General features: G+C 38.1%; 1 protein-coding gene across 9 annotated transcripts; it reads right to left on the minus strand.

Moving 5' to 3' along the window:
• Window positions 1–50,496: 50,496 nt before the first annotated feature.
• On the minus strand, window positions 50,497–211,266 carry PRKACB (protein kinase cAMP-activated catalytic subunit beta). 9 transcript variants are annotated; one of them, XM_066268795.1, is made up of 12 exons: window positions 210,917–211,266; window positions 118,262–118,285; window positions 115,989–116,012; window positions 110,755–110,816; window positions 108,238–108,366; window positions 93,125–93,223; window positions 92,193–92,275; window positions 88,883–89,009; window positions 87,868–87,963; window positions 81,377–81,499; window positions 56,549–56,713; window positions 50,497–53,698 (listed from the first exon to the last, which is right to left on the minus strand). In XM_066268795.1, the coding sequence occupies exons 1-12, from the start codon at window positions 210,960–210,962 to the stop codon at window positions 53,573–53,575; spliced, it is 1,104 nt and encodes a 367-aa protein (XP_066124892.1). In that variant the 5' UTR covers window positions 210,963–211,266; the 3' UTR covers window positions 50,497–53,572. The 9 variants fall into 9 exon arrangements, with proteins under 9 accessions (XP_066124892.1, XP_066124893.1, XP_066124894.1 ...); XM_066268796.1 differs by lacking the exon at window positions 210,917–211,266 and adding an exon at window positions 127,953–128,003; XM_066268797.1 differs by lacking the exon at window positions 210,917–211,266 and adding an exon at window positions 127,363–127,650.
• Window positions 211,267–239,106: the final 27,840 nt, after the last annotated feature.

Below are 239,106 nucleotides of genomic sequence, written 5' to 3' on the forward strand. Positions count from 1 at the left end.
CTTTTGCGTTATTGATTTTAAGCTGTTTATTAACAAACAGAAGACTCAGAAAGAACCTTCGACCCTTTCCCTTTTCTTTTCAAAAGATTCAGACAGAAAAACCTGCTTCAGGGGGGAGGAAATCTTGGGGTGTTCATCTTAGCCTAATTTGAATTATGCAGGTAGGAGGGCTTCAGGCACACGCCTGGTCACTAGACATTCTCTGTGCACCATTGCTTCAGAGCCTCTAGCAAGGATTTGCCTGCCATGTGTGTTCCTCTCTTCCTTAACTTGCCTGTAAATTGTCCATTCTCACTTCTGAAATCCAAGAACCAATTTCCCGTTTTTTTCTTTGTCCAAAATGTCATTTATACCCAATGTTGCCTAGCTGTCTTTGAGATTTTCATATTATGTGAATTCCCCATGAACATGTTTTAAAATTTTGACTTTCTTCTATTAGTCTGTCTCTGTTAATTTGATTGTTAGGCCAGCTAGAAGACCTTAGAATGTGGGAGAACAGGTATTATTTATTTTTTAGCCCCCACACTGTCCTGGAGAAGAGACCTCTCGGCCTCCAGTGTCCTGCAGATCTGCGGGTGTGAGAGCACCAGTCCCACTGACAGGCAAAGAAACCTTCTCAGCTTCTCAGCAGTTGTCTGAAATTTTCCCAAGAAAGCAAAAAACAGGCTAAATATAGGCCTTCACCTTGAAATGCCACAAAGGTAATAAAAACAAGGCATAAAAAAATAAAATAAAATAAAATAAAAATAAAAATAAAAAAAAAAAACAAGGCATAGTGATTTATGATAGGTTGATTTGCCATGTTCCTATTTCACGTTATGTGTTTCCAAGCAACAGTTCATTGAAACTAGAGAAGTGGAGACGTGAGTGCTGAGTCCAGAGGGTTGGATCCTGCAGGTGCACCAGACATCTCTGAGTGTCAGAGAACTGCTCGCCCCAGCTCCCTGTCTGAGCTCCCAGCGTCCTCCCCTTTCCCTCACACGTAGTGAAATCTCCAGTGCACAGTGGCTATCCAATCAGTACTCATGGCCTCGCCTTCAAGGATACGTGAACATACGTCATACCTTGTACTTTGACTTATTTAGGAAACATCCAATGTTCATTAGAAAATAGGTTTCATCATTATTTCCTTTGATTTTTTTTTTTAGTTGAGTAAATGAAGCAGTGCAGTATTGGGGTAGTCCTAAATTTGGGTTAAGTCATTATTCAGCTTTTGGGACACAACTCTCCCTGTTGTGCCTAGTTTATAGGCCTTAACAAAATTTCTGGTTCTGGTTTAGGGTTTCAAATATTAGCACTTAATTAGAATTAATTTAATCAGAACACATCAACTGAGTTCTTTCTCAAATAATTTTAACACAGAATTCTTTTCCCTTTTATTTTTCTGTTGAATGGAATATATATTCAATGAAAGAAAGAAAATTATGAAACTTCTTCAGTCTGGGTTAACAATTTGTGCTTTGGCACCTCTAGATATACTTGTTTATACTAACATCAGATGGGCTAACTACACACACATGGGCTAAGGAAAGCAAAAACTGTGTAAAAACTACCTCACAGGAAACTAATCCACATCCAAGGAGGCCCACAATAATAAAGTCAAATGCTGAATATATAAAGATTTATATGACATGTTAGCATATTATTACCACATATTCGATTATTACTAAGCCCGTTGTGGGAAATCAATTCATGGCCAGACAGTAGTAAATGTTGGCTAAGTTAAGAAGGCCTTAGTAACAATTTTCTGCATGCACAATTTGTCCATGTTTTCTATAATTGTCCTTATAACTCTACTGTTTTAAACTTTGCCTGCTGAAGAAATCATTTTATAACATTACTGGAATGGACATTGTTTCAGAGATTTTCAGAGAAATCAAATTCCATAAATATATTTGAGGGTGAAATCAAATGTGTTTGGTATTCTTACCCCTACTCAGGGGCCCCTCTGATCTTCTTTAGGGAGCAGAAGCACCACCCACTCTGGCAGGAATACTCAGGCTTCTGAGATGCAAATGACACCAGACGTTATAGCCCCAGCACCTCACTCTAACTTCAGTTTAACTCTTATCATCTCTCTCCAATTTATCATCCTAGTTCTTCCATTGAATAATCCTGTCCAACTGATGGGCTTCCTTCTTCTAACTTCTTCGATATCCTTTGTCTAGGATAGTTACTAACAGCGGTCCCCAAACTTTTTACACAGAGGGCCAGTTCACTGTCCCTCAGACCATTGGAGGGCTACTACATACAGTTTTCCTCTCACTGACCACCAATGAAAGAGGTGCCCCTTCCGGAAGTGCAGCGGGGGCCGGATAAATGGCCTCAGGGGGTCGCATGCGGCCTGCGGGCCATAGTTTGGGGAACCCTGGTTGTCTCCTACTCTGTGGTCTGGTGCTTGTTGCAGACCCCAGGATTGGTAATGGACCTCCCTCTGGAGCATGGCTTCAGTGGGCTGCTCACTCCACCCCTCTGCGGCCCACCTGCATCAAGGAGACCTTGGCCAGATCCTGGGCTGCTGTAAAGTCTTTATTATTTTTTTTTGGCATAGTTTTAGGTTCACAGCAAAAGTGAGAGAAATTATAGAGATTTCCAATCTGCCTCCTGCCCCAATATGTACATAGCTTCTTCCATTATCAACATTCCCCACTACAGTGGCATATTTGTTACAATAGATGAATCTCCATGGACACATCATAATCAACCAAAGTTCACAGTTTACATTGGGGTTCATTCTCGGTGTTGCGCATTCTGTGGGTTTGGACAATATAAGACATGTATCGTACAGAGTATCTTCACTACCCTAAAAATTTTCTGTGATCACCTATTTATCCCTCTCTCCTTATTAAACCCTGGCAACTACCATATCTATAGTTATTGCCCATTCCAAAATGTCATATGATTGGAATCATACAGTATATAGCCTTTCCAGAAAGACTTCTTTTAGCAATATGTACTTGTTTCCTCCCTGTCGTTTCATGGTTGATAGCTCTTTTTTTTTCAGTGATGAATAATATTCCGTTGTCTGGATGTGCCATAATTTACGTATCTATTCACCTAATGAAGGACATTGGTTGCTTCCAAGTTTTGACAATTAGGAGTAAAGCTGCCATAAATATTAATGTGTAGGTTTTTCTGTGGACATATGTTTTTACTTCGTTTGGGTGAATATCGAACAGCACAATTGCTGGATCGTATGGTAGAGTATGTACAGTGTCATAAGAAACCACCAATCTGTGTTCTAAACTGGCTGTAGATTTCACACTCTCTTCAGCAACGGATGAAAGTTCCTGTTGCTCCTCATCCTCACTAGTCCATGTATGAGTTTTGGCTGTTCTAATAAGTGTGTAGTGGTATCTCATGGATTTAATTTGCAATTTCCTGATGACATGTGATATGGAGCATATTTTCATATGCCTTTTTAAAAAAAATCAATACAGGACTTTTTATTGTATCTTTAAAACATCACAATTATCATATTTCCCCATGTATAAGATGCGCCCTTTTTCAAAAAATTTGGGGTCTAAAAACTGGGTGCGTCACATACAGTGGTTGTAGATTTTTTTACTTGCACTTCCCGCTTTTTCACGCTTGTTTTTGTGCTCATTGTTGAAGACAGTGATTCATCATCAGATACAGATGAGGACAAAGTAATGGATGGGAGTTTTGACAGTGATGAGGAGTTGTATGAATTTTATGATGAATAAAATGAGTTCAATAACTTTATGTAATGCAATTTTTTTTTCAAATTTTGGGCCCCAAAATTAAGGTGCATTTTATACATGGGAGCGTCGGAGCGTCTTTATATGGGGAAATACAGTAGGTTAAAGGAATCATCACCCCCTTATGTCTGACAGATTGCGAGAATCAGCTCAAGTTAGGTATTTACCTTTCCCAGACTGGTAAACTCTGAGGATACCTCAGCAGATTAGTCTCTGGTTAACTAATTTCTTCTGAGAGCAGGCCCTGTTTAAAAAAAAACACAAAAAAACCAGAATACTCTAGTGTATTTCAAAATGGTTCCTTTTCCCCTCTCCATGTTAGAAACCTGAGGTAATACTTCTCAAGATATTTACTGTGAAAATCTGGCAAAGTTATGGGAGGTAAACTCACAAAAGTTTGCCACCCACTCCTCACATCCCAAACTGGTTCCCCTGGAGTTTCAACTCTCAGACATAGCCATGTTGAGCCTTCTGTAATTTATTAATTACAGTTCAGGTTTTCCTACTCCGGCACTGAACCCGGGGCAGTTTCCACTCTGGTCTCTGTTCTGGTAAGGCGTGACTCCCTATGTTCGCCTGCCCATCTCTCCAACATTAGGGGCAGTGGTTTGCCCTGTGTCTTCCCCTTTCTTTCGGTCCTCTCAGATTTTTATTTGTCGTTAGGACAGAGTAGCAATTTCAAAGCTCCTTATATGCAGAACTGTGAGGGGTTACCAAAGTTTTGCCACGCCAAAATATGCATTTCGCTATATTGATTTTAAGCTGGCTATTAAGAAACAAAAGACGCAGAATCTCTTACCTGTCTGGAGGAATTCATATAGAAAAACCTGCTTAATGGAAAGAGCATCCCTTTAGCAGCATAATACAAACTAAATGTGGCGGACAGGGAGAAATGTAGCAAAACCTGTTTGAACTTCCTTGTGTGCCCCATTGTTTCTGGTGGCCCAGCGAGAATTTGTTTAGCACATGTTTGCTCTTTACCATCTACCTGTAAATTGCCTGCTTGGCCTTTGAAACCTCTGACCCTGCCCCCCTCTCCTTTGTCTAAAATGTCATAGAAACCTCAACTGCCCAATGTATCCCAAAGTCCTATATCTTATGGTATCCTCACATACACATTCAAATAAATTTTGGACTTTTTCTCCTATTACTCTCTCTCATGTTAATACTAGCCCAACCAGAAGAAAGGTAGGAGAAAAATTACTTTTTTCACAGCACCCCCCTCCCACTTTCCCCAAACTGGAATTATTCTCCTGGGTTTCTTACTCTGGCTGGAGTAAATCTTCGGGGTACCTGGATCTCAGGTGAGACATAGCATGTGCTATGGTTTTTCATCTAACTGGCCAGGCCCAGGAAGAACACTCACATGCAGGAGAGTGTTCCCTGCTCAGAAAATATGGTGGAGACCTTCCTGAGCTGAGATGTACATGCCACAGAGACACGTGGATACACAGTGTGGTCCAGGCAATGAATGCTTGCCTGGTCAGTCACCAGTCCTATGAGCCTTGGCAGAGAAACTCATGTTCTCAGAAATAACACCTGCTTCCTCAGCTAAACCCTTTATATCCCCCTTTACCGCATGGGTCCTTTTAATCTTCCAAAGACTCCGCTGGTAGGGGGCTCACAAGAGCCTCTGTTCAGAGGTCTCCTCTATTGTCATGAACATGCTGACTGAGATTGTGGGCCCTTTATGTCTCCATAGTCTTAGCCTATTTTTTTCCCCCATGGAAAAATGAATATCTGATTTTTTAGTTACTATTGTGGTAAAATATATCTAACATAAAATTTATCCCTCTCTCTTTTTCTCTTCTTTTTTTTTATAATAGCTGTTCTATAGGTCTGAGGTGGTATCTCATTGTTTTCTCTGTGTGTGTGTCAGAGACAGAGAGAGGGACAGATAGGGACAGACAGACAGGAAGGGAGAGAGATGAGAAGCATCAATTCTTCGTTGGGGCACCTTAGTTGTTCATTGATTGCTTTCTCATATGTGCCTTGATGGGAGGCGAGGGGGGGAGCTCCAACAGAGTGAGTGACCCCTTGCTCAAACCAGCGACCTTTGGGCTCAAGCCAGCAACCATGGGGTCATGTCTGTGATCCTATGCTCAAGCCGGAGACCTTGGGGTTTCAAACCCAGATTCTCTGCATTCCAGTCCGACGGTCTATCCACTGCACCACCGCCTGATCAGGCTCATTGTGGTTTTAATTGCCAATTCCCTAATAATAAGTTGTGCATCTTTTTATGTGCTATTGACTATTTTGATATCTTTTTTGGAAAAATGTCTATTCCTGTCCTTTGCCTATTTTTAAAATAAGATTTTTTTTTTTTTTTTAGTTGGATCAGCAATCTGATTTGTTTAATGGTCTTGCTTAAATGTTAATATTGGTTACTAGGTAAGCATTTCTTTAAAAAAAAAATACTGTGAAAGAAATAAAGCTGTGGCAGTCCAAAAAGCCTTATCTGGAGACTGGCTCTGGCCAAGTGTCGCCACTGTCTTGGGCGGGCACAGATGGCTCTGAAGCAACTCGTCCAGGAAGCAAAGCGTGGGGAAAAGGATCAAACGAAGAGCATTCACTGTTCAACGTTTGTGCTTCCTGGAGTCCCATGTTCTTCCCTTTTATAATCAAAGCCAAAATCCATATGCCTTACCTGTGCTTAGCACAACAGTGAGAACAAACGACCTGTTGACTTTGCTGAAGGAGGCACCTCCCTTGGGGAGGAGTCAGAGAAAACTTCCCATTATTGAGTGTGGAGCAGGACCTTTGTCCCAGTGTACAGCTCTTCTCTGAAGAATATTCCTTCGTAAAATATCTGTTGACTCATTCACTGTTTACAAGAGGAGAAAACAGCACACTGATAGGAAAGTATGTTAACTAGATAATTCAAGGAGATGGCGACCGACCTCCATGCTGACTTCTCCCAGTGCTGCTGGCCAAGGCACTTCAGGGGCCGCGGAAGCGTCCTGGCTGGAAGGTCTCCGCATTGATTTCTGACCTGCTACGAGTCTCCCTGTGACCTTCCACTCGGGGCTCAGTTTTCGTCTCCTATAAAATGGGCTTAATAATACCTCCATGGGGCGGTTTAGGGTGGACGAAAAGCTTTCTTTTTTAACGTGGAAGTTTTGTTTTGTTTTTTAATATAATGTTCTATGCAGTGCTTACTTTTAAACTCACATTTTCCCACGTCCTCCTGGTTTGAGGACACGTGTGGCAGCGGGTAACATGTGCAGTGGTGTTTGGGTGGGCCTATTCTAGTATCACTGAGCCCCCTGGACCTTGCCCTTTAAAGGCTAATGAAGTTTTTTCGGGCTGTAATCATTATTGCCCATGACAGTTCCCACTTGGCAGCTTTCATGCCTCTCCTGGCTTTCTTGAAATCCACAGCCATCCCTCTCTGACACATCCTGGCAGAGGCACTGCTGTGGTTAGCCAGGGTGCCCCTAGCCTCGGCCACCCACACCGCAACAAGTTCAGTACAGCTCCTGTCCACATCCGCTCAGGGCGGAGCGGTCTCTCCCCGCGAGCAAGTACGGTTCTGCAGGCCGAAGTCTGAAACTAGAGCAAATTACAGGCTTTTTAAAGGAGGAAACATTCTCAGAGGCCCTGACAATACATTTGAGGGCCTCCAGGAATCTCTGGATCCCAGTATAGGGAGCAGCATCTAGAATACCCACTAATATGAAGCGGAGGGCACTGACAGACACAGCCAAGGCCTTTACCACCCAGACCCTACCCGGAGATGTTATCTCCTTGGGTAAGTTTATCAGCAGCTTGAGCTTCTCTATCCTCTTCTATAAAATCAGTGTAATAATACTCAACTACCAATATGATGAGAGGGCGAAACGAGATATCAAACTTAAAGTACCTGGTATTCAGGAGGAGTTTAACCAAAGATAGTTCTTCAAGAGCTTAGAGGTGGGGAAAAATACCAGGGCTCTGAAGCATTTGCCAGATACCAGCCAGAGGTGCAGCCTGCACAGCCTTTATCTCCTAGGAGCCCAGGACTGGGAGGGGTCTAAGCCCCCGGCATCCTCGTGCCACCCAGTGAGTGTCCTGTTCTTAGCGGGGGGCTTCTTCAGAGGTGTGAGAACTGTGTCACCTAAAGTCAATGTCACATAGGCCCACCCCCTCTCCTTCTGCACCACTTCTCCCAAAAGGCCTTGAAGCCCTTGTACAGATTCACCTCTTAGGGGTCTGCCTGATAGCCAAATTGTCCCTGAAGGGGTAAGAAGATGGGGCTCCTCACTGTGTCTCTCTGCGCAAATGGCCATAGCTATGATTATACAGGGCTGAGCCTGTGGGTGGGAAATTGTCCAACTGTGCAAATTAGGGCCATCACGAATTTATAGTTTTCAAAACCAGTTAGTTAACCCTCAGTGACCCTTTTGTTATAGATCTGCTCCTTTCCCCATTTCCCCAGCTGCTCTCCAAACTTAACCCTTTCCCACAAGTCTGCCCACCCTCTCTGCACACACACTGGCCCCCACTTGTCCAGGAAAGCCGTGGCTGGGTACTGGCTCTCCCGCTCTCAACCTGCATCTTCAGAGTTGTCCACTTCAGCACCAATCCTTCCTCCTCTGCTCCAGTCCGAAGAGAAGAGAGGCATTTTCTTCTTTGCTTGGGCATTCCCTCTGTAGTGAATGCCTACTTTTTGCCTCTCCAGTGTACCTTCTTCTGGCCAAGAAGCCAAAATTGCCTTTTTGGAACCATCCACTTCCATTCTTAGTCCACATGGTGAGTTAATATTGATTCCACCCCAACTCCTGCTCCAGAGGTAAACATGTGGCTGGTTGGGGGTCAGTCAAAACCCCCCATCTCCCTGGCCACAGTTAATTGGTTAAGAATGGACACATAACTGAAATTCGTGCCAATCAGAGTCAATCCAGAGAATCTTGGCAAAGCCATTGATTGATAGATGCATGCTATTTTACTGAGACTGTGGGCCTTATGGACCATGGTGTTCATTCCCATCATTTAAGACAATGCTTAGCACATAGTAGTGCTCAACAATTTTTTTGTGTGTGTATTTTTCTGAAGCTGGAAACGGGGAGAGACAGTCAGACAGACTCCCACATGCGCCCGACTGGGATCCACCCTGCACGCCCACCAGTGGCAACGCTCTGCCCCTCTGGGGCGTCGCTCTGCCGCGACCAGAGCCACTCTAGCACCTGGGGCAGAGGCCAAGGAGCCATCCCCAGCGCCCGGGCCATCTTTGCTCCAATGGAGCCCTGGCTGCAGGAGGTGAAGAGAGAGACAGAGAGGAAGGGGGGGGGGTGGAGAAGCAAATGGGCGCCTCTCCTATGTGCCCTGGCCGGGAATCGAACCCGGGTCCTCCGCATGCCAGGCCGACGCTCTACCGCTGAGCCAACCAGCCAGGGCCGCTCGACAAATATTTATTGACCAATCCTACCTATGACTAGTGTTGATAATCCCATATCTTGATCTCACCTCCATAACTTTGTTCCTTTATCATTTTCTTTCTTCTGTTTTAGACTTCTCCCTTCACTGATAGTATATATGTTCAAGTCCCCTTAATTCTAAACCTGCAACTAAGCACTTAATAACAAAAGAAAAATATCTTCCTTCATCATGACATTTCGTCCTAGCATCCTGACCTACATTTCCTCAACTCATTGCAGCCTGGCTTCTGTCCCGCCCATTTCAAACTCATCAAGCTGTTTCTGACATCACTGAAATGAGACACAGGGTCAGCACGCTCTGTCGGTTGCTCATCACTGTTCGCACAGTTGTTTATTCCTCCTTTTTCCTAGGAAGCAGGATGTCCCTCAGAATCTCCCAGACTCTAGATCTCAGCCCAGGGCTTTTCCTTTTGCCTCTAAGTTCTACTTGAATGCTAGCCTTCTATTAAGTACAGAGCATTGGAATTCTCTTCTTGTATTGGAACTGCAACAACACAGCCCTGTCTCTTCTTGGCCTTGGTCATTTGCCCCAGATGGCAACAAAGATCAGGTCTCTGTCACTCTCTGTCATCTGATATGTCCAGGGCCCACAGAGAAGTCACATTTTGAAGTTCAGAGTTATACCACGTGAAGGAAGGCAACTGTGGCTGGCTCAAGGCTGCCCAAGGCTGCCCGAGGCTGGCACTCCTAGCTCAATAATTTTCAGAGGCCCGGCTAGTCTCCTAGGTCAGCCCTGTAGATATTTAACTGAGGATATTCTCTGCAGTCTTCAGGACCAGGCTAGAGGTAGGTTTCATTTCATCTAGGCTAGTGTACTGTTACCAAAGGCCATTTCAGGAATGGACTGTGAAAGCAGGTGCCTTGTCACACTGACCCGTGAGCCCCTGGGGATTAAGTCTGGCTGGTTCTGATAGTCTGACAAGTAGTGGAAGATTCCAGGCATCTAAATAGAAAACTACAACCTCACCCACATAACAAGTGAATGTACATAAATAACCTGAGTTACTTAACGTATAGAGGCTTAAGACATAAATGACCTCTGTTCATCCTGCTAGCTTTGGAAAACAACAGTCCTCCAGTGGCTGCATTCATTTCATTTATCCATTCAGCAAATATTTGGCAAGCACCTACTACCTCCTGCAAGAGGTTTATTATTCACATGGGGACAAAAAACATGCAGATAAATAGCTTTAATAAAATGTGCATAAAATTGCAAATGGATTTTCTTCACCTAAAAGGCTAGAAGGAGCCTCAGAAGGGAGAGTTAAGTCAACAAGTATGAAGTACTTACTTAATCTAGTAAAACATCAGCCATCTCATTTAGGGATGGCTAAACTTTTCTCTGTATCAGAGCCTGAAATAGTAGCCTGGAGTGGACCCTGGGAACTGGGGTTTCTTACAATGTCCATTAGTGATTCTATCTGCCCCTCAGATTGGACATCATTGCTAAATTTCAGCCTTTGCCTTCAGAACTGAACTTCACCCCTCAGAGTCATTTGATAGTATTTTCTAGAAAATGGTCATCTCTAGATTGCCTAACGGCACTCCCTCTGCTTCTCTCTTATCTCTGCGGTTTTTCTCAGTCTCTTTTTTCTAATCTTTTCCCACTGGCCATGAATGAATCTTCTGTGGCTGTCATAACTTTCTAACTTAGAGGCTTGAAATGACACAGATGGCTCCCTAGATTAGAAGTCTCACTGGGCTAAAATCAAGGTGTCAGCAGGGCTTGAGACTCTAGGGAAGAATCTGTTTTTCTGCTTTTTCTCGTCACTCTTTACAACCAATTTTGGACTGGTTGAGTCTTTCTCACATTGCACTATTCAGACCATGTTTTCATAGTCATATCTATTTCTCCAATCCTTTACTTCCTTTCTCTTTTCTCTTTTTTTTCCTTTCTTTCTTTTTCTTTTCTTTTCTTTTTTTTTTTAGTGAGAGAGAGACAGAGACAGACAGAAAAGGAGACAGATAAGAAGCATCAACTTGCCTGACCAGGTGATGGTGCAGTGGACAGAGCATCGGACTGGGATGTGGAGGGCCCAGGTTCGAGACCCCGAGGTCACCAGCTTGAGCGCAGGCTCATCTGGTTTGAGCAAGGCTCACCAGCTTGGACCTAAGGTCACTGGCTTGAGCAAGGGGTTACTTGGTCTGCTGTAGTCCCACGGTCAAGGCACATATGAGAAAGCAATCAATGAACAACTAAGGTGTTGCAATGAAAAACTGATGATCTCTCTCTCTATTCCTGTCTGTCTGTCCCTATCTATCCTTCTCTCTGACTCTCTCTCTGTCTCTGTTAAAAAAAAAAAAGCATCAACTCATACTTGTGGCACTCTAGTTGTCCATTGATTGCTTTCTCATATGTGCCTTGACCAGCCAAGCCAGTGACCCTGAGTTCAAGCCAGCGACCTTGGGGTCACGTCTATGATCCCACGCTCAAGCTGGTGAGCCGGCGCTCAAGCCAGATGAATCCACACTCAAGCCAGGGAACTCAAGCCGGTGACCTTGGGGTTTCAAACCTGGGTTCTCAGTGTCCCAGGTCGACGGCCTATCTGCCGCACCACCTCCTGGTCAGGTTCTCTTCCACTTTTAAAGGCTCTTCCAATCCTCTTTCTTCAAAGTCAGCAGCATGGGGCTGAGTCCTTCTCATACTGTACGATCTCCTCTCTGTCTCTTTTCCACTTTCAAATACTTTGTGACTATGTGGGGCCATGTGGGTAATCCACAATACCTTCCCTATTTTAAGGTTAGCTGATGAGCAACCTTAATTTCATCTGCAACCTGAATTCCCCTTAGCCATGTATCCTAACCTCTTCACAGATTCTGAGGACTTGACTGTGTAAGGATCAAGAAAAGATCAAAATGTTAGATTCAGGAAAGTGTGCTGGGATTGCCAGAGTGTAGGAGCAGAGACAGGGAGGTAATGATAGAGACCCTGTAAGGCTGAGAACAAAGGAAGACAAACGTTTGCATTCCATTGGTCAGAGACCCTTATCAGAAGTTTATGTTTGAAATTTGCCAATGAGCTAGACCCAGCCCCTGTTGCTATGCTGTGTGTGCCCCCCTTAGCGAATAGGTAACTGCCACATCTGCTTCTGTATAATGCTTGCTTACTTAGGATATAAGGACCTAGCTGTAAGCGCCAGGCACGATTCCCGTTTGTAGCTCCTTGTGGGTACGGTGTCTCCGGACACCTGGGAATTCGCCCCTGCACAGGTTAAACTGGCCAATAAAGAAACATCTATACTCCTGAAAGTCTCCGACATCTATTCTCATACCTGGTGCATGCTACATCCTGGGGGCTCGTCCAGGATCTCCCTCGGTGGAGTTTTTGGGTCGGAGACCGAAAGGACAGCTCGAGCTGAGTAAGTATTTACTGAGGATCCTCATTTGGTGTGGTTTTTAGGCTCCGGAGTGTTTAAACCTGAGGTAGTAGGTGGGATGTTGCTGGTAATCTACCCAGGGCTTTCAGAAGCGGGAGGCCGCTTTCTGAAAGAAATTGTTAACTCTAGGAGTTAACTCTAGGAGTGACCGGTCACATTAGGATTTTTTGCGCCATGCTGCGCTGCGCTTTGTCTGAGCTCGAATGACTGAGTTGAGTGTGAGACAATCTTTTACTTTTGTCATACTGCTTGTTGGTGGTAGTGTGTTGTCACTTGTTCTGTTAATTCTTGAATGTTTAGAGGCAGACAGAGCAGGATACAGAAGAATGGGACAACAGGAGTCCGTGCCCGGTTCCCCGCTTGAGTGCCTGCTGAACAACTTTTCTGACTTCCAGAAGAGGGCCCAAGAGTATGGAGGACCACCTCCAGATCGAGAGACCCTCCGGAACTTGAGCCAATTAGAATGGCCCACCTTCAACGTAGGGTGGCCCACTGAGGGCACTTTTGATCTCCCTATTGTGTTTGCTGTTCAGTCCATTATCTACCAGGTGCCCCATCCAGACCAATTTTTTTTTAAATAATTTTATTTTTTTAATGGGGTAACATCAATAAATCAGGATACATATATTCAAAGATAACAAGTCCAGGTTATCTTGTCATTCAATTATGTTGCATACCCATCACCCAAAGTCAGATTGTCCTCTGTCACCTTCTATCTAGTTTTCTTTGTGCCCCTCCCCCTTTCCCTCTCCCTTTCCCCCCTCCCCCCCGTAACCACCACACTCTTATCAATTAGACCAATTTTTGTATATAGATGTGTGGATTGATATCACCACTGAAAAGCCGGGTTATATCAGGAAGTACATAAAGAATAGCAAGAGAGAAAGAAGGGCAGTGTGCCTTACTGCAGATAATTAGAAAGCAGGGAAAGGCAGTAAGAAGGAAAAGGGAGAAGCTAATCCCCTGGCATGGCCTACCATGCCATCATCTAGACTTTACCCTGTTTTGCCCAAGCCGCTGGAGGCTCACCTAGACCCGGTGAATTTTCCTCCGCCCTATCAGCGGCAGGAGGAACCTGATTCTTTGTGGCAAGATGTGAGTGGGCTTTCGAGTCCACCTCACACTCGAGGAGGGGTAGTTTACCGGGCGGGAGGCACCGCCATCTTGCCTCTTTCGGCAGGAGGAGCCGCCATCTTGCCTCCTTCGGCGGGAGGTGCCCAGGGGAACGTGGCCATTTTGCCACTCCGGGAGGCGCCACCGGCACCGGATGCAGGTCCCCGTGTGCCACCCCGTTTTATCTATGTGCCTTTTTCCTCCAGTGATTTGTATAATTGGAAACATCAAAATCCTCCCTTTTCTGAGAAACCTCAGGGATTAATATCCTTGCTTGAGACCGTTTTTAGGACCCACCAGCCAACATAGGATGATTGTCAACAGGTCTTCCAAACTCTTTTTACTACAGAAGAAAGGAACAGGATAATGAGAGAAGCAGCAAAGGCTGTTCTAGAGGATGGGGGAGCAGATGTGGAAGTCGAGAATGTCCTTCCTAAACAACCCCCAAATTGGGACCCAAATACTTCTGGGGGAAGGGAGGCACTCCTTCCAGTACCGCCGGGCTCTGTTATGGGGCTTAAAGGCAGCAGCCAGGAGACCCACTAACTTCAGTAAGGTAAGTGAGGTTATCCAGGGAAGGGAAGAGTCCCCTGCCGCATTTTTAGAGTGGCTAATGGAGGCCTACCGTATTTATACCCCCATAGATCCAGAGGCTGAAGAGAATCGCAGGTTGGTGAATATAGCCTTTGTGACGCAAGCTGCGTCAGACATTAGAAGAAGCGTCAGAAGTTAGAGAGATTTGAAGGGAAGAATAGAAGTGAGTTGCTAGAAATAGCTCAGAAGGTATTCATAAATAGGGACGACCCAGACTTAGGGAGAGCGGCCGTCAAGATCCTCCTTGCACCTGACCTGTGGTGGCGCAGTGGATAAAGCGTCGACCTGGAAATGCTGAGGTCGCCGGTTCGAAACCCTGGGCTTGCCTGGTCAAGGCACATATGGGAGTTGATGCTTCCAGCTCCTCCCCCCTGTCTCTCTCTTCTCTCTCTCTCCCTCTCTCTCTCCTCTCTAAAATGAATAATAATAAAAAAAGAGTGAATTCTTTAAAAAAAAAATCCTCCTTGCCACTCATAAGTCCGAAGGGAAAGGGAGAGGGAAGCAGCAACAACGAGGCAAGGAAAGAGGTCAACCGCAAAAGCGAATAGACAAGGACCAGTGTGCATACTGCAAGGAGAAAGGACACTGGAGGAGAGATTGCCCAAAGTTACGGGCCGACAGCCAGAAGCCAAAGCAAGCCCCAGAGGTTTTGCTCCAAACCTTAGACTGAGGGGGCCGGGGCTCCATTTCCGTTGGCTCCCAGGAGCCCATGGTCACCTTAAATGTTGAAGGAAAGCCAATAGACTTCCTAGTTGACACAGAAGCCACCTACTCAGTTCTGAAGAAACCACAGGGCCAAATACAGAAAGAAACTACAAAGATAGTAGGGGTAACGGACAAAGCGGAAGCTTACCCTCGGGCCACTGCAAGGATTACTAGTTTGGGCCGAGGCACCATCACCCACTCTTTTCTAGTTATTCCAGATTGTCCTTATCCTCTCATGGGCCGAGACCTCTTGCAGAAACTTCAAGCCATGATCACCTTCAAGCAAGGAGATAGCAGTTCCCAAGAAGAAGGTGAAAAAGTCAGCCTAGAGGTAACGGTGCCCCTATCTGAAGAATACTTGATGGCAGTCCTCCAGGAAGGTAAGGACGGAGTCACCGGGGTCCCAGAGGAGTTATGGATAAAGGTGCCCGGGGTGTGGGCAGAAACCAACCCACCAGGCCTAGCCGCTCACCAGCCACCTGTCATAGTGCAGTTGCTGAGCACCGCTAGCCCAGTGCGGGTAAGGCAGTACCCCATCCCTGCACGGGCTAAGCAAGGCATAGCACAGCATTTGAAGTGCTTATTAATGGCAGGCATCCTTCAAGAATGCCAATCGGCCTGGAACACACCTTTGTTCCTAGTCCAGAAGCCTGGGACCCAGGATTATCGCCCGGTGCAGGATCTGCGAGAAGTGAACACCCAGGTAGAGACTATTCACCCCACAGTGCCAAATCCCTACACTTTACTAAACTCATTGCCCCCTACTCATATCTATTACTCAGTATTAGATTTGAAGGATGCTTTCTTCTGTATTCCACTGGCCCCTAAGAGCCAAGAGATATTTGCTTTTGAATGGAATGATCCAGAGAAAAGACTAGTGGGGCAATATACATGGACCAGGCTTCCCCAAGGGTTTAAGAACTCCCCCACTATCTTTAATGAGGCTTTGAGCAAGGACTTGCAGGGCTTCCGTGCTGCCCACCCATCGATTGTTCTGCTCCAATATGTGGATGACCTCCTCATCACCGCAGCAGAAGAGGAACAATGTAAGGAGGCCACCCTAGACCTGCTCCAGGACCTCCAGCAGATGGGGTATCGAGTCTCTGCCAAGAAGGCCCAGATTGTCACCCAAACCATGAGTTATCTTGGGTATAACTTGCAAGGGGGACAAAGGACATTATCCAGTCAAAGGATTCAGACTGTATTGCAGATCCCAGAACCCACTAACAAGAGGCAAGTACGAGAGTTTCTGGGAGCAGTGGGCTACTGCAGACTGTGGATACTAGGGTTTGCCGAACTGGCCAGGCCTCTGCACGAGCTGACTAGGGGAAAGGAAGAACAGTTTATCTGGACAGATAAGGAGAGGAAAGCTTTCCAAGCGCTGAAGGAAGCCTTAGTTGCCGCCCCCGCGTTGGCCCTACTAGACATGGCCAAACCCTTCCAGCTGTACATTGCTGAAAAGGGAGGGGTAGCCTTGGGAATCCTCAGCCAAGAGCTTGAGCCATGGAAGAGGCCCGTAGCATATCTGTCCAAGAAGCTGGACCCCGTAGCGGCTGGTTGGCCAACCTGCTTGAGGGCACTTGCTGCTACCTCTACCCTAGTTAAGGAAGCTAATAAACTGACATTGGGCCAGGATATTCAAGTTATTGGAGAACACTATCTAGAGCAAGTGCTGCGTGCCCCACTGGATAGGTGGCTCTCCAATGCACGACTGACGCAGTACCAGGCACAGTTATTAAATCCCCCGGCAGTACAGTTTTTGAAGACAGCAGCCCTAAACCCTGCTACTTTGCTGCCTTTACGGGACCCAACAGTGGTCCATGAATGCAGACAGATACTGGACACTGTAAAAGGGGCCAGACCAGACCTTTGGGACCAGGCCTATGAGAAGGCAGACCTCACGCTGTTCACCGATGGAAGCAGCTATGTCTGAGATGGACAGAGATATGCAGGAGCAGCGGTAACTACCCAGGACAGAATCTTGTGGCAAAGGGCGTTGCCAAAAGGTACGTCTGCGCAGCGAGCAGAGCTGATTGGACTGACGCAGGCCCTCCAGATAGCTGAGGGAAAGGTGGTCAACATCTACATGGACAGCAGGTATGCCTTTGTCATTGCCCACATTCATGGTGCCATTTACAAGGAAAGAGGCCTGCTAACTGCAGGAGGAAAAGAAATTAAAATAAAACTGAGATCCTGGCCCTACTTGATGCAATCTGGCTTCCCTTAAAGTAGCCATAATTCATTCATTGTTCAGGACATCAAAAAGGGGACTCTCCAATTGTTCAAGGAAACCATTTCGCTGACATGGCTGCCAGAGAAGCTGCAGAAGGAGGAACTGCAGACATTCTTCCGCTCTTGCCTCAGCCTTTGCTGCCCCCAGACCCTAAGTATACTCCTGAAGAAGAACAAGAAGGGAGGCAATTAGGGGGTAAAAGAAACAAGCAAGGGTGGATAGAACTTCCAGACACCAGACTCTACCTACCCCGAGGAGTTATAGGAGAAATTGCAAAGGAAATCCATGCAAGTTCCCACCTAGGGCAAAATAAGATAGAACAACTAATCAAGAAGTATTATTTGGGACTCCAGATTAGAAATATAGTACAATCTATAGTTTCCAGATGCAAGACTTGTGCTAAGGTCAATGCCACTAACAAGAAGCTTCCCCCCGACTGTAAAGTAGTACAACCATTATGGAGGAAAGTATGGTGGTTCCTCAAAAAACTGCAAATAGAACTACCTTATGACCCAGCAATCCCTCTACTGGGTATATACCCCAAAACCTCAGAAACATTGATACGTGAAGACACATGTAGCCCCATGTTCATTGCAGCACTGTTCACAGTGGCCAAGACATGGAAACAACCAAAAAGCCCTTCAATAGAAGACTGGATAAAGAAGATGTGGCACATATACACTATGGAATACTACTCAGCCATAAGAAATGATGACATCAGATCATTTACAGCAAAATGGTGGGATCTTGATAACATTATAAGGAGTGAAATAAGTAAATCAGAAAAAAACAAGAACTACATGATTCCATACATTGGTGGAACATAAAAATGAGACTAAGAGACATGGACAAGAGTGTGGTGGTTACCAAGGGTGGGGGGGGGGGAGGGAGGACATGGGAGGGAGGGAGGGAGAGAGTTAGGGGGAGGGGGAGGGGCACAGAGAACTAGATAGAGGGTGATGGAGGACAATCTGACTTTGGGCGAGGGGTTTGCAACATAATTTGATGACAAAATAACCTAGACATGTTTTCTTTGAATATATGTACCCTGATTTATTAATGTCATCCCATTACCATTAATAAAAATTATTTATTAAAAAAAAAAAAAAAAAAAAAGAAGCTTCCCCCCGTAGTTAGATATAAGGGAAAGTGCCCAGGAGAATTATGGGAAATAGACTTTACAGAAATGACTCCAGGGAAAACAGGATTCAAGTATCTGCTTGTTCTAATAGATACTTTTACAGAATGGACAGAAGCCTTTCCCACCAAGGGTGAAACTGCTTCCACAGTTTGTAAGATTCTACTAAGAGAGGTCATCCCTAGATATGGAATCCCATAGCAATAGGATCTGATAATGGACCAGCCTTCATCTCTAAGATTTCCCAGGAGTTAGCTAAGAGGCTAGGAATTAATTGGAAATTACATTGTATTTACAGGCCTTAAAGCTCAGGGCAAGTAGAAAGAATGAATAGGACCTTAAAGGAAACTCTGATTAAATTAAGGAAGGAGACCAGAGAAAACTGGGTGGAGTTACTCCCTTTCACCCTATTCCAGGTTAGATGTACCCCTTACACTAATAAGTGGACCCCCTATGAGCTCATGTTTGGACAACCAGTTCCTCTAGTTCCCCAGCTCACCAGAGAGGAAATAGAGGTATCTAATCACAACTTCCTCAAGCCCTTACTTACAGGTATTGCAGCAAATCCGGAAAGAAGTAAGAGAGCTACGGAAGCAGAGGGCTGCAGCATCAGGAGACAACAACCAGAAGTTTTCACCACCGGATCCTGGACAGTGGGTTTGGATCCTTAACCACCGTCAAGGGCACTTAGAGCCGCGGTGGCAAGGACCATTCCAGGTATTGCTCAGCACCCCTTCTGCAGTCAGGGTAGCTGAAAAGCCCTACTGGATCCACCTCTCCCACGTGAAGCCAGCCCAACCACCTGAAGAAGGACCTCGGAGATGGCAAGTCAAGCAGACCCCTGGAGAGCCTTTAAAGCTCACCTTCTCCTCCACTTAAGACTAATGACTTTCTATTGTTTACCCAGTAAGGAATTAGAATTAAAGGAATGGGTATTAGTCAGGACAGCTGATGGAACAATAATAGCACAAAACAATACATGGGGCAACCAAGTAACTTTCAGAGTAGATTTTTCAAAGTTCTTTGATGATGAGTTCTGTGACTCTCCCGCAGCACACAGGTATACAGGATGGAAACCTAGAACACCTTTAGGCTCACCACATTGGAATGATGTTGAGGTGTGTTGGCCCGCTCGCCATAATAGGGCATTGTGGTATACTCCACATTATGCGTGTCCTGAGCCTCTTTCAGGGCGGCGCCACACTTGTGGATCTACCACTGACTATGATTGTAAGGCATGGGGGTGTGAAACGCTTTCTAGTAAATGGAAGCTAACAAGATTTGACCCAGACATAGATCTCCTCCGCTTGGGAACTAAGTTTGGAGGGAAAAGGCCTAATGATGCAGGGGATTACCAATGTTCTATAAACAATTGTAACCCTACTGTTGTCACCATCAAAAGGCCTCAAGACCCAAGTTGGAGTAAGGGGAAAACATGGGGAATAAGACTCTATACCGAAGGCACAGATCCAGGAACCTTCTTTACTATCAGAAGATTACCCACAAAGAATAAGCTTCTCTTTGAAGGAGGAAAGAATAAGCTAGCCCCTAGAGTGCCCAAACCACCAGCCACCTCTTTGACCAGTTCTTCCACAAGTAAGATGGACTCAGTTAGTCCAACTCCATATAGTGTACCAGGAAAAACAGATCATAAAGCACTCTATCACCCTCTCCATCCGTCACCGGACGGACAGCAGGAAGAACTAGGATTATTAGACAAGGTGTTTACTTATTTTAATAACACTCAACCTAATATCACTGAGTCTTGCTGGCTGTGCCTTAGCCCTAAACCTCCTTTTTACATTGGGATAGGAGTTGACACATCAGAAGGAGGGGATTTAGTTCCTAGCACTATAATCTCTCCCAATACAGGAAAACAAGACCAAATAAAAGATTGTTTTTTTCTGGGGCATCTCTCACCCTAGCTGAATTCCATGGAAAAGGGACTTGTTATCCCATAGCTAATTTCACTGTAACTAATTCTAATTACAGGGATTATTGTCTTAATCAAGAAACTCTGTTTAGTGATTCAGAAAAACCTAAGGTGGTAAAAGCACCGGAGGGTCTATGGTTTGTGTGTACCCAAGGTATATTCAAATGTATTGTTCCTACAAACCCTGAGCTTTGTGTAAGTGCATACATCATCCCTCAAGTGTATCTGTATGGAGGCAACCCTGATTTCCTTCTTAAACCACCTTTAAGAGAAAAACGAACTCCACTTCTAATACCTATCATAGCAACTATAGGTATTGTAGGATCCGCAGCAGTAGGAGCTGCTGCTCTAATTCAGGGAGATTTGAATTTAAAGCAGTTGTCCCATACTTTTTCAAAGGACATTGCCATACTCCAGAACCAGGTAATTTTCTTAGAGAAGCAAATAGATTCTTTAGCAGAGGTGGCCCTACAGAATAGGAGAGGGCTAAACCTCCTTTTTCTCAAACAAGGAGGGTTATGTGCTGCCTTAGGTGAAGAATGCTGTTTTTATGCCAATCATTCTGGAATAATTAGGGAGAATATTAAAGTGTTAGCAAACAGGTTAAAGAACAGAAAGTTAGAAGAAGAGGATAACCCAGACTGTTATGCCTCTATGTTCAAGGGCCTCTTCATGGCTAACTACTCTCATATCCACAATTGCTGGGCCACTACTGATACTTTGTTAGCTCTCACTATTAGGCCTGTAGTTCTTAATAAACTCCTTGCATTTATAAAAGAGAGAATTGAGACTGTAAAGGTAATGGTCCTATCTCAACCCTATACCATTCTTCCTACTTTCTGAAAAAAAAATCAGAATATTGGCAACACTGGGTTTGATTTATGCCCCAACAGGAGTAGGGAATGTAAGGATCAAGAAAAGATCAAAATGTTAGATTCAGGAAAGTGTGCTGGGATTGCCAGAGTGTAGGAGCAGAGACAGGGAGGTAATGATAGAGACCCTGTAAGGCTGAGAACAAAGGAAGACAAACGTTTGCATTCCATTGGTCAGAGACCCTTATCAGAAGTTTATGTTTGAAATTCGCCAATGAGCTAGACCCAGCCCCTGTTGCTATGCTGTGTGTGCCCCCCTTAGCGAATAGGTAACTGCCACATCTGCTTCTGTATAATGATTGCTTACTTAGGATATAAAGACCTAGCTGTAAGCGCCAGGCACGATTCCCGTTTGTAGCTCCTTGTGGGTACGGTGTCTCCGGACACCTGGGAATTCGCCCCTGCGCAGGTTAAACTGGCCAATAAAGAAACATCTATACTCCTGAAAGTCTCCGATGTCTATTCTTGTACCCGGTGCATGCTACAACTGCAGATGTCTCTGGGGGGCACGAGCCTGTGCTGTAGACCCTTTTCATGTTGCTTTCTCTTGCCCTCTCTTTGCAAACTCAGGACTTCAGGGGACACATAGGCGGTAAGAATGAAAATGGACAGGGAGCCAAAGGGTGGATGCTCTTTTTAAAGGGGCAACAGTTGATCAGGCCTGGTCAGTTGTTGCTGTGAGAATATGGGCTCAGTATTGCCAATATTCTGATTTTTTTTCAGAAAACCCCAAACTTTATATTTACTTTCTTTGCTATATCTTCCCAAGTTTTAAATGTCAGCAGTGTGTTTAAATATTTAAAAACATTATGCAAGTCCAACCAAACACATCTACCCCTATATTTGACCCTGAGCTGTCCGTTTGTGACTTTTGTTTTGTACATTCCCATTAAGAATTCAACTGCTACCTGTACTTATGTCCTTCCAGACCTCTGTACAGGATGAAGTTCAATGATCATAGTACGGCATTCCGTGTCTCTCATAATATGACCCTATCTTACCCTTCCAAAGTCATTTCTTACCACTTTTCCATTGCTATCTGGGCTCCGGTATTAAAGACCATTAATTGCAGTTCCCTATATACATGGTTTAACACATTGTTTCCTTCAACTGGAATGCCCTTCCCATTGATATACCTAGAGACCAACTCATCCTTGAACCAAAAGCTCAGAGCTTACTCTGGGAAATGTTCCCTGACAGCCTTTCTGCAGCTCTGCATCCAGCTATCACTGTGCTTTGCTTACACGTTTCTTTTGTGCCTGTCTTACGTGGCTTTACTTGTTCACATATCTGCCCCCCATCTTTGTGTCTCATCATCTTTGTATGCCTAGTACTTAACAGAGGGCCCTCACAACTGACACGCCTAATAATATTTCTGAATGAACAAATCAATGAATGAAGAATTTATGCTAGACAGATGGCATCTGTCCTATTTATAATCAAAATTACCCCAAGGAGTTGTAATTCTTTGATGAGTTTCTCATCCCTCTCTTCAAATAAGTTTCTATCTTCCGCCAGCTGCAGCTCTTTGACTGATTTAAAATGCAGAGTTCAAAATTGGCTGCCAAGAAATGCCACTTCATTTCCTTTCTAGAATAGCGTGATTTTCCACATGACCCAGACAAGAGCGCAACCCTTGGCTAATGTTTCATCGAAAGGGGATTTTTCAGAAGAGAAGAGGTTGGCCAGAATGGATGTCAGCCTTGCTCATCGCCGTGGTGTTCCTGTCTAGGTGTGCAGACTCTTTCCTGTCCGTTTGCACCGGGGAAGGCACTCCAGGCCAGCCTTTTAATCCCATGCTGACGCCACCTCAGGAAGTGCCAGGCTCCTGCAAACTTTGCAGGCTCCTGCAATATAGTCCTAGATCTGGGCAAGAACCATCATTTACAAAGCATTTATCTCTCAGACAGAAAGCAGATTAGTCATCTTTCTAAAAATGGAAAGAACAGGCACAAAGGGGCGCTTGTCCTCACAAGAAGCCCGGCCAGCCAAGCTCTCGGACGGACTGGGAGACAGAGTGAAGACTGGCCTCAGGGCGGCCATGGTCACTCACAATCTGCCCGCTTGTTGGAGGGCAGGTGCCAGAGGCAGAAGGGAAAACCAGCTCCTGGACTCAGAGTTATCAGACCTCACTTTTTTAATGTCTGGGTTTTTCTCTTCTCCTGTGTCCCTGGGTATATCCTCTCTCCCTGCTCCTTGAGGGAAAGGGACAAGAAGGACAGGAATTTACATCCACTGTATATCTGTCTGAACAAGGAAATGTTTTAGATACTGTAGACGTTTTCCTTTTTTAACATGTTTTAATTTTATTTGCATTCTTAAATCTCCACTTTGCTTGTATGAGGACTGAAGATCAGAGAAGCTGGGTCACTCCCTCAGTTCTACGCATCTGGCAAATGATAAAGGATAGGGCCGAGGTATTACTCCTGGTGGATTTTATTTCAAAGCCCTTGCTCGTTCCACTTATGATTCTGTTGCCGATAGAGGGAATAGCTGTAAAATCTAATTTTTGTGCTTGTGAACCAGAATCAATAGTTTAGGTTAATCCGTTTAATTTATCATTTTATTGGGCTTTTGTGTCCTGAGTCTTTTCAGGCCAACATTTGGGCAATCAACCAACGCACCTTATGTGACAGGACTGCCAGGTTGATTCAAAGGGGCATACGACTCAGTCCCTGCCTGCCAGGAATTACAGGCTATCTGTGAGATGAAGAAAGTAAGGAGCAACACTGGATAGACACTATGATAGATCAAGAGCTGCTACAAGTAAGTGTGTCAGCAATTCTGGACATTTCTACCATGACATCTATGATGGTGATAATCTCATGGGTGACACCCCCCCCCCCCGCCCCGCCAGGTGTTTGTGGAGCTGTAGCTGTCACTTCTCCTCTTTTGCCCACCCAAGAAGGTGTGTTGGACCTTAAGTAACCGAGAGAACATGGTTAAGGGGATTACTTGAATCCAAGAGGATCTTTGGTATTTTAATTACAAGTAACAGAGTACTAGTTGCAATCTAATAACAGTTGACAGTACATCATAGGTTTAGAGCTACTGTGCCTGAGAATTACAGCAGGGGTCAGAAATGTTTAATGTGGACAAAACATGCTGTGAACTGATAGGGGGAGGATTCAATGAGACTGGAGCAGACTGGTGTATCTTATGCAAAAGAGTGGATGATGTAGACTCAATGCCAGCACTGTGCCTGACACATGCAGGAATCATGTCTAAGGTCTGCAGCGCTCTCCGGTCACACCCCAGGTCCAGCACGAGGGGCAGGACCCCCTTTCCCCAGTGCAGTGGGAACACAGGAAAAACCTCTCCCTCTCTCCTGCAGACACATTGTCTGAGGTAGAGAATCAGATGGAGGGAAAACTATCAGAGACCGATTTATCTTTCTAAAGGAACTGTTGATTTATTAGTCTAGATTATGCATTAAATTGAATAGCAAAAATAAAAGTGATTTATCAGTCTAGATTATGCATTAAAATCAATAGCATAAAAACTAATTCCTTAACCAGAGGATGGGCAGTTGGACGGGGGGGACTGGATTGATAAGGGAGAAAGTAAAGGAGTAGTCTCTATCTCGAGTGGAGTGTGAAATAAATTCTGTAACTCCATTACACTATATCACTGTTTGTTGGTTTTTCAATTTTAGATTCTATAGTATTTTATACTACCAATGTCACTTTCACCCTTTTCACCCTAATTTTGGATAGTTAATAACACTATCTTTAGTTCTTCAATTGGTATCTTTGTGTAGCTTCAAATTTTATACTTAAATCACTCTTTCTTGTTCAATCAACTTTCACTGACGTCCCTGAGCTCCTATTTTGTAAAATAAAGACATTCTTCCATCCACTCCACCTTTCACCTTCTAATTTCTATAATTTGAATAATTGGTGTTTTTCTCTGTAAATAGATTCAAGTCTTATTTTGCATCATATGAGGTTTGATTCTAAAAGGTTGAGATTCAAAAATAAATTGATGCTATGTTGTGTCATTTTTCTCTGCTGAGCCAGATGTCAATGTCATGACTCCTACATCTTGTCGAACACGTTGTACCCAGCTACTGTTGTAAGAAATTACTGTGACCTTAGTGCCCCACTGAAAACAGCACAGTTGTTTAGTGGCTTACTAAAACAACACAAACTTGTTGTTTTGGGAGTCAGAAGTCTTCCATGGGTCTCACTGAGCTAAAATCGAGGTGTCAGCAGGGCTGGTTCCCCTAGAGGATCTAGGGAAGAAGCTATTTCCTTGCCTTTTCCAGCCACTAAAGAAGGTCGCCGGCATTCTTTGGCTCATGGTCCCTTTCTCCATTTCCAAAGCCAATAATATGTACTGCATTTTGTCGATCCCTCTTCCACATTCACGTTTCTCTCTCCATAGCCTGAAAGGTTCTGTTACTAAAGACTCATGAGATTAGATTGGGCCTACCTGGAAATTCAGGATAAACTCCCTGTCTTAAATTCATAATCTCAATCACATCTGCAAAGTCCCTTTTGCCCTGTAAGGTAACACGTACACTGGGTTCAAGGATTTAAGCATGGACATCTCTGATGAGTCATTATTTTGCCTACCACAAAAAATAAAATGTTCCTCCTGTTGAGAGAAAAGAAAAAGAATTCTATCTCTTATACTCTATCAATTGCTCAAAAACCACACCACATTTTAATGTGCTTCATTTTTAAACTGCAATTAACTTTTTTGTTTTTTTTCTTTTTTTTTAGTGAGAGGAGGAGAAGCATAGAGACAGACTCCCACATGCGTCCTGACCGAGATCCACCCAGCAAGCCCACTAGAGGGCAATGCTCTACCCATCTGGGGCTGTTGCTGTGTTGCTTAGCAACTGAGCATCATTTTATTTTTTTAGGACCTGATGGGGAGGCCACGGAGCCATCCTTAGCGCCCCCCAAAAGCCAACTAGTTTGAACCAATCAAACCATGTCTACGGGAAGGAGAGAGAGAGAAAAGAGAGGGTGAAGAAATAGAATGGTTGCTTCTCCTGTGTGCCCTGACAGGAATGGAACTCAGGACCTCCACATACCAGATTGTCACTCTACCGCTGAGCCAACCAGCCAGGGAAGACTACAATTTTCTTGTTTAAGTTTTTTGTTGTTGTTGTTTTCAGTGAAGTCTTTGTTTTTCTATCTTTTTTTTGTTAGAATAAGTAAAATTTCTATTTGCCAAATCCTTAATATCTTCCAGCTTTTTACCTCAACCCTATGTATTATTGAGCTCCATCTTAGCCTTTTCTTTAAAAGACAATTTTTAAGGAGGTCTCCAAATTCTTGTTCTAGTTTGGGCCACTTGTTTTTTAAGCCTGCTGCTCTTTTCACCTGGGATTTCTTGTCCTTGACTCTTGGTTTGATCTCGCCATTTCTTACGTTCCACGCCTTCCGCATTTTATAATTGTTGTTTTCCACTCCAATCCCCCAGCAACTTCCCAGGAACTTAGTTCTTATACATGAAAAATGGCCTCCGTAATTTTTTTTTTTTTTTTTTTTTTTTTTTTTTTCATTTTTCTGAAGCTGGAAACAGGGAGAGACAGTCAGACAGACTCCCGCATGCGCCCGAACGGGATCCACCCGGCACGCCCACCAGGGGCCACGCTCTGCCCACCAGGGCGATGCTCTGCCCCTCTGGGGCGTTGCTTTGCTGCGGCCAGAGCCACTCTAGCGCCTGGGGCAGAGGCCAAGGAGCCATCCCCAGCGCCCGGGCCATCTTTGCTCCAATGGAGCCTTGGCTGCGGGAGGGGAAGAGAGAGACAGAGAGGGAAAGTGCGGCGGAGGGGTGGAGAAGCAAATGGGCGCTTCTCCTGTGTGCCCTGGCCGGAATCGAACCCGGGTCCTCCGCACGCTAGGCCGACGCTCTACCGCTGAGCCAACCGGCCAGGGCTAGTAATCTTTTAACTTGTTTTGTCATTTTGTATTCACCTGCATGATCTTGAAATATATAATTGGGCTTTCTAAAAAATTTGCCATTTATACTTTTTCTATAAACAATTCATATTCTTTTTTCTGATTTTTAATTGGGATGACTTTTTTTAGAGCTATTTTTATATATAGTAGATAGTAAGCCTTTATAATACATATTGCAAAAACTTTTTCAGAATATTAATTATTTTAAAATTTTGTTTGTAGACCCTGGCCAGTTTGCTCAGTGTATAGGTCATTGGCTTGGCAGGCAGATGGCCCAGTTCTATCCCTGGTCAGGGCACACAGAAGAAGCAACCACCTGCTTCTCTCCCCCTCCCTCTCCTTTTCTCATCTTCCTCCCCTCTCACAGCCAGTGGCTCGATTGGTTCAAGCATCAGTCCCCAGCTGCTTTTCCTTCATATATTTCAAATTTATGGTTTAAATTTGTAGTGTTCAGTCCTTTCCTTTATTGCTTCTCAGTTTTGTATTTTAATTAGAAAGACATAAATTATTCAGATGTTATTCTGAATTTTTAATAAATTTGTATTTTTTGTTTATATTCATTTTTAATCCATCTGAAATTTGTTTCTATTTACTAGAACGTATTAAAATTTCAAATGGGAAAAAATTTCAAATGGATAACCAGCTGTTTCAATGCCATTTATATATTAATTTATTTTTCCTCCTACCCTCATCATTGCTTTGAAATGCAGTCTGTGTCAGATTATAAATTCCTGTAAATTCTTGGGATGTTTTCTGAACTATTTTTTTCTATTGATCTGTTTGTTCCATCACCAGTATTATATTGTTTTTTGTTGTTGTTTTGTTTTTGATAGAGACAGAGAGAGGCACAGATAGGAACAGACAATCAGTAAGGGAGAGAGATGAGAAGCATCAGTTCTTCATTGCAGCACCTTAGTTATTCACTGATTTCTTTCTCATATGTTCCTTGGCCTGGAGGCTACAGCAGACCAAGTGACCCCTTGCTCAAGCCAGCGACCTTGGGCTCAAGCCAGCGACCTTGGGCTCAAGTCAGAGACCTTTGGGCTCAAGCCAGTGACCATGGGGTCATGTTATGATCCCATGCTCAAGCCAGTGACTTGGCACTCAAGCTGGTGAACCTGGGTTCAAGCCAGATGAGCCAGCGACCTCGGGGTTTTGTACCTTGGTTCTCTGCATCTCAGTGCAATGCGCTATTCACTGCACCACTGCCAGGTCCGGCAATACTATATTGTTTTAATTGCAGTAACTTTATGGTCTTTAGACATGACATGCAGGACAATGTACTTCTTGTTATTTTACAAAGTCTTCTTGTAGAATTTTACCTTTGTACTCTTTCATGAAATTTTGAGAATAAGGTTAATAAACTCCATAAAAATTCTCTAGAATTTTGATTGGAAAACATTAAATTTAGAGTTTAATTTGAAGAGTCTCTTTAAAATTTTGGCTCTTGATAAAGAAAAAAAAATTTCTGACACTTGTTAAACTGATAAGAAAGACTTCATTAAGGACTGATGTATTGCAATAGGTCTCAAAGCTATCACAATAGGGAAGAAAGATTGGGCTCAACATTTAATACAACAAAGACAGGTGGAATTTATAGCCAAGCAACAGAGTGAGGGGCATTGGTGGATAAAAAGTTACTAAGAGGAGACATCAAAGGTAAGGGGATGATTGATAAACTGACTTAACATGATTCTCGCTGAAGAAAGGCCAGGGTGATCAAATATTAAGCGTGGGGATTCTTGCTAAACTGACTTGGCAAGATTATTCTAAAAACGAACTAGGCTAGTTGAAGACAGAGCCCAAGGATGAAGCCAGGTCAGAAAGAGGGCTCAGAGGAGCCTGTCTAAAATTTAATCAAAAAAAGTCTTTGTCAGGTGAGGGTGTTATATTGAGTGGGACACTTGAGTCCATGTTAACACAATGAATTAAAATTAATAAAAAAATTTTAAAAAGTCTTTGTCATTCTTTCTAGCTAGGAACATAATTGTTCTGTATATTATTCAAGCTATAGTCTACATTCTTCTATAAAGATTTATAGTTTTCTTCAATCAGATGTTACTTCTTTTTTGTTATATTTATTTTTGTTTTTAATTTGCAATTACAATTTACATTCAATATATTTTTATTAGTTGCAGGTGTACAGCATAGTGGTTAGCTAGTGTTAGATAATCATATTCTTTACAAAGTGTTCCCTCTGATATTTCCAGGACTTACCTGACATCATACATAGAATTACAATATTGTTGACTATATTCCCGATGCTGTACTCTACAGCCTTGAGACTATTTTATAACTACCAATCTGTGCTTTTTTTTTTTTTTATTATAATTTTATTTTTTTAATGGGGTGACATCAATAAATCAGGATACATATATTCAAAGATAACAAGTCCAGGTTATCTTGTCGTTCAATTATGTTGCATACCCACCACCCAAAGTCAGATTGTCCTCTGTCACCTTCTATCTTGTTTTCTTTGTGCCCCTCCCACCCCCTATCCCTCTCCCATTCCCCCCTCCCCCCCGTAACCACCACACTCTTATCAATGTCTCTTAGTTTCACTTTTATGTCCCACCTACGTATGGAATAATACAGTTCCTGTTTTTTTCTGATTTACTTATTTCGCTTCGTATCATGTTATCAAGATCCCACCATTTTGCTGTAAATGTTCCGATGTCATCATTTCTTATGGCTGAGTAGTATTCCATAGTGTATATGTGCCACATCTTCTTTATCCAGTCATCTATTGATGGGCTTTTTGGTTGTTTCCATGTCCTGGCCACTGTGAACAATGCTGCAATAAACATGGGGCTGCATGTGTCTTTACGTATCAATGTTTCTGAGTTTTGGGGATATATACCCAGTAGAGGGATTGCTGGGTCATAAGGTAGTTCTATTTTCAGTTTTTTGAGGAACCACCATACTTTCTTCCATAATGGTTGTACTACTTTACATTCCCACCAACAGTGTATGAGGGTTCCTTTTTCTCCACAGCCTCTCCAACATTTGCTATTACCTGACTTGCTAATAACAGTTAATCGAATAGGTGTGAGGTGGTATCTCATTGCCGTTTTGATTTGCATTTCTCTAATAGCTTAAGAAGATGAGCATCTTTTCATATATCTGTTGGCCATTTGTATTTCTTCCTGGGAGAAGTGTCTATTCATATCCTCTTCCCATTTTTTTATTGGATTGTTTGTTTGTTTGTTGTTGAGTTTTATGAGTTCTTTGTATATTTTGGATATTAGGCCCTTATCTGAGCTGTTGTTTGAAAATATCATTTCCCATTTAGTTGGCTTTCTGTTTATTTTGTTATCAGTTTCCCTTGCTGAGCAAAAACTTCTTAGTCTGATGTAGTCCCATTCATTAATTTTTGTCTTCACTTCTCTTGCCATTGGAGTCAAATTCATAAAATGCTCTTTAAAACCCAGGTCCATGAGTTGAGTACCTATGTCTTCTTCTATGTACTTAATTGTTTCAGGTCTTATGTTTAGATCTTTGATCCATTTTGAGTTAATTTTTGTACAGGGGGAGAGACTGTAGTCCAGTTTCATTCTTTTGCATGTGGCTTTCCAGTTTTCCCAGCACCATTTATTGAAGAGGCTTTCTTTTCTCCATTGTGTGTTGTTGGCCCCTTTATCAAAAATTATTTGACTATATATATGTGGTTTTATTTCTGGACTTTCTATTCTGTTCCATTGGTCTGAGTGTCTATTTTTCTGCCAATACCATGCTGTTTTGATTGTCGTGGCCCTATAATAGAGTTTGAAGTCAGGTATTGTTATGCCCCCAGCTTCATTCTTTTTCTTTAGGATTGCTTTGGCTATTCGGGGTTTTTTATAGTTCCATATAAATCTGATGATTTTTTGCTCTATTTCTTTAAAAAATGTCATTGGAATTTTGATGGGAATTGCATTAAATTTGTATATTGCTTTGGGTAATATAGCCATCTTGATTATATTTATTCTTCCTAGCCAAGAACAAGGTTTATTCTTCCATCTCATTATATCTTTTTCGATTTCCCTTAACAATGGTTTATAGTTTTCATTATATAAGTCCTTTACATTCTTTGTTATGTTTATTCCTAAGTATTTTATTTTTTTTGTTGCAATCGTGAAGGGGATTATTCTTTTGAGTTCCTTCTCAGTTGTTTCATTGTTGGCATATAGAAAGGCTATTGACTTCTGTATGTTAATTTTGTATCCTGCGACCTTACTGTATTGGCTTATTGTTTCTAGTAGTCTTTTTGTGGATTCTTTGGGGTTTTCGATGTATAGGATCATATCATCTGCAAAAAGTGATACCTTTACTTCTTCTTTTCCGATATGGATGCCTTTTATTTCTTTGTCTTGTCTGATTGCTCTGGCTAGAACCTCTAGTACCACATTAAATAAGAGTGGAGAGAGTGGACAACCCTGTCTTGTTCCTGATTTAAGGGGGAAAGCCTTCAGTTTAGTGCCATTTAATATGCTGTTAGCTGATGGTTTATCATATATGGCCTTTATCATGTTGAGATATTTTCCTTCTATACCCATTTTGTTGAGAGTCTTAAACATAAAATTGTGTTGTATTTTATCGAAAGCCTTTTCTGCATCTATTGATAAGATCATGTGGTTTTTGTTCTTTGTTTTGTTGATATGGTGTATTACATTAACCGTTTTACGTATGTTGAACCATCCTTGAGATTCTGGGATGAATCCCACTTGATTATGATGTATTATTTTTTTAATATGTTGTTGTATTCGATTTGCTAGTATTTTGTTTAGTATTTTAGCATCTGTATTCATTAGAGATATTGGTCTGTAGTTTTCTTTTTTTGTGCCATCCTTGTCTGGTTTTGGTATGAGGGTTATGTTGGCCTCATAAAATGTGTTTGGAAGTATTGCTTCTTCTTCAATTTTTTGGAAGACTCTGAGTAGAATAGGAACCAAGTCTTCTTTGAATGTTTGATAAAATTCGCTGGTATAGCCGTCAGGGCCTGGACTTTTATTTTTGGGGAGGTTTTTAATGGTTTTTTCTATTTCTTCTCTACTGATAGGTCTGTTTAGGCTTTCTGCTTCTTCTTGACTCAGTCTAGGAAGGTTGTATTGTTCTAGGAATTTATCCATTTCTTCTAGGTTGTTGAATTTAGTGGCATAAAGTTTTTCATAGTATTCTACAATAATTCTTTGTATATCTACGGTGTCCGTGGTGATTTCTCCTCTTTCATTTTGTATTTTGTTTATATGAGTTCTTTCTCTTTTTTCCTTGGTAAGTCTTGCCAAGGGTTTGTCAATTTTGTTGATCTTTTCAAAGAACCAGCTCCTTGTTCTATTAATTTTTTCTATAGTTTTTCTGTTCTCTAATTCATTTATTTCTGCTCTGATTTTTATTATCTCCTTTCTTCGGCTGGTTTTGGGTTGTCTTTGTTCTTCTTTTTCTAGTTCCTTAAGGTGGGAAGTTAAGTGGTTCACTTGGGCTCTCTCTTGTTTGTTCATATATGCCTGAAGCGATATGAACTTCCCTCTTATCACTGCTTTTGCTGCATCCCATAGATTCTGATATGTCGTATTGTCATTTTCATTAGTCTGTATATATCTTTTGATCTCTGCACTTATTTCTTCTTTGACCCATTCATTTTTTAAAAGTATGTTGTTTAGTGTCCACATTTTTGTGGGATTTTTTTCCTCTTTTTTGCAGTTGAATTCTAGTTTCAAGGCTTTATGATCAGAAAATATGCTTGGTACAACTTCAATTTTTCTGAATTTGCTGATATTGTTTTTGTGGCCCAACATATGGTCAATTCTTGAGAATGATCCATGTACACTGGAGAAAAATGTATACTCAGTCACTTTGGGATGAAATGTCCTGTAGATGTCTATCATATCCAGGTGCTCTAGTGTTTTGTTTAAGGCCACTATGTCTTTATTGATTCTCTGTTTGGATGACCGATCCAGAGCCGTCAGCGGTGTATTGAGGTCTCCAAGTATGATTGTATTTTTGTCAGTTTTTGTTTTAAGATCAATAAGTAGCTGTCTTATATATTTTGGTGCTCCTTGGTTTGGTGCATATATATTAAGAATTGTTATGTCTTCTTGATTCAGTGTCCCCTTAGCCATTATGAAATGGCCATTTTTGTCTCTAAGTACTTTTCCTGTCTTGTAGTCAGCATTATCCGATATGAGTATTGCTACACCTGCTTTTTTTTGGATGTTATTTGCTTGGAGTATTGTTTTCCAGCCTTTCACTTTGAATTTGTTTCTATCCTTGTTACTTAGATGAGTTTCCTGTAGGCAGCATACAGTTGGATTTTCTTTTTTAATCCATTCTGCTACTCTGTGCCTTTTTATTGGTGAGTTTAATCCATTTACATTTAGTGTAATTATTGATACTTGTGAGTTCCCTATTGCCATTTTATATCTTGCTTTCTGTTAGTTTTGTGTCTTGTTTGATCCTTCTCTTTCGTTTTTCTATCTTTTGTTTTTATTTGGTTGTATTCCATACATCTTTCCTCTGTTGCTATCTTTTTTATCTCATGTGCTTCTGTGGTGGTTTTTTCAATGGTGGTTACCTTTGAGTAATGAAAAGGGTCCCTACCCTGTTCATTGTAGCGAACTATTTTGTGAGTACTTTTGCATTCCATCGTCCTTTGCTACTGTTAATCTCCGTCTTCTCCCCCTCTTTCTTTTGTTGTTGTCACAGTTTAAATTTGGTTTTATTGTGTTCTTCTTGGAGCTTTTACTTGTGGCTCTGTTTTTTTTTGTTCTTTGTATCTGATTGGAGAACCCCCTTTAGTAATTCCTGGAGTGGGGGTTTTCTGATGATAAATTCCCTCATCTTTTCTGTATCTGTGAATGTTTTTATTTCTCCTTCGTATTTGAAGGATAGCTTTGATGGGTATAGTATTCGTGGCTGAAAGTTCCTCTCTTTCAGGACTTTAAATATTGGGGTCCACTCTCTTCTAGCTTGTAGAGTTTCTGCTGAGAAATCTGATGATAATCTAATGGGCCTTCCTTTGTATGTTGTATTCTTCTTTTCCCTGGCTGCCTTGAGAATTTTTTCTTTGCTGTTGGTTTGTGTCAATTTCATTATGATATGCCTTGGAGTAGGTTTGTTGGGGTTAAGAAAACTTGGAGTTCTGTTTGCTTCTTGAATTTGAGGCTTTAGTTCTTTCCACAGGCTTGGGAAGTTCTCATCAATTATTTGTTTAAGTATGTTCTCCATTCCATTTTCTCTCTCTTCTCCCTCTGATATACCTATTATTCTTATGTTATTCTTTTTGATGGAGTCAGATAATTCTTGTAGGGCTATCTCATTTTTTTTTAATTTTTGAGTCTCTTTCTTCTTCTCTCTGTTGTGCCTCAAGTTGCTTGTCTTCTATTTCACTAATCCTCTCTTCTATCTGACCTGTTCTATTAGCTAAGCTTGTTACTTCGTTTTTTAGCTCGTGAATTGAGTTTTTCATCTCTGTTTGATTTGTTTTTATAGTTTCAATTTCCTTGGACATATATTCTTTGTGTTCATGGAGTTGTTTTCTGATTTCCCTATATTGCCTTTCTGTGTTTTCTTGTATATCTCGGAGGATTTTTAGGATTTCTATCTTGAATTCTCTGTCATTTAGCTCCAAGGTTTCCAATATATTAAATTTTTTCTCCATAGATTTTTCCTCATCTAGCTGTGTTACCTCTCTTTCTTTTGTATCCATGATATTCGATTTTCTCTTCCTTAATGGCATCTGAGGGTGGTTTTGTTGATAGTATTAATGAGATTTAATAAAGAATAAAAAGTTAAAAAAAATAAAAAAATAACAAATCGAAAAGAGTTGTTTTTTAAAAAAAAAATTAATAATGAAATAAAGAAAAATAAAATAAAATAAAAATTTTTAAAAATGAAATTATTCCCCCCCTCTTTTTTTCCTCTTCTCTCCTCTCCCCTCTTTCTTGAGAAAATCTTGTGGTGGACTGTGAGTTATAACAAACAATGCCTGTGATGGAGGGCCTGAATTGGGGAAAAGTAATAAAGAGGCAAAAAAGAGAGAAAGAAAAAAAAAAAGGAAAAAAAAAAAAAAAAAGAAAAAAGAAAAAAAAAAGAGCGTATGGACCCACAAAAAGCAAATAAGGAAAAAATTTGGGTCAAGAATAAAATGATTTGCTTTTAGGTGTTGGTTTTCTAAGAGTTATGATGAGAGGAATAAGAGGAAAATGGAAAAATGGGGGGACAAATTAAAAAATTACTATTGTATTTAGTGGAACAAGAACTAGATAATATGGAGAGCCAGGGATGGGAGCACTGCTAGTGAGTTAAAAAGGTGAAGTAAAAACCCCCCAAAATGCCACAAACATAGGTTTGAGTCCCAGATAAGATAATTTGTTTGTTATTGAGGTTTGAATGAGAGGAGATGTAAAGGAGAAAGGAAGAAACTAATATAGAGGGAGAAAAGAAAGAGAGAGAGAGAAAAAAAGAGGGAACCACTAAAAGAAGAAAAAAGAAAGGAGAGAGAGAGAGAGAGTTAAGGGTTTTGGAGTGCAACCCTCATAGAGAGAAAGGAAGAGAAGAGAAATGATAATGGGAGATGTAACACTTATGGGTAGTGTAGTTCAAGGAGAGGAGAGAGTAAGACCGGTAGAGAGTTAATCGGCCAAATTGGAGGAGGAAAAAAAAGTCTCAAGAATGAAGATACGAGAAACAAACGAACAAATATAATAAAATGGGATAGGTTATAAAGTCTGCAGATTATTCTTGATTTTGAGAGGTTATCTTCTTGCTTTTTCTTTTCTCTCCCTCTTCCTGGTCGGTGACTCTGTACCCCGGGTTCTGCCCCTTTGGCACGCTCAGGTAGAGGTTTGCAGTTGATAAGTCTCTATGGCAATGTCATGTATTGTGCTTTATTCTCGTTGGGAGTCGAGGCTCATTAGCATTTATAGGCTCCGACAGTGAGAGAGTCCGTGTTCCTGGAGCCTTTCTCCTAGTCTTTCCTTCCTCAATTAGTAGCCTGATAGTCCAGGTATGGGGTTGCTGCTGCCTCTGCCTGGATAGTAAGAGGCTCAAATTGCTGGCAACTCCCCACTCTATTTCCACTCAGCACAGGGCTCTGGGTAAGGCTCAGTCAGTCAGAGCTGCTAGCATAATCAGGCGGGCTTTCCGCCCACTCGAAGACCTCTGGCTCTGCCACTCTATCCGGTAACACAAGCGGGCGCCCACTTCTGGGGCGCTTGGAGGAAACTCTCACTCACTGTCTGCAACCAGGATATCCGGCCAGCAGTCTCACGCTCTGAGTGAAACCCCCAACCGCAGGGAAAGGTTGCAGCGTTGGAATTGAGTCTCGCTCCGTCCCCGTGTGCGGCTTTTGCAAGGCGCTGGGGCGGCCCGAGATTCCGCTTTGGCCCACACAAAGGCCCCTGACTCTGCCCCTCTGTGCGATAACACGGGCGCGCACTGCCGAGGCACTCGGAGGAATCGCTCACTCCTTATCTGCGCGCGCAAACCAGGATATGAGGCCGGCCGTGGTTCCCTCTGAGTGAAACAGCCTCTAGCACGGAAAATCTCCACCGTTGGGATTAGTTCTCACTCCCTCCCGTGCGTGGCTTTCCCAGGGCGCTGGGGCTGCCCAGAGACTCTGCCCTCAGCCCACAGAAAGGCCTCTGACCCTGCCTCTCCGTGGGGCAACACGGGCACCCACTTCCGCGGCTTAGGAAGAAATCTCTCTTCCACTAACTGCGCACCGACCAGGAGACCGGGTAAAATGGCCGCTCCGCTTGTCTTTCTTTGTTTGGGTTTGGCGCGAGTGTTAGCTTGTATTGCCCGGGTTGCCACAGGATCAGATTTTCCTCGGCTTGGATCTCTGAGCCACAGCCTGGTTCGGCCGTTTTTGCTGCGGCGGCCTGGATCTATTCACCCCCTTTGCCCGCCTCAGTTTCTATATTCACAGTTACCAGAGAAAGCCGCCCTGTTTAGGTTAGTGAGGAAGGCGGAGCATTTCTTACTCCCTATTTCCTTCGGGGTTTGGTTATATATTTAGCCAATTTTTCACTCAATCATACCTTTGGGTGTATATTCCGAAGAATCTGGAAGCTCCAAGTATAGGTTTTTCTGTTTCTGGTTGAAGATCTTGTTGAGTTTTGGGGGAGATTTATCGGTATCGCTTCCTACTCCGCCATTACTCTGACGTCATCTCCAATCTGTGCTTTTTAATCCCCTCACCTTTTACCTCCCCAACCGCTCTCCCTTCTGGCAACCATCCATTTATTCTCTGTGTTTGTGAGTCTGTTTCAATTTTATTTGTTTATTTTGTTCTTTTTATTCTACATATAAGTAAAATCATATGGTGTTTATCTTTCTGTAACTGGCTTATTTCACTTAGCAGAACACCCTCTAGATCCACCCATGCTGTGTTACAAATGGTAAGATTTTATTCTTTTCTATGGCTGAATAGTATTCCATTATACATGTGTACCATTGCTTTTTTATCCACCCATGTACTGCTGGGCACTTGGATTGCTTTTGCAAATGATGCTACATTGAACATAAGGGTGCATATATCTTTTGAATTAGTGTTTTGGGTTTCTTTGGATATATACCCAGAAGTGGAATCATTGGGTCAGAAAGCATTTCCACTTTTATTTTTTTGAGGACCCTCCATACAGTTTTCTACTGTGGCTGCCAACCTGCATTCCCACCAACAGTGCATGAGAGTTCCTCTTCTTCTCCACATCCACCAACACTTGTTACATCTATTCTCTAATTTGATAAAGCGTTTGCTAATATGCTGAGTGGAATTTAAAAATTACATTTCTAATCATTATTATTTATTTGGGTAATAGAAGAAAACTATTGATTTTTGTAGTTGATTCTGTGTTCAGCCATCTTACTCTGTTCTCTTATTATACTCAGTCATTTTCCAACTTATTGTCTTAGATTTTGCAATGCAGACATGCTTTGCCCCTCCAGTGCCAATATTTAAACACGTTTATTTTTCCCGTTGTTATTACATTGATTAAAGTCTCAAGAAAATGTTGAATAGTAATGGTGGTTTGTTCTTCACTTTAATGTGAGTGCTTCTAATATTTACTATAAAGTAAATGTTTGTGACAGGGTATTTGGAGATTACCACTACCACATTTCTAAAACTCTCTTCTATTTATAATTTACTAAGTTATTTTAAAAAATTTTTAATTAGGAATGGGTGCTAATGTAGTGAATGATAACAGAATAATTGATTTACTAAGGTTGAATCACTTTTGAATTATTACAGAAAAACTTATTTCAGTGTTTTTCAAAGTGTAATTTAAAATGTCTTGAGGGTCCAAGAGGATCTATGAAATAATTTTATTCATAGTCACTTCACAAACATATTTTATTTATTTATGGTGAATGCTTACTAATATACTTGCTGATTTCTTTAATTATTGCTTCTTGTATCTTACTCCTTGTGAGCTTACTTTCTTACTGAAGTACATTTAAAAAAATATTTCTATTAGTAAGGGGCTTTGAAAATGTCTTCTCTACCTCCCTTACTCTTGAAAGAGAACTTGACTTGAAAAGGGATTGTAGGTTGACGGATATTTATTCTCAGCTCTTGAAGATATTATTCTATGATCTTTAGGCATCTATGTTTGTTGTTAAAAAAAACAAAAAAAAAAGCCTATCTAATTGTCACCCTTTGTAGGTAAGGTTTTCTTTCTGGTGCTCTGAAGCTTTTCTCGTGCCTTTTCATGCTCTATAGTCTCTCTGCTGCAGCCAGTGCACATTTGCTTTCATTCATCTTTCCATGGTCCTAATGCACTTTTCAGTCTGAAAACTCATGTTTCTTTGGATCTAAAAAAATTCTGTTGTTGTTACTCTGAAAATTGAATACCTACTGCTCTCTCTTTGATATATTTTAGATCTCATTTTATCCTATGTATTTTTCATTTCTCTGTGCCACATTCTAAGTTCTTTGTTTAGTTCTCTTTTCTGATTTTTAAATTCTCCCTTTACCTGTGCACAGGTTATGATGCAATAATAGTCTATAGTTCCTCTCCTCAATAACTATGTATTTTGTTTCTAGAATTCTCATCTAGTTCTTCTCCTGATCCTTCCATATTCCTTAAATTTAATTTTTGAGGGTGGACTACTTAGCTTTTTGATGCTTAGAGTGCTAATTTCCCATTTTGTTGTATTTGCCAACTCTCCCTCATAACAGTTGATTTTTTTGTGTAATTTGTAATTTTTTTAAAATATCACTTTTAGATTTCTCCTTAGAGAGACTATTGGGTTGTGGCAGTGTCACTATTATATGTTTGTTTGTTTTTTAATTTATATGTGACAAAGGAGTTTAGTCCTAGACAAGTATCTCTGTTAATTCCTTTAATCAAGTTCCTAAACCACACATTGTGACATGTCTCAGACTTGGGGACATGATTTTTCTTTTCTTTTTCTTTTTATTGGTGACAGAGACAGAGAGAGTCAGAGAGAGTGACAGGCAGACAGGAAGGGAGATGAGAAGCATCAATTCTTCATTGTGGCACCTTAGTTGTTCACTGATTGCTTCTCATGTGCCTTGACGAGGGCGGGGGTGGGAATGGCTACAGCAGACTGAGTGACCCCTTGCTCGAGCCAGCGATCTTGGGCTCAAGCTGGTGAGCCTTGCTCAAACCAGATGAGCCCACACTCAAGCTGGCGACCTCGGGGTCTCGAACCTGGGTCTTCCATGTCCCAGTCCTATGCTCTATCCACTGTGCCACCACCTGGTCAGGCACGGACATGGCTTTTCAATCTTTTTTCTCTCCTATATGTGCCCCACCCTGCTTGTGCTGTGGCTTTTAGCTCTCTATTCACTTGTAGAGGCTGAGCATTTCTTTTATTCTGTAAATATCTAAGGTTTTGCGCTATCATCGTCCCATTTTGCTCAACATTTCTACTGTCTAGGAGAAGCATTTCCACATTGGTTCAGCCCAAAAGTGTCATTTCAAAGAGTTAATATGTGCATTTAGTGAAGGTTTTCCCAGAAAATCTTCATGATAGTCTTTGTTCTTTTCAAGAATTACTATGGAATATTTCAGACATACAAAATGTATATAAGATAATGAACACTCATTATGTGCCATCCAGTTTCAGAAAGGAAACACTGATAATACACAGAAGCCCCTTGTGCCCCCTTCTGAGTTTCATCTCTATCTTTTGTCTCATCTCTGTCCCAGAATTAATCATTATCTTGAATTTGGTGTTCTTCATTTTTATATACACTTTTCATTTTATTAATATTATTATTATTAAATAATAATATTAACCAAATGAGCACTAACAATGTTCTAGGCATTCTTATTAGGGCTTTAAAAGTGCTAATTTTTTTTTATAAAATCTTCTATGATATAGGTAATATTATTTTAATTATTATCCCCATTTTATTAATGAGAAAATAAATTCCAGAGGGGTCAGGTTACTCTCCCAGAGATACACAGTCAGTGTGTGTGTGTAATATGAACCCACTTAGTTGTCTGGCTTCATAATCTTTGCTATTAACCACTATGCTGAGGTATATTTGTATATAGAACGTGGGATAAACTGATACTTACAGATTTTTATGCAATTATCTCTCCTACTTGGTTTTTTGGGGTTTTTTTGTACTTTTCTGAAGTTGGAAATGAGGAGGCAGTCAGACAGACTCCCGCATATGCCTGACCGGGATCCACCCGGCACGCCCACCAGGGGGCAATGCTCTACCTATCTGGGATGTCACTCTGTTGTAACCAGAGCCATTCTAGTGCCTGGGGCAGAGGCCATGGAGCCATCCTCAGCGCCTGGGCCAACTTTGCTCCAATAGAGCCTTGGCTGCGGAAGGGGAAGAGAGAGACAGAGAGGAAGGAGAGGGGGAGGGGTGGAGAAGCAGATGGGTGCTTCTCTTGTGTGCCCTGGCCGGGAATCAAACCCGGGACTCTGCATGCCAGGCCGATGCTCTACCACTGAGCCAACCAGCCAGGGCTCTCCTACTTGTTTTATGCTCTTGAGGTATATCCATGTTGATGTTTGTACCTCAAATTCATTTTCTTTCCCATACAGAAGTCAATCATGTAAATTTACTTCTGTTTATTTATTCATTGTTGTTTTGCTGGATTCTTTTGCTATGGCAAGGAATTTTGCATTGGATTTTTTTTTTTGTATTTTTCTGAAGCTGGAAACGGGGAGAGACAGTCAGACAGACTCCCGCATAAGCCCGACCGGGATCCACCCAGCACGCCCACCAGGGGCTACGCTCTGCCCACCAGGGGGCGATGCTCTGCCCCTCCGGGGCATCGCTCTACCACGACCAGAGCCACTCTAGCGCCTGGGGTAGAGGCCAAGGAGCCATCCCTAGCGCCCGGGCCATCTTTGCTCCAATGGAGCCTTGGCTGTGGGAGGGGAAGAGAGAGACAGAGAGGAAGGGGGGGGTGGAGAAGCAAATGGGCACCTCTCCTGTGTGCCCTGGCCAGGAATCGAACCCTGGTCCCCCTCACGCCAGGCCGACGCTCCACTGCTGAGCCAACCGGCCAGGGCAACATTGGATTTTTTAATACATATCTTCAAATGGACAAATTGGCTTCTCTAGTCTCTATTGCTATGAGTACCACTGAAGTCACTAGGCATGTGCAGAGAAAATTTTACTAGAGTTTACCAGGTTTCCTGCCTATAATGTCGATCAGTTTACCTTTCCAACAGCAGTGCATGGGAGTCTCAATTGCTCTGTATCTTTGCCACAAACATATTTTTAGGCTCTCTAGTGTTTGCTCAGCTGATGTGTACACAACAGCATCTTATAGTGGTTTTAACCATTACAGTCTTTATATTTTATGAGGATATGCCTGCTCCAGTTAACTATTATTGCATTAAAAATTATCCCAAAACTTAACCTCTTATAACAAGAAGTTTATTAAGTTCAAAAATTTCATGATCACTAATTCAAACACATAAGAGCAGAAATGGCTTTTTTTTGCACCAAGATGTCTGGAGCCTCAGCTGGGGACACAAAACAGCTGGGGGTGACTCCGTGGAAGGAGCTCGTAGCATTTGGACGCATCATTGCTCCCATGCCTGGAGGTTGATACTGGCTATTGGATAGGACTGCAGGCGAAGACATTGACTCTAATTTCTAAATATAGTCTCTATGTGTAGCCTGGGCTTCCTCACAGAGTGGCACTTCAGGATAGTTGAAGTTTTTACATGATGACTTAGGATTCCAAATCAGAGTAACTCAGTGAACAAGGTTGAAGCTGTGTTGCTTTTTATGACTCAATCCTAGAAGTCACACATTAACCACTTTTATTGCACAAAATTGGTTAGAAACAGTCACTAAAGTCAATACAGATTCAAAGGGAGGGGATATAGACCTCGTTTCTCAATGGGAGAAATGTCAAAGGATTCATGAACATGTTTGAACTAATGTAGTGCTCTACAAGCGCTGTTTGGTCATTTCCCCTGAAATAACATTCCGTTGACAGGGTATAGTTTGCTTTGAATACCACTTTACATTAATGTTATGTTATTGTTAAATTTTACATTGTGTTAGAAATGTATTAATATCTCCAAAGAGTTTATGAAAAGAGTAGTGATAAAAAGAACAAAGTAAATACTTGACCTCATAATAATTTTTAAATCTTAACTAGTGAAGTAGAGTCCAGTGAGACTATTAATTGTGAATCTATGTATTGGAATAAATAAATCTCTGAGTTTGATGATATCCTGCCAGCAGAAGGAAAGTAAAACTGGTACGAGGGAGGAACCAGAAAATTTTGAAATCTATTTTATAGGATTTTTGTAGGACTTGTCCTTAGCCCATAATGTTGATTATGGGTTAGAGACAAATTTCTTAATAAAGTGGTATGGTACCAGTAAAGTTTTTACACTTATTACTCTGGTAAACTCATAAAATATTCTCATGATACACAACGTGATTTTCTACACAAAATTATTGGGTTTTGTTGTTGAAAGCGTGAACATTATCTGATTTTTTTGTATGACCAGCACATCTTCCTTTTCTCTTTTTTTCTTTTTTTACAGAGACAGAGAGAGACTCAGAGAGAGGGATAGACAGGGACAGACAGACAGGAATGGAGAGATGAGAAGCAACAATCATTAGTTTTTCATTGTGCATTGCTACCCTTTAGTTGTTCATTGATTGCTTTCTCATATGTGCCTTGACCGCGGGCCTTCAGCAGACAGAGTAACCCCTTGTTCGAGCCAGTGACCTTGGGTCCAAGCTGGTGAGCTTTGCTCAAACCAGTTGAGCCCGTGCTCAAGCTGGCGACCTCGGGGTCTCAAACCTGGGTCCTCCGCATCCCAGTCCGATGCTCTATCCACGGCGCCATCACCAGGTCAGGCCAGCACATTTTTCTTTAGTGAACTTGGCCCCTCCCCCAATTCTTTTATTCTATGTGTACCCCCTTTGGGGATCAATACTGTCTGTGGCAGCCTAGAGTGGCTGGTAATTTTAGTTTCTCCCCCATGGGAAGAGCCTACTGAGGATAAAGTAAATTTTGAGGAAACCAGGGCCAAGAGTTGAAGAGAGAGAGACAGAATTCAAATGATATAGCTTGATCTTTTAGATCTTACTGTGACAGAAGTCCAATCTCAGACTTCCTGGTTTGTGAGTTCAGTGCTTCTGTTTTTTGCTAAAGCTATTTTGCCTTGTGTGGTCTGTCACTTGCTAATGAGAGTCTTGACTACTATCAGTTCCAAAAGTACAAAAACAAGATTCAGTCTTCCGCCTTATATCAAGAAATGGTACCAATCACACCATATTAAGAAGTGTGCAAAGCTAGCCCCAAACAGATGACAAATAGTGCAGGGGTAGTCAACCTTTTTATACTTACCGCCCACTTTTGTATCTCTGTTAGTAGTAAAATTTTCTAACCGCCCACCGGTTCCACAGGAATGGTGATTTATAAAGTAGGGAAGTAACTTTACTTTATAAAATTTATAAAGCAGAGTTACAGCAAGTTAAAGCATATAATAATAATTACTTACTAAGTACTTTATGTCAGATTTTCACTATTTGGCAGAATAAATCTTTATAAAACAACTTACTATAGTTAAATTTATCTTTTTTTTTATACTTTGGTTGCTCTGCTACCACCCACCATGAAAGCTGGAACATCCACTAGTGGGCGGTAGGGACCAGGTTGACCACCACTGGTAGAGAGGGAAAGCAAAGTGAGAAAAAAATTGATGGCATATTAATCTGGAATAATGTATATAAGACCACTTATGAGTAGTCTTTCATTGGGCTTTAGGTTTTGAATATACCTGAAGAGGAAGTGCTCAGCAACTTTTCACTTTTCATCACATGGAAGAAAACTTTGGTTAGTGAGTGTTTTCTGAGCCATGATATAAACAAGAATGAGTTATCCATAGACCAGTAAGCAACAAGGAAAGACATTGCTACTTCAATGAAAGTTTTTTCTTGGGAAGCCAGTAACCTCCCAATTTATTTACAAGGAGCAGTCAGAGCTAATATAGCTATGTGCTTCCAGACTTTAACATAGTATTATAGAAAATAGTAAAAAATTTAATGACAAGTTGGTTGTGATCATTGAGTATTGGCTTTTAACATACTGTATATAGAAATGAAATGAGCAGCGAAGACTAGTCTTTTTTCCCCACATGACATCGGTCTGGCTGTTAAGGAGTGTTCATGAGCATGGGAAATGAGAAATGAGAGGAAAACATGTTTTTAAATGACAGCGATGTTAGTGAAGCCATTTATATGATATGTAGTGGCTTATTCAAAACCATTATCAGTGAAATAGTATCTCATTATCAATCTTGAAATGAAGAGATCAGGATATCTTAAAAAAAAATTTTTTTATAGAGACAGAGAGAGAGAGTCAGAGAGAGGGATAGATAGGGACAGACAGACAGGAACGGAGAGAGATGAGAAGCATCAATTCTTTGTTGTGGCACCTTAGTTGTTCATTGATTGCTTTCTCATATGTGCCTTGACTGCAGGTCTTCAGCAGACCGAGTAACCCCTTGCTCGAGCCAGCGACCTTGGGTCCAAGCTGGTGAGCTTTGCTCAAAAAAGATGAGCCTGCACTCAAACTGGCGACCTCGGGGTCTCGAACCTGAGTCCTCTGCTTCCCAGTACGATGCTCTATTCACTGTGCCACTGCCAGGTCAGGTGGGATCAGGATATCTTAAGAAGACTTAAATGCATCTTACTTGCTAAGATTAAGTCTTGAGAATTTTTTAAATGGATAAAAATATCAGTGCTGTTATTGGGCACATTTATTTTTGATTAATTACATTATAAATCCAGGAAATTTGAAAATGTACAGAGGAGAACTTATAAAATAACCTATACCATCACTGTCATTATTCCAGGCTTCTCCCTGTGCATATATAGAGACAGAAGGTAAGAGAGGGAGAGAAAGAGAGGGAACTAGATAGGATAATTTTTATAAAAATTGTATCATACTTTTTAATAGAAAGCCTTCAATTTAATTTTACTTATAAAATCCAATTTACTCAAAGAAACTGAAATGAAAATAAATGTAATTAAATTTAACAGAATAAAATAATTTGAAGTGAAAATGAAAACTGCTGATAAATGTTCCTTCCCCACAAAAGAATTACAAATTATTTTTTAAAAAGTCATTGAGAAGGTAGAATCTTTATCTTATTTAACCACATGTACTAATTTTAGATTCTATTAGTTGACTTCCTGCCATAAAAAGTAAGGAACTTACCAGTCTCGCTTTCCTTTCTCACCTTCCAATTTTGTTAGTTATCTTACTCTAATTTTGCCAAGTATTAAAACATTTACATTTGGTTCTATAATTGTAATTACCATATTTATAACTCAGTATGACATTTATATAGATTCAGTGTTCACCATGGGATTTTATTACTGCTTCTTCATTAGAAAATACTTTTTTTTGTTTGTTCTTTTCTTTTTTGATTCACATATTCAGTCAGATGTTAAGGGTGCATGGGTTTTCTATTTCTTTTTTTCCCCTTTTTTCTTTTGTTGTTGTTCAGTGGCACCTGTCTTGTGACTTTAAATTAAATGCAATTTGGCTGGGTATAATATTCTTGGTTCATACTTTCTTTCTTCTAGAACTTTATAGCTGTTGCTAAATTACCTTTTGGCACTGAATACTACTGTGAAGACATCTGAGGCTAGCCTAATCCTGTCTTCACCTTGGAGTGACTTGACCTTTATGCATGAAGTTTTAGTCATTGAAAGTTAAAATCTTCACCAGGATGTGGCTTGGTGTTGAAAGCTGTGTCATATTTTCCTGAGAAACAGTGTATTCTTTTAATATGTAAATTTATTTATTTTATTTTTGTTAAAAATTTCTGTATATTTAAATATTTTTTCTATTTTATTCATTAGTTACTTAATTCAGAGATGATAATAGAGGATCATCTTTGTTCTCAATATCCATTACCATCTCTGAATTTTCTTTAATTTTTTTATATTTTTCTTCTGCATGCACTGTAATTATCTCATTGTAACAAAAAACCAAAAAAAATAAAATAAAAATAAAAACAAACAAACAAAAGACTTTTTTTTCCCCTGTTAGTATGTCTGTGGCTTCAAGTCCCTACTTAACTACTGTGTGTTTCTATGTGCCTGGGAGGGAGGATGGGAGAACGGAAGAAGGGTTTGTGTGTCTTTAAAGTTCCAGCCTGATTAGAATTCTCTTCTAATTTGCAAAGCTCTTCTGTGTCTATCTCATTTCTTATTTATAATGATATTTATTTTAGGGTTTTTCTCTCTTTTCTTTCCTTTGGACTTCCAGAATCTAGTTCTTCTCTCTGGGACCATTTTCTTTCTTATTAAAATACATTTTTGAAGTTCCTTTTTGAGTACCAGTTGGGAGAAAACTTTCACAATTTATTTTATTTGGAATAGTCTTTATCTTAGCATTGTTGTTTCCTCTTTTATAGTGATCACTAGAATAACCCTTGTTTTCCTTCTCTTACTGTGACAGCTAGGACCCTTGGGAAGAATGTAGAATAGGAGTGGAGAGAATGGGAACATCAATCAGGGTCCAGTCAGAAAAATAAAAATCATTCTAGATATTTCAACACAGGAGATTTACTAGAAGAAATTGGTTATGCAGGTCACAGAAGAATAGTTAAACAGCTGTATTTCGTATAACAAAAATAAGTACCAGTCATAATACTACTAGAAAGTTTATAAAACCCGCCCCAAATAAAGACAAATATGAGGATGATGAACAACAGTAGAGAGCTCTATAAGCCTTAGGACTGGAAGAAAGAAGGAGCTGGCGTTCATAGAGGTTAGGAGCTAGGAATACCTGGTGGAACATGGAACCATAACAGTAACCAGGAGATGGAACAGGGAGGACTCCGGAGATGGATCAAAGACAGAAAGGAAAACACTCTGGTTATTCATTTCTGCTTCCCTTCAATCTTTTACCAACAATGCACATTGTCCAGACTCATCTAAATGCCAGAGTTTTGGTGCCTGGGTATTACAGTCCCCCCTTTACAATGAAACAATAGTTTGCCTAGGTATATAAGTGTAAGTAAAACAATCATTCAGTACTTTGAAGACATTACCATTTTTTTTGTCTTTTCCTTTTAGAACTTTTAGACAATTCCTGAAGCTAACTTCCCATTTTTAACTTATCTTTGACATTTTTCTATTATCTTTTGAATATTAACTTGGAGAGATTTTTTAGACCATATTTTCCAGATCACTACTAAATTATATATATTCTATATATCCTAAAATTTATTTTTAAAATTAAAAAATATTACTAAGGTATCTATACTCATTTTAGGTAAACAATTCAACGAGTTTTGACAAATTTATACTACCAAAATGCTTTTAAGATGCACTCATGTATTCGCAGCTTGTTTCTTTTTATTGGTGAGTTTTATTCCACTGTATGGATAAGCCCCTATTTGTTAATTCATTCACCTGTTGCTGGACATTTAGATTGACTTCAGTTTGGGACTGTTAAAAAGATGCTGTGTGGACATATGTTCTCATTATCTTGAGTAAATATATAGAAGTAGAATGGTTAGTCAAATAACAAACTGATTACCTTAATAACAAACTGCCAAAATGTTTTCCAAAATGTTTATGCCAGTTTATATTCCCTTTCGTAATGCACAATAGTTTGAGTTACTCTACATCCTCACCAGCACTTGGTATTCAGTGTTTTTAATTTGTCATTCTATTATTGTGTTATCTGATTGAAATTTTAATTTGCAATTTGCTGAATAGTGATATTTACCTTTAAAGGTACACAGAACTAATATAATATTGCTACTCATATAAGTTCTGTGACAATGTACTTGACTATTTTGGCTCTTTTTGAATTGTGAAGATTGTCTTTACTACTATCTTTCAGATAATAGTAAGACATCTTTCATATTTTCCACCTAAAAGGACATTATTAAATGTGGTAGTTAGTATAACTCCCCCCCCCACCAAGATGTCCATGCCTAAATTCCCAGAAACTATGACTATGTAAGGTTATGTGGCAGATGAAGAATTACAATTGCTCATTAGCTAATCTTTCAAAAGAGAGAGAATCCTGGATTACCCAGGTGGGCTCAATTCACAAGGGTCTTTAAAAATGGAAGAGAGGACAGAAGAGGAAATTGGAGGGAGCAACATGAGAAGTACTTGGCCAGATGTTGCTGGCTTTGAAGATGGAGGCATGGGGTTGTGAGCCAAGGAAAGTGAACAGGCTACAGAAGTCAGGAAACACAGGGGAACTGGTGACACCTTGATTTCGACCCAGTGAGACTCACTGTAGATGTCAGACTTCCAGATCTGTAAGATAATGAACTTGTGCTGTTTTCAGCCACCAGGTTTGCAGTAATTTGATACAGCAGCAACAGAAAACTGACACATTAAGGTAATCATTTGCTGTGAGCATTACAACCTACTGAACACTCAGATGACAAACCAACTAGGGTTTTGTTTCAACTTCTTATCTCACTCTCCTTTTGGCTACTTTATTAATATCACCATTAAGATATGGGCAGAGACTCAAAGGGCAACAAGTCTAGTGTGTTCAATCTTATGTTGTATTAGCCCTGCTTCAGAGGATAGCTGGATGCCAAGGGCAAGGCTGACCAGGAGTTAGAGTGACTTCAGTTACCCAGGCTTTCCCTTACTTTCAGTAGTGACAGTTGCTTGTTTTCTGCTTGTATTCCAGGAAAGAATAGACACAAAGATAGCAGGTGCATTGAGGTTTGTGACCACACTACTGACATTTAAAAAAATTTTTTGTTTATAGTAAATGAGTTCAGTTTTGACTAAATATAAAGCAATTGAAGGAAGATGAATGTAAGCCTTTCACCAACGGAATCCATCGTACACCTGGGAATTGAATGATCGGTAGGTGTACTAGTTTATTAGGGCTGCCATAACAAAGGACCACTGGGCAGAAACTTTGTTCTTCACAGTCCTGGAGAAAAACTCCAAGATCAAGTTGTCGTCAGGTTTGGCTTCTTTTGAGGCCTCTCTCCTTGGCTTGAAGATGACCATCTTCCTCTCGTGTCTTTACATGGTCTTACCTTGGTCTGTGTGTTCTTTGTGTCCTAATCTTCTCTTCTTATAAGAACACCAGCTATCTTGGATTAAGGCCCATCCATATGACCTCATTTTACCTTATTGTCTTTTTAAAGGCCCTACCTTAAAATACAGTCATATTCTGAGGTACTAGGGTTTAAAATTTCAGCATACGAATTTTGGTGGGACACAATTTAGTTCTTGGCAGCGGACACAAAAGCTATTAAATAAGGCATATAGAAAATGTTCAGGAAAGTGAAAGTGAAAGTATTTAACTTCACATTCAATATTTGTGCATAAAAAACATTAAATGGTATTCAAATAACAGTAGTTCTGCAGTGAAGATGTTTAGATTTTTATAATTATTTACATAAGGAAATGAGCAAACAAATTTATATTAAACCATAACAATGATAAAACTAAGTAAGCACTGGGTTAAAAATAGTAAGCACTGTGCTTTAAAGTGCGGCAATATTTATAATGTTTGCAGTAACAATCAGAGCAATAAAAAGGTAAGTGATTACAATAATTACCTAAAAAATTATTTATTGAGATCGAGGACATTTACAGAAACACACAGTAATCAACCTAGCTAAAAAGGGAGAGGTAACATGAAGCTCAAAAGCACTTCTGGAGAAAAATGTATAAATTCAGTTTATTGTTATAATAAAAGGATGAAAGATAGTGTAGGGACAATCCTTTAAAAATGAAAATTTTCATGATTAGATTAGGAACAGTTTAGACTGATAGCATGTGGAAGAAGTAGAAACATTTGTTAGAAACTACAGAAATGAATCTAGGAGTTTCTCAGTAAACTCCCAGTTGGAGTAATTGGCGACAGTTCTCCTCCTGTTGCTCTGTTCTCATCACCAAAAGCCCAACCCAACCACATAAAAATTAGGCATCTATAAGCATCTGTAGTATCGCAGAAAATAAATCAGGAGAGAGGGGCAAAAAAGAAACTTCAATACTCAATAAGTTCTTTTATCCTTTGAAGATACTTTAATTTAACAGTTATTGATTAATTAAAAAACACAGTTGTCTTCAGCATTTCCTAGCTACAATAGTGCATAGGAAATTCCATTCTAAACAAAGAAGTAATTAATGAAATAACAATACACCTTAACATTTTACATTGATAGGTTACAGGTTACAAGTTGCTTTCACATACATTATTTCATCTGATTCTTACAATAAGCAGAAAAAAACAATCAGTGTGAAAGAAAAATGATTTTTTTTTCAAGCTTAATGATGAGTATTTTCAGGCCAATGGGCAGTCAATATGAAAACATATCAAAAACATGATAGTAATACCCACAAGCCATGATACCTTTGTTTTGGTAGGTTGACAGTTTGATATCAATTGGATATTTAGCATTAGTGAAGGATGAGGGAATCTGAACAGACATGAGGTTCTCACGATATTCAAAAAATTATAAGAACACTGCAAGATAAGAAGCAGAAAGAGTCCTAAAAGATCACCTTAGGCAGATTTACTTCAGAGCTATTATCCCTTCAAAATGTCATAAAAAAACCTTATCACAACATGTGAAAGTGAGAAGGGACCTTAGAAAGGACCTCGTGGAGCTCTTCCCTTTCACAGAGGAGAGAACCGAGGCCCGGGCTCTGTCTGAGTGCCAGGCCAGGCCTCCTCTTCCACAATGCCATCTCCGTATTATTCACCAAATAAAAATGTAATTTCTTCTGGTTCAAACAGTGTAATTTGAGGTGAAATACTGATTTATGCCACTTATTTAAGTTTTTATATTGTTCTTGAAATTGTGGCAGAAACTGAGAATTTTGTATAATTTTAATATACTCTAATTCAGTATACTTGATTGGTTGGAAATAGACTCCCTTGATATATTTAAAAGCTTGCTCATGTCCTTTAAACAGAGAGTAAAATGGAATGGCTATGTAGCCCTCAAAACCAATGTATTGCCTAGGGGACATCTACCCAGATACAGTCTACAGCAAGTTGTGCTGGACAGTAGTAATTTTATTAAAAAAAATATTGTTAGAATTCATAGAAATCTTTTGAATTACTGAAAACTAAAATGTAATAATCAAATAGTCATTCCCATGATTTATTAAAATAATTTTACACTAATATGCAACAAAGCTACCATAAAATTTGTAGCATACATATAGAATATAATGATCAGCATGTTCTAGGGTTTAAATGAAATACAAAAAAAACCTAATTAAAATATTTTATACAAACTATGTTTTATCAGTTTATTAACATGATGATATATTTTTGTTACATCAAACTTACTACAGTAAACTAGTTATTTTTCTTGCACATTTAAATATAAGTGGACCAAAAGCTGAAATTAGCATCAGCTTGTAAATGACATAACCATGCAGGAACACTTGACAACCAAAAGATGTACAGACTGAGCCAAAGAACATCTCAGACAGGCTTTTTCAATGTATCAAGGGTTTTACAAGGGTGCGGTAGAGAGGACAGGAGGTGGAGTCAGTGACTCCCTGCACCGATAATGAAGCCAACAGAATGCTTATATACATGAAGATCAGTTTGATTAAAAACAACTCATCTATATGCATGTTAATTGATCATAAAAAATGAGCACAGTCTGATTTCAACTATTTTGGTGTGTTGTTTTAAGCTAGGTCACTGACTCACAGAGAGAAGACCAGGCAGGAAAATGTAAAACCAAAGGAAAAAAAAAATTTAAAAACTGAGTTAAGCCAGGGATTCTCAATAAGCACAAAACTTTATGTGCAAAAGTGCTTGAAATTTCCACATGACCAAGAGTTGTTAAGTCAGTTGGCAAAACGGTATATAAAAAACCCTCCAATGCTAAAATTGCATCTGCATGGTCACACATTCTGTTTACTGAAAGAAAAGAAGCTGGAAATTATTACATATCTGAAGATATCACACTTCAAAATTAAAATACAACTGCGGCAGCTTTATAAAGTTTGTCCCTCTCCTCACTGATGAGGCTTAGGGTAAAAGCTCCCGCAACAGTGCCTCTACCTCAGGCTGCAAATCTATACACCAGGATAATAACCTGGCAATGACTTCCTTTGTTCTGAACAGTGACAAAGCAGAGCAAAGCAGAAACAAACACAAAACCTCATTTAAATAAGAGCATGCCTATATTGTTTACAAGAAGTGAGCCATTTGTTTGATTTAGCAAAGTTATTTGTCCACATTAACGTTCTTCTTAGTGCCATTCTTTTCCTTTAAAAAGTTTACAATGAGGACTCAACTAAGAAACTTAAAATTTTGTCACTTTCATTAGTCACGTTTTATTAAAATACTGGCTAAAACCCTTATGGAAGAGTCGAGGTTTAGAAATCTTAGAACTCTTCTCTAATACCTACAGAAATGCCAGCAGCACGCGCGAGAACCCGGGTGACAATGATCCACAGCATTAGTTTATCCTGTGAACGAAACACGTTTGTCACACTGCACTGGCTGGTCTCAGCTCCTCAAGAAGAGGATGATGTACAAAGAGGTGAGGGAAATAGAAGCTCTGCTCTATAGGAATCCATATTGCTGGGTGTAGCTACTCTATCTTAGCCAATGCAAATTTATTTCCAGAACTGAGTCTGAGCTACCCAAAGTAAAAATAATTATTAGAAAGTATATCTTTAAGCCATTGACCAAAAAAATACTGGCAAGAACTACAAAAAAGCAACACTTATCCTTCCCTTCAAATATCATAAAGCCATAACACTGCCCATTTGAAACACTAAAAAATAAAATGGAGCACTGTTTGGAGAAAAACTAATAAAAAGGAAAAGGGAAAAAATGGGTGTAGGAGGAGAGGAGAAAGACACACCAAAGAGAAGCAGCGAAGTGTCTAGTTCTGTGTTACGGCACAGACAACGCCTGCTCAGCGGTGCCTTGTTACACAATGGACCAGAGTGCACACACAGATGGCAATAAAGACCTCACTCAGTCGCTGGAATGAAGGAACTAGGGAACTGCTTCAACAAGGACGTCTCCGCTCCACCCTTCTCTCTCAACAGAGTGCAAAGACCGAGCGTGAGCTCTGCTGTCATCTCCTCGCTCACCTTTAAAATTCACAGAATTCTTTTGTACACTTTTCTGTTATAGAGACACGGATATCTTCTTCTTCATAGTCATCAAAGTTGCTGGTATCTCCAGAGCCTCTGAACTTTGGTATGAATGGAGCTTCCACCTATAATTGAGATAGAGAGAAAAGTAAGTGTAATATTGTGATTTATAAAAAGAAATACAATATATCTGGTCCTCACCCTGATTTGTGGCAGGGAGTTCCTAAAACCCTTGAGATTTCCTAAGTATAGACAGTGGTAAAGGTACCGTTTGTTATGTTAATAAGGTGACTTTTGGAAAGTCCCTGGGTAACCTAAGCATGGGAGCTGGTTGCCAGGGAAACCAGCCAAGTGATTTTAGAGGACTGGAACTGTCAGACCTCCAGGGAGGGGAGAGGAGCTGAATGAATAGTTCAGTCACCAAAGGCCAGTGAGTTAATCAACCATGCCCAATGTAGTGAAGCCTCTATAAGATAGTAAATCTGTTGGTATGCATATTTTACCACAAAAAAAGCTGGATAAGTATTGAACTATGAATTTTTCATGTATTTGAGAATTCTACATATTAAATACATAAGTACCTTGAAAAGTAAAAAACCCACATTATAAAGCTATAAAAATGGTGTAGTATATAATACAAAAACAGACAAAAAGAACTCATAAGAAAGTTCTGAAACAGACCGACATATATAATAATTTTTGTATTAGTAAAAATGGAATTTCAAATATGGGGCCGAATAAGGATTATTCAACAAATGCATAGAGAATAATTGCCTAATTATTAAATAGTGACAGCAAAAAGTTAGACCAAAAGCACTAAAAGAAAATATAGATTAAATGAGTCACCCAAATAGAATCCGGTCCTGACTGTGATATTAATGATCTGAATGTGAGGGGAAGGTGTGGGCGGGAGGGAAACAGGTCCTGCACGTTACCGAAGTCATGAGGACTGAAATGGTGCAGACCACAGAGGTGCCTCTGGCTGGTGGGAGTATGACAGTTTTGAATTTCTTTCTTTTTTTTTTTTCTTTTTTTCATTTTTCTGAAGCTGGAAACAGGGAGAGACAGTCAGACAGACTCCCGCATGCGCCCGACCGGGATCCACCCGGCACGCCCACCAGGGGCGAAGCTCTGCCCACCAGGGGGCGATGCTCTGCCCATCCTGGGCGTCGCCATGTTGTGACCAGAGCCACTCTAGCGCCTGAGGCAGAGGCCACAGAGCCATGCCCAGCGCCCGGGCCATCCTTGCTCCAATGGAGCCTCGGCTGCGGGAGGGGAAGAGAGAGACAGAGAGGAAAGTGCGGCGGAGGGGTGGAGAAGCAAATGGGCGCTTCTCCTGTGTGCCCTGGCCGGGAATCGAACCCGGGTCCTCCGCACGCTAGGCCGACACTCTACCGCTGAGCCAACCGGCCAGGGCCTGAATTTATTTCTTAACAAATTACCTGATCATAACTATATGAAAACATACCTCCTCTACAGAAGGAAAAATAGAGCCTGGACTCATCCACTTAATCTTCTCCCTAAACTACTCTTCCTTTTGCATTCTCTACCTTAACCCAAATTTTAAGGATGAGAAAGCAGATGCTTTAAAGAGTGTAAATATGTTGCTCAAGATCACATTGCTAATGGTGGTTAATTTAGGATTTCTGACCAATGTCTACTGATCCCCAGAGTTCATGCTCAGGCAGGCTTCCCACTCCAAATATTATCGGAGCATAAAAGTTAAGCAGATGATATGTAAAATCTATAAAAATCTTATGAAACAATATATTGTTCAGTGGTTTGGGGCTTCATTTTAATAACAATGCGATCTTGCAATAAGAAGTTTGAAGAATCTGGGATCAAAAATAGGTGTTACTTGGCAGCTACATGATTATGTTTAAAGTAGTTAACCTTTCTGAGCTGATTTTCTTACCAGTAAAATGGGGGAAATGGTACAGCTATCCCATAGGATTACTTCAAAGACTAAAATGAGAAGTTACAGAGACTTGCTTTTAATGAATTATGAAGTACTGCATTCGTGCTAGGAAATAAACTAATACAATATTGTATGGTTAACAATACTTTGGAATAAGAAATAAAAATAAGATATAAAAATATGAAATGTTTACTTATAAGATCTAAAATCTACTTTAAATTGCTAAGGACCTTATTCTTGACTACATAAACATAACCGGGCGGAGAGAATGCTGTTAATGGCTGTCTCATGGTTAGAGAGTTTCTGATCCCCTCTTAGAAGATCCAGAGGCTGTGCTGCAATATCACTGTATTGGTTTTGCTATATTTTCCATTTCCTGAATTTTAGAATTCTTGTAATGCTTTGTTTTTATTATCTCTTAGAAAAGATATAAATCAGAAAAACTGTGGTATGACTAGTTTACTTAGAGCATTTCTATTTTTTCCCTAAGAAAATTCACATGTGGCTGTACAGCATTATTAAATACAAGTCAGAAACATTAGAACTTTCAGTTTTACGTGAAAAAATTAACTATATTCGAGATAAAAACACTTTATTCATACAAATTATCTTTAACTTGGTACTTAAGAAGCAAAAGGAGAGATTAAGGTAATTTAGCAAAGCAAGACCTTTTATTAAATGAATTGAAAAGGTGATGGATAAAAGCTGGAAACTGTCTAATGCATCTAGCGATGAACTATCATTAAATCTAGCTGTGTGCCAATTCTGGGTGAGAGCCTGTATTTATTTACATATTGTCTTTCTAAGATGGCTTCACATCAGTTTTGAAATGCAAACCCTTAGGGCACTGTCTAATACAGAATATATGCTTTCTCTTTAATCAAGGAGAAAACTCATTTTTAAGTTGTGGGATATAAAGATCTCTTAAGACTTGAATAGGGTTAATTCAAACAGTAAGAAAAGAAAATTAAAGCTATATATTAAGTTGAAAATAATGTTACTACACATAAACACCACCTTTAAAAATGCTTTTAAGTTGAAGAAGTAAAAGGCTCACCTTCCTCTGGTAAATAGCAATCCAATCAGTTGTGGCAAACCACTTGTGAGTTTTTATATCACTCACACCATTCTTCAGGTTTCCAAACCGCTTCGTCAGATCCACCTGCAGCAGGTTCCGTAGAAGGTCCTTGAGATCCGAACTGAAGTGTGACGGGAACCGAACCTGCACCAACAGACTGCGTGGTGAAGCACAAGCTCCCAGACTCCTGCTATTTCTCTTTTGATCTCAGAAAGTTTTTTTAAATAGGTAATTATATAAACAAAAATATGTAGAGATAACCTTCAAACACTTTTTAACTACACATTTCAGCCCCCAGAGTAGTCATAAAGAAGTGAATGAAACTATTCTCTTGGGGCCTTGTATCTACAGAAAATGTGCGTAGCATACAGAACTTATCCAGCCATGTCAGAGGTTCACCCTCCTTAGGAGAGAACCTTTGGATCCCACATTACAAACTTCTTCCTTAGAGATATACAAATTTAAACTTAAAATTTGAATAGAAAAGCAGACTATAAAGATATCTGTATGCACATTTTGAAAAGAGATTTAAAAAAGGAAGTATAAAAATTATTATAAAAACCCACACTGTGGGTTTTTTTTTTCTGTGCCTTTCACAGCACAGAAAACCATTTTTCATGTATTAGTGGGTGACTTTTAGGTATAATTCTACTGTTATGCAACTGTATAAAAATGATTTAGATTAGTTTAAAAGCATTTTCTACTTCCTAATTTATTAAGACTTTACAATTAGTCAACTGGTTTCCAGCCTTCAAAACAACACAAAACAAAACAAAGCACCCAAAATAACTGAAGGTGTTATTATACTATATTAGGCAATCAGTAAAATAAAGTATTAGTCATAAAAGACCTAGGTCTATTGTTTTGTTTTCATATATTTTTCTCTTCTAACTCTCTACTCCAACATAATTCCCAGTTCTCACCCTTTTACTAATATGGGCACTGAAAAATTAAAATGGGTACTACCAAGGGATGATGTTAGAAGAAATATCTATATCTTTTTACCCTTTTCTTTCATTATACTACCTCTTGACTATCCTTTTCAACCTGTGGTCTCTTCCCCATCACACATGCAAGTAATTATGTGCATGTATCTATGTATGTATGTATGTATGTATGTATGTATGTATGCTCATGGGAACTTTCATTCTGACCCCATTTCCCTATTATGCACACCTTGGCCCCATTTCATATCCCCACCTCCACAAACACTATTCTCTGGATTATCATGGCATTGACTTCAAACTGACCACAGACTTCTGTAGAAAATGCTTTAAAGGGTTGACATGGCCATTTCTGACCTCCTTGCATTCTTATTTTGGTTCTTTTCAAGTATGGTGATCACCTTATAACTTGCAAAGTGACTAACTACATTGCCTCAGTTGACCCCCACAGTGTATGCATTCAACTAAGCTGTAGTATTTGTGCGTGTCTATCTTCTCTGGGCTGTGAGCTTCTGAAGGAACTGTGCCGTTTTTGTGTTTTTATCCCCCCCCCCGAATTTCATTAGATCATTTTGAACAATGTAGTTCATTGATTTTACAATTATTTATTGCATATCTGCCATGTACCAGGCACTGTTCTAGCTGCTAGATATATAGCAGTGAGCAAAAACAAAGTCTCTGATTTCATGGAATGTACAACCTAGTTAGAGATGATATAATGGATATGGTATTAACTCTTAAAGATGTAGAAACTCAGACCCAGAGACATTATATAACTTGCCAAATCATTAGACTATCAAGTGGCAAAGCTGGGACTAGATATTTAGTCTTATGATTCCTAGCCTCATAATTTTTGCTCTTTATTATACTGTCTACAAACATACAGAACTCTGACTTTCAAAAATTTCACCATAATTGACATAGTTTCATGTTCTCAATGCAGAAGTTAAGTCATGAGCATGCAAAGCTGGTTATATAGCATTGTTAGATTCACAGTCATAGTCTTCTGGTGGCCACTGTCCTGCTATTCTGTAAATAAATGTTTCTCAAAGTGTGGTCCTAGGACCCATGTCCATTGGAATCAAGTGGGAGAGTAGAGGATAAAAATGCAGGTTCCAAAAGGTTAACGTAATACACCATATCAACAAAACAAAGAACAAAAACCACATGATCTTATCAATAGACGCAGAAAAGGCTTTCGATAAAATACAACACAATTTTATGTTTAAGACTCTCAACAAAATGGGTATAGAAGGAAAATATCTCAACATGATAAAGGCCATATATGATAAACCATCAGCTAACATCATATTAAATGGCACTAAACTGAAGGCTTTCCCCCCTTAAATCAGGAACAAGACAGGGTTGTCCACTCTCTCCACTCTTATTTAATGTGGTACTAGAGGTTCTCGCCACAGCAATCAGACAAGACAAAGAAATAAAAGGCATCCATATCGGAAAAGAAGAAGTAAAGGTATCACTTTTTGCAGATGATATGATCCTATACATCGAAAACCCCAAAGAATCCACAAAAAGACTACTAGAAACAATAAGCCAATACAGTAAGGTCGCAGGATACAAAATTAACATTCAGAAGTCAATAGCCTTTCTATATGCCAACAATGAAACAATTGAGAATGAACTCAAAAGAATAATCCCCTTCACGATTGCAACAAAAAAAATAAAATACTTAGGAATAAACATAACAAAGAATGTAAAGGACTTATATAATAAAAACTATAAACCATTTTTAAAGGAAATTGAAAAAGATATAATGAGATGGAAGAATATACCTTGTTCTTGGCTAGGAAGAATAAATATAATCAAGATGGCTATATTACCCAAAGCAATATACAAATTTAATGCAATTCCCATCAAACTTCCAATGACGTTTTTTAAAGAAATAGAGCAAAAAATCATCAGATTTATATGGAACTATAAAAAACCCCGAATAGCCAAAGCAATCCTAAAGAAAAAGAATGAAGCTGGGGGCATTACAATACCTGACTTCAAACTCTATTATAGGGCCACGACAATCAAAACAGCATGGTATTGGCAGAAAAATAGACACTCAGACCAATGGAACAGAATAGAAAGTCCAGAAATAAAACCTCATATATATAGTCAAATAATTTTTGATAAAGGGGCCAACAACACACAATGGAGAAAAGAAAGCCTCTTCAATAAATGGTGCTGGGAAAACTGGAAAGCCACATGCAAAAGAATGAAACTGGACTACAGTCTCTCCCCCTGTACAAAAATTAACTCAAAGTGGATCAAAGATCTAAACATAAGACCTGAAACAATTAAGTACATAGAGGAAGACATAGGTACTCAACTCATGGACCTGGGTTTTAAAGAGCATTTTATGAATTTGACTCCACAGGCAAGAGAAGTGAAGGCAAAAATTAATGAATGGGACTACATCAGACTAAGAAGTTTTTGCTCAGCAAGAGAAACTGATAACAAAATAAACAGAAAGCCAACTAAATGGGAAATAATATTTTCAAACAACAGCTCAGATAAGGGCCTACTATCCAAAATATACAAAGAACTCATAAAACTCAACAACAAACAAACAAACAATCCAATAAAAAAATGGGAAGAGGATATGAACAGACACTTCTCCCAGGAAGAAATACAAATGGCCAACAGATATATGAAAAGATGCTCATCTTCTTTAGCTATTAGAGAAATGCAAATCAAAACGGCAATGAGATACCACCTCACACCTGTTCGATTAGCTATTATTAGCAAGACAGGTAATAGCAAATGTTGGAGAGGCTGTGGAGAAAAAGGAACCCTCATCCACTGTTGGTGGGAATGTAAAGTAGTACAACCATTATGGAAGAAAGTATGGTGGTTCCTCAAAAAACTGAAAATAGAACTACTTTATGACCCAGCAATCCCTCTACTGGGTATATACCCCAAAAACTCAGAAACATTGATACGTAAAGACACATGCAGCCCCATGTTTATTGCAGCATTGTTCACAGTGGCCAGAACATGGAAACAACCAAAAAGCCCATCAATAGATGACTGGATAAAGAAGATGTGGCACATATTCACTATGGAATACTACTCAGCCATAAGAAATGATGACATCGGAACATTTACAGCAAAATGGTGGGATCTTGATAACATGATATGAAGCGAAATAAGTAAATCAGAAAAAAACAGGAACTGCATTATTCCATACGTAGGTGGAACATAAAAGTGAAACTAAGAGACATTGATAAGAGTGTGGTGGTTACGGGGGGGAGGGGGCAATGGGAGAGGGAAGGGGGAGGGGGAGGGGCACAAAGAAAACAAGATAGAAGGTGACAGAGGACAATCTGACTTTGGGTGATGGGTATGCAACATAATTGAACGACAAGATACCCTGGACTTGTTATCTTTGAATATATGTATCCTGATTTATTGATGTCACCCCATTAAAAAAATAAAATTATTAAAAAAAAAAAATGCAGGTTCCGGCCATGGCCAGTTGGCTCAGTGGTAGAGCATCGGCCTGGCGTGCGGGAGTCCAGGGTTCGATTCCCGGCCAGGGCACACAAGAGAAGCGCCCATCTGCTTCTCCACCCCTCCCCCTCTCCTTCTCCACCCCTCCCCCTCTCCTTCCTCTCTGTCTCTCTCTTCCCCTCCTGCAGCCAAGGCTCCATTGGAGCAAAGTTGGCCCGGGAGCTGAGAATGGCTCTGTGGCCTCTGCCTCAGGTTCTAGAATGGCTCTGAATGTGGCAGAGCGACGCCCCAGATGGGCAGAGCGTCGCCCCCTGGTGGGCATGCCGGGTGGATCCCGGTCGGGCGCATGCGGGAGTCTGTCTGACTGCCTCCCCGTTTCCAACTTCAGGAAAAAAAATGCAGGTTCCTGGGGCTTACTTCCGATGATGAGGGCACTGGGCCTGAGGATTTCAGCTTCTGTCTCCAAGAGATTCACACGTTCATACATATATATATACACCCAAGCTTAAAGAGCACTATTTGTAACTCTATTCACTTCTTAATGCAGAAATTTTATTTGTTCTGCTAGTGATAGATAAAAAATGTTTAATGTAAACAAACTAAAATTATCGTCATACTAGAGGAAAACAAAATGATATTTGTGGCAAGACTATTTGAAGGTAGGATAGGTACTAAATGACCAGGATTTGGGAAGGGGGGGTCAACTCATATAAATTAGCAACTAAAAGCTTCATTTTTGAAAAGCCTGTACTATCACAGATTATAAGAGGTTTTATGTTTAAAAAAAAAGATGTTAACTACCACCTTTAGGTTTTACTTCTGACAAAATGGTTTATTAGAAGTAGGCTCTAACAGTTTATATGCATGGGCTCACAAAATGCAAAGCATAATACTGAGGAAAATGTTATTATTACCCCCATTTTAAAGGTGATATCATTGACACCTACAGAGATTAAGTGATTTGCTCAATACTACAGAGCTAAGAATTGTTGAAGCTGTAATTTCAAATGAGTACTCTGACTCCAGCGTACACACTTTTAATGAGTCTATACTATCTTTGCAATTCAATAACCTGAGAATAGTTATTATCAGGAACTTTATAAAATACTGAAATTTTCATCTTAAAAATATTTGCTATATATTTCTTCATTTATCCTAGTAGGAATAAAAACAAGAGCATATGAAGTATTCAAAAGGCACACTGTTTACTTGAAAAATATTACCTATAGACAGTGGTTTACATTCTTTGTTTAGATTCCAAAGAAATATGTTTGAAGAAGACCTATTATGTTTAGAATAGTTTGCATGAACTGCTCAATGCAATGTGTCCTTCATGGTGTTCAGAATGGTGGACAGTAATGTACTACATAGAAATTATCTTCTGAACTGAGGTAATGTGCAATGCAGTGCCCACGTTGAGTCATCAAACTGAAATTAGAAAACGAAAAACAAAAAGCTCCTAACACAAAATAAGCAAAACAAAATGGAAAATAACTTAATTGAAAACAAAGGAGAGAGTAATGGCGGAGTAGGAAGCGATACCGATAAATCTCCCCCAAAACTCAACAAGATCTTCAACCAGAAACAGAAAAACCTATACTTGGAGCTTCCAGATTCTTCGCAATACACCCAAAGGTATGATTGAGTGAAAAATTGGCTAAATATATAACCAAACCCCGAAGGAAATAGGGAGTAAGAAATGCTCCGCCTTCCTCACTAACCTAAACAGGGTGGCTTTCTCTGGTAACTGTGAATATAGAAACTGAGGCGGGCAAAGGGGGTGAATAGATCCAGGCCGCCGCAGCAAAAACGGCCGAACCAGGCTGTGGCTCAGAGATCCAAGCCGAGGAAAATCTGATCCTGTGGCAACCCGGGCAATACAAGCTAACACTCGCACCAAACCCAAACAAAGAAAGACAAGCGGAGCGGCCATTTTACCTGGTCTCCTGGTCGGTGCGCAGTTAGTGGAAGAGAGATTTCTTCCTAAGCCGCGGAAGTGGGTGCCCGTGTTGCCCCACGGAGAGGCAGGGTCAGAGGCCTTTCGGTGGGCTGAGGGCAGAGTCTCTGGGCAGCCCCAGCGCCCTGGGAAAGCCACGCACGGGAGGGAGTGAGAACTAATCCCAACGGTGGAGATTTTCCGTGCTGGAGGCTGTTTCACTCAGAGGGAACCACGGCCGGCCTCATATACTGGTTTGCGCGCGCAGATAAGGAGTGAGCGATTCCTCCGAGTGCCTCGGCAGTGCGCGCCAGTGTTATCGCAGAGAGGGGCAGAGTCAGGGGCCTTTGTGTGGGCCAAAGCGGAATCTCGGGCCGCCCCAGCGCCTTGCAAAGGCCGCACACGGGGACGGAGCGAGACTCAATTCCAACGCTGCAACTTTTCCCTGCGGTTGGGGGTTTCACTCAGAGCGTGAGACTGCTGGCCGGATATCCTGGTTGCAGACAGTGAGTGAGAGTTTCCTCCAAGCGCCCCGGAAGTGGGCGCCCGCTTGTGTTACCGGATAGAGTGGCAGAGCCAGAGGTCTTCGAGTGGGCGGAAAGCCCGCCTGATTATGCTAGCAGCTCTGACTGACTGAGCCTTACCCAGAGCCCTGTGCTGAGTGGAAATAGAGTGGGGAGTTGCCAGCAATTTGAGCCTCTTACTATCCAGGCAGAGGCAGCAGCAACCCCATACCTGGACTATCAGGCTACTAATTGAGGAAGGAAAGACTAGGAGAAAGGCTCCAGGAACACGGACTCTCTCACTGTCGGAGCCTATAAATGCTAATGAGCCTCGACTCCCAACGAGAATAAAGCACAATACATGACATTGCCATAGAGACTTATCAACTGCAAACCTCTACCTGAGCGTGCCAAAGGGGCAGAACCCGGGGTACAGAGTCACCGACCAGGAAGAGGAAGAGAAAAGAAAAAGCAAGAAGATAACTTCTCAAAATCAAGAATAATCTGCAGACTTTATAACCTATCCCATTTTATTATATTTGTTCGTTTGTTTCTCGTATCTTCATTCTTGAGACTTTTTTTTCCTCCTCCAATTTGGCCGATTAACTCTCTACCGGTCTTACTCTCTCCTCTCCTTGAACTACACTACCCATAAGTGTTACATCTCCCATTATCATTTCTCTTCTCTTCCTTTCTCTCTATGAGGGTTGCACTCCAAAACCCTTAACTCTTTCTCTCTCTCTCCTTTCTTTTTTCTTCTTTTAGTGGTTCCCTCTTTTTTTCTCTCTCTCTCTTTCTTTTCTCCCTCTATATTAGTTTCTTCCTTTCTCCTTTACATCTCCTCTCATTCAAACCTCAATAACAAACAAATTATCTTATCTGGGACTCATCCTATGTTTGTGGCATTTTGGGGGGTTTTTACTTCACCTTTTTAACTCACTAGCAGTGCTCCCATCCCTGGCTCTCCATATTATCTAGTTCTTGTTCCACTAAATACAATAGTAAGTTTTTAATTTGTCCCCCCATTTTTCCATTTTCCTCTTATTCCTCTCATCATAACTCTTAGAAAACCAACACCTAAAAGCAAATCATTTTATTCTTGACCCAAATTTTTTCCTTATTTGCTTTTTGTGGGTCCATACGCTCTTTTTTTTTTCTTTTTTCTTTTATTTTTTTTCCTTTTTTTTTCTTTTTTTTCTTTCTCTCTTTTTTGCCCCTTTATTACTTTTCCCCAATTCAGGCCCTCCATCACAGGCATTGTTTGTTATAACTCACAGTCCACCACAAGATTTTCTCAAGAAAGAGGGGAGAGGAGAGGAGAGGAAAAAAAGAGGGGGGGAATAATTTCATTTTTAAAAATTTTTATTTTATTTTATTTTTCTTTATTTCATTATTAACTTTTTTTAAAAAAAACAACTCTTTTCGATTTGTTATTTTTTTATTTTTTTTAACTTTTTATTCTTTATTAAATCTCATTAATACTATCAACAAAACCACCCTCAGATGCCATTAAGGAAGAGAAAATCGAATATCATGGATACAAAAGAAAGAGAGGTAACACAGCTAGATGAGGAAAAATCTATGGAGAAAAAATTTAATATATTGGAAACCTTGGAGCTAAATGACAGAGAATTCAAGATAGAAATCCTAAAAATCCTCCGAGATATACAAGAAAACACAGAAAGGCAATATAGGGAAATCAGAAAACAACTCCATGAACACAAAGAATATATGTCCAAGGAAATTGAAACTATAAAAACAAATCAAACAGAGATGAAAAACTCAATTCACGAGCTGAAAAACGAAGTAACAAGCTTAGCTAATAGAACAGGTCAGATAGAAGAGAGGATTAGTGAAATAGAAGACAAGCAACTTGAGGCACAACAGAGAGAAGAAGAAAGAGACTCAAAAATTAAAAAAAATGAGATAGCCCTACAAGAATTATCTGACTCCATCAAAAAGAATAACATAAGAATAATAGGTATATCAGAGGGAGAAGAGAGAGAAAATGGAATGGAGAACATACTTAAACAAATAATTGATGAGAACTTCCCAAGCCTGTGGAAAGAACTAAAGCCTCAAGTTCAAGAAGCAAACAGAACTCCAAGTTTTCTTAACCCCAACAAACCTACTCCAAGGCATATCATAATGAAATTGACACAAACCAACAGCAAAGAAAAAATTCTCAAGGCAGCCAGGGAAAAGAAGAATACAACATACAAAGGAAGGCCCATTAGATTATCATCAGATTTCTCAGCAGAAACTCTACAAGCTAGAAGAGAGTGGACCCCAATATTTAAAGTCCTGAAAGAGAGGAACTTTCAGCCACGAATACTATACCCATCAAAGCTATCCTTCAAATACGAAGGAGAAATAAAAACATTCACAGATACAGAAAAGATGAGGGAATTTATCATCAGAAAACCCCCACTCCAGGAATTACTAAAGGGGGTTCTCCAATCAGATACAAAGAACAAAAAAAAACAGAGCCACAAGTAAAAGCTCCAAGAAGAACACAATAAAACCAAATTTAAACTGTGACAACAACAAAAAGAAAGAGGGGGAGAAGACGGAGATTAACAGTAGCAAAGGACGATGGAATGCAAAAGTACTCACAAAATAGTTCGCTACAATGAACAGGGTAGGGACCCTTTTCATTACTCAAAGGTAACCACCATTGAAAAAACCACCACAGAAGCACATGAGATAAAAAAGATAGCAACAGAGGAAAGATGTATGGAATACAACCAAATAAAAACAAAAGATAGAAAAACGAAAGAGAAGGATCAAACAAGACACAAAACTAACAGAAAGCAAGATATAAAATGGCAATAGGGAACTCACAAGTATCAATAATTACACTAAATGTAAATGGATTAAACTCACCAATAAAAAGGCACAGAGTAGCAGAATGGATTAAAAAAGAAAATCCAACTGTATGCTGCCTACAGGAAACTCATCTAAGTAACAAGGATAAAAACAAATTCAAAGTGAAAGGCTGGAAAACAATACTCCAAGCAAATAACATCCAAAAAAAAGCAGGTGTAGCAATACTCATATCGGATAATGCTGACTACAAGACAGGAAAAGTACTTAGAGACAAAAATGGCCATTTCATAATGGCTAAGGGGACACTGAATCAAGAAGACATAACAATTCTTAATATATATGCACCAAACCAAGGAGCACCAAAATATATAAGACAGCTACTTATTGATCTTAAAACAAAAACTGACAAAAATACAATCATACTTGGAGACCTCAATACACCGCTGACGGCTCTAGATCGGTCATCCAAACAGAGAATCAACAAAGACATAGTGGCCTTAAACAAAACACTAGAGCACCTGGATATGATAGACATCTACAGGACATTTCATCCCAAAGTGACTGAGTATACATTTTTCTCCAGTGTACATGGATCATTCTCAAGAATTGACCATATGTTGGGCCACAAAAACAATATCAGCAAATTCAGAAAAATTGAAGTTGTACCAAGCATATTTTCTGATCATAAAGCCTTGAAACTAGAATTCAACTGCAAAAAAGAGGAAAAAAATCCCACAAAAATGTGGAAACTAAACAACATACTTTTAAAAAATGAATGGGTCAAAGAAGAAATAAGTGCAGAGATCAAAAGATATATACAGACTAATGAAAATGACAATACGACATATCAGAATCTATGGGATGCAGCAAAAGCAGTGATAAGAGGGAAGTTCATATCGCTTCAGGCATATATGAACAAACAAGAGAGAGCCCAAGTGAACCACTTAACTTCCCACCTTAAGGAACTAGAAAAAGAAGAACAAAGACAACCCAAAACCAGCCGAAGAAAGGAGATAATAAAAATCAGAGCAGAAATAAATGAATTAGAGAACAGAAAAACTATAGAAAAAATTAATAGAACAAGGAGCTGGTTCTTTGAAAAGATCAACAAAATTGACAAACCCTTGGCAAGACTTACCAAGGAAAAAAGAGAAAGAACTCATATAAACAAAATACAAAATGAAAGAGGAGAAATCACCACGGACACCGTAGATATACAAAGAATTATTGTAGAATACTATGAAAAACTTTATGCCACTAAATTCAACAACCTAGAAGAAATGGATAAATTCCTAGAACAATACAACCTTCCTAGACTGAGTCAAGAAGAAGCAGAAAGCCTAAACAGACCTATCAGTAGAGAAGAAATAGAAAAAACCATTAAAAACCTCCCCAAAAATAAAAGTCCAGGCCCTGACGGCTATACCAGCGAATTTTATCAAACATTCAAAGAAGACTTGGTTCCTATTCTACTCAAAGTCTTCCAAAAAATTGAAGAAGAAGCAATACTTCCAAACACATTTTATGAGGCCAACATAACCCTCATACCAAAACCAGGCAAGGATGGCACAAAAAAAGAAAACTACAGACCAATATCTCTAATGAATACAGATGCTAAAATACTAAACAAAATACTAGCAAATCGAATACAACAACATATTAAAAAAATAATACATCATGATCAAGTGGGATTCATCCCAGAATCTCAAGGATGGTTCAACATACGTAAAACGGTTAATGTAATACACCATATCAACAAAACAAAGAACAAAAACCACATGATCTTATCAATAGACGCAGAAAAGGCTTTCGATAAAATACAACACAATTTTATGTTTAAGACTCTCAACAAAATGGGTATAGAAGGAAAATATCTCAACATGATAAAGGCCATATATGATAAACCATCAGCTAACATCATATTAAATGGCACTAAACTGAAGGCTTTCCCCCTTAAATCAGGAACAAGACAGGGTTGTCCACTCTCTCCACTCTTATTTAATGTGGTACTAGAGGTTCTAGCCAGAGCAATCAGACAAGACAAAGAAATAAAAGGCATCCATATCGGAAAAGAAGAAGTAAAGGTATCACTTTTTGCAGATGATATGATCCTATACATCGAAAACCCCAAAGAATCCACAAAAAGACTACTAGAAACAATAAGCCAATACAGTAAGGTCGCAGGATACAAAATTAACATACAGAAGTCAATAGCCTTTCTATATGCCAACAATGAAACAACTGAGAAGGAACTCAAAAGAATAATCCCCTTCACGATTGCAACAAAAAAAATAAAATACTTAGGAATAAACATAACAAAGAATGTAAAGGACTTATATAATGAAAACTATAAACCATTGTTAAGGGAAATCGAAAAAGATATAATGAGATGGAAGAATATACCTTGTTCTTGGCTAGGAAGAATAAATATAATCAAGATGGCTATATTACCCAAAGCAATATACAAATTTAATGCAATTCCCATCAAAATTCCAATGACATTTTTTAAAGAAATAGAGCAAAAAATCATCAGATTTATATGGAACTATAAAAAACCCCGAATAGCCAAAGCAATCCTAAAGAAAAAGAATGAAGCTGGGGGCATAACAATACCTGACTTCAAACTCTATTATAGGGCCACGACAATCAAAACAGCATGGTATTGGCAGAAAAATAGACACTCAGACCAATGGAACAGAATAGAAAGTCCAGAAATAAAACCACATATATATAGTCAAATAATTTTTGATAAAGGGGCCAACAACACACAATGGAGAAAAGAAAGCCTCTTCAATAAATGGTGCTGGGAAAGCTGGAAAGCCACATGCAAAAGAATGAAACTGGACTACAGTCTCTCCCCCTGTACAAAAATTAACTCAAAATGGATCAAAGATCTAAACATAAGACCTGAAACAATTAAGTACATAAAAGAAGACATAGGTACTCAACTCATGGACCTGGGTTTTAAAGAGCATTTTATGAATTTGACTCCAATGGCAAGAGAAGTGAAGGCAAAAATTAATGAATGGGACTATATCAGACTAAGAAGTTTTTGCTCAGCAAGGGAAACTGATAACAAAATAAACAGAAAGCCAACTAAATGGGAAATGATATTTTCAAACAACAGCTCAGATAAGGGCCTACTATCCAAAATATACAAAGAACTCATAAAACTCAACAACAAACAAACAAACAATCCAATAAAAAAATGGGAAGAGGATATGAATAGACACTTCTCACAGGAAGAAATACAAATGGCCAACAGATATATGAAAAGATGCTCATCTTCTTTAGCTATTAGAGAAATGCAAATCAAAACGGCAATGAGATACCACCTCACACCTGTTCGATTAGCTGTTATTTTTTTTTTTTTTTTTTTTTAATTTTTTTTTTTTTTTTTTCTATTTTTCTGAAGCTGGAAACAGGGAGAGACAGTCAGACAGACTCCCGCATGCGCCCGACCGGGATCCACCCGGCACGCCCACCATGGGGCGACGCTCTGCCCACCAGGGGGCGATGCTCTGCCCATCCTGGGCGTCGCCATGTTGCGACCAGAGCCACTCTAGCGCCTGAGGCAGAGGCCACAGAGCCATCCCCAGCGCCCGGGCCATCTTTGCTCCAATGGAGCCTTGGCTGCGGGAGGGGAAGAGAGAGACAGAGAGGAAGGTGCGGCGGAGGGGTGGAGAAGCAAATGGGTGCTTCTCCTGTGTGCCCTGGCCGGGAATTGAACCCGGGTCCTCTGCACGCTAGGCCGACGCTCTACCGCTGAGCCAACCGGCCAGGGCCACGATTAGCTGTTATTAGCAAGTCAGGTAATAGCAAATGTTGGAGAGGCTGTGGAGAAAAAGGAACCCTCATACACTGTTGGTGGGAATGTAAAGTAGTACAACCATTATGGAAGAAAGTATGGTGGTTCCTCAAAAAACTGAAAATAGAACTACCTTATGACCCAGCAATCCCTCTACTGGGTATATACCCCCAAAACTCAGAAACATTGATACGTAAAGACACATGCAGCCCCATGTTTATTGCAGCATTGTTCACAGTGGCCAGGACATGGAAACAACCAAAAAGCCCATCAATAGATGACTGGATAAAGAAGATGTGGCACATATACACTATGGAATACTACTCAGCCATAAGAAATGATGACATCGGAACATTTACAGCAAAATGGTGGGATCTTGATAACATGATATGAAGCGAAATAAGTAAATCAGAAAAAAACAGCAACTGTATTATTCCATACGTAGGTGGGACATAATAGTGAAACTAAGAGACATTGATAAGAGTGTGGTGGTTACGGGGGGGAGGGGGAATGGGAGAGGGATAGGGGGTGGGAGGGGCACAAAGAAAACAAGATAGAAGGTGACAGAGGACAATCTGACTTTCGGTGGTGGGTATGCAACATAATTGAACGACAAGATAACCTGGACTTGTTATCTTTGAATATATGTATCCTGATTTATTGATGTCACCCCATTAAAAAAATAAAATTATAAAAAAAAATAAAATAAAATAAAATAAAATAAACAAAGGAAAAAGCAAAAAAAAAAAAAAGAAAATAACTTAATTGCAAGACCTTTATTCATAATACAGGGCATGGCAAAAGTAGGTTTACAGTTGTTCATGAGGAAAATAATACAATAATAAATGCTGATATAAGAATAAACTATGTCTTACGTAATTACAAATGTAAATCTACTTTTGCCACACTAAGTAAATTAACCTGGAAATACCAAAGATTTCTATAACAGGAAGAATGACTAATTTTTCCTTCAAAACTATATTAAGAATGGTATTATTTCAATCACTATTATCAATTATAATTGCTCTAGAAAGTGGAATCAGAATCTTGGAATTTCGGAGTTAGAGGGAGCTTAGTTTAATTTAGTCTAAACCTGCACTGTAAAGATAAGGACCCTGAACTCCAGTGAAGCTACCAGCTCGGTAGTTTCACTGTTGGGAAAACAACTGAATCCTGTCCTCACAGCTTCCTGCCAGTCCATGCAAGCTTCGAGGCAAGTGCTGTGGAAGTAGCTCTACAGAGCCAGACACGGAGGACACAGTCTAGACCCATTAAACCATTAGATCTAAGAGAGAAGATTATTGAAAACTGGCATTATTTAACATGGAAAAGGTGTTTGTGCAATATACAGTTTCTAGAGCATTTATTTGGTCATTTTCCCCTTAATATTTCCTATTTAGGATTTTTTCCCCAACCTTTGGAAGCCAACTTACTTCTGAGTTTCTCTTTGTATATTTTTGAGAATAAATCTATTTCTACAGTTAGGTATAAACAAACACAACACATGATGTGTATCAAAATTGTCTGTGACGATTAGAAATATACAGACTTTCAGAATACACAGAAGACCAAATGAATCAGTATCTCTGACAGCGGTCATCCACTTCATGAAAGCTTCTCGAAGGCAGAGATCACACTGATTTGCTATGTCCAGCGCTGGTATGGCAAAAACTATGAGCTCAAGCAATATTTAATGAATGCACATATTCAAATTTGACAAATACTAATTTGACAAATACTAATACTAACACCTTCAATGTGCTAGGTGTTGATTTGCTTTGGGTACAGTGGCAAACAAAATAAGACAAAGATCCCTGTCTTCACAGGATTTACATTCTAGTGAGAAAAATGGGGGATAAATAACCTAGTGATAAGAGTGATACTTTTAAAATGTCATACTATCATTTTTCACAAAACTGTGCATTGTAAGGTCTCTAATTTTTTATTCTGAAGAGAACAGAGAATCATTACAAGGTTCTGAAAGGAGTAACAGGATCTGATTGAACATTTTTAAAGACCTACTCTAGTGACTCAGAAAACAGCAATATCAGTGGAGGTGGTAAGAAGTGGTTTAATTCTTCATATTTTCTAAAGATAGAGACAAAATGATTTTCCTGTGCATTAGTGAGCACTCCAGGGTGTTTTGGCCTAAGTAACTGAAGGGATGGTGTTGTCATCAACTGAGATGGGAAAGGTGGTGGGAGGAACACATTTGCTAGGGAAAACAAAAATCTGTCAGTTTTAGACAGGCCGAATTTGAGATATTTATTAGACATCAATGTGGAGCAGGCAGGAAGTTGAGTACAAGAATTTGTAACTCATGAGTCAAGTATGGACTAAAAAAATGAATTTAAAACTTGTCAGCTGGTATTAAAAGTCATGAAACTGAATGTGACCACCAATGAAAGAAGTACAGAGAAGGAAGAGGAGGGGACCCAGCCAAGGAAATTGAGAAGGAAGGGTCAGAAATGCAAGAATAAAGCTAAGATTGTGAGGAATCACTGAAGCCAGTGAAAGAATAAAGAGTGAACCACTGAACTCAACTCTATTTTTTGCTTTGCCACAAACTTCTTTTTATCTTTGTGTAATTCTAAGTCTTGCTTTACCTACATATAGGATGAGGGAGTTAAACTAAATAAAACTGAATATTCACCTCAAAAATTCTAAGCTATTTCTTTTGCCTTTTAATTTTTATTTACTGATTGATTTTAGAGAGAGAGGAAAGCAGAGAAAAACAAACATCAATTTGTTATTCCACTTATTTATGCATTCACTGGTTGTTTCCTGTATGTGCCCTGACTGGAGATCAATGCCACAACGGTGGCTTAGTGGGATGACGCTCTAACCATCTGAGCTAGTGGCCAGGGCCTGCCAAGCTATTCCTGTAGTAGAAAGAATAGCTGGTTTCGTCACAACTCCAGTTACATACATGCTCCACGCTTTGGAGAAAACCCTTCACCTTTCGGAGTGAAGTTTACTCACTTCTAAAACGATGGCATATATTTCATCTGGCAGGTATGAAAAGAAATAGTAACTTTTATGGAACTGCCTTGCATCATGCTTAGTTCAACTGGGACTAATTCATTTTTCATTTTTTCAATCTTTCCATTAGAATAACATTTAATGACCTGAAGCTGAATTTTTGAATCAAAGGAGGAATTTGGAAGACAGCAATATCTATCATTACGTTTCCAGACAACCCAAGGACAGTCTGTCTAGAAGAGTCATTTGAAGAGGGTAGGAAGCTCCTCCTGTCTTCGTCTCATGCTTCACCTGATAATTTACAGAACAAACACTTTCTTCTTTTCTTAATGTATTTAAAATTCGGTACAGTGAGGGAGAAAATGGATAACTATAGCCTTATTTTATAAGGATATCATTGTGAATACAGCTGACATCTAAAACAATTGTCAAATTTCATTATGTAATGTTAAACTATGAAACTCACTCTGAGTTGGGCGAATTCAACAGAATATTGTTTTTAGCACCCTTTATATAGTCTTGTATATATTGGTTTCTGTAATGACTATTATTTTCTAAAAATTTAAGAGGAAGTTACATCTAAAAAACCAAACAATGTTGTTATTGTATCCACACTGGGTTATTTAAATTCACTGACTTTTCTTTTTTTAAGACTTTATTTATTCATTTTAGAGAGAAGAGAGAGAGAGAGAGAGAGAGAGAGAGAGGAGCAGGAAGCATCAACTCCCATATGTGCCTTGACCAGGCAAGCCCAGAGTTTCGAACCGGGGACCGCAGCATTCTAGGTCAATGCTTTATCCACTGTGCCACTACAGGTCAATCACTGACTTTTTTTTTTCTTTTAAAAATAAAATAAGACCAAAATCAAATCTGTCTACATGCAGTTTAAGCAGAGAAATTACAAAGTTAACTTTCACTGAAGAAGGAAAATTGTTACACTGTTCTTCTGCAATGGACAGGGGAACAGATTGTTTAACTGGTACATTATCTTTTATGTATCAGGGTAAAATTTACTGGATGAAATGACTCAAAAGAGTTTGCACGCAACTGACAAACAATAATCTGTTAACAAACAATGTGTGTTTGTCCACAAGTATATCGGAATAAATTTTTAAAAATTATCTCATAAACTAAATACAGTTCTTAGAAATCTACACTCCCAGTGAAGAATTTATCTAGCAGCCTTATCCAAATAGTTCCGTTGGTTAGAACATTGTCCCGATGAGCAAAAGCTGAGGATTCAATCCCTGGTCAGGGCACATAACAGGAACAGATCAATGTTTCTGTCTTGCTCTTTCTCCCTTCCTTTTTGTCTAAAATCAATAAATACATTTAAAAAATGAATTTATCTAGCAAAAATTAGCACATTCAGTAGTTAATGTTTCAAAAGGCATAACAATTTTTCATACTTTAGCATTCTATAGATACGGTGCCAAGCTGTGTACTGCCTCTGAGGAACAGGGCAAACCTTAATCAACCTGGATCTTATCTACAAACAGAAAATGTAGGACAGTAAAATAAAATACTTATCAGTATTGGTACCAGAGCTGTGGGCTCCGATTTGTTCTCTTAGCTCTGCAGAAACAGTGGTGGATATAACAAACCAAGATGGTTGCAGAGGGCTACCACTCACACCTCCTCAACCCCTCCCCTGCCAAACAAGTTCAAGCATTTCCCCACAGGACCACAAGAGTAAAGGGTTGTCTCAGAGCAGGCATTAAGAAGAATTTTAAATGATCACAGAATGTGTTTTAAAAATGGTCCTGGGTTTTATGCAAATAGAAAAAATGCTTTTGTATTTTATGAAAATGACTCCTGAGTAGTCTGTTTCTTTACCCACAGCCATAGCCAAATAGAAAATGGCATTTTAATTCCCCTAAAAGCATGAACAATGGCATCTTGGAAAAAGTGTAGTGGTATATCTGCATAAGAGTATGCTACTTAGGAAACACAATTTGTACAGAAAAGATATAATATAGCAAGAGACTATAAAAGGTCTGCTTGCAAGTTTGGCCCTTGGCAGGTACCTGGGAATTGGTATGGTGACAGTCCTCATATTGATGTGAAACTTTCCCTAAACGATGAGTGGCCCACTGTCCCTAGGCTGTTTGTACAAATGATACAGTTGATGTACAATATATGAATTTCAGGTATACAACCTAATTAGACATTTACATAACTTACAAACTGATCACCAGATAAATCTAGTATCCATCTGACACTATACATAGTTACTGCAATATTATTGACCATATACTATGTTATACTTTACATCCCCGTGATTATTTTGTAACTACCAATTTATACTTCTTAATCCCTTCATCTTTTTCACCCATCACCCCATCCCTTCCCCCATCTGGCAACTGTCAAAATGTTCTCTGTATCTATGAGCCTGTTTCTGTTCTGTTTGTTCATTTGTTTTTTAGATTCTACAAATAAGTGAAATCATATTTGTGATTTGTCTTATTTGGCATTTGTCTTTCTCTGTCTGACTTATTTTACTCAGCACTATACCCTCTAGATGGCAAGATTTCATTATTTTTTATGGCTGAATCATATTCCATTGTATATAGGTATCACTTCTTTATCAATTCATCTATTGATAGACTCTTAGGTTGCTTTTGTATCTTGATTATTGTAAATAATGCTGCAATTATCCTATGGATATATGTCTTTTCAATTTAGTGTTTTGGATTTCTTTGGATAAACACCCAGAAGTAGAATTGCTGGCTCTGTCTTTGTCTCTTGTTATGAGCTTTGTTTTAAAGTCTACTTTGTGTAAGTACTGTATTGCTGTCTCAGCTTTGTGTTTGTTTGTTTCTATTTGCATGAAATATCTTCCTCCATCCCTTTACTTTTCAGTCTCTGTATGTCTTTATATCTGAAAGGAGTCTCTTGTAGACAGCATACATAAGAGTCTTGTTTTGTCATTCACTCAGCCACTCTAATCCTTTGATTGGAGCATTTAATCTATATAGTTGTATTTAAAGTAATTGTTGATAGATATGTATTTATTGCCATTTTATTATTCATATTATTGATCTTTTTTCTTTTTATCTTCTTCTTCTTAAAGAAGACCTTTAACATTGGGAGAGGACTCTTGAAAACCTGTGCCCAGTTTCCTGTGGACTTTCTCCCATGTGCCTTTTCCCTTTGCTGATTTTGCTTTATATCTGTTCCTGGTAGGGCACCTTACAATAAAAGTATGTGTTAAATGTAAGGTATCCATTCCTTGATTATCACTATATGCTGAATTTTCTGAGACCACCTAGTGTATCTCTTAACCTGGGAATGGTCTTGAACACCCTGCACACTTAAGAAATAGGCATTTGGTAATCAATTACTCATCATATAAATGTGAATGTCCCTTCAGGAAAAAAACCCAACTCTTTGATACATATATATTTCTTTACTATATGCAGCTTAAGTGTCTGTTTGTTGCCGATAGCTTATTGGTTGCTTACATAACTGTACTAGCCAATGGGGTGCAGTTGCCACGGCATTCAAATAGTCCCGCCTTCTGGCATGCCACCTCACAAATTGAGGTTAAAAATTGGAGCAATTATTATGCTGTTAAGAAATCTTAATACCAGAAGGGGTCTTTGCAATGGTACAAGACTAGAGGTTCTCCAATTGAAAAATAATGTCATAATAGCTAAGTCTTTGGCTCCTCTAAAGGTGAAATACATGTCATTCCAAGAATTGATTTGGCTCCATCTCAAACAGGGTTGCTGTTTCAATTGAGATGTAGACAATTTCCTGTAAAACTTGCCTTTGCTATGACCATCAATAAGTCTCAGGGCCAAATGCTTAAGCGTGTTGGCATTTTTTTTACTTGAGCCTGCATTTGGACACAGTCAACTTTATGTTGCCTGTTCAAGAGTTCGTGAAAGAACGGACATAAAATTAAAAATAATTGATGGTCCTCTGCAAGGTGAGCTTAAAAATGATGGAAAGATCTACACAAGAAATGTTGTGTACAAAGAGATCTTTGACATGTGAATTAACATTTTATTATTTAAATCACCTTTATTTATTGAGCTAGCGGTGGGTGGCTCTTAAGAAATGTACCGCCAGTGGTTTCCTTCATTGCACTCTAAGCAATTAAGCAAGTAGAAGGGGGAAACCCTGTGGGGCAGTAAGCAAAGGGGCATCCTTGCCGCCTGCCCTGGGTAATTCAGTTTGAATTAGCAGATACCTTTGCACAAATCATTTTAATTACAATTTATAATATCTAGAACAGCAGTCATTTTGTATGACCACCGGGCTTTCTAGTGTGTATATATGTATGTGTGTGTATATATATACACACACACAACTTTATATATTGTATAGTGTTTCCTTGTACATTTTTGGTGCTCATTAAAAATGGAATATTTATTTTATATATAATGAAGCTAACAATTTTTATTAAATTACATAAGTCAAGGGCTCTAAAGTTATGATTTCCACAACAGCTGTTACTTGACTACCTTATTTGCAAGTATCTTTTTTTTTCTTAAGTGAGAAACAGAAGGCAGACAGACATAGGCCCACATGTGTCCCAAACGGGATCCACTTGGCAAACCCTCTATGGGACAATGCTCTATCCATCTTAGGATGTTGTGCCGTTGCTCAGCAATGGAGCTATTTTAGAGCCTGAGGTGAGGCCATGGAGCCATCCTTAGTGCCCAGGGCCAACTTGTTCTAACCGAGCTATGGATGCAAGGTTGAGAGACACAGAGAGAGAGAAGGGAAAGGGAGAGAGGTTGAGAAGCAGATGGTCGCTTCTTCTGTGTGCTCTGACTGGCAATTGAACCTGAGACATCCACAAACCAGGCCAATGCTCTACCACTGAGCCAACCGGCCAGTTCTGCAAGTATCATTTTTGTACACAATATTAACTTTCATATTTCCAAGAGTAATTCAACCAGATAGAGTTGCAGTGGAAACTATAACTGATTCTTGTCATAAAGTATATGGCATTAAAGGGTGAAATTTAAAGACTACAGAAATGCAACACATGCATTGTTAAGATAAAGCATAGTTAATGCAAGAACTATAAGACTTTTCTTCAACTCTGCATTTTTAAACCTGAAACTTAATATTGCATGAATAATTTGTCATTTAAATATCTCCTCCTTTGTTTTTTTTAAAGGCAAAATATGTGTAGGAGAGATTCTAACAAGCTGATTGATCATTTTTCTGTGTATTTAGAAATACCAGTTTGAGTTACAATATTGTACTGGAGAAAGTACTTAACAATTTAATGGTCGAATATATGTACTTTAGTGAATTAATCACTTCATTAAATACATTTTATTTTAACTTGGATAAGTCACTGATACCTATAACCTTATAATATAGTTTCAGAATGGAAAATATATTTAACATAAAATGTTACTGTATAAAATATGTTCTAAAAGATTAGAAAAAATTCTGAATGAAAAATATTTTTAAGTGATATATTGCATCATTAAAATCATTAAAAATTTTAAATAAAAATATAAGATTCACAAATTAAAGGCCATAATTGGATTTTTAATGATTTGAACAGTTAAAAAAAATTTAAACTAAGTAAAAGTTAATAGGAGAGATACATTCTAGTTTGGATCTGAGTGTTGAAACACATAGTTTTATTGGGATATGGTGAGTATAATTTTATTTTCACATATCCAGATCCTAGAGATCACTTGATGGCAATATTCTGCTTTTATGAGTTTTGCTTTAAATGAGGAAAGGGAATAAAGAATGAAAATAACTTTAGAGCAATGTGGGGAAAGATGATCTCGCACCTTTAGTTAAAAGTAAAACATCCTATTCATGTATTTAAATAAAAAAAATCAAGCATTGCAATATGACAAAATTTTATGTTGCTATTCTTCTAAGGTGACTAAGATTTAAATTGTTATAATTTTAGAATATATACAGATTTAAATTTTAAGTTAATATTAGATCCTAAATGTTCAAGTTTGATACAAAATAAAAATATATTCATAAACAGCTGAAAAATTTTATGTAACATAAGATGACTGGCAAACAGGCCAGTTCATACAGATAAAAATATATTCATTTTTACTAATGTAATTTTTCAAAGTAAGTGAAATTTACTTGTGGCAGCATGCTTGTCAGATAATTTGATTGTTTTTGGGAAGTTAAGCATAAATAAAAGCATAAATATAGTAAAGATTCAGGAACTTTGTAATCACTAGCAGTTAAATTATTTGGAATTATTACTATTTCTACATTCTTAGTCCTTGTATTATTAAAATATGCTTCTTTGATTCAGTGATTTTAAGTATTTTAGTTCTCTCATCATTCTTTATATCACCTTTGGCTCATCTTCTCTGAGATTTACATAATAATGTCTCAGATTCCTAAAAAATAAATCACTTCCTTGTCTATTAATTTTTCTTGATGTTTTCTTTTGTTCATCACAAAGGTTCTTTTACTGTGACTTTAATATTCTGCTTAGTGAAAACAATTACAAACATAAGAAACCTGAAGCCTAGATTGCTGCAAAAATAACAAGGACAGCACAGATACTTAATTATTTCAAATACTTCATTCTGACTTTCCATTAAAAATTTTTAATAACTAGCTTTAGTTATCTGTAAGAGGTATTTATTTTTCATAAAACTTTTCCCACAAAATATATTTTAAAATAACTGAAAATCTTTTGACGCCAGTAGACTGCATACACACTGTGAGATATGGAACATACTGTGTGTTAAGATGTGAAGTCTATGGGTAGACTCATTTTATTGGTGTCTTATTCTTATGGCCCAGGTATGCAGTATCCATAATTTAAATTTGGGTCTTCATTAAACAGATAAATTACAAGAGTATGGACATTTAGGTTACATTCTTAACATTGTAACTTTTAAGTTGTCATTGTAAATTTTAAATTCATTGACATCAGCTTTCACAGTTAACCTGGTTAAGATACAAAGAAATAGAAACTTTTCCTCTATCCCCTCCCATATTCATTAGGTTTATTAGGCTAATCTCTGCCTTAAAAGGTCACAAAATACAAAAAAGTCAACTATATCACATTTCAAGATTAATGCTCTACTTATTGGTCATATTGTAAATGGGCCATGTAATCAAAAAAACAAAGAAACCCCCCCCCCACAAATAAACAGAACATACTATATTTAAGAATAGCAAAATGGAATAAAAAAAAAAACCCTTCCATAAACGTTATCATAGAAGGCTTGCCTCTCGGAATTTTAAAAAGCTTACTTACTCTTTCTTTTCTACATGGTAGGAAGAATTAGATTCATTCATTTCTATTAAAATTATTTATAGTTTTTTTTTATTTTTTTGTGGCAGAGACAGAGAGAGTCAGAGAGAGGGACAGACAGGAAAGGAGAGAGATGACAAACACCAATTCTTCGTTGTGGCTCCTTAGTTGTTCATTGATTGATTTCTCATATGTGCCTTGACCAGGGGCTACAGCAGCCCAAGTAACCCCTTGCTTGAGCCAGCGACCTTGGGCTCAAGCTGGTGAGCCTTGCTCAAACCAGATGAACCTGCGCTAAAGCTGGCGACCTTGGGGTCTCGAACCTGGGTCCTCCACATCCCAGTCCAATACTCTATCCACTGCGCCACTGCCTGGTCAGGATTTTTTATTCTTTTTAATTGTAGTAGTTTTTTAAATAGACCTGAGGTATGAGCCAGCGCAAGAGTGAATAACTAACTCTAAACAAATACTTTTGGAAACAAAACTAGGGATTACAAAAATAAAAGGAGGTTTATAGAGTAATTACAAAATGTAAAACACTAAGACATAGCAAATCTACTCATGGTCAAGAAAATTAATGTTATTTCCACATTTGCTAGAGATCAATGGTCATTATAATCAAAATGACCATGAACAACTGTTTACATAATTTCTATGAATTTCTATCTTAAAAATATTTTATCTTGCTTTCAATTTTCTGGTGTTTGATATAATTCAAATAAGAAGTCTTTCTTGAAAAAGTAAGAGCATATTTTTTTAAAAAACCCTAAAACACCTGTCCAAGGAGATACCTACAAGAAATGACTAACAATTTTTTATTTATTTGAAGGAATACTGAGAATTAGGGTTATGATGTGTTTCAATGAAAAATGTTTTATTATTTTGCTAATTTGTTTATAAAATTGCCCTTTTTTTTCCTTAAGAAACTTCAATGGTTTAACACTTATATTGCTACCTTTAATGAACACTATATACAAGGGCAGCAACTCTGGATATTTCCATATTTTTTCCAATTTAAGATGATCTGATGGTGATATCAAGTGGTTTTGATCTTTAAAGCTTAAAATTCACATACAGAAATAATTAATAATAGAGTAATAATAAAATGTATTACTTACCTTTCCAGAAACAATCTTTTCATAAATTTGTATTGGTTGGTCTGCAAAGAATGGGGGGTAGCCAGCTGCCATTTCATAGATTAATACTCCTAATGCCCACCAATCCACTGCCTTGTTGTAGCCCTAAGAGGAAACCAACACCAAATGTCAATTAGGAATTCACTGGACAGAGAATGAAGTCACAAATGACTTCAAAATGACCTTCAAGTACAGGAAACTTTTAAACAAGCAGTTACTGAGTTATTCAGGATAGAACATAATGTATCAGGTCAGGTGTAAATAAAGGGAGACTTTCCAAATATTGAAACTGAATATTAGAAAATATTATTAAATCTTCTTTCTAAAATTATTAAGAATATTATGGGCAATAAAATATTCCCTCTTTAAATTGGGATAATTTAGTTGTTGCTCAAAAACAGAATAGGACCAAATTACCAAATTTCAAGTCTATGATCTTATGAACCAGGTTAAGAAATCCTTAGGAATGTCAAAAGTTTTGAAACACAATAGTAGATATTGGACTTCATAATAAACAGCGGAGTTGACTTCAAAATAAACATTATTGTATTTTAGGAAGGTGAATTTACAAAGGATAATCCCATCTGCTCAACGATTAATTGGGAACTTAATAAATATAAATATTTCAATATACTTTACTTTAGCTAGCTACTTACTGTTTTGATTCTCATCTCTAAAAGGTATACAGAAAAGATAATTCATGGGGTTTTGTAAGAACTATATTAAATAAAAAATAACGTGTTGAGCATTTTTTCATATGCCTATTGGCCATCTGTATGTCCTCTTTGGAGAAGTGTCTATTCATCTCTTTTGCCCATTTTTGGATTGGGTTGTTTGTCTTCCTGGTGTTGAGTTTTACAAGTTCTTTATAAATTTTGGTTATTAACCCCTTATCAAACGTATTGTCAAATATGTTCTCCCATTGTGTAGTTTGTCTTTTTATTCTGTTCTTGTTGTCTTTAGCTGTGCAAAAGCTTTTTAGTTTGATATAGTCCCATTTGTTTATCCTGTCTTTTATTTCACTTCCCCGTGGAGATAAATCAGCAAATATATTGCTCCGAGAGATGTCGGAGAGCTTACTGCCTGTTTTCTTCTAAGATGCTTATGGTTTCACGGCCAACATTCAAGTCTTTTATCCATTTTGAGTTTATTTTTGTGAGTGGTGTAAGCTGGTGATCTAGTTTCATTTTTTTGCAGGTAGCTGTCCAATTTTCCCAACACCATTTGTTAAAGAGGCTGTCTTTACTCCATTGTATTTCCTTACCTCCTTTGTCAAATATCAGTTGTCCATAGAACTGTGGGTTTATTTCTGGGTTCTCTGTTCTATTCCATTGATCTATATGCCTGTTCTTATGCCAGTACCAGGCTGTTTTGAGTACAATGGCCTTGTAGTATAACTTGATATCAGGAAGTGTGATACCTCCCACTTTATTCTTCTTTTTTAAGATTGCTGAGGCTATTCGTGTCCTTTTTTGGTTCCATATAAATTTTTGGAATATGTGTTCTATATCTTTGAAGTATGTCATTGGTATTTTAATTGGTATTGCATTGAATTTATAAATTGCTTTGGGTAATATAGACATTTTAATGATGTTTATTCTTCCTAACCATGAGCACGGTATATGCTTCCACTTGTTAGTATCTTCCTTGATTTCTTTTATCAATGTTTTGTAATTTTCCGAGTACAAGTCTTTAGTCTCCTTGGTTAAGTTTACTCCTAGGTACTTTATTTTTTTTGGTTGTAATTGTGAAGGGGATTGTTTCCTTAATTTCTCTTTCTGACTGTTCATTGTTGGTGTATAAAAATGCTTCTGATTTCTGAGTATTGATTTTATATCCTGCCACTTTGCTGAATTTATTTATCAGGTCCAGTAGTTTTTTGACTGAGACTTTAGGGTTTTCTATATACAATATCATATCATCTGCAAATAATGATAGTTTTACTTCTTCTTTTCCAACTTGAATGCCTTTTATTTCTTCTTCTTGTCTGATTGCTGTGGCTAGGACTTCCAGGACTATGTTAAATAAGAGTGGTGAAAGGGGGCACCCCTGCCTTGTTCCTGATCTTAAGGGTATTGCTTTTAATTTTTGCCCATTGAGTATGATGTTGGCTGTGGGTTTCTCATAGATGGCTTTTATCATATTGAGGTATGTTCCCTGTATTCCCACTTATTAGAGAAATGCAAATTAAAACCACAATGAGATATCACCTTACACCAGTCAGAATGGCGCTTATCAACAAAACAACACAGAATAAGTGCTGGCGAGGATGTGGAGAAAAGGGGACCCTCCTGCACTGCTGGTGGGAATGCAGACTGGTGCAGCCACTGTGGAAAACAGTATGGAGATTCCTCAAAAAACTGAAAATCGAACCGCCTTTTGACCCAGCTATCCCACTTTTAGGAATATACCCCAAGGACACCATAGAACGGCTCGAAAAGGAGAAATGCACCCGCATGTTTGTGGCAGCATTGTTCACAATAGCGAAGATCTGGAAACAGCCCAAGTGTCCGTCAGAGGACGAGTGGATTAAAAAACTTTGGTACATATATACTATGGAATACTACTCAGCCATAAGAAATGATGACATCGGATCATTTACAATAACATGGATGGACCTTGATAACATTATACGGAGTGAAATAAGTAAATCAGAAAAAAAACTGAGATGAATCCATACATAGAAGGGACATAAAAATGAGACTCAGAGACATGAACAAGAATGTGATGGCAACAGGGGCGGGGGGGTTGGGGGAGGGGGGAGGGGGTGAAGAAGGAGAGAGGGGTTAGGGGAGGGGAGGGGCACAAAGAAAACCAGATAGAAGGTGACAGAAGACAATTTAACTTTGCGGGAGGGGTATACAGCACAATCAAATGTCAAAATAATCTAGAGATATTTTCTCTCAACATATGTACCCTGATTTATCAATGTCACTGCATTAAATTTAATAAAAAAATATTAATATTAAAAAAAATAAAGCTTTTTAAAGTTGGAAAAAAAAATAACGTGTATAAAAGTGCATAGAAAATGTTCGTTTCAGCAGCGTACAGACTGGAACGGTGTTGTAAACCAACTGGACAATGCTAAGGTTATTTTTAATTGGGTTGTATATTCATTTTAAATTTACTAAAATTAAGATATAGAAGTACTTATAAAAAAATAAAATAAAATCTTAACATGTTTACACAAAGTTTGTTATCCACTATGATCAGTGTCAATTCGCATAAAAGATTAGGAAAAAAGAAAAAGAAAAAAATAAGTTGATCATAGAGAAGAATAAGCTGGGTTCTTGCCAGATGTTTGGTCAAATGTTTCTTCTAATTACCTTTACCACTCCTCTTATTTCAACCTTTTCTCAAAATGTTAGCTTTACAAACAATTTAGTTATCAAATTATTAGCTAAAATATAGTAGCAAAATACAGAGATTTTCTTTTCCCTTTTTGTTCTGTTTCTGCATTTTTTTTAAAAGGGAAAGACTAATGCAATAAGAATAGCACTTTGTTTTGCTAATGGAAGAGGCATCATTTCTGCTTAACTCTTAATTTGTTTTGCTAATGGATGGGCATCAGCTCTGCTTAACTCTTTTAATTTAACTCATTAATACTGTCATTCATCACAATATTTTTATTATAATGAAAGCATGTAATGTTGAACCAAATTCTTTTACTAAACTTTGATTTTTATGTTTTAGATTGTGTGCTAAAATTCATAATAAATGTGTGAGATGATTTTAATACCTTAGATTTAGAGAATAAAAAATAAGAAAAACTAAATTACAATAAATAAATGGGCAAAGAATATGAAATAATAATTCATATACTCAAAGAAATACCAAATGGCTATATGTATTAAAACATCCAGGCTCTGGCCCTGGCCGGTTTGCTCAGCGGTAGAGCGTCAGCCTGGCGTGCGGGGGGACCTGGTTTCGATTCCGGCCAGGGCACACAGGAGAAGCGCCCATTTGCTTCTCCACCCCCTCCCTCCTTCCTCTCTGTCTCTCTCTTCCCCTCCCGCAGCCAAGGCTGCATTGGAGCAGAGATGGCCCGGGCGCTGGGGATGGCTCCTTGGCCTCTGCCCCAGGTGCTAGAGTGGCTCTGGTCGCGGCAGAGCGATGCCCCGGAGGGGCAGAGCATCGCCCCCTGGTGGGCAGAGCGTTGCCCCTGGTGGGCGTGCTGGGTGGATCCCGGTCGGGCGCATGCGGGAGTCTGTCTGACTGTCTCTCCCCGTTTCCAGCTTCAGAAAAATACAAAAAAAAACAAACAAAAAAACCAAAAAGACATCCAATAAAGACATGAGACTTAAAATAATATAATTTATTGCCTATTAAATTAGTAATGATTTTAAAAATGAGAATATCCAGTGCTAGCGTGTGTGGTGAAACAGGCACTCTCATATACTGCTGGTAGAAATATAAAATGTTACTATCTTTTTGGAAGGCACTTTGGCAGTACGTATTGAAAGCATTAAGGATGTTCATCTACTTTGACCCAATAATTCCACTTCTAGGAATTTACCCTAAAAAAATAATCTGAAATGCAGAAAAAGTTTATGCACAAAGCTGTTTATCAGAGTTATTTGTAATAGGAAATAAAATAAAAGGGAACAAATTGAATATTCAACAATAGAAGAATGGTGAAGTACTTTATGCTTATATTTGCAAACATATATATTGCAAATGCTGTTTGCATGGTTATTATCATTCAAGTGAAAAAAGCTGAATACAAAATTGTACATTTACTATATATCAACTATGAGAACATGCATATAAAAATGTATTAAAAAGTTTTTCTTAAAAGGTTGCCCCTGGGTGGTGAGATTATAAGGCTTTTTAATTTTTTTAAATTTTTTTCTGTATTTTCCAAACTTTGTACAATGAACAGCTGTAACTTTTACAGTATATATACATTTTAAAAAAGATTTGGCACTTATTCTGTCATCATATTATTTTTTAAGTATAGTTAAAAAAGAAAAAAAAAGAAATGTGTTAACAGCAATAAAATTCTATTATAAGACTAAAAAGTTAAAACTTTAAAATATAAAAGATGAGAGAAAACTGCAAGGAACCTTTTATTTTATTCTAACACTTCTATGTTAGCCAAATTTCAATGATTCGGGGGGCAGGTACTCAGTTTCTAAATATTGAGTGTGGGTCTTCTCCTTTCTCTTTCCTTCTTCCTGTTTGTGTGGGTTATTATTAATTTCTCCTTTCTAGCTTTCTCCACCAAGGAGAAAGTGGAAAAGAAAAGTTAATACATTCTTTTAGATATGATTACAAGTTTCTCTCACCACAGTTTTACTGTTTGGAGAAGGGGAACTGTCTTTAATAAGACTGCAATTATTCAATTGCTGTAATATTCCTATTTTTAAATTAAAATTAAAAAATAATTATCATAAATTTCTTTCATGTAAGTGGTAAAGTTGAAACAAAGACTGACAACTAGCACTATCATCTTTAGATCTGCTCTTGGCGTAACCCAGGACAAGGCTCCCCATCCTGTTATTGGAAATAGTTATGAAAAGGCTATGCTTTTGGCTTCAAAACATGGATCTAGAGCAGGGGTCGGGAACCTATGGCTTGCGAGCCAGATGTGGCTCTTTTGATGGCTGCATCTGGCTCACAGACAAATCTTTAATAAAAAAAATAACATAAAAAATATAAAAGTCTCATGTATTACAATCCATTCATTTCCTACCGCTCATGTTCATGATTGCGGGTGGCTGGAGCTAATCCCAGCTGTCCTCCAGGACAACAACAAATTTTTATTGGATAATGTGTAACATACACAGGTTGTTGTATGGTTTTCACGGAATTACATTTTAAAATATGTGGTGTTTATGGCTCTCTCAGCCAAAAAGGTTCCTGACCCCTGATCTAGAGGTCAGATTTTTATTAAACACTATTTTTACTAGATTCAGAGTTAAAATTGACACTTTATGGAATTAGCCGTAGTCTCTAAATAATGATTTTTTAGTAATTATGTGCAAAAAAATTCAAATTTATAATTAAAGTTGAATTAAAATATAAAATTAGATCAATAAAATATTTTCAGGCCCTGGCCGCTTGGCTCAGCGGTAGAGCATCGGCCTGGCGTGCAGGGGACCCGGGTTCGATTCCCGGCCAGGGCACATAGGAGAAGCGCCCATTTGCTTCTCCAACCCCCCTTCCTCTCTGTCTCTCTCTTCCCCTCCCGCAGCCAAGGCTCCATTGGAGCAAAGATGGCCCGGGCGCTGGGGATGGCTCCTTGGCCTCTGCCCCAGGCGCTAGAGTGGCTCTGGTCGCGGCAGAGCGACGTCCCGGAGGGGCAGAGCATCGCCCCCTGGTGGGCGTGCTGGGTGGATCCCGGTCGGGCGCATGCGGGAGTCTGTCTGTCTCTCCCCGTTTCCGGCTTCAGAAAAAAAAAAAATCATAAAAATCCACATTGATGCATGCCTTACATTTCTACTTTTTATTTTATGACAGAGTCAATATACCTTGCTGAGGATGATTTCTGGAGCCAAATATTCTGGAGTGCCACACAATGTCCAAGTTCTGCCTTTAACTCTTTTGGCAAACCCAAAGTCTGTGACCTATAAAAGAAGAACAACAACAAACTGTGAAAATTATTATTTCACAATAAATGCATTTGTTGTACTGAAAATCAGGGTTTAAATTAAAACCAGGGAAAAACAAGTTAATTCAATATAATTGAGGCTAATCCTTGAGGGCCACTATTTAGTAAGTGTAGTTGAAACAACCCATGCTAAATAACCTTTCCCTGACTCAAACAAAGAAGCTACATATATATATATATATATATATATATCTTAATAAATTATATATATTGGTCTTAGTAAAAATGAAGAAATGCTATAAGTGTCCTTTAAATCCAGTATGTCTTCTGCCTTTAATTGTATCACAAATGCAAAAGCATCACTGGGAAAATTTGATAACTGTGTAAAAAGGGATGTTCCTACTCCATTAATAGCAGAAATAGAAAGAAAACACTGGTGCCAGTCCAGTACTGGTTGGTGGGGCTACTTTGGTAGCTGCATTGTAGTGTTAAAAATCACAGACTCTGGGGACAGCTTGTCTGGATTCAAGCTGACAACCTGTGTGACTTTGCTGTGCCTTAATTTCATCAGGCTTAAAATGAGGATAACAAGTATTCACACATCATGGCATTTTCAGGATTAAAAGATTAATGATACATGTAAAACACTTGGAATAATGCGTGGCACTAAATGAGTGCTCACAAATTTCGCTATAAGTAATTCTGTATGCAGGAGCCTGTGCTCAGTTTACAACTACAGATTACAGGAGATGTAAACGAGGTTCTTTTTGCTCTCTGTAATGGCACCAGAACTACAAGCTTTGGGAGAAGCTATTAGGGAGAACTAATCTTCCCCTCAAAGAAAAAAGATTCCAGTATTTGTAGTTGTCAAATACATACAACTTCTTACCTACTATTTTCTAAAATATAATATATATAGTATGTTCAGTTCATACCTGGATATAGCCTTGGTGATCAATTAGGAGATTTTCAGGTTTTAGGTCTCTGTAGATGAGGTCTAGTGAATGGAGGTACTCGAATGTCAGCACTATCTGAGCCGCATAGAACCGGGCGTGCGGTTCACTGCAAAGAAATAAAACATTAGATTTCTGTAAAGTAGGGTAACACGCAGTAATTAGTAGATTACACAAAAAATTAATATGGGGGTCAGTTATTTCGGGAGTAAAAATGTTAGTTTTATGTAATGAATTCTTTTAGTTTTCAAATATTTAATAAGTCTCAAAATTGTCTTCAAATAATGCTTTAATATGCTTAGTGGGCAGCATACATTGAAGAAAAATATAATTTTCCAATTGTCATATTTTAAATTATTATTGGTTATTATAGAAGATACTGTCTTTATAATTATATCTGACCTTGAAGATGACTGGAAAGCAAATGTACCAGTTAGACTGTCTATCAGGGCCATGGCTAATATTGATAGGTTTTATTTACATTTCTTATAAATCTTTAGTGTTTAAGGAATTTTACTACATAGAAAAGCTCTTTAACTGCCAGTTAATGCCATTTTATCTAGACTGTTCCTATTACAAAAATAATATATGCTCATTATAGAAAAAATATTATAAAATATAAATGAAGAATAAGATCCAACATCCCATCCAGAAACCAATAGATACAATCCTGGTGTTTAAATTTCCAAATCTTCTACTATGCATGTTTACACAGACACATAAACACAGGTAAAAACTGCACATTCGTTTAAATATGCACCTTTCTTACACACATAGATTAGATCAACTGATAGATTCATATGATTTTGATGCCACATTCTGAGTATTATTCCAAAAAGATATATACTGTACTGACTTTTTAGTTGGAGTTTCTATATCATTTTCTAGAGTATACACTGAATTCTGCTAATCTGCCTGACAAATTGCAATGACTTTCCAATTTGTGACCTCAATGAAAAACCTTCACTATGAACAGAATTTCCCTCAAGATGGTTGGCACAAATTTGATCTAGTAGGACTGGAAATAGAGATTCCAAAAAAATTCCCTCTGCTGCTCCTTTTGCTTGTTACTATATTTCCTAGGTCTCAGCCTGATACACACCTAGTGCTCAGTAAATATTTGCTGAATGAATAAATATGTAAAGAAAAAACACATTTTGGGGACAATATTTTACAACACTTTTCCAGTTTCAGCCCCACTTCAACACTGTAACGATCTACATTATATGTCATAAGACAAAGAATGAGAACACTATAAAGGGAGATGGGAAGAATCATCCTAGTCATTTATCCCTACACTTGGAAATGTTTATCCTAGAATGTCCCTCCTATTTTCTCCATGCATCTACAAATAAAAGATGTAGTTTTCATCTTATAAGCAAACACAAATTTATCCTAAAAAACATAAGATACATTCAGCATCTTATATTTATTTCCATACACTGGTGTTTGATTGGAGGAACACAAATATTACATAGCTCTATAATCAATTTGTTGAAAGGTGAAAAATATTATATAGGAAGATTTAATGCTATAGCAGCTTTAAGTCTAAACAAATGCTATTTAAGTAGAGATCATGATTTCACAGATTCTGATTAGAGCATATTCAACAATAACTCAGTAGTCTCGTTGCCTCACAGTTTCTGAGATGGGAATCAGCAACTTTCAAGTCTGTATGGAGGGGTGGGGCAAAAGTAGGTTTATAGTTGTTTGGTGGAAAATAATATAATAATAAATAATAATACAAGGACAAACTGTGTTTTGCATATTCCACTGTAAATCTACTGTTGCCCAACCCTGTACGTAAGTATGTGTGAAAGACTAGAGAAGAGTGTTTTGATGTGAATTATGTCAATCAACTTACTCTCCTCCTAGTGCCAAGTCAAGTATTAAAGAAACAGAAGTGCGGGGAGTTACAAAGAAGTTAGTAATTATAGAAAATGGACAAAATATTTTTTGACTATTCAGAGTTTAAAAACTTTGAATTATTATGGGGCAATATGAGGATCCTGGGCCTAATTGGACAAGGGGTAGAAGGAGAAAGGACAACAAGAGGTGAAAGAAAATCATTAAAGATAAAATAGAAGTTACTTTGCATTGCATAGCACCTGACACATATTAGGTGCCCTATATATATTAGGTCAATAAATGAATTTTGGCTTAGGCCTCAGATAACAAAAATAGCTCTACTGCTGGCCATTACTGAATATAATCTCATGATAATTCAAGTCTATCATCATGTTTTTATGAATCTAATTATCTTCATGAGCGCTGTGTGAACTCCTCCTTATGTGTTCAATACAGAATGTACTGAATGAAGCCGGACCTACTCCTGCTTTCTAGCTTCATTCTATTAGTGATCATTCATCAATAGTAGTAGCTTACCTACTATTACACATACATAAAGATAACAATCCATAGCCTATCTTCATAACTGTATGACCTTATTAGTAATAACCTAATGAGGTACAGACTCTTTAAATTACATATATATTTTTAAACCTTAACATAGCAACGACTTCAAGGAGAATTAAATTATGTAAAACTGACTTTATAATCTCATCACTATACCATTATCATCTTTTCTATATGTTGGATTTTTTTATTTTTATCTTATTTATTATTTATTTTGTAAGAGAGAAACAGAGAAAGATAAGGAGAGAGAAACAGACAGACTGGAAGGGAGAGAGTTGAGAAGCATCAACTTGTAGTTGTGGCACTTTAGTTGTTCATTGATTGTTTCTCATATGTGCCTTGACCAGGGGAGGGGCGGCTACAGCAGAGCCAGTGACCCCTTGCTTAAGCCAGTGACCACAGGATCATGTCTATGATCCCACACTCAAGCTGATGACCCCATGCTCAAGCTGGTGAGCCCACGCTCAATCCGGCAACCTCAGGATTTCAAACCTGAGAACTCAGGATAAAGATAATGCCTGCACCACCACTGGTCAGGCATTATCTTTATCCTTATACAAACCTCTTCCCAAGAGTTGCATAATTAATATTTGTTTAATATATACTGATATGTTTAAATTCAATTAATTTTTGCATTTTTGGAAATTCTTCAAATAATGAATTTCAAACAATACTTGCTAATGGTAGAATATTTATATTTGTACTATAGTAGTTTTACTTGATTTCTAAAACTCAGTCTGTGATTTCTTATTAATGTTACCATGTATAGCTAAAGCTGAAATAATGCTAAATTAAATAAATTTTTAGCATTGACAATAACTTAAAAATTTGGCTAAAACAAACAGCAAGATTTGAAAAGAATAAAGTTATTAGTTACCTGAACCTTCCAATTCTTCTTAGATGTGAAAACATTTCACCTCCAGGGACATATTCCATAACCATATATAAATTAGAATTATCCTATAAACAACAAATATAAAGAATATATAAATCAAAATTATGAAGCCAAGATTATTTCTCAAGAAAATATTTTAATGTAATACCATGTTCAATTAGAAAAAGACAAATTTAAAAATCCATCTGATAGATGACTAACATTTAGAAAAACAGAATAAACAGAAAATGTTCTAACTATTCTATACCAGGACACTCATTTCCCCCCCTAGTATTCTTGCTACAATTTAGTCTGGGATTTTTGCTGTACTTGTTTTTGTAGGGAACAATAAACTCTTAAAACAATTAAACAGTGCAGCAATAACTTAAAGCTATATTGTTAACAAGAAAAACTATGTTAAGAACCAATTTGAAAAAGTTACTAAGAATATTTATATTTTTTGAGCTACATTAGGTCATAGAAATTAATGATTTTTTTAACATTATCAGGAATTCATAGGTCTTTATTTAAAGACTAAAGGAAGAAAAAAAGATTAAAATGCTGCATATGAATCAATGTATCAGAGAGATGCCAAGTATCAGTCTAAAGGTGTACTCATTTGCATGAATGTAAGGACTGCTTTATTAAAATAGCACTATGAATTTTGATAAATTGAAATATTAGATTTTATAATACCATCTCATGAACAATTATACATTACCTTTAACAAATTCCTCAGGGAGAACTAAAACCTTTTCAAATGTTACCGAAGTTTATATGTGCAGTAGGATTTAATTACATAAAATCTAAATATATTACTTTTTGATTTGTTAATATTCTTCAGGCTAATCCTCTAGTTTAGAATCCTGTTATAACTTTATATTTAAAAAATTATGAAGTTCAAAATATTTTATTTGAATATTAGTAAAATTTACCTTAAAAGAATACTCCAGTCGAACAAGAAAAGGAAAATTCACTGCCTGTAATATTCTTTTCTCATTCAAGGTATGCTCTATTTGCTTCAGTTTAACAACCTGTAATTGAGAGATAAATAAATTAAATGTATTTAAATGAAATTTAAAAGTTACTATACTTTTACAAGAAAAATTAAATAAATGTTTTCCACATAATAAAGAACTTGGATAAAACAAAATTGCTAGAGTTGGATAAGGATGATAGTAATAACTACCAATAAGGCTAGATTTAAATAAGAAAAACTTACAGAGGATTTAAACCTTGGTCTTAAGATGATAAACTATGATTTTAAGTAAGGAAGCAGAGCTAAGAATTAGAGTCATGATAAATTACTTTAAAAATCGTATGTTAAAATATTGAATACTTAGCTCCTAATGACTTATAGTCCACTGACGCAGCTGGCACAAATCACTGAATTAAGTAGGTACTGATTTAAACACAGATCAGCAAAGAAATTGAGAATCTAGGAAAACTCAGTAATTGAAAAGAGTGGGTAAAAATGAACAATCTGTTCATTTTATAATATCTGAATAAATATCAGAATAAGTCCTAAAAATTCATTATGCACAACCACAAAAGAGGACACACCAAATATTGACTATAGCTTTATAACAAATAAATCACTTAGGATTAATTGAGCTTCCTCTGGATTGTCTACTCAATCACGTACACAGCAGTGAAAAGCAATTTGTCCTGACTTCATGAAGACTATGATTCTACCCCACATGTGATTCTATTTTTAATTTAAGAAAAGGTGACCTTTGGGAGATAAATAATTGTCCTGCATGTGTGTAAATCATTACAAGGTGGCATTCTTTCTTGATAGAGGCTTATTATCAATGTGGGGTAATCACAGAATTCAAGAAATTGAACATAGATAAGAAAGGTAATTAAAGATCTCATCCAGTAATTAGTATATAAAATTATAGCATAAAAATAACTGACCAAGAGTCAGAAGGTCTGTGTTCTAATCTCAATCTTCTAGTCAACCAGTTTGGTGACTTTGGAAATGTTATTTCAACTCTTAGGGCAGGGTTTTGATTTTGTTTGTTTTGTTTTTTATCTGTAACATAAAGTGGTTTGATCACCACTTTCTATGTTTTAACTAGTTATAGAACCAGTTAGTTGATACTTACCACAATAAATTATATTAATACTACCTGGATAATTAGTATTGCTTTGTGTTTATTATTTTTAATAGACTTTTTTTTAAAGCAGTTTCAGGTTCACAGTAGAATTGAGTAGAAGGTACAGAGAATTCCCATATACCTTCTTCCCACTCACATGCATAGCATTCCCCATTGTCAACATTCTCCAGCACAGCATTACATCAGTTACACTCAATGGACCTACATTGATGCACCGCTATCACTGGGAGTCCATCGTTTACATTAGGGTTCACTCTTGGTGTTCTACAATCTATGGATTTGGACAAATGTATAATGACATGTATCCACCATTATAATATCATACAGAGTAGTTTCACTGCCCTAAAAACCCTCTTATTTGTCCTTCCCTTCCCACTAACTCTTGGCAACCACTGATCTTATCTCCATAGTTTTTCCTTTTCCAATATGTCATATCATTGGAATCACACAGATTGGCTTCTTTCACTTAATAATATGTATTTAAGTTTTCTCCTCGCCTTTACATGGCTTGATAGTTCATTTCTTCTTAGCACTGAATGATATTCCATTGTCTAAATGTACCACAGTGTTTACTTCTATATATTATGATAATAGCAGGTTTTCTATCTAGTTAGGCATAGCCAACATGTTTATGAAATAAGTAATAAAAACTGCAACAGAGAGGCTTTCTGCATTACAGCCCTAAGTCAAATCTGCATAAGTGGGGCATAACAATTAAAAATAAAGATGATTTCAAGATATATGAACTGGCAAAGCAAATATGCTTAATTTCTAAATTAATTTAATAAAAAATTTAACAAAAATCTAATTTAATTGTAAATGTCTATACCTACAATACATATAAAGCTTAATAATAAGTGTAATAGAGATAAAGACTAAAGAATGTCTGCCTTCATGCTGCATAAAATCTATTTGGAAGTATGATGCATAGATACATGGATAGCAATATAGAACAAAATAAGAGTAATATCATAAGTATTCAGAAAGGAAAACATACAAAGTTTGTAAATCTGACTGCTAGCTCCATTGGGCTGGAGCTTAGGACATTGCCTCTCAAATTTTGTTAATGAAGTATCCATAAAGGGCAGACAGAAATAAACAAGTATCCCTGGGGGTTTTGTCCATGGTTTATTTCAAAATTCTTACATAACATTTATATTTACTTCTTAATCTTTCTGTTAGTTTAAAGACATATACCTTAAAAGCATTTATAAATGATTACTTATCAACTGATTTTTTTAGCCAAGCACTTGAAATAAGAAAGGCCATATATCATTACATACTCCCGACCCGATCCAGGATAGCACCATATACTTCCGTGGATCCAGTTTCAATCAGAGAAGTAGAGTATAGAGACATGTAGGAAAACAGTGTGTGATAAAGACTAGAGTGAAGTTTGGAAGAAAATTATGAGAGCATTGAAAATAAGCTACAGAGTTCTGATTTCATTTAATAAACATCAGGAAGCTTTCTGATTAAGTGAGATGATATGATATGCTAAGAAAAATTTGTTGGCAATGAAGAAGGTGAATTAGTGGAATATAAAAACTGATACTGAGGAAATTAATTAAAGTGTTATTGTGAAAGCCAAGTAAATGTTAGTGAGGGACCAATTAGGTGGTGGCAGAAAAAATCTTTGAGATAACAAATACATTTGAAAGGAAAAATTAACAAGGAGTACAGGAATAGAGATCAAACAAATCTAGGCCAAATTCTTGGTTCCTCTTACTAACTGTTTGACTTTGAAAAAGTTACTTAAATACAGTGGTTCTATCAGCTAACATCATATTAAATGGCACTAAACTGAAGGCTTTCCCCCTTAAATCAGGAACAAGACAGGGTTGTCCACTCTCTCCACTCTTATTTAATGTGGTACTAGAGGTTCTAGCCAGAGCAATCAGACAAGACAAAGAAATAAAAGGCATCCATATCGGAAAAGAAGAAGTAAAGGTATCACTTTTTGCAGATGATATGATCCTATACATCGAAAACCCCAAAGAATCCACAAAAAGACTACTAGAAACAATAAGCCAATACAGTAAGGTCGCAGGATACAAAATTAACATTCAGAAGTCAATAGCCTTTCTATATGCCAACAATGAAACAACTGAGAAGGAACTCAAAAGAATAATCCCCTTCACGATTGCAACAAAAAAAATAAAATACTTAGGAATAAACATAACAAAGAATGTAAAGGACTTATATAATGAAAACTATAAACCATTGTTAAGGGAAATTGAAAAAGATATAATGAGATGGAAGAATATACCTTGTTCTTGGCTAGGAAGAATAAATATAATCAAGATGGCTATATTACCCAAAGCAATATACAAATTTAATGCAATTCCCATCAAACTTCCAATGACATTTTTTAAAGAAATAGAGCAAAAAATCATCAGATTTATATGGAACTATAAAAAACCCCGAATAGCCAAAGCAATCCTAAAGAAAAAGAATGAAGCTGGGGGCATAACAATACCTGACTTCAAACTCTATTATAGGGCCACGACAATCAAAACAGCATGGTATTGGCAGAAAAATAGACACTCAGACCAATGGAACAGAATAGAAAGTCCAGAAATAAAACCACATATATATAGTCAAATAATTTTTGATAAAGGGGCCAACAACACACAATGGAGAAAAGAAAGCCTCTTCAATAAATGGTGCTGGGAAAACTGGAAAGCCACATGCAAAAGAATGAAACTGGACTACAGTCTCTCCCCCTGTACAAAAGTTAACTCAAAATGGATCAAAGATCTAAACATAAGACCTGAAACAATTAAGTACATAGAAGAAGACATAGGTACTCAACTCATGGACCTGGGTTTTAAAGAGCATTTTATGAATTTGACTCCAATGGCAAGAGAAGTGAAGGCAAAAATTAATGAATGGGACTACATCAGACTAAGAAGTTTTTGCTCAGCAAGAGAAACTGATAACAAAATAAACAGAAAGCCAACTAAATGGGAAATGATATTTTCAAACAACAGCTCAGATAAGGGCTTAATATCCAAAATATACAAAGAACTCATAAAACTCAACAACAAACAAACAAACAATCCAATAAAAAAATGGGAAGAGGATATGAATAGACACTTCTCCCAGGAAGAAATACAAATGGCCAACAGATATATGAAAAGATGCTCATCTTCTTTAGCTATTAGAGAAATGCAAATCAAAACGGCAATGAGATACCACCTTACACCTGTTCGATTAGCTGTTATTAGCAAGACAGGTAATAGCAAATGTTGGAGAGACTGTGGAGAAAAAGGAACCCTCATACACTGTTGGTGGGAATGTAAAGTAGTACAACCATTATGGAAGAAAGTATGGTGGTTCCTCAAAAAACTGAAAATAGAACTACCTTATGACCCAGCAATTCCTCTACTGGGTATATATCCCCAAAACTCAGAAACATTGATACGTAAAGACACATGCAGCCCCATGTTTATTGCAGCATTGTTCACAGTGGCCAGGACATGGAAACAACCAAAAAGCCCATCAATAGATGACTGGATAAAGAAGATGTGGCACATATACACTATGGAATACTACTCAGCCATAAGAAATGATGACATCGGAACATTTACAGCAAAATGGTGGGATCTTGATAACATGATACGAAGCGAAATAAGTAAATCTGAAAAAAACAGGAACTGTATTATTCCATACGTAGGTGGGACATAATAGTGAAACTAAGAGACATTGATAAGAGTGTGGTGATTACGGGGAGGAGGGGGGAATGGGGGAGGGAAAGGGGGAGGGGGAGGGGCACAGAGAGAACAAGATAGAGGGTGACGGAGGACAATCTGACTTTGGGTGGTGGGTATGCAACATAATTGAACGACAAGATAACCTGGACTTGTTATCTTTGAATATATGTATCCTGATTTATTGATGTCACCCCATTAAAAAAATAAAATTATAAAAAAAAAAAAATACAGTGGTTCTTGGCTTAAACCAGAGATTACTGTCACATGAAGTTGTTGTGAAGATTCACTGATATGATAAAGTGCTATGCAATGCTGATACACATTATGGAATAAAAAATGGGTTTTCCTTAATTTCTGTACTGTTTTTCTTCTCCTCATCCCACATATCCTAAGATAGGAGAAGTCATAAAAAGTGAATTGAAAGATCTGTGACTGTTAACAGAAAGGTTATTATAGAATTTCATTTTATTACTTAACTTTAGCAAATTAAATTAACTTGAAAAAAAATCAGAATATAAAGTCTTTGTCCTAATTTTGCATCAGTCCAGAACGTTGCCACAGAGCAGTGATTTTCAACATTTCATTTCACAGCACACATAAACTAATTATTAAAATTCTGCAGCACACCAAACCCTAATCTAACAAAAAAATACATGTAATTTTGATTCACTCAATTTGGACAGCTATTGTTGTGTTGGCTATTGTCATTTTTTATTTTGACAATCTAAGGGAAAACAGGTTGGTGTCCCTGACTAAATAGTCAGATATTTCATGTTTTAAACATTCTCGAGACACATTAGTTGAAAACCATCGAAATGACTTAAAATGGCAGCTCTTCTTCTGGGAAATACTCTCTCACCATGATTTGTTCCCAAGGTAGTCAGTCTTCTCAGCAACTTCCTTTACAGGTCACTGTTTTACCAAAAAAAAATTTAAAAATTCTCCCCTAAATATTTTACAGTATAAAAGTACATTTTGTAATCCCTTTCATATTTTACATCTGAAGCACATTCTGTTAAGTCCTTAAGAAAGATAACATAAAATATTAGAGGTTATATAGATAATAACATTTTAATGACAGGTTTAATAAAAAAGATAGATTTGAAGAATTTTGTTGTGCTACCAACACAAGTATACAAATCACTTACACTCTCTGAAACCCAATTACCTCATCTAGAAAATTAGGGCCAGAAGTAGTTGATCTCTAAGAACTTTGTGCCCAGACTGTATAAATTAGAGGGTAGACTCAAGGATGAGAGGAAGCTTGGATAAGAGTACATGGGAAGAGTGACGTCAGAGAAATGGCACCATGAGGAACGCGACCAACAATTCTCCCCAAAATTTCAACAAGTTCATCAACCAGAGACAGAAAAATCTATCCTTGGAGCATCTGGGAGTCCCACATACTGAAAACGAAGTGCTATCAACAAGACCACCCTCAGATGCCATTAAGAAAAAGGAACTCAAATATCATGGATACAAAAGATAGAGAAGTAGCACAGATAGATGTGGAAAACTCTATGGAGAAAAATTTAATATATTGGAAACCTTGGAGCCAAATGACAGAGAATTAAAAAAAGAAATCCTAAAAGTACTCAGAGATATACAAGAAAACACAGAAAGACAATTTAGGGAGCTCAGAAAACAACTCAACGAACACAAAGAATATATTACCAAGGAAATTGAAACTATAAAAACAAATCAAACAGAGATGAAAAACTCAATTCATGAACTGAAAAACGAGGTAACAAGCTTAGCTAATAGAACAGGCCAGATAGAAGGTAGGATTAGTGACATAGAAGATAAGCAACTTCAGGCACAACAGAGAGAAGAAGAGACAGACTCAAAAATTTAAAAAAATAAGAAAGCCCTACAGGAATTGTCTGACTCTGTCAAAAAGAATAACATAAGAATAATAGGTATATCAGAGGGAGAAGAGAGAGAAAGTGGAATGGAGAATATATTGAAACAAATAATAGACAAGAACTTCCCAAGCCTGTGGAAAGAACTAAAGCCTCAAATTCAAGAAGCAAACAGAACACCGAGTTTTCTTAACCACAACAATCCTACTCCAAGGCACATCATAATGAAATTGGCACAAACCAACGACAAAAAAAAAAAAAAAAAAAATTCTCAAGGCAGCCAGGGAAAAGAAGAATACAACATATAAAGGAAGGCCTATAAGATTATCATCAGATTTCTCAGCAGAAACTCTACAAGCCAGAAGAGAGTGGACCCCAATATTTAAAGCCCTGAAAGAGAGGAACTTTCAGCCAAGAATACTATACCCATCAAAGCTATCCTTCAAATATGAAAAAGAAATGAAAACATTCACAAATACAGAAAAGATGAAGGAATTTATCATGAGAAAACCCCCACTCCAGGAAATACTAAGGGGGGTTTTCCAACCAGATAAAAAAAACAAAACAAAACAAAACCACAAGTAAAAGCTCCAAGAAGAACACAATAAAACCAAATTTAAACTGTGACAACAAAAACAAAAAAAAAGGAGAGAGGATGGAGATTAACAGTAGCAAAGGACGATGGAGTACTACAATGAATATGGTAGGTACCCTTTTCTTTACTCAATGGTAACCACCCTTGAAAAAACCACCACAGAAGCACATGACTTAAAAAAGGTAGCAACAGAGGAAAAAACTATGCAATAGAAACAAACAGAAACAAATGATAGAAAAACAAAAGAGCCCTGGCCGGTTGGCTCAGCGGTAGAGCGTCGGCCTAGCATGCGGAGGACCCGGGTTCAATTCCCGGCCAGGGCACACAGGAGAAGCGCCCATTTGCTTCTCCACCCCTCCGCCGCGCTTTCCTCTCTGTCTCTCTCTTCCCCTCCCGTAGCCAAGGCTCCATTGGAGCAAAGATGGCCCGGGCGCTGGGGATGGCTCTGTGGCCTCTGCCTCAGGCGCTAGAGTGGCTCTGGTCGCAACATGGCGACGCCCAGGATGGGCAGAGCATCGCCCCCTGGTGGGCAGAGCGTCGCCCCTGGTGGGCGTGCCGGGTGGATCCCGGTCGGGCGCATGCGGGAGTCTGTCTGACTGTCTCTCCCTGTTTCCAGCTTCAGAAAAATGAAGAAGAAAAAAAAAAAAAAAAAAAAAAGAAAAACAAAAGAGAAGAATCAAACAAGATACAAAACTAACAGAAAGCAATTTGTAAAATTGCAATAGGGAATTCACAAGTGTCAATAATGACACTAAATGTAAATGGATTAAATTCACCAATAAAAAGACACAGAGTAGCAAAATGGATTAAAAAAGAAAACCCAACTGTATGCTGCCTACAAGAAACACATCTAAGCAACAAGGATAAAAACAAATTCAAAGTGAAAGGCTGGAAAACAATACTCCAAGCAAATAACATCCAAAAAAAAGCAGGCAGAGCAATACTCATATCTAATAATGCTGACTACAAGACAGAAAAAGTACTCAGAGACAAAAATGGTGATTTCATAATGATTAAGGGGACACTGAATCAAAAGACATAACAATCCTAAATATATATGCACCAAACCAAGGGGCACCAAAATATATGACAGCTACTTACTGACCTAAAGACAAATACTGACAAAAATACAATCATACTTGGAGACCTCAATACACTGCTGATGGCTCTAGATCGTTCATCCAAACAGAAAATCAATAAAGATATATTGGCCTTAAATGAAACACTAGAGTACCTGGATATGATAGACGTCTACAGGACACTTCACCCCAAAGCAACAGAAAATACATTTTTCTCTAGTATTCATGGAACATTCTCAAGAATTGACCATATGTTGGGCCACAAAAATAACATCAGCAAATTCAGAAAAATTGAAATTGTACCAAGCATATTTTCTGATCACAAAGCCTTGAAACTAGAATTCAACTACAAAAAAGAGAAAAAACCCCCCACAAAAATGTGGAAACTAAACAACATACTTTTAAAAAATGAATGGGTCAAAGAAGAAATAAGCTCAGAGATCAAAAGATATATACAGACTAATGAAAATCACAATACGACATATCAGAATCTCTGGGATGCAGCAAAAGCAGTAATAAGAGGGAAGTTCATATCACTTCAGGCCTATATGAACAAACAAGAGAGAGCCCAAGTAAACCGCTTAACTTCACACCTTAAAGAATTAGAAAAAGAAGAACAAAGACAACCCAAAACCAGCCGAAGAAAGGAGATAATAAAAATCAGAGCAGAAATAAATAAAATAGAGAACAGAAAAACTATAGAAAAAATTAATAGAATAAGGAGCTGGTTCTTTGAAAAGATCAACAAAATTGACAAACCCTTGGCAAAACTCACCAAGGAAAAAAGACACAGGACTCAAATAAATAAAATCCAAAATGAAAGAAAAGAAATCACCACAGACATCATAGCTATACAAAGAATTATTGTAGAATACTACGAAAAACTATATGCCACCAAATTCAACAATCTAGAAGAAATGGATAAATTCCTAAAAAAAATACAACCTTCCTAGACTGAGTCATGAAGAAGCAGAAAGCCTAAACAGACCAATTAGCAGGGAGGAAATAGAAAAAAACTATTTAAAACCTCCCCAAAAATAAAAGTCCAGGCCCAGACGGTTATACTAGTGAATTCTATCAAACATTTAAAGAAGACTTGGTTCCTATTCTACTCAAAGTCTTCCAAAAAATTGAAGAAGAAGCAATACTTCCAAACACATTTTATGAGGCTAACATAAACCTAATACCGAAACCTGGCAAGGACGGCACAAAAAAAGAAAACTACAAACCAATATCTCTAATGAATACAGATGCTAAAATACTAAACAAAATGCTAGCAAATCGAAATCAACAACATATTAAAAAAAATAATACATCATGATCAAGTGGGATTCATCCCAGAATCTCAAGGATGGTTCAACATCGTAAAACGGTTAACGTAATACACATCAACAAAACAAAGAACAAAAACCACATGATCTTATCAATAGATGCAGAAAAGGCATTTGATAAAATACAACACAACTTTATGTTTAAGACACTCAACAAAATGGGTATAGAAGAAAAATATCTCAACATGATAAAGGCCATATATGATAAACCATCAGCCAACATTATATTAAATGGCATAAAACTGAGGACTTTCCCCCTTAAATAGAAACAAGACAGGGTTGTCCACTCTCTCCACTCTTTTTTTTGTTTTTGTTTTTGTATTTTTTCTGAAGCTGGAAACGGGGAGAGACAGTCAGACAGACTCCCGCATGCGCCCGACTGGGATCCACCCGGCACGCCCACCAGGGGCGACGCTCTGCCCACCAAGGGGCAATGCTCTGCCCCTCCGGGGTGTCGCTCTGCCACGACCAGAGCCACTCTAGCGCCTGGGGCAGAGGCCAAGGAGCCATCCCCAGCGCCCGGGCCATCTTTGCTCCAATGGAGCCTTTGGCTGCGGGAGGGGAAGAGAGAGACAGAGAGGAAGGAGGGGGTGGGGGTGGAGAAGCAAATGGGTGCTTCTCCTATGTGCCCTCGCCGGGAATCGAACCCGGGTCCCCCTGCACGCCAGGCCGACGCTCTACCGCTGAGCCAACCGGCCAGGGCTCTCTCCACTCTTACTTAACGTGGTGCTAGAAGTTCTGGCCAGAGCAATCAGACAAGAGAAAGAAATAAAAGGCATCCATATCGGAAAAGAAGAAGTACGGTATCACTTTTTGCAGATGATATGATCCTATACATCGAAAACCCCAAAGACTCCACAAAAAAGATTACTAGAAACAATAAACCAATACAGTAATGTTGCAGGATACAAAATTAATATAGAAAAGTCCATAGCCTTTCTGTATGCCAACAATGAAATATTAGAAAATGAACTCAAAAAAATAATCCCCTTTCATTATTGCAACAAAAAGAATAAAATACCTAGGAATAAACATAACAAAGAATGTAAAGGACCTATATAATGAAAACTACAAAGCATTGTTAAGGGAAATCGAAAAAGATACAATGAGATGGAAAAATATTTCTTATTCTTGAATAGGAAGAATAAATATAATCAAAATGGCCATATTACCCAAAGCAATTTATAAATTTAATGCAATTCCCATAAAAATTTCGATGACATTTTTTAAAGAAATGGAACAAAAAACCATCAGATTTATATGGAACTATAAAAAAAAACCCGGATAGCCAAAGCAATCCTAAGGAAAAAGAATGAAGCTGAGGGCATTACAATACCTAACTTCAAACTATATTATAGGGCCATGATAATCAAAACAGCATGGTATTGGTAGAAAAATAGACACTCAGACCAATGGAACAGAATAAAATCACGTATATATGGTCAAATAATTTTCAATAAAGGGTCCAACAACACATAATGGAGAAAAGAAAGCCTCTTCAACAAATGGTGCTGGGAAAACTGGAAAGCCACATGCAAAAGAATGAAACTCAACTACATCTTGTCCCCTTGTACTAAAATTAATTCAAAATGGATCAAAGACCTAAATATAAGACCTGAAACAATAAATCACATAGAAGAAGACATAAGGTCCTAAACTCATGGACCTGGGTTTTAAAGAGCACATTATGAATTTGACTCCAAAGGAAAGAGAAGTGAAGGCAAAGATAAATGAATGGGATTACATCAGACTAAGAAGTTTTTGCTCAGCAAGAGAAACTGACAACAAAATAAACAGATAGCCAACTAAATGGGAAATGATATTTTCAAACAACAGCTCAGATAAGGGCTTAATATCCAAAATTTACAAAGAACTCATAAAACTCAACAACAAACAAACAATCCAATAAAAAAATGGGAAGAGGACATGAACAGACACTTCTCCCAGGAAGAAATACAGATGGCCAACAAATATATGAAAAGATGCTCATCTTCATTAGTTATTAGAGAAATGCCAATGAAAACTACAATGAGATACCACCTCACACCTGTTAGATTAGCTATTATCAACAAGACAGGTAATAGCAAATGTTGGAGAGGCTGTGGAGAAAAAGGAACCCTCATTCACTGTTGGTGGGAATGTAAAGTATTGATAGTACAACCATTACGGAAGAAAGTATGGTGGTTCCTCAAAAAACTGAAAATAGAACTACCTTATGACCCAGCACTCTCTACTGGTATATATCCCCAAAACTCAGAAACATTGGTACGTAAAGACACATGTAGCCCCATGTTCATTGCAGTTTTGTTCACAGTGGCCAAGACATGGAAACAACCAAAAAGCCTTTCAATAGAAGACTGGATAAAGAAGATGTGGCATATATACACTATGGAATACTACTCAGCCATAAGAAATGATGCCATCACATCATTTACAACAAAATGGTGGGATCTTGATAACATTATACGGAGTGAAATAAGTAAATCAGAAAAAACCAAGAACTACATGATTCCATACATTGGTGGGACATAAAAACGAGACTAAGAGACATGGACAAGAGTGTGCTGGTTACGGGGGAGGGGGGGTAGGGAGAGAAGAAGGGGAGGGGGAGGGGCACAAAGGAAACTAGATAGAAGGTGATGGAGGACAATCTGACTTTGGGTGATGGGTATGCAACATAATTGAATGACAAGATAACCTGGACATGCTTTCTTTGAATATATGTACCCTGATTTATTGATGTCACCCCATTAACATTAATAAAAATTTATTTATATATAAAAAAAAGAGTACATGGGAAGTATACAAAGCATTAAAATGAGAAAGAACAGTCCAGAGATTGGGATTAGCAATTTTAAAAAAGTAGACAGAAGGAAAACAATAAGCTAATCAGAAAAAGGCATATAAAAAAAAAGAGCCCAAAGTGCCAAGAGCATAATTAGAAGAGTATGGGGATCCAGAAGTCCAGGGACAGGACAGTTTCAAGGGAGTGGTCAACATAGTCATAGACTCAAAAAAGTCAGGTAAGACTAGCAAAATGAGTTCATTGAACTTGGTGATTACTTAGGCCACTTGATCGGTTACCCTTGGTATAGATCTTTTAGTGAAGAAGCAAGAGGTAGGAGATAAACAAAGAAGCAGCAAATTAATGTGAGTTAAAGAATTAATAGGAAGTAAGTTATGGAGCTCCAGTGGTGCAATCGGTTAGCGCAGTATTTATACAGGAAGTAAGTTAGTGGATACAGTGATTAAACTATTTTTTTGAGAAGTGTGCTTAGAAAAGTTATGTGAAAGAGGACTGTAGACAAAGATGCACAATTATATGTGTGTAAGGGGTGTATTTAATTTTAGAGGGATTTAATAAGTCATTACTATTTTCATGTTAGAAGTTAGTATTTTCTTTGTTTTAAAGCAGAGGTTGGATTAGAACCACAGACCAATCTGAATGCTGTGCTGTACAAAATGGTAGCCACTAGCCACATGTGGTTATTTAACACTGGAAATATGGTTAACATGAATGGAGATATATTATAAATACAAATATACATCAGATTTTGAAGATGTGGTATGAATAATAGAATGTAAAATATCTGGCCCTGGCCGGTTGGCTCAGCGGTAGAGCGTCGGCCTAGCGTGCGGAGGACCTGGGTTCGATTCCCGGCCAGGGCACATAGGAGAAGCGCCCATTTGCTTCTCCACCCCTCCGCCGCGCCTTCCTCTCTGTCTCTCTCTTCCCCTCCCGCAGCCAAGGCTCCATTGGAGCAAAGATGGCCCGGGCGCTGGGGATGGCTCCTTGGCCTCTGCCCCAGGCGCTAGAGTGTCTCTGGTCGCAACATGGCGACACCCAGGAGGGTCGCAACATGGCGACGCCCAGGATGGGCAGAGCATCGCCCCCTGGTGGGCAGAGCGTCGCCCCTGGTGGGCGTGCCGGGTGGATCCCGGTCGGGCGCATGCGGGAGTCTGTCTGACTGTCTCTCCCTGTTTCCAGCTTCAGAAAAATGCAAAAAAAAAAAAAAAAAAAAAAAAAAAAAAAGAAAGAAAAAATATCTAAATAATTTTTATATTAATTATATATTATGATGATAATACTGTACATACATTGGGCTAAATAGAATCTATTATCAATAAGTTTAATAATTTCTTTTTACTTTTTAAAAATGAGCCTATTGGAAAATTTTTAAATACATATATGGTGTACATTATATTTATTAGATAGCATCACTACTCTAGCCACTATCTGTAACCCTGACTATTTTCTCTGTATTTTCTTATCTATGTATCTCAGTAAGCCAAAATGTCATGCTTGGGAACATATCTATAAGATAATATATCAAGATTCATCACTTTTACTTTCCCTTAATTATAAGTGATTACTAAAAAAACAGAAGCTTAATATATATTTAAAGCACAAATAATTCAGACATCCATATTCTTTAGATCAGGGGTCCCCAAACTACGGCCCGCGGGCCACATGCGGCCCCCTGAGGCCATTTATCTGGCCCCCGCCGCACTTCCGGAAGAGGCACCTCTTTCATTGGTGGTCAGTGAGAGGAGCATAGTTCCCATTGAAATACTGGTCAGTTGGTTGATTTAAATTTACTTGTTCTTTATTTTAAATATTGTATTTGTTCCCGTTTTGTTTTTTTTACTTTAAAATAAGATCTGTGCAGTATGCATAGGGATTTGTTCATAGTTATTTTTATAATCTGGCCCTCCAATGGTCTGAGGGACAGTGAACTGGCCCCTTGTGTAAAAAGTTTGGGGACCCCTGCTTTAGATATACCAATAGGTGATAAACACTTAAAAATTATTTTTAAAATTTTTAATAGAGATGTAATGGACATGTAACATTATATTAGTTTTCATTGCATAACATAATGATTTGACTTTTTAATATTCTGTAGGTTTTCAAATATTCCTTACTTTAATTGACATTTTTAATTAAGCAAACACAATCCTGTTAAAAAAGGCTTTTACTATCAACTAAAATAAGTCATAAAATAAAATCACTAAATTTTTGTTACCTCAATCTAAGAATCAAGTAATTTATTCCTGCATTTTCCCACAAGAAGAGATGTAGTGGTGAAGTCTATTCTTTACATGTTGAATTCAGTATTTTTTTAGTAAACATACACATACTATTATGTATAAATAATTATTGAAATAGTATACTCCTGTATACTAAAATTATAACTATGGTTATACATAATAAGAATGAAAAGTAAGAGAAACAATAAAATTATTTGAAGGTGTCAATGGTTAAGTTGTTATATTGCAAATATTTAATAATCTAGCTGATAAAACTGAAGTTTATCCTTCAAGTAAATAACAAAAATACTAACCTTCTGCTTATCTAAGATCTTCATGGCATAATACTGTTCAGTGGCTTTATGTTTCACCAACATGACTCTTCCAAATGAACCTGTCCCTAAGGTTTTTTTCCTTTCAAAATCCTCCAGGCCAGCATTATTCTACATAGTCATAGAAAATAAAATAAATTTTAAAATGAGAAATTCTCATTAGAAAACTATGATAACAATAATATATTCAGTAATAATCAAATAGATAATTTAATTTGTAACCATTCATTTAAAAATAATGCAAAAGGCTACTGAGATTCCAAGTTATTGATTCTATTTTTCCCTTTGAATAAGAAAGGATTTAATATTTGAGAAGAGAATTATATTGCAAAACAAAGCACAATAGTATTGAAAGGAAAGAAGAATCCCAGCTAAAGGTTGTAATATTTATTCCTAGTATTGCACTTCTAACAAATTAGTCTCATATTTTAATAATTACGTACTATGGGTAGACTGACAAAGACAATCATGAATGCCACACAGGCTTAGTGAAAATAATTGAAATGAGTAGATTAGCTGAGGGATCAGAGTCCTTTCACTAGATTACTTCCGAAGAAGGTACCATAGGACTTCATTTGTATCTTTAAAAGAGCTTATAGAACTGGAGAATAACAGTGAGAGAGTCTAATAGCTTTCCTTCTGGTGCTATAATAACCCAGTATTACCTAAAACATAACAATGAGGAAAGAAGAGTTCCTCATCCCCACAAAGATAACCAAGAGTCAGAGTCCCAGAACAACAATCTGCCTTTTTTCTCCTTGAATAGATGCTTTGTTACAGGCAAACATCTTTGTTTGGCTTTGACTATAGCATAGAAGCAAAGAATTGGAAGCATCAATCAATCTACTGAATTTGTTGCTGCCACAACGAAATGAAAATTACTAGGAACAAATGATGTGCTCAACAGCAATAAGTAGTAATTGCTGACCAATTTATTTCATAGGTTTTCAATACAAAGATCTCCATGAAAATCTTAGAAAATTATTTCCAGTCTGTGTAATGTCTAGCATGAGAAAAATGTGGTGAAACATGATTCTTGTATAAATGGGGAATCCGGATAGCTACTGGAGTCCACTGCGGTTGGATTTCGTCTCTATTGAAAATCAAACCTTGCCTCTGGAGATACACCTTCTTATTGAATCACAGAGAGAACAAGCAACTCTAAGTTCTTACTTATAGAACTTGTTTTCATCATATTTTAATTTCAGATTTCCAATCATTTAAATTGCCATGAGATTCTATGTCAGTGCAAAGAAAAAGTCCTTCTAATTCTGACTGAACTATTTAGATTTATAAATTAATATTTAATTTTCCATTTTATCAACACAGATGGGTTGAAATGTTAATATAGTTCCCAAGTAAATAATGAAAACAAACTTCATTAGTTGAACATACAACATCTCTTTTGGCTAGTCACTGCTTTTCATACAAACATGCCATTGTCCTCACTTCCCTTAAAGTTTTATGTTAGATAATATCTAACTTTTTGTAATCACTAGAGTGATTATGTTTCACATTAGAGGTTATGCTCTAAGTTTTGATAATGATGCATCTTCATAAAACTTAACATTTACTTAAAATTAAATATTTTTTAGTAAAAATATACTTAAAGTAAAAGTATTTTATGCTAAGAAACAGTTTTCGCCTGACTAGGCGGTGGCGCAGTGGATAGAGTGTCAGACTGGGATGTGGAGGACCCAGTTTCGAGACCCCGAGGTCGCCAGCTTGAGCGCGGGCTCATCTGGTTTGAGCAAAGCTCACCAGCTTGGACCTAAGGTCACTGGCTCGAGCAAGGGGTTACTCGGTCTGCTGTAGCCCCACAGTCAAGGCACATATGAGAAAGCAATCAATGAACAACTAAGGTGTTGCAACATGCAGCAAAAAACTAATGATTGATGCTTCTCATCTCTCTATTCTTGTCTGTCTGTTCCTCTCTCTGACTCTCTCTCTGTCTCTGTAAAAAAAAACCAGTTTTCATAATCTATTCTATTAAAGCTCATTAATTACTAACTTCAAAAAAATTTGACAAGTATAGAGAACTCTTTTTATATAGCTTTTAGATCTTATTTAAGGCCTAAAATATTTAAATTATATGAAACTTGCCCCTTCAAAATGTTTATAAAAGGATCTCTGTGTTTGATGTTCTCAATGGCCAAGTGTTTGTGACTAAGAATTTAAAAGTGCACAGTAGGATCCCTATTGTTGTAATTAATAAAAATAATAAATATGTTAGCATGGAAATAAATCAAAATTACTATATTAGAAAATATCAAGAGTTTGTAGTAGCTTGGCATTAGTATCAAAATTTATAATCAGGTATACATAAAATTAAAAATTAATAAATCAAAACAATATTATGACAAAAACTCCCATGTTAGCTGTACACTTATTAATGTCACTTCAAATTTAAAATTTCTGAGAGTAGGAGATTATTTAGGCAAGAATCATAATTTTACTAAACATAAGAAATTTAAATCATAGACAATTTAACATATTTACCTGGGCAGGATTTTCCCATTTTTTTAAAAAGTCTTCTTTGGCTTTGGCTAGAAACTCTTTCACTAAAAAATAAAGAAAAAAAATCGTCTTGTAACAATATACATCTTATATATAAATTGATGTATTTTAAAAACTCAGACTTATGTCAACTATGGTTGCTATAAAATGTGTATTTATAACCATGATACACTAGAGAGCTAATCAGTTTCTCTAAACAAGAGACAAACATTTTCTCTAATTTCTAAAAATCTGTAATACCTTCTATATAGAGATCACTTTGATAATTTCAAATCTAATAATAAAAATACTGTTCCTGAAAACATACCCAAAAGTAATGTAAAAAGGTTAGAATAATCTAGAACAAAATCTTTGCAAATAAAACAGCAGTGATAGCTTAAAGGCACAACAGAACTTTTAAATATAAGAACTAAAAACATCTGGAGAATGCAAAATTGCTGATTTGTTGAGTTTCAAAAATAATCAATTTTGATAAAGGTGCCATTTTCAGGAATAAGAATTATGTTATTAGATTTGTGTTGTCTCTACCATAAATTAACACATAAAGAATACTGATCAAGACTTCAAAAGAAAACAGAACAAAACACCACAAACACACATAAAACCCAAACAGATTAAAAATCTCATTCTAATTTGGAGCAAACTAAAGGTCTGAATGTCTAATTTCAATTGTACAGTGTAGAAAAGCAATTCAAAACCAGATGTTTACATAGTGTTAACAATAGCCACATTTTATAGAGCTGTGGTTTGAAGATTTAGATTTGTTAAATGATTAATCATTGGAAAATATTCTTTTTTCTGTTCTTTCCACAAAGTAATTAACAATGATTTCTGGTTACAAGCAATTTCAGGATTTAGGAAGAAATTACAGAAACATAAAATGGCATAAACAATATGTATTCTTGTTTTTTTGCTAGGTATGCGAGCAAAACTTGCCTATATAAGAAATAATTATTTTTGTCTTTTGTTCATTAAGTTCCCAATATTTCTCTGATATGTGACTATAAATAAAGAAGAAAATAGCAGAAAATAGAATTTAAATAATGTTCAAATAGTAAAAGGCTATGCAAAGTGAACTTAGAACAGCTTATTTCAGATATACTAGTAGTAATGATGATAATGGTAGGTGATGATAGCAATTAAAAGTGTAAGTGAGGGGGGCCCTGGCCGGTTGGCTCAGTGGTAGAGCATCGGCCTGGCGTGCAGGAGTCCTGGGTTCGATTCCTGGCCAAGGCACGCAGGAGAAGCGCCCATCTGCTTCTCCACCCCTCCCCCTCTCCTTCCTCTCTGTCTCTCTTTTCCCCTCCCTCAGCCAGGGCTCCATTGGAGCGAGGTTGGCCCGGGCACTGAGGATGGCTCTATGGCCTCTGCCTCAGGCGCTAGAATGGCTCTGGTTGCAACAGAGCGACACCCTGGATGGGCAGAGCATCGCCCTCTGGTGGGCAAATGGATGGATCCCAGTCGGGCGCATGTGGGAGTCTTTCTGACTGCCTCCCGGTGTCCAACTTCAGAAAAATACAAAAAAAAAAAAAGTGTAAGTGAGGGGTTCACAAATTCCTCAATAAGATCATCTAATAAGGCAGTAGTATTAAAGTGAGACATTTTAAAACTCACAACCTTATCCCCCATTATTCCCAGTGTACTTAGTACCTTTCACAAAACACTGCTACTAACCAAAAAGGCTACTGACATTCTAAACCTTTTGAGATTTCACGGTGGTGATGACACACCAAGAGCAGACATTATTTTAATACTTTATATAAACTGTCATTTGTATTTTGCTGTTAGAATACTTTCAAAATATCTATTTTAGAAAGTTAGAGAAAAATAATTTCTAAACTTGGAATTTTCTCATTGTATAAAAATCTCATCCACCAAAACAATGAATCAAATAATTGTACCTAATTATGCAAATTGATCTAATTCTTTCTGGGTGTGGAATATTCTTACATTGTCTTTGAGTTTAGGATGGTTTAAGCCATCCTATCTCTAAAAGTTAATTACTAGTTTTATAAGAATTTCTTTTTCTTTCTTTCTCTCTCTCTCTCTCTCTCTCTCTCTCTCTCTCTCTCTCCCCTTCTTCCTTCCTTCCTTCCTTCCTTCCTTCCTTCCTTCCTTCCTTCCTTCCTTCCTTCCTTCCTTCCTCCCTCCCTCCCTCCCTCCCTCCCTCCCTCCCTCCCTCCTTTCTTTCTTCTTTCTTTCTTTCTTTCTTTCTTTCTTTCTTTCTTTCTTTCTTTCTTTCTTTCTTTCTTTCTTAGCATGGAGCAGACATATCTGCACATGGTGCTGACTTGGAAACGACAGCTATAAAATAAATTGAAAACATAATTTATTGCTTAATGTTTGTGGCTTTTAAGAAACAACTTGTGATTCCCAAAATAAACCTCTGATTTTTTTTGAAAAAATATTTTAAACTATCTTCTATTTATAGAACTTGCACATAAAGTTGCAGTATAAACTCTCCAGATGCCTGCCTGAGTTTAGATAATTTGGAGACAAGAAAGAGAATCAGAGAAAGAAAAAAAATTTTTCTAACATCCTCATCCGGTTTCAGCTTCTGTCACTTCCGGCTAAGTAGACCTGGAGTTAAGGAAACATAGTTAAAGGAAGAACAGGTAGTATTTGCCAAAAATGGTGAGCTAAAAGAAAATTTCCTTTTCCCTGCTTGGTGAATGAACTAAATCAAAATTTTCAGGCACTACTGAATTTTATTCACTAACAGGATACTCAGAAAATTCTTCAAAAAAAATTCTCCGTACTCATCAATATTCCATTTACTATTAAGTAGTACAGTAGAAAATAATTAACAGTTTTCATAAAAGCAATCAGAAATGAGTATGAATCAAAGATATTAAACTTTGTGAATTATTTCAATAAATAGATTCCTTTTTAGAGTATAGGATAAGCATTAATTATGTCATTAAAGAGTTCCATGAAGAAAACTCCATTTGAAGCTCTTTGTCACATAAATATATGTAAATACATGAAACCTCCAGTATATGTGCACTATTTACATGTGAAAATGAACATAGTTAACTCTTTGTGCAATATCAGTTAACCAAAACATACATCTTATAAATACAGAAACCAAAAATAGAATATTTCAGAACATGCTGGATTTTGAATAATTCTAAAACAATAGGCAGTCCAGAACCACATGTAATTGCTTTGAATTTTATTATGTATTTTTAGATAGTGGTGAATTTAACTTTCTAAATGTTTTTCCTGGTTTATTTTTAAATTTATATCCACTGACATAAGGTGTGGGTATCTATTTAATAAAATAAGTGGTGGAAGAGACAGCCAAGTTTAAACCACGCAGCATATTGGACCCAGAGTTCTCCATAAAGCATATACTGAAAGTTCTCAGTTTTTCGGTTGTCTTGCCGAGTTCTAATATATAAGCTTTATCTATATTTTACCATTTAAACCATTGTGATTTCCTGAAACAATCACAGAATTTGGAGCTTGGTACGTCTGAATTAGAATGTTGGCTCTAATACTTCTTAGCTACATGATCATGGTACTTATCTATAAAACTAACAATAATTAGGCCCTGGCTGGTTGGCTCAGCGGTAGAGCGTCGGCCTGGCATGCGGGGGACCCAGGTTCGATTCCCGGCCAGGGCACACAGGAGAAGCGCCCATTTGCTTCTCTACCCCCCCCCTCCTTCCTCTCTGTCTCTCTCTTCCCTTCCCGCAGCCAAGGCTCCATTGGAGCAAAGATGGCCCGGGCGCTGGGGATGGCTCCTTGGCCTCTGCCCCAGGCGCTAGAGTGGCTCTGGTCGCAGCAGAGCGACGCCCCGGAGGGGCAGAGCATCCCCCCTGGTGGGCAGAGCGGCCCCTGGTGGGCGTGTCGGGTGGATCCTGGTCGGGCGCATGCGGGAGTCTGTCTGACTGTCTCTCCCCGTTTCCAGCTTCAGAAAAAAAAACCCAAAAAACAAAAACTAACAATAATTAGGAAAAAATATCAAGGAAGGGTTTTTATGCAAATATATTTTGTTCCATACTGATTAATAATGGAGCAAACTAAATACTACAAACATGAAGATATACTAATATTAACTCCATTTCTTCTCAGAAGTGTACATTTCAATTATATTTATTTTCCAAATATATTTATTTTCTCTTGAGTTTGTATAATTTAAGGGGTCTACCACATTGAATTCTAAAGAAATTAGCCTACCAAAGGAATCTCTATGTTCACTCAGGGTTGGTTCGTAGGAATGTTGACCCACATTCATGAGATGAAGCAAATAGAAACAAAGTACCAATTTTTATTCATTTCTACAAGTACATTAAAAAATTTAATCTTATCACCCTCAAAGTATTTTTAAATATGTTTATACATAGGACACAGCATAAAAATTGGATTGCAAAGTTCATTTGAAACATTAGGAAGTTTATTAAAAATTCAAGTATGGCACATCTTTATTGCATGTTATTCAGATAATTCTACAATGAATCGGAATGCTTTATTAATTACATTTAGTAAATATATTTATTAGGTGCTTTTGAGTTCTCTGTTAAATAAACAACACCACTGCTTATTATAAAAAGAGAATGTTGTTAATTATAGTATGCCATTACCCAATGCTTAAAAGAGGTTAGCATTCATGATTTGTAAGAAGAGTTTAAAAATTATTACTATACAGATTACAACTACTCTAGATGTTGAGTTCTCCAGTCTCTTTGTAATGAGAAAAATGTTATTGCCGTTTCTGCACCTCCTTATAATAAAAGCACATTATTTAATTTGTATAATGGATGTCAGAAAAGTAAAACGAACACAAACAGAAAATAGAACAAAATATAATATGAACTTAGTAGGATAAATACCCAATTAAATATCAGCTCTTTTATTAAAAATTTATGAGTGTATTTTCTTTCAAAAACCATTCATTAACCTAGCTTATCTAATTTAAGTGGTGTGTATTAATCTGTCTGCTATACTGTACAACTTCCACTGCCTCACAGTGCTTTATTTGTTGTTTCTAAAGTATCATTCAAGAAGCTGAACTATAAATCATTAATATAGATAAAACTTAACACAAAACTAAACAAACCATTCTCTTCATTAACAAAAATGTTTTATTAACTCAATAGAAATACAACAATATAAAAATATAACTTCATGAGGAGCATAACAACTTGTAAACAAACAAAAAGCTTTAAAAGGTAACTTTTTTTTTAATTGAAAAGTAGTTAGTTGCCTACCAGATACTTCTGAAGAGGAGCAAGCTTGTATCCAAAAAAATAAAACAATGATTAAATGACAACTCAAAAACAACATAGCATAAAATCATCTATACACATTTTCCTAGAATACTATATACAGAAATAAAACAAGAATGTAGAAACTCAATTATTTGACTGAACACATTCAGATAGGACATTTTAAAATTAAATGGTAAAGAAATAAAATCAATAATTACTGTTTAGTGCCTAAATCAATATCATCCTAATTCTTCTTAAAATTACTAACAAAACCTTTAAATCCTCATGGCAATAATGCTAATAATATTAAGTAGCATACATTGAAATACATAACCTGTAACTATTGCAATACCATCTCTGAACTTTTATTTATTCAAAACTCTACTGAGGAAAGACATACTGAATTATAACACTTTAACTCCCTTCTGAAAGAGATTAGTGTCTTTCTGGCATTTATCTCCTTGGTGCTGGTTTAACAATCTTTTCAGCAACATCTAATGAGCACTGTTTAGTGGTGCCAGAAAGTGAGCTAGACTCTGGGAAAACTACAAACCATAAATGCATCTCCACTATTTAAGGAAATGAAAAGCTGATGTGGAGACAGAAAACTGTTATACTGGAATGTGACAAGGATAACTAGGTGACGAGAAACTTACAAGGTGATATGCAAGCTTGAAACAGGAAATTGTTCGGTAGCAAAGGTAAGGTATAATAGAAGACAGAACAATTATGCTAAATCTTGAAGATTAGAGTTCCTATGGCATATGAGTTGATGAAGAAGACATTTCAGGCTGAGATGATCTCGTATAAAAGTCATGGAGGAAAAAGCTGGGTTTATCCAGGAAATGGCAAATGGCTGGTAACCGCTGCAGTACAGGATATTAAGCGTATAGCAGCAGTGGGAGGTGAAGTGAAGAAAGTAGGTGCCCCATCATGGAGGTTATTGTTTCCCATGGTGATGCTTGTCAATGTGTGGGAAGGAACAGAAGTAAATTGAGTTATCCATAATTGCTAGGCTCTATTTCTGTTGGAAAATAGGAGGCAAAATCACTTGCTAAGGGATAGGGGAGCCAGAGTAAGGAGGGATAACTGGGGATTAGAGGCCCGACTACTTTAAACCTTAATGACTATGTAGTGAATAAGGGAGGGGTTATTCCTTTAAATTCTCCTATTAGGGAAAGAACAAGTACAGGTATTAGGTACTTAAGCAATTGTTTCTTAATAGTATCTTTCTGTGTAGTCATAGTTTAAAATTATATTTCATAGGCTCATATTATATAAGGTCTACCGGAAAGTTCTGTCCGTTCCTGTCATAACAAGTTTCGACACGTAAGCACATGTTTATTTGGCGCATGTGTGCCTCTCTATTTTTATCACTTAATGTATACATACTGACATAGCAAATTAACTAAAACAGAGTTGATTCACGTTAGTCTTATGTGTGAAGCGACAGTGTACCCATGGCCACTGATAAAGTTCATTTACGCCACTGTAATTTTTACAAATTTCAACAAGGAAGAAATGCTACAGAAGCATGTAGAAATTTATCGAAAGTGTTTGGTGAAGGAATAATACCGACTAGCACTTGTTTTTGTCCTTACAAAATTTTTTGAAGGGCAAAAAACTCAAAAATGAAGAAGATATCAAACAAGCACTGGATCAATTTTTCGCATCAAAGGATAAAACATTTTTCAAAAATAGGATATACAAATTGCCCTCACACTGGCAAGAAATCATTAATAAAAATGGCAATGATATTATTTAGTAAAGTTTATTGACGGTAAGAAAAATTTGTATTTTATTCCAAAAACGGACAGAACTTTCTGGTAGACCTTAGTTCATAGGCTCCCTAATCACTTTGTAATTAAATTATTTTTGTTCTTTACCTTAATGAACGCATTATTATTTTAAAAGTTATTTAGTATATTCAGAAAGCAAAAAACAGGGTGCAAACTGAGAAAAATTACCTATAAAAGTACCAAATTCTATCAACAAATAATACAATCTCATCCAAAACCTCTCCAAAGTGTAAATCTAGCAAAGTGTAATAGTTGTTTTCTGCCATCCCTACTTCAAACACCCACCTCTTTAGAGCTATTTTTTTTATTTCTAAGAATATCCCTCACACTCTATACTACTTTCAATAAACTAAATATGTATAAAATACTTTCAATAAACTAAATATGTATAAAATTGCGACAAAATTCTTCATAAAAATCCAATTTATAGTAATCAAAGTAACAAGAGTTATTCTGTAAAAGGTGGTTTCCTACCAGATGCTTCTGATGATTTGCGTGCTTGGTCAAAAAGAATAAATTAAACAGATAAGTAACATATACAATAACAGACCCAGAAGAAGTTATCCATTAATACATGTTTGTTAGTATATTTACACATAGAAATAGAAAATAAAATAGTTGAGCATACTAATTCAAAAGCATTTATATAAGGATTACAACACATTCTTTGGAGATATATATATATATATATATAATATTTAACCAACCAAAACCATATTCTAGAAATGTGTTAATGAGATATCATATTCTATCCCTTAATCTGAAGAGCAATTGTACTCACTTTGCTGAAGGGACACTTTATATGCTTCACCATATCAAACATATTCAGTCAAAGCAAATCACAGTAGCCTTAAAAATGATAGTGGTCACAAAAAAACTTTAATTACTGCAAATAAATTTTTGTAGTTCAGTGGATGGGACCATGCCTACTTTTGTTTTTTCTAAGATATCAATTAGTCATGCACAAAGTCACACATGAGTGTTTGGAAATGTAATAGACAATAAAAGCTACATTTTTTATTGTAATATTTATTTTACTTTTCTTTCCTCTCCTTATGCTTTTTTTGTTAATTCTTTATCATGTCTTAATTACAAGTGAACAATATTATTTTCACTAAACCATAAAAAAATAAAGTTTTTGTGAAACATATATTTAAATGATCAAATTATAACAAGAAACATATTAACACTGATTAGTAGCTACATGGACAGATGGATATACTGTGAATCCACAGTGTACTACTCACAACTAATTACATGCACATGCTTTCTCTCCCAACTTGCTCTCTATCTAGAGAAGTGGTGGATTTTCTAGGACATCAAAGCTATGTTTTATTGGAAATGGTCCCGAGAGGATTTTTAAATAAAAACTTAAACTAAATTTATAGTCATAAAACAAAGGACCCAGAAATCTTTGAAAATATGTTTTGAAATGCATTCTACTTCCTTAATTGTTTACTGAGGTTTTTTTCTCTGAGCAATAATACATCTACAACAATCATATGCTACAGATTTCCCATTTCACTTGAAATTCAATATTCTGTCTTGTTGACAGATAGTACAGAGCTAGCGGTGGATCCTTACATGTAATACATTTTCAACCTAACTAGATAGGAATAAGAGGATCAATAAATGGTTATGCCAATTTATATTGCCACCATATCCTGATGCTCCATATCCTCACAAAATGTCAGACTTTCTAATTTTTTCTAATCTAAGGGGTGTCAGGTTATATCTTTTGTTAAAAATTAGGTAAATGTCTTTTAGAATTTTATAAATTCCCTTGAAAGGTCTTATTATTCTTTTATTAGATTCCTATGTCGGTTCTTAGAGCTTTGATACTGTAAAAAGGAGATTTTTAAAAAATACTGTTTCTGCCTGATGTTTAGAAATAGGGACACATCTCAAACACCTTATGTGAGTTACTATGATAAGGAGGGCTGTTTTGAATACCAGTCTACGGTTTATTCGTAGAGCCAAAATGTATTATATGAGAATTTGTGAATTTCACCCAAGAAATATAAAGTTTAGGTTAGAACAGCACAAAATTTGAGTCTTAATCAGGATAGAAGGTGCTTTCTTGGAAGGAAAAGTTGCTCTATGAGAGGATTTTAATCTTCCCTAACAAATCCGATTTTCAACCATTTTCCTCCAGATATTTTCCACTATATCTGAAGGATTTACATGCTGCTTGTCCTCTTGAAGTAATAACAATAAAAAAAATCTAAGCTGAAAAAAAAACTGTTTGTTGTTGATGTGCAGCACATTGTTGATGTTTATATATTGATCTTATATTTGGCAGTCTTGCCAGATTGTTATTAATTTTAAAATAGCATTCATATATCATCTTGAATTTTCTATGTAAACATCACATATCACTTGTAAACAATGACTACCTAGTTCCCTCCCATCTCTTTCTTGTCTTAATGTGTAGGTTGTAGCTAATAATACAAAACAGACAATAAGTTTTCTTTTCCTATTTCCAACTTCAGGGAAAATGTTTCCAATTTTTTCCCCCACACTTTACCTGTAAAGCTATACTAGACTCAAATAAATTCAAGACTATCTCCTTTTCAATTATTTGGAAGATTATTTTATAAGATGGACACTTTTGTTTGAATATTTCCTAGAATTTGACTGTAAAGCAGTGCAGTCTTAAATTTATTGTTTTAAGTAAGCCTTTAACTAATTAAATCTTAAATAGGTAAAGTACTAATCAGTTATTTTAATTCTTTTCTATGAACTAGCCTTTGGCTGTCTGTTGCATATCTTTATTTCCCATGCCATTGATTTTTGCTCACGTTTTTACTAGTTTTTTTCTTTTTTTGATTAACCATGCTTTGCTTTTTATATTTTGTTTACTTGAATACTTACATCATAAATATCTTTTGCGTTTTCTAAGATAAGCATTAAAAAATTTGTCTCTAAATCTACTTACTTTTTTTCCTTTTCATTGAATTTATTGGGGTGACACTAGTTAACCAAATTATACAGGTTTCAGGTACAAATTTCTACAACACATCTCTGTAGACTGTATTCAGTATCCATTCCCTCAAGTCAATTCTGTACCCATCGTAATGTACCCCAACCCCTCCTCCATCTGCCCCACCTGCCTCCCTCAGGCAGTCACCACACTGCTGTCCTTGTACATGAGTTTTTTCATTTTTTCTTTTTTCTTTATGCTCAACCCCTCCACCCCTCCTCCAGCCACCGAGAGTAGTTAATCTGCTCTCCATGAGTCTGTCTCTATTAGTTGCATCCCAAAAGTTTTGATGCATAGTTGAGTTTTTTAATTTACATTGAGTTAATTCCTGTGTTGTAAGTTATCCAAACTTTTGAAATCCTCAGATAGAACATTTGTGTGTTTATTTGTTTAATTAGTTTTTTATTATTCATTAAACGTAATTGCTTCATGGTCAGACATCACACACTATATATAAAGTCTTTAAAATATTTTGAATTTGTTTAGTTATAGTATCAATTTTGTAAGTGTTGTATATATTTCTGTGTAATCAATTACTGGATGAGGCCTAATCTGTGGTGGCGCAGTGGAAGCGTTGACCTGGAATGCTGAGGTCACCAGTTCGAAACCCTGGGCTTGCCTGGTCAAGGCACATATGGGAGTTGATGCTTCCTGCTCCTCCCACCTTCCTCTCTCTTTCTCCTCTCTAAAATAAATAAATAAAGTCTTTAAAAAAACATTTAAAAAATTACTGGATGAGAATTACCTCTCTCTATATCTATAAACCTTATATATATTTATAATTTCTCATTCTAAATGGGTCCCTTTTGTTATATATATATATATTTTAAATTTTAAAAAATATTTTATTTATTGATTTTTAGAGAGAGGGGAGAGAGAAAGAGAGAGTGAGAGAGAGAGAGAGAGAGAAAGGGGAGCAGGAAGCATCAACTCCCATATGTGCCTTGACCAGGCAAGCCCAGGGTTTCGAACCAGCAACCTCAGTGTTCCAGGTCGACGCTTTATCCCACTGCGCCACCACAGGTTAGGCCTGTGTTATATATTTTGAGGCAGCTGAGGTACATACAATTTTTTCTCTTAATTTATATATTTTTATGTGATATTAATTTTAAATGGTAGTCTGTGTATGACAAACACACTCTGATATTCTTGGGAGGGTCTATTCCTGTTGAGTATCATTTATAGATGTGTGTGTATATGTGTGTGTGTGTGTGTTGATTTTTGGATTGTGAATTCAAAGTTCAGTGGGGCTTTATTTGAGAAACATGCAGGTTTTGACTAGATGTTTTGTATTAGCTTCTGCCTGACATCCAGTGACTGTTACTAGCTTGGAACTATTGCAATGATGTATTTTACCTCAGCGATTTTCATCAGGTGTGCCATGGCACACTGGTTGCCCCAAGAATTTTTAAGACATGCTATACCCTATTTAGTCTGGGGCAGTGACCTCTTTTCCCTTACATTGTCAAAATAAAAAGACAACAGCCAACAAAGGAATAGCCATTTGTCTGACTGGATCAAAATTATACCGATTTTCTTTTGTCAGATCAGCAAAAACTATATTTTTTGCTGTGCCATAAAATTTTAGTAATTAGTTTATGTGCCCCATGAGTTGAAAAAGGTTGAAAATCACTATTTTATTTCATTGGTGATTCTAAACTACACAATTAATACAGATTAAAACCTGAAATCTATTAGAAGAGAAGCAATAGATTACAAACTTTCAGGAGAGGTATCCCACACACATGAATGCTCACCCCTTCCTTGTCCTTAGGAGCCCAAGCCAAGAAATACAAGCTTCCTTATTTCCTTCCTGAGGTTGTAATCCTTTGAAGATCCTGGCTTTACATAGAAGTGTAAGAAATCCCACATTTCTTCTGTCTTCTGTCTCTGTGAGGTCATTTAAAACTGGAGCTCCCTGCTTACCGAGGAATGAACATCTCCTTGGAGTAGTCAGTGTGCTCCCTCTTAGTTCTGCTTTTCACTTATCATTTCGCTTTTTTGCACACTGTGAGTTTCAATTATATTCTTGTAAGGTCAGGTATTCATTTAAAGGAATGCTTGCTATATTTATTAGCATTTCAGGGTGTTGTTGTATTATCAATTTCTGCTCTAGTCTCCAATTTTTGGATTTCTCTTTCTTTCTAAGAGAAGCATTTTGTTAGGTGTAAGATGTAAAGAGACCTGAATGTGTGTGAAATTCATTTTTCTTATCTATGAACTTCAAAACTTCTGTCAGGATATATTTAGCTGTTGGTTTCTTTTGTTAATCTTTGTCAAAACACAATGAGCTATCTGAATCTACAGATTCAGGTTTCTCTTCAACTAAGAAATTTTCCTGAAATATAATAATATATATATATATATTATATATATATATATAGCTCCTGTTCTATTCGTCATTATTTGTTCTTTAGGAATGCTATTCATTCTACTTGTAGTTTCCTACCTTTATCTAACATGATTTTCACCTCGTAATTTCTATCTATCCTGTCCATAGGTTGCATCAAGCTTCACATCATTAATTTCATTCCCTGCAATGGTTATTTCCATCTCTACTGCTTCTAATGCAGCTTATAGTCTGCAAATGCCAGGTTCACTTTCTTATAACCTTAGCTATATCATTATTGCTTCTTTTCTATTCCTACCTCTTAACCAGCTCTCTTCATTCTAGTCACTTGTGTTATCTTTCATGTATTAGTTCATAAATTCCATGTTCACTTGAAATTTTTATGAATTCAACACAGAAGCTCACTATATCTTACTTTTAAACTCTCCCCCACAAATATTTTCTAAATATTACTTCACTCTCCTATGAAAGCTGTGATTTTATCCTTAAATTACATACAATCTCTTTTATAGGTTCCATGTTGTTGCTTTTCTTATTTATTCAATCATAAAAAATGAGAAGCCTTTCAAAACTTTAAAATGCCCCCCTAATAAGGTGGATCCTCTCATCTCCTATTCAGGTATGTTAGAATCAACATCTCAGATCTTTCAGTTGATACATATTTACGTTATCAGTTAAATACAGGCAGTCCCCGGATTACAAAGGAGATAGTTTCTGAAGGTTTGTTTTTAAGATGAATTTGTATGTAAGAACAGGTGCATTTAGCTATTAAATGCAATTTAGACAGATGTTTGTCTTAACATAGTATTTACTTTTACCTCTCTGTGTATATAAATACTTAAACACTTTCAAACTTCCAGAATCTATGTCATTCATAATCCGGGGACTGCCTGTAATTCAGAGATTTTTCAAAACGGGAATGAAGCTAGGACTATGTGGTTCCTTGCTCAGGGTGATACCTACCACTTCAGGGGACAGCCCTGTCACTTCCAGAAGAAGAAAAGCCACTTTTTCATCTTGAAATGCCTAACAAATTTTGGTTGTCCCACGATAACTGTTTTAAATGAAAATATTCAACATATTGGCCCAGCCACTCATCTCCCTAAACAGTCTTTCTTATAGGCCTCATCCCTCTAAGTTAGTGAGAGTAAAGCTACTGTTTATTTCTTTTCCATGAAGCAAGCTACTCAAAGTAAAACTGTCAGTTATTAAACTTTGGCATCTAATCATTAATCTCATACTGTACATTTCTGAGCAAGTAAGTACCCTTCCTTAATTTCAGAACTGATACACTGTTTTCCCAGTTTTGTGTTCTTTTATATTCAATCAAGATCTAAAAAGGGGAATTAAGTGCTTGTGCTCAAGCCTACAACTATTCTGTAATTCATAAAAGTTAATGTCGTCTTTGGATATTTGTCTTCAACTTTCGGTGGACCAATCAGAGTTTTCATCTGGAATGTTGAAATAATGATGCTAGTTATGTTCCAATAAGCATATGAATCAAAAAAACCTAATGGCTGATATTTTTCATTGATAATGTTAAGTGTTCAAATATGTAAAAAATGGTTGATTTTTAGTTATTTATTTACCTACAGGAACTTATGAGTTTATTACTATGTTTGGGGCCTTGGAGTAACTACTGGAAACACACAGATGAACATGGCATTTCTTGGCTTAAGGAGTTCAAAGGCTGAAGATTGGAAACTGGCATGCTAATATACAATTTCAATATAATACAAATAGTCATCATAGTTTATAAGCTTGCTTTGGGAGTACGTAACTCTACAAAGTCAGTAATAGAGGCACCACAAAGGTGGTTTTCAAAATTTTTCTGATATGATTTAAATATAGAAAGGTAGCAAGAAATAATATATGTATGTATATAGTATATTATAGCTAGATCAGAATTTTAAGAGATGAAAATAAAGCCAGAAAAGGTAGGTCATTGATCTTATATGCCCTACTAAGGAATTTAACTTCTATCTGAGAGAAAAATATGGAGTTTCATGTTAGGTTCAGAATGGGTATATTTACATTTTAAAAATGGCAGCATAGAAAATGGTCTGAGGATATAAAACTAAAAGGTGAGCGACAGGGAAGCAGTTACTGCAATAGGATTGAAAAGATACAGAATGTCTGATCTAAAAGCATTCCCAGTCTTACCGGAAAAAGTAGGTACTTCTAAGACATTTCTGATGTAGACTCAATAGAAATTAATGACTGTGTGCATGTTTGGTGGGAGTAGGGGTAAGAAACAAGTGAGGAATGACAATAAAGCTTCTGTTTTAAGTTCCAGCATGGGTAGTAGGATTATTAACAAAAATCAGAATCAAGAAAAAGGTGCAGATTTAGGCTGAAAAGAGAGAATTGACTCTTGAATAGAAAGTTCAGATAAGGAAGGAAGATGTGGGCATGGATGAAATCATTCAGAAACATTGTAGCTTAAAAGAGCCACAAAGATAGATTCCTAAGAAAACTAACACTTAATAAGCAGGAAGGAGAAAAGGAATATCTTTTTAAACAAAAGAGTACCATGTACACATAAATACCACATGCCAAGCTATAGACTTAGTTGGAATTTGCTTATATTTTTTACAAATAAAACCACACTCCATTTGTAATTTTCCACATTTTGAAATGGCTAAACATTTAACCACTTATAATCCTGAAAAAGTCAGAATGTCTAGTTGTGATTACTCTGATTCCTAAGGATATAAGGGCATGCAAATATGATCAAGGATATCAAATACTATCTGATTAATCCACAGCTTTCTTGAAAGAAAAATACAGCAATAAAGAAGCAGCAACCATTTTCTTCAGCTAAAACCAAGACTTCCCATTGTAAAACCTCTGTAACACCACACTGGCTGCCTAAAGATCAGGTTATATACTGAACTTTCGCAGAGACAACACGCACTGGCCAGATTCAGAGAAATCTATTATTTTAAGTATGATAACCAGATATATTGTTTTGATATCCATAGAAGTCCTAAGAATGTTAACATGTTGATTCTGTAATATTAGCCCAAATTTAAAATAGTACATCAAAAATAAGTATTCACTAACAGAAAAAAACCAAAACAGGATAATAATAGTAACAATTCTTAGTATCTGGCATGGAAAAATATTCTTTGTCTAATATCATTCCATAAACAAATATCCAACAGTGTGGATTGGGTTTACGTTATACTGTAGCAGGATAAAAAATATTTATTGGCAATAATGAGGTGATCTTTAATTATGAGAAAAAGATTCATCTATTTTGAATTCTATCATTCATTATACAGCAAAATTTCGACACTCACAGGTCCTGAATTCCAATTCCAAACCTTTTAAGTGTAGATTATAGACTGTTATAAGAAAGACCATATATAACACTTCTTTTCAAAATCGGATTCAAAGATTAACTTATAAATATCCTCTTTTTATGTTAAGCAAAAAGATACTAATGACTTATGCTCTAAGCAAATATTTCTCACACTAACAACAGGATATCTATTTTTAGCTGCAGGTTTGGCTTAAAGTGAATAGCTTTCACCCTGTGATAAACTGCAGGATATACTATAGTATATCTTCTCAAAGACCATTTTTGGAATATTTAACAAAATAAGACATATAAAGACAAAAACAAATGAAACCAATTATCATAAGAGTACTTATTCTAACAAATTATTTTCCCCAAAATATTATTTTTGAAAAATTTTAACAGTGCTTCTAAAGCCAAAATGTACATATTTATTTCATCATTAAATCTATATTTCTCAATGAACTGTACATAAAAGCAACCAATAAATCAATAAAATTTTGGCAACATCTTATTTAAAACTAGTATTTTTTATATAATCAAAAAGAAGCTAACAAAAACTAATATTAGAATGATATAGCTAATAAAAAGAAAAGTTTATCTTCAGGATCAGATACAAAAACATCCCCCTTATAATGGTGGGTCTTTCACTCGCTAATTTATAGCACAATTAATAACAACAGTACTAATAAGTATACCAATAGAACCTAAAAAAATATAGGAACTGATTACTGGCATTGACTAACAGTATTACTTGTTCACAGTTCTTAATGGATTTTAAAAGCAAATTAGTATAATGCCGAAATGCAAAAACATCTACAGAAAATAAAATTCACTATAGCTCTGGCTTTACAACTGCTCCTTTAAAATATATTTTTCCTCTTATACTTAAATTTTTAAAAGAATATAAGGTTAAGAGTCTCAGAGAGCATACTTACCACTCATGATGAAAGCCAACCTTTCCAAAACATATTGCTCAAAACAACAATCCAACAGCAAAGGGAGTTATGCTAATCTCTAGAGGTAGAGCCGATGGTGTAAACACACACACTGGAACACGCAGCACACAGAAAATGAAAAGAGCTTTCTTTTGTTTCAGAAGGGAGAGCCTCTAGAAGCAAAGCATAACTGCCCAGCATGAGATAACACTAGTAAACATCAAATTAATGCCAAAGATGTAAATAACTAGATTTAATTTCTTTCAAGATAGTTATCCTAGCCTCCTTCATATACCACTACAACAACTCAAAATGGCAGAGAGAAAATATTCGAACCAGGATGTATAAGATGTTCTCAATTATATCAGCATGAGTTGTTACCACGGCAACATTAGACCAGCATTATCAGTTCACTTGTAACCAACGAGAAGCTTTTCTAAAGCTTTAATCAACCAAGAGAAATAAAAGACCTTTTTATTTTAGAGCCACATGATTTTTAAATTACCACGTTTTTTACATTTAAGCACTTATCTATCCTTCTCACATGGTTCAAAGATATAAAAAAATTGCTGTTTTCTTCAAATACTCACACAATCCCATGTTGAACCTGGCAAGGAACGAACAGCAGAATGATTGCACCTAAACGTCTTTCAATTACACCAGCTCTTACTGCGAGCTGTGGACCTCACCGATATTAAAATGCTATGTGCTGTTGCTAGTGACTATTGGCGATGAATCTTATTGCCCAGATCGCTGATTGCTTTCATTTTTCATGAGCCAGAAAGCTATACTGCAGCACAAATATTAACCATTTAAACATTCTGTATTATGGATGAAATGAAATATGATTCATTATATCTCTTTATTTGTAAAGATCATAAAATAAGTTATTTATAAACTTCCATTAAATTCAGCATTACAAGTAGTGTTAGGTGCCACTTAGGTTGTTTTCAAAAAAGGGGAATACACAAAAAAGTTACTGGCAACTGTTGAAGTGTAAAATTCCTTACATCAAACAGGATTAAAATGACAGATTGTATAACGAGGAAGGCAGACTGGCTGGAATGGTGAACAGACTTTTCTGACTTCCAGAGACCTAAAATTTGTACCAAAATGGTGCAAACGGCCATAGAATGGTACCTTCAGTGGAACTTTAGCAAGAGAACTTGTCATTTAAAAGTTACCAGGTGAGACAGGACTTCCAGTGATGGGGGAATAAGTCAGTCAGCAAATCTTCTCCCTAAGAAGCAACTTGGAAGCTGGACAAAATTCTCAGAAACAACCTCATGGCTCTGGAAATTCAGCAATCACAACCAACAAATTAAGAAGCATGTATTCATGAACAACTGCTGAACTTGACTTAGGAGCAGTAGGACTCTGGTGGCCTTGCTCGGTGCTGCTCCTGTTCCCCAAGCTGAGTCAGTATACTACTTCTTTCTATAAGGGTGGGGTGGTCATGACAACTAACAGCTTTGCTGCTAGAGAGGACTGACTTGTTTTGAAGAAGGGGTAAAAAACAACAACAACCTTAAATAAGTGACACTGTCAATAAATTAAAAAAAAAATTGTGAAATGTCCCTCTTTAGAAGTCTGAAGTGTGGCCCTGATAGGCAGAAGTGGCAGACTGGTAGGTAGTCTAGGAAGAAATGTAACAGGAAATAGAAATGAGAGAGGCAGAGAGGGCCTAGATAAACTCTCCACATACCCCTGGATGACCAGGAAGCTATCCCATAGAGGAGGCCAAGAGGGACCGGCAGAAAGTTAAGGCTGGTACAGACTTTAAAATTCCCTCACCCTGGCGGGGTGGCTACGTACATACAGCATTGCTGTGGCATGCCAAGCAGCGAGTTCAATTCCTGTAGGGTACACACAATGAGTGCACAACTAAGTCAAACGAGTTGATGCTTCTCTCTCTCTGCTCCTCTCTCTCTTTCTCAAATCAATGGAAAAATTAAAGAAAGAAAGAAATAAGTAAATAAAATTTCCTGAACCCTGAATGCGTTCACCCCACTCCAAACGGCTCCGTCAGCACAGACTGCCTCAAGGTGTGCGAGTACAACCGTTCATCAACCACTGACTAATGACAACGTTATGCAGACACAGGGTCCCTAACAGAGAAATCTGCAGCCAGACACCATGGGAGATGCAGTTCATAAATTATAAAAACAAATAAAATACAAATCAGAATCCAGAGCTGCTACAAAAATATTATTTTAAAAAGTAGTTTTTGACACAAACATTATGTAATCCTTAATGAGGAAAAAGACAGTTAAGAGAAAATGCCTCTTAATGGGCTAAAATATAGAATTTAGTAGGCAAAAGACCTCACAACTATTACAAATATATCCAAACAATATAAAAATTATGTGTAGAATAGAGGCAGAGACGGGGTCACAGGAAGCAGAGGGACAGCTGTCACAGGGAAGGGGGATTTGGGGAAGAGATCAGAGTAGATGAAGGGATAGTGAAATTAAATATACATAACACATAGATTCAGATAACAGGACAGCAAATCCCAGAGGGAAGGGGGGAGGGAGTTAGGGGGAGGGACAAAGGAGATGTAATGGGGGACATGGGGGTAGCGGGTGAGAGTGTTATATTGAGTGGGACACTTGAATCCATGTTAACACAATAAATTAAAATTAATAAAACTTAAAAATAAAAAAAGAAAATTTTATTTAAAGAATTAAAAGAAAATATGGCAATGATACAATTTAATAGAGAAAGAAAACTAAAACAAAAATCATAGACTTGGAAAGTAGTACAATAACCAAAATTTAAAAACTTACTATATGGACCCAACAGCAGATTTGAGGATGGCAAAAGACTGAATCAGTGAACTTGAAGATGCATCAATAGAAATCATCCTGTCTGAGGAATAGAGAACAAATGAAATACATAAAAAAATGAATAGAGCTCCAGAAATCTGTGGGATATCAAGGTTACCAACATATATATAATGGGAATTAGAGAAGGAGAAGATAGAGACAAAGGGCAAAGATAAAATATTTAAAAAAATAATGGTGGAGAATGCCTGAGTTTAATGGAAAATATTAACCTACACATCCAAGAAGTTTAAGTAATGCCAAGTAGAATAAACAGAAAGAGATCCTACATACATCATATTACAACTTGAAAAACAAAGAGAGCATCTTGAAAGAAGCAAGAGAAAAATGACTAATCACATACAGGGGAAAGCAATACTCATGACAAACAGAAATGAGAAAGGCCAGATGGCAGTGGAATGATATATTTGAAGTGCTAAAAGAAAACAGAAGCAAACAAGTTTACAATAATTCTCTACCTTGGAACACTATCCTCCAAAAACTAAGGTGAAATATAGAATTCCCAGATAAACAACAACTGAGGATATTTGTTTCAAGCAGAAATATTAAAGAAGTCCTTCAGGCTAAAAGAAAATGACGTGACACTGGGCCATACTCAAGCTGACAGGAAAAATGAAGAGGATTGGAATAGTAAATACATACTTAAAAGAGTACACAAATACATATTTTTATGTTTTATTCTCTTAATTTCTTTAGAGTACTTAACATTTTTTTTTCTTTTTCTTTTTTTAACAGAGACAGAGAGTGGGATAGATAGGGACAGACAGGAACGGAAAGAGATGAGAAGCATCAATCATCAGTTTTTCGTGGCAACACCTTAGTTGTTCATTGATTGCTTTCTCATATGTGCCTTGACCGTGGGCCTTCAGCAGAGGAACCCCTTGCTAGAGCCAGCGACCTTGGGTCCAAGCTGGTGAGCTTTTCTTTTTTTTTTTTTTTTCCCTGAAGCTGGAAATGGGGAGAGACAGTCAGACAGACTCCCGCATGTGCCCGACCGGGATCCACCCGGCAGGCCCACCAGGGGCGATGCTCTGCCCACCAGGGGGTGATACTCTGCCCCTCCGGGCATCTCTCCGCTGCGACCAGAGCCACTCTAGCGCCTGGGGCTGAGGCCAAGGAGCCATCCCCAGCGCCCGGGCCATCCTTGCTCCAATGGAGCCTTGGCTGTGGGAGGGGAAGAGAGAGACAGAGAGGAAGGAGGGGGGTGGTGGAGAAGCAAATGGGCGCTTCTCCTATGTGCCCTGGCCGGGAATTGAACCCGGGTCCCCCGCACGCCAGGCTGATGCTCTACCGCTGAGCCAACCAGCCAGGGCCCAAGCTGGTGAGCTTTTGCTCAAACCAGATGAGCCCACGCTCAAGCTGGCAACCTCGGGGTCTCGAACCTGGGTCCTCTGCATCCAAATCCAACGCTCTATCCACTGCACCACCACCTGGTCAGGCTAGAGTACTTAACATTTTAAGATACAATAATTATAACACTGCATTGCTGGGTTTATAAAAATATATGTAATACATATGAAAATAAATAATACAAAACTTTAAAAGAAATTGTTATATTAGATCAGAGTAGCTACATTTTATTAGAATTAAGTCAGGCCTGACCTGTGGTGGCGCAGTGGATACGGCGTCGACCTGGAAATGCTGAGGTCGCTGGTTCGAAACCCTGGGCTTGCCTGGTCAGGGCACGTATGGGAGTTGATGCTTCCAGCTCCTCTCCCCACCCCCCATCTCTCTCTCCTCTCTCTGTCTCTCTCCCTCTCTAAAAATTAATAAATAAATAAATAAATAAAATGCCTGACCTGTGGTGGCGCAGTGGATAAAGCGTCGACCTGGAAATGCTGAGGTCGCCGGTTCGAAACCCTGGGCTTGCCTGGTCAAGGCACATATGGGAGTTGATGCTTCCTGCTCCTCCCCCCTTCTCTCTCTCTCTCTCTCTCTCCCCCCCCCCTCCTCTCTAAAATGAATAAATAAATAAAAAAAATAGAATTAAGTCAGTATTATCCTAAAGTTGATTGTGACAAGATAAAATGTATTTTTTAACAACTAAATCTACTATTAAGAAAATATCTTTTAGCCTGACCAGGCAGTGGCACAGTGGAAAAAGTGTCAGATTGGGATGCAGAGGACTTAGGTTCGAAAGCCCAAGGTCACCAACTTGAGTGTGGGCTCCTCTAGTTTGAGCAAGGCTCACCAGTTTGAGCCCAAGGTCGTTGGCTCGAGCAAGGGGTCACTCGGTCTGCTGTAGCCCCCCCCCCCCCCGTCAAGGCACATATGAGAAAGCAATCAATGAACATCTAAGGAACCGCAACGAAGAACTGATGTTTCTCATCTCTCTCCCTTCCTGTCTGTCTGTCCCTATCTATCCCTCTCTTGACTCTCTCTGTCTCTCCCACAAAAAAAAAAAAAAAAAGAATCGGTGTTCAAAATATGTAAAGAAATTTTAAGACCTGATAATAAGACAAAATTTTTTTAAAAATCCCTCAATTTTGAAAGTGGGCAAGAGATTTGAAAATATATTTCTCCAAAGTAGATAAATGGATAGCCTCTAAGAACATGAAAAATATCTTCAACACTATCAATCTTTTGGGGAACACAAACTGAAAACCAAAACGAAATACCAATACACATACACCAGAATAGCTACAATCAAGACTGAAGTTACCAAGTATTAACAAGGATGTGAAGAACTGTAATCCCAAGGGCAGAAATATAAAATTGTAAATCCATTTAGGAAAGAAACAAAACTGGAAGTTAAAAAGATAAACATAGCCTGACTGAGTGGTGGCGCAGTGGATAGAGTGTTGGACTGGGACATGGAGGACCCAGGTTTGAGACCCTGAGGTCGCCAGCTTGAGCTCATCTGGTTTGAGCAAAAAAGCTCACCAGCTTGGACCCAAGGTTGCTGGCTTGAGCAAGGGGTGACTTGGTCTGCTGAAGGGCCACAGTCAAGGCACATGTGAGAAAGCAATCAATGAACAACTAAGGTGTCACAATGAAAAACTGATGATTGATGCTTCACATCTGCCTGCCTGTCTGTCCCTATCTGTCTCTGTAAAAACAAAACAAAACAAAACATAAACTTACCATGTGACCTAGTAATTCTACTCCTAGATATCTACTCAAAAGAAATGAAAGCATATGTCCACCCAGTCTTGTATACAAATTTTCATAGCAATATTATCCAAATAACCTTACTAGGAACAATTCCAATGTTCATCAAATGTTGAGTTGATAAACAGAAGGCATTATATCCAAACAACACAGCATTATTCGCAATATAAAGAAACTAACTATTGATATGTTCTATAACATAGGTGAACAAGGTAATTCTAAGTGCCAGGACCCAGAAATAATATATTGCATAATTCCATTTAGACAAAGTATCTAGAAAAGGCAATTTGTAGGGACAAAAAACAGATCAGAATTTGCCTAAGGTTGAGGTTAAAGTAAGAACTGATTGCAAAAGGGTACAAAAGAAATTTGGGGCTCATGGAAATGTTCCAAAACTAATTTGTGGTGATGACTGCACAACTCTGTAAATTTACTCTTAAACTCCTTTGTAACTGTACACTTATAATGTGCCAGTTTTATGGTACGTAAAATATACTTCGATTAAAAAAAATTGTCAAGTGCTTCTCTACCTATGTAGATACAGCTGGCTTGCAGCAGATCTTTGCTGTGGGAAGAACCACTTCTGTGGACAATTTAATTATGTAAATGTAGGAATGGTAGGCATCCATTACCTTGGGGGGATGATATAACAAATTCTTTGAAGCTTGGTCAAGGCTGTTCCTTTTCAATACCCCACGGTATTAAGATCAGAGCCACAGATGACTTTTCCAGACAATAATCTTAATATATCTTTAAAGTAAATTCTAAATTTTCATATTTTCACATACTTATGTATGTTATTTTCTTAAAATAAAATAACTTTTTCTTCCTCTGAGTTTGAAAATTCTATTTAGTCTTCAATATTCTCAAAGGTGCCATCTTCTCTTTAGTGTTAATTTCTTCTTACACTAAAATTCCCACAGCAAGCTACTTACACATTTTTAAGCAACCATTTTCCTATGCATTGAATTGTTGTTTGTATGTTTGCTCTTCCTACTCTTGTTTTTGTGGGGAAACACTAAACTAACTTTTCCCAGAGATTTGTTTACAGACTGATATAGTAAATATTCAAAAAAGTTTGCCAAATGAATAAAAACTGATTATCTGGAAGCTTATGGAAGAGTTGTAGGTGGAAAAAGTAGATAAAAAAGTAATGTGGAAAGTCTTCTATCTTAGAAATGAAAGTGATACAGATTCAGTGGACTAAGAAATAAGCAAAAAAGTGAACTGTCTTAAAGAGGGACAAATATACAGTGACAAGAAATGATTTGACTTTGGGTGATGGGCACACAACACAATCAACCGTTCATAAGCTATAGAAATGCTTATATGAAACCTATATATTCTTACTGGTCAATTAAGACCCCATTAAATTTTAATTTTTAAATAAAAAGAAGACTGGATGAGCTTTGGAGAGGTAAAACTGACCATATAAAATGATATGTTATAACATTTATCTTTCTAATCCTACCTGAAGAAATCTATATACAAAATTGCTCATTTGTTCAATATACTATTTAAATCTAAGATGCACTAATATGGATTTGTATCTCACAGAAAAATAGCCTGCAAATTTATGGGAAAGGGGGATAGATAAAGTGTTAGATGGTATTCACCTATCCCATATTTAAAATGTTGTAATTAGGCACTCATTAAGTGTATAAAATCCATGGTTTAAAATGTGCAAAACTTCATCAACTTCATCATTATATAACAATATACCATTTACAATAAAAGGAATTATTAAAAGTTAATCATAATAAATCTGCTAGAAAGAGAATTCAATAAATGTTAATACTCCCATTCATTTTAAGTCAAAACAAAAAGCAGAATTTCTCCATGTTTTTCTTTTGAACTTCATGTACTTATAAGTGCATGGAACTAGCTGTTAAATATTTATGTTATCAAACAGGAATTCCTGTTACCTAATTTAGTATTAAAAGATGAAACACATTTAGGGCACCTGGAAACCACTATGTGGCCTTTATTCTGTATTTCTTCCTATATTTAATGTCACTGAAGAAGAAATTTGCATCAAAGCTTGTTACATTTCAAACATGCCTAAATTGATGATTTATCTTTACTCCATAGTTTATGAACGTAATTTAAAAATATTCCTTGTAGATCTGTGCTTATTAGTTGATTTCTTAAAATAGCACTTTTAAAACAATCATATTCAAAGTATTTATAATAAGATATTACATTCCTTTTTCTTGTCAAACAAGCCATGCAAGAAAGCTGCTTAAAATACAGTAGCTTTGAAGAATAAGTCTGTATAAAATCTTAATACAGTAAACTTCCTCCATAACTTACTCTATAAATGAATAAAAACTTGTGTTTTTCCCATAAAAATAAAACTTGAAATTTTGTAGCAATAGCATTCCTCTGTTTCTGTTGTATCAGTGTTTTTCTTCTACATGAACAGATTCCTTAATAGAAAACACGAGCTACAAGCTTAGTGTACTTATTCTATCATATGTAAAAGTATTGTGTATTTGATATTTTGAGGATATGAAAGAGTTAAAGAATACTTGATTAATAAACACTCAGTTACTATTTAAGTATTTCTTACATCATGCCTCTTCTTTGCAGGTTAAAAGGTAAGCCTAATTCTACTTGTGTACATAATCCTATTTATTTTATTTTGTGACATCACAATAAAAAATGCTAATAGTACTTTATTAGTCTGTTTTTTTCCAAAAGAAATAATGGCTCACAATATTATTTTCCACTGCTAGATTTTAAAATGTGTGTCAGAAAACATTAGAAGCCCCATATATTTTAAAAATGGTGAAAGTACAGTTTAAAAATAACCATTAATTATTAAAAGTACATGGTATCATTCAAGATACATTTATAAAACAACCACTATTTGGAGGAATAGTTATTACTGAAACAGAAACTAGTTCAGTATTGTCATTATTCCTCATTGAACTTTTAATTAAAAAAATCTTTAAAGTACATTAAAAAAGGTTTCCAAAGGCCTTAGGAGATAGTAATTTAACAGAATAGGGCAAACAGAATGAATAATAAACTTTTGTTGTATGATAAATTTTAATAATGTACAATTATTTAATATTCATTAGTTGATTAACTTGATATTGTGATTCCTCATCTATTAACTTGCTATACAGTGAGAATTAATTATAAATGATGAAAACCTTTTGAATAAAAGAGTTGTACAAATTTTTTACTTTGTCCCAAAAATAGCTTCAAGGTAAAAAAAATTCTGATGTAGTATAAAAATAATTCAGTAAGCCTCCATAGAATTATGAAGGTGCTATACAAATCAAGTAGCAAACTTTGTAAATTACTCCTGTTTTTGTTAAAACTGAGTTTTCTTCTTTTACTGCTATGGAATATATATATACATACACAAAAAGAGGCAAAACTGAGTGCTGTTTGATGATCAAACAAACGTAGCAAAAGGGCCAGAGTACTCAGGGTAATTGTATTGTTCCCTTCATCAGAGTGACAAAAATACCTTGGAGGATTCAAAGTGATATGTGGAATTGAGGCTTTGGTATTGTTTATATGTGAAATGTATCTTTTAAGGTCCATGCCACCAAAAATAGTTACATATCACCATTTTAGCAAAGCAAGCAAGTCCGAACACTTTAACAAGCCTGGAAAGAATGTAATGCATGCATAAACAACTTTCCCTCCTTTAACCATAATTATAAGTAACATGAAATATAATTATAAATGCTTTTGATTTTTAAAATGTTATAAATATAAGACATCACATAGACTAAGCATACCATGCTTTGATATTAGAAATCCTGCTTGTAAAACTGAAATAACTTTCATACATTTATTTAAAATCAAAAGTTGGCAAACATAATAGAAATTTAATTAAAAATTCAAGAACCTTTCCCCCCTTTTCAAATTTTAAGGCTTATACGTCCAAGAAATTTTTTAAATAAACTGATATTGTTTTTAAAATTTAGACATTTCACTTTCATATAACAAAAAAAAAATAAAAGCAAAAGAACCAGAAACATACCAGAAATGATGTAAAATTTTGTAAAAGTTTCCCACTGATATTCAACATAACTAGTTGTAGAAAAAACAAAACAGTGAACATGATTAAGCTCAACTTCTAATCAAGTTATTGTGGAACTTTTTCAACTACATCTTGCAAAATGTCTTTGTTCAAACCATAAAAAGACAAAGAAAACATAGTTCTTTATTTTTTATCCTAAAACTCCAATTAGCATTTTTTATTCTAGTTATAGTGTATCATTTTTAAAAATAACTTACTTGATCTGTCCCATAAGGCAGTATGTTCAGAGAAATGAAGGCTGTCATTTTCCAGAGATGTTTTCTGATCATGTGTAGTACCTTTAGAGTGTCTATGAAACAATCGGCTAGCAAAGCCTTCCAATTTCTGAAGAGCAGTTGTACCTGTGCACTGGTGACCGGGTAGTTCTCTATACGCTGCCATTCATGTGTATTTACACTTAAAGTATCTGAAAAATTTTCCAGAAGGAGCTCAACAACTTCTTACACAGAAGCTAAGAGCTATGCATGTGTCAAACTTCCTGTTTGCAGGGTATTCAAACCACTACTGCTGTTCTGTTTCCAGTTAATATAAAACAGCACATTACTGAGCCTTTCTTAGCAAAACTCTTCATCTTAACTAGAGGTGAGGATTTCAAAGACTTACATATTGACCTAAAAGGCTCTATGTTTAAGAGAGTTTCAATATTAATATACAGGTTAATGAGACGATTAAATAAAAAGCTTTATATATACACAGTAGGCTATTGGTTTTTTTTTTAAAAAAAAACAGTTAAATATGTATTACAACACTATGCAAACAACTAAAGGTCAAACCATTCTCCAAATAAAATATACTAAAATAGTTTTTCTTTCTAGGAAATCAGCTAATATACAGATTTTATAAATCCTTATGAGCAGTTATCTTTTCATCAAAAATTGGTATGAAATAGATTATTACAAAATTGGTAAAAAAAAATTCGTTACTCATATTTTAACTAAGAAAAAATCTGAACTAGCACTTAAAAAAAGAACTTGTTGCTAACTCATTGACTTCAATCTAATATATACAGGAATTTCAAAAACTTAGTATATCAGGATTGCTTATCAAACTTATAATCTACTGACAAGTGCCTATGAGAAGTACATTTTAAAACATTTAAAAATTTTTTTAAAGAACTATAAGTTTTAAAATGATATAAAATCAGTCACAGCAAGAAATTTTCATTGATAGGAAAAAATTCCTTCTAGTTGACTGACATGTTAACTTTTAAACTAACATAGAGAACTACTTCTTACCTGATCTCTGATTTATGTGCCTCATTTAGAAACAGCTCCTTCAATAAAAACTAAATAAAATTTGCCACTGTCCATTTGTACAGAAAAAAAAGGAACCTGTGACATAACAATGATTTTGAGTATTTGCCTTTCACACTACTTAAAAAATGAGAAGTCTGTGTGATTTTATCTATAGAAGCTCAGTATAAATTTCCTGTGAGCTACTTGACAAATAGAATAGGAATAATGACAAACAGAATACATAGGGACAAAAATGTAATCAAATGAAGACAATACACAACACACACACACAGAAAACACTGCCTAATGGATTTTGTCAAGTAACAGCTCATTTATGTGCACTTTGTTTTGTGTAATAAAATTAGTATCAATCTAAACAAATAACAGTATCTCTAAGACTAAACTTAAATTTGTAACTTTTTAAAAATAAATGTATGTATAACAATATATATTAACATCTGACAGTGCTTTAATACAAAACAGACACTGCACAAATGTCTGCAGTCTTTTTTTTTTAAGCAAGAGGTGAGGAAGCAGAGAGACAGATTCCCACATGTGCCCCGACTGGATCCACACAGCAAGCCCCCTAAGGGGCAATGCTCTGCCCATCTGGGGCCATTGCTTCGTAGCTTGGCAACGGAGTTATTTTAGGGCCTGAGGTGAGGCCATGCAGCCGTCCTTAGTGTCTGGGGCCAACTTTGCTTGAACCAATCAAGCTATGACTGAGGGAGGGGAAGAGAGAGAGAGAGAGAGAGAGTGAAGGGGTAGAGTTGGGGAGAAGCAATGATTGCTTTTCCTGTGTACCCTGACCAAGAATCGAACCTGAGACTTCCACACATTGGGCCTATGCTCCACCACTGAGACAACTGGCCAGGGCTTGCAGTCTTTAATAAACCTCTACACCAGGGGTCCTCAAACTATGGGCCCGTGGGCCGCATGCGGCCCCCTGAGGCCATTTATCCGGCCCCCCGCCACACTTCCAGAAGGAGCACCCCTTTCATTGATGGTCAGTGAGAGGAGCATAGGTCCCATTGAAATACTGGTCAGTTTGATTTAAATTTACTTGTTCTTTATTTTAAATATTGTATTTGTTCCCATTTTGTTTTTTTACTTTAAAATAAGATATGTGCAATGTGCATAGGGATTTGTTCATAGTTTTTATAGTCTGGCCCTCCACGGTCTGAGGGACAGTGAACTGGCCCCCTGTGTAAAAAGTTTGAGGATCCCTACTCTACAGAGCATGGACTGACTCTACATGGGCAGAAGTAGATAAAATTCCTGAATTTTTTTACTTGCTCTCTTGAGAGGAATTCTATTCATCATCAAGGCTCACCACAAATGTCACCTCCTCACTGATGTTTCCCACACACTTCCTAGAGAAATAAACTGTTCTTTACTGTTTCCATTGATCTTCTAATTTCATGTTAAAATTTGCTATTTATAAATGTATGCCTCAAATAGTGAATTACTTGAATTCATAAATGCAATGCATGTGTTACATATTCAATAAATATACATTGAAGTATTCATTTTTAACAAATTAAAGGTCTAAGTAGTATCAGCAAACACTTGAAAATATTTTAATGTTATCTGTAGGACCACAGTTGTAAATTATCCAATAAGCAATAACTTGCTCACATATAAAAATAAAAGTAAGAGATAATGTCACTTAACTCTTTTTTCTCTATATTCAGTCGGCTACTAAATTTTATTCATTCTTTGAGCTTCATTTTTATTAGTGTAAATGTGAATTTCTGAAATACTTTCTTTTCTCTGCTTCCAATCATTCCGTCCAATCACTCATCTCTGACTTTCCTAAAATAGTACATTCACAGTATTCTCTTGCCAAATGCACAAACTGATCCTAACATTTTGGCTTCACCATATTCATTTTTTTTAACAGAGACAGAGAGAGAGAGTCAGAGAGAAGGACAGACAGGGACAGACAGACAGGAATGGAGAGAGATGAGAAGCATCAATCATCAGTTTTTTGTGGCGACACCTTAGTTGTTCATTGATTGCTTTCTCATATGTGCCTTGACAGCGGGCCGTCAGCAGACCGAGTAACCCCTTGCTCGAGCCAGCAACCTTGGGTCCAACCTGGTGAGCTTTTGCTCAAACCAGATGAGCCCACGCTCAAGCTGGCGACTTCAGGGTCCTGAACCTGGGTCTTCTGCATCCCAGTCCAAAGCACTATCCACTGCGCCACCACCTGGTCAGGCCATATTCATTTTTTAACACATACACTATCCAGACTTATATTCAATGTTGCTTGAGTTTAGGGCAGATATTTCAAATTCCTAACTATAGTAGAACAGTTAGATTGATTTATTTTTTTTTATACACAAACCTTTCCAAAAAATTATTGTTAAAAAAAAGAAAATAAATCTCACTGGACGAGCATCTAGAAAACACTACATTTGAAATCTGTACTCTATTTTTTAAATGCAAGTGTTTATTACAAAGTCCTTACAGAAAGTAGAATCTTTAGTCCTCAGAGTAATGTTTCTATATATGGTAATGTGACAAGGAGGCTGTTGCTATGGAAGTACTTAGGCATTTGATTTTTATTAAAAAGAACTCTACTGGCATCTACTGCTAGAAAGAAACAACTACAGTTTTAACCAAAACTGAGTTCCTTCATAATTCAAACTAATCTTAAGTATATTGTTAGTCATTCTTCTTGATGGTTTTTTCAGAACTTTAATTTGTATTAAGATGTCTAGTCATGTACTCAAAATTGTAATAATGTATCTTATACTTCATTAATAGTCTAAATAATGTATGATAAACTATAAAGTAACCAGTTTAGGTTAAAAGTCCTTATTATTCAATCTTCATTAATTTTAGAAATCATAACAATTTTCAGAGTGAACTCCTTTAGCTTGCCATAAAATACCACAAAATACTGGTTTCTTATATTCAATAAAATAACTCTTTGAATTGCATTCTGTCTCTTTAATGTGTGTGTGTGTGTGTGATGTGTACGCATGTATGTATTGGAGCACTTACTTTCTAGCACTATAAAATGCTCCGTGCCCATTTTCTATGCTTCCTGCCCCAGACCTAAAATCAGCCAAGGAGCCTTCCTTCTGTTTTCTGGAAAATGGTATTAGAAACCAAAACCTGGGAGAATGACGTCAGAGTAATGGCGGAGTAGGAAGCGATACCGATAAATCTCCCCCAAAACTCAACAAGATCTTCAACCAGAAACAGAAAAACCTATACTTGGAGCTTCCAGATTCTTCGCAATACACCCAAAGGTATGATTGAGTGAAAAATTGGCTAAATATATAACCAAACCCCGAAGGAAATAGGGAGTAAGAAATGCTCCGCCTTCCTCACTAACCTAAACAGGGCGGCTTTCTCTGGTAACTGTGAATATAGAAACTGAGGCGGGCAAAGGGGGTGAATAGATCCAGGCCGCCGCAGCAAAAACGGCCGAACCAGGCTGTGGCTCAGAGATCCAAGCCGAGGAAAATCTGATCCTGTGGCAACCTGGGCAATACAAGCTAACACTCGCGCCAAACCCAGACAAAGAAAGACAAGCGGAGCGGCCATTTTACCCGGTCTCCTGGTCGGTGCGCAGTTAGTGGAAGAGAGATTTCTTCCTAAGCCGCGGAAGTGGGTGCCCGTGTTGCCCCACGGAGAGGCAGGGTCAGAGGCCTTTCTGTGGGCTGAGGGCAGAGTCTCTGGGCAGCCCCAGCGCCCTGGGAAAGCCACGCACGGGAGGGAGTGAGAACTAATCCCAACGGTGGAGATTTTCCGTGCTGGAGGCTATTTCACTCAGAGGGAACTGCGGCTGGCCTCATATCCTGGTTTGCGCGCGCAGATAAGGAGTGAGCGATTCCTCCGAGTGCCTCGGCAGTGCGCGCCCGTGTTATCGCACAGAGGGGCAGAGTCAGGGGCCTTTGTGTGGGCCAAAGCGGAATCTCGGGCCGCCCCAGCGCCTTGCAAAAGCCGCACACGGGGACGGAGCGAGACTCAATTCCAACGCTGCAACTTTTCCCTGCGGTTGGGGGTTTCACTCAGAGCGTGAGACTGCTGGCCAGATATCCTGGTTGCAGACAGTGAGTGAGAGTTTCCTCCAAGCGCCCCGGAAGTGGGCGCCCGCTTGTGTTACCGGATAGAGTGGCAGAGCCAGAGGTCTTCGAGTGGGCGGAAAGCCCGCCTGATTATGCTAGCAGCTCTGACTGACTGAGCCTTACCCAGAGCCCTGTGCTGAGTGGAAATAGAGTGGGGAGTTGCCAGCTCTTTGAGCCTCTTACTATCCAGGCAGAGGCAGCAGCAACCCCATAGCTGGACTATCAGGCTACTAATTGAGGAAGGAAAGACTAGGAGAAAGGCTCCAGGAACACGGACTCTCTCACTGTCGGAGCCTATAAATGCTAATGAGCCTCGACTCCCAACGAGAATAAAGCACAATACATGACATTGCCATAGAGACTTATCAACTGCAAACCTCTACCTGAGCGTGCCAAAGGGGCAGAACCCGGGGTACAGAGTCACCTACCAGGAAGAGGGAGAGAAAAGAAAAAGCAAGAAGATAACCTCTCAAAATCAAGAATAATCTGCAGACTTTATAACCTATCCCATTTTATTATATTTGTTTGTTTGTTTCTCTTATCTTCATTCTTGAGACTATTTTTTCCTCCTCCAATTTGGCTGATTAACTCTCTACCGGTCTTACTCTTTCCTCTCCTTGAACTACACTACCCATAAGTGTTACATCTCCCATTATCATTTTTCTTCTCTTCCTTTCTCTCTATGAGGGTTGCACTCCAAAACCCTTAACTCTCTCTATCTCTCCTTTCTTTTTTCTTCTTTTAGTGGTTCCCTCTTTTTTTCTCTCTCTCTCTTTCTTTTCTCCCTCTATATTAGTTTCTTCCTTTCTCCTTTACATCTCCTCTCATTCAAACCTCAATAACAAACAAATTATCTTATCTGGGACTCAAACCTATGTTTGTGGCATTTTGGGGGGTTTTTACTTCACCTTTTTAACTCACTAGCAGTGCTCCCATCCCTGGCTCTCCATATTATCTAGTTCTGGTTCCACTAAATACAATAGTAAGTTTTTAATTTGTCCCCCCATTTTTCCATTTTCCTCTTATTCCTCTCATCATAACTCTTAGAAAACCAACACCTAAAAGCAAATCATTTTATTCTTGACCCAAATTTTTTCCTTATTTGCTTTTTGTGGGTCCATACGCTCTTTTTTTTTTTTTTTTTTTTTCTTTCTCTCTTTTTTGCCCCTTTATTACTTTTCCCCAATTCAGGCCCTCCATCACAGGCATTGTTTGTTATAACTCACAGTCCACCACAAGATTTTCTCAAGAAAGAGGGGAGAGGAGAGGAGAGGAAAAAAAGAGGGGGGGAATAATTTCCTTTTTTAAAAAATTTTTATTTTATTTTATTTTTCTTTATTTCATTATTAATTTTTTTTTAAAAAAAACAACTCTTTTCGATTTGTTATTTTTTTATTTTTTTTAACTTTTTATTCTTTATTAAATCTCATTAATACTATCAACAAAACCACCCTCAGATGCCATTAAGGAAGAGAAAATCGAATATCATGGATACAAAAGAAAGAGAGGTAACACAGATAGATGAGGAAAAATCTATGGAGAAAAAATTTAATATATTGGAAACCTTGGAGCTAAATGACAGAGAATTCAAGATAGAAATCCTAAAAATCCTCCGAGATATACAAGAAAACACAGAAAGGCAATATAGGGAGCTCAGAAAACAACTTCATGAACACAAAGAATATATGTCCAAGGAAATTGAAACTATAAAAACAAATCAAACAGAGATGAAAAACTCAATTCACGAGCTGAAAAACGAAGTAACAAGCTTAGCTAATAGAACAGGTCAGATAGAAGAGAGGATTAGTGAAATAGAAGACAAGCAACTTGAGGCACAACAGAGAGAAGAAGAAAGAGACTCAAAAATTAAAAAAAATGAGATAGCCCTACAAGAATTATCTGACTCCATCAAAAAGAATAACATAAGAATAATAGGTATATCAGAGGGAGAAGAGAGAGAAAATGGAATGGAGAACATACTTAAACAAATAATTGATGAGAACTTCCCAAGCCTGTGGAAAGAACTAAAGCCTCAAGTTCAAGAAGCAAACAGAACTCCAAGTTTTCTTAACCCCAACAAACCTACTCCAAGGCATATCATAATGAAATTGACACAAACCAACAGCAAAGAAAAAATTCTCAAGGCAGCCAGGGAAAAGAAGAATACAACATATAAAGGAAGGCCCATTAGATTATCATCAGATTTCTCAGCAGAAACTCTACAAGCTAGAAGAGAGTGGACCCCAATATTTAAAGTCCTGAAAGAGAGGAACTTTCAGCCACGAATACTATACCCATCAAAGCTATCCTTCAAATACGAAGGAGAAATAAAAACATTCACAGATACAGAAAAGATGAGGGAATTTATCATCAGAAAACCCCCACTCCAGGAATCACTAAAGGGGGTTCTCCAATCAGATACAAAGAACAAAAAAAAACAGAGCCACAAGTAAAAGCTCCAAGAAGAACACAATAAAACCAAATTTAAACTGTGACAACAACAAAAAGAAAGAGGGGGAGAAGACGGAGATTAACAGTAGCAAAGGACGATGGAGTGCAAAAGTACTCACAAAATAGTTCGCTACAATGAACAGGGTAGGGACCCTTTTCATTACTCAAAGGTAACCACCATTGAAAAAACCACCACAGAAGCACATGAGATGAAAAAGATAGCAACAGAGGAAAGATGTATGGAATACAACCAAATAAAAACAAAAGATAGAAAAACGAAAGAGAAGGATCAAACAAGACACAAAACTAACAGAAAGCAAGATATAAAATGGCAATAGGGAACTCACAAGTATCAATAATTACACTAAATGTAAATGGATTAAACTCACCAATAAAAAGGCACAGAGTAGCAGAATGGATTAAAAAAGAAAATCCAACTGTATGCTGCCTACAGGAAACTCATCTAAGTAACAAGGATAAAAACAAATTCAAAGTGAAAGGCTGGAAAACAATACTCCAAGCAAATAACATCCAAAAAAAAGCAGGTGTAGCAATACTCATATCGGATAATGCTGACTACAAGACAGGAAAAGTACTTAGAGACAAAAATGGCCATTTCATAATGGCTAAGGGGACACTGAATCAAGAAGACATAACAATTCTTAATATATATGCACCAAACCAAGGAGCACCAAAATATATAAGACAGCTACTTATTGATCTTAAAACAAAAACTGACAAAAATACAATCATACTTGGAGACCTCAATACACCGCTGACGGCTCTAGATCGGTCATCCAAACAGAGAATCAACAAAGACATAGTGGCCTTAAACAAAACACTAGAGCACCTGGATATGATAGACATCTACAGGACATTTCATCCCAAAGTGACTGAGTATACATTTTTCTCCAGTGTACATGGATCATTCTCAAGAATTGACCATATGTTGGGCCACAAAAACAATATCAGCAAATTCAGAAAAATTGAAGTTGTACCAAGCATATTTTCTGATCATAAAGCCTTGAAACTAGAATTCAACTGCAAAAAAGAGGAAAAAAATCCCACAAAAATGTGGAAACTAAACAACATACTTTTAAAAAATGAATGGGTCAAAGAAGAAATAAGTGCAGAGATCAAAAGATATATACAGACTAATGAAAATGACAATACAACATATCAGAATCTATGGGATGCAGCAAAAGCAGTGATAAGAGGGAAGTTCATATCGCTTCAGGCATATATGAACAAACAAGAGAGAGCCCAAGTGAACCACTTAACTTCCCACCTTGAGGAACTAGAAAAAGAAGAACAAAGACAACCCAAAACCAGCCGAAGAAAGGAGATAATAAAAATCAGAGCAGAAATAAATGAATTAGAGAACAGAAAAACTATAGAAAAAATTAATAGAACAAGGAGCTGGTTCTTTGAAAAGATCAACAAAATTGACAAACCCTTGGCAAGACTTACCAAGGAAAAAAGAGAAAGAACTCATATAAACAAAATCCAAAATGAAAGAGGAGAAATCACCACGGACACCGTAGATATACAAAGAATTATTGTAGAATACTATGAAAAACTTTATGCCACTAAATTCAACAACCTAGAAGAAATGGATAAATTCCTAGAACAATACAACCTTCCTAGACTGAGTCAAGAAGAAGCAGAAAGCCTAAACAGACCTATCAGTAGAGAAGAAATAGAAAAAACCATTAAAAACCTCCCCAAAAATAAAAGTCCAGGCCCTGACGGCTATACCAGCGAATTTTATCAAACATTCAAAGAAGACTTGGTTCCTATTCTACTCAAAGTCTTCCAAAAAAATTGAAGAAGAAGCAATACTTCCAAACACATTTTATGAGGCCAACATAACCCTCATCCCAAAACCAGGCAAGGATGGCACAAAAAAAGAAAACTACAGACCAATATCTCTAATGAATACAGATGCTAAAATACTAAACAAAATACTAGCAAATCGAATACAACAACATATTAAAAAAATAATACATCATGATCAAGTGGGATTCATCCCAGAATCTCAAGGATGGTTCAACATACGTAAAACGGTTAATGTAATACACCATATCAACAAAACAAAGAACAAAAACCACATGATCTTATCAATAGACGCAGAAAAGGCTTTCGATAAAATACAACACAATTTTATGTTTAAGACTCTCAACAAAATGGGTATAGAAGGAAAATATCTCAACATGATAAAGGCCATATATGATAAACCATCAGCTAACATCATATTAAATGGCACTAAACTGAAGGCTTTCCCCCTTAAATCAGGAACAAGACAGGGTTGTCCACTCTCTCCACTGTTATTTAATGTGGTACTAGAGGTTCTAGCCAGAGCAATCAGACAAGACAAAGAAATAAAAGGCATCCATATCGGAAAAGAAGAAGTAAAGGTATCACTTTTTGCAGATGATATGATCCTATACATCGAAAACCCCAAAGAATCCACAAAAAGACTACTAGAAACAATAAGCCAATACAGTAAGGTCGCAGGATACAAAATTAACATACAGAAGTCAATAGCCTTTCTATATGCCAACAATGAAACAACTGAGAAGGAACTCAAAAGAATAATCCCCTTCACGATTGCAACAAAAAAAATAAAATACTTAGGAATAAACATAACGAAGAATGTAAAGGACTTATATAATGAAAACTATAAACCATTGTTAAGGGAAATCGAAAAAGATATAATGAGATGGAAGAATATACCTTGTTCTTGGCTAGGAAGAATAAATATAATCAAGATGGCTATATTACCCAAAGCAATATACAAATTTAATGCAATTCCCATCAAAATTCCAATGACATTTTTTAAAGAAATAGAGCAAAAAATCATCAGATTTATATGGAACTATAAAAAACCCCGAATAGCCAAAGCAATCCTAAAGAAAAAGAATGAAGCTGGGGGCATAACAATACCTGACTTCAAACTCTATTATAGGGCCACGACAATCAAAACAGCATGGTATTGGCAGAAAAATAGACACTCAGACCAATGGAACAGAATAGAAAGTCCAGAAATAAAACCACATATATATAGTCAAATAATTTTTGATAAAGGGGCCAACAACACACAATGGAGAAAAGAAAGCCTCTTCAATAAATGGTGCTGGGAAAACTGGAAAGCCACATGCAAAAGAATGAAACTGGACTACAGTCTCTCCCCCTGTACAAAAATTAACTCAAAATGGATCAAAGATCTATACATAAGACCTGAAACAATTAAGTACATAGAAGAAGACATAGGTACTCAACTTATGGACCTGGGTTTTAAAGAGCATTTTATGAATTTGACTCCAATGGCAAGAGAAGTGAAGGCAAAAATTAATGAATGGGACTACATCAGACTAAGAAGTTTTTGCTCAGCAAGGGAAACTGATAACAAAATAAACAGAAAGCCAACTAAATGGGAAATGATATTTTCAAACAACAGCTCAGATAAGGGCCTAATATCCAAAATATACAAAGAACTCATAAAACTCAACAACAAACAAACAAACAATCCAATAAAAAAATGGGAAGAGGATATGAATAGACACTTCTCCCAGGAAGAAATACAAATGGCCAACAGATATATGAAAAGATGCTCATCTTCTTTAGCTATTAGAGAAATGCAAATCAAAACGGCAATGAGATACCACCTCACACCTGTTCGATTAGCTGTTATTAGCAAGACAGGTAATAGCAAATGTTGGAGAGGCTGTGGAGAAAAAGGAACCCTCATACACTGTTGGTGGGAATGTAAAGTAGTACAACCATTATGGAAGCAAGTATGGTGGTTCCTCAAAAAACTGCAAATAGAACTACCTTATGACCCAGCAATCCCTCTACTGGGTATATATCCCCAAAACTCAGAAACATTGATACGTAAAGACACATGCAGCCCCATGTTTATTGCAGCATTGTTCACAGTGGCCAGGACATGGAAACAACCAAAAAGCCCATCAATAGATGACTGGATAAAGAAGATGTGGCACATATACACTATGGAATACTACTCAGCCATAAGAAATGATGACATCGAAACATTTACAGCAAAATGGTGGGATCTTGATAACATGATACGAAGCGAAATAAGTAAATCAGAAAAAAACAGGAACTGTATTATTCCATACGTAGGTGGGACATAATAGTGAAACTAAGAGACATTGATAAGAGTGTGGTGGTTACGGGGGGGAGGGGGGAATGGGAGAGGGATAGGGGGTGGGAGGGGCACAAAGAAAACAAGATAGAAGGTGACAGAGGACAATCTGACTTTGGGTGGTGGGTATGCAACATAATTGAACGAGAAGATAACCTGGACTTGTTATCTTTGAATATATGTATCCTGATTTATTGATGTCACCCCATTAAAAAAAATAAAATTATAAAAAAAAAAAAAAAAAAAAAAAAAAAAAAAAAAAAAGAAACCAAAACCTGGAAACTAGGTGTGCTTGTTGTTACCAGGGTGTTGTTGCATTGAGGCCCTTTCAGCTGAGAAATATATGTATATACTAATGTGTATACATACCCATATCTGTAGATATTTATATATTTATCCATCTTTCTTGTTAATAAATTAGTAACAAGTTCTTCTGATGTCTCCAACTCTAATTCATTATTGCATGATCCACTTTAGCTTCATCTTCTTGCTTATCTGAAAACTCCTATTACAAAAAGCGAGCAACCTGGCTTCCACCTTCCATTAACTTAATTTCAGTATACATGTATGGCAATATAAGAATTGTTAACCTGGCACAGTTTAAAAGCTTTATGTTGATGGGAAACACTTTTATCAACTAGAGCACACTATTATGTCCAGTTTCTTTTGCCTCTAATCTTACAGACTTCCACTTTTTCCCAAATTAATTTAGGTCAGCACCTTTAACCCCATTTTCAGTGATGTTGTTTCATATATTTGTAATATAGTTAGATTGTTTTTTGTCACATTCTGGATTTCATTCTGAAATCCCCAACCTTCTAAATAACTATTTTGAAGTCTTGCATATATTAAGGTTTACTCTATATAATAGAAGTGCTGTGGATTTGGACAAATGCATAATGTCATGTATCCATAATTATATATCACACAGAATAGTTTGCTACCTTAGTAATCTGTGCTTCCCTAATCTTTGGCACCTACCAATATTTTTACCATTGCTAGTTTTGCTTTTTCCAAAACAGCATATAACTGAAGTCATACATTATGCAGGCTTTTCAGACTCTTCTATCACTTAGCAATAATATGCATTTAAAATTCATGCATGTCTTTTTGTGGCTTTACTGCTCATTTCTTTTTATCACTGAATAATATTGCATTGCATGGAATATTTCACCTGCTAAAGGACTACTTGGTTGCTTCAATTTGGGGCGATTATAAACAAAGCTGCTATAACTTTCATGTGCGGGTTTTTGTGTGAACAATTTTTAAATCAGTGGAGTACATTCTCAGGTGTGATTGCTGGATTGTATGCTCAGACTACCTTTGCAAGAAACTGCCAAAATGTCTTCCAAAGTGGTTGTTTTCATTATGATCAGCAACGAAGAGTGCCCTTGCTCTGCATCCTTGTCGTCAATCAGCAGTCAGTTGTGTGTCTTAATTTTAGCCATTTTAAAAGATGTATAGTGGTTTCTCATTGTTGCTTTAGTTTCCGGTTCTTTAATAACAAATGATGTTGAGCATCTTTTCATATGTTTATTTGTCATCAGATCATTAATGAGATAATCTGTTCAGACCTTTTGCCCACTTTTTAATGAGATTGTTTGTTATCTTATAACTTTTGTTTGGTAGAAGTCACTAGTGAGCCCATATGCTCCTGATACTATTTCTTTGGAAATTGTTTAATTATAATTTTAAAATTTATTTAGTTTTAATAGATTTATTCAGCTTATTTATTTCTACTTGTGGGAGTTTTGATAATTTGTATCTTTCAAGAAATTGGCCCACTTCATCTGAATTATTAAATTTGTGAGCATAGTGTTCTGCACTACTCCTTTATTACTTCTTAATCCCACAGGGGCTTAGTGATAATCTAGCTTTTGTTTCTGATATTGGTAATGTGTGTCTTCTTTTATTTCCCCTTCATTAACCTGGTTAGATGTTTAACAATTTTATCTTTTTATAGAACAAAATTTGTTTTTTAAAATTTTCTTGTTTTTCAATTTTACTACTTTATTCTCTAATTTGTATTTTTTCTTTTCTTTCACATGCATTGGGCTTAAATTGTTCTTTCTCTAGTTTCCTAAGGTGTAATCTTACATTACCAATTTTAAATATTTCTTCTTTTCTGGTTTATGTATTTAAAGTAATAAATTGTCCTCTAAGCAGTGCTTTTGCTAAATTCCCCAAATTGTGATAAACTGTATTTTCACTATCATTTACTTCTAAGATTTCTTTGACCAATGTGTTATTTAGAAGTGTGTTTTATAATTTCCACATATTGGGGGATTTTTCAGCTTACTTTCTATTATCAATTTTAATTCCACTGTGGTCTGTAAATACATTTTGTACTGTTTTTTTTTAAAACTGTTAAGGTGTGATTCACAGCCCAGAATGTGATTTATCTTGGTAAATGCTCCATGTAAGCTGAAGAATGTATACTCTGCTGTTGTTGAATGATATATTGTATAAATATTAACTAGATTCAGTTGATTAATAGTGTTTTCTTGTTATCTATATACTTACTGATTTTCTGCCTGCCTAATTTATCAATTATTGAAAGAGGTGTTGAAGTTTTCAATTATAATAGTGAATTTGTCTATTTCTATGCTATCAGATTTTGTCTCATATATTTTGACACTTTATTAAGTGTCATGTTTAGGGCTGTTAAAGTTTCTGGACAAAATGACTACCAAATCATTATGTAATGCCTATTTGTATACCTCATTATTTACATTATTCTGAATTGTTTTGTTTGAAGATAACATAGCTGCTCCAGATTCCTCTTGGTTAGTGATAGCATGGTTGTCTTTCACCATCCCTTTTCTTTTAACCTGATTCTTATTTATTTATTTAATTTTTAGATTTTTTTAAAAAAAATTTATTTATCACATTTAGAGAGAGATAGGAGAGAGAAAGGCTGGGGGTAGGAGTGGGAAGCATCAATGCATAGTTATGTCCTGTATGTGCCTTGACCAGGCAAGCCTAGGGCTGCGAACCAGCAACTTCAGCATTCCAGGTTGATACCCCATCCACTGTGCTACCACAGGTCAGGCTTACCTGGTTCTTTATAGTGTGTGTGTGTTTTTTTAAAAAAAAAACAGACAACACATAGCTGTTTATATGTATATGTATATGTATATGTATATGTATACACACACACACATATGATCTTATTCTTTTTAATCCTGACAATCTCTGTCTCTGTCTCTTGGTATATTTATGCCATTTACATTTAAAATGACTATTGACATAGATTGATATCCATCATATTTGAAATTTTTTTCTACTCACTGAATTTATTTTTTCCCATTTTTTTTGTTTATTCTGATTTTAATTGACATTTTATAGGATCCTATTTAATATCCTCCCATCTTAATTATACTTTTTTAAAGAAAAATTTTAGTTATTGTCTTAGTTTTTGCAATATGTATTTTAACAGATCTAATTTCACCTTTAAATGGCACTATGCTGCTTCATTTGTCGTGCTGGTACCTTATAACAGTATATTCCCAAACCCTTTTTCCTATCTTTACGACCCTGTATTATTCACTTTACTTATACATATTATATAAGCATTAAGTAGTAAACATTATTAATATTATTAAAGTTATTTTTAGATCAAAAATGAAAAAGAAAAATATTTCATCCTTCAAATATTTTCCTATTTATAATAATTCCTTTTCTTTATGTACATTCAAGTTTTTAAGCTATATTCTTTTTCTTCTCTCTGAAGAACTTCTTTTATCATTACTTGCAGGACAGGTCTCCAGCAATAAATGCCTTTAGTTTTTGTTTCTCTAAGAAAGCATCTGTCTCCCATTTTTTTTAAGCGCACGAGAGAGACAGAGACAGAGACAGACAGACAGGGAAGGAGAGATGAGAAACATCAACTTATAGTTGTGCCACTTTAGTTGTTCATTGATTGCTTCTCACATGTGTCGTGTCCAGGAAGCTCCAGCTGAGCCAGTGACCCCTTGCTCAAGCCAACAACCTTGGGCTCAAGCCTGTGACCTTTGAGCTCAAGTCAGTGACCATGGGATCATGTCTATTATCCCTGCACTCAAGCCAGATGAGCCCATGCTCAAACTGGTGACCTCTGGATTTCAAACGTGGGTCCTCAGCATCCAAGGTCAATGCTTTATCCATTGCGCCAGCATCTGGTCAGGCCTGTTTTATACTTTTGAAAGATAATTTCACTAAATTGTTGGTTAGAATTTTTTTTTCTCTCAACATATAAATCTTTTACTGTACTCTCTTCTTACTTGCATGGTGATGAGAAGTCTGTCATAATTCTTATTCTATTCTTCTCAAGGGTTTCTCATTCCCCTGAGGTCTTTCAAGATTTTCTTAGTTTCGGGTATTCCTCAGTTTAAATATGATATACCCAGGTTATTTTTGTATTTATTTTGCATGGTACTAAACTTTTTGGTCCTGTGTTTTGGTGTCTGTTAATTTTCTAACAGTCTCTGCAGTTTTTCAAATATTTCTTCTACTCTTTTTCCTCTTCTGGTATTCCAATTATGCATATGTTACACTTTTAGAAGGTGTCCCATACTTTTTGGATGTTCTATTCTGTTTTCCTCCCAATATTTTTCTCTTTGCATTTTACTTTAGGTAGTTCCTATTGATCTATCTTCAACCTCACTGATTCTTTCCTCAGCTGTATCCATTCTATTGATGGTTTCATCAAATGTATTTATTTCTATTACAGTGTTTTTTTACTATAAAATTTTCTGTTGATTCTTTCTTAGAGTTTTTCTCTCCTTACATTACTCATGTATTCTTGAATATTGCTTACTTTTTCCACTGGAATCCTTACTTATTAATAAGTTATTATAAATTCCCTATCTGATCATTCAAACACCTATAATATCTGAGACTGGTTCTGACACTTGCTTTGTCTCCAGATATTTTTCTTGCCTTTAGGCATTCCATCTAATTTTTTTGTTGAAAGTTCACCATGTAGCATTAGACAATAGGAACAAAGGTAAATAGACATTTACTGTATGAATCTGTTAATTTGGCCATGAGGCAAACTGTGTTTAATGTTTGCTATAGGTGTTAGAAGCTTCAAGTTCTTCTGGTATCCTTGTTTGGTTTCTCTTACTGACTCTGGGCTTCCTTCAGTTCTCCTCCTCAGAGAGCCCATCCATGCCTTGCGGTTCTTTCAGCTGTAATTCATTGTTATTCTACTGTAGCCCTGCATTTTTCCAGGTGTTTTTGTTTGTTTGCTTGTATGTGTGTGGGGGGGTGTTTGTATGAGGGTAAGGTATGGCAAGGGAAAAGCATTCTATAATTTTAAGATATAATCTCAGTTTTTTACTTGACCTATTCATCTGGGCTGTGGCTTTCACAAGTTATTCTCCAGTGGTATAGCGTTTTTCTCACCTTAATGTGAGATTGGACAGTTAGAGTGGATTGGAGTAGAAGGGATGACCTCCCCAAACTGGGACAGGGCTGCTCTGGTAAAATATGTCCCCCCAAAGGGTAAATATTTGCCAGAAAATGCTCTAGGCATATTTCACATAAAAACTTTTCCCTCTTCCTGTGAGAGCAACAAGTGGACCCTTCTTGGGATCTTCATCTTAATAGGATTACTATATTTTAAAATACTGATAGAGTTGAGTGTATCTCCTGCAGAATTTCACAGAATAGCATTCTTGTTTTCAGTTTTTATTCTTCCTTCCAACAAATAAAGGCTTTAGAATACCTAGTTCTATGTCTTTTAGGTCTTTTTAAGGTACAGAAGATAATTAGCATGCTTACTAATGATATGTTTAAACTACTGATATACCTGTTTTTTCATATTTTGATAGATCACTATTTCTAATTGTTAAAATCAGCTGCTTATTCTACTTTTTGGTTTTTCTCCCTTACACATCTTCATATCATGTGCAAACATACACGTTCTAAACTGTATCTCAGTATACATACATAGTGAAATGTATTCCATTTCTCTACATTCACTCAAATAGGGCATATTGAGTTAGATTCTATTAGTGAATACTTTATTTCTTGAAATAACAGTGTATATTTCCCAAAATGAATTAGCTTTACTGTCTTTTTAGAAAATGTGTTTTTTTTTATTTTATTTTTATTTTTTTTATTATTTTTTTATTTTTTACAGAGACAGAGAGTCAGAGAGAGGAATATACAGGAACAAAGAGATGAGAAGCATCAATCATCAGTTTCTCATTGTGCATTGAGACACCTTAGTTGTTCGTTGATTGCTTTCTCATATGTGCCTTGACCGCGGGCCTTCAGCAGACCAAGTAACCTCTTGCTGGAGCCAGTGACCTTGAGTCCAAGCTGGTGAGTTTTTGCTCAAACCAGATGAGCCCGCGCTCAAGCTGGCGACCTCGAGGTCTCGAACCAGGGTCCTTCCGCATCCCAGTCCGACGCTCTATCCACTGCACCACCACCTGGTCAGCCTAGAAAATGTGTTTGATAATGGTGTAATATATTCATTTAAAGGCTTGAGTTAAGAACTGGACATATGCCTGACCAGGCGGTGGCACAGTGGATAGAGCATCAGACTGGGATGTGGAGGACCCAGGTTCGAGACCCCGAGGTCACCAGCTTGAGTGCAGGCTCATCTGCTTTGATCAAGGCTCACCAGCTTGAGCCCAAGGTCACTGGCTTGAGCAAGGGGTCACTCAGTCTGCTATAGCCCCCTGGTCAGGGCACACATGAGAAAGCAATCAATAAACAACTAAGGTGCCACAATGAAGAATTGATGCTTCTCATCTCTTTCCCTTCCTATCTGTCCCTCTCTTTGATTCTCTCTGTCTCTGCCACAAAAATAAATAAATAAAAATCTGGACATAGTCCAATGAACCTGGATTATTTTTTACCTAATCAACAAAGAAACAGAAAACATACACCTACCCACAAATGTGTACTGAGAATCTATAATATCCAACCATTGAATTATAGAGAATATAAAATAATTATGTAAATATAACTACCTAGGAATTTAAAAGTCAGGTAAAATCTATTAATATTTACCATGTTAATAACTCAAAATTTATATGATAAAATTAAATACATAATTGTGGAGTAGAGGCAAATTTCTCTATAGTTAAGCTTTTGTGGCTTGAGATAACAATTCATTAACAAAATAACCTTTCTGATACACTAACCCCCATATTTGTGAATACATGAAGGAACTCCAGCCACTTGATCCATATGGAAGACACCAGAGCAAATACCAAATTAAAGTCTGACCATTTTAGAATTCTAACATCCCTGGCAATTAGTATTTCTTACTTAAGGATTTTTAAAAGACTACAGAAACTACAAAAGTACCAAAAGACCATAAAGTGTAGAAAGGGCAATTCAGTGTATACTAGGTACTGAGGAAAACAAAATGGAATACATGAAATTTGAGAAGGGTCTTGGAGGATAGGTAGAATTTGATATACCAGAAAAAGTAACAAGGGCAATTCAATAAGATAAAACTATATGAATGCTCAGCGGTAGAGCGTTGGCCTAGCGTGCAGAGGACCCGGGTTCGATTCCCGGCCAGGGCACACAGGAGAAGCGCCCATTTGCTTCTCCACCCCTCCCCCTCTCCTTCCTCTCTGTCTCTCTCTTCCCCTCCCGCAGCCAAGGCTCCATTGGAGCAAAGATGGCCCGGGCGCTGGGGATGGCTCCTTGGCCTCTGCCCCAGGCGCTAGAGTGGCTCTGGTCGTGGCAGAGCGACCCCCAGGATGGGCAGAGCATCGACCCCTGGTGGGCAGAGCATCGCCCCATGGTGGGCGTGCTGGGTGGATCCCGGTTGGGCGCATGCAGGAGTCTGTCTGACTGTCTCTCCCTGTTTCCAGCTTCAGAAAAATGCAAAAAAAAAAAAAAAAAAAAAAACTATATGAATGAAGGTTTAGTGCAGGAGTAGTCAACCTTTTTATACCTACCGCCCACTTTTATATCTCTGTTAGTAGTAAAATTTTCTAACTGCCCACCGGTTCCATAGTAATGGTGATTTATAAAGTAGGGAATTAACTTTACTTTTTAAAATTTATAAAGCAGAGTTACAGCAAGTTAAAGCATATAATAATAATTACTTACCAAGTACTTTATGACAGATTTTCACTAAGTTTGGCAGAATAAATCTTTATAAAACAACTTACTATAGTTAAATCTATCTTTTTATTTATACTTTGGTTGCTCTGCTACAGCCCACCATGAAAGCTGGAACGCCCACTACTGGGCAGTAGGGACCAAGTTGACTACCACTAGTTTAGTGGTATAATAAATTATTATGTGCTCTGAAAAATGTGACTTTTGAGTTGTCAAGACTTGAACTAGAAAGAAAAGGAACAATCAGGAATGACTGGAGAACAGGATACCAGTCATAAGGAACAATGAATTGAAGACACTGAGAGAGGAATGAGGCAGAAACAATATGACTACTGAGCAGAGAACAGACTGGGAGATGGTATATGTAGGCTGAGGGTAACAGTAAAAGCATGGAAAACAACTTGAGATTACTCGCAACAGTCCAGGTAAGAAATGGTGGCTACTTGAACTGAGATCATAATGGGAGAGAGAATCGGTCAAATTTCATAAATACTCTGGAGAAATGAAGATTTGCTAATAAAGTGAACCTAGGGAATGAATAAAAGGAAGTTATCAAAAATAATACCTATATTTTTATTTTGAGCCTCTGGGTAAATAGTGATGCCAATTACTAAGAGAAGGAAGGGTAAAGAAGGAAAAAGTTGGAAGGATGTTGTAACAAAGAAAGATTTTGTCAGACAGATTTATCAGACATCAGATTGGAGATTTCAAAAAGAAAGTTGCATATGAGACTGGAACACATTACATACTAAATTTTATTTTAATCTTATGTATGTCTGTTATCAATTGTTCTAGATTTCTGGTTGTCCAGGAGAAGAAAGAATGGCTTAAATTTACTTTAAGTATTAAATAAATCCTCCTTCCAGTGCTCACTGAGAGTCTGAATATGAATACCAAACACAGTCTCTCTGTATTTCCTCGTCTCTCTAAACTCCCAATGCCATAGTTCCCACTCTCATAATTGTCATATTACTAAAACGCAATCGTATTTCTAAACACACAATGCTATGTCATTTCAAACAAAAACACATTCAAGTGACTTACCATGGCCTGCAAAGTCCAAACCCTTAGCACAGTAATCAAGAATCTTTGCCAATCTTAAACAGGCCTCCATTTAATTACATTTCACCAATTTATATCACAAACAATAATAACACTAACTTAATTTCCATTTCTTGAGTACATGCCCTTTCTTAACGTCATACCTTAGCACATACAATCTCCTGCTTTGGTTCAAAACCATATCTGAAAGTTAAACCCAGAATGTGTGATAGGCAGGATGCCCCCTCCCCAGCCTCCATTTGTTCCATCTATTCCCTGAAATCTGTAAATGTATTACAATACATGGCTAAGGGGATTCTGCAGAGGTAATTAGGATCCTAATTAATAACCTTACAATAGATTCTTGGGGATTATCTAGGTACGCCCAATCTAATCACATTGTCTCTTAAAAATTGAGAACTTTCTCCAGCCCGAAGCAGAAGAGATCCACGACAGGGAACTGTCAGATTCCAAGCCTGGAGAATGGCCCAGCATGCTACTGCCCACTCTGAGATACTGGAGTCCATGTGTCAGGCCAGAGAAAGGCCTCTAGAAGTGCAGGGCAGCACCCAGATGACAGCCAGCAAGGACAGAGACCACAGTTCTGTAACCACAAAGAACAAGATATGCCATAAATATGAATGAGGGTTGAAGGAGATTCTTCCCCAGAAATTAAAGGTAAGAGCCTTCCAGAATTCTGACCTACAGACTTGTGAAACAATAAAGAGGTGTTATTTCAAACCACTAAATTTATGGTTATTTGTTATGGCAGTAATAAAAAATTAAAACAAGTCATACACATAATAAAGAGACAAGAGTGGGAAAAGGGGTGTGGGTCAAATAAGTTTGCAAATATGATGTATATCTTTGCTCGCTTACAGTTTGCATTGGGTGTGGTGGAAGGGCTGTAAGCAGGCAGGATCCTTATAGCCTAAGGCAGGGGTCCCCAAACTACGGCCCGCGGGCCACATGCGGCCCCCTAAGGACATTTATCCAGCCCCCGCCACACTTCCGGAAGGGGCACCTCTTTCATTGGTGGTCAGTGAGAGGAGCATAGTTCCCATTGAAATACTGGTTAGTTTGTTGATTTAAATTTACTTGTTCTTTATTTTAGCTATTGTATTTGTTCCCCCCCCCCTTTTTTTTTTTTAATTTAAAATAAGGTATGTGCAGTGTGCATAGGGATTTGTTCATAGTTTTTTTTTTATAGTTCGGCCCTCCAACGGTCTGAGGGACAGTGAAATGGACCCCTGTGTAAAAAGTTTGGGGACCCCTGGCCTAAGGCTTAGTTTTAAGACTAAGCCTTTCCTACCCTTTTAATACTAAGATCTTCTCAACACTAAGCTTTTCCCCACACCCTTGACTGTTTCATGTGGGGTGGGGCACTCTTATGAGGAATCCCATTTATGCCTCAGATAAATGACTTTGTATCAGAGACTTTCTTATTTGTATATTGGCTTAAAGGTTTTGATTTCTACACTATAAAATGGGGCAGACCGGGGGCTCGCAGTCTGGGTTTCTGAAATTAGCATTGCAAAGGAGAAGCAGCCAAGATGGCGGAGTGCTGAAGGAGAAGCCAGTTTGTACAGAGTTTGTGCAGAGAGAAGGAGATGAGGAACAGAGGTGAATAAGGCTGCTGAGCTAGAAACCTTTGATTCTAGGAAACTCGGATAAGTCAGCAGTGGCTTTGGGAGCCCTAAATGGAAAGGGAAGTGTTTTCCCACTGTGTGTATTTCCCACCGGGTTCAAGCTAGGATCAAAGGTAATGGCCCACCAGTTGTTGGCTACGTTGTTTCATTACTGTCTGTCTGAATCAAATGCGAACCTGCATGGGCCCGGCGGCTGTGACGGTGACCGTGGCTACTGGCTTTACAGTGGGATTCTATTTCCAGAGTATTAAAATATATGAAATACAAAAATATGAAGTTCTAATCATGGTTGATGAGGCACTCTCTCCCTATAGACAGTCCAGCCCTTTGTGTTGATAGACCCTTCCTGTTGAATCACTGCTGACTCACCAGGCAAGCTCAGGCCAGGCAGCCCAGTATCTAAATCTCCATGGAAGGACTTTCTAAATACCTGAAAGAGAAGTGAAGAAGATGAAACAATTCCTTTCAACTTTCATTGCCACTACACAAATGAAGTCCTTGCATTCACACAACAGCCCTCATCAGTATAGATTGGGCAAACTCCAGGTCTCAGGTATCTGACTGCAGTGTGGTAGGTACAGTTCCAGAGTAGGGAGGTGAACAGAGGGAATGATAGGCTCAGGCAGCAACATTGAAAATGCCCTGAAAGCCTGACTAGGTGGTGGCGCAGTGGATAGAGCATTGAATTGGGATGCGGAGGACCCAGGTTTGAGACTCCAAGGTCGCCAGCTTGAGTGCAGGCTCATCTGGTTTGAGCAAAGCTCACCAGCTTAGACCCATGGTCACTGGCTTGAGCAAGGGGTCACTCGGTCTGCTGTAGCCCCCTGGTCAAGGCACAAATGAGAAAGCAATCAATGAACAACTAAAGTGCCACAACGAAAAATTGATGCTTCTCATCTCTCTGTGTTCCTGTCTGTCTGTCCCTATCTACCCCTCTCTGTGACTCTCTCTCTCTGTCTCTGTCAAAAAATAAATAAAAAGAAAAAGAAAACGCCCAGAAAAGTACAGTTTGCCTTTATCCAGAATTACCATGATAGAAGCCTGGTCTTATGCATTATAAATACAAATGCTTGAAAACTTCATTCTCTAGACCAGGGGTCTCAAACTTGCGGCCCGTGGGCCGCATGCAGCCCGCCAAACAATTTTGTGCGGCCCGCAGACTAATCCACCAAGTTCAAAATATTTTGGATAAAATTAAGTAAGCCTAGGGGCCTACTTGTATTTTTCATTTCTCTAGCATCCTAGCTAGATATTAGCAGTTGTGATGCGAACTACAGTTTCTGGTCGTTTTGTGACACTGAGTAAACTGCATGTACGATTGTGCTTGTTGTACTGATTTTTTTTTTGTTTTCAACTGCAGTGAGAAAAGTGTTGCGTAACAGTTGCCTTTTGTAGACCTAGTGCGGCCCACCGAACGGCTGTGATCTTGCTCTGCGGCCCACATGCTGAGTTGAGTTTGAGACCCCTGCTCTAGGTGATGTGTGACACAGCATTCTGGATATAAAAGGCAGTACCGCAGTACTAATATGAAATGTGAGAAGGTGCAGACAAACCAGTAGTCGACAATCATTCACAAAAGCCCTATTTATGGCCCTGGCCAGTTGGCTTAGCAGTAGAGCATCAGCCTGGCATGTGGATGTCCCAGATTCAATTCCTGACCAGGGCACACAGGAGAAGTGACAATCTGCTTCTCCACCCTCCCATCCCCTGCTTCTCTCTCTCTTTCTCTTTCTCTCTTCTCCTCTCCTCCTGCAACGGAGCAAGGGCCCCAGAAGGGCACAGCATCACCCCCTAGTGGGCTTGCTGTGTGAATCCTGGTCGGGGTGCATGCAGGAGTCGATCTCTGCCTCCCCTCCTCTCACTTAAAAAAAAAAAAAGCCTCATTTATGTGTGAAAGGTAATATAAGCAGTCAGTGCTGCCACCCCAGAAAAATTGCCATGTATGCCTTCATCCTCAAACCTTCGGAATGTTTGAACTGGGCAAAATCACCTTTGAGCCGGGCCAAAGCAACACTATATTTCAAACAACTCCTTGCAAAGCTAATAGGAAAGCAGACATTTTGATTAGCAGACTGAAGAAGACATTCTTTAGAATTAGCAACACCAAGTATTAACATCAATAGAAATTCCTTCCTTCTATTCATGCAATTATTCCCATTCCCTTTCTTATAAAAACTCCTTGCCTTTGGCCCCTAATCAGAATATTATTTGGGTTTCTGCCTGAATAACTGCTTCCCAAATAGCTATTATTTGGATCTCAAATACTTGTGGACTCTCTTTTTGATCTTTTATTTTTAAGTTAAAAATATAAGACGACTTTCTCCGGCAAATTTCTACTTGTTACTCAAAATCTAGTTCAATGTCATTTCCTCTGTTCTAGCTCCTAAAATATATTAACACCCACATTATTGTGCTGATCACACTGCATAATAACTATATGTTTATTCTTCTAACTCTTCTTGTGTGCTTCTCCCAAAACTGTCTACCTCTAGAATCCCAAACACAGTGATCACATAGTAAGCATTCTATGTTTTTGAATTGATTAATATTTTAGAGATACTATAGCTCTGTACTGAGATAATTTTAGGTTTCTCAAGAGAATGTTGAGCCACAGACAGAAACAGAGGGACTTTGTGAGGCCCCAGTATGTCACATAAAGCTTTACCTTAGGAGGCTGTGCATTTATTTCCACTATCTTCAATCTCACTATTTTAATATTAGTTGTAAAACTGTAAAAACATATAAAACTTATTGTCCAGATATATTGAAATCTATTTACAACATATATGAGTATATAATATAGTCTAAATGTTGCAAGATTGATGATAACACTAACTTATAGGTTAGGCATTATTCTAAGCATTCTACATGAGATAACATATTTATTCCTCACAACAACCTACTTAAGATGACTAAAATATTATCATCTCATTTTCTAGAGCCATGGAGAAGTAAAGTATGTCGAAAGGTCACAAAATTGCAATATTCTATATTCTGGTTTAATTCTTTCTCCTTCCCCCCAAAGAAGTACATCATACTTACTTTAAACAAATTACACTTTCCAGTTTTAAACCTCTACCAAAATCTTTTTTGAATAAAAATACACCAAAGTCACAAAACCAAGGACATGATACACTAAGATTTCACTAACAAGCATATGGTTTATTCTCTTAGAGTTCTAATAAATATTTTCTAATACATTAGTTTATTTAAAAGAACTTAGCAGTGAAGTCAATGTTCCATTTTTATATTAGTATTCTCCAAATAACTTTGTTATTTTGACTGGAACAGCTATAAAACTTGATGTAGTTTTAATATCAAATAATATCTGAAGAGACTTTAGTATTGTGGAAAAGCCAAAAGCAGCTATAACTACAGAGTGTTAGAAGAAACAACCCTACACATCAATGTATGGCATCCTAGTCTATAAACTCTAATACATTTTAGAACTGAGAAATAAGTATGAGCCTAAGTCATTAGAACCATGTTATACCTTACACTGACCACATCTGAAATTTCCCGCCCCGAAAAAAATGATCTGACGACAGCGGTGGCAGAAACAGTTAGATGATGCCTAGTTCATGGCAACATAAGACAGCGTCAGCCAGAAGGTGGCAGAATGGGGCCATTCAGGCTTCACATACAAATTTGGAAAAATCTTTTATTGTCATTACCTTAGGTTTTATCAGTATACAATACCCACAATTTTAGATCCTTATCCAAATAAGATTTTTTGTGTACTAAGAGCTATGTTGAAGAAGTATTTTATGTAGACAACTGAAACTCTAAAATTCCCACATAGAGTACCACATTAGAAACTAATCCCCATTCTGTCTCTGAAAAATCTTCCCTATTACACAACGATATAAAAAAATAAAGTCCTCCAAAGTCCCTCATACTGTTCCGATATCCCATTTGAATTCACTAACAATTTATGAAGAATTACTGTAAATGTTGATTATATAACATATTTAATTCCATAAATTCAGTCAGAGTTACTATATAATGGCAGAGTAAACTCTTTTGTAAAATCTTATGTAACTTTAAAGAAGACAGTTGTTTTCACATGCATATTTAAAATGTGGTTTAGATACTACAGTAGTTTAATATATGGCAGATTAATCATAATATTCTTTATGTTACATATTACATGTTTACAATGGATCTGTTTATTTTTGTAATTTCAGAACCTATCATTGGACCTAGAACACATAAGCCCTCAAACACATTTGCTCAATGAGTATAGAATTTCAAGGAGAAAACTGAAATCAATTAAGCAGATACTTGAAACACCAACCTGTATTAAAAAGGGTTTTCTTTCTTTTTCCATCAGGTGACCAGCCCCTCCAAACTGAACACAAAACAACAGATGCTAATTACTGTCAAGCAGGGACAAGGCCACCTATATAGACAAATGAAGGTCATAAAACCAGATCTGGCAACATCAGTGGATTTATCAGGGTAGGGGTTGCAGAGTCCTGGAGAGACCGTTACAGAGCAAATTGTGCGGCAGGCAACGCTATTCAGGGGAGGTGTTTTGCCCCCACCTCCAATCAAATGTAGGGTTTCTAGGGAACCACTAAGAGATCTGGCATGTATCTTCTACTCTAGTGCCAGAGAGCTATGGGCTGTTTGTGCAGATTCACCATATGTAGGCGCCAATTGACAGATGAAGCCACCAGCCCCACGCTGAGTAAAGAGTTGTATGAGAAAACGTGTCTCATGGACCCCAGGAAAAGGAGTATGGGCAAGGGAGTCTAAAGTGTCCAGCCAGAGAGGGATTCCCTCATAAAGGGAACTAAAACCCAAGGTCTATAGCAGCTTGACTGTGAAGCTCAAATTTCAGCAACCCTCACATGTGGGCATGGGGGTGAAAGAGGTCCCTAGGACCCTGGGATAGACTATAGCATTCTGAGCACAAGATATATACTTTTGTAAGATATGCAAAAGTAACATTTTGACTACAATTGGTTAAACTTCTGTTTCTTTTCATTCCAACTTTCTCCTCTTCATACTTTCCATTATGTTAGATGTTAATGGAGTGGCAGCAGGTGTTTTAGAGACTTACTAAGGGGGAACTGAGATGAAAATATGTCATTTTAGCTACAATTAGGAAGATGTTTTAGAACTTTTTGATAAAAAAATTACAGACTACTGATTTGAATATATATGAGGAGAACCTCATTTTTCATGTCTAAATTTATGTATTAAAAAACCAAGGTAGGCCCTGGCCGGTTGGCTCAGCGGTAGAGTGTTGGCCTAGCGTGCGGAGGACCCGGGTTAGATTCCCGGCCAGGGCACATAGGAGAAGCGCCCATTTGCTTCTCCACCCCTCCGCCGCGCTTTCCTCTCTGTCTCTCTCTTCCCCTCCCGCAGCCAAGGCTCCATTGGAGCAAAGATGGCCCCGGCGCTGGGGATAGCTCTGTGGCCTCTGCCTCAGGCGCTAGAGTGGCTCTGGTCGCAACATGGCGATGCCCAGGATGGGCAGAACATCCCCCTGGTGGGCAGAGCGTCGCCCCCTGGTGGGCGTGCCGGGTGGATCCTGGTCGGGCGTATGCGGGAGTCTGTCTGACTGTCTCTCCCTGTTTCCAGCTTCAGAAAAATGAAAAAAAGAAAAAAAAAACAAAAAACCCCAAGGTAAAATTCAGAGAATGGAATATAAAACAGAATGAAAAAGAGCCATGAAATCATTAAATGTCATTCTTATTTAGAAAAATGAGTAATAGCATAAAATTTTCTACTTCACACAAAGCACTAAATTAAAAAGAAAATATTCTCAATAGAAATAATGAAGTCATTTTTTTCCCACAATTAAATTAATGAAGAGAATAGGCACATTAGAAAAAGATTTATAAACTTGCTGATTTGACACAAAATACTAACATTGACAGAGCCATAAAACTCATAACAGCCAGTATAGTGAAGACATTGAAGACAAAATGATTAATGTATGTTGTTTATTAAAAACTTCTTTAAAATTATTGCCTAGAAAATCTGAAATGTCCTGAAATCTTAAAGCTCACATATGGAAGAAATATGTCAGCCACCAGTATATGGTGGTGTTTCTTCAACCACAAAAAACACAGATGTGAGAACCAGAAGAAAGAAGGGCCATAGGTAGACCTCGCTACTACAGTTCACTGTATCTAAAACTATCAATTGTAAAAATCATTATTTTTTATATACTACTCATAAAAAAAAAGCCCAGCAATTAAATGACAAAATAATGCTTTATTAGTTACAACTTTATTTTTCTTTAAGGTAATTATTTTAGACTTATTTAGTCATAACTTTATCATGTATCATTTGTGCACACATAAATTAAAATATATATATATACACATACAGTATATACGTATATACATATTCTTTGGTTTATATATATGTATATAAAGCAAAGAGTTGGTTTAAAAATTCCTAAAACATTCAGAATCTGACTCTTAGGAATCATTTTTTGACTTACAATTATTTTGCTTTTACACAATTATTGTCCTTTATATCAAGAATATTGTTGGTGCATTATTTCTTGATATTTTCTACTACTACCGCCTAGATTATTTCCCAAGCTGCCTATACCTATTTTAATATTTGTGTGTGTGGATACAGTGGCAAGTATATCACAAGTACTGCCTGACAGTAACTACAAAATGTCACTAAGTTGAGGAAGCATTCTAATTTCAGAGACATAAAAATGTGAGAAAAGTCTGTACATTAGAACAAAATATAGTATCACATTAATTGTCCATTTGAAAAATGTTTGTTTCCTCACCTTGTGACTTTGGACTCTGATGATCTAGAAATCTTAGTACCCTTGCAAGGGATACTTCTACCAAGCGGACATACAATGGGCCCCTTCAAATGGAAGAGTACCACCTAGTCTGGTCTTCTCATTGCACTGGAATAACAGGTAAAAGGGGAGCATTATTTTAGTTTGGATGATTAATCCTGGTTATCAGTGAATCACAGGCTCTTGCTAGAAAATGCAGCAGGAAAGAATAGGACTGGAACCTAGGAGATCTTGTGGGGTGTCTTCTTGTAATTTTCATATTGAGCAGTAAAAAAAAAAAAAAGGTTATTTCAGCAATCCAATATAAGAAACACTACCAAGATGTCAATAACTCAAGAATGATGGTCTGAATTATCCTGAACTAGAATCTTTTCTAGATATAAGCTGGTAGAGGGAACAGGGAATGAGCAGCAGAGAGGTTTTATATACATAGGAGATACACACACACACACACACACACACACACACACAAAATCACCAATTTCCAAGCAGAATAAGGACTATAGCACCTCCATAAATACTACCCTGCTCTGCCATGTGTATGCATATATAGACACATCAATTTCCCTCTCCCCTTTCCCCAGTAATTTTATATAAAGTGTGATGATAGTGATGGCCAACTTTATAATTTAGCACTAGGTCAGCAATCACTGTGATATTATGGCTAAACCAAGATGAGTATTGTTCAGAGATTGATATAGGGATTGATAGATTTTTGAGTCTCTTCTCTTGGATAGAAGTTGAACATGTTTTCATATACATGAAGGATAGTAGCATTTAATTAGATGAAACATTCTGTGATGGTCATTGTTTGGGGTCATCAGTAGAAGAGCATATATAGGGGATGAGCAGCCAAAGCTGTGGACCGTGCTGGAAGGTGCAATTGGCTCGTTCGACATCCTTTCTATTCTACAATATATTGTAGGAGAGGCTGAAAAGCTGTAAAATACTATTTCCTGAACTCTCCATTTTTCAAGTTTCTGATGCAAATAATGTTCTCCCCATTAGATGCACTTCTGCAATATTTGGAAGGTAGAAATGGGGCCCTTTTTTCGATATTTTATATGGCAAGCATGGTCATGGACATAAGGCTTCTGGAAGCAGCACTTTGGTGACTTCTAGCTCTAGCTTCTGAGCATAAAAGAAGCCATGTTAATAGTATAAGACAGAAAAAGAAAGGAGAACACAGAAAGAGAGTAACAGATAAATCTAATAACATCATTTGAGGTCCTGGATAACTCAACACCTAAAGCCAGTTTTATCACTTGGACTTTCAAGTTACTGAAGAAAATTCTGTGCTTCAATCAGGTTGAATAGGGTTTCTGCCTCTTGCAAATGAAAGAAATTCACTTAATACAGATACCCAAAACAAGTACAGTATAATTGTTTGGATTATCCCACATTTTGCAAAAGTCAACCCTTTTCTATATGTAAACTCATTCTAAGCTGCTAAGAAATGAGAGGTGAGTTCCCACATTCCTCAACTGAATAAGTGAATAATGTGGCTTGAAAAATATTGTCTTGTGTTATAAGCAAGATGATTGTTGAGTGAGAAGTAGAGGAGATGGCAAGCATGTTTCATGTGGCTATCAGATGTCCACAATATTGGTTTTTTTTTTCTTCTTCTTGATGGAAAAGTAAGGAAGCAATTTTAGAATAGCCATATAATTAATTTAAGGAAGAACAGTGGGGTTTTTTTGTTTTGTTTTTTTGTATTTTTCTGAAGCTGGAAACGGGGAGAGACAGTCAGACAGACTCCCGCATGCGCCGGACCCGGATCCACCCGGCACGCCCACCAGGGGCAACGCTCTGCCCACCGGGGGCGATGCTCTGCCCCTCCCGGGGGTCGCTCTGCTGCAACCAGAGCCACTCTAGCGCCTGGGGCAGAGGCCAAGGAGCCATTCCCAGCGCCCGGGCCATCTTTGCTCCAATGGAGCCTTGGCTGCGGGAGGGGAAGAGAGAGACAGAGAGGAAGGGGGGGGGGGGTGGAGAAGCAAATGGGCGTTTCTCCTATGTGCCCTGGCCGGGAATCAAACCCGGGTCCCCCGCACGCCAGGCCGACGCTCTACCGCTGAGCCAACCGGCCAGGGCCCGGATGTCCACAGTATTCTGATCTGGAAAGCTCACTATAACACTATGGACCCTGCCAGTAAAACACACTACCGCTGAATTGTTCTGTCCCCAGGCAGAGCTCTAGGTTTTCCTGCTGTGGTCATGTGCTCTTTGCCAAAGGTCGGTGGCCCCGATGGCAAGCTGCTGTTCTGCTCTTGCTGCTGTCCTCAGGTTCGCTTTGGCTCACAGAATGATCACTGCCATATTTTGGGCTTTATTTTCAGATTAACATCTCTACATTAGGTAGTCAAAGAGAAGGATGGCTCCTCTATATTTGTTTTAGATTTTAGGTTTTCTCATCCTTATTCCCACTACCCAGAAATAGCAGTACAGTACTGTTATTTTGAAATATGTTTCAGGTCCATTTTTCTGCTTATACTTAAAAAAATTACATGGTTCTGAATATAAACTCTATTTAGAAATTAAAGCATTACATAAAATAACTAAAGGCCCTCCTGACTTCTACCCTCAGCCTGAGTCCTCTGCTCTGCTCCCTGGAAGCAAGCACTACTCTAACTTTGACTGTAGCCTTCAAATCTCTTTTTTATATAATTCCACAGACAATGTATGCTAATTTAAAAAATACTGTATATACCTGAATGGTATCATGCTCTATATATCCTTTTGGAAGTCACTTTTTATACAAATGCATCCTATTTTACTAAGCTGGTTCTCTACTATATGGGCCTTCAGATTATTTCAGTTTCCATTGTTACAAAAAATGTGATAATGAACATCTGTACCTCTCCATTCCGCCCGACCTCTTTGCCTTCCTCTCGCTTTATCTTTTTGTAAATTATTTTTTTAATGCACCATATTTTATTAGCTGGTTCTGTATTAATGGGTCTTAAGGTTATTTTAAGAATGTGGCAATAAATATATGTATCTCTCCCTCTCCCCACCTCTCTCTCCCTTCACCCTTTGTGTGTGTTCCATTATCTTGATTTCTTCTCAAAGTCATGGTATGTCTCTGGTCACGATTTCTTCCAGTTATGCTTCATATAAGTATTGACTTACCATCTCATGTTACAGTGTTTATAAAGTCTCTAACCATTTTTAATAGTTTCGTTGGCCTGACCTGTGGTGGCGCAGTGGATAAAGTGTCGACCTGGAAATGCTGAGGTTGCCGGTTCAAAACCCTGGGCTTGCCTGGTCAAGGCACATATGGAGCTGATGCTTCGGCTCCCCCCCCCTTCTCCTCTCTGTCTCTCTCTCTCTCTTTTCTCTCTCTTTCTCTCTCTCTCTCTCCTTTCTAAAATGAATAAATAAAAAAATTAAAAAACAATTAAAATAGTTTTGTTGAGCTATAAATTACATAACATAAAAAGAACTAGTTTAAGTGTAAACTTCAGTGGGGTTCTTAAAGTAAATCTTTAGACCTGTGCAATCATCACCATTACTTATTTTTAAACCATTTCCCATCACTCTAAAAGGAACCTCATGCCCATCTGCAGTCAGTCTCCATTCCCACAACTAGTCACGGACCTACTAGTGATTAATCTACTTTGTCTTTATAGATTTTGTCTTTTTTATGAAACTGAAATCATACAATATTCAGTGATTTGTGTCTCACTTACTCCAGTTAGCATTATGATTTTGAGGTTCATCCATGTCATAGCATTTACCAATATTTTGTTACTTTTTATTGCTTAATGGTATTCCATTGTATGGATATAACATCTTCCGTTAAGTTGTTTCCAATTTATGCTATTACAAATAATGCTGCTATAAACATTCATGTACAAATTATTGTGTGGACATATGTATCTATTTCTCTAGGATAATTTTTTAGGAGTAAAACAGTATGGTAATTTAATGCTTTACATTTTGACAAATTACCAAATGTTTCCAAGGTGGCTGCACCATTTAACATTTCCACCAGCAATGTATGAAGGTGTCAATTTCTTTACATCCTCACCAATACATGTCTTTTCTTTTTTTTTCTTTTTATTAATTTGAATGGCATGACATAGATAAATCAGGGTACATATGTTTAGAGAAAACATCTCTAGGTTATTTCGACATTTCATTATGCTGCATTCCCATCTCCCAAAGTCCAATTGACTCCCGTCATCCTTCTAATTGGTTTTCTTTATGCTACTCCCCTCCCCCAACACCCTCCCTCTCCTAGCCCTCACCCCATAACCCCCACACTCTTGTTCATGTCTCTGAGTCTCATTTTTATGTCCCACCTATGTATGGATTCATATAGTTCTTAGTTTTATCTGGTTTACTTATCTCACTCAGTATAATGTTATCAAGGTCCATCCATGTTGTTGTAAATGATCCAATGTCATCATTTCTTATGGCTGAGTAGTATTCCATAGTATATATGTACCAAAGCTTTTTAGTCCACTCGTCTACTGATGAACACTTGGGCTGTTTCCAGATCTTCCTATTTTGAACAATGCTGCCATAAACATGGGGGTGCATTTCTTCTTTTCAAACAGTGCTATGGTGTTCTTGGGGTATATTCCTAAAAGTGGGATACCTGGGTCAAAAGGCAGTTCAATTTTTAATTTTTTGAGGAATCTCCATACTGTTTTCCAGAGTGACTGCACCAGTCTGCATTCCCATCAGCAGTGCAGGAGGGTTCCCTTTTCTCCACATCCTAGCCAGCACTTTCCGTGTTGTTTTGTTGAAGAGCACCATTCTGACTGGTGTGAGGTGGTATCTCATTGTGGTTTTAATTTGCATTTCTCTAATGATTAGTGATGTTGAGCATTTTTTCATATGCCTATTGGCCATCTGTATGTCCTCTTTGGAGAAGTGTCTATACATTTCTTTCGCCCATTTTTGATTGAATTGTTTGTCTTCCTGGTGTTGAGATTTACAAGTTCTTTATAAATTTTGGTTATTAACCCCTTATCAGACTTATTGTCAAATATATTCTCCCATTGTGTAGTTTGTCTTTTTATTCTGTTCTAATTGTCTTTAGCTGTGCAAAAGCTATTTAGTTTGATATAGTCCCATTTGTTTATCCTGTCTTATATTTCTCTTGCCCGTGGAGATAAATCGGCAAATATATTGCTGCGAGAGATGTCAGAGAGCTTACTGCCTATGTTTTCTTCTAAGATGCTTATGGTTTTACTGCTTACATTTATGCCTTTTATCCATTTTGAGTTTATTTTTGTGAATGGTGTAAGTTAGTGCTCTAGTTTCATTTTTTTGCAGGTAGCTGTCCAATTTTCCCAACACCATTTGTTGAAGAGGCTGTCTTTACTTCAATGTATGCTCTTACCTCCTTTGTCAAATATCAGTTGTCCATAAAAGTGTGGGTTTATTTCTGGATTCTCAGTTCTGTTCCATTGATCTATATGCCTGTTCTTATGCCAGTACCAGGCTGTTTTGAGTACAATGGCTTTATAATATAACTTGATATCCGGAAGTGTGATACCTACTGCTTTATTCTTCCTTTTCAAGATTGCTGAGGCTACCCGTGTTCTCTTTTGGTTCCGTATAAATTTTTGGAATATGAGTTCTATATCTTTGAAGTAAGTCATTGGTATTTTAATCGGTATTGCATTGAATTTATATATTGCTTTGGGTAATATAGACATTTTAATGATGTTTATTCTTCCTAACCATGAGCACGGTATATGCCTTCACTTGTTTGTATCTTCCCTGATTTCTTTTATCAATGTTTTATAATTTTCCGAGTACAAGTCTTTAATCTCCCTGGTTAAATTTATTCCTAGGTATTTAATTTTTTTGGTTGCAATGGTAAAGGGGATTGATTCCTTAATTTCTCTTTCTGACAGTTCATTGTTAGTGTATAAAAATGCCTCTGATTTCTGAGTATTGATTTTATATCCTGCCACCTTGCTGAATTCATTTATCAGGTCTAGTAGTTTTTTTACTGCGACTTTAGGGTTTTCTATATACAATATCATATCATCTGCAAATAATGATAGTTTTACTTCTTCTTTTCCAATTTGGATGCCTTTTATTTCTTTTTCTTGTCTGATTGCTGCGGCTAGGACTTCCAGAACTATGTTGAATAAGAGTGATGAAAGGGGGCACCCCTGCCTTGTTCCTGATCTTAAGGGGATTGCTTTTAATTTTTGCCCATTGAGTATGATGTTGGCTGTGGGTTTCTCATAGATGGCCTTTATCATGTTGAGGTATGTTCCCTGTATTCCCACTTTGCTGAGAGTTTTGAACATGAATGGGTGTTGGATTTTATCAACTGCTTTTTCTGCATCTATTGAAATTATCATATGGGTTTTCTCCTTTCTTTTGTTTATGTGATGAATCACATTGATTGATTTGTGAATATTGTACCAGCCTTGCCTCTCAAGAATAAATCCCACTTGATCATGGTGTATGATTTTTTTTCATATATGGCTGGATCTGGTTTGCTAATATTTTGTTGAGGATTTCTGCATCTAAATTCATCAGGGATATTGGCCTATAGTTTTCTTTCTTTGTGTTGTCTTTGCCTGGTTTTGGAATCAGAATTATGCTCGCCTCATAAAAGGAGCTTGGAAGTCTTCCTTCCTCTTGAATTTTTTGAAATAGCTTGAGAAGAATATGAGTTAGTTCTTTGACTATTTGGTAGAATTCACTTGTGAAGCCATCAGGCCCAGGACTTTTCTTTTTTGGAAGTTTTTTGATAATTGTTTCAATCTCATTTGTTGTAATTGGTCTGCTTAGGTTTTCTGATTCTTCCAGATTAATTTTTGGAAGATTATATGTTTCAAGGAATTTGTCCATTTCATCCAGGTCAGTGTTTCTCAACCAGTGTGCCGTGAGACATGGTCAGGTGTGCTGTGGGGAAATTAAACATGGGTCCCCAAACTACGGCCCGCATGCTGGATACGGCCCACGGAGGCTATTTATCCAGCCCACCACCAGCCGCCTCCATCCGACCATAAACATTCCCCTCACAATCCCTCCAGCTATCAGTGACAGGAAGAGTAGAGGCACAGGGAATGCTCACTGACCAATCACCTTCTAGGACTCATCCCGACCACTAGCAATGAACCAATAGTAGGCTGCCTCTCATCCACACGCAGGAAGGTCCCTGCTTGGGCTGCCGCACACTTGTCATTGTGTGGCTGCAGGGGGTAGTTAAAGCTGCTACTCCTCCCCATGGTCCCGATTTCTAATCCTGGTTAGGACTGGAGGTAAATGTTGCCACCACTAGATGAAGCCTCAGCCTCAGCTGGTTATGTCTATCTTGATGGTGTATATAGATATTTGACCTTTTTCTTTTTAAAAGAGGCCCCCGCAGAGGGTGATATACAATGCATCACAATGTTATCTATATTGTATATGGCCTCCTGAAGGGTCATCTTCTTAAAGAGCTCAAATCTCTATATACACCATCAAAACAGACAGATCAAGGCCCTGTACCCAGCTGACCATGGGATTTGAACCCACAACCTCAGGGAGAACTCTAGTATTTATCAGAATCCTTACCTAGAAAGCAAACTTCTCAATCTGACAGTAGAGATGCTCTGAGGACTTATTATGTTACACAAGTACCCAACCTTTTCTAAAATTAATTTTGTCCACTCTCTATATAGAGAGAGTATTTGTCAAATTGATTTGAACCCACAACTTTGATGAAAGCTCCAGTATCTATTAGCGGGACTGTATATATGAGGGGATACATGGGACTGTATATATGAGGTTACATGGGACTGTATATATGAGGTTACATGGGACTGTATATGAGGGAATGTTACATGGGACTGTATATGAGGGGATGTTACATGGGACTGTATATGAGGGGATGTTACGTGGGACTGTATTTATAAGGGGATGTTACGTGGGACTGTATATATGAGGGATGTTACATGGGACTGTATATATGAGGTGGTTATCCTTTTTTATTTAACTTTTTTTTAATAAATGTAATTTATTTAAACTTTAAATAAATTCTAACAGAGTGTCATTTTGTGTCATTTTGGTAGGTGGTGTGCCCCAGGATTTTGTAAATTTAAAAAATGTGCCACCACTCAAAAAAGGTTGAAAATCACTGATTTAGGATGTCTAGTTTTTTGGCGTACAGTTTTTCATAGTATTTTCTTATAATATTTTGTATTTCTGTTGTGTCAGTTGTTATTTCTCCACTCTCATTTCTAATTTTATTTGAGTCCTCTCTCTTTTTTTCTTGGTGAGTCTGGTTAAAAGGTTCATCGATCTTGTTTACCTTTTCAAAGAACCAGCTCCTGGTTTCATTGATCCTCTGTATTGTTTCTTTAGCCTCTATGCCATTTATTTCTGCTCTGATCTTTATTATTTCCTTCCTTCTACTACCTCTGGGCTTTTCCTGCTGTTCTTTTTCTAGTTCTTTTAGATGCAGGGTCAAGTTGTTTATTTTTTTTTCTAGCTTCTTGCGGTATTCCTATAATGCTATGAACTTCCCTCTCAGGACTGCTTTTGCTGTGTCCCATAAATTTTGAGTTGATATATGCTCGTTATCATTCGTTTCTAGAATTTTTTTTATTTCTTCTTTGATCTCATTGTTAACCAATTTGTTATTTAATATAATTCTATTTAGTTTCCAAGTGTTTGAGTATTTTTCAGTTTATCTGTTGTGGTTGATTTCTAGTTTCATGCCATTGTGATCAGAGAAAGTTCTCGATATGATTTTAATCTTCTTAAATTTGTTGAGACCACTTTTGTGCCCTAACATGTGGTCTATTCTAGAGAATGTACCAAGCATACTTGAAAAGAATGTATATTCTGCTGCTTTAGGGTGAAAGGTTCTGAAGATATCTATTAAATCGAGTTGATCTAGTATGTCCTTTAAGTCTGCTGTTTCGTTTGTTAATTTTCTTTTTTTTTTTTTTTTTTTTTTTTGTATTTTTCTGAAGCTGGAAATGGGGAGGCAGTCAGACAGACTCTCACATGTGCCTGACCGGGATCCACCTGGCACGCCCACCAGGGGGCAATGCTCTGCCTATCCAGGGCATCGCTCTGTCGCGACCAGAGCCACTCTAGGACCTGGGGCAGAGGCCAAGAAGCCATCCCCAGCGCCCAGGCCATCTTTTGCTCCAATGGAGCCTTGGCTGCAGGAGGAGAAGAGAGAGACAGAGAGGAAGGAGGGGGAGGAGTGGTGAAGCAGATGGGCACCTCTCCTCTGTGCCCTGGCCGGGAATCGAACCCGGGACTTCTGCACGCCAGGCCAACGCTCTACCACTGAGCCAACCGGCCAGGGCCATTTGTTAATTTTCTTTCTTGAGGATCAATCTAGTGATGTTAGTGGGGTATTGAAATCCCCTACTATTATGGTATGGCTGTTAATCTCGCCCTTTAAATCCATCAAAGTCTGCTTTATATATTTAGGTGCTCCTATATTAGGTGCGTAGATATTCATAATGGTTATATCTTCCTGTTGGATTGTTCCCTTTATCATTATGTAGTGACCGTCTTTATCTCTTACTATACCCTTAGTTTTAAAGTCCATTTTGTCTGATGTAATTATTGCGACTCCGGCTTTTTTTTTCCATTTCCATTTGCGTGAAATATTTTTTTTTCCATCCTTTTATCTTCAGTCTATGTGCATCTTTTGTTTTAAGGTGTGTCTCTTGTAGACAGAATATGTATGGTCCTGTTTTCTTATCCACGCAGCTACCCTATGTCTTTTGATCAGATCATTTAATCCATTTACATTAAAGGTTATTATTGATATGTAGTTGTTTATTGCCATTTTATTCTTTAAAACTGTATTCCTCTTTTGCTATATTCTTTTTCTCCTTTGATCTGTTTACAACTGGCCCCTTAGCATTTCTTGCAGCATTGGTTTGATTGTAGTGAATTCCTTGAGTTTTTTTTGTCTGGAAAGCTTTTTATTTCTCCTTCAATTTTAAACGATAGCCTTGCTGGATAAAGTAGTCTTGGTTGTAGACTACTCTTATTCTGCATTACTTTGAATATTTCTTGCCATTCCCTTCTGGCCTCAAGTGTTTCTGTTGAGAAGTCAAAAGTCATCCTTATGGGGGCTCCTTTGAGGTGATAGTCTTTTTTTCTCTAGCAGCTTTTAATATTTTCTCTTTAACACTTAGCTTTGGTATTTTAATTTTGATGTGTCTTGGTGTGGATTTCTTTGGGTTTCTCTTTAATGGAGTTCTCTGTGCTTCTTGATCTTGTGAGACATTTTCCTGCCTTAATTATGGGAAGTTTTCAGCTATGGTATGTTTCAACAAAGTCTCTATCCCTTGTTCTTTCTCTTCTTCTTCAGGAACCCATATGATGCGAATGTTATTTCTCTTCATGTTGTCACAGAGCTCTCTTAGAGTTTCCTCAGACTTTTTGAGTCTCTTTTCTTTTTTTTTTTTTTTTGCTCTGCTTCCATGCCTTCATTTATCTTGTCCTCTAACTCGCTGATTTGATTGTCAGCTTCATGCATACCGCTTTTAATAACTATCATTATGTTCTTCATTTCTGATATTGTATTTGTCACTTCTGACTGATTCTTTTCTATTATTTCAATGTCCTTTTTTATATTTGCTATCTCTTTATTTAGGTGTTCGTAATGACCATCTATTGTTGTTCTAAGATCTTTGAGCATCCTAACAATCATTATTTTAAACTATGCATCTGGTAATTTGGGTATATCTGACTCATTCAGGTCCTTTTCTGGGGATTTCTCTTGATTTATTTGTGTTGCATTTCTCTGCCTTCTCATTGTGTCTGTGTAAAAGAAGGTTTTGGCCACTGGAGTCCACTGGGTGTGACCTCTGTGTTCTCTAGGTGTGGTCTGTCTGCAGGCCCACCACCCCATCTGCTGTTGCTGCCTAGGGCGTTTGGGTATGGGCACTTCCAGTGCCTGCCCACTGGGGCTGTTACTGTGGTTTCCACCTCTCCTTCACGAGAGTGGCTATGATCATGTGCTTGGGTGTTCAAGCTTTGGTGGCCTTGGTCTTCGCCCTGCCCCCGCGGGTGGCATTATGCTCGGCTCTGAGGGCAGGGGTAAGCACCTTTGTTCAACTGTGGGTCTCTTCCTGATTCTGGGCTTTCGCCCCGCCTCGTTCATGGGATAGATGCAAGCCTTGGCTCCACAGGCCAGGCAGGACTGAATGCCCACACTCAGTAGTGGAACTCCACCAGTTCTGGGCTTTTGGCTCCACCCCTGTGGGAGGAGCTGGCTCCCAAGTCAGGCCACAAGCCTCGGTTCACGGGAGGGGCAAGGCTGTGCTGCACCCTTGTTCAAGGGTGGGTCTCTGCTCCTTCCGGGGCTCCTGCCCTTCCCCTGCAGGCTGGATTGCAGCTGGCCTGCAGCTGGGCTTGACCACTTTTGCACATCCCCTACTCCCCAGCCAGGAAGACTAAGCTCAACACCTGGGCCTCAGTGGTGGCCAGCTGGCTTCTGCCCTTGCCGATAGAACCACACTTCCACATCACCCGCCACCTGCCCTCGGGTGAGCCCTCAGCCATTTGGGTGGGGGTGCTGCAGCTTAGACCCTAACACTCCATACTGTAGTCCCGAAATCTCCCTCCATCTAAGCGAGTCTGCTCTGAGTGCCGCAGGAGAGCTTGTTTGGCTGGTGTCCTGCTTCCCTTTGCTGGTATTACTGTTTCCAGAGGAAATATTCACTTCAGATTTTGGGAGTGACTTGTCCCAAGGGTTAGGGTGGCTGTCCCTCAAAGTGTTTCTCCCTGTGCCTCATAGATTACACTCTTTTTCCCACTGCTTCGGTCCTCTCCTCTCTTCCCGTCCCCCAGAGCCCCAGGTGAGTGGTTGTGAGAGAGGTTTTCTGCATGGTCCCTTTAAGAAGAATCCTGGGTCTGAGAAATCAGTCTCTTTTTCACAAACAGTATCCTGTCTTGTTTCCAGCTAAATACTGTCCATATGCCTCTTCTAGGCTCTGGGGCTGCAGGTTGGGGCTTTGTTCCTGGGACTCAGGACCCTCCCCTCTCTGCTAAACTAGCTTCCTGCCATGCGAGTCTCTCCCAGCTGCCGTTCACTCCAGGGAGCTGGGCAGCCCTCTCCACGTGTCTGCTTTTGCTACCAGTCTCAGTGTGGCTTCTTCAGTGTTCCTTGGTTGAAGAGTCCTCTTAGTTTAGTCCAAAGTTGGTTTTTCCAAATGATGGTTCTTAAAATTAGTTTGTAATCTACTTTGGTTCTGGGAGGTGGAAGTTGGTACATCCACCTAATCCATCGCCATCTTGTTTTCCAGAAATCGCCTTTTCTTTTTTAACATATACTTTTTAAAACATGTATAAATGTTTCTATTTATAAGATACCTTGAAGGTAAATTCCTGGGTGATTGTTCATAGCCATTTTAATAGGTAAAAACAAATCCCCTCAGGAGTGGTCCTCCCAGATTATATTCAACATGCTTGCCATACATAACACCTGTAACTTGTTTGTCTTTCCTAATCTAGTAAAACAGAAAAAAAATACATCTTATTTTAAATCATATTTCATTAATATTAGTGAAGTAAAATATATTTTCATTAGTCAATTGATCATCTGAATTTTATCTTCAGTAATCTACCTATTCATATCCTTTACTCTATTTTTTTCCTTCCTCAGTTTTTATCTTTTTGTTGACTTAAAAATGTTTTATTTTTTATTCTGGATAGTAATCTTGTCAGTTTTATGCATTAAAAATATTTCCTGTCAATCTCGTAAGGCATTTGGAACACTGTCTTTTGGAGTTCTGTACAAAAAACACTTCTCTGAACATACTGTAACTCCCCATGTATAAGACACACCCTTTTCCGAAAAAAATTGGGGTCTAAAAGCTGGGTGTATCTTATACAGTGGTTGTAGATTTTCTTACTTACATTTCCCACTTGAGGAGTTGTACGAATTTTATGATGAATAAAATTTGAGTTCAATAACTTTATGTAATACTTTTTTTTTTCAAATTTCAGGCCCCAAAATTAAGGTGTGTCTTATACATGGGGAAATACAGTACTCTTTGATTACCATGCCTAAGAGCTTAACCAACCACCTTAAGAGTACCTTTCTCTAGTTTTCTGGGAACCCTATGAAACATGTATACAAGTAAAACCTCTAGCTGCCTTTCCTGGGAGCACATGTGAAATAAATGGGCATATTACAGAATGATTAGGAAGACTGGAAAATCAGGTTAAAGCAGAAAAAGCAACAAATGGAGGCAAGCTACACTTGTGAAGGAATCCATTTAGGACATTGTGTATGGTGAAATGGACCCTCACCTCCAAGACTGACAGCAATGCTGACAATGGACAGTTGTTGCTACTTCAGTATATTCTCAATTCTGCAAAAGCAATCTCCATTAGATCTTGTGTCTTTGAGACAAGTTCACAAAACTCCCTTGTAATATTAGTTTTTCATTAAGACATTGTTCCAAATATAAAAAGTAAACCTTGGCCTGAAGTTGAAGTACACAGCTGAAATTATCTCCAGGGAGGTAATTAATCTTCTCTAATACAAAGCAGAAGTATTTTATGATGAGACTGACGCGCTACCTACTGCGCTAACGAGGCACCAAAGCAGAAGTATTTTAATGCCAATCTTCCCAACCTTATATTAGAAATGAATACAAAGAAAAAATTGTAAGCACCAGTTGGCATATCATTCCATCAGTTCAGCAGAGATTTTTTACAGTAATATTTAGATATATCTAAGTTATTATGACTATATTTTTGAAAAGCACCACTCTGAAATATATTCCAGATCTATCCTCTTTTGCTTGTTAAGAAACTGTGTTTATTTATCAAGTATTTCCTGAGTGCCTACTATGTGACAAGAATATACTATGTGCTACATTTTATGATGAGCAAGAACAGACATAATAGTTCACTCATAAATAATAAAAGTGGCATGATGATATAAATACATATAAGAGGGGACTTTAATCTAGTGTGGGAAGATCAGAGAGTACCTTCCTGAAAGTATTACTGAAATAAAATGGGAAGAATAAGATGAAAGGTTAGAAAAAGAGAGAAGAGATCAAGAGACTTCCAGACAGAAAATAGTATAGATAAGGGCTTTATTAAAGAAAAGCCTCGACCAGGTGGTGATGCAGTGGATAGAGAATCAGTCTAGAACACAGAGGACCCAAGTACAAAACCCAGAGGTCTCCGGCTTAAGTGTGGGCTCATCTGGCTTGAGCATGTACTCACTAGCTTGAGTGTAGCACTGCTGGCTTCAGCATGAGATCATAGATATGACCCCATGATGACTGGCTTGAGCCCAAAGGTCACTGACTGGAAGCCCAAGGTTGCTGGCTTGATCAAGGGGTCACTCGCTCTGCTGTAATCGCCCCCTCACCAGGTCAAGGCACTATGAGAAAGCAATCCATTAATAACTGAGGAGCTGCAACAAAGACTTGATGCTTCTCATCTCTCTCCCTTCCTGTCTGTCCCTATCTGTCCCTCTCTCTGTCTCTGTCGCAAAAATAAATAAGAAAGAAAGAAAAGTATGGGGGTGGATATCAGAAATTATAGCTTAAAAAGAAGCATATGGACCCTAGCTCAGTAGTAGAATGTTGGACTGGCATATGGATGTCCTGGTTCGATTCCCAGTCAGGGCACACAGGAAAGGTAACCATCTGCTTCTCCACCCTAATCCTCCCCCTTTTCTCTCTCTTTCTCTCTCCCTCTCTCTTCCCCCCCCCCCCCCAGAGCCAAGACTTGATTGGTTTGACTGCACCAGCCCAGGGCACTGAGGATGGCTCTGTAGAGCCTCCACCTCAGGTACAAAAGATAGCTCAGTTGCAAGCATGGTCCCAGATGGGCAGAGCATTGGCCCAAGAAAGGTGTTGCTTGGTGGATTCTCATGGGGGTGCAAGTGGGAGTTTGTCTCTCTATCTCCCCTCCTCTCATTTTGAGAAAAAAAAAAGAAAAAAGCAGCATACTTACCAAGTAAATATAAGTAAACAATTGACAATTATGTATAAGTACTATTTATATCCTTGGTGAATTCATTTCAAATGTTTTCATAATGTCAAATATACTGCTCATAAAAATTAGGAGATATATTTTAGCTTCATATTCATTTTGAAAATATCTTATTTTTGTGAGCAGTATAGAAAAAATATCTGGTACAGTAAATCTTCAATAATTCATACTAGGACATACAAATGGAGGAAGGAAGATGGCAGAAGAGTAGGCAGATGCACAGACTCCCAGCTCACACCACCAAATGGATTACAAATTAATTTAGGAACAATCATTGTGAAAAGACAACACTGGACTAAAAGAACAGGTCTCAAAAACCAAGGAGCCAAGAAGAATCCACACTGATCCTCGTAGGGAGTACGGGGGCATGTTTGGGTCTCCTCTGCTTCCAGGAATGATGGGAGGCTGAGGCTAAGAGCCCAGAAGGGGGTCTCTGTTGGTCAAATAAGTTTGTAAATATGATATATAGCAATGGTCAGGAACCTATGGCTCGTGAGCCAGATGTGGATCTTTTGATGGCTGCATCTGGCTCACAGAAAAATCTTTAATAAAAAAAAATAATAACATTCAAAATACAAAACATTCTCACGTATTACAATCCATTCATTTCCTATCACTCATGTTCATGGTTGCAGGTGGCTGGAGCCAATCACAGTTGTCCAAAAATTTGGACAACACCAAATTTTTATTGGATAATAAATAATGTACACGGGTCATTGTATGGCTCTCATGGAATTATATTTTAAAATATGTGGTGTTTATGGCTCTCTCAGCCAAAAAGGATCCCGACCCCTGATATATAGGTTTGCTCACTTAGAGTTTGCATTGGGTGTGGGGACAGGCTGTAAGCAGGCATGATGGTTATAGCCTAAGGCTTATTTTAAGACTAAGCCTTTCCCACCCTAAATGACTTTGTATCAGAGACTTCCTTGTTTGTATATTGGATTAAAGGTTTTCATTTCTACACTATAAAATGGGACAGACCGGGAGCTTGCTCTCTCTCAGTTCCAAAGATTAGCATTAGAGAGGAGAGCAGGGAAAGGCCACGTGGAGGAGAGGGGAAGCAGCCAAGATGGCAGAATGCTGAAGGAGAAGTCAGTTTGTGCAGAGTTTGTGTAGAGAGAAATAGATGGGGAACAGAGGTGAATAAGGCTGGTGAGCTAAAACCTTTGATTCTAGGAAACTTGGATAAGTCAGTGGCTTTGGGATCCATGAATGGAAAGGGAAGTGTTTTCCCACTGTATTTCTTGCCCACTGTGTGCAAACTAGGATTAAAGTTAATGGCTCACCAGTTCTTGGTTCCGTTGTTTTATTACCGTCTATCCGAATCAAATGTGAACCTCCATGGGCCAGGCAGCTGTGATGGTGGCCGTGGCTATTGGCTTTATAGTCTCATTATAAGAAGAGAGACCGGAAGAGATGGGGGCCCTCAGTCTCAGAACCAGAGACCCAGCCTAGAAATCCAGGGACTGGAGGAGACAGACAAAAGCATTGAGAGGGGAGAAGAGCAAAGTTCTGTATGTGGGAAGTGGTGGGGATGCCTTAAATGGACAGAGCAGAAAATATCACTCACAGCCACTTGCCTGGGGCTCTGGGACAAGGAGGGATGAGAGGACTGGCTTGTCTTCCAAAAGAGAAGTAGGGAGAGCAAGACAGATGGTAATGGGCAGAAGAATGTCTGGGATGACCTGAGAAGCTGACTCATCCAGTGTGGAGGTGGCCATAGCTGGGAGAAGGGTTGAACCCTCCAAACAGCACAAACTTAAAGTTGTTCCAGGTGACCCACCTCGAGAAAGCACTCCAGCTCCAATCAGCACAAAAGACACAGCTGAAAGCAGGAAGTGGGGTGGAGAGGCAGTAACTCAGGTCTCCGGTGAGATCTGAGATACACTTCCACCTACTGAAGCTGAGAAAGCACCCCCCCCCAGAGCAGCTGGCAGAACCCACCTTCAGATTCTCAGAGGTCACACCCACCGCATTCCTGGATACAGTTTCAAATAAGCCCCCTGCTGAGATCAGTAAACAAGCCTACCACTGAGTTAAGTAAACTGAAAATAAATAAATCAAGACTTCAAAGCGGCTCTACTAGGTAAGGAGACCACAACTGGAACAAGCCTGCAAGCTACACACAGAAACAATGGGAAGACAGAGAAACATAAATCATATGCTTCAACAAGACAAATCCTCAGGAAAAGACCTGGATGAAATGGAAGTAATCAAATTACCAGATGCAGAGAATAAAAAGGAACCCCCATAAGGATGACATCGACTTTTCAACAGAAACACTTGAGGCCAAAAGGGAATAGCAAGAAATATTCAAAATAATGCAGAACAAGAACCTACAACCAAAACTTCTTTATCCAGAAAGGCTATTGTTTAAAATTGAAGAAGAAATAAAAAGCTTCCCAGACAAAAAAAAACTCAAGAAATTCGACCAATGCTGCAAGAAATGTTAAGGGGCCTGCTGTAGACAGAACAGAACAAAGTGAAACAGGAAAAACAAAATCTAGTAAAAGATAAATGTAGATTTAAAGAATAAAATGGCAATAAACAACTACATATCAATAATAACCTTAAATATAAATGGATTAAATGCTCCAATCAAAAGACATAGGGTAGTTGAATGTATAAGAAAACAGGACCCATACATATGCTGTCTACAAGAAATCCACCTCAAAACAAAAGATACACATAGACTGAAAGTAAAAGGATGGACAAAAATATTTCATGCAAATGGAAATGAAATAAAAGCTAGGGTAGCAATAATTATATCAGACAAAATGGACTTTAAAACTAAGGGTATAGTAAGAGATAAAGACGGTCACTACATAATGATAAAGGGAACAATCCAACAGGAAGAGATAACCATTATAAATATCTATGGACCTAGTATAGGAGCACCTAAATATATAAAGCAGACTTTGATGAACATAAAGGGCCAGATCAACAGCAATACTATAATAGTAGGGGATTTCAATACTTAACTAACATCACTGAATAGATTTAACAAAGAAACAGCAGAATTAAGGGACACAATAGATCAGGGATCCCCAAACATTTTACAAAGGGGGCCAGTTCACTGTCCCTCAGACCATTGGAGGGCCAGACTATAAAAAAAAACTATGAACAAACCCCTATGCACACTGCACATATCTTCTTTTAAAGTAAAAAACCAAAACAGGAACAAATACAATATTTAAAATAACAAGTAAATTTAAATCAACAAACTGACCAGTATTTCAATGGGAACTATGGGCCTGCTTTTGGTAATGAGACAGTCAATGTCCAGTTCCATATTTGTCACTGCTAGCCATAACAAGTGATATGACGCGCTTCCAGAGCCGTGACGCGTGTGTCCCGCATCACCAGAAGTAGTACTGTACGTGAGCAATGCCGCTCTTTGCAGATGCATCCTGTGCTCCTCTCACTGACCACCAATGAAAGAGGTGCAACTTCCGGAAGTGCTGCAGGGGCCAGATAAATGGCCTCAGGGAGCCTCATGAGGCCCGTGGGCTGTAGTTTGGGTACCCCTGCACTAGATCAACTGTATTTAAGAGATATCTTCAGAACCTTTCACCCTAAAGCAGCAAAATATACATTCTTTTTCAGTGTGCATGGTACATTCTCTAGGATAGACCACATATTAGGGCATAAAACGAGTTTCAACAATTTTAAGAAGACTGAAATCATATCAAGCATCTTCTCTGACCACAATGGCATGACACTAGAAATGAACTACAATAGAAAAACTGAAAAACATTCAAACATTTGAAAACTAAACAGCATGTTATTAAATAATGAATGGGTCAACAATGAAGTCAAGGAAGAAATAAAAAATTTCCTTGAAACAAATGAAAATGCATATACAACAACTCAAAACCTGTGGGACACAGCAAAAGCAGTCCTGAGAGGGAAGTTCATAGCAATACAGGCATACATTAAAAAGCTAGAAAAAGCTCAAATAAACAACTTAACCCTGCATTTAAAAGAACTAGAAAAAGAACAGCAAGTAAAGCCCAGAGGAAGTAAAAGGAAGAAAATAATAAAGATCAAAGCGGAAATAAATGACATAGAGACTAAAGAAACAATACAGAGGATCAATGAAACCAAGAGCTGGTTCTTTGAAAAGGTAAACAAGATTGATGAACCCTTAGCCACACTCAAAGAAAAAAAGAGAAAAGACTCAAATAAAATTAGAAATGAGGATGCAGAAGTAACGGACACAGCAGAAACACAAAGGATTATAAAAAAATACTATGAAGAATTGTATGCCAAAAAATTAGACAACCTAGGTGAAATGGACAAATTCCTTGAAAAATATAATCTTTCAAAAAATCAATCTGGAAGAATCAGAAAACCTAAACAGACCAAATACAACAAATGAGATCGAAACAGTTATCAAAAAACTTCCAACAAACAAAAGCCCTGGGCCAGATGGCTTCACAGGTGAATTCTACCACACATTCAAAGAAGAACTAACACCAATTCTTCTCAAGCTATTTCAAAAAATTCAAGAGGAAGGAAGACTTTCAAGCTCCTTTTATGAGGCGAGCATAATTCTGATTCCAAAACCAGGCAAAGACAACACAAAGAAAGAAAACTATAGGCCAATATCCCTGATGAATTTAGATGCTAAAATTCTCAACAAAATATTAGCAATTGGACGCAGCAATACATGAAACAAGTCATATACCATGATCTAGTGGAATTGATTCTGGGGAGGCAAGGCTGGTACAATATTCACAAATCAATCAATGTGCTTCATCACATAAACAAAAGGAAGAACAAAAACCACATGATAATATCAATAGATGCCGGAAAAGCATTTGATAAAATCTAGAACCCATTCATGATCAAAACTCTCAGCAAAGTGGGAATACAGGGAACATACCTCAACATGATAAAGGCCATCTATGAGAAACCCACAGCCAACATCATACTCAATGGGCGAAACTTAAAAGCAATCTTCTTAAGATCAGGAACAAGGCAGTGGTGCCCTTTTCACGACTCTTATTCAACATAGTTCTGGAAGTCCTAGCCACAGCAATCAGACAAGAAGAAGAAATAAAAGGTATCCAAAATGGAAAAGAAAAAGTAAAACTATTGTTATTTGCTGATGATATGATACTGTACACAGAAAACCCTAAAGTCGCAGTCAAAAAACTACTGGGCCTGCCTGACCAGGCAGTTGCACAGTGGATAGAGCATCGAACTGGGATGCAAAAGACCCAGGTTTGAGACTCTGAGGTCACCACCTTGAGTGCAGGCTCACCTCATTTGAGCAAAGCTCACCAGCTTATTGGACCCAAGGTTGCTGGCTCAAGCAAGGGGTTGCTCGGTCTGCTGAAGGCCCACGGTCAAGGCACATATGAGAAAGCAATCAGTGAACAACTAAAGTGTCGCAATGAAAAACTGAGGATTGATGTTTCTCATTTCTCTCTGTTCCTCTCTGACTCTCTCTCTGTCTCTGTTAAAAAACAAACAAACAAAAAACTACTGGACCTGATAAATGAATTCAGCAAGGTGATAGGATATAAAATTAATACTCAGAAATCAGAGGCATTTTTATACACCATCAATGAACTGTCAGAAACAGAAATTAAGGAACAATCCCCTTCACTATTGCAACCAAAAAAATAAAGTACCTAGGAGTAAATTTAACCAAAGAGATTAAAGACTTGTACTCGGAAAATTATAAAACATTGATAAAAGAAATCAAGGAAGATACAAACAAGTGGAGGCATATACCGTGCTCATGGTTAGGAAGAACAAACATCATTAAAATGTCTATATTACTCAAAGCAATTTATAAATTCAATGCAATACCGATTAAAATACCAATGACATACATCAAGGATATAGAACACATATTTCAAAAATTTATATGGAACCAAAAAAGAACACGAATAGCCTCAGCAATCCTGAAAAGAAAGAAAAAAGCGGGAGGTATCACACTTCCAGATATCAAGTTATACTACAAGGCAATTGTACTTAAAACAGCCTGGTACTAGCATAAGAACAGGCATATATCAATGGAACAGAACAGAGAACCCAGAAATAAACCCACACCTTCATGGACAACTGATATTTGACAAAGGAGGTAAGAGCATACAATGGAGTAAAGACAGCCTCTTTAACAAATGGTGTTGATCTACCTGCAAAAAAATGAAACTAGAGCACCAACTTACACCATTCACAAAAATAAACTCAAAATGGATAAAAGACTTAAATGTAAGCCGTGAAACCATAAGCATCTTAGAAGAATACATAGGCAGTAAGCTCTCCGACATCTCTTGCAGCAACATATTTGCCAATTTATCTTCACGGGCAAGTGAACTAAAAGACAGGATAAACAAATGGGACTATACCAAACTAAAAAGCTTTTGCACACGTAAAGACAATAAGAACAGAATAAAAAGACAAACTACACAAAATGAGAGAACATATTCGACAATACGTCTGATAAGGGGTTAATAACCAAAATTTATAAAGAACTTGTAAATCTCAACACCAGGAAGACAAACAATTCAATCAAAAAATGGCCAAAAGAAATGAATAGACACTTCTCCAAAGAGGACATACAGATGGCCAATAGGCATATGAAAAAATGCTCAATATCACTAATCATTAGAGAAATGCAAATTAAAACCACAATGAGATATCACCTCACACCAGTCAGAATGGTGCTCATCAACAAAACAACACAGAATAAGCGCTGGCGAGGATGTGGAAAAAAGGGAACCCTCCTGCACTGCTGGTGGGAATGCAGACTGGTGCAGCCACTCTGGAAAACAGTATGGATATTCCACAAAAAATTAGAAATTGAACTGCCTTTTGACCCAGGTATCCCACTTTTAGGAATATACCCCAAGAACACCATAGCACTGTTTCAAAAGGAGAAATGCACCCCATGTTTACGGCAGCATTGTTCAAAATAGGAAGATCTGGAAACAGCCCAAGTGTCCGTCAGAGGACAAGTGGATTAAAAAGCTTTGGTACATATATACTATGGAATACTACTCAGCCATAAGAAATGATGACATCGGATCATTTACAACAACATGGATGGACCTTGATAACATTATACTAAGTGAAATAAGTAAATCAGATAAAACTAAGAACTATATGATCCCATACATAGGTGGAACATAAAAATGAGACTCAGAGACATGGACAAGAGGTGGTGGTTCTGGGGGGGGGGAGGGGCACAAAGAAAACCAGATAGAAGGTAATGGAAGACTATATGACTTTGGGTGAGAGGTATGCAACATAATCAAATGTCAAAATAACCTGGAGATGTTTTCTCTGAACATATGTACTCTGATTTACAAATGTCACCTCATTAAAATTAATAGTAATAATAAAACAATTATCTCTTTCTATTTAAAAAGTTGTGATTCCCAGTTGAACAATGGATCTTGGACAACCTGTCTTTAATGGGCCAGCATTAGAAGTAATGTCCTTTTATACTTTCCATCTGTGCATCAGTAACACTATGACCCTGATTCTTTACCTGCCCCTTTTAGTGGGCAGGATATAATTCCTCAGCCCTGGACTTGGCCATACAATTTACTTTGGACAATGGGATGCTTTCCAATATAACACAGAATCTTAAAAAGCACTGACACATTGCCTGCTTTCAGGCACTACCATGACCATGAGAACTTAACCAGGTCAGTATGCTAGATGATAAGAGACATTTGGTTGAGTTGCTCCAGTAATCTCAGTCACAGTTGTTCTAGAACAGCTGACGGCCAACCAACCTCCAAATATACAAGTTTATTCAAGAAACTAGATGCGTAAGCAAATCAACACATTATTTGAGAGGGCAGTAACAGAGTTTGGGGCTGATGGTTATGTTACATTACTGTGACATAAATAACTGATTCAGATTTTATAGTTATAACAAAATAAGAAAAGAAAAAAACTGGAAATAATGGGATGAAATACTGATAAGACCCAATCATCAATGAGAGGTAGGGATAAGGAAAGTGAAAAAAAAATTTAGAATGACTCACAGATTCCTGGTTTATATGACTGGACATTCCCCAACTTTTACTAAAATAGGGGATATAGATTTAGGGAAAAGATAATTTCCCCAATTTGATTTTTCAAGGAATGCACTCAGTACAGCTCATATTTGCCTGAACAATAGAAGCAAGATATGTGTTTGTAACAAAGCAGAGAAATACAACCATAGGAAGTGCCAGTAGTTGAAGTACTTGAGTGGATGACTCATTTGGGAAAACACAATGGAGTTATGTTTATAGCATCAAGAAATAAGCTCATGACCAGAAACAACTCCAGTATCACTAATGCTTGCCAGAGCAGGTAGTAATAAAAATCAAACTCAGAGGATTTGAAGTGTAAATGGAGAAGAAAGTAAAAGCTGTGAAGTCAGCCTATTAATTAAGTAAAGTTTGGTTTTGAAGGGAATTTGAGAAAAAGAAAATGATAGCTAGATATCATTACTCTATAATTAAGTCAAGGAGTTATGCTAACCATAACTGTCCAACTATTAAATGTAAAGTGCTAGGGAATAAACCTCCATTACATAGATAACCTATAGGTACAGACAGTTTTCTAATGATGGAAAGGGGGTTCCAAAGGGTCCTCTGAAAGAATGGGGACACAGGCAGTGAAAAACGTGATTGGACACAATGGTTCTTACTGTCTCTGGGCAGATGATAGAATTTTTCTGCATTTCAGTTCCTTCATTTGTGTTTCCGTTGTTTATTGCTATGTGACAAATATAAAAATTTAGTGTTAAAACAGTACCCATATCTTGCTCACAATTCTGTGGTTCAAGAATTTGAAAAGGTACAAAAGGAATTGCTCTTTTCTCTCTGGGGTCTGGGGTCCAAACTGGGGGGGGGCTCAAACATCTGGAAACAGTCCAACTGAGGTTACACATCTGGCATCTCAATTCTCACAGTTGAAGCCAGATGAAGCCTGGGCTGACTGAAAGGTCTAGGAAAGCTTTGCTCACTTTTCTAGTGCCAGGTGCTACTATTATTCAGTGTGGCCAAACGCTCTCTCTCTTCCTCCAAGGCTGGTCTCAGAGTAGTGAAACATCTTACATAGCAGCTAGCCTCTACGAGAGCAGAGGCTGTCAGTCCTCTCAAAGGGATAAGCCCAGACCTAATCCAGTATCACACCCACTATATTTTACTGGATAAATAATCTAAATTAAACCAAGCCCAGATTTAAAAAGGTGAAGAAATCAACTACGCCTCTGAATGGAAAGGGTGGTTAAAATTTTGCAGCCTTCTTTATTCTGTCACAGTCTACCTTCTGGCCACATATTATTTACACTCCTTCATTTTCAAAATATATTCAACCCTTCCTGAGACCCCCAAAAGTCTCATCCTATTACAACATTGGCTCAAAGTCAAGGACCTAACCTAAATCAAGTGCAGACTTGACTAGACGAGATCCAGATTCCTGAATGTAGCTCCTCAGATTCTTTTAATCTGAAGACCTGTGAACTAAAGACTACAGGCATCTGCCCAACACACACCCAATACACAACAGTGAGACAAGAATAGAAAACTGCAATGGGAGAAATTTAAAAAGAAAGAAAAGAGGCACATAACAGTCCCTGGTCAGTAGCAATTCTGACATGTCACCAGTTCCTTGATTAGTCCCAGGAGTGGCTGTCCATGTCTTTTAACTCTATTCTGTGGCTTCTAGACTGCATCCTCTGAGTCATTCTTCATTTTCCATAAAAATGGCCTATATTTGGAGCTGAACAGCTTCTTAGCCTGTTTGCTGTCTGTAGGCAGCTGAGGATCCAGATGTTTTTCTTTTCTTCCCATTATAACTCTCTGCCCCTTTCAATCTAAGTAATACAATTCCTTTTAAAACTCCATGGGTTTCTTATCAAATTATAATCAACTCCAATAGAAAAAAATCCACTTTTTTTTTTTTTCTGAGAAGCCTTTCTCTACCTTGAGCCTCAGGTAAGGCTGCTGCTATGACATAATGTCTTTATTTCTAGAAACTCCAACTGTTTAACTGCAAGGGTCTATAAGACACACATTTAAGAATCTTATAAGCATTTTAATCTAGTTGAAGGTCTATGATGCATCACGCTAAATCTTCCATGTCTTAGTAAAGAATCCTACAGCATTTTAAATTTTATTTATCAAAAGACAATTTTATTTACAAAATGATAAAAAAATATATAAATATTATATATATAAAAAACTGCAGGCAGCTCTCTGAAACCCTGCACCTAAAAATCTAAGCGGGTATTGTCTCTTTTATTAAACATTAATTATGTCATAAATTATGTATGCTAATTCTCCTTGTAGTTAGTAAATTAAATTCCAGTTAGAATTCCATGCTAAATTCTTTTAGAATTTCAGTGAATTTAGGAAGAGATTCTATACTGTGTAACTCTCTTGCTGAGATAGCATAAAGAGCTGGGCCTGGGAAATGCAAGAAATGTTACCACTCCTCCATTCCCTACTCAAAAACGCAAAGGTAGCTGATTTACCTCCCTTCCAACTGCCTGCTTAAACTACTGACCCGCATGCACAGCCTATCAAAGCTTGGACCTATGTAACCTTCCTAGATTGGTGGTAGTGAGTTGTCCGCCATCTTGTCATAGTTACCAGGCAACACAGCTAGAAAAGGAAAGCACCGGACCCTGAAGTGGAAAATTCCAGGAGCCTTCCCTTTTTGAAAAGCCTGCCTTTTCACACAAGCCCACTTTGTTCCCATCTCATAAAAGCAGCCAAACGAAGGAAGCCCCCAAGTCAGTTCAGAGGACCTTCATTTCCTCTGTGCTGCCTCCCTTGTGCTTGAGCATAAAGTTAATAAAATCTGTCTGGAAATTTATCTGGTGTCTCCTCTAAACAAGAACCCCAATACTGGTAATACTGCCATGTAATAAATGCTAAATGTTATGTTCAAACACAGTAACTAGCCTCAGCATAGGTTTTCTGGTTCAATCATTTATGTAGCTTTTATTTTGTTTATTTTTAAAGGTAATATGGTTTACTCATATTGTGGGGGGGGGGTGAGGATAGAGTTGAGGAGGTAGTAGGGATGATCAGAAAATAAATGAAGGTCAAAAAGAAAATAGAGGGTTGCATTCCTGGCTTGGGAATATGACTCTCTCCCCAAACACACACACACTCTGGCATTTAAAAAAAAATGATGTCCATGATGATCAGTTTTAAATGTCAACCTGGCAAGCTATAGTCTCCAGTTATTCAATCAAACACTAACCTAGGTTTTTCTCTGAAGTTGTTTTGTACATGTGATTCAAATTCAAGATCAGTTTACTCCAAGTAAAGAATATTAGCCTAGATAATCTGAGTGGATCTGATTCAGTTTTGCTTAAGAGTAAAACTGATTCTTCCCTAAAAAAATTCAGCTGTGGACTGTAGCTGCAGCCTGCACCTGAGGTCCAGCTTGCCCTTCCTGACAGCCTGGTTTATGAGTCTTGGACTTGCCTAGCCAGACCTAACAATCAGTAAATCAATTCTTTGCAATATGTGTGTTAATATATACCCTACTGATGCTGTTTCTCTGGTGTAACCCTGACTGATAAACTGCCTTATAGAGTAATGAGTTAACCATCCCTGGAAAGATTATTATGAAAGAGATAAGTAAATGCAGTAACAAGATGTGTAAGTTTTTAAAGGAGCCAATATGGCATAGAGTAAAGAACACAGACTTTAGAGTCATACTGCCTAGGTCCAAATCCCTGGTTTACTGCTTAGTAACCGTGTAGCTTTGGACAAGTTACTTAATCACTGTGCCTACATTTTCTTTTATATAACATAAAATCACAGTTTTTACCTCAAAGGGCTATGAAGTTAAATTAGGTATTATTCATGTAGCACTGACAACAGTGCCTGGCACATAGGAAAAGCTAAGTAATATTCTAAAAAGGTGACAGGTAGGCAGATAGATCTTCTAAGGGCCCTTTGGGTTCTAGAACAGTTTCAAATGCACAATTTTTAAAAGAAAATTATCATCATGTTAGGGGAACCATGTAACAGTGATTATGAGGAGAGGGCCTAGAATCAGATTGACTAAACTATATTACACGAAGCTCTGCCACTTAATTAGCTGGGTAACCTTGTTTAACTTTCTAAGTCTTAATTTTCTTATTACAAAAAAATGATGATAATAATAAAAGTATCTATTACATAGGGCAGTGGTCGGCAAACTCATTAGTCAACAGAGCCAAATATCAACAGTACAATGAATGAAATTTCTTTTGAGAGCCAAATTTTTTAAACTTAAACTATATAGGTAGGTACATTCCTTATTGAGGTAGCACCCGCATGTGGTATTTTGTGGAAGCACCACACTCAAGGGGCCAAAGAGCCGCATGTGGCTCCTGAGCCCGGTTTGCCAACCACTGACACCGGGTTATTGTGAGAAATAAATAAGCCTTTTTTTTTTCTTTTTTTTTTTTTTACAGAGACAGTCAGAGAGAGGGATAGACAGGGACAGACAGACAGGAACAGAGAGATGAGAAGCATCAATCATTAGTTTTTTGTTGCGCGTTGCAACACCTTAGTTGTTCATTGATTACTTTCTCATATGTGCCTTGACCGCGGGCCTTCAGCAGACTGAGTAACCCCTTGCTTGAGCCAGAGGCCTTGGGTCCAAGCTGGTGAGCTTTTGCTCAAACCAGATGAGCCTGTGCTCAAGCTGGCGACCTTGGGGTCTCGAACCTGGGTCCTCCGCAACCCAGTCCGATGCTCTATCCACTGTGCCACTGCCTGGTCAGGCAAATAAACCTTTTTATGTAATTTTTTTTTTTTTTTTTACAGAGAGAGAGTGAATCAGAGAGAGGGATAGACAGGGACAGACAGACAGGAGCAGAGAGAGATGAGAAGCATCAATCATTAGTTTTTCATTGCGCGTTGCAACACCTTAGTTGTTCATTGATTGCTTTCTCATATGTGCCTTGACTGTGGGCCTTCAGCAGACCAAGTAACCCCTTGCTCAAGCCAGAGACCTTGGGTTCAAGCTGGTGGGCTTTTGCTCAAACCAGATGAGCCCACGCTCAAGTTGGCAACCTCAGGGTCTCGAACCTGGGTCCTTCTGCATCCCAGTCCGACGCTCTATCCACTGTGCCACTGCCTGGTCAGGCCCTTTTTATGTAATTTTTAAAGTTTTGATGAATAACTAAAATTTCTCCCTTAATGTTTATATCTTTTTTATTCTGAGTGATCCTCAGGTTATGGATATAAATCATCTCCTTATAATCTATAATTCTTCTAGTACATTCATTTACTATTTCTAGTTGTCTGTTGATTGGCAATTCACGCTTGTTAGATAAAAAACATGCCTAATCTATATAAATAATGGGTAAGGATTTTTCTTAAAACACTACAGCAGTTATTATTTATTGATAATCTCCTACGTATCAGGAGAAACACATCATATACCTAAATCTCACAACTCTGTACTATCTCCATTTTTCAGATTAGGATAGATTTTAAAAGTAACTGTGTGAATTTAATATAAACACATTGTAACACCTTTATTGTTTCTTTTAGAACACTTTTATTATTTTCTGAATCTCAGTGTGATTCAGATACTAGGTTCATATTAAGTATCCAGGTCAGTAACTTCTAATCACCTGAGTAGCTAGGTTCTAAATTCTCAAAGGAAAATCAGTTAATTTCTTTTTAAAAATGAGAGGGATTTTTCTGCTCACTGAAGAACAGATTGGACCCAACCGGCTACCATCCTTCAATTATCCTTCGGACCACCTGTCTCTAGTGTGCGACTTCAGCTTTAATGAGGATTCTGATGAACTTTTATAAAAGCTTATGTCTTTTTTAATCACAAGAGTCTTAATTGGGGATGTTTCCGGAAACTGAGATAGGCTTAGAAGTTGTCTGAGGAAGGGTCCCCAGTCTGTCTCCCTTCATGTTCAGTGTTTCCAGCATGTCCTTGGGAAGGAATGGTATATGAGCCTGTTCCATTAAACCCTACAGCACAAAGGTGTTTGCACTCCAAAAAAATGAGAGGGATTTTATTAGGGAAAACATAATAGTTTTCCCTAATCCAATGGCTTTCTACCTGAAGCCTGAGACCAATTTCTCCCTACCAATTAAAAGTGATATAATTTTGACATATAAAAACTCAAGTAAATGCCTGACCAGGAGGTGGTGCAGTGGATAGTGTCTGACTGGGATGTGGAGGACCCAGATTTGAGACCCCGAGGTCACCAGCTCTAGTGTGGGCTCATCTGGTTTGAGCAAGGCTCACCAGTTTGAGCCCAAGGTCGCTGGCTCAAGCAAGGGGTCACTCGGTCTGCTGTAGTCCCCCCGGTCAAGGCACATATGAGAAATCAATGAACAACTCAGGAGCCGCAACAAAGAATTGATGTTTCTCATCTCTCTCCCTTCCAGTCTGTCCTTATTTGTCCCTCTTTCTGACTCTGTCTCTGCCACACACACACAAAAAAAATCAACTAAACTATATGCTAAGAAGAGAGGAAAAGAGGTATCCTCTTATCTCATAAATTGAATACTATACCTAAATAGTCAATATATTAGAGAAAGGACCTGTCGACTGAGGATGGTGGGGGTAAACACTTCTAAAATAGACTTGAATTTTTATGCATTTAACTATCTATGATTTTAGCTAGGAATGGTGCCAAATTCTAGGGATTAAAATACTAACAAATGTAGATACTCTCTCTGCCCTTACAGATCACAGTGTAGTGGGAGAAACAGCTGAGAAATCAATGTTGGTGTTAAGTGCTACAATTATAGATATAAACATCTCCAAAATGGACTCAAAGCCAGTTTTTATTTCAGTCAATTACAGTCTACTTCGCAGCACGACCTCAGAAATCCTATACTTATTCCTATATACAGTACTGTTTTATTTTTACTGAAGTATCCTCAGGTACCTGTGTATCATTGTGAATTTTATCATAAATGTCTTTATGTATCTGTTCTCCAGATTAAAACACCAAGCCTTACTTTTATTTGCTTATTTGCATTTCTGAAAGAACACAGTGCCAGGTACAAAGCAGGCACTCAGTAAGTGCTCACTGAGAATGACTAGAGAACTGAGTGACTAACAAAAGACTTTTAGGTCTCTGTGTCATTTTATCAGTTGAATTATGATTTATTTACTAACCTTAAGACCACAGCCCAAAGAGGAATTCACATTCTTCCCCAGTTTAACTATTTGTGGCTACTACTCATCTAGAGAACTGAGCTAGGATCGAATTGGAAGAGCTAAACCATCAACAGAACTGGCTCCCACAAAAGAAGCTCAGTACTAGAATATCTGTTTAAACATGTTCTCTTGAGTTTGCAGCGCACATACAACAGTTTACTGATGCTATTGTATATGGACAACTACTTAACAATAACGTGGCATAAAAACTGAAGACTCATTTTGTTAAGTAAGACCATAAACTAATGAGATCTCACGACAGTATCTTTAATTTTTTTGAGGACAAAGTCCAGATGAAGAAAACAGATTTGCCAGAGACTTAGGGTGTAGATTCAACAGTTGCTTTATAGGAAAAGAAAGTTTCAGAAGCCATTGAAAAGTTAACAATTCATGACAGTAGACAATAGGGTATACAGCCTTAAACCATGACCATAAAGCTTGGGACTTAAAACCTTTTTACAGCAAGTCAGATAAAGATATGACATCTATGTTGGATTTTCTAAGGCAGCCCTATTGTCAAATATGCTAGTGCATCATTTATCATTGTGAATTTTTAATTAGCAAATGTTTCTTTCTACAAGAGTTCCAAAGTTGATTCAGAAAATCATCTGCATAGATACATAGATACAGAGTATTACTGAATCTAACATATATTATAACCAAAAAGTGAACCACCAAATTATTACTATAGGAAACATTCTTTACTACAATTCCTACAAAATTCTCATCACTTATTTAGATCTTCCAATAGACTATGAGCTACAAAAAGACAACTCTTTAGCTCCCATTCTCCAGAAATTAAAAAAAAATATTCAATAAGCAAATGAATTTTAACAATTTAAAATCTAAAAAGTATTGCCATACCTCCATATCATGGGAAAGAATTTATTAGTATTTGCGTTATAGTAATAAACCTCAACATTAGAAAGAAAAAGGTGAAGATCTATTTGTTAATAGTCATGATTCTTTTGGTAGTTGTAAAAGCTGAAGGGGTAACAAAAGTTCTAAGGAATAAAAGCATTAAATTCTTCTAGCAACTGCTAAAAAATACTGAGTTTACACACACAAATGTTTTACCTTTAACATAACTGCAAATCAGTTAAATATAATTATTCTGTAAGCCTATTTTATCAATGCTTTACTATAGCTCCTTTTACTTGCTCTATAACTAGCTTTTATAAATTTTGAGAAATAACCCATGGGTTCTAGTGTTTCAAATTTAGGTGAACAATCCCAGATTTTTCTGTCTATACTGCTTGGTGTAATCACTTCAGTGGTGAAGCCCTAATCTTTCTAGGTTAAAGAGTTTTGCTTTTTTTTTTTTTTTTTTTTTTTTTTTTTAAGTTTATCGTCATACAATAGATGGCCCTTTCTCTTACTTCTATTAGGTGCCCCTGATCTTAACTTTCTCTGGATCTGCTATATACAAAACATCACATCTACACACTGTATGCTAAGGGTTTTAATTAGAGTAGAATATACTATGTTCATTTCCAGTATACTTTCCTAACCCTTTGAGTAGTGAGTTTTTTTCATTCTCACTGACCCCAGGAGTGAATTTTTTTTTCAAAAAATGAAATTAGTTCCAGTTACAGTTTTATTAACTTAAAACATGTTTGTTTGATAACCAATGTATAGAAACAAGAACATACATTTGCCTTTTTTTAATGTTGCCTGACACACGTACGATCGTACTCTGGATGGTCAGGAGGCACGAGGACATACATGAACGTTCAAACTATTCAAAGGGCTAATGACCAATACTCAGTCTCTTTATCTGTAGAACATGAGAGTATCATCAAAATCAAAACAGTGATTCATACATTCCTTAAGTCGAAATTCAGAGACTATCATTCTTTAAGTACAGATAAAAAATTTCCCCTAAATAATTAGCTTATATTTGCTCACACTGAGGCTCATTTACCACTTCTCTATCTGCATTATTTTGTGAGCACCCTTTTTAATTTATTCCCAAGTCTTCCTCCTTTTAAAATGTACATTCTTCCTTTTAATAAACACATTAGAATCATTGGATTATGAAGCTGGAAGAGATCACAGCCTCAACATCAAACCATGTTTCTTAATTTTATAGCATAGCTTGAAGTCATTAAAACATGTGTTCAAACTGAAGTAACAGAATGTATTAGGAAACAAATTTAAATTTTTTTCTTATTCTAAGTTTATGTTCTTACTATTAAATTACAACTTAACTTTAACATCTATTTAAAAAGACTGTAGGGAAAGAAAACTGATATTTACTTAACACAGTATATGTTTTGTACTATATTTTACATATTCTTTGCACTATTGCACATGACTCTACAAAGTTCAATAATAGGATGTGTACTTTAATTATGAAAATATTTCATCTGACTTACAATTAATGTCTTTAGAAGTTACATTGTTTTCATCAGCTTTTACTCTTTTCAAAACAAAAAATTAACTTTTAGTAGCTATAGTTCTTAACTTACAAATGTTGTATCAGATATTATAGTTCTATAGTTTCTAAACAGCTGGCCTTAAAACGGGGAGTAAAATGAGGATCAAATGTAGAAAAGATCACTGAACCATCCAAGGTCATCCCCCTACCATGGCTGGGAGAATAAAAGAACATCAAAAAAAACCCAGCCAATCAGATATTTCTCAAAAGTGCCATAGGCACTCTGAGTTCAATATGCCCCCAAGTCCACTCTTACCCTCGTATTTATTTCTGACTCCATTATTGGCATCACAGCCCATCCAATGAGACACAGAAGCTAAAAACTTGGGAGTCATTTCTAATTCCTCCTTTTCCTCATTCCCCACCTACTATCAGTTAAGTAATCTGTTCATTTTTCTTTTTCAAATTTCCCACATTTCAGATCCTCTCCTAAACCGCTACCTCTAGCACCTTGATTCAGACCCTAAAAGCTCCTCATTTGAGTGAGGAAGTCTTCTTATTGATCTTCCTGCCTCCACCCCTCCTTGTTTCATGATGACTCACCTTTACATGACCACCAAAATAATCTCTCTAAAACCAAAATTTTATGTCTCTACTTTATTTCAAAGTCTATACTAGCTCCCTAATCTCTATAGGATAAAATTCAAATTCTTTCCATTGCATGACCTCTGTCCCTATCTTCAGTCTCATCTCTTAAAAAGTACAGTCCCCCTTTCTCCCTTCCCACTAACCCATGCTGTATCACAGGGGCCCCCAAACTACGGCCCGCGGGCCGCATGCGGCCCCCACCGCACTTCCGGAAGGGGCACCTCTTTCATTGGTGGTCAGGGAGAGGAGCATAGTTCCCATTGAAATACTGGTCAGTTTGTTGATTTAAATTTACTTGTTCTTTATTTTAAATATTGTATTTGTTCCCGTTTTTTTTTTTTACTTTAAAATAAGATATGTGCAGTGTGCATAGGGATTTGTTCATAGTTTTTTTTATAGTCTGGCCCTCCAACGGTCTGAGGGACAGTGAACTGGCCCCCTGTGAAAAAAGTTTGGGGACCCCTGCTATCATTTAGTCATGAAGGACAACCTACTTCCTTTTCCTGAGTATGCCATGTTGCTGCACTGCTCTGCATCTCTGTTCACTCTGTGCTCCCTCAGAGCACATTTCCCCTGTAATCCTGCTCCTTACATTTACCATTTTCAACGCTCAACTCAGGGCTCACCTCCTTTTTGAAGTCCTTTGTGAACCTTACGCTCCCCACCCAGTGTAAGTGACCATTCTTTCACTTGGTTCCCCCACTGCCTCTATGAAAGCACTGGGTTTTATTTGTTTGTTTGTTTGATTAATTTGTTGACATGTCTGTGTCCCCCTTCCGAAATACAGGCACTCTAGAGCAGCTATTATATTCTGGTCAATCTTTATTTTCATAGTCTTGCTTAGAAGCTGTCATATATTAGAAGCTCAATTATGTGGAATGAGTGAATGAACAAAAGAAAGAATTATATAAGATTCTTTTGAAGGAATATTTTTAAAGTTAAGATAAAACAGCCTGACCAGGTGGTGGCGCAGTGGATAGAGCGTCGGACTGGGATGCAGAAGGACCCAGGTTCGAGAACCCGAGGTCGCCAGCTTGAGCGCGGGCTCATCTGGCATGAGCAAAGAGCTCACCAGCTTGGACCCAAGTTCGCTGGCTCCAGCAGGGGGTTGCTTGGTCTGCTGAAGGCCCACGGTCAAGGCACATGTGAGAAAGCAATCAATGAACAACTAAGAAGTCACAACGCACAAAGAGAAACTGATGATTGATGCTTCTCATCTCTCTCCGTTCCTGTCTGTCTGTCCCTGTCTATCTCTGCCTCTGTTAAAAAAAAAAAAAAAGTTAAGATAAAACACTCAAAATTATATGATAATGACTTAGGTATATTTACTTACCATAAATTCCACATTTTTCTATTTAACATAACTTTTTCCATATATGTATCCTGACATTTACTATCACCTAGCTGTACAGATAATTTTGTAAATTATAGTAATTGTTTTATTGTATTAATGTAACAGAACATCCAAACGCCTTATGGCCGACAACTCCTGACTCTCTAATGGGCTCTCCATAGCTATCCTGCTCATCTGGGATCTTTCACGTGCTGCTTCCACCTCTCAGCTATGGCTTACTTTTTTTCTAAGCTGGCTCTTATGCCTCTGATTATTCTGTCCTTATCTAAGTGACCAGGAGAATAAGAATAATGGCTCCTGAACCAAAGATAATTTTATAAAGCAGATAATCAGCACAAAATGAATCACAGAATCACAAAACTGGATAAAACAACATGTGTCTATCATCCAAATACTGTTGCTGTTTGTTTTGACTTTTCTTAAGAAGTTTTTCCGCCCTGGCCGGTTGGCTCAGTGGTAGAGCGTCGGCCTGGCGTGCGGGGGACCCGGGTTCGATTCCCGGCCAGGGCACATAGGAGAAGCGCCCATTTGCTTCTCCACCCCCCACCCCCTCCTTCCTCTCTGTCTCCCTCTTCCCCTCCCGCAGCCAAGGCTCCATTGGAGCAAAGATGGCCCGGGCGCTGGGGATGGCTCCTTGGCCTCTGCCCCAGGCGCTAGAGTGGCTCTGGTCGCAGCAAAGCGACGCCCGGGAGGGGCAGAGCATCGCCCCCTGGTGGGCAGAGCGTTGCCCCTGGTGGGCATGCCGGGTGGATCCCGGTAGGGCGCATGCGGGAGTCTGTCTGCCTGTCTCTCCCCGTTTCCAGCTTCAGAAAAATACAAAAAGAAGTTTTTCCATTGATTTGAGAGGAAGGGAAGGGGGGAGGGAAAGAAAGAGAAAAAGAGAGAGAGAGAGAAGCAGCAACTTGTTGTTTCACTTAGTTGTTCCATTTAGTTCAGTACTCACTGACTGCTTCTTGTATGTGCCCTGACAACGGGGTCAGACTGGGGGCCTCTGGCACAATGGGCCAACACTTTATCCACTGAGCTACCTGGCCAGATCTGTTTTTGACATTTTAATTCTTTTTCTCATTTCTTAACCAAAGTAAGACTATTCCTAAGTACTTCTGCTAATCCAGAGAATTGGAACAAATATCTGCTACTGATTTTTCTTTAAAAAAATGTAATTGGAAGATTTAAAGAGATGAGTAAGCTATGAGATCACTAAATTTGTTCTTAGTCAACATTTAAATCTACAAAAATTTTCAATAAAAATATATTCACTAAGATTCAGTAATAAGTACTACAAAATTTTAATTCCAGTACAGTCTAATAAGAATATTAACTTTGTAGTTACCTTTACAAATTATATACACATTACTAAACAATAATAATCTGTTCACTAAGCTTATAAATGCTTATTCAGAGAAAATGCTGAAGAAATAAGTTAATTACCAGTAGGAAAAAAGATAAAATCAGCATTTGTTGATCTAGACATTCTTGTGAAGATCCACAAATTCCCAAAAATGATGGAACGATATACTGTCATTTTTATTTTATGTAAAGAGAGCTATATTCTACACCTGTGTAGTCCAACATACCATGTACTAATAGCCACCTATAAGTTAAAAATTCAGTTCCTCAGTTGCCCTGGTCACATTTCAAGTGCCAAATAGCTGCAAGCGGGTAGTGTCTACCACAGTATACAACACAGACAGGAACACTTCCATCACAGCAGAAAGTATGATTGAATAGCACTTCCCTAATCCACGGCAAAATGTAAACTTCTAAATACTTTAAAAATATCAATACAAGTTCAAATAGCAATTTTTTAGTTGACTATTTAGTAGGAAGAAAAGGCATACATTTACAGATGAAGAAATAATTAAATACAAATAGTAATAAAGACTTTCAGTATATAAAATTTTATATAGCTTAATTTATACCATATTGAATAGACCATGAATAGACTGTCAAGGTAATTTAATCCTTCATCCTCATTGTGCAGATGAGAAAACTGAAACTGAAGAACAGTACAAGAAAAAATAACTCTTATTTAAAATATTTAATATAGCCAAATAAAGGCACTATTGAAACAACCACAATGTTTTATAATTGACAATAAACTGAAACAAAGTAAAGTCTAAGCTATATGTCTTAGAATCAGCTTTTCCACTGGATACAAAAGCTGTTTAAGCACAACTGTTAGTATTTCAGGTTCTGGGGTTAGGCTGCCTACGTTCATATGCTGCTCCTTGACTTATTAGTCCTGCAACCTTATGCAAGTCATTTAGATTCCCGAACCCTCTATTTCTTCAACTATAAAATATAAAATAAATAAATAAAATAAAGTAAAAATAACTACTTCATAGAATTGAAAAGATTAACTGAAATTATTCATGCAAAGCACTTAGAGAACCTGGCACATAGTAAGCCTTCAAAAAATGCAGTTATAAAATTTGCATTTTGGTTGAACCTAGTCTTACTGGTGACTTTTTAATTTCTAATCTCCTTAAATTCTTAAAACAGAGAGATATTTTGGAAAATATACAAAGATCATTATGCAAACATGAGGTTACACAGAGTGGCTGTAGCACTTGTAGTCATGGGAGCATTTACATCCAAATCTCTATCAACATTTCACCCATAGGCCTCAACACTTCTGCCATGAGAGTGTAATATAAAGCCCCACAGACAATCACTGGGGTCTATTATTTTCTTTTCTTTTTTTTTGGTGACAGAAACAGAGAGATAGAGGGACAGATAGGGACAAACAGGAAGAGAGATAGATGAGAAGCATCAATTCTTCATTGCAGCTCCTTAGTTGTTCATTGATTGCTTTCTCATATGTGTCTTGACCGGGATGGGGGGGGGGGAGTAGAGCGAGTAACCCCTTGCTCAAGCCAGCGACGTTGGGTCCAAGCTGGTGAGCTTTGTTCAAACCAGATGAGCCCACGCTCAAGCTAGCGACCTCTGGGTCTCGAACCTGGGTCCTCCGCATCCCAGTCCGAAGCTCTATCCACTGCGCCACCACCTACCTGGTCAGGGTTTGTTTGTGGGGTTTTTTTGTTTTTTGTTTTTAATGAAATAAGCAAACTAACAAAAAACTTCCCAGGTTAAAATAAGTGGCATGTGTTTTTCATGTTGGTAACTGTGGCTAAACTAAAAAGTGAGAGACTGGATAATTAAAACAACATGAGTTTAAAACTTCTTGGGAGATTTACGGTATATACTCATATTTCTACAACATTATGTCTTTGTGTATTAGCTAAAGTTTAAATAACTACATTTACACTTTGAAACACATATATTTATTTTGAGAATAATTTTTTAAAAATACACAAAACAGGCCCTGGACGGTTGGCTCAGCGGTAGAGCGTCGGCTTGGCGTGCGGGGGACCCAGCGTTCGATTCCCGGCCAGGGCACATAGTAGAAGCGCCCATTTGCTTCTCCACCCCCCCCACCTCCTTCCTCTCTGTCTCTCTCTTCCCCTCCCGCAGCCAAGGCTCCATTGGAGCAAAGATGGCCCCGGCGCTGGGGATGGCTCCTTGGCCTCTGCCCCAGGCGCTAGAGTGGCTCTGGTCGCAGCAGAACGACGCCCCGGAGGGGCAGAGCATCGCCCCCTGGTGGGCAGAGCGGTGCCCCTGGTGGGCGTGCTGGGTGGATCCCGGTCGGGCGCATGCGGGAGTCTGACTGTCTCTCCCCGTTTCCAGCTTCAGAAAAACACAAAACAGCCTGACCAGGCAATGGTACAGTGGATAGAGCATTGGACTAGGATGTGGAGGACCAGGTTGTAACCCGAAAGTCGCTGGCTTGAGTATGGGCTCATTTGGTTTGAGCAGGGTCTCACCAGCTTGAGCATGAGATCATAGACATGAATCCGTGGTCGCTATCTTGAGCCCAAAGTCGCTGGCTTGAGCAAGGGGTCACTTACTATGCTGTACCCCCGCCCCTGTCAAGGCACATATGAGGAAGCAATCAATGAACAACTAAGGAGATTAAGGAGCTGCAATGAAGAACTGATGCTTCTCATCTCTCTCCCTTCCTGCCTGTCTGTCCCTATCTGTCCCTCTCTTTCTGTCTCTGTCACACACACACAAAAACCCCCACAAAACAAGAATGTAATGGTATAAGTTATTCTTTCATTAAGTTTTAAGACGTATTGGCATGTCCTGTAGTGCTGCAGTGGATAAAGTATCGACCTGGAACCCTGAGGTTATCGCTGGTTCAAAACCCTGGGCTTGCCTGGTCAAGGCACATACGGGAGTTGATGCTTCCTGCTGCTCCCACCTCTCTCTTTCTCTCTCTTTCCCCTCTCTAAAAAATAAATAAAATCTTTTAAAAAGTTTTAAGAGCTATTGATACAAATTCCTAGTTCAGTACTATAGGTATGCAACTTAACGTTATCTGCAGAAACTGTGGAAATGAGAATGGACTCTCCTTAGCTTTTAACATTTACCCGCGTGAATGTTTAATTTTAAGAGCAGAGGAGTAACTTTCAGTAGAGAACAACTTAGGTACCAGATTGTCAAAGATAAGTAAGACCCTTTCTAACTATCTTTATGCCCGGTTTGTCTTCTGGAATATTTTTAGAATTAAGCTCCAGAATTGCTAATATGAAACATGGTACAAACCAAACCTCAAGTTTCAATCGACCTTATATTTTAAAATCAGCTTTCCAAATCAAACATTTTCCTATTGGTAATTTTCAGATTTCTAACTTCACTTTCCATAATTAGCACTTATTGTATATTGCTTTCCAGTTACTTTTATTTGGATATTGTCTCTCTTATACTAGAAAGTAAATTTCTTGAGCTTTTACTCACACAGTATCCAAATGAAACTAAGGTAATTGATGGGCAATTTGAAAATATATGTATTAATTATTTAGTGATGCAGAATGGAGTCAGGGAACCAGACTCTGTTCCTTACTCTGGTATCACCAATAGTACGATTTCAACTCCAGCTTCTTCAGAGGTCAGGCTCTTTGCCTTTGAAATGGAATGGTTACATAGTCTATCTCTAAAATCATTTAAACTGTACTTCTAAAACTTTATGCTTTCATGTATCCCCTAAAGTTGATATAACTACATTCAAATTATGAAAGGTATATATTTTCAAGAATAATTTAAAAAAACACACAACAGATATATATCATAAAGTTATTCTTTTCATTAAGTTTTTAAGATATAGCAATAACATTTTTTTATTCACTACAGTAGAACAGCAGCAACACATGCCTGATAACATTACTCCAAATTAAAATTACAAACCGATCAACCCGTTACATTTCAAATAACTGCCCCTCTGGAAGCCGTCATTTGTTATTTTCTTTTATAACGTCACAAGATTTACTCAAACTACTACAATGACACTCAGTTTCCATTAATAAACCTACATACAAAGCTGGCAAACATACATATGAACTAGGCTATCACTAACAGTTAAAACACAAGAAAGAGGCCCTGGCCGGTTGGCTCAGTGGTAGAGTGTCGGCCTGGCATGCAGAGGTCCCGGGTTCTATTCCCGGCCAGGGCACACAGGAGAGGCGTCCATCTGCTTCTCCACCCCTCCCCCTCTCCTTCCTCTCTGTCTCTCTCTTCCCCTCCTGCAGCCGAGGCTCTATTGGAGTAAAAGTTGGCCCGGGTGCTGAGGATGGCTCTATGGCCTCTGCCTCAGGCGCTAGAATGGCTCTGGTCGCAACAGAGCGACGTCCCAGATGGGCAGAGCATCACCCCCTGGTGGGCGTGCCGGGTGGATCCCGGTCGGGCGCATGCGGGAGTCTGTCTGACTGCTTCCCCGTTTCCAGCTTCAGAAAAATACCAAAAAAAACACACACAAAAAAACCACAAGAAAGACTTTATTCATTGGAATAATTTAAATATATTCAGATAAACATTTAAAGTTCCCATTCTGCTTTCTATAAGTATTCCAAGGTTATCCCATAGCTATAAGCTTCAAATTATTACTGTCTAGAGAAGAACTGGTTTGGTAACTTAATAACGTAAATACAGTAGTTCTCCCTATCCATGGGAGATACATTCTTAAGGCCCTCAGTGGTTGCCTGAAACTATGCATAGTACTGACCCCTATATAAACTATTTTTTTTCCTATACATACATATCTATGATAAAGTTTAATTGACAGAGTATAGTATGTGAATAACAATAGGAACTAATAATAAAATTTAAAAATAATAATATACTGTAATAAAAGTCATGTGAATGTGGTCACACTCTCAAAATATCTTATTGTACTATATAAACCCTTCCCGTGATACTGTGAGATGATACAATGCCTATGTAATGAGATAAAGTGAGGAGAATGACACAGGCATTGCCACTATAAGGGTTACCTGAATATAAGCACTGTGATATCATGACATTCAATCTGATAACCAAGATGGCTACTCAGAGACTAACAGGCAGGTAGTGAGTATGCCAAACAAAAGGGATGGTTCATGTTCTGGGTAGGATGGAGTGGGATGGTGCCGAACTCCATCATGGTACTCAGAACAGCACAAATTTAAAACTTAAGAATTGGCTTTTTTATGGAATTTCCCATTTAATATTTTCAGAATGCGACTGATCACAGGTAACTGAAACCACAATAAACAAAAACATGGATAAGGTGGGACACTATATATAGATCACAAAAGAGTCTATTATCATTATAAAAATATAAACACTGTACAGGTCAACATTGCTAATAAAAATCACTGATATGGTTCAATTCCCAAGCACACTTTTTGTAATACAATTTGCACATGATTTAGCTTAAATTAATACAGCTTTAGTTAAAAGAGAAAATGACAACGCATTAGGCACAAATAATTCTTTACACTTTTCACATTCTTTATATTTTATATTATAGTACAGTTAGTACATTTGTGCAATTTTTACAAAAAGATAATGAAAGTTCTACCTCTACATTGATTGGCTTTTTAAAATCTCCATATCACATGCCAAATTGTGTTCATTGATCATCTGTATGATAGTATTACAACCAACTTCTCTGGAGCTCCTGAAAATTAACACCAAAACCTGACTAGTGAAACACATACCATATATTCTGATCTCACTATTCATATTAAACAAAATGAATGACTAAATCTTTCCAAATCAATTTTGCTTTATTGATACAGAAAAAGTAACTATTTCTTCATGCTAAATTACAAAATTAGCCTAAAACATGTAACAAACATAGAAACATTAAAAGGTCTGTTTACACAAAATGCAATAAATCATCAGGCATTCCCTTAGGTGCTGAGATGTAATCTACTCATGGTGATATAACAAATATCATTTCTCCTATATCGTCATTCAGAATGACCATATAACAAATATCATTTGTTATATGGTCATTCTGAATTTTAAAATTGGAGGTGAACCTGACAAAAGCAAATACACTTTTTTTTTTTAACACAACAGTCCTGATCTGGTATATATTGAGGGGGACCAAAGTTTTGCCACCCCAAAATGTGCCTTTTGGAACATAGATTTTAAGCTGGTTATTAAGAAACAAAAGACTCAGAAAGAACTTTTGGCCCTCTCGCTTTACCTTCCTAAAGAAATTCAGATAGGAAAAACTTGCTTAATGAAAGGGGCATCGTCTGACCAGTCAGCGGTGCACTGGATAGAGCGTGGGACTGGGATGCGGAAGATCAGGTTGGAGACCCGAGGTCGCCAGCTTGAGCGCGGGCTCATCTGGTTTGAGCAAAGCTCACCAGCTTGGACCCAAGGTTGCTGGCTTGAGCAAGGGGTTACTCTCTCTGCTGTAGCCCCATGGTCAAGGCACATATGAGAAAGCAATCAATGAACAACTAAGGTGCTGCAACGAAAAACTAATGATTGATGCTTCTCATCTCTCTGTTCCTGTCTGTCTGTCCCTGTCTATCTCTCTCTGTGACTCTGTCTCTGAAAAAAAAAAAAAAAATGAAAGGAGCGCCCTGGCCGGTTGGCTCAGCGGTAGAGCGTCGGCCTAGCGTGCGGAGGACCCGGGTTCGATTCCCGGCCAGGGCACATAGGAGAAGCGCCCATTTGCTTCTCCACCCCTCCGCCGCGCCTTCCTCTCTGTCTCTCTCTTCCCCTCCCGCAGCCGGGGCTCCATTGGAGCAGAGATGGCCCGGGCGCTGGGGATGGCTCTGTGGCCTATGCCTCAGGCGCTAGAGTGGCTCTGGCCGCAACATGGCGACGCCCAGGATGGGCAGAGCATCGCCCCCTGGTGGGCAGAGCGTCCTGCCAGGTGGATCCCGGTCGGGCGCATGCGGGAGTCTGTCTGACTTCCTCTCCCTGTTTCCAGCTTCAGAAAAATGCAAAAAAAAAAAAAAAAAAAAAAAGAAAGGAGCATCACCTTAACATCATAATATAAACTACAAGTGTCAGACAGGGAGAAATGCAGCAAAGCCTGTTTGATAGACTTCCCTCTATGCCTCACTGTTTCAGGGTGGCCCAGAAAGAATTTATCACAAGTCTGAGCTTTTAATCTACCTGTAATAGCCCACTTTTCCTTTGAAATTCCTGACCACTGCCCCCCATCCTTTGTCCAAAATGCAATATAAACCTCAATTGCCTAATGTGTCCTCAGGTTTCATATCTTATGGCACCCCCAAATGTACATCAGAATGGATTCTGGAGATTTTCTCCTGTTGATCTGTTGCATGTTGATTTATTAGCCCAAATAGAGGAACTTAGAAGGTGGGATAAAAATTACTTTTCCCCCTCACTACATATACGTATAGCAATACAGAAATTCAATTTTCATATATATATATATATATATATATATGAATATATACATATTACTGTTTGTTGTAAATTGTGGCCTGCCTGCACTTTTAGCTCTGAGGAAAGAATTCATCAGACAGTATTCTGGAAGCTCTTTCACTCCGAGTGCTACAAAATAACTTTTACACAGTTGCCGATTCTTGACTGTCCTGAGAAAGACAAGCCTATATTGCTTTTTTCCCTCTAGTGGATAAAGTTGCTCTTCAGTCTTACCATATTTTACATTCCTAATCTGAAGAGGGGGGCTCTCTAAAACATAGTTCCCACTCAGGATTAACGTCACCTGTGGAGAGCCAGACTAGCAGCCCCTCACCTTGGAGTAAGGTTGGGTTGCAACGGTGATGGAGGGAACAGAGCCAATTCTGCCTGCAGGACTACCTGTGGCTCCCAAAGAAGGGGGTGGTGGTGGAAGCGAAGGTTATGATGGTACAAGGGACTTCTTTAAACGCACCATATTTGGGGAAGTGTTTCAGAATGTGTAGGTCTCCCTTGCTCCAGTGAAAAGGGGGAATCGTGGGGACCGCTCTTCTCCCTCCTCTTTCCATCAGGCCCTTCGCGCTCAGCCCTCACGCCGGACTTGGGGGGGAGGGCGGTGGAGGAGGAAGGCAGCTGGTCCCCAGGGCCCCCTCAAGCAGCTCCCGACCGCCGCTGCGAGGCCTGGACCATGCCCACGGCCTGGGGGCACCGACCCAAGGGGCGCTCGGTGCGCCGCGCCCGCGCGCCCGCTCGGGTTGCCCAGACCCGGCCCTGACTCACCGCTCTCCACCTCGCTGCCTTTCTTGGCGGTCGCCGCGTTCCCCATGACTGGGGCGACGGAAAGATGGGGTCAGCGAGGGGGGTGGGGGATGGAGCCGTCCCCGCCGCTCCACCGCAGAGGCTACTCCCACTTTTGCACGGACCAGAGCGGTGAGTGCTCCCGGCGCCGAAGCCCTGAGTACCGGCGGGAAGACTGGGCCGGTTCGGTACGCGGGCTTCAGAGAACTCCTCGCCCGGGCGGTAGCGACGGCGGCCGCAGCACCCGCCACGAGCAGACACTCCCCCTGCCCCGGCCCTCCCTCCCTGCGCGCCCCCGGGCGCCCGCGCGCCCCGGCCGGGTCCCGGTCTCTCTCCCCGGGCGGGTGTGCGCGCCGGAAGTGACGTGACCGGGAACTCGCGGACCCTCCTGGGGGGTCGATCGGCCGGCGGAGACAGACCTGTACGGCCGGGACTGGCTGTCCCGCGGCCCTCCGAGCCGGATGTTGTCGTCGGGCTGGTGTCCGGGTGCCCACCCCCCAGAGCCCGCGTGTCCAGTGCCCGGAGCGGCGCCGGGAAGCCGTGCTGGGCTCCGGCGGCTTGTGCCCCGCAGCGCGGCGGCTTCTCACTCTGCGGCCGTCTTCTCCCCGCACCCTCGGCCGGAGAGAACCGCAGCGTCGGGAAGGAGATGACTTGCGAGGGGACATTCCTAGTTCCCGCCTCTGGATCATTAGGGCTGTTCAGTATGAGCCGCGGAAACAACCTCGTCCCTAGTCACGATGATGGTTGGGCGCCAGTCCGCCTCGCGGATACGGGTGTTCGCCGAGCCCACCGCGGTGTCCGCGGGGTCCTCCCGCAGCGGTCACACGCCCTGCGATGTTCCCAGGGCGCTTTCCCTCGCCGCGGTGTCGCCGGTTGCTGCCTCGGGTTTTGTCAGACATCCCAGGAGGAGGAAGGGCAGTATCCGTATTTCTGCAGAATGCCTATTGATGTGCGCCCTTTTATGGAGCAGCTTTCGGTGTAGATGGTAAAATAAACGCATTCCTAACTGGTAGCTGCGTGTTTATTAATATACATACATCTTAGAGCGCGTAAATTTGAAAATAGCTTTGCTTAGCGGGTAATTTATGTAGCACGATAGTATTTTTCTGCCATGTCTCTTTGAACTTCGCGCTGTGAGCATTTATTCCATATTTGGTGTGGAAAGACTAAATTTCCCGAGGGGCAGAGACCACATTAAATTTTTTGTGTTCCTAAGGCAGTAATTATTTAGTGGATACCTGTTGATTCCTCAGAATTTTTAAAAAATATTACTGACAAAAACGGAGTTGCAACTTGAGAGTTTGTCAGTCAGCTCTTCCTGCTATTTCTTACTATAAATTTTGTTAAACCAATTTAACAAACATTTATATCATGATACTATATTTTAAGTACTATACAAACAGTAGCTCATTTTATCCTCAGGTATGTTGCTTTATTATTATTATTTCACTTATGAGCAAACTGAAGCACAGAGAAGTTAAACAACAGCCTAGGTTACACAGCTATTTGGTGGGAGTAGAATCTGAACCTAGGTAGTTGAGTTCCAGAGTCTGACCTATATACATTATGTTGATCAGAAACCTATTGATGCGGTGGTAAATTGCTTTCTCTCTAGTAAAAATCCCATTAACTTGATAATAGTTGCAGTGAGGTTACTGTTTGGGGAAATTTGTTATATTTTTTTCTAGGTTTCCATTAAACTCAAGTAACATAAAAATAATAGAATGTTTGGGTGATGGACACACAATGAAATATACAGATCATGTATCACAAAAATGTATACTTGAAACCTATATTATCCTATTAACCAATGTCACCTTAATAAATTTCATTAAAAAATAATAGAACAAAGGGTTTGGTCTAGATGTCGTAAGGTTTTGTGTCAGCATTAAACAGTATTGCAATAGTGTCATCCTTTTCATCACATTTAGTTTTGTGTTGTGGATGTGACATTTTGCCCTCCATACAAAGAAAGTTCAATAAATAGCATTAGGTCAAATATATACCAAATTAAAGAAAACTTTTTAATATACTTTATTCTGGAAGGTATCTTTCTAGAATCCTGGAATTCTCATACTGGCCGTATGCTAGCTACAAGAGACCCACCTCAGAACAAAGATACAGACTGAAAGTAAATGATGGAAAAATATACTCCACATAAATGGAAACATAAAGCTGGGATAACAAAACTTATATCTGACAAAATAGTCTCTAAAACAAAGGCTATAGTAAGAGACCAAAAGTGACACTACATAATGATAAAGGGAGCAATTCAATAAAAGGATTTAACCATTGTAAACAGTAATGCACTCAATGGAGTAGCACATTAATACATAAGGAGATCTTGATGGACATAAAGAGAGAGATAATAGCAATACAGTCATAGTTGGGGATTTTAACAACCCATTGACATCAATAGATAGGTCTTCCAGACAGAAAATCAACAAGGAAATGGAGGCTTTCAATGACATGCTAAATCAGTTGGATATCTTCAGAGCACTTCACCCCAAAACAGCGAACATCCATTCTTTTCAAGTGCACGTGGAACATTTTCTAGATATGATCATATGTTAGGACACAAAACAAGTCTTAATAAATTTAGGAAGATTGAAATCCTATCAAGCATTGTCTCTGACCACATGGTATGAAACTAGAAATCAACTTCAATAAAAAAAACTGAAAAACATTCAAACACATGGAGGCTAAATAGTATGTTTTGAACAGTGAATGGGTTAACACTGAGATCAAGGGAAAAATTTAAAATTACCTGGAAACAAAAGAAAATGAACATACAACAACTCAAAAATGTATAGGACACAGCAAAAGCAGTCCTGAGAGGGAAGTTTATAGCATTAACAGGCTTACCTTGAAAAGCAAGAGAAATCTCAATCTAACCGTACATTTAAAAGAACTAGAAAATGCACAACAAATAAAGCCCAGAGTAAGTAGAAGGAAGTAAATAAAGATCAGAGCAGAAATAAATGATACAGAGTCTAAAAAAACAATACAAAAGATCAACGAAACCAAGAGCTGGTTCTTTGAAAATAAATAAGATTGACAAACCTTTAATCAGACTCATGCTGAAAAGAAAGGACCCAAATATATCAGAAATGAAAGAGAAGTAACAACTGACATCACAGAAATACAAAAGATTATAAAATATATGCCTTTTTAGGAACCAGCTTTAATAATAAAAGAATTGTTTATTTATAATTTGTCCCTTTACATAATCTTGAATTCCAGATCTCTAATAAGAAGGCAGCCATCTGTTTAGTAAATCATTAATTTGAAAAGGATGCAGTTAACCGTGATTCTAGAGTTCGATATATCAGAACTACGTCCTGAAAAACTAATAAGCAAAAAATTCAGCTTTGCAAAATGTCTCCCTTTCTCAATTTAATTTTATCATTAGTTGAAAAAGAAAATTAATTGTTAATAAAGAAAAACTCAACAATTGGAAATATTATTTTTTCCTTATACTAACTAATATTTGTTTCTTAGCTTCCACTGCTGCTCTGATCAAGGAAAATTATAATTTAACAGTATAGTTTCATAGTTTTTAACTAGTTAACATTCACAATGATTTAGTTGTAATTAATACAAGTTGGCTTTTTATTGTTAAAGTTATCTGTGAGAATTCAATTGTTTGCATAGCGTCTAAAAGACTTTCAAGATTTTTTTTTTTTTTACATTTTAGAAAGGATTGAAATTTTATTAACTAGTTATTCTTGAGTGATTAGAGACTGGAGCTCGCATGGGGCAATGCTATCCTTTGCAATGAATGACTTTGCTGTAACTTAGACAAGTACAAAGGTAGAACTGTATTTGGTTTCCCTATGAAAGCAAATTTATAGCAAGTTTCTTACAAAATTCACGAGCTGATTCTAAAATCCATATGGAAATGCAAAGGACTTGGAATAGCTAAAACAACTTATAAAAAGTAGAGCCAAGTTGGGAGACTTTAACCTGACTTAAAGATTTATTATAAAACTACAGGATATTAGGGTTCTCCAAAGAAATAGAACTGCGAACTTGAAAAACGAGGAAAGCTGGTGGTATAATTTAATGAGTCTAAAGGCCTGAGAGCCAAGGGAATGGTGTGATTAGTCCCAGAGCTCCAAGGCCTGATATCCGAGAGCTCTGTCATCTGAGGGCCAGAGAACATGGGTGACCCAACTCAAGAAAAGAGAATTCACTCTTCCTCCACTTTTTTGTTCTATTTGGGCCCTTAGCAGACTGGGTGATGCCCACTCACATTGGTGAGGGTGAGTGGATATTCTTTACTCACTCTACTGATCTTCTGGAAACACCCTCATGGACACACCCAGAAATAATGTCTTACAGCTATCTGGGCATCCCTTAGCCCAGTAAAATTGAACCATAAAATTAACAGTCCTATACAATAATCATCAGACTGTGTTGATGGTATAAAGATAAATAAGCAGATCCATAGAACAGAAGAGAGAATCCAGAAAGAGAACTGTACATATATTTTCAATTGATTCTTAACAAAGGCACAAAAAGGTTAAGTTTCATATTCAGTGGAGAAAGGTAATGGTTAAACAGATAGTTCCATAACAATTTGATCCTTATGTCACGTATTTTGATCATATATCTATATTTGAGTTATATAGGAACATTAACTCAAAATGTACCATATACATAAATATAAAACAAAACTATGAGAGATTTTCTAGGTAGATTTTGTTGTTAATTTCTAGTGTTATTGCATTGTTGTCAAAGTACATTCTCTGTATTATTTTACTCTCTGAATTCATTTAGAGGGAGTTTATGGCCAGTTACATGGTCAAATTTTGTTTATCCTACCAGTCTGCACGAAAAGGACTCCTCCACTAATAAGTAGGAGATCATTTCCATGGCAGTGTCTCCTACGGTCAGCCCTGAGCTATTGAGCTCCCTCATTCATGGGATTCCTCATTGCATTAGTGAATAAAGGATCATCTGGGCGCTTTTAAGAAATAAAGCAGTCAGTGGGTTCTCCAATCTCACGTGAAATATCTGTCCAAAATTCACACACCTGGAGCCAGCTGAGCTTTTCTTTAGTACTATTCCAATGCATTTCTAGTATTCCCATCTCATTTAGGTAGGCATCAGAATGTCCAGGCTTCAAAATGTCATCTCAAACTATATTAGGACAGCCCCAGAAGTCCTACCAGAATGTTGAATCACAAAAAAAATGGGTGAATGTTCCCCATATCAATAAGATTTCATCCATCCAATCCTATATTTTTCTACCTCCTCTACTAGTAGTCTACTCCTACAGTTGTTACCATAGTTCCTGCAAGTACTTTTTAGCCAGACCCGAAATTCCTTTTGTGTATACAGTGCAGTCAGCTCTTGTTATTTGAGGTAGTTGTGTTCTATGAAGTCACTGAACCATATCCCTAAGTTAAATACAAGGTTAGATATCTGATAACTTTGGTTCATAACATTTTCCTTGACTGATCAATACATAGCCTTGTTTTATATGTGTTGCTGTTTAAAGACACCTTAGTTAATAATATATGTGGTTGATTCATTAACATTGTATAACTCATGACTGAATGAAGCTAATCTAAGACATATTTTCTTCATAAGGCACAACACAGTCTTTTGAACTTAAAAACATTAGACAACAACCTGACCTGTGATGGCGCAGTGGATAAAGCATTTACCTGGAACACTGAGGTTGCTGGTTCAAAACCCTGGGCCTGCCTGTTCAAGGCACATATAAGAGTTGGTACTTCCTGCTCCTCCCCTCTTTCTCTCTCTCTCTCTCTCTCTCTCTCTCTCTCTCTCTCTCTCATTCTTGTCCTTCTCCTAAAGGAATAAATAAACAAAACAAAGAAAAACATTAGACAGCATTTCAGAACTACCCTTGGGGGCCATTTTAAACAGCAAAATTACCAATAAATAGCACAAAATGTGAAGAAAACATGGTATTAGAAAGATTTGAAAAAGGTCTGAGAGCTGAAACAAGAAGGCAGTGTGGACTTATTCAACCTCATCTGGGTATCTACAACTAGCAACTCAAATTTTTGCAGCTATACATACAGCTGCAAATGACCATGAAAGTACTGTATCAACTTGGTGGTTACAAATAAATTTTAACAAGTAGGCAAACTTGACTGACCAGGTAGTGGTGCAGTGGATAGAGCATCAGATTGGGATACAGAGCATCCAGGTTCGAAACCCCAAGGTCACTGGCTTGAACACAGGCTCATCAGCTTGTGCACGGGGTCACTGGCTTGAGCGTGGGATCATAGACATGACCCCATGGTTGCTGGCTGGAGGCCAAAGATCACTGACTTTAAGCCAAAGGTTGCTGGCTTGAGCCCAAGGCTTGAGCAAGGGCTCCTTGGCTCTGCTCTAGCCCCTGGTCAAGGCACATATGAGAAAGCAATCAATGAACAACTAAGGTGTCACAATGAAGACTTGATGCTTCTCATCTCTCTCTCTCTTCCTGTCTGTCTGTCACTATCTGTCCATCCCGATGTCTCTCTCTCTCTGACCTTTTTGCAAAAAACAAACAAACAAAAAAACAAGTAGGCAAACTTGCAGATCTGGAGTTCATGAGCCTGATCATGCAGTGGATATGGCCTGGGGCCCTGAGGACCCAGGTTCAAATCCCCAGGGTCACCAGCTTAAGCGCAGGGTCACCAACTTGAGGATAAGATCATAGGCATGACCCCATGGTTGCTGGCTTGAGCCCAAGGTCACTGGCTTAAGCAAGGGGTCACTGGCTCAGCTGGAGCCCCCTGGTCAAGGCACATTTGAGAAAACAATGAACAACTAAGGTACTGCAACAAATAATTGATACTTCTTATCTCTCTCTCTTCCTGTCTGTCTGTCTGTCTCTTGCTCGCTAAAAAAAAAAAAATCTGGAGTGCATGAATAATCATTATCAACTGTATTTTCTCAAGCAGGAACTATACTTACCTGTTCAATGCAATGAATGGAGAAGGTAGATCTTGAAGATGATAAGCATTTTCTTTGAGGCATATGTCTCAAGTGAGGTTCTTGAAAGATTTTTTAGCTCAGTGTCTTCTTCTTTTTATTTTTCTTAGAGAGAGGCAAGGAGAGAGAGGAACATCATGCTACTCTTGTATGTACCCCGACCAGGGAATCAAACTGGCAACCACCATGCTCTGAGACAATGCTCCGACCAACTGAGCTATCCAGCTAAGGTTTAATATATACTGCTCATAAAAATTAGGGGATATTTTATAGCTTCTTATTCATTTTGAAATATCCCTTAATTTTTTTTTATAAATAAATTTTTATTTTAATGGGGTGTCATCAATAAATCAGGGTACATATATTCAAAGAAAACATTTCCAGGTTATCTTGTCATTTAGTTCTGTTGCATACCCATCACCCAAAGAGAGATCGTCCTCCATCACCCTCTATCCAGTTTTCTTTGTACCCCTCCCCCTCCCCCTCTCCCTCCTTCCCTCCCCCCACCTCCCGTAACCACCACACTCCTGTCCATGTCTCTTAATCCCGCTTTTATGTCCCACCAATGTATGGAATCCTGCAGTTCTTGTTTTCTTCTGATTCGCTTATTTCACTCAGCATAATGTTATCAAGATTCCACCATTCTGCTGTGAGTGATCCGATGTCATCATTTCTTCTAGCTGAATAATATACCATGGTGTATATGTGCCCCATCTTCTTTATCCAGTCTTCTATTTTTTTTACAGTGATTAAAAGCCTTTAAGCAAACTCTTGGCCAATACAGCAAGAATCCATAAAAGAGTAGTGTCCGAAATATCCCTTAATTTTTGTGAGCAGTATATATACAGAGGCAGATTTAACGGTAGGTGCACCAAGCTCTCACCCTGGGCCCTGATTTCTGAAGGGCCCCGCAAAATGCCATCTTTACACTTTTTCTAATGAAGGGAAGGCCCTTCACTGGGCCCTTAGGGGCCCAATATTTTCTTCTGCGCCCAAGGCCTCAACCAACCTTAATTGCCGTGTGTGTGTGTGTGTGTGTGTGTGTGTGTGTGTGTATTTTAGAGACAGAGAGAGGGAAGGAGAGAGGGAGGAGTGGGAAGGGAAGCATTTATTTGTTGTTCCATTCAGTCATGCATTCACTAGTTGCTTCCCCTGACCAGGGATCAAACTGTCAACCTTGTCATTTCAGAATAGTGCTCTTAACCAACTGAGCTAACTGGCCAGGGCCAACTGATGTCTTCTAACAAGGGACAGAGACCTATTCTGCTGTTCGGCGTAATCTGGTGATATTAGTCTCAGGCTTGCTTATGGGTCTTCAGAGTCTGTCCTTTTCCTATTAAAGCCATCTTTGACATTGAAGACCTGGAAAGGCTGGACATTCCATCTTTATCATAGCACTAGCACTCTTACAATCAGAGCTGGAGTCCAATTTTCCTATAGCCTGCAGGAGATAAGGATCACCTTAAACAATACTATTGAGTTGCAAAAATGTGGATTAATAGTTGGAAAAACCCGAGCTTGTCTTTTTCTTCTTCAAGTCTTCTAAAAGTTAGCAACAGCCAATATCACCACCATCCTTATAATTACTATTGTTCCCATATCTTTTGCATTCCATAGCTACCCTGTAACCCAGTGTTAATCTTTAATCTTCACCCATCCCAATCCCATTTCACCAGGTAAGACAGATAAGAGAGGATAGCCAGCAAAATTTTAAAATAAAAAGCAATAACTTTCTTTATCAGATGTTAAAATATATTTTAAACCAAGCTAGAGTGCTGTCCCTCATCCCCGCCCCCCCACATTGACAAATATTTTGTCATTCATCTACAAATGAAAATGCCTTTATGGAAACCATGGGATCCAGCACCACTCACCAAGTAACGTAGGAGAGTCTTGCCCACCTGTGTTTCAGGTAACAGACAGACCTCCAGCCTGGCTGTGGACACTGAAGTGTCCTGTGAACCGCCTCCAGCTATGCTTGACTCAGTTCAGGAGCCCCTTTGTGCAACACTTACTGAGACAATCACTCATGTACAAGAGACCCTTTGCTGAAGTCCAGGTTTTCTGATGAGAGGACCTAGCACTCCACTGGAGAAAAATTTAAAAATCAGTTTGAACACATTGGAACAATTTAACTTTAACTGAGTCACTTCACTTGTAAGGCAGCACAGGTTAGGTCCAAGAGAGATATTCCTTGGCCCATTATTTCTCCGGTAAGGGAAAGAGCAGGCCCTCGCTTCCCCAGCTATGTGGATGGTGACAAAGAGGCTCATTTTTCTCTCACTCCATCTAGAATAGTAAGAAGAAATCTCCATAAGTAGAAAATGGGAAGAGACTGGGAAAGTAGTACATAGGACTGTTGGAGGACCTTAAACAAGCAGGAATCCTAAGTGCTTGGTGGACTTCATCAAGAAGCCTCACCTACACCCACAACCACTCTGTGGCCAGCACCTTGCATGTGCTGCTAAATGTGGCACAACCCTAATGAATATTCACTCAAGCAACAAGGAGTTTTAGAAGATGACTACTTAGCTCATCCAGATTGAGCGGAGGCTCACCAGCTTGAGGGAGGGGTCACTGGCTTGAGTGTGGTATCATAGACATGACCCCATGGTTGCTGGCTTGAGCCCAAAGGTTGCTGGCTTGAGCCCAAGGTCACTAGCTTGAGCAAGGAGTCACTCGCTCTGCTGTAACCCTCCCCTTCAAAGCACATATGAGAAAGCAATCAATGAATAACTAAAGTGCCTCACTTATGAATTGATGTTTTTCATCTCTCTGCCTTCCTGCCTGTCTGCCCCATCTGTCCTTCTCTCTGACTCTCTGTCTCTGTCAAAAAAAGAAAAAAGAAAGAAAAAGAAGAAGATGGCTAGTTAGCATGCATAGAAAACAAGCCCAACTCTGCAGGACAGCAGAGACATGCTATAACAGTGGTACCCAACCCCCGGGCCACGGTCCGTGGGCCATTTGGTACCGGTCCGCAGAGAAAGAATAAATAACTTACATTATTTCTGCTTTATTTATATTTAAGTCTGAATGATGTTTTATTTTTAAAAAATGACCAGATTCCCTCTGTTACATCCGTCTAAGACTCACTCTTGATGCTTGTCTCGGTCACGTGATACATTTATCTGTCTCACCCTAAAGGCCGGTCTGTGAAAATATTTTCTGACATCAAACTGGTCCGTGGCCCAAAAAAGGTTGGGGACCACTGTGCTATAAGAAGCTGTCAACACTCATCCTGATGTATTTTAGGTTAGAGAGAAGGCATATAAGCTTAATAGTTCTGCCACAAGGGGGAGCAAGAGTGTGCCCATAGAAGGTCTGAGAAAGCCTCAGAATCTAGCAGGGCTAATGAAAGTAATTTTTCTCCCTGAAGGCAGTTAGTAAAAACTGAAGGAGGTTACTGCTACTTCAAATGCAAAGATAGCCTCATAAAACTCCAATGAAAGTGAAAAATTAAGGAGAAACATGACACCATCAAAAGATCATAATGTTTCAGTAATCAAAGATACAGAGATCTATGATTTATCCAATAAATAATTCAAAATAGCTCTTTAAAGGAAACTCAATTAGCTACAAGAAAATACAGAAACACAGGTTAATAAAATCAGGAAAGCAATACATGAGCAAAAGGAGTTTAACTAAGAAACAGAAATTATACAAAAGAACCAAACAGAAATTCTGAAACTGAAAAGGTCATTGAATGAAATGGGAAAATATAACACACAACACCAACAGCAGACTTGATCAAGCAGAGGAAAGAATTGGTGAGATTGAAGACAAAAAGGTTTTCTATTCAAAAGAACAAAGAAAAAATGAAAAGGTGTGAAGAATGCCTACATGACCTATGGGATACTATTTATAGAGCCAATTTGTGAATTCCTGTGTTCCAAAAGGAACGGAGGAAAGGAGACAGAAAGCTTATTTAAAGAAAGAGTGGTGCCCTAGCCAGGTAGCTCGGTTAGAGCATCATTCTGATATGACAAGGTTGTGGGTTTGATCTCTGGTCAGAATCATACAATAATCAACCAATGCATGCATAAGTAAGTGGAAAAACAAATTAATATCTCTCTATCTCTTTTTCCCCCCTCTCTCTAAAATCAATAATAAAAACAGAAAGAAAGAAAGAAAGAAAGAAAGAAAGAAAGAAAGAAAGAAAGAAAGAGAAAGAGAGAAAGAAAGAAAGGCTGAGAACTTTCCTAATCTGGCGAAATTTTTGGATATTCAAGTTCATAAGCTTATAGGTCACCAAGAAAATTAACTAAAAGAAATCCTCTCCAAGTCACATTGGAACAAAACTGTCAAAAATAAAAAAAACAAAGAAAGAATCTTAAAAGTAGCAAGAAAAAAAAACACTTGTAACTTACAGGCAACCCCATAAGACCATTAGCAGATTTCTCAGCAGAAACATTACATACCAGGAGAAAATGAGATGAGTGGTGAAAAAAACAAAAAAACCCACAATTGCCAACCAAGAACACTTTGCCTGGTAAAGCAGTCCTTCAGAAGTAAGGGAAAGATAAAGACTTTCCCTGACAAACAAAAGCTGAGCTAATTTACTACTACTAGACCTTTCTTACAAGAAATGAAAAAAAAGAATCTTTCAAGCTGAAATGAAAGAATGATAAGTACATATGAAAATATATGTCACACTTGTAAAGATAAGTATGTAGTAAAATTCAAAATACTCCAATACCAAGTGCTGGCTGGTTAGCTAGTTAAGAGTGTCATCCCAAAACAAGGTTGTGAGTTTGATCCCCAGTCAGGGCACACAGAAGAAACAACCAAAAAATGCACAACTGGGTGGAGCAAGCAACAAATACTTCCCTTCCCCCTGCCTCCCTTCCTCTCTCTGTTTAAAAATCACTAAAAATTAACTGCTGGCTGGATAGCTCAGTAGGTTGGAGCATCATCGTCCCCGAGCATGGAGGCTGACAGTTCAATTCCCCAGTCAGGGCACATACAGGAGCAGCTCGATATTTCTGTCTCTCTCTCTTCTTGCCTCTCTCAAAAAAGAAAAACAAAATTAAAAAATACTCCAATGCCATAATACAGTAATGCATTAATTCTAATATCCAGTGGATGCCTGAAGCCATGGATAATACTAGACCCTATATATACATGGCTATAATAAAATTAAATTTATAAATTAGGCACAGTAAGAGATTAACAACAATAACACATAGTAAAATAGGACAGTTATAACAATGTACTATAATAAAAGTTATGTGAATGTGGTCTTTCTCAAAATCTTATTGTACTGTACTCACCTTTTCACTTAAAGGAAGCATTTTGTGGCTTCTCTTTGGCATTTCTGAATCGCCATCATCATTACTCTTGCATTTTGGGGCCATTATTAAATAGAATAAGGGTTACCTGAACTGATTCCCTGTAATACTGTGACAGTAAAGGGATGATTCACTCCTAGGCGGGATGGAGATTTCATCACATTACTTAGATTGGTATGCAATTTAAAACTTATGAATGGGTTATTTCTGAAATTTTCCATTTAGTATTTTGGACCATGGTTGATAATGGGTAACTGAAACTGCAGAAAGTGAAGCTATGGATAAGGAAAGACAACAGCGGGAATTTTAGTGGATATTATATAAAAAAATAACTTATCATAGTAAGAAAATTGATACTACAGTTAAATATAGTTTACCTTACACTCCAAATAAGATTGCTTAAGTAACCTTTACTTATGGTCTAAATCTTCAAATTCTCTTTCAAATTCTTATCTATTTACATTAGCTCAGAATTTAAATAACCTGAGCCAGGTCACTACAGTAAAGACAAGAAATTCTAAGCATAGTATGTCACTCCTTACTTACCTCTAGTCTTCCCATTTAGTTGCACAGGAATGTTAGTTTTTGGTGCTCCACAGAGAAGATTCAAGGATGATGCTTTGAATAATGGAATATTACTTGGCTTTAAAGAAAAGGAAAGCTTACCCTTTGCAACAACATGGATGGACCTGGAGAGTATTACGCTAAGTGAAATAAGCCACTGAGAGAAAGGCAAGTACCATATGATTTCTTTCAAATGTGGAATCTAATGAACAAAATGAGCTAACAAGCAAAATAGAAGCAGATAGTTAGAGAACAGACTGACACTTGTATGAGAGGAGGGAGGTTGTGGGTCTGCATTGAAAAAGTGAAAGGATTAAGGGGGGAAAAAACCAAGACAAAAAAAACTCATAAACACAAACAACAGCATGAAGATTACCAGAGAGAAAGGGGATTGGGGGAAGCAGAGGAGGGTATTGGGAGAATAAATCATGATTGAAAGAGACTTCGGGTGGTGAACATACAATACAATATACAATGATGTTTTAAAGAATTGTACACCTGAAATCTATGTAATTTTATTAATCGATGTCACACCAATAAATTCAATAAAAAAGTTTTTAAAAATAAGGAAATCAATCAGTGTAATGAAATCTATGTAATTTTATTAATCGATGTCACACCAATAAATTCAATAAAAAAGTTTTTAAAAATAAGGAAATCAATCAGTGTAATGCACCATGTGAATAGAATGAGGGGGGGGGAACCATGTATCATCCCAACTGATGCAGAAAAAGCATTTGAAAAAAATTATTATAATAAAAAAAAAACCTTGACAGACTAGAAATAGAAGGAAACAGCCTCAGCATCATAGAAGGCATTTTGAAACACCCACCGCTAACATAATATTCAATGGTGAAAGACTAAAAGCTTTCCCTCTACAATGCAGAACAAGATCAGATAAGGATGCACTTTTTCACCACTTCTGTTCCACACTTTACTGGAAATTCCAGACAAAACAATTGGGGGGGGGGAACACAATTAAAGGCATCCAAACTAGAAAGAAAAAAATAATGATGATTACTAGAGTGGAAGCAGGGTGGGAGGTAGGTTGGAGAAGGTAAATGGGGAATAAATGGTGATGGAAGGAAACTTGGGGTGGCAAACACACAATACACTATTCAGATAATGTGTTATAGAATTTTACGCCTGAAACCTCTATAACTTTATTAACCAATGTTACCCCAATAAAGTCAATGAAAAATAAATAAATAAATATTAAAACGTAGAAAACTTAGTGCAAAGCTACAGTAATCAAAACAGAAGTACTGGCATAAGGGTAGACATATAGATCAACAAAATAAAATTGAGATTCCATAAATAAAACAGAAATATAAATTAAATTTTATCAAGAGTGTTAAGACCATTCGATGAAAACAGAGAGGTCTCTTCAACAAATGGTACTGGGACAACTGGATATTCACATGCAAAAGAATGAAATTAAATCCTATGTCACACCATATATAAAATTAACTCACATAGATCAAAGACCCAAGTATAAGCCAAAACTATAATTTTTAGAATAAAATATGGGGGTAAATCTATCAGACTTTAGACTTGTCAGCAGTTTCTTAGATATGACACCAAAGCACAATCAACAAAAAAGTATAATAAATTAGACTTCATTAATAATTTGAACTTTTGTATATTAAAGGATAGTATCTAGAGAGTGAAAAGACAACCCTCAGAATGGAAGAAAATACTTGCAAATTATTAATTTTAATAAGGGTTTAGTATACATAATACATAAAGAACTCCTACAATTCAACAACTAAAAGACAATATAATTAAAAATTAGCAAAGTAATTTTAAAAATCGGTTGCACGTACTGACTGTATTAAATGTCACTTAATTGTATACTTCAAAATGGTTAAAATGGTAAATTTTATGTTATGTGTTATCACAAGTGCATGGAATACACACCTGCTAAGGATTCCTAGGAGTGAGTCCCCAACGCTCAGCAGCATCAGACATTATCAATATTGTAAATTTGGTTGATCTTACAGGTGCAACATAGATGCTTTAATTTGAGAAATTTTAATTATTAATGAGATCAAGTAGCTTTCCCTGTAGTTATTAAAACTTTGAATTTTTTTAATTTTGTATTTGTTTCTTTTGTATCTTATTCTGTTTTAGTTGTAAGGACTTATTTTTAGTTCATTTTTAGAGAGAGAGAGAGAGAGAGAGAGAGAGAAGAAGGGGAGGAGCAGGAAGCATCAACTCCCATATGTTCCTTGACCAGGTAAGTCTGGGGTTTTGAACCAGCAACCTCAGCATTCCAGGTCGATGCTTTATCCACTACGCCACCGCAGGTCAGGCTAGTTGTAAGGACTTTTTAATGTTTATACTAAACTTTCATCTATCATGCACATTGCCAAAAAAAGAAAAAAGAAAAAAAAGAATGATGCTTTGAAATTGCTGGTCAACCTAGTTAGGTTAGAAGGGTCAGAGGAGAACTTCAGTGAGGGGAGAAAACTAACTAAAGATTCGTAAGTGAGGCCCTGGACAGTTGACTCAGAGGTAGAGTGTCAGCTGGGAGTGTGGAAGTCTCAGGTTCGATTCCCAGTCAGGGCACACAGGAGAAGCACCCATCTGCTTCTCCACCCTTCCCCCTCTCATTTCTCTCTGTCTCTCTCTTTGCCTCCCACAGCCAATGCTCCATGGGAGCAAAGTTGGCCTGGGCACTGAGGATGGCTCCATGGCCACTGCCTCAGGTGCTAGAATGGCTCCAGTTTGCAGCAAAGCAACAGTTCAGATAGGTAGAGCATTGCCTCCTGGTGGGCATGCTGGGTGGATTCCAGTCAGGCACATGCAGCAGCCTGTCTGTCTGCCGTCCCCCTGCCCCCCACTTCTCACTTCAGAAAAATACAAAAAACAAAAAAGAAAGATTCATAACTGGAATTATCTTGCACTGAAGTGCAAAACATGACTAGAATATAGAAAAAAGTAAGCGGGGTAAGGTTAAATTCTAGAGGGCCTATAAGGATTAGACATTTTAATTAGATTGATGTTTGGAGACCATAGTATAGCATCTTAAAAGGGAAGTATGATAAAAATTCTTCTCTAGGATTATGATTTATACTATAATATGCAGGTTAGTTTAGTCCTGAGACTGTACTATCTTTTTTTTTTTTTTTTGACAGAGAGAGAGAGAGAGAGGGACAAACACAGTAAAGGAGAGAGATGAGAGCTCCAATTCTTCTTGCAGCATCTTAGTTGTTCATTGATTGCTTTCTCATATTTGCCTTGAACTTGGCGGGGGGGGGGTTCAAGCAGATTTGCCTTGAATGAAGGCAGGGAGGGAGTACAGCAGAGCTAGGGAGCCCTTGCTCAAGCCAGAGACCTTGGGTTCAAGCCAGCAACCTTGGGCTTCAAGCCATCAACCTTTGGGCTCAAGCCAGCGACCATGGAGTCATGTCTATGATCCCACACTCAAGCCAGCGACCCCTCGCTCGAGCTGGTGAGCCCATGCTCAAGCCAGATAAGCCTGTGCTTAAGCCAGTGACTTTGGATTTTGAACCTGGGTCCTCTGCATCCCAATCTGATGCTCTATTCACTGCACCACCACCTGATCAGGCTACTGTACTATCAGAAACACCAGGAACATTTACAGTTGATTTAATTGCATATATCTAATTCTTTTAAATAATATTGCTGTTCCAATAAAAATGAAAAGCCATGTGTGTGTGTGTGTGTGTGTGTGTGTATTCTCTCTGAGAGAACACACAGAGTATAATAGCGAAAAATCAATATAATGTGTTTCTGGGCCAATGCCTTTGTGTCTTTAAAAAACTTTTTTCTTTGAAGCTTAAAAATAATAATCAAGTTTGATTTTTCACTCTTCTTGGTGTTTGTGTGTGTATGTGTGTGTGTCCATGTGTGTGACTGATTAGGTTTTAAGGACAATTACAGAGCCACTCCAGCGCCTGGGGCAGAGGCCAAGGAGCCATCCCCAGCGCCCGGGCCATCTTTGCTCCAATGGAGCCTTGGCTGCGGGAGGGCAAGAGAGAGAGACAGAGAGGAAGGGGGGGGGTGGAGAAGCAAATGGGCACTTCTTCTATGTGCCCTGGCCGGGAATCAAACCCGGGTCCCCCGCATGCCAGGCCGACGCTATACCGCTGAGCCAACCGGCCAGGGCCTTTACGGGAATTTTTAGAACACCCAGCATTCATCACAGTCTGAAAATAAAGAGCTTTTGATTAGCAATGGCTAGACCTTAAGAAGAAAGTTGTTCTGTTTTGATTTCTAAAAAGATTTGGCTTAGATCATCAATGCCAGAGCCTGCAGGACTAGAGCATGAATATTATAAAAGATAAAAATTAAGTAGGGCAGAATATAGACTGTGACATTATCCCTTCAAAAGAGGCAGAGAAAATAAAAAGTCCATGTATCTACAAGAGAGTCACTACAGCAGGATGCAAGGGAACCTGATAACAACAGCTACGGGTAGACCATCTACAACAGGAGACCCGACAGAGATGTCAGCTGAGTCTCAAATACCATATTCCCCCATGTATAAAATGTTCCCACGTAGGCCCAGTGGTTGAGTGTTGGCCAGGTGTGTGGATGTCCTGGGTTTGATTCCTGGCCAGGGCACACAGGAGAAGTGCTCATCAGCTTCTCCACCTTTACCCTTCTCCTTTCTCTCTATCTCTCTCTTCCCCTCTCGCAGTCAAGGCTCCATTGGAGTAAAGTTGGCCCGGGCGCTGAGGATGGTTCCATGGCCTACATCTCAGGTGCTAGAATGGCTCTGCTTGCAACAAAGCAATGCCCAGAGGGGCAGAGCATCACCCCCTAGTGGGCATACCAGGTGGATCCTGGTGGGCGCATGTGGGAGTCAGTCCCTCTCCCTTCCACTTCTCACTTCAGAAATATACAAAAACAAACAAACAAACAAAACACTCCCATGTCTAAGACACATGCACCCAGGACCTGAAATTTGAAAAAAAGAATGTATTACATAAAGTTATTGAACTCAAGTTTTATTCATCTACAACAATGAGTGCAAAAATAAGTACAAAAAAGCAGGAAATGCAAGTTAAGAAAAAAATCTACAACCATTGTGTAAGATGCACCCAGTTTTTAGACCCCAAATATTTTGAAAAAAGTGTGTTTTATACATGGGGAAATGCTATAATCAGCAAGCCTGAGAGCCAAGGTGATTTCTGGAGCAATCATCCAGTCCTATTTACTCATAAACATCAAACAGAAAGCTACATTATTAGTGGGCAAGGCAAATGAGGACAAGAGCGCATCAAGAGAACTAGAAGCTTCTCTTCTACTCTAATGACAATGGTTAACATTTATTAGCTCATTTAGTATATGCTAGAACTTGTTCTAAGCATTCAAGTGCTTTATCTAATTTGATTCTAATAACAACCTCCGAGATTGGAAGTGTGATTAAGGTACTCTATTTTAAAGATGAGGTGATTAGATACAGCAAATGTAAGGTCACATAGCTAGAATTTGATAGACTCAGGGTTTTTTTTCTTTGTATCCAGAACTACTGATGGGAGAAAAGTGAGAAAAAAGTCCTCGAGGGGATGAAAAGCTAGATGAGGGTTTGAATTTGAAAATGACTCAGTTTACATCCTGAAGAAAATTGTCCCAAATGGTCAGACTTCTCTAGAGAGAAAGAGTGCATGCATGTGCACACAGACACACAAATACACACGTTTATTTATCTATTTATTATAAGAAATTGGATTACACAATTATGGATGCTGAGAGTTTTATAATCTAATCTGCGATCTGTAAACCAGAAACCCAGGAAAGCTGATGGTGGAGATCCAGATTGAGTCCAAAGGTCTGCAAACCAAGAGAGCCAGAGATGCAACTCCAGTCAAAAGGCAGGAAAAAAAAATCAATGACCTAGCCCCTTCAGTCAGGGGTGCTCTTTACCCTGTTTTCTAGGAGGGCTTCCAACTGATTGGATGGGACCCACTCAACTGGGGAGCGCAACCTGCTTTACTCAGTCTACCAATTCAAATGTTCATTTCATCCAAATACTCCCTCAGAGACACGATAACAACGTTTTTACCAACTATCTGGGCATCCTTAGCTCAGTCAAGCTAAGGCATAAAAATAATCATCACTAGTTCATTCTTTTTTAACTTGGCATCTATACAGATCTCTTTAAATCAATCTCCAAATAAAAACAACATATCGGTCATAATTATACCTAACATGATATAACTATTCTGCACACTGATAATGCGCTAACCCCTTCCCCAGAATAAGAGGTAAAGTCCTTGAGTCACATTTACTCTTCTCCTTGATATTTCATAACAAATACCGCGATGTAAGATGAACAATAACTAAATATTATGATAAAAGTTAATACATCTTAGGTCATATGATAAAGGAATAAGAGAGCAAGAAATACAAAGATATTTGCTTAATATATATTAATATACATACACCACCATATTTATAACAAAATAAGGAAGATTATGCCTTATAGTTCTCATTTCTTTAATGATCACATGGTTGTAACTAGCCAGTATTGACAGCTAACTTTTCTCATTGCCTATTCTATATTCCTTTATTCTCATCAAGCAGCTCAGCTGCTCATGGTCCTTTACATGGAGTGACCTAAACCTTCTTTCCTGAAGGATCTGGGCCATTTGCGCAACCTGGAATGGGTTCTTGTAGTTTTCCATTGACTAATTATAAGACATTGCAATACTAAAAAACACTGTAAGGTATACTTTACATTCCAGATGTACTCTTCCTCCCCACCACTGTGAAGTAGTAGTTCAATCTCCCCTTGGTAGTCAGGATCAATCACCTCAGCCTGCACACTAACTCCCTTCTATGTCTGTTAATTTAGAGGCATGCTGAGTCCAAAGTGGACTGCACAAACATTAAGCACCAGTTTTAATTTTCAGTTCAATGGAATCATTGTGTGTTTCCTGGTGGAAGCATTTCTCCCTATGGAATTAAGACCTCTAGACCAGTAGAGCATTCGGTCATGGGAACAGGAAGCAAAAATTGTAACTCGAGTAATAGTGAGTAGTGCCACTCCTATTTCTAGATTTATAGGTCTGTAAATTTTAGCTGTAGGAGAAATGGGACCATATTTTGGATTTAATTCAGAGCATATACAGCCTTGCCAAAAACCTTGCTTCAGCCCTGTAAGGTATACAACCTCACTGGAGCTGTAACTGGATTTTCAAAAGGCCATCCCACTGTTCTTTCAAAACAGTTGCTTCAGGGGTGGGGATGATGATAAGATCAGTGAATTACATGAGCATGGGTCCATTGCTGCACTTCTTTTGTTGTAAAGGGGGTTCCTTGATCAGAAAAAAACACTATGTGGAATACCATGCTGATGGATAAAGCATTCTGAAAGTCCCTAGATGGTGGTTTTGGCAGAAGCATTGAGTGCAAGGAAGGCAAATCTGTATTCAGAGTAAGTGTTAATTCCAGTAAGAAGAAAATGCTCTCATTTCCATGATGGGAACAATCCAGTGTAATCAACCTACCACCAGGGAGCTAGCTGACTGATCACCCTGCGGAATGGTGCCACATTGGGACCTTAGTGTTAGTCTCTGCTACTGATAGATTAGACAGTCTCTTGTATCTAGGTGAGCTTTAGTGAGTGGAAGTCCATGTTGCTAAGCGCATACATAACTATCATCTCTACCACCATGGTCACTTTGTCCATGAACCCATTGGGTGATGACAAGGGTGGCTTTGGAAAGAGGCTAAGTGAAGCTACAGAATGAGTCATCCTATTCACGTGATTATTAAAATTCTCTTCTGCTGAGGTCATCCTGTGGTGTGCATTCACATGGGACACAAACATATACCTTCATGTGTTTTGCCTATTCAGAGAGGTCTCTCTACATATGTCTTCCCCAACTCTTCTTATCACCAATTTTTCATGTCCCTGACCATTCAGTCAAATAACTAGCAAGACCCCATAAATTGGTATATAATCCCAGATCTGGTCATTTCTCTGAAGCACAGTGAATGACCAGGTACACAGACCAAATTTCTGCTCACTAGGAATATTTTTTTCACAACTGTCCTTCAAGGATGTCCCAAATATGGGGCTCTAGTGCTGTAACCATCCACTTCCCAGTGGTGCCTACATATGGGGCAGAAAGATCTGTAGACAAGGCCTGAGTCTTCCTTCCACCACTAATTAATTATAGAAAACTCCCCATGAGACCATAGGCACAGACTGAGAGAGAAGATAACATAGCAGGAGTGAGGACCATGGGCTTTTGGGTCAGTTCTTCATGTAACTTGTGCCTTCAAGGTCCACTTGGGCCCAATCACATATATACTACTTTCATCTGATTATGAAGTGCTGCTGTGCACAACCAATTCTTTAACTTAGTGGATAGATTATACTCACAGTTCATAATGGGCAAACAGGTTGCATGGTAACTTGATGGCCATAGTTAAATATTATCCAGTAAAAAGCCAAGAGATACCATATTTCCCTATGTATAAGATGCACCTTAATTTGGGGGCCCAAAATTTGAAAAAAAAATGTATTACATAAAGTTATTGAACTCAAGTGTTATTCATCATAAAATTCATACAACTCATCATCACTGTCAAAACTGCCATCCACTAGCTTGTCCTCATTTGTGTCTGATGAAGAATCACTGTCTTCAACAATGAGTGCAAATACAAGCGCAAGTAAGTGGGAAATGCAAGTAAAAAAATCTACACCCACTGTATAAGATGCACCCAGTTTTTAGACCCAAAATTTTTTGAAAAAATTGTGTCTTATACATGGGAAAATATGGTATTTCTCAAAAGGAGAGTGTCTAACTTTGTATTCTTTTTTTTTTTTTAGATTTTATTTATTTATTATAGAGAAGGGGGGGAAGGAGCAGGAAGCATCAACTCCCATATGTGCCTTGACCAGGCAAGCCCAGGGTTTTGAACTGGCAACCTCAGCATTTCCAGGTTGAAGCTTTATCCACTGCGCCACCACAGGTCAGGCAAGAGAGTGTCTAACTTTGAAGGAGAGCAGGGCTTTACTCCAAAAATTTAAGGGCCTGTATTGTGATTCACCTAGAGGGGCCTACCTGCCAAAGGCTCCAAGCAGCATTCTTATTTGTCATGAACACTTTAAACATCATTCAGTCTGTTAAACCATATGTGGTCCAAGAGGCAGAGCGGCTTATACAGCCAACTGGACCTGATAGAAAGTCTTCCCCTGTTCTGGGACCCCTCAAGTCTAGCAGCTTTTCAGGTCACTCAGTAAATGGGTCAGAGTAACACATTCAAATGAGAACTATGTTCCTTCTAAAATTCATAGAGGTCTACTAGGCATGTTCCTCTTTTTTAGTTATAGTAGCAGTTAGATTCAACAAGTAATTTTTAACCTTGGAAGGGATAGCTCAACATGTCCCATACCACTGAACCTTTAGAAATTTCACTGAGGGAGAAGGCCCCTGAATTTTTATTGGATTTATTTCTTACCCTCTGGCACAAAAATATCTTACCAATAAGCCTAGAGTACTTACTACATCTTGCTCACTTGGTCTAACCAGCAAAAGGTCACCAATATAATGAGTCCTCAGGCTATCATGTGGAGAGAAAGGGCAATCAAGATCCTTGTGAACTAAACTACCACCGAGGGCTGGTGAATTAATATTCCTCTGTGGTAAGGCAGTGAGAGTGTATTGCTGGCCTTGACAGCTGAAAGCAAACAGCTTCTTCTGGGCTTGACTGACGTGGATGGAAGAAAAGGCATTTTCCCTATCAATAGCTGCACGCCAGGTATCAGGGGATGTGTTAATTTGCTCAAGCAATGAAACCACATCTGGTACAGCAGTTGTCATTGGAGTCACCATCTGGTTAAATTTACAGTAATCCACTGTAATTCTCAAAGATTCAACTGTTTCTTCACAGGCCAAATGGGCAAGTTGAATGGGAAAGTGGTGGGAATTACTCTCCCCGCCTCCTTTACTTCCTTCACGCTGGCAATCTCTGCAATCCCTCCAAGAATCTGATATTGCTTTTAGTTTTACTAGTCCCCTAGATAGAAGGGATTCTAGTAGCTTCTATGTGGCCTTCCCCACCATAATAATCCTCATTTCACAGCTCAGGGAACCAATGTGTTTTAATTCTGGAAGTGGCAAGATTACATATTTTCTTCTACTGAGCATAAATAGGGCACTGTGAACATAAGCAAGTTCAGTTCAGTTACTATCTGTATTATGAATATAAACTTCATACTAGTATACATGTAAAACTTGGTCTTGTATTAAGCATTCTATAAGTGTTTACAATTATTATTAACACCTCCTTCATGTAAATTTCTATGTTCTCTACCCAAAAGTCTTCTTCCAAAATTTTAGGTTTTTGTTTTCTTCTAGTGGTCTCTCTGTAGTTTTCTGATACCAGTGACTTGCCTTATAAAGCATCCTTTTGGCCCTTGCTACTACTGCTTGCCTACTACATAGGTATATTAGTCTGCTTGGGCTGCCATAACAAAACACCAGAGCCTGACCAGGAGGTGGTGCAGTGGATAGAGCATTGGACTGGGATGCAGAAGACCCAGGTTCGAGATCCCGAGGTTGCCAGCTTGAGCGTGGGCTCATCTGGTTTGAGCAAAGCTCACCAACTTGGACCCAAGGTCCCAAGGTCATTGGCTCGAGCAAGGGGTTACTCGGTCTGCTGAAGGCCACGGTCAAGGCACATATGAGAAAGCAATCAATGAACAATTAAGGTATCGCAACAAAAAACTGATGATTGATGCTTCTCATCTCTCTGTCCCTGTCTATCCCTCTCTCTGACTTTCTCTCTGTCTCTGTAAAAAGAAAAAAGAAAAAGAAAAACAAAACAAAACACCAGAGACTGGGTGGCTCCAACAACAGGAATGTATTTTCTCTGTCTGGAGGCTAGAAGTCCAAGATCAAGGTTCCTACTAATTTTTTTTGGTGGCAACCCTCTAGTAAACACAGGTGCACACAGTTATAAGCACATAGCTATAAAATTCAGAGAATAAAAATTTAAATTTAACATGATTCTTTTTTTAAAATATTTATTTATTTATTATTTATTTATTTTTACAGGGACAGAGAGAGAGTCAGAGAGAGGGATAGACAGGGACAGACAGACAGGAATGGAGAGAGATGAGAAGCATCAATCATCAGTTTTTCGTTGCGACACCTTAGTTCATTGATTGCTTTCTCATATGTACCTTGACCGTGGGCCTTCAGCGTACCAAGTAACCCCTTCCTCAAGCCAGTGACCTTGGATCCAAGCTGGTGAGCTTTTGCTCAAACCAGATGAGCCCGCACTCAAGCAGGCAACTGTGGGGTCTTGAACCTGGGTCCTCTGCATCCCAGTCCGACGATCTATCCACTGCGCCACCGCCTGGTCAGGCTAACATGATTCTTATGGAGATACTTATAAACATAATAACTAAGTAAACATGATGAAGTGTGCTTAGTGGTTTATTGGAAGTATCTAAAAGTGTATAAATAAACATTAGGGAGAAGTAAATGTGTACGGAAATTGGGGAATGCAATAAAAACTAGATGAGTTTTCAGTTAGAACTGAGGCAGGTGTATACCTCCCTAACCAGAACACATTGATGAAGATTATTTAGACAGAGAAATCAAAGGTAAGGAGTACTGAGAGTTAGCTAAGGCCATTGACGTGGTTTTGATATAATACAAAAATTTTCACCCACTGGTAGAGCATCAACTTGGCTTGTGAATGTCTCCAGTTCAATTCCCAGTCAGGGCACACAGGAAAAGCAACAACCTGCTTCTCCATACCTCCTCCTTCCTCCACTCTTCTCCTTCTACAGCTGTGGCTTAACTGGTTCAAGCAAGTTGGCCCAGGGTGCTGAGGATGGCTCCGTGGAGGTGGATGGAGCCTCTGCCTCAGGTGCTAAAAATAGCTCGGTTGCCCAGCAACATCCCAAGATAGGCATGGCATGCCCTGGTAGGGAGCTTGTTGGGTGGATCTTGGTCTGGCACATGGGGGAGTCTGTCTCCTGTCTCCTCTCTTCTCACTAAAAAAAAAAAAATCTTCATCCATACCCAGTACTACAATTTTATTTACAACTCATTCTTTTGTTTCTATCTATTTCCTCTTTCTAAACTTAAGTTTTACTTAAACAAACTGTTTTTCCATAATGTGATGTAGCAAGAAAAAGTTTTAATGTGGTGTTTGTTCAAATTAATAGAAATGCAGAGAAAAGGGGAGATGGTAGTCTCTCTTTGCTCTGCACAGATATAAAAATGTATTTTGATTACTATAGTCTGTTCTGAGAATATACATTACAAAGGATAAAAAAACTATAGTGCTTCCACAGAAGAGCAAACACTATAGTGATCAGAAATTTAATTAATTAATTTGTTTTTGGCTGAAACAACAGAAATTTATTTTTGCACAGTATCAGGGGCTAGAAGTCTGAGATCAATGTGTCACAGTTTGGTTACTTCCAAGGCCTCTCTCCTTGGCTCATAGATGGCTGCCTTCTCGCTATGTTTTCTCATGACTTTCTCTACGTGTGAGTGATGAGGAATTTAAACTATGAGCTATGATGAACATTTGGATGATCCTGAAACAAATAGCCTTGTGGAAAGTAAGCAGAAGGAGAGAATAGAGAAGCATACGGCCACAGAGTAGATCTAAAACCACTGGTTATAAAAAGTTAAGAGAAAACAAATTCCATTAAGTGTAAGGAATAATTTCCTAACACATAAAGCTGTCACAAATGATATAGGTTGCCTTGGAAAGGAGTGAGCTTCTAACTACTCGAGTTGATTGAGCAGAAATCTGTGAGGGATATTATATAGAATATTTAACTGCTACATAGGGAATCAGGCCAAATGGCATCAAGATCCTTTGTAAACCTGAAACTCTTGGGAGTCAGTTTCAACACTTTGAATTTTGAAGATATGTACTAAGAGTCCATTATGATGCATAGAAGCCAACCTAAAATGCTTGTTATTATGAATGAGAATGTGTCAATCCTCCACATGGTGGAGTATGGAGCAGGAAAGTATCAGAGCCCCAGTTGTATCAGTCCTCTTTTGCTAGATACCCTGGAGTCATAATCTAAAAATCTTGGTGCCTTGCTACAATAAAGGTTTCTTTCTTATTCTCATTACGCTAACTGAATGACTAAAATTCTGGACATCATCTTATTTTGAAGTGTAGGCTGAAAAAGAAGTCTGCACCTAGACTTTGCTGGAAATAGGGAACTATATGGAAGCTTTTTTAAAATTGATTTTAGCAAGGGGGGGGCATAGCTCTGTTCCTGTATGTGCCCTGACCAGGGATCGAACCAGCAACCCCTGTGCTTTGGGATGATGCTCTAACCAACCTAGCTATCCAGCCAGGGCATATGGAGGCTTTTAAACTTTAGAGTTCACATCACCATTCCCACTCAACTTTATTGCTCACAGCAAGACATCTAACAGGCAGGAAAGGTAGCCTGAAAGGTGGGAAATATTTTAACTATTTTTAAATGTTATACCATCAAGTTTTGTTGTTATGGTTTGAAATTTAACAATTCCACACAGTGAAATAAATGACATCTAGGGAGTAAAAAAAACCTTTTACCTAGCATTTATTTTAGAAGTGCATTTTCCTACCAAAAGACAGAATAATCTAAAAACCTACTACCTATTTCACTGCAGGAAGAGATAATAGAATTCCAGGTATTCATAGCAGGTATTTTTGCAGAGATTTAGGAAAAAGTCTTCTCCTTATTTTATCCTTGTCTGTGAAGAAACATAGAAAAATATAAATATCCATGGCTCCCTAAATATAGTTGATAAAGCCTTTGTGCTTCAAAAAATAAAGTTTTGAATAATTAATCAAAACTAATATAAAGAACTTTCAATAAGTCCATGACCAGGGCTGGTTGGATGATGAGAGATATGACCTTGTTTTATGTAGGGACTGTACAGCTGGGTATAGAGCAGTTAGTGTTGGAATTGAACTAGAACAGAAGGGATAATAAGAGGGAAGATTTTCAAGATGCTTTCTTTCAAATTAAGAGTATATCAAGCTAAGTATCTGAATTTACTTTGAAGGCTATAGAGGCTAATGAAGACTTTTAAGCAGGGAAGTGGCAGGGCTATATTTGTGTTGTTAAAACAAAATCACTCAGACAATAACATGAATGGATTGGAAATGGAGAAAAATCAAAGCAAGACTATTAGAATTAGAGTAGTGCTTGCTAGAAGTGAAAGGCCCTGAAACCAGGCCATAAACAGTAGTAATAGAGAAGTAGGAACAATGGAAAAGTATTAGAGAGATAAAAAAGAATAGGACTTGGTGACTGATTGGATGAGAGGTCTGAATGAGAAGAAAGACCCCGGTGATTGTCAAATTTGGGGCTTGGTGCAGCTGGGCACGTATTGTGAAATAGTTTAGAAATGCAGATTTAAGTACTAGTTGCTACATTCTTGAACAAGTTCTCCTGAGCCTCCATTTCTTCATACATAAAACCAAGCGGAATATAATATTTCTATCATTGAGCTATTTTGAGAAGTTACACACTGTTACCACTGCCAACTTTAGAGACCCTCTAAGGCACTTTAGAGACTTGGGGACACATTAAGATAGACCAGTTTGCCATCTAGGCTGCTATTTTATTTAACATTGTGCTGCTGGAATGTACTGGCCATGTGGATGTCTCTAGTATTACTTCAAAATGGATATACTTAAAAATGTTTGCCACTGTGTTGATTCTGGTTTGCCTCACGTTAATATTAGATGACTTTTCTTCTCCCTTTAGCTTCTTATTAGATGTCTTTGAACGTGAACCTTTGCTCAACTCAGGCTCAGTAGATGACGTACTTAGAATTACTATAAATTTTACACATCCGCTAGGGAGGAACAGTGACACATTTGGGGATTAAGTGATTTGTTTAATTAGAAAAAAGATCACATAAAGTAGAGTTAAATTTTAAAAATTTGAATCAACTTTGACTATAAATCCTATTACTTTAGTGGGGAATCAGCATTGATATCAGTCTACCAGTTGTCCCAAGGGACCATGCAATTGGTAGTGTAGTCTTGAGTTGCACAAGAAATCTCTTAATTTGCAGGCTAGCAAGCAATCTGCAGTTTATCTGAGATGTTTAAGATGGAGCTTCATAAAACTTTCCTGAGCTCTTGTTCCCATCCTCCCCTACCAGGTGGGAGGGGGAGAAGGAAGCAGTAAAGGAGTGGGGAAGAAACAAGGAGCAAGACCTCTCTTGGGAGATCCAGCATATGTCCCAGAGCCCAGCATGATGGCTTTGGATCAGCCACCACCTAATTGCTGTCTTGGTGAGATGTGGACTTGATTGACATACTTTGCGTGCAAATATAAACCTATAGTAAGTCATGACATGTTTAATTTCAGGCAGTGATTGAAAG

Source organism: Saccopteryx bilineata, chromosome 3 (assembly GCF_036850765.1).
Source record: "Saccopteryx bilineata isolate mSacBil1 chromosome 3, mSacBil1_pri_phased_curated, whole genome shotgun sequence".
Lineage (NCBI taxonomy): Eukaryota > Metazoa > Chordata > Mammalia > Chiroptera > Emballonuridae > Saccopteryx > Saccopteryx bilineata.

Coding starts and splice junctions, on each gene's coding strand:
- PRKACB (XM_066268794.1), bottom strand. CDS start 137,766: ATGGCAGCGTATAGAGAACTACCCGGTCACCAGTGCACAGGTACAACT. Junction 81,500..87,867: donor CAGAAATCATCCTCAGCAAG/GTATATTGACTC, acceptor GTTTCCTCTTAG/GGCTACAACAAGGCAGTGGA. Junction 53,699..56,548: donor TTGCTATTTACCAGAGGAAG/GTGAGCCTTTTA, acceptor TCTCAATTATAG/GTGGAAGCTCCATTCATACC.